General features: G+C 27.9%; 33 protein-coding genes across 39 annotated transcripts; 17 read left to right on the top strand and 16 right to left on the bottom strand.

Annotated features, from left to right (window-relative positions):
- The first annotated feature begins 1092 nt into the window (after positions 1-1092).
- On the top strand, positions 1093-5614 carry LOC145743342 (uncharacterized). 2 transcript variants are annotated; one of them, XM_082561281.1, is made up of 3 exons: positions 1093-1211; positions 4284-4369; positions 4600-5614. In XM_082561281.1, exons 1-3 carry the CDS (start codon positions 1125-1127, stop codon positions 5480-5482), a joined length of 1056 nt encoding a protein of 351 aa, XP_082417407.1. In that variant the 5' UTR covers positions 1093-1124; the 3' UTR covers positions 5483-5614. The 2 variants fall into 2 exon arrangements, with proteins under 2 accessions (XP_082417407.1, XP_082417408.1); XM_082561282.1 differs by lacking the exon at positions 1093-1211 and adding an exon at positions 3662-3773.
- Positions 5615-5896: 282 nt separating this feature from the next.
- Positions 5897-10374, top strand: LOC145742797 (cilia- and flagella-associated protein 184-like). Of its 2 annotated transcripts, none has more exons than XM_082560604.1 (15): positions 5897-5981; positions 6326-6458; positions 6667-6717; positions 6820-6859; positions 6938-7146; positions 7275-7415; positions 7738-7832; positions 7939-8075; positions 8433-8523; positions 8718-8837; positions 8932-9051; positions 9226-9318; positions 9480-9617; positions 9875-9991; positions 10214-10374. In XM_082560604.1, exons 1-15 carry the CDS (start codon positions 5970-5972, stop codon positions 10340-10342), a joined length of 1626 nt encoding a protein of 541 aa, XP_082416730.1. In that variant the 5' UTR covers positions 5897-5969; the 3' UTR covers positions 10343-10374. The 2 variants fall into 2 exon arrangements, with proteins under 2 accessions (XP_082416730.1, XP_082416731.1); XM_082560605.1 differs by having other exon boundaries at positions 7278-7415.
- Positions 10375-54576: 44202 nt separating this feature from the next.
- Positions 54577-61018, bottom strand: LOC145741704 (Golgi phosphoprotein 3-like). Its single transcript, XM_082559342.1, has 5 exons — positions 60932-61018; positions 58276-58425; positions 57088-57298; positions 56496-56588; positions 54577-56247 (listed from the first exon to the last, which is right to left on the bottom strand). Exons 2-5 carry the CDS (start codon positions 58389-58391, stop codon positions 55801-55803), a joined length of 867 nt encoding a protein of 288 aa, XP_082415468.1. The 5' UTR covers positions 58392-58425; positions 60932-61018; the 3' UTR covers positions 54577-55800.
- An 11628-nt stretch (positions 61019-72646) lies between these two features.
- On the top strand, positions 72647-75092 carry LOC145742354 (E-selectin-like). The gene is made up of 9 exons (XM_082560135.1): positions 72647-72704; positions 72830-72915; positions 72979-73080; positions 73429-73564; positions 73826-73966; positions 74157-74283; positions 74352-74458; positions 74663-74845; positions 75085-75092. The coding sequence occupies exons 1-9, from the start codon at positions 72647-72649 to the stop codon at positions 75090-75092; spliced, it is 948 nt and encodes a 315-aa protein (XP_082416261.1).
- A 66-nt stretch (positions 75093-75158) lies between these two features.
- Positions 75159-76224, top strand: LOC145742355 (cuticlin-6-like). The gene is made up of 5 exons (XM_082560136.1): positions 75159-75247; positions 75379-75454; positions 75530-75605; positions 75697-75858; positions 76043-76224. The coding sequence occupies exons 1-5, from the start codon at positions 75159-75161 to the stop codon at positions 76222-76224; spliced, it is 585 nt and encodes a 194-aa protein (XP_082416262.1).
- A 2888-nt stretch (positions 76225-79112) lies between these two features.
- LOC145742751 (uncharacterized) lies at positions 79113-85677 on the top strand. Its single transcript, XM_082560541.1, has 13 exons — positions 79113-79213; positions 79367-79452; positions 79784-79894; positions 80115-80250; positions 80376-80516; positions 80848-80974; positions 81977-82089; positions 82310-82492; positions 82845-82956; positions 83226-83301; positions 83887-83962; positions 84304-84461; positions 85086-85677. The coding sequence occupies exons 1-13, from the start codon at positions 79159-79161 to the stop codon at positions 85293-85295; spliced, it is 1584 nt and encodes a 527-aa protein (XP_082416667.1). The 5' UTR covers positions 79113-79158; the 3' UTR covers positions 85296-85677.
- A 1678-nt stretch (positions 85678-87355) lies between these two features.
- Positions 87356-91392, bottom strand: LOC145742993 (protein CDV3 homolog). 2 transcript variants are annotated; one of them, XM_082560844.1, is made up of 7 exons: positions 91205-91392; positions 90073-90194; positions 89674-89753; positions 89332-89477; positions 88733-88784; positions 88339-88452; positions 87356-88118 (listed from the first exon to the last, which is right to left on the bottom strand). In XM_082560844.1, exons 1-7 carry the CDS (start codon positions 91329-91331, stop codon positions 87989-87991), a joined length of 771 nt encoding a protein of 256 aa, XP_082416970.1. In that variant the 5' UTR covers positions 91332-91392; the 3' UTR covers positions 87356-87988. The 2 variants fall into 2 exon arrangements, with proteins under 2 accessions (XP_082416970.1, XP_082416971.1); XM_082560845.1 differs by having other exon boundaries at positions 87367-88118; positions 90085-90194.
- A 986-nt stretch (positions 91393-92378) lies between these two features.
- Positions 92379-95205, top strand: LOC145743140 (uncharacterized). The gene is made up of 7 exons (XM_082561046.1): positions 92379-92605; positions 93227-93374; positions 93684-93793; positions 93933-94047; positions 94198-94300; positions 94465-94612; positions 94883-95205. Exons 1-7 carry the CDS (start codon positions 92398-92400, stop codon positions 95035-95037), a joined length of 987 nt encoding a protein of 328 aa, XP_082417172.1. The 5' UTR covers positions 92379-92397; the 3' UTR covers positions 95038-95205.
- A 401-nt stretch (positions 95206-95606) lies between these two features.
- LOC145743110 (CD63 antigen-like) lies at positions 95607-98810 on the bottom strand. The gene is made up of 9 exons (XM_082561005.1): positions 98666-98810; positions 98257-98392; positions 97852-97904; positions 97605-97679; positions 97315-97404; positions 97026-97128; positions 96473-96555; positions 96279-96362; positions 95607-96082 (listed from the first exon to the last, which is right to left on the bottom strand). Exons 1-9 carry the CDS (start codon positions 98723-98725, stop codon positions 96017-96019), a joined length of 750 nt encoding a protein of 249 aa, XP_082417131.1. The 5' UTR covers positions 98726-98810; the 3' UTR covers positions 95607-96016.
- A 1161-nt stretch (positions 98811-99971) lies between these two features.
- On the bottom strand, positions 99972-109645 carry LOC145743144 (integrin alpha-1-like). Its single transcript, XM_082561052.1, has 29 exons — positions 109483-109645; positions 108895-109142; positions 108021-108154; positions 107650-107764; positions 107394-107577; positions 107051-107204; positions 106186-106286; positions 105751-105941; positions 105603-105667; positions 105198-105348; positions 104953-105038; positions 104596-104847; positions 104325-104528; positions 104094-104233; positions 103849-103997; positions 103622-103776; positions 103432-103529; positions 103147-103269; positions 102821-102977; positions 102537-102695; positions 102307-102395; positions 102057-102149; positions 101879-101984; positions 101562-101678; positions 101315-101452; positions 101080-101217; positions 100841-100945; positions 100571-100693; positions 99972-100226 (listed from the first exon to the last, which is right to left on the bottom strand). The coding sequence occupies exons 1-29, from the start codon at positions 109620-109622 to the stop codon at positions 100116-100118; spliced, it is 4026 nt and encodes a 1341-aa protein (XP_082417178.1). The 5' UTR covers positions 109623-109645; the 3' UTR covers positions 99972-100115.
- A 6129-nt stretch (positions 109646-115774) lies between these two features.
- On the top strand, positions 115775-120693 carry LOC145742356 (uncharacterized). The gene is made up of 3 exons (XM_082560137.1): positions 115775-116203; positions 116430-116492; positions 117208-120693. Exons 1-3 carry the CDS (start codon positions 115775-115777, stop codon positions 120691-120693), a joined length of 3978 nt encoding a protein of 1325 aa, XP_082416263.1.
- A 4696-nt stretch (positions 120694-125389) lies between these two features.
- LOC145744123 (integrin alpha-X-like) lies at positions 125390-135739 on the top strand. 2 transcript variants are annotated; one of them, XM_082562235.1, is made up of 29 exons: positions 125390-125593; positions 126294-126553; positions 126777-126910; positions 127179-127293; positions 127619-127802; positions 128071-128218; positions 128691-128815; positions 128902-129110; positions 129318-129382; positions 129459-129603; positions 129843-129928; positions 130050-130301; positions 130376-130579; positions 130657-130796; positions 130893-131041; positions 131114-131268; positions 131484-131581; positions 131949-132071; positions 132197-132353; positions 132496-132654; positions 132912-133000; positions 133081-133173; positions 133337-133436; positions 133596-133712; positions 133769-133906; positions 133993-134127; positions 134234-134365; positions 134633-134761; positions 135091-135739. In XM_082562235.1, the coding sequence occupies exons 1-29, from the start codon at positions 125403-125405 to the stop codon at positions 135340-135342; spliced, it is 4284 nt and encodes a 1427-aa protein (XP_082418361.1). In that variant the 5' UTR covers positions 125390-125402; the 3' UTR covers positions 135343-135739. The 2 variants fall into 2 exon arrangements, with proteins under 2 accessions (XP_082418361.1, XP_082418362.1); XM_082562236.1 differs by having other exon boundaries at positions 129321-129382.
- Positions 135740-136382: 643 nt separating this feature from the next.
- Positions 136383-139210, top strand: LOC145742357 (uncharacterized). Its single transcript, XM_082560138.1, has 9 exons — positions 136383-136572; positions 136654-136955; positions 137257-137391; positions 137523-137623; positions 137760-137922; positions 138094-138244; positions 138361-138442; positions 138681-138851; positions 138996-139210. Exons 1-9 carry the CDS (start codon positions 136383-136385, stop codon positions 139132-139134), a joined length of 1434 nt encoding a protein of 477 aa, XP_082416264.1. The 3' UTR covers positions 139135-139210.
- Positions 138693-143083, bottom strand: LOC145744124 (GDP-Man:Man(3)GlcNAc(2)-PP-Dol alpha-1,2-mannosyltransferase-like). Its single transcript, XM_082562237.1, has 8 exons — positions 142810-143083; positions 142190-142444; positions 141526-141708; positions 141103-141340; positions 140778-140874; positions 140262-140414; positions 139786-139862; positions 138693-139651 (listed from the first exon to the last, which is right to left on the bottom strand). Exons 1-8 carry the CDS (start codon positions 142992-142994, stop codon positions 139427-139429), a joined length of 1413 nt encoding a protein of 470 aa, XP_082418363.1. The 5' UTR covers positions 142995-143083; the 3' UTR covers positions 138693-139426.
- Positions 143007-144845, bottom strand: LOC145744125 (small ribosomal subunit protein bS16m-like). The gene is made up of 2 exons (XM_082562238.1): positions 143775-144845; positions 143007-143461 (listed from the first exon to the last, which is right to left on the bottom strand). Exons 1-2 carry the CDS (start codon positions 144030-144032, stop codon positions 143171-143173), a joined length of 549 nt encoding a protein of 182 aa, XP_082418364.1. The 5' UTR covers positions 144033-144845; the 3' UTR covers positions 143007-143170.
- A 163-nt stretch (positions 144846-145008) lies between these two features.
- LOC145743386 (uncharacterized) lies at positions 145009-147954 on the bottom strand. The gene is made up of 7 exons (XM_082561331.1): positions 147825-147954; positions 147534-147610; positions 147020-147074; positions 146717-146860; positions 146483-146580; positions 145999-146102; positions 145009-145363 (listed from the first exon to the last, which is right to left on the bottom strand). Exons 1-7 carry the CDS (start codon positions 147906-147908, stop codon positions 145134-145136), a joined length of 792 nt encoding a protein of 263 aa, XP_082417457.1. The 5' UTR covers positions 147909-147954; the 3' UTR covers positions 145009-145133.
- Positions 147955-148041: 87 nt separating this feature from the next.
- LOC145742044 (centrosomal protein of 152 kDa-like) lies at positions 148042-158842 on the bottom strand. 2 transcript variants are annotated; one of them, XM_082559785.1, is made up of 28 exons: positions 158674-158842; positions 157485-157584; positions 157237-157352; positions 157015-157119; positions 156490-156780; positions 156166-156253; positions 155741-155893; positions 155451-155590; positions 154957-155157; positions 153886-154017; positions 153568-153669; positions 153213-153362; positions 152957-153061; positions 152732-152818; positions 152344-152555; positions 151844-151972; positions 151412-151535; positions 151194-151253; positions 151038-151126; positions 150635-150716; positions 150377-150484; positions 150110-150250; positions 149829-149941; positions 149643-149748; positions 149284-149357; positions 148956-149092; positions 148617-148751; positions 148042-148482 (listed from the first exon to the last, which is right to left on the bottom strand). In XM_082559785.1, exons 1-28 carry the CDS (start codon positions 158776-158778, stop codon positions 148364-148366), a joined length of 3504 nt encoding a protein of 1167 aa, XP_082415911.1. In that variant the 5' UTR covers positions 158779-158842; the 3' UTR covers positions 148042-148363. The 2 variants fall into 2 exon arrangements, with proteins under 2 accessions (XP_082415911.1, XP_082415912.1); XM_082559786.1 differs by lacking the exon at positions 158674-158842 and adding an exon at positions 157705-157797.
- Positions 158843-159911: 1069 nt separating this feature from the next.
- On the top strand, positions 159912-162712 carry LOC145743014 (uncharacterized). Its single transcript, XM_082560868.1, has 7 exons — positions 159912-160335; positions 160500-160694; positions 160788-160821; positions 160898-161232; positions 161481-161570; positions 161700-161829; positions 162006-162712. Exons 1-7 carry the CDS (start codon positions 159934-159936, stop codon positions 162206-162208), a joined length of 1389 nt encoding a protein of 462 aa, XP_082416994.1. The 5' UTR covers positions 159912-159933; the 3' UTR covers positions 162209-162712.
- A 175-nt stretch (positions 162713-162887) lies between these two features.
- Positions 162888-177059, bottom strand: LOC145743435 (unconventional myosin-Ib-like). The gene is made up of 24 exons (XM_082561393.1): positions 176879-177059; positions 176211-176326; positions 175837-176036; positions 175033-175079; positions 174696-174759; positions 173891-173989; positions 172968-173062; positions 172651-172798; positions 171467-171585; positions 169579-169737; positions 169126-169293; positions 168676-168870; positions 168204-168439; positions 167730-167879; positions 167305-167449; positions 166969-167118; positions 166692-166760; positions 166316-166477; positions 165789-165923; positions 165411-165492; positions 165111-165271; positions 164768-164923; positions 164526-164650; positions 162888-164007 (listed from the first exon to the last, which is right to left on the bottom strand). The coding sequence occupies exons 1-24, from the start codon at positions 177008-177010 to the stop codon at positions 163851-163853; spliced, it is 3270 nt and encodes a 1089-aa protein (XP_082417519.1). The 5' UTR covers positions 177011-177059; the 3' UTR covers positions 162888-163850.
- Positions 177060-179094: 2035 nt separating this feature from the next.
- LOC145741524 (E3 ubiquitin-protein ligase HACE1-like) lies at positions 179095-187342 on the bottom strand. The gene is made up of 21 exons (XM_082559121.1): positions 187119-187342; positions 186938-186992; positions 186704-186793; positions 186523-186627; positions 186181-186271; positions 185480-185596; positions 184783-184962; positions 184381-184482; positions 184120-184245; positions 183903-183957; positions 183518-183640; positions 183186-183282; positions 182865-182955; positions 182381-182533; positions 181967-182074; positions 181457-181605; positions 181024-181205; positions 180422-180624; positions 179995-180117; positions 179626-179810; positions 179095-179442 (listed from the first exon to the last, which is right to left on the bottom strand). The coding sequence occupies exons 1-21, from the start codon at positions 187192-187194 to the stop codon at positions 179340-179342; spliced, it is 2514 nt and encodes an 837-aa protein (XP_082415247.1). The 5' UTR covers positions 187195-187342; the 3' UTR covers positions 179095-179339.
- A 564-nt stretch (positions 187343-187906) lies between these two features.
- Positions 187907-190166, top strand: LOC145742359 (uncharacterized). The gene is made up of 10 exons (XM_082560139.1): positions 187907-188091; positions 188173-188300; positions 188390-188497; positions 188627-188749; positions 188926-189103; positions 189257-189359; positions 189475-189599; positions 189663-189767; positions 189844-189943; positions 190041-190166. Exons 1-10 carry the CDS (start codon positions 187907-187909, stop codon positions 190164-190166), a joined length of 1281 nt encoding a protein of 426 aa, XP_082416265.1.
- Positions 190167-190483: 317 nt separating this feature from the next.
- LOC145743327 (leucine-rich melanocyte differentiation-associated protein-like) lies at positions 190484-191152 on the bottom strand. The gene has a single exon (XM_082561263.1). The coding sequence runs from the start codon at positions 191150-191152 to the stop codon at positions 190484-190486; it is 669 nt and encodes a 222-aa protein (XP_082417389.1).
- A 2129-nt stretch (positions 191153-193281) lies between these two features.
- On the top strand, positions 193282-195507 carry LOC145743101 (nurim-like). The gene is made up of 6 exons (XM_082560989.1): positions 193282-193411; positions 193537-193672; positions 193750-193913; positions 194368-194538; positions 194716-194875; positions 194960-195507. The coding sequence occupies exons 2-6, from the start codon at positions 193537-193539 to the stop codon at positions 195073-195075; spliced, it is 747 nt and encodes a 248-aa protein (XP_082417115.1). The 5' UTR covers positions 193282-193411; the 3' UTR covers positions 195076-195507.
- A 256-nt stretch (positions 195508-195763) lies between these two features.
- Positions 195764-197823, bottom strand: LOC145742360 (b(0,+)-type amino acid transporter 1-like). The gene is made up of 5 exons (XM_082560140.1): positions 197335-197823; positions 196823-197213; positions 196560-196747; positions 196185-196391; positions 195764-196021 (listed from the first exon to the last, which is right to left on the bottom strand). Exons 1-5 carry the CDS (start codon positions 197821-197823, stop codon positions 195764-195766), a joined length of 1533 nt encoding a protein of 510 aa, XP_082416266.1.
- A 951-nt stretch (positions 197824-198774) lies between these two features.
- On the top strand, positions 198775-200946 carry LOC145743285 (b(0,+)-type amino acid transporter 1-like). The gene is made up of 5 exons (XM_082561209.1): positions 198775-199298; positions 199435-199825; positions 199913-200100; positions 200256-200462; positions 200684-200946. Exons 1-5 carry the CDS (start codon positions 198807-198809, stop codon positions 200933-200935), a joined length of 1530 nt encoding a protein of 509 aa, XP_082417335.1. The 5' UTR covers positions 198775-198806; the 3' UTR covers positions 200936-200946.
- Positions 200947-201604: 658 nt separating this feature from the next.
- LOC145742975 (transmembrane 6 superfamily member 2-like) lies at positions 201605-203619 on the bottom strand. Its single transcript, XM_082560822.1, has 4 exons — positions 202882-203619; positions 202593-202806; positions 202327-202410; positions 201605-202076 (listed from the first exon to the last, which is right to left on the bottom strand). Exons 1-4 carry the CDS (start codon positions 203523-203525, stop codon positions 201849-201851), a joined length of 1170 nt encoding a protein of 389 aa, XP_082416948.1. The 5' UTR covers positions 203526-203619; the 3' UTR covers positions 201605-201848.
- Positions 203620-208972: 5353 nt separating this feature from the next.
- Positions 208973-217250, top strand: LOC145743241 (cGMP-dependent protein kinase 1-like). Its single transcript, XM_082561160.1, has 16 exons — positions 208973-209184; positions 209395-209564; positions 210629-210758; positions 211103-211247; positions 211478-211686; positions 212191-212340; positions 212991-213085; positions 213178-213289; positions 213366-213628; positions 213836-213953; positions 214272-214402; positions 215170-215332; positions 215536-215683; positions 215879-216015; positions 216284-216447; positions 216640-217250. Exons 1-16 carry the CDS (start codon positions 209020-209022, stop codon positions 216761-216763), a joined length of 2424 nt encoding a protein of 807 aa, XP_082417286.1. The 5' UTR covers positions 208973-209019; the 3' UTR covers positions 216764-217250.
- A 280-nt stretch (positions 217251-217530) lies between these two features.
- On the top strand, positions 217531-229106 carry LOC145742798 (uncharacterized). Its single transcript, XM_082560606.1, has 29 exons — positions 217531-217649; positions 217853-218074; positions 218224-218774; positions 219007-219166; positions 219308-219585; positions 219928-220105; positions 220546-220790; positions 220888-221047; positions 221303-221501; positions 221627-221690; positions 221923-222325; positions 222505-222671; positions 222903-223037; positions 223128-223278; positions 223635-223764; positions 224134-224342; positions 224520-224745; positions 224988-225136; positions 225271-225317; positions 225508-225629; positions 225896-226141; positions 226307-226462; positions 226701-226816; positions 227114-227262; positions 227338-227539; positions 227748-227883; positions 227963-228099; positions 228290-228467; positions 228638-229106. Exons 2-29 carry the CDS (start codon positions 217880-217882, stop codon positions 228919-228921), a joined length of 5373 nt encoding a protein of 1790 aa, XP_082416732.1. The 5' UTR covers positions 217531-217649; positions 217853-217879; the 3' UTR covers positions 228922-229106.
- Positions 229107-229710: 604 nt separating this feature from the next.
- LOC145742361 (mitochondrial-processing peptidase subunit alpha-like) lies at positions 229711-231329 on the top strand. Its single transcript, XM_082560141.1, has 5 exons — positions 229711-229761; positions 230005-230075; positions 230270-230447; positions 230645-230789; positions 231009-231329. Exons 1-5 carry the CDS (start codon positions 229711-229713, stop codon positions 231179-231181), a joined length of 618 nt encoding a protein of 205 aa, XP_082416267.1. The 3' UTR covers positions 231182-231329.
- A 186-nt stretch (positions 231330-231515) lies between these two features.
- On the bottom strand, positions 231516-232929 carry LOC145742362 (phospholipid scramblase 1-like). The gene is made up of 7 exons (XM_082560143.1): positions 232903-232929; positions 232669-232831; positions 232523-232600; positions 232383-232459; positions 232188-232318; positions 231773-231993; positions 231516-231607 (listed from the first exon to the last, which is right to left on the bottom strand). Exons 1-7 carry the CDS (start codon positions 232927-232929, stop codon positions 231516-231518), a joined length of 789 nt encoding a protein of 262 aa, XP_082416269.1.
- A 417-nt stretch (positions 232930-233346) lies between these two features.
- On the top strand, positions 233347-233895 carry LOC145742363 (methyl-CpG-binding domain protein 4-like). Its single transcript, XM_082560144.1, has one exon. The coding sequence runs from the start codon at positions 233347-233349 to the stop codon at positions 233893-233895; it is 549 nt and encodes a 182-aa protein (XP_082416270.1).
- A 75-nt stretch (positions 233896-233970) lies between these two features.
- LOC145743207 (solute carrier family 49 member 4 homolog) lies at positions 233971-237345 on the bottom strand. The gene is made up of 12 exons (XM_082561122.1): positions 237197-237345; positions 236555-236686; positions 236373-236480; positions 236071-236137; positions 235807-235946; positions 235653-235740; positions 235408-235543; positions 235122-235247; positions 234972-235039; positions 234766-234899; positions 234432-234611; positions 233971-234286 (listed from the first exon to the last, which is right to left on the bottom strand). The coding sequence occupies exons 1-12, from the start codon at positions 237276-237278 to the stop codon at positions 234129-234131; spliced, it is 1419 nt and encodes a 472-aa protein (XP_082417248.1). The 5' UTR covers positions 237279-237345; the 3' UTR covers positions 233971-234128.
- Positions 237346-238087: 742 nt separating this feature from the next.
- Positions 238088-241130, bottom strand: LOC145741152 (GTP cyclohydrolase 1-like). Of its 2 annotated transcripts, none has more exons than XM_082558678.1 (6): positions 240351-241130; positions 239940-240086; positions 239383-239492; positions 239208-239263; positions 238981-239097; positions 238088-238776 (listed from the first exon to the last, which is right to left on the bottom strand). In XM_082558678.1, the coding sequence occupies exons 1-6, from the start codon at positions 240436-240438 to the stop codon at positions 238650-238652; spliced, it is 645 nt and encodes a 214-aa protein (XP_082414804.1). In that variant the 5' UTR covers positions 240439-241130; the 3' UTR covers positions 238088-238649. The 2 variants fall into 2 exon arrangements, with proteins under 2 accessions (XP_082414804.1, XP_082414805.1); XM_082558679.1 differs by having other exon boundaries at positions 239940-240120; positions 240351-240454.
- Between the last annotated feature and the right edge of the window lie 2723 nt (positions 241131-243853).

Here is a 243853-nt window from a genome sequence, read left to right on the forward strand (position 1 = left end):
CTATAAAATGTATTTACTTAGTATCTCTGTAAGTATCATTAGGTACTGTTTTAAAAGAGTAACAGTGAAATTTTAGACAAAAACAAGGAAGTGTTAAAATAAAAATTTAAAGCATTTTTTCTCATAAGCCAGTATTTTTTGGTAAATTTATTGACCAAAATTCGAAAACATTAATTATTAAATATTGTCAGCTGCCACATGCTTCAAAACACAAACATGTTGTTAGTTTAAGGCCAGAAATTTAAGTGAAAAAATAAATATTTATTACGCCAAAGAAACTAGATAAGCGAAAAATAAGTTATAGGCGTATATTGCATAGTAGAATACTTTAAAAATAGGTCAAGCTACAAAACAACAAAGTTTAAACAAAGTAAAGTCGTTGTGAATTGCTTTTATAATTTATTTTTAGTTTATATATTTTTGCATCAGAATTTTAAATTAATGCAAATATTATAAATCACGCTAAACTAAAATTAGCTTTAGTAATTTATTTAAAAAAAAGTAAGATAATAAAAGAAACAAAAGTATTCAGAGATCAATATAGAAGTATTTTAATTAAATGAATCTTTCTGCGTTAAATTGACATTAAAATCATGTAATATAAAACCATGGGCGCATTAGTTCATATCACCAAAAATTTAAAGTCATTTCTCTTAGTCTCGTTGGCTTAACTAAAATAAATCTCATTCCTGACCTGTGGCTAATATGTTTCGTCATTAATAATTTATCACCCAAGTTTTTGAACACAAAATTAAAGGCTTATAGACTTCCATTAGGCCTGATTTATAGTGGTGCTGGATTAAAACATTTTAAAAAGGTGCTAGTTTTAGTTTCAAATATATCTTGTTTTCCATTTTTCAAATTAAGAAAATCAGAAAATTAGTAAGTTTTATCTTAAATTAATATTTAATGTATTAATTTTAAAAATTTAGAAAATTTGATTTTTTCTAAATTTAGATTCAAAAATTTCAAAGTTTACAAAAATATTTAAACAGAAAATGACGTCACAGAACACAGGTCGCTTTCAACGCAGGGGGTCCCTATGGGGAAACCCCATCTTAGGAAGCATGGGGCCGAACAGAGGTTGTTCCAGATTGGGGTGCGCGTTTGCGTCGAGTATTTTAATGCAGCCGATCATCCCAGGAATCTCAAAATATTCTTCACAGCGAAAAAACTCGGCAGTTTACATGGGGAAACATAGAAATTCAGAGGTACACGGATTTATGGGTAGTTTGTAAATTACTAAGGAACCTGAATTTGTACAAAATATGACATTTTGAGTTTTATTTAGATTTTGCTATTTTTAATTGCCTATAAAATTGTATTGAAAATTATGTTTTTATCAATGGTATTATAAATCATAGATAGCTTTTAAAACTTTAAAATTAACTTTAATTAAAACGTATAACTACGGAGTTGTTCTAATGACGTTTGCTTTTATAAAAGTTCGTTTTTTGTCACCACTAGAGTGTGCATGTGAGCTATATTTTTTTATATAGTCTGTCCTGTAAGTTGTTTAAAAACTTTTGGCAATACCAATAACATAATTGACATTCAAAAAGGAATGTCATACGCAAGATAAAATAAACACCTAAATAGCAAAATTAGCATATTAAATAAGTCATTATAAATACTAGCCGATTGTCCGCTTTACGGGCTGCATTTAGATTGCTCTAATATTTTCGCAACTGGTTTTTACCTTGCGTTTACGGAAAGCTTAAACACTTTACAATAGCACACTTAATTCCACACTTTATCCCATAAATATAACAACCTATCACATTAAGGTGATATAAATATTGTAAATTGCTTACAATTTCGTTTCTAAAAGCTTTTATACGCATGAAAGGAATTTCTACTTCAACGGTTATTGTGTTTTGCGATGCAATCTATTGCTAAGAATAGCGTGTAACAAATGCTAAATTAAATCAGTAAAGTTGTTCAATGAACATACAACGATTATTGTATGATTATTACGTTGCCTCTTTGACAGTTTTTATGTTTTTTATTTATAGCATGTTACTTATGATGCATATTGTATAAGTTTTTTAGCTTTTAAAGAAAGGTTTTTGGCGTAATAATTTAACAGTATCTATTATCACTGATAAAAAGCGATAAAATTAAGTATTGATTCAACATATTAATTATGCAAGTATTTTCAGAAGTTTTTAGGATTGTATAAATTATTTTTAAATAAAAATGTCGTTCGCAGACATGTCGTGGGTAAATAAAGAGAGTAAGAAAATGATGTTTTTCTTTTCTCTTTTCATTCTCTCGTTTTGATATAAAGACAAAATCAATACGTTTACATATATTTTCATAAAACTATTTCGATGCCCAAAACTTGAGGATAACTTTGCTTCAGCCATATTTCTAAAAATTCAGTTGTAAGCTTTAATTAAATTCGCCTGAAGGGCTAAAGTATTTGGTTTTCGATACAATCAAAAAGTTTTTTTGATGGGCACTATGCCTAAAATAGAAATAAAGTTGTTGTAGCTTAAGTAAAAAGTCGCGCGACATAAACCCTAAACACATTAAATAATAGATGACCCAAGCGATTTTAAGATATACAAACTTGATATAAAGAATGTATGTCATTAAGGTTTAATTTGCAGTATTTATACTAACGAACAACAGTTTTTCTTTGTCAAGTTATAAATATGTAGGCAATCAATCATACTAACTTCTACGTTTGTGTTTTTACAGTCACTGTAAACGTTTTGTTAATACTGTTAAGAGTATAGAGGCGTTATTTAAGTTATTGTAAGAGCTATAAAGGCAATCAGTTAAATGTAGAATTATGCTTTGAATATAGCTTAGTTTTTTCGTGTGGCTGACTATATTTGAAACGAAAAGTGTAACTTTTAGAAAAGGAATTTTTGCGATTTTTTAGCGCTTTAATATTTCATAAGCTATTTGTTGGGCGCTTTGATGTAAATAGATTCGACAAAGCATAATTACTTGATTAAATTTAAGTTTAAGGTTAAAAAAATCTGAATACATTGTATTTATTGATCTTAAAATGCTTCGTTGATTTCAAAAACAAAAATTCTTGGAAATAAAATATTTTAGAATTTTTTACGTAGGCGTATTCGGTTTTTGTAAGGTTCATTGCATATAGCGTTTTTTTCAATAGCAATGCTATTATTGTCAAATAAATTAAAACCCTTTAACAACGATTGGCGATTTTTACTTAAGAAGAATAAATACAGTTACCTTTTTCGCTTGCATAGGGTTTAGATTATAGTTTATTATTACCAGTTGCGATACTTTTCAAACTTTTTTCAAGTCTAAAAATACGACATTGTGTTTTTCACGCCTGCAACACGACTCGTGCAAAAAAACATTAATCAAGTGTTTAGGTTTTAATAAAACGCTGGAATCACCTTTGTTTAATGTGTTAGTAATTAAATTGTAATAATATTTGAGTTGCAAATAGTCATACCTATAATCGGAAGTTATTTACTTACTTATACTTTGTTTTAAGTCATATTGAGAAAAGGTTTATTTATATTAAATAGAAAAGTTACCTGGTATAAGGCCTTTCTTACAAAACAATACTAACGCTTTAAATTCTAACTAATATATGTATTTTATAGACAGTATAGAGAAATGTTTAATACGATATACATATATTTGTTTATCGATACTTTATTAAATAAAGATTTAAAAAAATTGCTTTATGTATAGTGTGTCAAAATTGCTTTAAATAATGTTTTTAACGTATTGTATATAAATGTTCTGGGATAAATTGGATTAAACATTACATTATGGTAAGTTATACTTAATATATTATTGTTAGAGCAGTTGTTTAGGTATAATTCATATCTATATTGACATAAAATCAATATACCTAATTGCTTTTAAATATAATTAAACTTTCAAAATTTAATATAGTTTTAAGTAGGAAAAACCCGGTTTAAAATGGTTTAGTTTTATAATTAATATAGATTTAATTACTATTTGAACTTTGTGTGACAATATACTTTATAATGATGTTACTATTGACATTGTGCTTTTAAGCTATTCCCAGTGGTAAACTTCATCTTTAAAAATCAATAAAGATAATAACACGCTTTGCGTATTAATAATAAATCATATTTTCTATACTTTATTTAAACCTTGATACCATAATTTTATAACATTAAAAATGTGGCAAATTATTTTTTATTAAAAATGTTTTGATGTTATGGGTACTTTCTTTATAAGGATTACCTTGTATTTTTAAAAGAAATAAAACCGATATAATTTATTAGTTTGGTTAATGACGTCACATTTTTTAGTCAAGTCGCGGTAGAACAAACTTGAACTTTACGAAATGGGGGAAGGGAAACTTAAAGAATGGTGATTGCAATTCAAAAACTCAAAGGTAAAATATTATGCTAATTAAGCTACAGTTTTTTTGCTATAAAATAATTTAAAATGACAAATTAATGCCAGACGTTTTTATTTTTAAATGACCTTCGCCTAAAGAGTGTATCATTGATTTTATGTTAAAAATAGGAAAGATCTGAGATTAAAAACCTGATATTCTTAAAATGTTTAAAATAATGCAGCTTGGGTTTTTTTTAATCCTAAAATATTGTTTTTTTTTGGTAGAGTCGGACAGGCAAGACCTATTAAGTCAAGCAGAATACTTGGCCAGAATAAGAAATCTCATATTAGTCATGCTGCACATACTGCCATGTTTCAACTGGTAAAATACCCTCAAATTCGACCTAGCATTTGTACAATATTGCTGGGGTTTTTATTGGCTGTCTTTGGGGTCGTTAGCCTAGCTGTACCAATGATTCGGTCCCGTATCCCAATATCTTTAAGTATTGTGACGATCACAATAGGCTCTGTGCTGCTGTTTTCTGGAATAATTGGTATTTTCTACCACAGCATTAGACTAAGAAGGCGCGAAATCGCGATTCGGAAAATCGACGAGAAGCATGATGACATTAACTGTAACGAATTGTCCCAAATTACATTTATTAAAGACTGTTCCAAGGGGAATATTAAAAAGCACAATCATTTATTATGTGATAACGATTTATACCAAAACAACAATGATAGCATTAACATTGAGTTGCCAAAAATACCACATATTAACCAAGGTGCGTCACAAAATAAAGACGGAAAAAGAGTAAGACGCATTCTACCCAGTTTTCCAGCTAGCCAAATTCATAATATTAATAACACAAGTGCAGATGTAGGACGTCAACATCGTGAAGGTGCCAAAATAGACGAAATCCAAACACAAAACAAGCACCATACTTTGTATTACTCATCAGAACCTAACCTTTTATTGAAGTGTCAAACGCACCAAAACAGTTTATGTCCTTCTCAGCAAAACAAACTGATTATAAAACAGCCACCTTTATCACCAAACGCGCAAATTATTTTTGACATTTTCCACGACCCTTTAATCTTAAGAGCTGTAACACAATTTAAATATAAATGTGAGTGTGAATTTGAAAATAAAACAATCCAAAAATAAGGTAGCTTTATTCGCAATTAATAACTGTGTAGTTTTTAATTTTACCTATTGCTATTATACATTTTCCTATTTGATATTGTATTTTTTTACTCTTTTTCTCCAAAATATATCTTCTACGATTTTGCATAAATTTAAAGCGTAATAAAAGTTTAGTTTGCATATTTTATCGTAATTTTTGCTACATACACAGCAGTGTAAAATAAGGATAACTCACTTTTTGTTTTAAACAAATAGTGCCTCTTACGGTGACAATTCATAACTATGGTTACGTCACAGCAACTTCCAAAGTTTTTTTTTCAAACAGTAAAACAGTGTTTTTATTTTTAGTGCTAAATAGAAATAGTGTTGTAGATTTATTTGTTAACTGTTTAACTTTGCGTTTAAAGCTTGTTATTATAGACTGTTTTTAATTTTAGACGGTCAAACAGTTATATAAATTGTGAGAAATTGTTGAACTTTGTTTTATTGAGAATTTTAGTTTGAGACGATGGATGAACAGGCAAGTTATTTTTTTTATTTAATTTACTTAATTTAAATCATCAATAAATCAAATACTGTGTAATCCCTTGGTTATTGGTTATCCCAACCCAGTCTCGAGTTGCCATTGTCAGTTTGTGATGTTATCCATTATTGATTTATAATTGCCCAAAAATTAGAAGCTGCAAATTAAGGATTGGTTCAGCAGAAGTTTATACCGTTTTTAATGCCTTAATTAGGGGCGCTACATAAGAGCAATTGGGTTTGAACCTAAAATTAATTATTTAATTTATATATTTAAAACTGTTTAAGAAGTTCCCATTTTTATAAGGCTGTTTAATAAAAAAGCTGGTAATTTATTTATAGACTACAGAACCTGTAGCCAGTGGTGATACCCCAACACTGGAAAAATCAGAAACTCCTGTTGCAACTGAAGTTAAAGATAATACAGAAAAAATCATTGAGGAAACTTCCACTCCACTACCTTCTGCTGGAGAAGGTAAAAGTGAAGCTAAATATTTTGCTAAAAAGTAACCACCAATACTACAGAACCTAAAATTTAACTAAGTATAAGTTTTTATAATTAGTTTATACAAATTTTAAAATAATACATCGTTGTTCCTTTTTATTTATATTATTATTACGAATACCCTTAGTTAGGAACAAACATAAAACAATAACAAATTATATTGGAAATTTATTTTTAGTTACTGAAGAAGTCCCAAATGCTGAGAGTGCTACACCAGTTGAAAAGAAAGGTACCATATAAGTAAAAAATGTTTGTTATTTTTTTAACAGTTTTTTTCTTTTTTTGTTTTAGATTTATTTACGTAATTAATATTTTTTTGTTTTAATAAAAGTAAATGAAGAGACAAAGGAAGATGGGGAAACAAAAGAAGGGTAATTTATTTTATTTTGTAAATATGTGCATAATATAGGGCTTTAAAATAACATTTTTGTTAAAACAAAACAATTTAGAGAAGAAAAAGTAGAGTCAACAGAAAATGAAGAGGCGGAAAAGAAAACTGAGGAGACTCCAGAAGGAGAGAAAGAAGAGAAAGAAGAAGGTGCTGAGAAAAAGGAGGAAGGAGAGAAAAACGAAGGAGAAGAAAAAGAGAATAAAGAAGATGTGGAAGAAAAAAAAGAAGAACAAAATGAGGGAGATGAGATTTTTCAAGAAAATCCTGGTAAAAATAATTTTAAATCAAAGCCCAAGTTTTGTTTAATTTAATTTAAAAAGAAAACATTTTTTGTGTTATTAAGTTAGTATTTAGTGCTTAAATTTGAGATTCATAATATTTAAAAAAATTTTAAGTAGTAAAGGAAGAAGGAGAGAGGGTTGCCGATGAGATCCCTATTGAAGCAGTTACAGCAACTACATTAGAGGAACCCCAGCCAATCTCAGTTGTCGAAGAAACTGGGTATGAAGAAAATGTAAAGACCCCAGTTGTTGAGGGTATGTTTTTCTTAATATTTATTAGACATGGTTTTAGATGTGTTTAGCCTATATTTTATTGCCAAACTTTAAAAAAGTAAAAAAGTTGGCTGATTATCAGTAGACCCTGGCCTATAGTACAATACATCTAAAAGGCTACATAAAATTTTTACCGACGTGGTTAGGCAAAAAGTATTGGAATGCTATTTGTTAAGTATTTTTCTTATAATAAAACACTTTAACTGTTGACATCACAATTACTACAACAATCCCAATAACACATTGTGTTTATTCACAAAATATTTTTTTTATTTTTAAGTGTTTTATATTTTTAAATTTACAGATGATTTAATTATGTATGAGGATGCAGAAGAAGATATGCTGTTGATGGAGGAAGTTCCTCAGTATAACAGGGAGGAACTTATACAAAAATATCATGTTAGTATTTTTTTATTCAATTTTAAATTTCAACAAAAAAGGAATATTTTTTTAATTATTGAAAATATTAAACATAGTGCCATGCTTATTGATTATGTATTTTTAGTCATCTCTAGCAGAAAGAGAACAGATAAAACAACAGAATTATGCACTTCAACATAAATTAGCGGAATATTTTCGTAAAAAGAAAACTGAAGAAAGTCGACAAGAGGTTGACAAAAACGTTTCTGATCAAGAACAAAGGTATATAACTGTTTTTTTTATGTACATTGTATATTTTGGACAATATTACTCAGAATGTACTTCACCTTAACACTTATATAACGGAGTTAAGTTGACTACCTATGCATAAAATCCCGAATGTGGAGCAGGCTATCGACTTGTGTTTTGTATTACTTTTTTGTACTATGTAATTTGTTTTGTGTTACTTAATTTGTTATAATTACATGAAATTGTCAATTTAATGTCTTATAATTTAGGTGGAACTTCCGCAAAAGATGTTAGTATGTTGGTCGATTTGACAACATTATCAAAATAAAAATATAATAGGGAGTTTCATACTTAAAAACCACGTTTAATTTTGCATGTTTGTAAATACAGATACCATAAATATATGGGAAACTTGGACGAATTAAGACAACAACATGCAGCTGATCAGGAAGCTTACAATGAACAACTTGAAGAGTTTAAGGTTAGTTTTTTAGATCTATTTTAACTTTTTTTCTTATTTTTGCTTCTTTTTAAATTTGATATCTTTTGAGTTTTTTAATTTTAAAATTATATTTTGTTGGTAGCAAAATATTTTAAAGCTTTTAAACAGGTATCTTTTATAGAAAATATTTGTTGTTGGGGTTAAAAAAATTTATACTTTAAAATTATTTTTAGGAAAGAAAAATGGAGAAACAAAGTAAAGTTGAGGAGGAGTGGAGGAATGCGATCGAATACAAGAAAGCAGTTGCCATGGCAGCTATTAACAGTAGATCTGGAAGACCTATACCACCAAAGGTTGAGGAAAAAATTATAAAAAAAACTGCTTAAACTTCAGAGTTTTTTGAAACTTATTCAGCAATGCATATTAAATTTTGTATTTATTTTTAAGGATATTGAACTTTACGAATTAAATGAAAGAAAAAAGGAATCAGAAGTATCTCAAGTTCGACTTGAAAATATTAAACTCAAAAATAGATTAAAAAAACAAGAAAATCAGCTTAAACAAAAAGTAGAAAATATTTTGTATATATTTTATTTAAAAAATTAATATTAATTGCATTATGATTAAGTTATTTTAAAATAAGGTAATTATTAAGTTTTTAAATATTAGTAATTTTTTTGTTGAGTGTTTATCCCTTACAGTTATTACTGAGAAAATTAAACCATTGAAATAACCTTGTAGGAGGAATTGGCTGAGGGATTACACTTAATCGACTTTGAGCAACTTAAAATTGAAAATCAAACTTACAATGAGAAAATTGAGGAAAGAAATGAGGTAACCAAAATTTACTTATATTCTTTTGAGTTTATAGCTCTTTTTTATGTACTTTCATTAACTCTAACTCTTAGAAAAAAAAATCAAAAAATAAAACAATTTAACTAAACCTGATCTAAAACTGTTATTTTTAAAGTGATAACATTTTTTTAATATTTTAGGAATTACTTAAACTGAGAAAGAAAATCACAAACACAGTGCAGGTACTAACTCATCTTAAAGAAAAACTTCAGTTCGTTCAAGCTGAAAACCAAGTCAAAAAACAACATCTAGCAAGTGTGGAACAACACGTTGCAAAGGTTAATATCACAATTTGGATCCTTCTAATTCTGTATTTTACCTTTTTTAAAAGCCTGTAGTCTAGTTAATGTAATGTCACTATATGTTAGTGCTTTCTTATTGCATAATGCTGTGACCATGCATTAACTGTAATTGAACAAAGGCTGTACTTAGCCATCTACTTTGTCGTTCAATTATTTCTTATACCCAAAATCTTTTTTATAAATTTAATTTTTTCAATATCCAAATTATATTTTGCTGGTATCTCAACTTACAGAAACGTGATATTTTGTCAAGAACCAAACAAGTACGAGATGCTCTACGCCACGACAATGGAAAATTACTTCAAAAATCTGGACTACTTGGTAACACCGATCTTCTAAGAGATTTTGAGGTAAATTCCTTACATTTTAACAATGACTCTTAACACATTCTTTGTAAAAAACAAAAATACGACCAAACGTATGATAAAGTCACATTAATATTACCTTAATCTGGCAAAGTTTACATTAATGTAGTAAAAATTGATCAAAATATACAAATCTAAGCAAAAGAGCTCTTTTACTGAGGGTGTATAAAATGCAAAAAAATCTAAAAATTATTTTGTGACGCATAGATTGGAACAGACGAGGCAAGCGACTTACAATATCGCTTGGAACAACTTAAAAGAACTCATGCTGAGTTGACATTGAGTCTAAATGGAGTCAAAAAGAAGATCGAACTAACCAAAGACAACCAAACTTAATCAAATTTCAATAAGTTTCAAAATTTTTTTTTCCAGAGAATTTATTATTTCCTTGTATTTTTAATAAATTGTATTTTTTTTAATATAGTTGTGTTTTTTTAAACAAGTATAAATCCTGCGAGTTTTAAATTTAAAAGAAGAAATCTGTAATACTGCGCTACACAGAAAAATAGGCTTTAGGCAAAAAGTTTCTGGGCGTGAAAACTTTATTTGTAAGAGAGTTTGTCTTATTAGTGGCTGTGTCGATTTAAAAGTTTTTTTTTAAATTTGTATGCAATATTATTGGCCATAAATATCACGTGACCTAATTAAACCCAAGAAATTTTCGAAAACAATTAAAAAAACAAAAATAAGAGCATTTTTTTATTTCACGTACATAGAATCGTTCGCGTGACCTTTTGACCTATCAAAACTGTATACTTAGCTCGACCATCATACAAGGGTTGTATGATCATTGGCTCGACCAAAAAAAAATTTTTGTCGCAAAACTTAAAATTTTATAGTTAATTAGAATTGTAATGACGTTACTAAGATTCAAGATTTTGCATACAAATATTTTTTTTAAAAATAACAAATTTTAAATCGAAAAATAATTGTTGTGTTAGAACCGCACAGGTCCAATTACCGTGTTTACAAAATATTTTTCAAAAATATTAATATTCATAAAAATTATGAAAATTTTATTAAAAATTTATGAAATCTCAAAACCTAAAATTTTGTATTTTATTAGACGCGCATTGGCCTAACTAACATTCAAGATAAAACATTTCGCGAAAATTTTCAGTAAAACAAAAGTTTGAGGTAATTTTTATTTTGGTTTTCATTAGGTCACGTGATATTTTTGGCCAATGATATTGCATACAAATTTAAAAAAAAAAAACTTTTAAATCGAAAAATAATTGTTCTATTAGAACCGTAATTCTTATTATAATGTTTACATAATATTTTTCGAAAATATTAATATTCATAAAAGTTATGACACTTTTATTAAAAATTGACAAAATCTCAAAACTTAAAATTTTATATTTAATTAGACGCGCATTAGCCTAACTAACATTTAAGATAAAACATTTCGCGAAAATTTTTCAGTAAAACAAAAGTTTGAGGTAATTTTTGTTTTGGTTTTCATTAGGTCACGTGATATTTTTGGCCAATGATATTGCATACAAATTTTTTGAAATAAAATAAAAAATTTCAAATCGAAAAATAATTGTTGTGTTAGAACCGCACAGGTCCAATTACCGTGTTTACAAAATATTTTTCAAAAATATTAATATTCATAAAAGTTATGAAACTTTTATTAAAAATTTATCAAATTTCAAAACCTAAAATTTTGTATTTTATTAGACGCGCACTGGCCTAACTAACATTTAAGATAAAACATTTCGCGAAAATTTTCAGTAAAACAAAAGTTTGAGGTAATTTTTATTTTGGGTTTAATTAGGTCACGTGATATTTTTGGCCAATGATATTGCATACAAATTTTTTAAAAAAAAATAACAAATTTTAAATCGAAAAATAATTGTTGTGTTAAAACCGCAGGTTCAATTACCGTGTTTACAAAATATTTTTCGAAAATATTAATATTCATAAAAGTTATGAAACTTTTATTAAAAATTTATGAAATCTCAAAACCTAAAATTTTGTATTTTATTAGACGCGCATTGGCCTAACTAACATTCAAGATAAAACATTTCGCGAAAATTTTCAGTAAAACAAAAGTTTGAGGTAATTTTTATTTTGGGTTTAATTAGGTCACGTGATATTTTTGGCCAATGATATTGCATACAAATTTTTAAAAAAAATAAAAAATTTTAAATCGAAAAATAATTGTTGTGTTAGAACCGCACAGGTCCAATTACCGTGTTTACAAAATATTTTTCGAAAATATTAATATTCATAAAAGTTATGAAACTTTTATTAAAAATTTATGAAATCTCAAAACCTAAAATTTTGTATTTTATTAGACGCGCATTGGCCTAACTAACATTCAAGATAAAACATTTCGCGAAAATTTTCAGTAAAACAAAAGTTTGAGGTAATTTTTATTTTGGGTTTAATTAGGTCACGTGATATTTTTGGCCAATGATATTGCATACAAATTTTTTGAAAAAAAATTTAAAATTTTAAATCGAAAAATAATTATTGTGTTAGAACCGCACAGGTTCAATTACCGTGTTTACAAAATATTTTTCGAAAATATTAATATTTATAAAAGTTAGGAAACTTTTATTAAAAATTGATGAAATCTCAAAACCTAAAATTTTGTATTTTATTAGACGCGCATTGGCCTAACTAACATTCAAGATAAAACATTTCGCGAAAATTTTCAGTAAAACAAAAGTTTGAGGTAATTTTTATTTTGGGTTAATTAGGTCACGTGATATTTTTGGCCAATGATATTGCATACAATTTTTAAAAAAATAAATAAAAAATTTTAAATCGAAAAATAATTGTTGTGTTAAAACCGCACAGGTCCAATTACCGTGTTTACAAAATATTTTTCAAAAATATTAATATTCATAAAAGTTATGAAACTTTTATTAAAAATTTATGAAATCTCAAAACCTAAAATTTTGTATTTTATTAGACGCGCATTGGCCTAACTAACATTCAAGATAAAACATTTCGCGAAAATTTTCAGTAAAACAAAAGTTTGAGGTAATTTTTATTTTGGGTTTAATTAGGTCACGTGATATTTTTGGCCAATGATATTGCATACAAATTTTTTGAAAAAAAATTTTAAATTTTAAATCGAAAAATAATTGTTGTGTTAGAACCGCACAGGTCCAATTACCGTGTTAACAAAATATTTTTCGAAAATATTAATATTCATAAAAGTTATAAAACTTTTATTAAAAATTTATGAAATCTCAAAACCTAAAATTTTGTATTTTATTAGACGCGCATTGGCCTAACTAACATTCAAGATAAAACATTTGGGAAAATTTTTCAGTAAAACAAAAGTTTGAGGTAATTTTTGTTTTGGTTTTCATTAGGTCACGTGATATTTTTGGCCAATGATATTGCATACAAATTTTTTGAAATAAAATAAAAAATTTCAAATCGAAAAATAATTGTTGTGTTAGAACCGCACAGGTCCAATTACCGTGTTTACAAAATATTTTTCAAAAATATTAATATTCATAAAAGTTATGAAACTTTTATTAAAAATTTATCAAATTTCAAAACCTAAAATTTTATATTTTATTAGACGCGCACTGGCCTAACTAACATTTAAGATAAAACATTTCGCGAAAATTTTCAGTAAAACAAAAGTTTGAGGTAATTTTTATTTTGGGTTTAATTAGGTCACGTGATATTTTTGGCCAATGATATTGCATACAAATTTTTTAAAAAAAAATAACAAATTTTAAATCGAAAAATAATTGTTGTGTTAAAACCGCACAGGTTCAATTACCGTGTTTACAAAATATTTTTCGAAAATATTAATATTCATAAAAGTTATGAAACTTTTATTAAAAATTAAAAGGCGCGCATTAGCCTAACTAACATTCAAGATAAAACATTTTGCGAAAATTTTGAGTAGAAAAAAAGTTTGAGATAATTTTTATTTTGGGTTTAATTAAGTTACATGATATCTTTGGCCAATGATATTGCATACAAATTTTTTGAAAAAAAATAAAAAATTTTAAATCGAAAAATAATTGTTGTGTTAGAACTGCACAGGTTCAATTACAGTGTTTACAAAATATTTTTTGAAAATATTAATATTCATAAAAGTTATGAAACTTTTATTAAAAATTTATGAAATCTCAAAACCTAAAATTTTGTATTTTATTAGACGCGCATTGGCCTAACTAACATTCAAGATAAAACATTTCGCGAAAATTTTCAGTAAAACAAAAGTTTGAGGTAATTTTTATTTTGGGTTTAATTAGGTCACGTGATATTTTTGGCCAATGATATTGCATACAAATTTTAAAAAAAAATAAAAAATTTTAAATCGAAAAATAATTGTTGTGTTAGAACCGCACAGGTCCAATTACCGTGTTTACAAAATATTTTTCGAAAATATTAATATTCATAAAAGTTATGAAACTTTTATTCAAATTTTATAAAATCTCAAAATCTCAAATTTTATATTTAATTAGGCGCGCATTAGCCTAACTAACATTCAAGATAAAACTTTTTCCGAAAAGTTTGAGTAGAAAAAAAGTTTGAGGTAATTTTTATTTTGGTTTAATTAGGTCACGTGATATTTTTGGCCAATGATATTGCATACAAATTTTTTTTTAAAAAATAAAAAATTTTAAATCAAAAAATAATTGTTGTGTTAAAACCGCACAGGTCCAATTACCGTGTTTACAAAATAATTTTAGAAAATATTAATATTCATAAAAGTTATGAAACTTTTATTCAAATTTTATAAAATCTCAAAATCTCAAATTTTATATTTAATTAGGCGCGCATTAGCCTAACTAACATTCAAGATAAAACTTTTTCCGAAAAGTTTGAGTAGAAAAAAAGTTTGAGGTAATTTTTATTTTGGTTTAATTAGGTCACGTGATATTTTTGGCCAATGATATTGCATACAAATTTTTTTTTAAAAAATAAAAAATTTTAAATCAAAAAAAAATTGTTGTGTTAAAACCGCACAGGTCCAATTACCGTGTTTACAAAATAATTTTAGAAAATATTAATATTCATAAAAGTTATGAAACTTTTATTCAAAATTTATAAAATCTCAAAATCTCAAATTTTATATTCAATTAGGCGCGCATTAACCTAACTAACATTCAAGATAAAACTTTTTCCGAAAAGTTTGAGTAGAAAAAAAGTTTGAGATAATTTTTATTTTGGGTTTAATTAGGTTACGTGATATTTTTGGCCAATGATATTGCATACAAATTTTTTGAAAAAAAATAAAAAATTTTAAATCGAAAAATAATTGTTGTGTTAGAACCGCACAGGTTCAATTACAGTGTTTACAAATATTTTTCGAAAATATTAATATTCATAAAAATTATGAAACTTTTATTAAAAATTTATGAAATCTCAAAACTTAAAATTTTGTATTTTATTAGACGCGCATTGGCCTAACTAACATTCAAGATAAAACATTTCGCAAAAATTTTCAGTAAAACAAAAGTTTGAGGTAATTTTTATTTTGGGTTTAATTAGGTCACGTGATATTTTTGGCCAATGATATTGCATACAAATTTTTTGAAAAAAAATTAAAAATTTTAAATCGAAAAATAATTGTTGTGTTAGAACCGCACAGGTCCAATTACCGTGTTTACAAAATATTTTTCAAAAATATTAATATTCATAAAAGTTATGAAACTTTTATTAAAAATTTATGAAATCTCAAAATCTGAAATTTTATATTTAATTAGGCGCGCATTGGCCTAACTAACATTCAAGATAAAACATTTTGCGAAAATTTTCAGTAAAACAAAAGTTTGAGGTAATTTTTATTTTGGTTTACATTAGGTCACGTGATATTTTTGGCCAATGATCTTGCATACAAATTTTTTGAAAAAAAAATTAAAATTTTAAATCGAAAAATAATTATTGTGTTAGAACCGCACAGGTTCAATTACCGTGTTTACAAAATATTTTTCGAAAATATTAATATTTATAAAAGTTAGGAAACTTTTATTAAAAATTGATGAAATCTCAAAACCTAAAATTTTGTATTTTATTAGACGCGCATTGGCCTAACTAACATTCAAGATAAAACATTTCGCGAAAATTTTCAGTAAAACAAAAGTTTGAGGTAATTTTTATTTTGGGTTAATTAGGTCACGTGATATTTTTGGCCAATGATATTGCATACAATTTTTAAAAAAATAAATAAAAAATTTTAAATCGAAAAATAATTATTGTGTTAAAACCGCACAGGTCCAATTACCGTGTTTACAAAATATTTTTCAAAAATATTAATATTCATAAAAGTTATGAAACTTTTATTAAAAATTTATGAAATCTCAAAACCTAAAATTTTGTATTTTATTAGACGCGCATTGGCCTAACTAACATTCAAGATAAAACATTTCGCAAAAATTGTCAGTAAAACAAAAGTTTGAGGTAATTTTTATTTTGGGTTTAATTAGGTCACGTGATATTTTTGGCCAATGATATTGCATACAAATTTTTTTTTAAAAAATAAAAAATTTTAAATCAAAAAATAATTGTTGTGTTAAAACCGCACAGGTCCAATTACCGTGTTTACAAAATAATTTTAGAAAATATTAATATTCATAAAAGTTATGAAACTTTTATTCAAATTTTATAAAATCTCAAAATCTCAAATTTTATATTTAATTAGGCGCGCATTAGCCTAACTAACATTCAAGATAAAACTTTTTCCGAAAAGTTTGAGTAGAAAAAAAGTTTGAGGTAATTTTTATTTTGGTTTAATTAGGTCACGTGATATTTTTGGCCAATGATATTGCATACAAATTTTTTTTTAAAAAATAAAAAATTTTAAATCAAAAAAAAATTGTTGTGTTAAAACCGCACAGGTCCAATTACCGTGTTTACAAAATAATTTTAGAAAATATTAATATTCATAAAAGTTATGAAACTTTTATTCAAAATGTATAAAATCTCAAAATCTCAAATTTTATATTCAATTAGGCGCGCATTAGCCTAACTAACATTCAAGATAAAACTTTTTCCGAAAAGTTTGAGTAGAAAAAAAGTTTGAGATAATTTTTATTTTGGGTTTAATTAGGTTACGTGATATTTTTGGCCAATGATATTGCATACAAATTTTTTGAAAAAAAATAAAAAATTTTAAATCGAAAAATAATTGTTGTGTTAGAACCGCACAGGTTCAATTACAGTGTTTACAAATATTTTTCGAAAATATTAATATTCATAAAAATTATGAAACTTTTATTAAAAATTTATGAAATCTCAAAACCTAAAATTTTGTATTTTATTAGACGCGCATTGGCCTAACTAACATTCAAGATAAAACATTTCGCAAAAATTTTCAATAAAACAAAAGTTTGAGGTAATTTTTATTTTGGGTTTAATTAGGTCACGTGATATTTTTGGCCAATGATATTGCATACAAATTTTTTGAAAAAAAATTAAAAATTTTAAATCGAAAAATAATTGTTGTGTTAGAACCGCACAGGTCCAATTACCGTGTTTACAAAATATTTTTCAAAAATATTAATATTCATAAAAGTTATGAAACTTATATTAAAAATTTATGAAATCTCAAAATCTGAAATTTTATATTTAATTAGGCGCGCATTGGCCTAACTAACATTCAAGATAAAACAATTTACGAAAATTTTCAGTAAAACAAAAGTTTGAGGTAATTTTTATTTTGGTCTACATTAGGTCACGTGATATTTTTGGCCAATGATATTGCATACAAATTTTTTGAAAAAAAAATTAAAATTTTAAATCGAAATATAATTATTGTGTTAGAACCGCACAGGTTCAATTACCGTGTTTACAAAATATTTTTCGAAAATATTAATATTTATAAAAGTTAGGAAACTTTTATTAAAAATTGATGAAATCTCAAAACCTAAAATTTTGTATTTTATTAGACGCGCATTGGCCCAACTAACATTCAAGATAAAACATTTCGCGAAAATTTTCAGTAAAACAAAAGTTTGAGGTAATTTTTATTTTGGGTTAATTAGGTCACGTGATATTTTTGGCCAATGATATTGCATACAATTTTTAAAAAAATAAATAAAAAATTTTAAATCAAAAAATAATTGATGTGTTAAAACCGCACAGGTCCAATTACCGTGTTTACAAAATATTTTTCAAAAATATTAATATTCATAAAAGTTATGAAACTTTTATTAAAAATTTATGAAATCTCAAAACCTAAAATTTTGTATTTTATTAGACGCGCATTGGCCTAACTAACATTCAAGATAAAACATTTCGCGAAAATTGTCAGTAAAACAAAAGTTTGAGATAATTTTTATTTTGGGTTTAATTAGGTCACGTGATATTTTTGGCCAATGATATTGCATACAATTTTTAAAAAAATAAATAAAAAATTTTAAATCGAAAAATAATTATTGTGTTAAAACCGCACAGGTCCAATTACCGTGTTTACAAAATATTTTTCAAAAATATTAATATTCATAAAAGTTATGAAACTTTTATTAAAAATTTATGAAATCTCAAAACCTAAAATTTTGTATTTTATTAGACGCGCATTGGCCTAACTAACATTCAAGATAAAACATTTCGCAAAAATTGTCAGTAAAACAAAAGTTTGAGGTAATTTTTATTTTGGGTTTAATTAGGTCACGTGATATTTTTGGCCAATGATATTGCATACAAATTTTTTTTTAAAAAATAAAAAATTTTAAATCAAAAAATAATTGTTGTGTTAAAACCGCACAGGTCCAATTACCGTGTTTACAAAATAATTTTAGAAAATATTAATATTCATAAAAGTTATGAAACTTTTATTCAAAATTTATAAAATCTCAAAATCTGAAATTTTATATTTAATTATGCGCGCATTAGCCTAACTAACATTCAAGATAAAAGATTTTCCGGAAAGTTTGAGTAGAAAAAAAGTTTGAGATAATTTTTATTTTAGGTTTAATTAGGTTACGTGATATTTTTGGCCAATGATATTGCATACAAATTTTTTGAAAAAAAATAAAAAATTTTAAATCGAAAAATAATTGTTGTGTTAGAACCGCACAGGTTCAATTACAGTGTTTACAAATATTTTTCGAAAATATTAATATTCATAAAAATTATGAAACTTTTATTAAAAATTTATGAAATCTCAAAACCTAAAATTTTGTATTTTATTAGACGCGCATTGGCCTAACTAACATTCAAGATAAAACATTTCGCAAAAATTTTCAGTAAAACAAAAGTTTGAGGTAATTTTTATTTTGGGTTTAATTAGGTCACGTAATATTTTTGGCCAATGATATTGCATACAAATTTTTTGAAAAAAAATTACAAATTTTAAATCGAAAAATAATTGTTGTGTTAGAACCGCACAGGTCCAATTACCGTGTTTACAAAATATTTTTCAAAAATATTAATATTCATAAAAGTTGTGAAACTTTTATTAAAAATTTATGAAATCTCAAAACCTAAAATTTTGTATTTTATTAGACGCGCATTGGCCTAACTAACATTCAAGATAAAACATTTCGCGAAAATTTTCAGTAAAACAAAAGTTTGAGGTAATTTTTATTTTGGGTTTAATTAGGTCACGTGATATTTTTGGCCAATGATATTGCATACAAATTTTTTGAAAAAAAATTAAAAATTTTAAATCGAAAAATAATTGTTGTGTTAGAACCGCACAGGTCAAATTACCGTGTTTACAAAATATTTTTCGAAAATATTAATATTCATAAAAGTTATGAAACTTTTATTAAAAATTTATGAAATTTCAAAACCTAAAATTTTGTATTTTATTAGACGCGCATTAGCCTAACTAACATTCAAGATAAAACATTTCGCGAAAATTTTCAGTAAAACAAAAGTTTGAGGTAATTTTTATTTTGGGTTTAATTAGGTCACGTGATATTTTTGGCCAATGATATTGCATACAAATTTTTTTTAAAAAAATAAAAAAATTTAAATCAAAAAATAATTGTTGTGTTAAAACCGCACAGGTCCAATTACCGTGTTTACAAAATAATTTTAGAAAATATTAATATTCATAAAAGTTATGAAACTTTTATTCAAAATTTATAAAATCTCAAAATCTGAAATTTTATATTTAATTAGGCGCGCATTAGCCTAACTAACATTCAAGATAAAACATTTTCCGAAAAGTTTGAGTAGAAAAAAAGTTTGAGATAATTTTTATTTTGGGTTTAATTAGGTTACGTGATATTTTTGGCCAATGATATTGCATACAAATTTTTTGAAAAAAAATAAAAAATTTTAAATCGAAAAATAATTGTTGTGTTAAAACCGCACAGGTTCAATTACAGTGTTTACAAATATTTTTCAAAAATATTAATATTCATAAAAATTATGAAACTTTTATTAAAAATTTATGAAATCTCAAAACCTAAAATTTTGTATTTTATTAGACGCGCATTGGCCTAACTAACATTCAAGATAAAACATTTCGCAAAAATTTTCAGTAAAACAAAAGTTTGAGGTAATTTTTATTTTGGGTTTAATTAGGTTACGTGATATTTTTGGCCAATGATATTGCATACAAATTTTTTGAAAAAAAATTAAAAATTTTAAATCGAAAAATAATTGTTGTGTTAGAACCGCACAGGTTCAATTACCGTGTTTACAAAATATTTTTCAAAAATATTAATATTCATAAAAGTTATGAAACTTTTATTAAAAATTTATGAAATCTCAAAACCTAAAATTTTGTATTTTATTAGACGCGCATTGGCCTAACTAACATTCAAGATAAAAACATTTCGCGAAAATTTTCAGTTAAACAAAAGTTTGAGGTAATTTTTATTTTGGGAATAATTAGGTCACGTGATATTTTTGGCCAATGATATTGCATACAAATTTTTTAAAAAAAAATAAAAAATTTTAAATCGAAAAATAATTGTTGTGTTAGAACCGCACAGGTCCAATTACCGTGTTAACAAAATATTTTTCGAAAATATTAATATTCATAAAAGTTATAAAACTTTTATTAAAAATTTATGAAATCTCAAAACCTAAAATTTTGTATTTTATTAGACGCGCATTGGCCTAACTAACATTCAAGATAAAACATTTCGCGAAAATTGTCAGTAAAACAAAAGTTTGAGGTAATTTTTATTTTGGGTTTAATTGGGTCACGTGATATTTTTGGCCAATGATATTGCATACAAATTTTTTTTAAAAAAAATAAAAAATTTTAAATCAAAAAATAATTGTTGTGTTAAAACCGCACAGGTCCAATTACCGTGTTTACAAAATAATTTTAGAAAATATTAATATTCATAAAAGTTATGAAACTTTTATTAAAAATTTATGAAATCTCAAAACCTAAAATTTTGTATTTTATTAGACGCGCATTGGCCTAACTAACATTCAAGGTAAAACATTTCACGAAAATTTTCAGTAAAACAAAAGTTTGAGGTAATTTTTATTTTGGATTTAATTAGGTCACGTGATATTTTTGGCCAATGATATTGCATACAAATTTTTTGAAAAAAAAAAAAAATTTTAAATCGAAAAATAATTGTTGTGTTAGAACCGCACAGGTCCAATTACCGTGTTTACAAAATATTTTTCGAAAATATTAATATTCATAAAAGTTATGAAACTTTTATTAAAAATTTATGAAATTTCAAAACCTGAAATTTTGTATTTTATTAGACGCGCATTAGCCTAACTAACATTCAAGATAAAACATTTCGCGAAAATTTTCAGTAAAACAAAAGTTTGAGGTAATTTTTATTTTGAGTTTAATTAGGTCACGTGATATTTTTGGCCAATGATATTGCATACAAATTTTTTGAAAAAAAATAACAAATTTTAAATCGAAAAATAATTGTTGTGTTAGAATCGCACAGGATCGATTACAGTGTTTACAAAATATTTTTTGAAAATATTAATATTCATAAAAGTTATGAAACTTTTATTAAAAATTTATGAAATCTCAAAACCTAAAATTTTGTATTTTATTAGACGCGCATTGGCCTAACTAACATTCAAGGTAAAACATTTCACGAAAATTTTCAGTAAAACAAAAGTTTGAGGTAATTTTTATTTTGGATTTAATTAGGTCACGTGATATTTTTGGCCAATGATATTGCATACAAATTTAAAAAAAAAATTTTAAATCGAAAAATAATTGTTGTGTTAGAACCGCACAGGTCCAATTACCGTGTTTACAAAATATTTCTCAAAAATATTAATATTCATAAAAGTTATGAAACTTTTATTAAAAATTTATGAAATCTCAAAACCTAAAATTTTGTATTTTATTAGACGCGCATTGGCCTAGTTAACATTCAAGATAAAACATTTCGCGAAAATTTTCAGTAAAACAAAAGTTTGAGGTAATTTTTATTTTGGGTTTAATTAGGTCACGTGATATTTTTGGCCAATGATATTGCATACAAATTTTTTGAAAAAAAATAACAAATTTTAAATCGAAAAATAATTGTTGTGTTAGAACCGCACAGGTCCAATTACCGTGTTTACAAAATATTTTTCAAAAATATTAATATTCATAAAGGTTATGAAACTTTTATTAAAAATTTATAAAATCTCAAAATCTGAAATTTTATATTTAATTAGGCGCGCATTAGCCTAACTAACATTCAAGATAAAACATTTTGCAAAAATTTGGATTAGAAAAAAGTTTGAGATAATTTTTATTTTGGGTTTAATTAGGTTACGTGATATTTTTGGCCAATGATATTGCATACAAATTTAAAATAAAAAATTTTAAATCAAAAAATAATTGTTGTGTTAGAACCGCACAGGTTCAATTACCGTGTTTACAAAATATTTTTCGAAAATATTAATATTCATAAAAGTTATGAAACTTTTATTAAAAATTTATGAAATCTCAAAACCTAAAATTTTGTATTTTATTAGACGCGCATTGGCCTAACTAACATTCAAGATAAAACATTTCGCGAAAATTTTCAGTAAAACAAAAGTTTGAGGTAATTTTTATTTTGGGTTTAATTAGGTCACGTGATATTTTTGGCCAATAATATTGCATACAAATTTTTTGAAAAAAAATTAAAAATTTTAAATCGAAAAATAATTGTTGTGTTAGAACCGCACAGGTCCAATTACCGTGTTTACAAAATATTTTTCGAAAATATTAATATTCATAAAAGTTATGAAACTTTTATTAAAAATTTATGAAATATCAAAACCTGAAATTTTGTATTTTATTAGACGCGCATTAGCCTAACTAACATTCAAGATAAAACATTTTGCGTAAATTTTCAGTAAAACAAAAGTTTGAGGTAATTTTTATTTTGTGTTTAATTAGGTCACGTGATATTTTTGGCCAATGATATTGCATACAAATTTTTTGTAAAAAAATAACAAATTTTAAATCGAAAAATAATTGTTGTGTTAGAACCGCACAGGTTCAATTACAGTGTTTACAAAATATTTTTTGAAAATATTAATACTCATAAAAGTTATGAAATCTCAAAACCTAAAATTTTGTATTTTATTAGACGCGCATTGGCCTAACTAACATTCAAGATAAAACATTTCGCGAAAATTTTCAGTAAAACAAAAGTTTGAGGTAATTTTTATTTTGGGTTTAATTAGGTCATGTGATATTTTTGGCCAATTTTATTGCATACAAATTAAAAAAAAAAATAAAAAATTTTAAATCGAAAAATAATTGTTGTGTTAGAACCGCACAGGTCCAATTACCGTGTTTACAAAACATTTTTCGAAAATATTAATATTCATAAAAGTTACGAAACTTTTATTAAAAATTTATGAAATCTCAAAATCTGAAATTTTATATTTAATTAGGCGCGCATTGGCCTAACTAACATTCAAGATAAAACATTTCGCAAAAATTTTCAATAAAACAAAAGTTTGAGGTAATTTTTATTTTGGTTTTCATTAGGTCACGTGATATTTTTGGCCAATGATATTTTGCATACAAATTTTTTGAAAAAAAATAACAAATTTTAAATCGAAAAATAATTGTTGTGTTAGAATCGCACAGGTCCAATTACCGTGTTTACAAAATATTTTTCGAAAATATTAATATTCATAAAAGTTATGAAACTTTTATTAAAAATTTATGAAATCTCAAAACCTAAAATTTTGTATTTTATTAGACGCGCATTGGCCTTACTAACATTCAAGATAAAACATTTCGCGAAAATTTTCAGTAAAACAAAAGTTTGAGGTAATTTTTATTTTGGGTTTAATTAGGTCACGTGATATTTTTGGCCAATGATATTGCATACAAATTTTAAAAAAAAATAACAAATTTTAAATCGAAAAATAATTGTTGTGTTAGAACCGCACAGGTTCAATTACCGTGTTTACAAAATATTTTTTGAAAATATTAATATTCATAAAAGTTATGAAACTTTTATTAAAAATTTATGAAATCTCAAAATCTGAAATTTTATATTTAATTAGGCGCGCATTGGCCTAACTAACATTCAAGATAAAACATTTCGCGAAAATTTTCAGTAAAACAAAAGTTTGAGGTAATTTTTATTTTGGTTTTCATTAGGTCACGTGATATTTTTGGCCAATGATATTGCATACAAATTTTTTGAAAAAAAAAAAAAATTTTAAATCGAAAAATAATTGTTGTGTTAAAACCGCACAGGTTCAATTACCGTGTTTACAAAATATTTTTCGAAAATATTAATATTCATAAAAGTTATGAAACTTTTATTAAAAATTTATGAAATTTCAAAACCTGAAATTTTGTATTTTATTAGACGCGCATTAGCCTAACTAACATTCAAGATAAAACATTTCGCGAAAATTTTCAGTAAAACAAAAGTTTGAGGTAATTTTTATTTTGAGTTTAATTAGGTCACGTGATATTTTTGGCCAATGATATTGCATACAAATTTTTTGAAAAAAAATAACAAATTTTAAATCGAAAAATAATTGTTGTGTTAGAATCGCACAGGATCGATTACAGTGTTTACAAAATATTTTTTGAAAATATTAATATTCATAAAAGTTATGAAACTTTTATTAAAAATTTATGAAATCTCAAAACCTAAAATTTTGTATTTTATTAGACGCGCATTGGCCTAACTAACATTCAAGGTAAAACATTTCACGAAAATTTTCAGTAAAACAAAAGTTTGAGGTAATTTTTATTTTGGATTTAATTAGGTCACGTGATATTTTTGGCCAATGATATTGCATACAAATTTAAAAAAAAAATTTTAAATCGAAAAATAATTGTTGTGTTAGAACCGCACAGGTCCAATTACCGTGTTTACAAAATATTTCTCAAAAATATTAATATTCATAAAAGTTATGAAACTTTTATTAAAAATTTATGAAATCTCAAAACCTAAAATTTTGTATTTTATTAGACGCGCATTGGCCTAGTTAACATTCAAGATAAAACATTTCGCGAAAATTTTCAGTAAAACAAAAGTTTGAGGTAATTTTTATTTTGGGTTTAATTAGGTCACGTGATATTTTTGGCCAATGATATTGCATACAAATTTTTTGAAAAAAAATAACAAATTTTAAATCGAAAAATAATTGTTGTGTTAGAACCGCACAGGTCCAATTACCGTGTTTACAAAATATTTTTCAAAAATATTAATATTCATAAAGGTTATGAAACTTTTATTAAAAATTTATAAAATCTCAAAATCTGAAATTTTATATTTAATTAGGCGCGCATTAGCCTAACTAACATTCAAGATAAAACATTTTGCAAAAATTTGGATTAGAAAAAAGTTTGAGATAATTTTTATTTTGGGTTTAATTAGGTTACGTGATATTTTTGGCCAATGATATTGCATACAAATTTAAAATAAAAAATTTTAAATCAAAAAATAATTGTTGTGTTAGAACCGCACAGGTTCAATTACCGTGTTTACAAAATATTTTTCGAAAATATTAATATTCATAAAAGTTATGAAACTTTTATTAAAAATTTATGAAATCTCAAAACCTAAAATTTTGTATTTTATTAGACGCGCATTGGCCTAACTAACATTCAAGATAAAACATTTCGCGAAAATTTTCAGTAAAACAAAAGTTTGAGGTAATTTTTATTTTGGGTTTAATTAGGTCACGTGATATTTTTGGCCAATAATATTGCATACAAATTTTTTGAAAAAAAATTAAAAATTTTAAATCGAAAAATAATTGTTGTGTTAGAACCGCACAGGTCCAATTACCGTGTTTACAAAATATTTTTCGAAAATATTAATATTCATAAAAGTTATGAAACTTTTATTAAAAATTTATGAAATATCAAAACCTGAAATTTTGTATTTTATTAGACGCGCATTAGCCTAACTAACATTCAAGATAAAACATTTTGCGTAAATTTTCAGTAAAACAAAAGTTTGAGGTAATTTTTATTTTGTGTTTAATTAGGTCACGTGATATTTTTGGCCAATGATATTGCATACAAATTTTTTGTAAAAAAATAACAAATTTTAAATCGAAAAATAATTGTTGTGTTAGAACCGCACAGGTTCAATTACAGTGTTTACAAAATATTTTTTGAAAATATTAATACTCATAAAAGTTATGAAATCTCAAAACCTAAAATTTTGTATTTTATTAGACGCGCATTGGCCTAACTAACATTCAAGATAAAACATTTCGCGAAAATTTTCAGTAAAACAAAAGTTTGAGGTAATTTTTATTTTGGGTTTAATTAGGTCATGTGATATTTTTGGCCAATTTTATTGCATACAAATTAAAAAAAAAAATAAAAAATTTTAAATCGAAAAATAATTGTTGTGTTAGAACCGCACAGGTCCAATTACCGTGTTTACAAAACATTTTTCGAAAATATTAATATTCATAAAAGTTACGAAACTTTTATTAAAAATTTATGAAATCTCAAAATCTGAAATTTTATATTTAATTAGGCGCGCATTGGCCTAACTAACATTCAAGATAAAACATTTCGCAAAAATTTTCAATAAAACAAAAGTTTGAGGTAATTTTTATTTTGGTTTTCATTAGGTCACGTGATATTTTTGGCCAATGATATTTTGCATACAAATTTTTTGAAAAAAAATAACAAATTTTAAATCGAAAAATAATTGTTGTGTTAGAATCGCACAGGTCCAATTACCGTGTTTACAAAATATTTTTCGAAAATATTAATATTCATAAAAGTTATGAAACTTTTATTAAAAATTTATGAAATCTCAAAACCTAAAATTTTGTATTTTATTAGACGCGCATTGGCCTTACTAACATTCAAGATAAAACATTTCGCGAAAATTTTCAGTAAAACAAAAGTTTGAGGTAATTTTTATTTTGGGTTTAATTAGGTCACGTGATATTTTTGGCCAATGATATTGCATACAAATTTAAAAAAAAAATAACAAATTTTAAATCGAAAAATAATTGTTGTGTTAGAACCGCACAGGTTCAATTACCGTGTTTACAAAATATTTTTTGAAAATATTAATATTCATAAAAGTTATGAAACTTTTATTAAAAATTTATGAAATCTCAAAATCTGAAATTTTATATTTAATTAGGCGCGCATTGGCCTAACTAACATTCAAGATAAAACATTTCGCGAAAATTTTCAGTAAAACAAAAGTTTGAGGTAATTTTTATTTTGGTTTTCATTAGGTCACGTGCTATTTTTGGCCAATAGTATTTTGCATACAAATTTTTTAAAAAAAAATAAAAAATTTTAAATCGAAAAATAATTGTTGTGTTAGAACCGCACAGGTCCAATTACCGTGTTTACAAAATATTTTTTGAAAATATTAATATTCATAAAGGTTATGAAACTTTTATTAAAAATTTATAAAATTTCAAAATCTGAAATTTTATATTTATTTAGGCGCGCATTAGCCTAACTAACATTCAAGATAAAACATTTTGCAAAAATTTTGAGTAAAACAAAAGTTTGAGATAATTTTTATTTTGGGTTTAATTAGGTTACGTGATATTTTTGGCCAATGATATTGCATACAAATTTTTTAAAAAAAAATAAAAAATTTTAAATCAAAAATTAATTGTTGTGTTAGAACCGCACAGGTTCAATTACCGTGTTTACAAAATATTTTTCGAAAATATTAATATTCATAAAAGTTATGAAACTTTTATTAAAAATTTATGAAATCTCAAAACCTAAAATTTTGTATTTTATTAGACGCGCATTGGCCTAACTAACATTATAGATAAAACATTTCGCGAAAATTTTCAGTAAAACAAAAGTTTGAGGTAATTTTTATTTTGGTTTTCATTAGGTCACGTGGTATTTTTGGCCAATGATATCGCATACAAATTTAAAAAAAATAAATAAAAAATTTTAAATCGAAAAATAATTGTTGTGTTAGAACTGCACAGGTCCAATTACCGTGTTTACAAAATATTTTTCGAAAATATTAATATTCATAAAGATTATGAAACTTTTATTAAAAATTTATAAAATCTCAAAATCTGAAATTTTATATTTAATTAGGCGCGCATTAGCCTAACTAACATTCAAGATAAAACATTTTGCAAAAATTTTGAGCAGAAAAAAAGTTTGAGATAATTTTTATTTTGGGTTTAATTAGGTTACGTGATATTTTTGGCCAATGATATTGCATACAAATTTTTTAAAAAAAAATAAAAAATTTTAAATCAAAAAATAATTGTTGTGTTAAACAAAAGTTATGAAACTTTTATTAAAAATTTATGAAATCTCAAAACCTAAAATTTTGTATTTTATTAGACGCGCATTGGCCTAACTAAAATTCAAGATAAAACATTTCGCGAAAATTTTCAGTAAAACAAAAGTTTGAGGTAATTTTTATTTTGGTTTTCATTAGTTCACGTGGTACTTTTGGCCAATGATATTGCATACAAATTTTTTGAAAAAAAAATAAAAATTTTAAATCGAAAAATGATTGTTGTGTTAGAACTGCACAGGTCCAATTACCGTGTTTACAAAATATTTTTTGAAAATATTAATATTCATAAAAGTTATGAAATTTTTATTAAAAATTTATGAAATCTCAAAACCTAAAATTTTGTATTTTATTAGACGCGCATTAACCTAATTAACATTCAAGATAAAACATTTCGCGAAAATTTTCAGTAAAACAAAAGTTTGAGGTAATTTTTATTTTGGGCTTAATTAGGTCACGTGATATTTTTGGCAAATGATATTGCATACAAATTTTTAAAAAAAAATAAAAATTTTAAATCGAAAAATAATTGTTGTGTTAGAACCGCACAGGTCCAATTACCGTGTTTACAAAATATTTTTCAAAAATATTAATATTCATAAAAGTTATGAAACTTTTATTAAAAATTTATGAAATCTCAAAACCTAAAATTTTGTATTTTATTAGACGCGCATTGGCCTAACTAAAATTCAAGATAAAACATTTCGCGAAAATTTTCAGTAAAACAAAAGTTTGAGGTAATTTTTATTTTGGTTTTCATTAGTTCACGTGGTACTTTTGGCCAATGATATTGCATACAAATTTAAAAAAAAAATAAAAAATTTTAAATCGAAAAATAATTGTTGTGTTAGAACTGCACAGGTTCAATTACCGTGTTTACAAAATACTTTTCGAAAATATTAATATTCATAAAAGTTATGAAACTTTTATTAAAAATTTATGAAATCTCAAAACCTAAACGTTTGTATTTTATTAGACGCGCATTAGCCTAACTAACATTCAAGATAAAACATTTTGCGAAAATTTTCAGTAAAACAAAAGTTTGAGGTAATTTTTATTTTGGTTTTCATTAGGTCACGTGGTATTTTTGGCCAATGATATTGCATACAAATTTTTTGAAAAAAAAATAAAAATTTTAAATCGAAAAATGATTGTTGTGTTAGAACTGCACAGGTCCAATTACCGTGTTTACAAAATATTTTTCGAAAATATTAATATTCATAAAAGTTATGAAATTTTTATTAAAAATTTATGAAATCTCAAAACCTAAAATTTTGTATTTTATTAGACGCGCATTAACCTAACTAACATTCAAGATAAAACATTTCGCGTAAATTTTCAGTAAAACAAAAGTTTGAGGTAATTTTTATTTTGGGCTTAATTAGGTCACGTGATATTTTTGGCCAATGATATTGCATACAAATTTTTAAAAAAAAATAAAAATTTTAAATCGAAAAATAATTGTTGTGTTAGAACCGCACAGGTCCAATTACCGTGTTTACAAAATATTTTTCAAAAATATTAATATTCATAAAAGTTATGAAATTTTTATTAAAAATTTATGAAATCTCAAAACCTAAAATTTTGTATTTTATTAGACGCGCATTGGCCTAACTAACATTCAAGATAAAACATTTCGCGAAAATTGTCAGTAAAACAAAAGTTTGAGGTAATTTTTATTTTGGGTTTAATTGGGTCACGTGATATTTTTGGCCAATGATATTGCATACAAATTTTTTTTAAAAAAAATAAAAAATTTTAAATCAAAAAATAATTGTTGTGTTAAAACCGCACAGGTCCAATTACCGTGTTTACAAAATAATTTTAGAAAATATTAATATTCATAAAAGTTATGAAATTTTTATTAAAAATTTATGAAATCTCAAAACCTAAAATTTTGTATTTTATTAGACGCGCATTAACCTAACTAACATTCAAGATAAAACATTTCGCGTAAATTTTCAGTAAAACAAAAGTTTGAGGTAATTTTTATTTTGGGCTTAATTAGGTCACGTGATATTTTTGGCCAATGATATTGCATACAAATTTTTAAAAAAAAATAAAAATTTTAAATCGAAAAATAATTGTTGTGTTAGAACCGCACAGGTCCAATTACCGTGTTTACAAAATATTTTTCAAAAATATTAATATTCATAAAAGTTATGAAATTTTTATTAAAAATTTATGAAATCTCAAAACCTAAAATTTTGTATTTTATTAGACGCGCATTGGCCTAACTAACATTCAAGATAAAACATTTCGCGAAAATTGTCAGTAAAACAAAAGTTTGAGGTAATTTTTATTTTGGGTTTAATTGGGTCACGTGATATTTTTGGCCAATGATATTGCATACAAATTTTTTTTAAAAAAAATAAAAAATTTTAAATCAAAAAATAATTGTTGTGTTAAAACCGCACAGGTCCAATTACCGTGTTTACAAAATAATTTTAGAAAATATTAATATTCATAAAAGTTATGAAACTTTTATTCAAACTTTATAAAATCTCAAAATCTGAAATTTTATATTTAATTAGGCGCGCATTAGCCTAACTAACATTTAAGATAAAACATTTTCCGAAAAGTTTGAGTAGAAAAAAAGTTTGAGATAATTTTATTTTGGGTTTAATTAGGTTACGTGATATTTTTGGCCAATGATATTGCATACAAATTTTTTGAAAAAAAATAAAAAATTTTAAATCGAAAAATAATTGTTGTGTTAGAACCGCACAGGTTCAATTACAGTGTTTACAAATATTTTTCGAAAATATTAATATTCATAAAAATTATGAAACTTTTATTAAAAATTTATGAAATCTCAAAACCTAAAATTTTGTATTTTATTAGACGCGCATTGGCCTAACTAACATTCAAGATAAAACATTTCGCAAAAATTTTCAGTAAAACAAAAGTTTGAGGTAATTTTTATTTTGGGTTTAATTAGGTCACGTGATATTTTTGGCCAATGATATTGCATACAAATTTTTTGAAAAAAAATTAAAAATTTTAAATCGAAAAATAATTGTTGTGTTAGAACCGCACAGGTCCAATTACCGTGTTTACAAAATATTTTTCAAAAATATTAATATTCATAAAAGTTATGAAACTTTTATTAAATATTTATGAAATCTCAAAACCTAAAATTTTGTATTTTATTAGACGCGCTTTGGCCTAACTAACATTCAAGATAAAACATTTCGCGAAAATTTTCAGTAAAACAAAAGTTTGAGGTAATTTTTATTTTGGGTTTAATTAGGTCACGTGATATTTTTGGCCAATAATATTGCATACAAATTTTTTGAAAAAAAATTAAAAATTTTAAATCAAAAAATAATTGTTGTGTTAGAACCGCACAGGTTCAATTACAGTGTTTACAAAATATTTTTCGAAAATATTAATATTCATAAAAATTATGAAACTTTTATTAAAAATTTATGAAATCTCAAAACCTAAAATTTTGTATTTTATTAGACGCGCATTGGCCTAACTAACATTCAAGATAAAACATTTCGCAAAAATTTTCAGTAAAACAAAAGTTTGAGGTAATTTTTATTTTGGGTTTAATTAGGTCACGTGATATTTTTGGCCATTGATATTGCATACAAATTTAAAAAAAAAATAAAAAATTTTAAATCGAAAAATAATTGTTGTGTTAGAACCGCACAAGTCCAATTACCGTGTTTACAAAATATTTTTCGAAAATATTAGTATTCATAAAAGTTATGAAACTTTTATTAAAATTTTATGAAATTTCAAAACCTGAAATTTTGTATTTTATTAGACGCGCATTAGCCTAACTAACATTCAAGATAAAACATTTCGCGAAAATTTTCAGTAAAACAAAAGTTTGAGGTAATTTTTATTTTGAGTGTAATTAGGTCACGTGCTATTTTTGGCCAATGATATTGCATACAAATTTTTTGAAAAAAAATAACAAATTTTAAATCGAAAAATAATTGTTGTGTTACAATCGCACAGGATCGATTACAGTGTTTACAAAATATTTTTTGAAAATATTAATATTCATAAAAGTTATGAAACTTTTATTAAAAATTTATGAAATCTCAAAACCTAAAATTTTGTATTTTATTAGACGCGCATTGGCCTAACTAACATTCAAGGTAAAACATTTCACGAAAATTTTCAGTAAAACAAAAGTTTGAGGTAATTTTTATTTTGGATTTAATTAGGTCACGTGATATTTTTGGCCAATGATATTGCATACAAATTTTTTGAAAAAAAAAAAAAATTTTAAATCGAAAAATAATTGTTGTGTTAGAACCGCATAGGTCCAATTACCGTGTTTACAAAATATTTTTCGAAAATATTAATATTCATAAAAGTTATGAAACTTTTATTAAAAATTTATGAAATTTCAAAACCTGAAATTTTGTAATTTATTAGACGCGCATTAGCCTAACTAACATTCAAGATAAAACATTTCGCGAAAATTTTCAGTAAAACAAAAGTTTGAGATAATTTTATTTTGGGTTTAATTAGGTTACGTGATATTTTTGGCCAATGATATTGCATACAAATTTTTTGAAAAAAAATAAAAAATTTTAAATCGAAAAATAATTGTTGTGTTAGAACCGCACAGGTTCAATTACAGTGTTTACAAATATTTTTCGAAAATATTAATATTCATAAAAATTATGAAACTTTTATTAAAAATTTATGAAATCTCAAAACCTAAAATTTTGTATTTTATTAGACGCGCATTGGCCTAACTAACATTCAAGATAAAACATTTCGCAAAAATTTTCAGTAAAACAAAAGTTTGAGGTAATTTTTATTTTGGGTTTAATTAGGTCACGTGATATTTTTGGCCAATGATATTGCATACAAATTTTTTGAAAAAAAATTAAAAATTTTAAATCGAAAAATAATTGTTGTGTTAGAACCGCACAGGTCCAATTACCGTGTTTACAAAATATTTTTCAAAAATATTAATATTCATAAAAGTTATGAAACTTTTATTAAATATTTATGAAATCTCAAAACCTAAAATTTTGTATTTTATTAGACGCGCTTTGGCCTAACTAACATTCAAGATAAAACATTTCGCGAAAATTTTCAGTAAAACAAAAGTTTGAGGTAATTTTTATTTTGGGTTTAATTAGGTCACGTGATATTTTTGGCCAATAATATTGCATACAAATTTTTTGAAAAAAAATTAAAAATTTTAAATCAAAAAATAATTGTTGTGTTAGAACCGCACAGGTTCAATTACAGTGTTTACAAAATATTTTTCGAAAATATTAATATTCATAAAAATTATGAAACTTTTATTAAAAATTTATGAAATCTCAAAACCTAAAATTTTGTATTTTATTAGACGCGCATTGGCCTAACTAACATTCAAGATAAAACATTTCGCAAAAATTTTCAGTAAAACAAAAGTTTGAGGTAATTTTTATTTTGGGTTTAATTAGGTCACGTGATATTTTTGGCCATTGATATTGCATACAAATTTAAAAAAAAAATAAAAAATTTTAAATCGAAAAATAATTGTTGTGTTAGAACCGCACAAGTCCAATTACCGTGTTTACAAAATATTTTTCGAAAATATTAGTATTCATAAAAGTTATGAAACTTTTATTAAAATTTTATGAAATTTCAAAACCTGAAATTTTGTATTTTATTAGACGCGCATTAGCCTAACTAACATTCAAGATAAAACATTTCGCGAAAATTTTCAGTAAAACAAAAGTTTGAGGTAATTTTTATTTTGAGTGTAATTAGGTCACGTGCTATTTTTGGCCAATGATATTGCATACAAATTTTTTGAAAAAAAATAACAAATTTTAAATCGAAAAATAATTGTTGTGTTACAATCGCACAGGATCGATTACAGTGTTTACAAAATATTTTTTGAAAATATTAATATTCATAAAAGTTATGAAACTTTTATTAAAAATTTATGAAATCTCAAAACCTAAAATTTTGTATTTTATTAGACGCGCATTGGCCTAACTAACATTCAAGGTAAAACATTTCACGAAAATTTTCAGTAAAACAAAAGTTTGAGGTAATTTTTATTTTGGATTTAATTAGGTCACGTGATATTTTTGGCCAATGATATTGCATACAAATTTTTTGAAAAAAAAAAAAAATTTTAAATCGAAAAATAATTGTTGTGTTAGAACCGCATAGGTCCAATTACCGTGTTTACAAAATATTTTTCGAAAATATTAATATTCATAAAAGTTATGAAACTTTTATTAAAAATTTATGAAATTTCAAAACCTGAAATTTTGTAATTTATTAGACGCGCATTAGCCTAACTAACATTCAAGATAAAACATTTCGCGAAAATTTTCAGTAAAACAAAAGTTTGAGGTAATTTTTATTTTGAGTTTAATTAGGTCACGTGATATTTTTGGCCAATGATATTGCATACAAATTTTTTGAAAAAAAATAACAAATTTTAAATCGAAAAATAATTGTTGTGTTAGAATCGCACAGGATCGATTACAGTGTTCACAAAATATTTTTTGAAAATATTAATATTCATAAAACTTATGAAATTTTTATTAAAAATTTATGAAATCTCAAAACCTAAAATTTTGTATTTTATTAGACGCGCATTGGCCTAACTAACATTCAAGGTAAAGCATTTCACGAAAATTTTCAGTAAAACAAAAGTTTGAGGTAATTTTTATTTTGGATTTAATTAGGTCACGTGATATTTTTGGCCAATGATATTGCATACAAATTTAAAAAAAAAATTTTAAATCGAAAAATAATTGTTGTGTTAGAACCGCACAGGTCCAATTACCGTGTTTACAAAATATTTTTCAAAAATATTAATATTCATAAAAGTTATGAAACTTTTATTAAAAATTTATAAAATCTCAAAACCTAAAATTTTGTATTTTATTAGACGCGCATTGGCCTAACTAACATTCAAGATAAAACATTTCGCAAAAATTTTCAGTAAAACAAAAGTTTGAGGTAATTTTTATTTTGGGTTTAATTAGGTCACGTGATATTTTTGGCCAATGATATTGCATACAAATTTTTTGAAAAAAAATAACAAATTTTAAATCGAAAAATAATTGTTGTGTTAGAACCGCACAGGTCCAATTACCGTGTTTACAAAATATTTTTCAAAAATATTAATATTCATAAAGGTTATGAAACTTTTATTAAAAATTTATAAAATCTCAAAATCTGAAATCTTATATTTAATTAGGCGCGCATTAGCTTAACTAACATTCAAGATAAAACATTTTGCAAAAATTTTGATTAGAAAAAAGTTTGAGATAATTTTTATTTTGGGTTTAATTAGGTTACGTGATATTTTTGGCCAATGATATTGCATACAAATTTAAAATAAAAAATTTTAAATCAAAAAATAATTGTTGTGTTAGAACCGCACAGGTTCAATCACCGTGTTTACAAAATATTTTTCGAAAATATTAATATTCATAAAAGTTATGAAACTTTTATTAAAAATTTATGAAATCTCAAAACCTAAAATTTTGTATTTTATTAGACGCGCATTGGCCTAACTAACATTCAAGATAAAACATTTCGCAAAAATTTTCAGTAAAACAAAAGTTTGAGGTAATTTTTATTTTGTGTTTAATTAGGTCACGTGATATTTTTGGCCAATGATATTGCATACAAATTTTTTGTAAAAAAATAACAAATTTTAAATCGAAAAATAATTGTTGTGTTAGAACCGCACAGGTTCAATTACCGTGTTTACAAAATATTTTTTGAAAATATTAATACTCATAAAAGTTATGAAACTTTTATTAAAAATTTATGAAATCTCAAAACCTAAAATTTTGTATTTTATTAGACGCGCATTGGCCTAACTAACATTCAAGATAAAACATTTCGCGAAAATTTTCAGTAAAACAAAAGTTTGAGGTAATTTTTATTTTGGGTTTAATTAGGTCATGTGATATTTTTGGCCAATTTTATTGCATACAAATTTAAAAAAAAAATAAAAAATTTCAAATCGAAAAATAATTGTTGTGTTAGAACCGCACAGGTCCAATTACCGTGTTTACAAATAATTTTTCGAAAATATTAATATTCATAAAAGTTATGAAACTTTTATTAAAAATTCATGAAATCTCAAAATCTGAAATTTTATATTTAATTAGGCGCGCATTGGCCTAACTAACATTCAAGATAAAACATTTCGCAAAAATTTTCAATAAAACAAAAGTTTGAGGTAATTTTTATTTTGGTTTTCATTAGGTCACGTGATATTTTTGGCCAATGATATTTTGCATACAAATTTTTTGAAAAAAAATAACAAATTTTAAATCGAAAAATAATTGTTGTGTTAGAATCGCACAGGTCCAATTACCGTGTTTACAAAATATTTTTCGAAAATATTAATATTCATAAAAGTTATGAAACTTTTATTAAAAATTTATGAAATCTCAAAACCTAAAATTTTGTATTTTATTAGACGCGCATTGGCCTTACTAACATTCAAGATAAAACATTTCGCGAAAATTTTCAGTAAAACAAAAGTTTGAGGTAATTTTTATTTTGGGTTTAATTAGGTCACGTGATATTTTTGGCCAATGATATTGCATACAAATTTTAAAAAAAAATAACAAATTTTAAATCGAAAAATAATTGTTGTGTTAGAACCGCACAGGTTCAATTACTGTGTTTACAAAATATTTTTTGAAAATATTAATATTCATAAAAGTTATGAAACTTTTATTAAAAATTTATGAAATCTCAAAATCTGAAATTTTATATTTAATTAGGCGCGCATTGGCCTAACTAACATTCAAGATAAAACATTTCGCGAAAATTTTCAGTAAAACAAAAGTTTGAGGTAATTTTTATTTTGGTTTTCATTAGGTCACGTGATATTTTTGGCCAATGGTATTTTGCATACAAATTTTTTAAAAAAAAATAAAAAATTTTAAATCGAAAAATAATTGTTGTGTTAGAACCGCACAGGTCCAATTACCGTGTTTACAAAATATTTTTCAAAAATATTAATATTCATAAAAGTTATGAAACTTTTATTAAAAATTTATCAAATTTCAAAACCTAAAATTTTGTATTTTATTAGACGCGCATTGGCCTAACTAACATTAAAGATAAAACATTTCGCGAAAATTTTCAGTAAAACAAAAGTTTGAGGTAATTTTTATTTTGGTTTTCATTAGGTCACGTGGTATTTTTGGCCAATGATATCGCATACAAATTTAAAAAAAATAAATAAAAAATTTTAAATCGAAAAATAATTGTTGTGTTAGAACTGCACAGGTCCAATTACCGTGTTTACAAAATATTTTTCGAAAATATTAATATTCATAAAGATTATGAAACTTTTATTAAAAATTTATAAAATCTCAAAATCTGAAATTTTATATTTAATTAGGCGCGCATTAGCCTAACTAACATTCAAGATAAAACATTTTGCAAAAATTTTGAGCAGAAAAAAAGTTTGAGATAATTTTTATTTTGGGTTTAATTAGGTTACGTGATATTTTTGGCCAATGATATTGCATACAAATTTTTTAAAAAAAAATAAAAAATTTTAAATCAAAAAATAATTGTTGTGTTAAACAAAAGTTATGAAACTTTTATTAAAAATTTATGAAATCTCAAAACCTAAACATTTGTATTTTATTAGACGCGCATTGGTCTAACTAAAATTCAAGATAAAACATTTCGCGAAAATTTTCAGTAAAACAAAAGTTTGAGGTAATTTTATTTTGGTTTTCATTAGGTCACGTGATATTTTTGGCCAATGATATTTTGCATACAAATTTTTTGAAAAAAAATAAAAAATTTTAAATCAAAAAATAATTGTTGTGTTAGAACCGCACAGGTTCAATTACCGTGTTTACAAAATATTTTTCGAAAATATTAATATTCATAAAAGTTATGAAACTTTTATTAAAAATTTATGAAATCTCAAAACCTAAAATTTTGTATTTTATTAGACGCGCATTGGCCTAACTAACATTAAAGATAAAACATTTCGCGAAAATTTTCAGTAAAACAAAAGTTTGAGGTAATTTTTATTTTGGTTTTCATTAGGTCACGTGGTATTTTTGGCCAATGATATCGCATACAAATTTAAAAAAAATAAAAAATTTTAAATCAAAAAATAATTGTTGTGTTAGAACCGCACAGGTCCAATTACCGTGTTTACAAAATATTTTTCAAAAATATTAATATTCATAAAACTTATGAAATTTTTATTAAAAATTTATGAAATCTCAAAACCTAAAATTTTGTATTTTATTAGACGCGCATTGGCCTAACTAACATTCAAGGTAAAGCATTTCACGAAAATTTTTAGTAAAACAAAAGTTTGAGGTAATTTTTATTTTGGATTTAATTAGGTCATGTGATATTTTTGGCCAATGATATTGCATACAAATTTTTTGAAAAAAAATTACAAATTTTAAATCGAAAAATAATTGTTGTGTTAGAACCGCACAGGTCAAATTACCGTGTTTACAAAATATTTTTCAAAAATATTAATATTCATAAAGGTTATGAAACTTTTATTAAAAATTTATAAAATCTCAAAATCTGAAATTTTATATTTAATTAGGCGCGCATTAGCCTAACTAACATTCAAGATAAAACATTTTGCGAAAATTTTGAGTAGAAAAAAAGTTTGAGATAATTTTTATTTTGGGTTTAATTAGGTTACGTGATATTTTTGGCCAATGATATTGCATACAAATTTTTTAAAAAAAAATAAAAAATTTTAAATCAAAAAATAATTGTTGTGTTAAACAAAAGTTATGAAACTTTTATTAAAAATTTATGAAATCTCAAAACCTAAAATTTTGTATTTTATTAGACGCGCATTGGCCTAACTAAAATTCAAGATAAAACATTTCGCGAAAATTTTCAGTAAAACAAAAGTTTGAGGTAATTTTTATTTTGGTTTTCATTAGTTCACGTGGTACTTTTGGCCAATGATATTGCATACAAATTTTTTGAAAAAAAAATAAAAATTTTAAATCGAAAAATGATTGTTGTGTTAGAACTGCACAGGTCCAATTACCGTGTTTACAAAATATTTTTCGAAAATATTAATATTCATAAAAGTTATGAAATTTTTATTAAAAATTTATGAAATCTCAAAACCTAAAATTTTGTATTTTATTAGACGCGCATTAACCTAACTAACATTCAAGATAAAACATTTCGCGAAAATTTTCAGTAAAACAAAAGTTTGAGGTAATTTTTATTTTGGGCTTAATTAGGTCACGTGATATTTTTGGCCAATGATATTGCATACAAATTTTTAAAAAAAAATAAAAATTTTAAATCGAAAAATAATTGTTGTGTTAGAACCGCACAGGTCCAATTACCGTGTTTACAAAATATTTTTCGAAAATATTAATATTCATAAAAGTTATGAAACTTTTATTAAAAATTCATGAAATCTCAAAATCTGAAATTTTATATTTAATTAGGCGCGCATTGGCCTAACTAACATTCAAGATAAAACATTTCGCAAAAATTTTCAATAAAACAAAAGTTTGAGGTAATTTTTATTTTGGTTTTCATTAGGTCACGTGATATTTTTGGCCAATGATATTTTGCATACAAATTTTTTGAAAAAAAATAACAAATTTTAAATCGAAAAATAATTGTTGTGTTAGAATCGCACAGGTCCAATTACCGTGTTTACAAAATATTTTTCGAAAATATTAATATTCATAAAAGTTATGAAACTTTTATTAAAAATTTATGAAATCTCAAAACCTAAAATTTTGTATTTTATTAGACGCGCATTGGCCTTACTAACATTCAAGATAAAACATTTCGCGAAAATTTTCAGTAAAACAAAAGTTTGAGGTAATTTTTATTTTGGGTTTAATTAGGTCACGTGATATTTTTGGCCAATGATATTGCATACAAATTTTAAAAAAAAATAACAAATTTTAAATCGAAAAATAATTGTTGTGTTAGAACCGCACAGGTTCAATTACTGTGTTTACAAAATATTTTTTGAAAATATTAATATTCATAAAAGTTATGAAACTTTTATTAAAAATTTATGAAATCTCAAAATCTGAAATTTTATATTTAATTAGGCGCGCATTGGCCTAACTAACATTCAAGATAAAACATTTCGCGAAAATTTTCAGTAAAACAAAAGTTTGAGGTAATTTTTATTTTGGTTTTCATTAGGTCACGTGATATTTTTGGCCAATGGTATTTTGCATACAAATTTTTTGAAAAAAAATAAAAAATTTTAAATCGAAAAATAATTGTTGTGTTAGAACCGCACAGGTCCAATTACCGTGTTTACAAAATATTTTTCAAAAATATTAATATTCATAAAAGTTATGAAACTTTTATTAAAAATTTATCAAATTTCAAAACCTAAAATTTTGTATTTTATTAGACGCGCATTGGCCTAACTAACATTAAAGATAAAACATTTCGCAAAAATTTTCAGTAAAACAAAAGTTTGAGGTAATTTTTATTTTGGTTTTCATTAGGTCACGTGGTATTTTTGGCCAATGATATCGCATACAAATTTAAAAAAAATAAATAAAAAATTTTAAATCGAAAAATAATTGTTGTGTTAGAACTGCACAGGTCCAATTACCGTGTTTACAAAATATTTTTCGAAAATATTAATATTCATAAAGATTATGAAACTTTTATTAAAAATTTATAAAATCTCAAAATCTGAAATTTTATATTTAATTAGGCGCGCATTAGCCTAACTAACATTCAAGATAAAACATTTTGCAAAAATTTTGAGCAGAAAAAAAGTTTGAGATAATTTTTATTTTGGGTTTAATTAGGTTACGTGATATTTTTGGCCAATGATATTGCATACAAATTTTTTAAAAAAAAATAAAAAATTTTAAATCAAAAAATAATTGTTGTGTTAAACAAAAGTTATGAAACTTTTATTAAAAATTTATGAAATCTCAAAACCTAAACATTTGTATTTTATTAGACGCGCATTGGCCTAACTAAAATTCAAGATAAAACATTTCGCGAAAATTTTCAGTAAAACAAAAGTTTGAGGTAATTTTATTTTGGTTTTCATTAGGTCACGTGATATTTTTGGCCAATGATATTTTGCATACAAATTTTTTGAAAAAAAATAAAAAATTTTAAATCAAAAAATAATTGTTGTGTTAGAACCGCACAGGTTCAATTACCGTGTTTACAAAATATTTTTCGAAAATATTAATATTCATAAAAGTTATGAAACTTTTATTAAAAATTTATGAAATCTCAAAACCTAAAATTTTGTATTTTATTAGACGCGCATTGGCCTAACTAACATTAAAGATAAAACATTTCGCGAAAATTTTCAGTAAAACAAAAGTTTGAGGTAATTTTTATTTTGGTTTTCATTAGGTCACGTGGTATTTTTGGCCAATGATATCGCATACAAATTTAAAAAAAATAAAAAATTTTAAATCAAAAAATAATTGTTGTGTTAGAACCGCACAGGTCCAATTACCGTGTTTACAAAATATTTTTCAAAAATATTAATATTCATAAAACTTATGAAATTTTTATTAAAAATTTATGAAATCTCAAAACCTAAAATTTTGTATTTTATTAGACGCGCATTGGCCTAACTAACATTCAAGGTAAAGCATTTCACGAAAATTTTCAGTAAAACAAAAGTTTGAGGTAATTTTTATTTTGGATTTAATTAGGTCATGTGATATTTTTGGCCAATGATATTGCATACAAATTTTTTGAAAAAAAATTACAAATTTTAAATCGAAAAATAATTGTTGTGTTAGAACAGCACAGGTCAAATTACCGTGTTTACAAAATATTTTTCAAAAATATTAATATTCATAAAGGTTATGAAACTTTTATTAAAAATTTATAAAATCTCAAAATCTGAAATTTTATATTTAATTAGGCGCGCATTAGCCTAACTAACATTCAAGATAAAACATTTTGCGAAAATTTTGAGTAGAAAAAAAGTTTGAGATAATTTTTATTTTGGGTTTAATTAGGTTACGTGATATTTTTGGCCAATGATATTGCATACAAATTTTTTAAAAAAAAATAAAAAATTTTAAATCAAAAAATAATTGTTGTGTTAAACAAAAGTTATGAAACTTTTATTAAAAATTTATGAAATCTCAAAACCTAAAATTTTGTATTTTATTAGACGCGCATTGGCCTAACTAAAATTCAAGATAAAACATTTTGCGAAAATTTTCAGTAAAACAAAAGTTTGAGGTAATTTTTATTTTGGTTTTCATTAGTTCACGTGGTACTTTTGGCCAATGATATTGCATACAAATTTTTTGAAAAAAAAATAAAAATTTTAAATCGAAAAATGATTGTTGTGTTAGAACTGCACAGGTCCAATTACCGTGTTTACAAAATATTTTTCGAAAATATTAATATTCAAAAAAGTTATGAAATTTTTATTAAAAATTTATGAAATCTCAAAACCTAAAATTTTGTATTTTATTAGACGCGCATTAACCTAACTAACATTCAAGATAAAACATTTCGCGAAAATTTTCAGTAAAACAAAAGTTTGAGGTAATTTTTATTTTGGGCTTAATTAGGTCACGTGATATTTTTGGCCAATGATATTGCATACAAATTTTTAAAAAAAAATAAAAATTTTAAATCAAAAAATAATTGTTGTGTTAGAACCGCACAGGTCCAATTACCGTGTTTACAAAATATTTTTCAAAAATATTAATATTCATAAAAGTTATGAAACTTTTATTAAAAATTTATGAAATCTCAAAACCTAAAATTTTGTATTTTATTAGACGCGCATTGGCCTAACTAAAATTCAAGATAAAACATTTCGCGAAAATTTTCAGTAAAACAAAAGTTTGAGGTAATTTTTATTTTGGTTTTCATTAGTTCACGTGGTACTTTTGGCCAATGATATTGCATACAAATTTAAAAAAAAAATAAAAAATTTTAAATCGAAAAATAATTGTTGTGTTAGAACCGCACAGGTCCAATTACCGTGTTTACAAAATATTTTTCGAAAATATTAATATTCATAAAAGTTATGAAACTTTTATTAAAAATTTATGAAATCTCAAAATCTGAATTTTTATATTTAATTAGGCGCGCATTGGCCTAACTAACAATCAAGATAAAACATTTCGCAAAAATTTTCAATAAAACAAAAGTTTGAGGTAATTTTTATTTTGGTTTTCATTAGGTCACGTGATATTTTTGGCCAATGATATTTTGCCATACAAATTTTTTGAAAAAAAATAACAAATTTTAAATCGAAAAATAATTGTTGTGTTAGAACCGCACAGGTCCAATTACCGTGTTTACAAAATATTTTTCGAAAATATTAATATTCATAAAGGTTATGAAACTTTTATTAAAAATTTATAAAATCTCAAAATCTGAAATTTTATATTTAATTAGGCGCGCATTAGCCTAACTAACATTCAAGATAAAACATTTTGCGAAAATTTTGAGTAGAAAAAAAGTTTGAGATAATTTTTATTTTGGGTTTAATTAGGTTACGTAATATTTTTGGCCAATGATATTGCATACAAATTTTTTAAAAAAAAATAAAAAATTTTAAATCAAAAAATAATTGTTGTGTTAAACAAAAGTTATGAAACTTTTATTAAAAATTTATGAAATCTCAAAATCTAAAATTTTGTATTTTATTAGACGCGCATTGGCCTAACTAAAATTCAAGATAAAACATTTCGCGAAAATTTTCAGTAAAACAAAAGTTTGAGGTAATTTTTATTTTGGTTTTCATTAGTTCACGTGGTACTTTTGGCCAATGATATTGCATACAAATTTTTTGAAAAAAAAATAAAAATTTTAAATCGAAAAATGATTGTTGTGTTAGAACTGCACAGGTCCAATTACCGTGTTTACAAAATATTTTTCGAAAATATTAATATTCATAAAAGTTATGAAATTTTTATTAAAAATTTATGAAATCTCAAAACCTAAAATTTTGTATTTTATTAGACGCGCATTAACCTAACTAACATTCAAGATAAAACATTTCGCGAAAATTTTCAGTAAAACAAAAGTTTGAGGTAATTTTTATTTTGGGCTTAATTAGGTCACGTGATATTTTTGGCCAATGATATTGCATACAAATTTTAAAAAAAAAATAAAAATTTTAAATCGAAAAATAATTGTTGTGTTAGAACCGCACAGGTCCAATTACCGTGTTTACAAAATATTTTTCAAAAATATTAATATTCATAAAAGTTATGAAACTTTTATTAAAAATTTATGAAATTTCAAAACCTAAAATTTTGTATTTTATTAGACGCGCATTGGCCTAACTAAAATTCAAGATAAAACATTTCGCGAAAATTTTCAGTAAAACAAAAGTTTGAGGTAATTTTTATTTTGGTTTTCATTAGTTCACGTGGTACTTTTGGCCAATGATATTGCATACAAATTTAAAAAAAAAATAAAAAATTTTAAATCAAAAAATAATTGTTGTGTTAGAACCGCACAGGTCCAATTACCGTGTTTACAAAATATTTTTCGAAAATATTAATATTCATAAAAGTTATGAAACTTTTATTAAAAATTTATGAAATCTCAAAATCTGAAATTTTATATTTAATTAGGCGCGCATTGGCCTAACTAACATTCAAGATAAAACATTTCGCAAAAATTTTCAATAAAACAAAAGTTTGAGGTAATTTTTATTTTGGTTTTCATTAGGTCACGTGATATTTTTGGCCAATGATATTTTGCCATACAAATTTTTTGAAAAAAAATAACAAATTTTAAATCGAAAAATAATTGTTGTGTTAGAATCGCACAGGTCCAATTACCGTGTTTACAAAATATTTTTCGAAAATATTAATATTCATAAAAGTTATGAAACTTTTATTAAAAATTTATGAAATCTCAAAACCTAAAATTTTGTATTTTATTAGACGCGCATTGGCCTTACTAACATTCAAGATAAAACATTTCGCGAAAATTTTCAGTAAAACAAAAGTTTGAGGTAATTTTTATTTTGGGCTTAATTAGGTCACGTAATATTTTTGGCCAATGATATTGCATACAAATTTTAAAAAAAATTAACAAATTTTAAATCGAAAAATAATTGTTGTGTTAGAACCGCACAGGTTCAATTACCGTGTTTACAAAATATTTTTTGAAAATATTAATATTCATAAAAGTTATGAAACTTTTATTAAAAATTTATGAAATCTCAAAATCTGAAATTTTATATTTAATTAGGCGCGCATTGGCCTAACTAACATTCAAGATAAAACATTTCGCGAAAATTTTCAGTAAAACAAAAGTTTGAGGTAATTTTTATTTTGGTTTTCATTAGGTCACGTGATATTTTTGGCCAATGGTATTTTGCATACAAATTTTTTGAAAAAAAATAAAAAATTTTAAATCGAAAAATAATTGTTGTGTTAGAATTGCACAGGTCCAATTACCGTGTTTACAAAATACTTTTCGAAAATATTAATATTCATAAAAGTTATGAAACTTTTATTAAAAATTTATGAAATCTCAAAACCTAAAATTTTGTATTTTATTAGACGCGCATTAGCCTAACTAACATTCAAGATAAAACATTTTGCGAAAATTTTCAGTAAAACAAAAGTTTGAGGTAATTTTTATTTTGGTTTTCATTAGGTCACGTGGTATTTTTGGCCAATGATATTGCATACAAATTTTTTGAAAAAAAAATAAAAATTTTAAATCGAAAAATAATTGTTTTGTTAGAACTGCACAGGTCCAATTACCGTGTTTACAAAATATTTTTCGAAAATATTAATATTCATAAAATTTATGAAATTTTTATTAAAAATTTATGAAATCTCAAAACCTAAAATTTTGTATTTTATTAGACGCGCATTAACCTAACTAACATTCAAGATAAAACATTTCGCGTAAATTTTCAGTAAAACAAAAGTTTGAGGTAATTTTTATTTTGGGCTTAATTAGGTCACGTGATATTTTTGGCCAATGATATTGCATACAAATTTTTAAAAAAAAATAAAAATTTTAAATCGAAAAATAATTGTTGTGTTAGAACCGCACAGGTCCAATTACCGTGTTTACAAAATATTTTTCAAAAATATTAATATTCATAAAAGTTATGAAATTTTTATTAAAAATTTATGAAATCTCAAAACCTAAAATTTTGTATTTTATTAGACGCGCATTGGCCTAACTAACATTCAAGATAAAACATTTTGCGAAAATTTTCAGTAAAACAAAAGTTTGAGGTAATTTTTATTTTGGGTTTAATTAGGTCAAAATGTCGCGCGAACAATTCAATGTACGCGAAATAAAAAAAAGTTTTTTTTGTTCTTTTAATTATTTTCGAAAATTTCTTTATCTTGAGCATTAGTTATACCAAAACAGTTCTAAAAAAATTTAAAAATCAATGTCATAAATTTGGTATAACTCTCGTAAATATTAATGTTTGCTAAAAAAAAATTGCAAGCAAGGCTGTTAGAACAGTGCGGTTTTATTGGTATAGTTATCTTTTAATTTAAAAAAAAAAAAAAATATTTTAAACTTTTTTACTAGTGTGCTAGGTCACGTGATCATATGACCGGCCCTATGTACGCAAAATACAAAAAATTGGTAAGTTGATTATTTTGAGGAGTCTAAGTTGGGAACCAAACCTCGGAACACTTGTAATAATAAAAAAAACTAGATTTATTTGATAAATAAAATATGATTCAAAAATATTTTATTATTTTTAACATAAATTTTTATAAATAAAAAAAGATATGCATAAACATTAACTAAGAATATTACAAACCTTTGATTTTTAATAAACAAACAAGCATTTATATATATAATACAAACAAAAACTAATATTTAACCTAGTTTTAAGTTGGTGATATTAGGATATAAATTATAGTAAATTTTAAATTCTTAAAATAGATTTTTATTAAATAAACAAGCATTTAAATATGATAAATAAACGAAAATTATTTTTCTAATATGTTTTTTAATTACTTATATTATAAAATACATCATACCAAATTTTTAATGCTTAATGTCGAACTTTAATTTTTAATGAACAAACCATCATTTAAATATAAAAAACAAACAAGAATTATTTTTTAATTTATTTTCGAATTATAAATATTATAAGATAAAACCAACCAAAATTTAAAAACCTAATAACAATCTTTAAATTTAAATAAACAAACACCTATTAATTAGTAATTAGTGACAAAAATTTAATTCGTTTTTGAGTTACTAATATCATGATATACAATTGACAAAAATTTAAAAAATGAATAACAACCTTTAAATTTTAATAAACAAACACCTATTATTAAGTAATTAGTGATAAAAATTAAAATTTTAATTTATTTTTGAGTTAGTAATATCATAATATACAATTGACCAAGATTTAAAAAATTAATAACAACCTTTAAATTTTAATAAACAAACACCTATTAATTAGTAATTAGTGATAAATAAATGTCGTAAATAGGAGGTTTGCGATTCGTTGGGATAATAACAAACATACTAAAAATTTAGAACTTTTAGTTTTAAAGAACAAAAGTTATTGTCTTTCGAAATTCTGACTAGAAAGAATAAAAACAATAATATTAATAAACACACTGACAATAACAATATGTTTCGAAATCTAAGATTTCGAACCATAAATATATATAATTTGACTTTAATAAAAAAATCGCAGTAGTCCAATGAACACATTTTCAAATTTTTTAAAAAAATATTAAAATATAGAAAAGTTATTACATTTTTATTAAAAATATGCAAAGTTTCGAAACTTCAAATTAAATAATTAAGTAGAACCGCATTGGCCTAGTGTACTTTTAAGATAAAACATTTTGCGGATATCTTTATTAAAACAAAAGTTTTTTATATTTTGTATATTTTATATTTTGAATATTGGCTCATTTAAAACTATGTGGCGTCATTGGTGCTATGCGCCCTTGTCGTTTCGATTGATTTTAACCTAAATCGATTCAAAAAATTTAAAAAAGTGCTTTAATTCGCAATAAAAAGATTATGCACTATATGATTTATTGTTTAGTTTAACTTGTCTAAGTTTAAAAAAATATGTTTTTTTAATTCGTCTGCCGTGACATTTTATATTTTTCAGTACAGCGCGTTAACGCATTAAGCTGCCGAGGTTGCTGTTTGAAGGTCACTAATTTGAGCATACATAAAATAGTTGTGCAAAAAATTACAAAATATAATACGTTACAAAGATGCATTTAAGTACAAACAAAATACTTGCAAATATGATTTCTAATAGTAATTTAAATTATTAAAAAGGATGCCGAGAGATGGTTGTTCAATCGCTGACTTCATCTGCATTTCCGTGCCCACTTTTGACGACGTACCTAAATAAGCAAAATAAAATAAAGCTGCAACTTTTGTTATATTGACTATTATTTTTTTGACTTTATATTGGTACAATATAATATAAGCCAAAAAAAAAAAAATCACCAAACCAAAAGAACCGCATTGGTCTAAATAACCTATTTCCCAAAAATTGTGGAAAATATTCAATATTAATAAAGTTATGACATATTTACAAATTGTTTTGCTTAAATGTGAAACCCAAAGTTAAACATTTTATCAGATGAGCATTGCCCCAATTAAAATACTAGATAAAAAAATTTTCAAAACAACCTAATAGCTCAATTTCTGTTTTAAATAAAAAAAAATATATTTTTTAGTTCTTAATTTAAGCTTTAAAATTAACTAAAATCGTTAATGCATTATATTAAAATAATATAAATCTGCAGGGATTTAACATAATATTTCTTCTATTTTTAAATATTAATGTGGTACATTTTTATTCTAACTTAACTTACTTATAAAATGTTTTATATCCAGGTTTGATACAAACTCTACAAAGCCAAGTAAATCCGAAGTTGTTATTGGCAAATTTTATTTGTTTTGATTTTAGAATAAAGAAACAAAGAATTTTCTTTTAAAATTGAAAGGAGAAAAGGCGTTTTTTATTGTAAACAGATAACCTTAAAAAATCTTCTTAAGATTTTAGTGTTTAAATGTTATTTTTATTTTTACATTATTTTAATAAATGCTGTTTTAACCAAATCCAACTAACCAAACCAATCAATATTTTTGATATATTTTTAACTACAATTGTATAAAAACACTCATCAGATTAAACACGAATAACTAAATTTTAAACTGTTCAGTTTGTGTTATATATGTACTGTGTTTTTTTTAGATATTAAGTGTTTTTATATCCTTAATCCTTATACTTATAAAGTAAACGTATAATGTCATCCAAATGTATTGCAATCTGTTAAACCTAACATTTTAATTCGTTAATTTACATCTAAAAAATGTGATCAATATTTTTATCTTCTATTTTTCGCTTTAAACATGTTGTTATTGGACGTTTACACTTAATGGATCTCACTGACAAAAATAAACGCATTTTAACCAGATAAATGATTCGGGACCATAAGGATATAAGATAACGCTGCCAATAAAAATTCAGCCAAACCTTGAAAATTTATTTAGATTTTACATAAATTAAAAATGCAGTATTTCAGTTTTTAAAAATTATTGTTTCATATAAAATAAAACTGACCATTTTATAAGTTTAGCTAAGACTATAATTAGAATTAATAATTAAAAAAAAAATTATTTTGATAAAAAATGTTCGAATAAAGGTAAAATTTTGATTTAAAATTCTTTAAATAAAAAAATGCTTAAAAATTAACGTAAGTGTAACATACCCAAAACCCTACCCTTAAATTTTACATGTTATTTTTAATTGCCTTAAAGCCAATCTACGTTAAAGCGCCAGAAAAATATTTATGTTAAATCAAATAAATATATTTTTACTTTAAAATTCAAAGTTTAAAAGTTCAAAGTATATTCTTGAAGGTCTGGAACAAATGGATTTCTTTTTTTACGATTTTTACAATTTTACGTCAGTCATATTTGAAAGGTTGTAAATGTATAGAAGGCGCCGCAAGTATAATGTCATATAAAAGTCGTCACTTATCTTAAACTTGATGGACATCTTCTTTTAAGAATTTAATCGTAAATTAAACAAAAAAATATTGTTTAACTGTAAAATTTTACAACGAAATGCAAATTCGAAAGAGAATTAATTTTATTTTTTTAACGCACCTTAACAAATTAATTTTAAAATAAATTAAAATTTGTTTCTCATAAAATACTCTTAAAAAATAATTTTAACAGGTAAATTTTGGATCTATTTTTGTCCTTTCCAAAGAAATTAAAAATATTTTTTTAATAAAAACGAAAAGTAAATACTAGAAATAAAATTAAGTTGTTATAATATCGTGGATTTGCCCCCATAAAAATATCGCAAGTTTTATTCGTGGGAGGTATATGCAGAACATACGCAAATCAGTTTTTACAACGTACAAATATATAATTTGTCTTGTGCGTTAGCGAGTATGGAAACAAAATAAAATTTTATAGCACAAGGTCTATGATTTTAAACTACATTTAGACGCCGTGCAGTCTACCTCGCAAAATTGCGTATCTTTTCAATAATGGAATCACATAAAAATTTAACTGTTTTTTCCGAGATTTGTACAATTGAATGCAAACCCTATTATGATGAAATATCAATTCTATAACAACAGAATAAAAACTGTTAATATGAAATGCCATATTTTACAACGGGTGTAAAATAGCGATGGATATAATTACATTGGCGCCTTACCGTCGCATTAGCCTTACATTATAAACAGTTATTACTATAAAAATAATGGAAGTAGGCGAATTTTACAAGCGTACAAAATAGCCATTAGTGTGTTTGTCTGTGAAATATATCAACCGAGGGTTGGTTTATAAACACAAATCTTGAAATTATTCTTATTTAAGTTAACGTTTATAGTTTAAGTCAGTTGAAGAAAAATGAGAGTTGTTTTGTTTAAATGTTAAGTTTTAAAGTCAGTAGTAGCAAAACATTGTATTAAAATAAGCTTAAAACGTAGAAATAATAAAGATTATTTTATTACAAGTATACCGTAACTTGTTTTTGTCTAAAATGTGCCAAGGAAAATATATAAAATTTAAAAACCTTCAAAAAAATCACTGATTTTTATATTTTAACAGAAATCAAATTAGTTTTTAGTTTTTCAATCAATTTTCTAATTTTTCAAAAAAGATTTTAAATTACTGTGACATGTTTGACAAAGACGAAAACGAAAGTGTCCACGTGACCACGCCATCCCAAGTCAAGGCTAATATGCAAATGAGAGAATACGACCCGATGACGCCACGAAAAAATAAGAAGGAAGAATCAAACAAAAGAGAATTCGGAAATTCTTTTTCAACTCAGGTTAAATTTAAAATTTTATTTTTTCTAAAAAGGTAATTTTCACAACCGTGGGTTTATTTGATCGATTCTGACCAACGGCATGTTTATTTTTAAAATGTATGATTTTTTTCAATATACCAACCATTTTTTACAGAATTCAACTACCGATGAGACAAGCGATTTTAACCCAATGTCACAATACAACGATCCCTGCGCTGTACGACGATACAGAACAGCGTTTACACGTGACCAGTTATCGTGCTTGGAGGAAGAATTTCAGCGAGAAAATTACGTTTCGAGGCCGCGAAGATGTGAATTATCACGCGAGCTTCATCTACCAGAAGCAACCATAAAGGTTTGTAAAAAAAAAATTTTTTGGTAAACTATTTCACATACATTTCGTCTATTTTATTATTAGAACTTCATTACAGTTAGATCAGTTTTTAATTGGCAATTTTATTTTATTTTTTATTAAAAAACAGCTTAATGTAAAACTAAAATGGCGTTATAAAATTTTAACTCGAAAAAACAATCAACTTTTTATGTTAAGGTTTGGTTTCAAAACCGTCGAATGAAAGACAAACGACAGCGACAAATTTGGCCTTTCCCAGTCGACCCTTCTTTTTATTCGTTACTGGCTTCTAACTTACCTAGCTGTTTTTCTACACCCAGAATACCGCCTTATCCTATGTTAACCCCAGCAGGTAAGATTAATTTATTAGAGATAAAAATTGTAAAATTAACTTACAAAATGGCGGAAGGTCAAGTTTTATTTTATGCGCTGAGGTAACTTGTTTCAAATATACAATAAACGGATCAATAACCAGTCAAAAGCAATAACAATATAAAATATATATATTTAATTTTATTAATTCATCCTTTTAGGTGGCGCGTCCTTGCCTAGCACAATTTCACCAAATTTTGGGTCGTTAAAACCTGCTCCTCGTACGCCGTCTAGCGACGAAGAATCACCAGGACCAAGCGCTAAAAATTTCACATCAGTTTTACCAACAACACACTCTATCACACAACAAGGCTGTGACTTACAAACCTACTATGCTTACCTAGCTCGACTCCAAAGCCTGTCAGCGTATACTCCACCCTGTTATTTTCCACAAGTTACTTATCAGCAGCAAACTCTAGCGAATAAACGAAAACCAGTTATGACGCCTAGTTCAATGGGTTTTTTAAGCTCAAGATCTTCTGAAATATTTTACCCGCCTCGTGACAATGGAACTTCGGCCTTTTTACGGTCACCACTTTCAAATTAGAGTAGATGAAAAACTGTAATTTATTCTTTAATTTTTAAATAAGCGTAATTTTTAGCGTAGATTTGTGAATAAACCCTTACTTGTATATACGTTTATTTATTTGTGACGTCATATTTACAGTAAAAAAAAATAATTTTTTTACAAAATAAAATAATTTAAAATAAAAAAAAATAAATTAATGCAATGAATATCTATATAAGAAAAAAAACTTTACGTTAACAAGGACCTAAGGTAAGTTCTACCTAATAAATCATAAAAAAATATAAAAATATCTCAAATTTAACAACTTTTTTTACAATTTAATTTCATATTCAAGCCTATTAATAAAATTTGTTTTTTTGTGTGAATAATTAATAAACGACAGGCTATGGACACATTATCATGTCCAGAACATATCCCTGAATACGTCTATCCACTTAGTTTGTTGGCTGTTCATGTTATAGCTTCATACATCGGTATTAAATATGCACAATCTGTATCGACTTATTATATGCGTAAGTAATTGTTAATTTTAATCGTATAATATTATTTAAATATGAAATCAATTTCAACTTTAAAAATGGTATATATATCAAACTAAAACAGAAAACAAGATTAGTGTTTTAAATTCGTAAATTTAGTATTTGCATATATTCAAAATAGCACAGTTCAACTACATTTTTACAACTAAATTTTCCAAGTAGCCTACGCCCATGTATTTTACATAAACTTTAACTACTTATTATAAAGATTCCCGATAAACATGATTAATATGCTTGTAAAAATCGCGCAAAATATTTTGAGAGATTTTTAATACTCTAATAAATTATCAGAAATTTTATTAGACGTTGCAATCGGTCTGTCTGCATCTGTATTCGTATTTGGTGCAATAGTCTATTTTATAACAAGAACTCTATATACAAACGGTGCGTTTGATAGACATTTCGGGCAAGTAACCAACGTTTGGATGGGGACAAAATCGACTCTAGAATTTAAAAGAAGAAATACAATTGAAGCTGATGTTGATTTATGACAAATAAAAAATGTGATTTTAATTTTACCAAGATTAATTTTTTTTAAACTGAAATTTTGTATCCAAGCTTAAAAACAATCAATTATATATTTAAATATATTTGATTCAATTAATGAATCTCTAATTTGTAATTACTTAGTACATTGCAAATATCAGAAGGTGAACTATTTTTTGTAGTTAGAAAAGCAGTAAAATTTCCAACTATTACAGTTTGTGGTTGACTAAGCAGTAAAATTACCGCTAAATTGAGTAGTAAATACTCGAGTCATATAGTTATTTACACCTTTCTGTAAACTATCAATATTGAATTTTATAAATTACATGAAATTTTAGAATAATTAGTGATTTTAGATATTTTTGTTATATTTCCTTACTTTATTAAAATAATTTTCTTTTTTCTTTTCAAGTTCAAAAAAAGATTTTTTTCTAATACAAATAATTTATTACATAGCACATAAAGCTTATACTACACGTCTTGTCAGTAAACAGAAATTTACAAGACAATGTTAAAGAAGATATAAAATAGCACATACCGAAGTAAATGCAATAGTGCAGAAGCATAAACAAAATTTCTCGTAGCCGTGTGTGGGCGCGAGAGAGGTTTCTACTTACGCAAAATAACACAACCAATAATAAAATTATTTTACTAATTTATTGCCTTAAAGTTAGATTTAGGTTATTTTAATAAGCTATAAAGTATTAAGGTATATAACAACTTATTTTATTATTGTATTAATGCAATATTGCAAAAGGAAAGATTCTTAAATATTAGAATATAACTAAAAGATAAAATAATATAGTTAGCAATTGCTACTTAAACTTAAACAAAAATTGAATAACTTAGTTTTTTTTAACATTACACATTATAGTATTAGCAAGACCATAGATTATATAACCCTAAAAATTTCCCAATCCATATATATATTAATATACAACAAAGCAAACTACATTATAATAAAGTATTTAAAAAGGATTAAAATTTGGATCAAATTTACTTAATTCGAATAAAATAAATTTTATACAGAACTGAACAATAGCAGAATAAACAATTTTGATACTCATATTCTACAAATATTAAATAATTTTGGGTCTTTATTTTGTGATAATATTTAAAAGCTTTTGGTCACAAAAATGTACATTAAAAAATATGTATGTACAATCTATAAAATATATTTTACCTATACAAGGTAAAAATGACACTTAATGTTAAAAGAGGGTTTATATACAATTATGTAAGCTGTATTACTATGCCTATGTTAATTAATTAAATAAATTTGAATTTCATTATTTCAAAGTTGTCACTTAGCTTCTAGGTTCATTATAGGTAAAAAAGTTAACTTTGTATATTGCTTCTTTATTATTACCTTTGTTTATCTATTGCAGTTTAAAATTAGAATGATAATAAAAAAAAATAATTTTTTTTGGGTGGGTAACTTGACTAAACAATGTGTAGTTTTTGGGGTATCTTGGTAGGGGAAATTTTTTACAAAAACATGGGTAATTTGGGCGGGGTAAATTTTAAAGGGGTAATTATTTTGTATTATGATAAAAGAAAAACTAAAATAGTCTTTTCTCTAAAAACCCAATAACCTTGACTGTTATTAATAATAATTCTACACATTTTCTTTGTTTTTTTGGCGATGGAAATATTATTTTAAATAAACAGCAACGACCCCCCATAAAACTTCATTGATATTAGTTTGTAAAGCTCGCTCCTCCACATCAAGATCCAAAAGATGTCTCACTCTTTTCATCGCAACATCATAATCCTCATCAGAGAGAGGCTGAAACGCGTTCTCCAGGACATCGCTTGCATGTGCAAGATAAATAAGAGCTAGAGTACGCCGATCCATTTTTGTGACGTCATTCGGCCATTTTGAGAGCACGGCGTCTTGAATTTTTTTTACCAAACGAGCTTTAATAATATCGTTAACAAGAGGATGTGTGGTCATGTCGAATAAAACAAAATTTTGTTTCGATGTCGTCAGGACACCCTTTTCGACAAGACTCTTTGCGATGCGTTCTCTTACGTTGCGAAGTTGAAAATGTAGTTTAAGTGGATTCCAAGTTTCACCTGATAATAAATCTATCCAACCCTGGTAAAAAAAATGTTAAGGTTGATGTAAAGTGACTTTAGACACTTATGTTATTGTTAGATCTAGTAATTGGTCACCAAATTATACATAAAGCATGGTCATTTTTGTATAACCTTACATAAATAGTCTTATCATGCATTTATTTGATAATAGCAAAATGTAAGTTACAGTAAGTAAACTTCAAGTAAGTAATAAAAATTGTTTATATTGCCCTGAAATGTAGTAAATATTTATATAGTTATACATACTTGTAAGCCTTCTTCCGAGCCACCTTTTCTAATGTGACCTAATGCTTCATCTAACAAAACATCACCAGTTGGAGCTTCATTCTTACAACGTAACTAAAATATATTTAAGAACATTAACAAAGTTGCTTTTCATGTTAAGTTTAAGATAACAAAAGCACAAAAATGTGTTTTAACTTTTGTTAAAAATGTTATTCGAAGACTTTTATTTTAAAATTCACAAATGCTACTACAAAAAAAAAAAAGAAAAGATTTTATATCTATTATAGGAGAACTATTTAAAGATGATTGTGCAGCCTTTTTACAGTTCCATATCACTGATTATAAATAGAGGTTTAAATATAACTGGGGCCTTAGAAACTTCAGTTCAAAATTATTGACTATTTTTAAACTAACACTTAATTATATATACACTAAGATTTAAAACACTACTACTTACAACCTATATTCACTAATATAAATTTTCTATAATAATATTCAATGTTTACGTAACTATATATTTATAAGCAAAAAATTAAGTTTAGTTTAGCACTCTGTACCAAGCAATGACATTTCTAAAAACAGTAAAATAAGTAAACAGTTGAAACTACTTTACCTTTCTGAGCAGAAGAGATTTTCTGCGCGCCAACTGCTTTTCCAACTCTACCCTTCCCCTTAATGCAAGTTCAACTAAAATACAACCACGTATACCAGATGATAAACAATCATTTAACATAGAAGTGTAACCATCCTTGTCTTTTAATGCCAAAAGATAAACTTCTTCCATTAGAGTCAATCTCATATCCTTATCTCCACCATCATTACTCCTAAATAAAAAAAATGGTTTTAAAATAAAAATGTTTTTCAGGAAAAAAAAAGTAACCCCAAAAAAGAATTTCAGACAAAAAACATCAGACAAGTGTAAATGTATATACACTTTTCATTCACAACTAAGTTGAAAAACTACTTGGTATTAGGAGATTGTTGTAATAAAAATATGAGTACTAGTCATAGTAGGCTACTTGTCCACGTGTACTTAACCAATACTAGTCCGTGTACATTTGACTTTGTCAAATACACTTAGTAAAAGAATGTGATTTTAACTTTATTGTCATGTATAATATAGACAGGGAAATAACATTTTTAACATGCACTAATTGATGTGTTTTATGACTATCATTTTGTTAATACTTCCTAATTAATGTGCTACGAGATATCGTAAAGCCAGTTACTATTATAAAAAGCCAGATGGTGTTTTCCTTATTTTCAATCATAATGAAATAGGCTAAATAGTTTAAGGTACTTTATTACTATTAACTTATAGTAATAGGTTTTGTAACAGGATTTTAAATTTTACACAAAAAACTTGCATATAAGTATTTTTTGTATATGCTTTTATTAAAATGTTCTATGTTGGCTACTTATTAATAAAACATGAATAATGCTTAAGGGCAACATCGTGGTTACAAGTCAAATAATATGTAGTTTTAAAGTTGTATTATCATTTTATAAAAATTTCTGGTTGACCAATAATTTTAATTCTTTTTTTAGGTTAACATAATATAATAATTTTTATAAAACAAGACCCTTAGCTCTATATCATCAGAAATCAATAGATAAACTAGTAAAGTTATTTATAGGAGTAAAATATAATTAAGAATCAAGTCCATTCATTGATATGATAAAATAATAACAATTCTTTGAAACTAAAAACTGATGGCAACATGCAAAGTTATGTTATCTTGACTAAAAAATAACAAAATAATTTGTATCAGAAAATTTAGCAGAAGATCATTACATTTACCTTTCACTATCACTAATTTCTTCATCGCTTGCATTCTGTCGATTTTTCTCAGAAGCTGCAATTGTTGCTTCAGTTCTCCTCTGAACCAATCCGGAAGATGCTCCTCCTCGATGCATTTTGTTAATTAATTATTCAAATTTTTAAATGATCCTGAATTTAGAAAAAAATATTTATTTTATGGCATAACTTTTGCATGTTATAAAACTCAGAAGCCCACTTATCTTTAAGGATGTTTATATCTTTTATTGGATAACTTACAAATTTATAACTTGTTTACAAAAACATGTTCAGATAATTTTTTTAGCTACGGCTCAGTTGGCAAAAATAATTCTCAACCTGACCAATTATTTTAGTAATTTGAGTAAATTATTTTCATACTAGTACCAGTTGACATAACAAATAACAAAATTACAATGAAAAAACCTGTACAACACAAAATCTATTTTCTGCAGTATCCATTGATTTACTTAAGAATAGGTTATAATTATATAAAAATATGAATGCTGCTACAATAACCTACTTTAATAGAGAATTTTAATTTGAAACCAATTCTTCAAGGATCAATGAATGCATTCAATGTTCTTTACTTTAAATATAGAAACATTAGGCAGGCTCTTAAACGGTTGTGATATATATACTTTAAAAACAACAATTAACAAATGTTTTGCATCATAACTTCGATATAACATGGGTAAAACTGTATGTAATGATGGCATAAGGGCTTAAGAGAAATATATATTTATAATAATTTCCTGTTCTGTTAACATAATACAACAACTAATATCTGAATAAAGTTTATTCTCACAGCATGAACTGCTATTATTTGAGAGCATATGTTAAAAGAATACACAAGTATTATTTACTAATACTATCTTTATAAGGTTTTTCATGATGATTTTTTGTAAAGCAAAAAAATAATAATTAAATGCAGAAAGGCAATTAAATCTAAAATACCAAACTGTTTAACTATTTTTTTTTAAAAACTGCTACATAATAAAATACAAATAATAAATTAACCCAGCTCATTTTTATCAAAAACTTTATCGCAAAAAAAAATGTTAACCTTAAAATTTTAACTTAAATATCTCAATAAAATAAAAATAATTTGATACCCTGTAAGAATTATATGTAATACAACAGTGCCTTAGTATAACTGTTCCATGCATTTTAGACTTCGACTTCTGTTTAAATATATTCTCACATTAGTGTGATACTAAGAACATAAACCAGCACTTAAATTAAAAATATTACATTTCTAACTACTGGTTTGTTTTATCATTATTAAGCAAAGAAGATATTAAGCAATACAGCTGTTTTAAAATATATTAAAATAGTATAATAGAGTCATGCTAGCAGGAAAAATTAAGCTGTCATTGTATTGTTTAATTTGCTATAAAACAATTCATCTATCTCTATTTTCAACAGACATTTTTCATCTAAATTTATTTTAACACAAATTGGTTAAACAATTTTTAACTCAAAATTTATATTATTACAGCAAGATGCATAATACATGATATCTTGTAATAATTTTCTTTAAACCAAATTAATTAAACTAACCATACTTAAAAAAATGTTTTCCTTAAAAAAACATATTTACATTATTAAAGGTAACTGCACAAAAATTAATTAAAGGATAAACATTTTATTGTCTAAAAAGCCAGCCATTCAAAATTTAACTTGTCACACTGGTTTCTTTATAATAATAATTCTGCCCCAGGCTATATTACATTTTCTGATCGTAGTTTAATCAAATACCTATTTTTGTTCATTAAACATTATTTCAAGATAACTATTACATTCCAAATTCTTACATACTGTAGTTAAAAGTATTTATTAGAAATATATACTGGAACAACTTTGGCTCTTTTATAATAAAAAGTAAATCGATTTTCTTTGTATATGCATTCTTTCTTTAATGAGACTGTGACAGAATTGTATTACGTAAAGACTATTATTCACTACAAATTAACTATACTAAAATGTAAAAGGCTAGAGATAATATAGTAGGTACTTATTTACTATATCTAATTATAACAGTAATTATTCTTTAATTGAATAGGTTACATTTGTAACAGTAATAATATCACAATAGCAACATTACACTTTAAGCAATGATTATTACCTAACTATATATACAGTTTTATTTTATTTAAAATTTTCTTTGCATAACATTTAAATTAATTTATAAATTTGTCCGCTTGTGAAACTTTAAAAAGCAGAAAAAATGACTTATGTAAACAACAGCAAACTTTAAAAACAAATTGCAACAAAAACAATATGATCTATAAAACCAGAAAATAATAAAAACTATTCTAAGGCAAATTTAGAGAATTTTCTTTTGTCTATTACTCAGTCAAGTCAGTTAAAGATTAAAACTAACAGACTTTTTTAATTTAATGTTAAAAGACCATAAGGTGTAAGTAATATTTTATAAAATCTAGGACTACATACATTACAAATATAACTATTTGTGTCAACAAAGTGTACAAATTAAAAACTGTATTACTGCCCGACAGTTTTGTCACCAGTCAACTTTTCAGACTTCCAGTCACTAAACTTCCTTTAAATAAGAACACATAGCCGACTGACAGTTAGCACCATTATCACACAAACAAATATATACCAGACATCTTTACTTTAAGCCAATATTTACCTGTTTTAATCTATTTCAATCACAAAAATCTTTAAATTCATAATTATTTAACGCAACGGAGAAAATTCACATGACGTCATAATTTCAGGAACGTTATGGTTCAATTAAGATGTGCAACGTTTCCAAATACAAAATCTTTTGTTGCCAAACGGATTGGTTTTGTTACATTATTTTTTGTATTTTATTTGCATACTACAAAACTGTAACTAAACATTAGATAAAATATTGAAAAACAACGTCCAATTTTTTTATTTAAATTTATATATCGCAGTGTTATTGTAGTCAGGAGTTGCTCATTATGTTAACCACACATATTTTTAGTTCAATTCAACTGTTTTATTTTCTTAAAATTCCATTTACTCAAATAAAATGCTCTTAAACGAAAAGAATTTTCTCTTCGCTTAAAAAATAATCATCCACTTAAAGGTTCATAATTTTCTCCTTCGAAAAAAGAACACAGTAAGCATACTGTTCCAGGTAGAAAATTACTAAAAAATTTTGGTGTAGCTAAAGAGTTAGAGTCAAACGTAGCACATTTTCTCAAATGGTATGAAAACTGCTATGTTTCAGCTGTCACTGTTGTACGCAAGAAGTGAGATGGAAAAACTAATCATTCATACCTGCAATGCTACGTCCAGCACTACCAGCCTCCAGTTCTTAACAAAACATAGAGAAGTAACAAACGGCCGAAGAGCAGAGTTTAATAAGTTTATCGATTCAGGACAACAAGATGATTTTTGTGCACAACATTACCCAATATGGGTAAAGGCATGTTCCCCTGCCTTCTTAAAAACCATCATTAAAGTTTAAAAAATTGGGTATATTAAGAACTGTTTTGTGGAATAAGAAGCACGCTGCTGTTATTACATGTTTCTTACTAATAACCTACAATTTATTGATTAAATATAACATTAAGCAACTTATTTGAAATTAGTGATTTTTTTATCAAAAATTGGATTTCTAGATTCATGATATCAAAATATTTTTGTAATGTTTAAATTTACAACTAAAAGTTATATCTCAATGTCATAATTAATCATTTTATTAATTTTTGTTTGTTTAAGTATTTTAAATTAAACTATTAAAATTAGAATAGGCTAAATCGTGTATATACCATGTAATGTAATATCTATAGTTAAACTAAAATAATATTAAAGTTTGACTAGTTTACTTGAAACATTTATTTGCAATTATTTTTTTCTAAATATTTCAAGTTGTAACATTTTAGTACAGTATATATTATTACATAGAATTTTATTAGCCTAATCTTTTTAATTGATTTAACAAGATACCAATGCCATTTTAAAGTTATAATAATGTGTAATTTTTTTACAATTTTCATAAATTTTTTTGTAATTTTTCCATGAATGTATTGTTAATTATAAATTTCTTTCTTGCACTTTTATTGATGCATGAAAATAAAAAAGCAATTTATCAAATGTTGTTTTTTTTTGACATACTCTAAAGCATCATTATTGATTTGAACATATTTTAAAAAGAGTATTTTGCTCTTAAAATTTATAACTAAATCAGAAATATATCATTTTTTTAATTTATTGGAACAATACCAGCTTTACATAACTGGCTTTAACAAAACGAGAATAATATTAACAGTAAACATCAACTTTAAGATATATACCAACATTAATTAAAAGAGATTTAAATAAATTGAACCATTACACCATTCGCTGGACTAATGAGCAGTTGTTCTAAAAACTAACAGAAAATCTTATTTACAAATATTTTATTTTAGTAATGTTTAAGGTATACTACTGTTTGACCTGGTTTTGATAAAATTTGTAAGGAAAAAATGCCAATTTCAAAATTCTAATTTTGGTAAAATCAAAACCAGGTCATTCTGGTTCGTTGGTGATAAGCCATTGCACCACGACAAGGTCAACCAGAAAGCAATGGGTTAGTTCTAGGCCAACACCGGAATTTTATGGGAGTCGTCAGGAGGAGGTAAGGTCAGAAACCCATAAAACCCGGCAAAAACCTTTGGATGTATACGGCGGACTAAAACTAAAACTAACTCTCGGTGGTTGTACCTATTAGCGAAATATCGGTCTGACCGCAATTGGTTCTGAACCACTAAAAACGGATAACCTAAAGTAAAATGAACTGAAGTGTAATGCTGTAAAACTGTGATGATGTGATTGATATTTTTGGGTGAGTCCCCCAAAAATAGATTGTTGACCTAAACCTGAAAACCTTGAAAAGAAAATGAGTTAGGGTTAGTCTTAGTTAACCTGTAGAACTGAAAAAATAAATGGTTAGGGTTAATTTTAGTGAGCCTGTAGAGCTGTAAAAAGAGATCGGTTAGGGTTTATATAATATAGGGTTAATTTAAGTTAGCCTGTGGAGCTGAAAAGATAAATGGTTAGGGGTTAGTTGGGTAAAAAAATATCCCAGCGAGATACTTACATTGGGGACCACACTTACCCAAAAACTTAAAGTTGGTAGATGACTTAAAAATTCTTGAAAATCCATTTTTGAAAATCCATTCTTGAAATTCTTTTGCAAAATTTTTAAGTATAATTTAAATGAATAACCTAAACCACCGAGCTTAAATTAAAATGTTTCTATTTTGAAAATATCTAAGTCTACAAATTTTCTAACTGTATTTTTGTGAGTAACTAAATCCTTTTTTAAACTTTATACAAAATTTTTTTGCTAACTCTGCCATCTTTTCTAATTTTTAAAATTTACATAAATTTCTCTGATTAACTTTCTACTGCAACCATGCACAACGAAATCGCAAGTAAGTGTAAAGTGTCGGAATCGGAGCGGGTTAAAATTCAAATTCTTATACGGAAGAATATGATAAAGAATGAATGATTCATTCAAGCAAGTGTCGCAACACAAAATATCACACAAGTGATATTATAACACATTAAGTGTTAAAATTCTTTTTTGTAAGGATTTTTTCAAGTTAAAATTCTTTTCTGAAAGAATTTAACTTGAACTATGACAACACATTAGTGGTTATCATAGTAACCAACCTTTATTTGTTCCATCTTCGGTCTGGAGTTTTTTCAGTCCTGAGTTTGTTATTTTTTATCTTCGGTCCCGAGTCTGAAGGTCCGAGTTTGATAAAATTTTTAAAAATCATTTACAACAAAAATTATTCGCTATAAATTTTTTTACAAGCTACAATAATAAATTAAAAAATTTACAAATTATTGAAGACTTCATCCAAAATCTTTTTCCTCCTTTTTTGCTCTGCGAAGTTTACATAATATAGAAAAAGTTTAACCCAAGCATGGAAAATACTTGACCAAACTTTTAATTAGAAAGATAAAGAAAAGATCATACCAGTTAGAAAACTGATATGATGGAGAGCGGTGGAAATTGCGCTATGTTATCCGAATTACGCGTTTACCGATATCCGTATACATCCAGATTTGCTGCAAGATTACAAAACCGAGTGAGGCTTGTCCTCTTTACAGATGATTATTTATTAATTTTTAAAGTTATTTAGGCTAAGTTACTTAAGTTTACAGTTTAAGGACCCCCCCATTATCTTAACCTATCCTAACCTAACATGACCCCCCCGTTTTACCCTATTTGTTAAGTGCCTTAGTTGCAACAAAGTTGCAGTTAGTGAAAATTTGGAAAGTGCCAGGAGGCGAAGCAACAAACGTTAGAGCTATCTTAGCCTAGTGAAAATTATCAAGAAGAGTTTAAATAGTAAAAGAGATAGAGTTAATTAACTTAATTAATGAGGTATTAGACATCTGAGGTTCGATTTTGTTGGTGTGGTAATATACCACCGAGGTTTGATTGTGTAGTCTGAACTGAATGAAATCCATCTTCTGGAATAATAGAAGGAACTCTAAAACAAAATAAAAAGGTTGTAAGATACAAAATCTATTTAAAATTATTAAATTAAAGAAATGGCTTGACTTTGAAACAAAGTTTTTATCAGAAGCCACTTATTATTCTTAGTTAATACAAAAAATTTTAAATTGTGATCAGTTTAAATGTTAAAATAAATAACGGAAAACAACCGCATACAATTAAACAATATTAATATGTGGTCAAGTGGTTTAACAAGTTTAGGGTCAGTCCCAAGAAAAATTATCAAGAAAAAATAAAACCTACTTAGGAGCAGTTGAAGGTCTAACTATTCCATAATGCCCAATTTGCGTTTTTTATTTTAGCTTAGTTTAATAATCAAATTATATACCTTATATCGTAGTTGCTGTAGCTTTGGTGGATGAATGATCAAGTCCACATCTATAAATCCCTCCCTAAAAAAATATTATAATTAATATTTCTATTTTAAGAATCTTGTACCATTGATTAATTAAGTCTTTTTTTGCTTTAATTTTTGCACCACTTGTACTTTAAAGTTCTTGAAGAAATTCACAGCCGTTAAGAATAAAAAGATAATAAAAAAGGATTGTGAAGTACTAGAAAAAAGAAAGGACCATAAAGTATGTGAGAAAAACACTGAAGATCATGAAATACTATAGAAAATTAGCGTTAACTGTGAATATGAATAGAATTAGCAAGAACCATAAAGTAAGAAAATAAATTACTAAAAACAGTAATATAAAAAGAGAATTAGCAAGGACCATAAAGTGAGTGAGAACGAATTAGCAAGAACTGTAACATCTGGGAAAAAATTAGCAAATTTTAATATTACAAAAACTAAAACTTACTTTGAAGCAGTTGAAGATCTAACAATTCCAAGATGCCCATTTTGCGGAATTATCATTCTTAAACCATTCTGTTAAAATAAAATAAATTAAAACTTTTGCATTTAAAACTTTGCACACTATTTATTTTTTGTCATTAAATAATGTTTAGTTTAATAAAGATAATATATGTGATGTAATTACCTTTAGCGTGAATGGTTTTAAAATTCATTGCTTTTATGTCAAAAGCCTTAATCCAAATAAGGCGTTGTAACTTTGCCTGTAAAAATAAAACTTTAATTAACATGTAGTACAAATAAATTTCGGACAATTTATTTTAATAGAAATTTCCATAACCAATTTAATTATTTGGTTTACTTGTATTTAAAAAAAATGAGGACAGCAAATCATGATAAACATTTATGAGAGTGGTGAAATACATTTAAATTAATTATTTTATTACAATTTTTAAGGAAAATATAATTATATTAGTTAAGATTTGAATAGTTTTTTACTGAAAAATTTCTTACAAATTAAAATTACCTTTTATTATTGGATAGTTTAACAGTGATCTTGTCTTCTTGTTTGCTTTATTTTAAATGTGTACAGCAATCTAAACAGAAAAAATGTGTTAGTTGCTAAGATTTTTAAAGTTTGCTACCAATTTCATAACACTTTACTATATATATAGAAAAATCTGATAATAGCAGGTTATATCATTAAAAAAGTTTGCCATTTTTCGTTTTTTATTTTAGTTTAATAATCAAATATATATAGCCACCTTATATCGTAATTGCTGTAGCTTTGTTAAATGAATGATTAAGTTCACGTCTTTAAATTCCTCCCTAAATAAAATTAACATTTTTATTTTAAGAATCTTGTATTATTGAATAATTACATTATTGCTTTTTATCCCTAATTAATTAAATTTTTGAACCACTCATACGTTACAGTCTTAAAAAGAATTAGCGAGAAAAATAAAGAATTAGCGAGAAAAAAAAAGAATTAGCGAGAACTCTAATGTATAAGAGATTTTGCAAAGACCATAAAGTAAGAGAGAAAATTAGCAAGAACTGTAACATCTGAGAAAGAATTAGTGAGTTTTATTATTTCATATACAAATTAAAACTAAGCTTTAATATTACAAAAATTAAAACCTACTTTGAAGCAGTTGAAGATCTAACAATTTCCCGATGCCCATTTTGCGGAATTATCATTCTTAGACCATTCTGTTAAAATAAATTTAAATTTTAAAAACTCTAGCAATTCAAATTTAAAAACTGTTAAAATTTGTTATTAAAATTTGGCAATCAATTATGTTTAGTCTAATAAAGATGATACAAGAAATGTACTAACCTTTAGCACAAATGATTTTAAACTTCATTGCTTTTATGTTAAAAGCCTTAATCCAAACAAGGCGCTGTAACTTTGCCTGTAAAAATAACGTACAACTAAATTTAGTTAAAATATGTATAATCCATTAACGAAATTATTAGAGTTACATGTACATCACGATCACCCCAAAAAAATTGGAACTGTTGACTAGGAGAAAGAATATGGTAAGGACCGAAAAAAATAAAGGAATTAGCAAGGACCATAATGTTAGAGTGAGAGTTAGCAAGACCTAAAAGTAGGAGAGAATTTGAAAAAGCCGTAAGGAAAAGAATAAAATAGCAAGGGCCATGAAGTACAAGAAAAAATTAGCGCAAAGGCCGAAAAGTATAAGAGAGAATTAGCAAGGACTGTAATGTGGGGAGAGAAAAACGAGGACTATATATAAAGTATGAGGGTGAATTAGCAAGGGCCAGATAGTTTGAAAGAGAATAAGCCTGAACCAAGAAGTCGAAAAGAGGATTAGCAAGGGCCAAAATGTATGAATGAAAATTAGAAAGTGTCGTTAAGTACAAGAAAAAATCTGCGAGGGCCATTAAATATTACAGAGAATAAGCAAGAACAGCAAAGTAAGAAGAATTAACAAGAACCTAAAAGTAAGAGAGCTATTTAAGGAAGACAGTAAAGCAAGATAGAAAACTAGCAATGACAGTAAACTATAAAGGATGATTAGGGAAGACTGTAAAGTACAAGAGTGATTTGACAAAGACCACAATGCACAAAAGAGAAGCAATGTTAGCAAGGACTATAAAGTCTAAAAGTTTGCTTGAGGATCGTGAAGTACAAGTGATCCAACCATTTTTTTTTATATATACCAGTTTCATAGAAAATATAATTTTATTATAAAGATAAACAATTAGTTAAATACTGAAAAAATCCTACAAAATTAAAATTACCTTTTAGTATTGGATAGTTTAACAGCGAACTTGTCTTCTAATTTGCTTTATTTTAAATATGTACAGCAATCTAAAAACAGAAAAATTATGTTAGTTACAAATATTATTAGTTTGAGAAAAAAAATTTAATGAAATTTTATTTTTTCAAGGTTTTATGCCAATTCCAAAACAACTACCTAAATACTAACCTTATATCGTAATTGCTGTAGCTTTGTTAAATGAATAATTAAGTCCGCGTCTTTAAATCCCTCCTGTAAAAAAATATTTTTTATATTTTTATTCTTAATCTTTTTTTTTTGGTTAATTAATTGCCTTATAAACTTTTGTTTAAATATTTAGATCATTTTTACTTCGTAGTCCTTGAAAAAATTAATACCATTGAAGTACAAGTAACTTTTAAAAATACAAAAATTAAAACTTACCTTGAAGCAGTTGAAGATCAAACAATTAGGTCCTTGTCTTTAATCCCTCCATTGAACAAGATGGTGTTAGAAAACCACAAACAGGGTATATTTCAGTTTTCCTCCAGTTCCAGAATTTCCGTTCTGTTCCAGTGACAGGATTCCTCTTTTCTCCAAAATTTCTTGTTTTCCTACAATAGCAAAATTTCTGTTTTTCTTCAAAATTCCTGTTTTCCTTCAATAGCAAAATGCTGTTTTCTTTTTCCGATAACAAAATTCCTGCTTTTCCTTAACAGCAAAATTCCTGTTTTTTTCCTATAACAAAATTCCTGTTTTCTTTTCAATAGCAAAATTCCTGCTTTTCACCAAAATTCCTGTTTTCCTTCAATAGAAAAATTCGTGTTTTCCGAAATGGCAAAATTCCTGGTTTCCTTCAAAATTCCTGTTTCCTCCAACAGCAAAATTCCTGTTTTCCTTAAAAAATTCCTGTTTTTCTCCAATAGCAAAATTTCTGTTGTCTTTCAACAGCAAAATTCCTGTTTTCCTTTAAAATTCCTGTTTTCTTTCAATAGCAAATTCCTGTTCTCCTCCAATAGTAAATTCCTGTTTCCTTCAATAGCAAATTCCTGTTCTCCTCCAATAGTAAATTCCTGTTTCCTTCAATAGCAAATTCCTGTTCTCCTCCAGTAGTAAATTTCTGTTCCCTCCAACAGCAAATTACCCGTTTTTCTTCAATAGCAAAATTCCTGTTTTTTCTTCAATAGCAAAATTCCTGTTTTTTCTTCAAAATTTCGGTTTTACTCAAATAGGAAAATTCCTGTTTTCCTTTAATAAAAAGTTCCTGTTCTCTTCCAAAATAGGAAATAAATGCTGAATGTATTTTACAGTTACATTGCCATCGAGTTTTTGTCGTAAAAGTTACTCTGACATGTGTGATTTTTATTTGACCTTGTTTTTAAATGTATTTAGATAAAAGTGATTATTTAATTGACAATTGTCATTGTTTGTGCTATTGTTAAATAAAAATATAAAATGAAAATATAAATTGCAAATATAAATTTGAATAAAAATATAAATTACACCCATTTGTGTATTATAACAAAACTAACTCCGTTTAACTTAACTTTAATGTCCAGTAATACCTAACAATAATATGCCAATTTAAAATAAATGTCAACTTTACTAATGATGCAAAATATTAGCAAATAGATTCACCTAACTTTAAAAACCGAAAAAATACTTAATTCAAAAATTTTAGAAAGTCAAGTTTATAAAAGGGATAATAGTTTCGCAAAAGATCGCCTTAGCGCTGTTAACTATGATCGCAGAAAGCAAATGAAGCAGCAGTTAGTAAAACTATGCAAAAAATAAAAACCATGCAGTTCATGCAGCATACATGCAAATTAGGAGAGAAGAGGTAGGGAAGAAGGGGTCATTAATTTATAAACTTGAAGTCCAAACTTTTAGAACGAAATATTGTTAACACGTTTTTAAAATTATCGTGAATCTATTTGCAAGTACTTAACTCCATTAGTTTAGTTGACAAAATATTTTAAATCTTTATTTTACTGTTCGGCAAACCTTCTAATAAAAATAAGTTAACCAGGTACAAATTTGTGTTTTTAGCATAATAATACATTACAATTATTGCGATGGTTGTCATGCAAAACAACGTAAACCCTTTTAAAAGTAAAATAATAAAAATATAAATGTAAAAATGTATATATATACTTAGCTTTATAATGTCTTAATTGTTTGTTTATAATTTACAGTTATTGTTTGTAAAGTGTCCGAAGTAAGATATTTTTGTTACAATAAAGTTTGGTAACTCACTCAAATCTGCATAACCGTTTTAAGTTTATCAAATTCCATTGAAATCCAAAAACAGATGAAGGTTTCCAAATTCCATTCAAATCCATTAACGCGTTTTTAAAACTACCGTTAATCTATTTGAAGGTACTTAACACCACTAATTTGGTTGACAAAATATTTTGGAAATTTATATTAATGTTATGCAGATCTTTCATTAAAATTAAGTTATCCAGGTATAAATTTGTGTTTTTAGCATTATATAACATATATATATAAATTACAATTATTGTGTATGGTTGTTATGCAAAACAACAATCATTTATAACAGTAGAGTAATAAAAATATGTATAATAATGTTTTAATTGTTTGTCTATAATTTAAGGTATTGTTTGTAAAATTGTTAATGTCTGAAGTAAGACATTTTTGTTACAATAAACTTTAGTAACTCACTCAAATCTGCATAACCTTCTCAAGTTTTCCAAATTCCATTAAAATCCAAAAACAGTAAAGATTTTTAAATTACACTAGAGTCTACAACAGTTAAAATTTCCAAATTCCATTTAAATTCATAAACAGTTAAAGTTTTCCAATTCCATTCAAATCCACAAACTGTTAAGATTTTTGAAATCCCACTAGAATCCACAAGCAGTAAAAGATTCCCAATAAAGATCCAAATAACCAGAGACCCAAGATAAAATCTATATTAAAAAAATAAAATTTTAAATCTCATAATTGTATATATATATATATATATATATAATTAATATTTTTTTTAAATTTATGCTATGTATATTACAATAGTATAACAATCACTACAATAAGCAAAAATTAATAATTTTGTCAACTAAAGAAGCTAAATTATTTTTTACTAAACGTGACGATGCCACGTGTTTTAAACCATGGTTACGATAGTTGACTTCAGTATTAAAAGGGTTAACTTCAGAAAGCGATTCGGCACATTTAAAAATTACCTGATTTTACATGCCGTTTGGAAAACGTTTTGTGAGTGATTGCATTATAAAAAAACAAATTTATCAAAACGTCACTTTAACAATAAATTACAAAGCTTTAAAATTCGCTAGTTTTAATTTATTAGGTTTGTTATTAATAACCCTATGTATATGTAGAAAATTATAAAAATTAAACTTCTTTGTGATAACATTTCGCGCCTTTTTAACTATAAAAAGAATAAATTTTACGCGCCATTTTATAATATTTTTATAGAAATCGGTCTAAATCCAGCAAATTAAAGTAAATAGCGCCTTTATCCAAAATTGTTAAAAAATAGCAAAAAACTAACAATAAACGCGTTACTATTGTTTATAGTTATAGAAGAAATCTTAAACAATTCATTAAATCAATTATATTACGATTTGTAAAATAAACAATGTTGTAACTTGAAACAACTATTTTAAAACAATTGCAATAAAAAAATTTATGTGCGCCGCTGTTGATTTATACAATTTTTACGTCATAAAATATAAATTCAAACTATCAATGTTAATAAATAAAAAATTTATTTATTGTTTAACAATATCAGTGTTCCTTAATAAGAAAAAAATGGCAAAAATCAAACAAACTTACCAAGAAAGAGACATCTAAGAACAGAGCTTAAAAACACGTCCACACAGCAGGAGTGCAAAGCTAGAAAGAACTCTAAAAACGAATCGGTGACGTCACAAAACCACGTTCCCGGGTTTTAGGCTAGAGCCAATTCTTGTGTCTACATTCCAGCGCTGATTGTTTTTTTAAATTAATTAGTCAAATAATAATTATCCTCATATATACAGTTTACTATTGAATGTATAAATGTTATATTTTCTACATAATATTTAAAAATGTGTTGTTTTAATTTTTTTATTTAACCATTTTTGCAAACCAGTACTGTTTTTTAGTTTGTTTTTGTGCAGAATTTTTTATATATATATTTTTTCCTGGTGTGGGAAGGTCGATTTCAAGATCAGAGCGTAGAGTAACATCAGCAGTATGGGATAGCATGACAGTTTGAACAGTGTAAGAGCATTAGGGTTCAAACCCAAGATCTAATGTAGTAACCAAGTGTTCTGACCACTACAACTCGCTACCGGTTTTGTTTGTTAATTATACTTAAAAAAATTAATTGTTAATTAAAAATAAACATTTTACTTTTAAATTTTTTAAAATAAATAAGTCTAGTTTAATTTGTTAACAAGTAATGGAACAATACAAAAAGCTAGCGGAATAAATTGACCAACAAACAATCAGGCAATAAATCACACCAACATATTTTACAATCCTCTGTCAGCAATTGACGTTAACCCCACGTTTATTATGTCATAAACAAAAAGAATGCAGGTAACGCGAAAATGTTTCGCAGAATCGAATCATAAATAAGCATAAACGAAAAACTTTAACGTTTTTTTCTATGAAACTCCTAAAATTATTTAATGTTAATTATAAAAACAATATATTGAAGTGTTTAGATATATGTTTATAAAGTATTTAAAGCAGTGAATTTTGATTTTCAAATCACTAGAAAACTGACAAGGTCTGCAAAAGGCAATTTCAGTAGAGACTAATTTGTTCTGAAAAATGAACAATTTTATCAAGGTTTTGTTTTTAGTGCTTGTATGCATCAACATTTGCCAAGGTAAGCTTGCTATAACAAAAAATAATTAACTTAAATAAACTTATTTGCTAGTGCTTAAACATGACTAAAAAAAATATAACAAGTTTTTAAGAGAACCTTACAACTATATTAATTTGTTCTGAAAGGTTTGTTTTGTTGGACATGTGAAAATGCAAGAACTAATCAGGAATGTCTAAGAACGGGTTATTTGGAAAGATGTACAAAATATGACGTAAGTTGCATAACATTTTTAAAACATTTCTTTTAAAACTAATAACCAACTTTTATTTGTTAGGCTGTTTGCGAGGACCAAGTTCGACACAGTGGTGGAGGAGATATTCTTACTATCAACAAAGGTTGTAAACAAGCACAAGCTTGTACTACAAACTACGCACAGGTTTTGTATTTTATTTTATTATTTGTTCTAAATGTGGAAAGGTCGACTTCACAACCTCAACATATAGTAAATATAGTAACATAATTACCCCGACCAGTTTTAAGTTGTCTTTGTCAGTAGTTATAAAATGCCAAAGTGTTGGGTTAGCATAGCGCCTTACTCAAAGGCGCTACAGCAAAAATGCAGTAGGGATCAAACTCAGGACCTTGTGTAGTGAAGCTATGTGTTTTAACCACTACACCACACTGCCGGTTAGTTCTAATTCCCTTTTTTCAAAACTGTGCCACTTACAGCAATATAAATAAATAATATCATTTAGAATTCTTATTAGAAATACGTAATTTTTAGAACTTGAAACAGGCGTATCCGATTCAGTGCAATTTATTATCACCCACGTCCATTTGTACATGTTGTTGTGAGACAGATAATTGTAACAGAGATTTGTTATCATGTTGGGTCGGTCAAGCACAATACAGTGACCCAGGTAAATTTTAACAACAACGCTTAAATGCAATTTTTTTTTAAGTTTTAACAATATTTGTATGGCGTCTATATTATGGCATTTCTAAAAATATAGCTACTCCTGTATAACGTAACATCCATTGGTAGATTTAAAAAAGCAAAAACACCACGTCAAAAATATACAAAACTGCCAAAATCAACTCTATATTGAGCCTTATAGTTTGACTGCGAAGTAGTTATTCTTGCATCGAGGATAAAGTATTATAATTGTTATTCTATTTAGGTAAAAACAGATGCCGTAGAATGCCAACTACACCCGAAAACGGAAACAAGCAATGTTATGGCAACCTTGAACCAAGTACATTCTGTGATTTTGAATGCCACACAGATCATTTTCTTGAGGGACCCTCAAGAGTTACTTGCAGTTAGTATAAACCAAATATTATTAATGTTCTTATCAAAAATAAACTTTTCTTATCAAATTTTAAATGGCAAAATCGGTAGAAAGAAGTGACTATTGCATGTAGAAAATTATTTTGTAAAGAATTTGATAAACAGTGCAAAAAGGTCAAAGCACGTTATGTTTTATTTATTTATTGTTGATTTTTCTTAAGTGGAGAATTTTAAATGGGATCTTCCTTCACCAATTTGTCGACTAATCACGTGTCCACCCTACTCAAGACCTCCACCTAACGGATATGTTAAATGCACAAACGGTGCTAAACTTCGTAGCGAATGCAGGTAACCTAATATGAATTAACAACAGCTAAAAATCTGAGTATTAAAATTTTTGTATTACACAATCACAGATTTAAATGCAAGAGTGATTACAAACTAATTGGCGAATCCGAAAGATTTTGTTATGAAGTAACACCTGGAGTTGGGAGATGGTCGGGTATACCGCCAGTTTGTAAACGTAAGTTAAATTTTAGTTTAACTGTATATGGTCATAATTAAGCAATGACTTAACATTTAAAAATATACAATGAGCGTACCATATATTTTAAGGGTTGTAATTTCCTAACTTAAAATTAAATTTTTGGCTTAGAAAATAAGGAATGTTACAAAATCGTTTTTAAATTCCTACTATAATTAGTTTAAGATTATTTTATCTGTTTAGCAATGATTTGCCCTGTGCAAGATCCAATACCAAACGGAAATATGTTTTGTACACGTGGGTCCAGAGTTGATTCAAAATGTACTTTTAAATGTGATCAAGATTATTTGATTCAACCCAGTTCTTATAAATATAATTTGTGCGAGGAAGGGGGGGAATGGGATAAACTAGCACCATGTTGCAGACGTATGTATTTCAATAACATATAATACTGAACAAACTTGTGAAGTGACTTAAAGATTGTTACATAAAAAAATTGTCAAACTTTTTTTAACTGCAAATCCGAATTAAAACTTAAGACTGAAGACTGAATTTAAAACATTAAACCAATTAAGATTAAGTTCATTTTTTAATAGAAATTTGTAGGATTTTTCAGGTTTCTTTTTACAAAACCACAGTTTACTTAAAAAATTGATAATATTTAGTTTTTTAATGATATTTACAGAAAAATTTTCAAGTATAACTTCTTTAAATAGGTCCATGTCCTCCATTTATCGTGATGGACTTTATTGTTGTACTGGATTCTTCCTCATCTGTTGGAGCTGAAAACTTCATTAAAATGAAGAAATTTGTAAGAAGTTTTTTAAGGTAAACTAACACGTTGTTCGTACCATGGCCAATATTAATGTTGTTCATTAGGAGAATGAAAATTATAAAATCTCAAGCCCTAAAGTTATAAGAAACTGCCTTTTTTTAATAAAACATTTTTTTTATTTTAGTGACTTTGTTGTGAGCGACACTTCAGCACATTACAGCATCGTGAGATACAACCGTGACGTCGATATAAACACCCAGGTACCTTTATGACGTCAAAATCACATTTAAAACAAAATAACAATGCTACATTTAAATAAAATTCAATTATTTTAGATTCTGCTAAACGATTTTCCGAATGAAAAAGAAAAACTTTTGAAGAAATTTGACAGTATTCCTTATGATGGCAGTGGTAAGTCAAATTTTGAATTGTCACGTGACCTTTTCTGTAGTAATAGATGTAATACGTGCTTCGTTTTAAAGTCTGGCTTATTAACTTGTAGGCACCCATACCGGACGGGCATTGAACTACACTGTCGATACACTCCTGAGCACCGGTAACAGATTACAAGCTAAAGACATCGTTCTTCTGATCACCGATGGTACTTCTCAAGATGACGTCATCGTTCCGGCTCAGCGGTTACGCGATACAGGAGCGCTGGTGAGTAACACAAATCATGTGGGCTTAAACATATTGCAAATTTTTAACCTAGCTTTATTTAAAGATATGTGCTCCAATGTCTGCATTTTCTTATAATAAAATTGTCCCTGATAACGAAAGGTGTAAATTTAAATTTGTTAAAAAGTAAGTTAAGATATTACAAATTTGAATTTTTTTTTAGCTTAAAGTTTTGCCTGTGAAACCGCCAGGCAATCGAAAACTCAACACCGACCAAATTTACGAGATAGCTGGTAAAGGAAACGAAAATAATGTGATTCTTGATGCTATTAAGTTCGGTTTTGACGTTTTAGACAAGGAATTTGCCAAACAAATAACCCAGCTACTGTGTGCTAACCCATGCCAAAGATAAAATGTTTTGTTGGTTTAAAATATATTTAGTTTTAAAACAAAAAATTACTTTAAAGCTGTTTTAATGTTTTGCTAATGAATATTTATAAAATGCTTTTCTTATATTGTTTTAGCCAATAAACAAGTGTATTTGTCTTTAAATGTATATATATTTATATTTGCTACTTTATCGGTTTAATATTTTTTTGCAAGTTTTAAAAATTAATTATTTACACAGAGACTAAATATTTTCTAAATACTTTAGTACTATTTATTTTGTTTAATTATGCATCACATACATTTCCTTCACAATCCAGTACGGGTAAAAGAAGGAATGAGGAAAACGAGGAAAACGAGGAATTGACACTAAAACGAGGAAATCGAGGAAAATGAGGAATCGAGGAATTATGGCAATACTAAAAGAAGGAATGGGGAAAGTGAGGAAAAGGAGGAAATTTTTTTTGCGGAAATCGCGGAAATAATTTTTTTTTATGTTTTAAAAATTAAATATAAGACTAAAAAAGCAGAAGAAAAACAAAAACAACAAAAACAAGTAAATAAGAAAACAAGGTAAGAAATAAGGAAATCGAAGAATAGGAAAACTAAAGAAACCAAGTTAAGGAAAATAAAGAAATCGAGGAATAATGAAAATAAAGAAATCGAAGTATAAGGTAATGGGAAAACCAAGAAATAAGGAAAATAGAGAAACCAAGGTAGAAAGTGATAGGGAAACCGAGGAATAAGAAAAAAGGGAAACTGAGGTATAAAGTAAAGGGAAAACCGAGGAGTGAGAAAAAAGAGAAACCGAGGAATGAGAAAAAAAGAGAAACCGAGGAATAAGGGAAACCGAAAAATAAGAAAAATAGAGAAACCGAGGAATAAGGCAATGGGGAAACTGAGAAATAAGAAAAATAGGGAAACCGAGAAATAAGGAAAATAAAGAAATCGAGGAATAATGAAGATAGAAAAATCGAAGTATAAGGTAATGGGAAAACCAAGAAATAAGGAAAATAGAGAAACCGAGGTATAGAAAAATAGGGAAACCGAGGAATAAGAAAAATAAAGAAATCGCGGAATAAGGCAATGGGGAAATCGAGGAATAAGGTAAAAGGGAAACCAAGAAATATGAAAAATAGGGAAATCGAGGAATAAGAAAAATAGAGAAATCGAGGAATAAGGTAAAAGGGAAACCGAGGAATAAGAAAAATAGGGAAACCGAGGAAAAAGGTATTGGGGAAACCGTCTGCTTATTAAAGTCGAGTTTTAAATAAACTTCTATATTGTTACGACTAATTCGTCTTATGGCGCGTTTTTTAAATCGAAAGATGTCAATAAACCACATACAATATGTATATTTAAGACATTTTTGGTACTTACGTACTTTATTTAACGAAAGCACAATGTAACGAAAGTTAAGAGATCCGTTTATAATTTTCAAAGTTAACTCAAAAATTAAATTTTAATGAAAAAGTCAACTTCGTTAACTAACGATTAACGCATTAACGGTTTGGTGCCCACCTTTGCATTTAACGCTATTCAATAAGAAAACATTTGGTAGTCAGTTATAGCGAAACGATTCGTCTAAAAAATTGTACGAACATTTAGTTCTACAAACTACCTTTAATGATTTTGTTTTAAACTTAAATCTACTTAAAAATGTTGTTAAATGTCTGCACGCCTTAAAATCATAGGTTTAGCAACAATTAAAACATAGTTATAGCAACAATAAACAATAATTATGATTAAATAAAAAAAAATGATTTCCCAATTTCTCCACTTCTTTTTGCCAATTTTTTTCTTTATACCAAGTATCTCGTTTTTAGTCTATGTTTAATTCCTTTTTTAACATTTCCCTATTATTCTTATTCCTTGTTTTTTATTTTATTTTTCTTATTTCTTGATCATCTATTTCGCATTCTCTTGTTTATATACTGACTCCTTAATCTGCCCATTTTACTTATTTCCCAATTTTTTAGTTTTTCTTATTTCTAGATTTCCCTATTTTCGTATTTTTTATTTTTTCTGTTTTCCAATTCCTTTGTTTCTCTATTTTCCTTATTCCTCGGTTTCCCCGTTACCTTGTTCCTCGGTTTCTCTATTTTTCTTATTTCTCGGTTTTCCCATAACCTTATACCTCGATTTCCCTATTTTTCTTATTTCTCAATTTTTTTATTTTTCTTATTCCTCGATTTCCCTATTTTTCTTATTTCTCGGTTTCCCCATTACCTTATACCTCGGTTTCTCTTTTTTCTTATTCCTCGGTTTTCCCATTACCTTATACTTCGATTTTTCTATTTTCATTATTCCTCGATTTCTTTATTTTTCTTATTCCTTGGTTTCTTTAGTTTTCCCATTCTTCGATTTCCTTATTCCTTACCTTGTTTTCTTATTTACTTGTTTTCGTTGTTTCTCGTTTTTTTCTGTTTTTTTCTGTATTTTTATCTTATATTTATTTTTTTAAATACAAAAAAAAATTTCCGCGTTTTCCGCAACTTTAATTTCCTCCTTTTCCTCACTTTCCCCATTCCTTCTTTTAGTATTGCAATATTTCCTCGATTCCTCATTTTCTTCGATTTCCTCGTTTTAGTGTCAATTCCTCGTTTTCCTCGATTTCCTCATTCCTTCTTTTAGTGTTACCCATCCAGTACACTTATCTTTTAAATTAAACTTTTTATGACAATTAAAAAACATAATTTTGCTGAATTAAAGAATAAATATAAATTTAACCAAACTACAAAACAAAAAATGATTTGTGTTAGATAAAAATATATTTGCAAGTTTTGTCTCGCTAGGTAGCGCCAACAAGCGCACATATTGCAGCAAAAAAATTTACCAAAAAAAGGAACGCCCATTAATTTTCTTTTTTTATGACTTCGAAAAATTTTCAAATAAATACCTCTTACCATGCAGTTTTAGTATTAGTTTAATCTTAAAAATAAAGACTAGCTTAACAAAGATGAAGACTTTAATTTACTTGGCGTTTGCAGCTATTTTGATTAAAATTTGCACAGGTAAATAAAATAAAATTTATATTGTAACAAAACATATGTAAGTATATAACGTAATTCTTGCATTAAATCAATTTCAAAGCACTAAATGTTTTTTTAAATTAAAATTTTACCCAACCATATTTATATCGTTTTAAATTTCTTCTACGTTTTTAGGTATAATGTGCTTTACTTGTCACAACGCAAAGACTAATGAAGAATGTTTAACGAAAGGAACAATAAGAAACTGTGTTGAAATTGAAGTAGGTGTTTAAAAACAGTTTGTTTTGTAAATATTTTATGTGTTTTAAACTAAATCTATAAAGTAAAATAGGCAACTAACTAGTTTTAGGCTAGCCATTGTAATATTTTATAACAATAAATATCCTAAAAACGGCAAAAAAAGGTACTGGGTTCGAATCGCACTAAAGTTACACCGTTTATAAGCAACCCAATCACGTCAAAAATATGAATAAAACCAATCACCTTAAGTTAATACAAAAATCATTAATATCGATTCACGCTTAGTGCCTAATGTACGGTTATATTTTATGCATAGCATTTATTTTACTGTTATTTTGTTGCAAATTTTAGGCGAATTGCGAAAATCAGATCCGACACGACCAAAATGATAAAAATGGAACGGGAATTTTAATTGAAAAGAGATGCAAACAAAAACGAGCATGTGATAATAATGTGGACCAGGTTAGATTAAAGTTAATATTATATTTAAATTAACTTTCAAACAATAAAATTTTAATTTTTAAATTATTTTTGTCGTTTTGTTAAAATTATTTAAACGTTGAACGAAAGATAAGTTTGGAAAACTTTTTTATTAGTAAACTAAAATAATCATTTAATGCCAAATTATAATTTTTTAAATTTTATTGGTTTGACAAACCTATATTGTTTAATGTAATAACAGAATATTCGAAGTGCCTATCCCATCCAATGTAATTTGGGATCACCTACATCGGTGTGTAGATGTTGTTGCGGCACTGATTTTTGTAATAGGGATTTACTAGCATGCTGGAATAATATACCACAATACCCGGCACCATGTAAATATATCATGATTTACTTTAAAATATTTTAATTTTAGCGCACTTAGCTTTAACGCACTTAGCTATAAGATTTTTTAGCCTAAACTGTGTGTAATAATATTTTTATCAATACTACATAATAGATGATAATGAGTGTGCCCAATTGCCTGAACAACCAGAAAACGGAATGATGCAATGTCTTGGTAACAAGAAACCTGGAACATATTGCGAGTTTCAATGCCAAGATGGTTTTTACAGAGTTGGACCCCAAATGACAAACTGCAGTAAGTTAAAGATACTATTGGTCAATTTATCAAACGGAGCTGTGACTTTTCGAATATAATATTATAAAATCGTTGGCAGAGTAACACTATTTTTAAATTCTTGGCAAAGTAATCACTTCTTAATTTATTTAAAGGTTAATTTTCAACACGATATACCTAGCAAAAAATAACTTGTGATAACATGAAATACCAATTACGTTAAGACATTTAAAAAGTAGCCAATGGAAAAGGCTATACCTATTAACCTTACACGTTTAATCATTATTCTCCAATTTTCGATATCCAAATTATTTTAATTACTTTAATAATTTTGAACTTTTTAAAATTGTAGAAGATGATTTGTCGTGGGACTACGCGCCACCAGAGTGTCGACCAATCAAATGCCCGCCTCCGCGAACATTCCTTGGCAACGGGACAGTAAGATGTTCGAATAGTAACATACACAGAAGTCGATGCACGTAAGTAATTAATATATAGAATATCTTTATAATTATGTTTTAAAATTTTGGCCCGATTCCTATCACTTATGACAGTCTAGCATCATTATATAATAAGTCGTAAAGTGACTTAAATAAATTAAAATATGTAATTAAAAGAAACGAATTTATGAAACAAAATTACCGTAGGGATAAAGCGTTTTGGTTAATTTAACTTTCACGTTATTAATTTATCTTACTGTTAAAAAAACTCATATTAAAATTCATGTGTTGTAAAAAAACTAAATTAAAAAAAAATTTAAATTTAATTTACTCGATTTAAGTTGACCATTAAAGCAATCAAGTATTCACAAGTTTATATAAAGATTCACAGGCTACTGTTGTGCCACCTAAAATGTGACATAATTCAAAGTCAATTTTATTATTTAAAACGTTCACAAACGTAAATAGTTACGATTTACACACACGCAAAATGCAATTTTGTAGCAATTTTGTCATTTATCGACGCGGTTTTATTTAACACCCGATATTTAAATGTGAAATTGCACCTTTGAACAAATCTTATCTCAGCATGGGATCTTTTGAGTAGGCATATCGTTAAACCTATGGACACGTTTTGCTTCCCTAACCGGTTAAACGATATATTATACCTTCAAGCCTCCGGGGTTAGATTTCTAAATACCATGGGTTAAGATCCCATAGATAACTAAGTAAGACTATACCGTAAATCATTTTTCCTAAACTTATGCTAATATTTACCAGAATTTTATCAAAAAAATCTGTAAACAAATATGTAAAAATTTCCTAATAAACCATAGAGATTTCCGTGTTTGTATATTTAAAAAACAAATAAAACAAAAGCAAGATAAATCAATCAATTATATTTCAAAATTTTTAGTGATTCAAGTTTACCTAGAACATCATTGCTTTTAGTAAGATTTTGATCATAATCTAACTATAATAGAAACATAAACATCTAAACTTTTATAATGAGCGATTAAATATTGACATTTCAATCAACAGAAATCGTTGTAACGAAGATTATCTTCTGGTCGGATCTGCAGTAGCGGAATGTCAAGATGTTGATATCGGGGATGGAACTGGACAATGGTCAGCACCAGAACCATATTGCAAACGTAAATATATGCCCACCTTGTAGAACGTTTTTTATAGTATAAGAAAATAAAATAGAGGTCTTATTGAAGTACAGTGGAATCTATGTTTAGTAAAACTAGACGTGATTTATGCAAGCTTGTTTGTTGTTTGCAAAGTTTACAATGTGTTTTAAATGCAACAGTTGTAAACTTAAAAGTTTATAAACATTTAAAATAATCAAATAATAAAAATATTTTTTAGCCTTGGTATGTCCTGTACAAGGCCCGATCGACCACGGAAGTATTCTTTGCACTAGAGGTCGTAAGTTCAGATCCCGGTGTAGGTTCGGTTGCGACCAAGATTACAATCTGTTTCCACCTACTTTAAGAAACAACGAATGTCTAGAATCAGCTCAGTGGAGTTCCGAGGTTCCGTGCTGCGATTGTAAGTATAACAAAAATGCAAATAAAAATGCACTTGAACAATTTGATATACCAGCCACAAGTTCGAGCAGCAAAAATGCCACACAATTCTTTCATAAGCCCGGCGTTTAAAGATAGCTTAAAAACACATCCCAATAGCACATCCTTTTTCAATAATATACAAAAACATATATAAGACACGAAGTATCTACTTAAGTAATAGATTTACCTCCCGAAAATTCTTTATCAAACCAACTATACTTTACTACAAATTTTGTTAAAAACTGCAACATGTTACTAAACTAAAGCAAGAACTTATATTGGTTTAAAATGTAATAAAGTTAGATTTGATATTTGTTAAAATTTTTGTTTAGTGCCCTGCCCTCCATTTGCTGTGATGGACTTTGTGGTTGTGTTGGATTCATCTTCTTCAGTTGGAGCTGATAATTGGATTTTAATGAAAAGATTTGTGCGCGGCTTCTTAGAGTAAGTGTTTTGTTTAAACAAATAAAAGCCTTACAGTTAGGTTAAATAAGCTTTTCAAGTTATTTTATTGTTATAGTTTACTTACTTCCCGTATATTATACGCTTTTAAAATATTTTTTATATTTTTATTTTCGTGTATTTTTACCCAAAGTTCTTTTTACCGAATTAAAGTTAAGCGGCTAATTTTTACGCTTACCTAAAATGTTGGTATATGGCAAGTTATTTACCAAATAATTTGATAATCTATTTTCAAATTATTTGTTTTTTAGTGATTTCCGAGTACGATCAGATTCTGCTCATTTCGCCATTGCTCGGTATAACAAAGAAGTAGACACTGAAACCCAGGTTTGTCAATATCTTAAATAACGGATCCCGATAACAAAATAAGTCAAAGTGTAACATTACTAACACATTTATTTGCAATATTCTTTAATGGAAGATAAATCCGTAAACTAATTAAAAAAATATTTTTCAAAAATTTTGCAAAGGTTTTTTTTTATTATTGGATTATGTTATAGTTCTTAAATAATTATAATCTTGCAAAACATTTGATTACTTTCACGGGACCGAATTTAAAAAAAAAACGTAAGGTACATAATATCCAAAGTAACAAAAAAATCCTTTGCAAAATTTTTGCTAAATATTTTCGTTCATTAGTTTATAAATTTATTAAACAAAAAGTTTTGCAAAGTAATGTTTAACGTCACCCAATTTCTTATTTTGTTATTGTCAACAACGTAATAAGAATTATATAATTTTAATAATTGGAATATCAAATCACCAAACCGTGTATATAGGAGTTATTACTGCCATTTCAAGGGATTGGTCAAGCTATGATATGTCGAAATCTATCTCTAATTGCATGCCCTAAGCGTTTTTAATGGCAAGAAGGTTTTAAGTACTTAGTAAACGATGTCCTGTTTTGTTTAGATCTTGTTTAATGATTACCCGAACAGTTTGGACGGTGTGCTAAAAGCTTTCGATAAAATTCCCTATGATGGAAGCGGTAAGAAAAAAATCTTTATCGAATATAGAAAACTAATTAGTTTCTTACACTAATATATCAGAGGTGGTACTTAATGGTTTACAAAAAGCAAAACCACTGTCGCCCATACTGCCACCCTTGATATTTTGCAAATATGTAGTTATGTAAAAGAAATAAAATTTGAGCACAATATCAAATTTTAAATATTCTAGCTTTTACACGACTAGTTAGCAATTAAATAGGTTGAAAATAAACATATCCCAGCAGACGAAGCGTATTTTCCAAGCACCTTTAAAACGGCTAATGGTTAACTAATGGCCTGTAGGTTTGATTGTTTCCTTTAACAACTAAAATTTTACCAGGAACAAGAACTGGAAACGCTTTGAACTACACTCGTGATGTTCTTCTTAGAGTTGGAAACAGACCTGGAGCACGTGATATCGTTCTTCTTATTACCGACGGTGCTTCTCAGGATGACGTAATTGTACCTGCACAACGAGTACGCGATACCGGAGCTCTGGTAAGTCACGTAGTCATTTAATAAAATTTTTTTATTTTTAAATTTTCTTGTGTTTTTAAATGATAACAATTTTAAGAAATTTTGCCCTGGCCAATTTAAAACTTGGCACAACACAAATAAAAAGCGTCCTGTGTTAAAGGAGTTCATATTCAGGTTATCCAACTTTTTTGTTTTTTCAAACAACAATTAAATACCGTAAAATGGTTACCGACATATCACAACATAAACTCGATGCGTACACGTATATTAAAACCTCGAAAAGTTCTTTACAAGCTGATAAAATCTTTAAGACGTGAATTAAGATTAAAGACGCTTTCATAACAAGCACTTTCTTAATTAATATTGTTTGCATAATATAACCATGCCTTAGGACCTAAGTAAAAGACAGACTGAGACTTAAATAAAAAGAAAAAATATTTTAAATTTTTATATTTTAAAACGACAATTCGGAGTGAAAAATATTTACACATATTAAACTTAATTTTCTTTTAGATTAAGGCTACATTTTTTGTTAATACCCTAAACATAAGAAGTTTATATATAAGTACTTTCCCTCCACTTGGCTAAGATAGAGTGTATATTTAACTAAGCCTACATATAATTGTCATATTTGATTTAATTAAGGTTCTTGTCCTACCTATCCTTCCACCAAGAGGCAGAATTGACATCAATGAAATAGAACAGATCGCTGGGCCAGGTAACGAAGACAACGTTATTAGAGATGCTTTGGAGCGCGGTTTTGAAGCTTTAGATAATGAACTAGTTGACAAAATCAGTCAACTTTTGTGTGGAGAACCCTGTTCAAATGTGTTCCACGAGCATGAAGAACTGTAATAAATATCGAATGTCTTTGTATAATATATCATCTTGCCTAGCCTGTATTTTTATGTTGCAATTAACAGAGCTTACTTATGTTATTGGGTTTTAGTTTTGTATTGCAATCTGCAATTGTAAATTTATCTATGGTTTCGTTTTATTATTTTATTACTCTACCTTAACACGAATTTTTATGTAATATAAAACTACATTATTGTTTAAATTTCTAAGGCAAAACAAATCAAAAAATCTGTTAACAATTTAAAAAAAAATCATTTAGATAATATAATTCAGTTTGTAAATTAAAGTTGTATAGTTTTATTGTAAGACGGCATGTATTGTATTGTTAAATGTAAGTTTTTCCGGTGTATTATGTAATTAATAAAATTTGTGAATGAATTGTCAACTTGTTGTGTTTATTAAATCTTTAAAAAATAAATTGCAATATAATTATAAAAAAATAAAGAGCAAATGCAAGAAAAACTTTTTATAGAATATAACTTTTTTTACAAATTAATTATACTTTTGTATTTGGATTGCCTATAACAAAAAAAAATATTTATTACTTTTTAAAAGGCCAAAGCAAAATATTGTTTAAAGAAGTTACAGTGTGGGCCTGCTACATTCAATTATAAATAGAATATTAGCTTTAGTTAAGGCGTAAAACGAGTTATAAAAAGCAACTATTGCTTAAAAATAGCAAAATCTATATGCTGCAATTCTATCTTTAGTTCATTCAAGGTTTAATATAAACCTCTGCGAACAGCAAAGTAAGAATTTCTGGGATTAAGATACAATCAAAGTAAACTTAGATTCCCGAGATAATAGAAAATTGGCGTAAAAGATTAAGCCAATCACAGTGAAGCACACCTTCGGGCCTAGTACGGAAGAACTTGGTACATAAATCAAGATCTTACTTTGATAAAGTTAAAGCATTACATAAAATAAAAAAATGTCTAATTTATAATTTTGCTGGGCCCGGTAAAAAGTTATTTTGTTTAATGTTAAAATTTCGGAAAGTGTTGATGTTAATTTTATCTTAACGCCAACCACAAACACCCTATGTATTTGAACAGGGCGTTATAATATATACAAATTCATTTTTGAATAACAGATTTAACTAGATTGCAACTTTAAACCGAACACAATTAATCAAATACCTGAAGGTTTAATCGTGGGTTTAATTACCGGGAAAAACCCAATACACATTTCTTGGAAGTAGAATTAATTACTGCATAAAAAGAAAAACACATTTCCCCACTAAAGATTGTGCAGATAAAATAGCTTACTAGACGCATTTGCGAAAGAACAAAAAGTTCAGCTGGTTTAAAATAAGTTGTCGTGTGAATATAATTGTAAAATACCCAATTGACGTATGTAGACTTACTTATAGAACAGGTTTTGACAACTTTAACGTCAATGATGGTTAAAATAAAAAGTAACAAGGTAGCGAGAATGAATAGTTGAAAGTTATCTTCTTTTAAGATCGCCTAATTGACGTGCAACACTTTCCGAACAACTATTTTATTGTGTTTTTAAATTCCATAGAAAATCCTAAAATTCCTTTTTTAGCCTGAGTTAAGTTGATTTTTTTAACTTAAATTTTAAAAAAAAAATTTTAAAACCTTTGAGCGTAAATTAAATATTAACTATGTTTAAGGAAACCATTCAAACAAAAGGTTACCCGTATCATTGATCAAAATAAAAGTTCATTTGGATTAAATTTAATTCAGTTTGTTTGTCAAAAAATGAATCATTTCAAATAAACTTTGTGAATCATTTGTACAATTTATTTGACATTAAACAATATTTGTTGTTTGAGATTTATCGAAAACCTTAAGAGAAAATGTTATTTAATTGTTTTTCTAAATCATTCTAAAGGTAATAAGTTTTATACTTTTCTTACAAGAGCGTAATGGTTTATTAACAATGCGACATTGGTGCGTCTTGAACCCGTAACCTTTCGTTCGCAGCCTGAAGTAATTTTCGGTAAGTTACCGATACCAGAGCACTCTTTATTTATTTTTTATATCACATTAATTAAATAGACTTTGTATAACAATTGGTAAAGTGATGTTATGATGTGTTTAAGCTGTCGTAAAAGACATTTTAAGAGCGAATAGCATAACAGTGATGCATCTCAAATCCAAAATCTTTCGGCTTATAATCCAACGCCATTACCGTTATACCTTGAGCAAAGTCAAACAAATAAATGTATTGTTTAAAATGATTAAACATCGCCCACTTGCGGACCAAAAATAATAAAAAATGCTAACTTGATGAAAGAGAAAATGACAAAGAAACAGTTGATTTTAAAACAAGAAAAGGTATACTAACAAATCACATCAAATAGATTCTGACATTTATTTGCATATTACACAGCAAAACTTTTTCAAAATTAAATTCATTATGAAAATCCCTTTCTTTATTCTTCATCAAACCCAAAACCAAACATTGCAGTGACCTCATGATACCAAAAACAAACACCTAAAATATCCTAGAAAAATCGTCTTCGTAGCAAAACATAATTTTGTACAAAAAATTCAAAAATAATCAAAAAAAAAAATCAATATAATAATCAAATTGATAGCCTAACTTTAAATATATTTTCAGTTTTTAACAAATACAGTATTGTGATACTTTTTACAAAATTGAGACAGCATTTATATGACCATATCCATAGTTCATCTCCCAGATTTATGCTTGATTTTTTATCCATTATTTAGGGCTGAAAATTTATTGCCAAGTTCAAGATTTTGTGCTTGTTGTTGTTGGTGTTTACTGCGCCAAGGTGTGGAGGTTTTTACGCCAGTTTTTACAACTTCAAAACCCTTGTGAGTTCTATAAGAAATCAAAAATAGTAAAAAATCTTATAATTTCTTAAAAAATTTACATTTAAAATTCTTAGTTTGTATTAACACTGCTGTTTAGGTCGCCTGAAAGTAAGGAAAATGGAAAGAGAAGAAACCAGAAAATAAAAAAATGAAGAAACGAAAAATAAAGAAAGCCAAAAAAAGACGGGACAAAATCCTAAAATATAAAACGCAAATAATTAGCTTACTCAGTGTCTTGTACAGCAGCTGATAATGAGGGAAAGTCGTTTTCATTGCTAATTTCAGGAGCTTTCTGAGGACGGCCTCTTCTTACCAGACCTCCTGGTTTGCCCTGCTCAGCTCTGTTATCAGAAATTGAAAAATAATAAAAAAACTTACTTAAATTTAGCAAATATTTATAGGTAATAAGCCCATTATTTATACAGCTATAGACTTGTTATTAAAATTCTAAATTTAAAAGTTTAATCTTTAAATAATCGTATGACATACTATAATTAATAACACATAGTACAAAAGAATATTTGAAATAAACAATATTGTTACCTATAAAAAAGCTCAAAAATTTACACTTAAAAAAATCAACCAATTTTACACTAACATGTTAAACCTTATATTAATTACCTTACACGAGGTGGAACATAAGCCCCAGATCTTTTAACTGGTTCTGGTTGCACTAAATAAATATAAAAGATGTCACAAGAAGCCAATAACATTTTATTACAGCTGTCAATGGGATAAAAAGTCCATTTATCGCAAAGTAAATAGAGAAAAATATTCTTAGATTTATTTTACGGCATAGAGTGATATTTATTTTCCTGTTCTGTAATATCAAATTTCGTTTTAAAAAAAAAATAAATAGTATATCCATTAAAGAAATAAAAAGTTAAAAATAATTAACAATTAAAAAACAGCTATATAAAAAAAAAGTAAATTAATATCTTTTTTGTTCAATTTATAACTTAAAACATTATTTTTTATTGGACAAGAATTCAGTTAAAGATATTAAATCACAATTTTAATTAGTTTGTAAATATATTGGTTGAATTAAATAAAAGAACCACACTGCATATTATCTTATTAAATAAATAAATTAAAAAAACACCTGTAAAATAAGTTGTATATTAAAATATATATAAGACGCATTTTATTTTATTTCTACACAAATTTACTACCAGTGATAATAAAAAAGGTTAAAAATTAAAAACAAAAATACTTCTAACCTTGAGGTTCGGGTATTACTTGATCAGGATTGGAAGATGGTTGGGTCACTTTCCATGGCCCCTCTTCAGGTTTAGGGGGGATTAATTCACCCGCGTCATTATATTCAGGGGGTTGTTCCACGACCAAATCTTCTTCATTATGTTCCCTTAAAAATAAACAATATATACATTTCAAAAATAAATTTTGTATGTAATAATTACTTCAAACCAAAAAATAAAAGGATCACTTGCAAGAGTTCTTTAAAAATCTTGGGACTGTGAAGTACGAAAGATAATTAGCTAGGACCACAAAGTTCTAGTGATTCAAATAAAAGTTTAACATTATATATTAAATATCCTTACTCGATTTGTAGATTTTGTATTTTTAGGTCGCTGTAATCTCTGTTTGAATCATCTTCAAATTCCAACCATTCTTCTTGGTCCTATTTAAAACAAAACTAAAATCAAAAACAAAAAATTTAACAGATTGTAATAAGTTAAAGCTCGCATACCAAATATTAAGGTACAACAGACGAATTTACTTAACGATATGTTATGTCCTTCTAATGGCCAAAAAGACTTGATTGTAACTACTGCTATGCTTTCATAACGAACCTATCTTTTATTAATTCAAAAAATTGATTCACAGAGATATATACAAAACAACTAACAATTTAACATACATAAAAAGGTATTTTATGACTTAACAATTTTCCATAGTTAAGTTAAAATGCTAGCCTCTTATATTTTAAATACACTGACATAAGATTTTACTTTAGAATTGGTGTTTTCATCGACATCTTTTTTCTCCTCCACTACTTTTTCAACTTCTGTTTTCTTTGCTTTGTCAACCTCAAATCCACCTTCTTCCGTTAAAATTATTCCTTATTATGAAATAAACAATAAAAAAATATTAACAAAACCATAAAAAAAAATTAATTTGTATATATATATATATTTAATTTTATAAATCTTTAACACTAACATCAATAATTTTTTAGATAGGTTATACAATCTAAAAACAAACATTTAACATACAAAACTCGGGTAATATGGCAGTGGATAAGGCACTAGACACCAACCATCCAGTCTGGAAAGTAGGGCAGTTTTCGACAGGATCTCAGAAGCGCAAGCGTAAAAAATGGCATGAACACGCGTATATACTTAATTTAGCTTAAATATATTACCACAAGGCATCTTTATTGCACTTTTGCAAATTTTTTTTAAAACCAGGCGTGCAAAACAAACCAGGCAAAAAAAAAACAGGCGTGCAAAACGAATTCCACATTTTTTACCAAAAAAAATCTTGTGCGTGCACGCTGCCCTACTTTTCAGACTGGCCAACCATAAGACCATACCATAACTTCTTCATGATAATTCAAAAAAAAAATGTAAAGTGAATAATTATTAGGCTATTAAATATATATACTTTATTTTAACCTAAAAATGTGCTAAATTTTGCAAACAACTAGTTTAGTTGTACAAAATGTTTTTAAACAGAAGCATTAACCACTTCAAAACTTCCTAATAAGCCAACTTAATGGTCAGATGATGTCAATCAACAAAAACAATAATGTTGGGATCTCTATTAGCGTCATCGGCTGGTTGAAATGAGTAGTACTAAAATAAATGCGGAAAGGAGGAATGTACAAAAGAAGAATAAGGTAAAGTTAAAAAATTCCGCAATTCTGCATTTTATAAACTTGACAGACGTCGGACAACGCTAATAGAGTTTCTAATGTAATGCTGTTGTGCACGTACTGACTTACAGTCTTAGCTCACATGTTTTCCTCAATAAATTTTGTTTTTAAGCAATTAAAACTGTTTCCAGTTCACCCAAAAACTACAACTAAAAAATAAAAAAAACATTTATAGAATTTGGTTTGTGAAATACCTTTATCAGGTTTATTTTTCTTTTTTTTCTTCCCCTTTTTCGATTTCTTTTTAAAGAAGTTGTCTAACGATTCCCCATCGTCTTCCCCACTTAAATTAACCTGGACAGTCGTTTCGTCGTCCGCCATAATTGATAGCCACAAAAATTTACTAAGCAAAATTACCTAAATCTTTAATATAAACATAAAAAAAAATTTTTTTTAGAAAAATCCAAGTAAACAACGTGCGGGTGTACCATAAATGTAACTCAAATGTGGTTGCGTAGGAAGAGTGACAAGGTTGCGACTTGTGCCATAATAAAATTTAAAAACCCTTTTACAAATACACATAAACTGTGTTTATTTTTTAAAATTGTAAAATTTTTTACATTAAAGTAATAATAAAATAGCAATGCGCTTAATATATTTTGTTTTTATAGTTTCGAAAATTATTGTTTAGGGAATTTTACCAGTGGCATGGATTAAATAATTAGCGCTTATGTGTTAAATAAAACTAAGCTTTTTATGATTTGACTCTCTTATATACGAAATAAGTTTTTAAACTGCAAGAATTTAGAAAAAAAATATTGTTGTGGTTAACATTTTGAGTGCTTTGTATTGAATAAGTACAGTCATAAGCCAATTAAGAATTATGTCATTTTTTAACGCCTACTTGACTTTATTATTCACTATGGCAATAATATAAGGTAGCCGTAAGCTACAGTTTATACAAAATGACGTCAGACTTTCAATGAAAGCCATATTTTAAAATCAAACCATGTAATGCGGAAACTGCCGTCATTGGACGTATTGGTCTGTACAGTATTCAAGCTTGACATGGTAAACATACATACAAAGATATATGTTCTAAATCAGTGTGATAGAAGATATAGATTAACAAACAAAAAACTAATTAAGTTTTAGCACAATACTAAGTTTATTAAATGGGGTTGCATTCATGATTTTATTCAATTTTAATCATAACCAGTGCAGAATTTATGTGAACGGAAGTTGCTATACTTAATATTACTATAGATAACTTACTGAATAGAAGTATAATAGCGTATTGAATACATGATTCCAATACTTAGAATGGTAACTCACTTTGAACTAAGGGTCGTTTAAGTAATGATAAAAGCAGTTTATAACTCAAAACTTCGAAATTAATATCATGTTAAAATTTTTACATTTAGATCATTAATTAGAAATTAAAATAATGCCAGAAACCACGGATGGCGGTGGAAATTATGTTTGTACTAAGGCTGGAATGTGGAAGTTATTAGTTCTTATTGCGGGGTGTGCTACTTTTTCACTGTATGCAGACAGTCTTATGTATACAAGTCCGAGCATTAAAACATATGTATTAGCAAGCTATATTATATCATGGGCGATCAGCCTACTTTTGTACTTCTTTATGGTAACAGGTAACAGAAAAATTTACATATTTTTAAATAATTTTAAAATAATATTTGTAATGTTTTTGTATTGCTTACACAGTTACATGCATAATTTATCGACTTAGGTTGTTGACATTTAAAATACTTTTGAGTAATTAAATAACTGACATTGAAAAGGTCAAACGCCTTTTAAATCAAACCGCGAAATGTAATTACATCATTTCAACAATTTGTGGTTGAACGAATACAAAAATCGAGTTAGCTGATAGTTGGGCCTTCGGTTTAGAAATCTTTTGCCTTAAATCGATACTTTTATATATACATTTCTAAAAAAGTGTGATTTTTATTTATTTTAAGGTAATGTCATTTATAAATTATTCATTATGGAAATCTACACCAAATTTTTTAGAGCAAAACTTCTATAAATAAAATAAATGTCAAACATTTAAGGGTTTTTTATATAAATAAAAGAAAAATATTTTAACTGTCTACATGCCTGCTTAAAATAATTAAGCTTTTTAAAGGGCAAAATTATCAAGTACATAACAAAGGCCCGCTTTGGGAATCAAACCCTGAACCTTGACGCCGACTAACCCACTATTTTTAGCAAGCTAACAACATCAACACATAAATGAAAATATTTTATAGGTATTGTGTTCTATATGACAACGGAACGATTTTCGGTCGTCTCATTTAACTATTTTTGGTCGTGGTTATCTTGTATTAACTTCCTAGCATCTTCAGTTATTCTTGCTTGCTTTTTTGGAAACTGTGAACCAGGCTGTAACGGAAACGGGTAAGTACGGATAACTCTATACCGACGATTGGTGCACTTTTTAATGTAATGTATGTATAGTTGTTATATCTCTGTAAGCAAAGGTTTAAAGTACGTTTCTGAATGGTCTGGCTATTACTATTATGTATCATTTTACCAAAAAATTACCAACGGGTCAAAAACTTTGTTTTGTGTATTGTATTTAAACGCTTGCTAGTTTATTAAAATTTATAGATTGTTATTAAGATTTTAAACTTTATTTTTTGGGTATTATATTATAATAAACTTAAAAACGGAAAAAAGTTGATGCTTTGGTATAATATGTTACAGGTTTTGTAAATGTGCAAAACAACTTACAGCATTGCTGCTTGGTGTAGTAACTGCAGTTTTGTATTCACTAGAAGCTCAAAACTTGAAACAATATGCACCCGTTGGAACGGGTGTGTAGAAAAATAATAAAAATACCGAGAAGTATTATGATATAAGAGTTAATGTATCTAATCATTCCAGCGAAAGTTTAAGCTAATAAAAAAACATTTGTAGTATTTATAGTTTGTTTTATATTTTATTTATTTTTAGCTTATGGAACCACGTGGCGAGGAATATGGAAAATGTTGATATTAGTAATTGGCGGTTGTACTTTTGGCCTTTTTCTTGAAAACGTAAATTGGAAAAACTGCAATTTTAAACATGGGTCTGTAATCTCTTAAATATTTTTTTAAATTAAAATTAATGAAATTAACGTTTTACAACAAGAATGTCCAGAATTGTAACATCTATTTTAAGTATTTAAATTTGTTTTTTAATCACTACCTTAAACTTTATTATATGACTTATTTTCTAGGTGTTCGTCAGCATTAACTTTTGTGCTGATAGCCTGGGTAGTAGCTTGGAGTGTTACTTGTCTCATGTATCTTATCCACATTTTAAACTTTACAAAAAAGGCTGTAAGTAAACCTGAAAGTTCTGTTAAGACAGTGTATAATAATTTAGATGAAGACTGTAGCTTAATAGTTAGACATCAGCATTATAAGCTATTTTCTAATTCCAAAACTGTGTATTTATATATATTGTTTACCATACTATTTTTAACTTTAAAATACATTTTTAGAGCATAAATCAGCAACATACATTTGGAACGTTCGAATTCTTCTGGTCTGCCTTTTCTTGTCTACTCTACCTGTTAGCCTCTGCTGTTTTTGCTGGATATCTAAACTGTACTTCTTTCCAATCTTATACTTGCAGAGCCAGGCTATCAGGTGAACTAAACATAATTTTGTTGTATAGAGCTAACTGTAAAAGCTAATGTAAATTTTAAAAATTTTCTTTTCTTTAAATTATAAGTTAAACTAAATTATAAGTTCAATTTTGAATTTACGCAGTTTGTGGTTCTATAGGCTAAAACTTGTAACAAAGCATGTTATGGCAATCTCTGTAATGGTAACAAGCTTAATAAATTAATATGTAAGCTGTAGGACGGTATAGTAGATAGATAGAGACTTATTGACTTATTGCAATATTGTTTTCAGCTGATATATGTGGGTTTGTGGCCGCAATTTTATTCGGAATCGATGCATATTATTTACGAAACCATCGACCTATCTGGTTTTTTAACTCGAGTGCACAAGCTAGCGGTCACCGAGTTGTTACAAGTAGGCGAGTAGAAACCACGTCACGATCTTAAGAAAACAGGAAATAGTGGTAGAAGCTCGTCCCAGAAAAACAAAAAATGTTAAAATAGCAAAAATGTTTTTAAGATTAAAATAATATTTCACTGTCTGGTCGAAATATTATTTTCTGCTTTCTTTGTTTATATTTATGTTAGTTGTATGTCGTGATTTCGCTGAAATAAACTTTTGTTTACAAAACATTGTTTTGAGTGTATAAGTAAAATAAATGTTTTGATTATAAATTTTAATGTAATTTCCTGCATTTAGTTTTGCTATCATAATTCACCCAAAAGTTTATATAGTTTTTTTTTAAATTAAGTTTAAAAATTCCAAATTTTAAGAAATTTACAATTCGTAAGTTTAACGTGAGCCACAATGATGGTAGAGGTATAGAGTATAAGCTTTTTGTATGCTGCTGTAACAACATCCTTCCTAAATAAAACTCCTACGCTTTACTATAATAGTTTATACAGCTAAATATAACTCTCAAGTCACGATATATTTGTTGCTCAAAAATTTTTTAAGCAATTAAAAATTCTGTATAGTCAGGTATATTATGTTTTTAAGATTAACAAAATTATTTCCAGAACTTTTAGCACTTTTGCTTTATTATAATTATTCCCGAATAATATAAACGACAACTAGACGTTATTGATCACAAAACAATTAACATTAAAATTAGTGGTATTGCACTTGCCAGCCAAGGATAACATCAATTTCGATATACAAAGTTAAATTTGGTTACACTTATCCAAACGCAACAATTCGAAATGCAACTTGAAAGAAAACTATTTACAAAAATGAAAATAAAATTTTATCTTAATTCCTTAGCCAATTTTTTATATAAGAAACAAGTAATCCAAATCTACACACCCTAAATTTAATAAACTATAAATAATAAACATAATTGAAAATTAAAATACTTTGATTGTCCGGTTTAGCATAAAATATTTTTCCAATTGATTTTGTAATTTTTAAAACGTTGATTTCAAGTTAAACTACTTCATATTGTTCTTTAATTGTCCTCATCAACAAGCAAGAGAATAACAATCCCACCAACTAAAGTAAATAAAAAAGAATTGCAATATTTTTACATATGTAAAAAAAAAGTAAAAAATGGTGTGTAGCAGTAAACTATGCCTCTAAACACAATGTGTAACACTACAAATTATAACCTAAATTTTGGCATAGTCACAAGGTATGCAAAACCTACATTACTATCACTTATATGTAAAGCTAATTTAAGATAATTTACCTGGATAAACATTATAGCTAATCCAACAGCTCCAACAATGACAATGTTAGCTCGAAACAAAGCTTCAATAGTAGACACACAACCCTAAAAAACAAAGTACAAATAACGTTAGTTTAATAATATATATGACCTACTAAGTAATTTTTGAGAAAAAAGGTGATGTTTTAACTTAAACTAACACTAATGTAACGTACGTTTGTGTTAATGAGTGTTTCAGCAGTCAACCCACAGTTTAGAGTTTTGACAACACAGCAACTATCCGGTACTGGCTGTGCAGCTAAAATAAATACTTCATTGAAAATCAGGTCAATAAAAACTTAAAAAAAACTAAACATCCATTTGAGTAAGGTCATGGCTATATCATCAAGTTACTAAATATGCATTTAACTTTTAATTTAGTCTTAATATTTTAAGAAAATAACAGAAAATGATATAAGTGTTTAGACACAGTTGCAACAAAATATAAATTTTTTAACATAATTATGTAATAATAAACAAAATTGTTAACGAACAGTTGTTTTATAGTTCAAGAAGGTCGTTTTTTATTGAGTTTAAGTTAAAATAACATTTACTAAGGTTAAACAAAGAAAATATTAAGTTTACATGTCAGTTTTATTGGGTACATAACCTACTACCTATATATTGCCTAATACTAGGCTTATATTATTTAACAAAAACTAATACACATTTTGTGCGCAACGAATATTTAGATATTTAGCTTGATTTAAAAAAAGATTTAAAACATACCTGGATTAGTGATGTTAGAATTTGTGATTCTCTCCCTTGCCTCTGCCTGGAAAGCAGTACTACTGTTCCAGTTTTCAGGTGAAACAGAACCACAACATTTGAACTAGAAACAAAACAATACAAACATTAAACATTTTAAAGATTTTCGACTTAATTTCTTTAATATTAAATTTTTTTTAAAGAGATGTAGTAAAGAAAAAAAAAATTTTCATCGGATTTTTGATGTTTCGAAATATTTTTGCACTTCAAGTTAAAATAATAAAAAGTTTTGAGTTTCGTTGTAACTTACTTGGTGCTGAATAAAGTTGAAAGCTGGTGCAGTAGTCGAGGTATATTCGGTAATTGATTTGTCAAAAGAATTCAGTAATAACTGATCAATCTGTGAAGATCAACATTTAATTTAAATAAATTCAAAATAAAAAATGTTGATACAAAAATACTTTTGAAAAGTTTTTTGTATAAGATACTATTGTTAACTACTTTTCTTCTTGATAAATATCCCCAAAAATGTAAAGTAAAGCATATGCATTTAAATATTGTTTACACACTGCTTTAATTACATATTAGGTTAAAACTTACCCTTCCACGAAGAACATATGCCGTTATAACTGCTGCAATCTCCAAAACGAAGATAATTCCCATAAGCACGGAAAACTACAAAAATAATAATTTAAAGTATAAATATTATTTAGAAAAAAAATCGTAAATTTAGTTATTTGGCAACGATCCGAATATCTTGTAAGAGGCGATATTTTTGATAATTTTAATTTTATCTTTAATTTGGTTTTAAGCTAATTCAATATAGAAAAAAAAATTAAATAAATACCGTTGTGACCATACAGTAGTTTTCCTTAAAGGCACCACAGCATCCGAAAAACGCTAAAAATATTAAATATCTTATAAGTCAGAATAACAAAAATGTATCGATTTATAAAATATAGTAGCACAATGACAAAAATCTATAAAAATATAATGTAATAAAATTGTGTAAAAATATAAATCCATATTTATATATTTCAATGATAAACATAAAAGAGCACTTTAAAAGCACTCGGCTCCACAAACATCTAAGCGTAATAAAAGTATATAGCAGTTAATTTAATTTTTTTAATAAAAAGAAACTGTTTCTACTATACCATATTATATTACAATTTTATGTAGATATACAGATTTTAAATAAAAAACACACATTTTTTTCTATATATTTAATACTTTTTGACTTATAACGTACCAACGAATAATATAAAGACTCCAATGCATATAAGCAAGACAGGCGCAGCAGAAATTGCACTGCCAGTAAGTTGAACAATTGATCGATATTTAATTTCAACTGCTGCTCCAACGCCAATCAAAACCAAAGCAAAAACCTAACACATAAACAATTGTATTTCAATTTGTAACAATAAAACTGTTATAAATTTATGTTTATGATTAAGTAATGATTTAAACAATACAAAAAATAATAATAAAAGTAAATAGTAAAAAACCGAAGCCAGATGTGAAGCAATTCATATGTTTTGAAACCAATCGTAAAGCAATTCAAAATATTATTATAGTTTTTTATATAAAATATATTAATTAGGTAATAGGTACATTATAATAATTTAACAATATTGTTAAGTTTAAAGTGAAGGACTTACGAAAAATATGAGATTAAATCCGAATAACATGTACTTCACAATTTTCATTCCACAATTCATGATGAATATTTTTGTTATCACAATTCAAAAATATACCTAATTAAGATTTAATAACCCTAATAAAAAATATTCACAATTTTTTTTTTTACATAATCAATTGTTCTATCTCTATTCAAACCTGATTTTTTGCTTTAGCTCATAGAAAAAACAGCTTAATAAAGATTAATCTTTATAAATACAATACGCTTCCGACAAAACTAATTTTAAATCGCATTTTTTAACTATTTAATCTACCTTTTTATAAGCACCTATCAAAATACCTGTCAGGCTAAAGAGTTTTGATTTATTTAACATAACCTAATATAAGCTGCCTTAGAAAATGATCCACTGTTTAGACATACGGGTATTGCTTCCCTCAAAAAGTAGAGACTATAAACTACTCATTGTTGCAGGCGCTGGCATCCGGCCTTTTACTCCTACTTATACATTAAACGTTATAGTGTATTGAGAAGCAAATGAATAAGTATAAAAATATTACATTTACAAATAATTTTATTCGAAATTAAGCTGTTTCTACAGTCTGTTGTACTTTTTTATGTTTTTTTGTACAGTATAAGCAATAGTTTATTCTATAAAATCTTACTAACTTACCAAAACCTTGAAGCTTTCTAAAATAAACATTTTTTACGAACTTGCACCTATCACAAACTGTAAAAAATAAAACGTTTACCTTAACATTCAACTAACCATGAAAATCACTCAAGCCTGGTTTACACAAATTTCTTCAAGCTATTTGACTTTGTAAGCTGAGCGTTAAAAACGAATTTGTACGTGAAATTAGTAAAAACGCCTAATGCGTTAATGGAATGGAAAATTTTACGCGTTAATTTAAGGCACAGTTTTTAGGCGCTGCCAAACTGTACCTGCCTATATCTAAATAATGTCAACTTGTATACGTTTCTATAATGTCGCACCCGATAAGTGGTGCCTCATGATTCCTTAACAAAACAACCAACCCTGTGACAATCACGCTGGGAAACATACAGCTTCGGTCCAATCTCGACTCAAAACAGGAAACATAAGGACCCGAGAGTCACGTGAGTGCGATGACGTCACCGCTTCGATGGTGCTTCGCGAGTTCGGTGCTTCGCGAAAAATTAAGTTCTTAGTTATGTTTAGTTTTGTGCATAACGGGTACATTAAAAATCAAACCTTGAATTATGTTTACCTAATAAGTGTTTTGGGTTATAATAAATTATAACTTCATTGAATAGGATTTTTAAGTTTGAATAAAATCAGAAAATTTGTGAAATTTTTTAAGTGACAAAACACAAAACAAGTGAAAACAAAAAACACCACTAAAATATTAAAATATTGTGCAAAGAATAAATAAATATCAAATAAATAGAACGAAAGAAAAACATATATAGTGCGAAAGGTGCAGAAAACACTAAAATATTGAACCTGAAATACTTTGTATGCCAGATATTTGTGTTCCGGTTTCATCGCTGTGTAGTGCATCTTCTTTCATTTCAGCATACTTACTTCTAAAGAATCCAAGCTAAAAAAATAATGTAAAAAAATGTGTTGTAAGGTTTGTAAAATTCCAACAACTAAAAGAAAGATAAAAATCAGAAAAATGATAAAAAAAATACAACTAGTAGCACAATATACAAAAAAAACTTGTAAAAAACATAAGAAAAAAATAGAAAAATACAAATATAATTGTAAGAAGTGTTAAAAAACAAGTAAAAATGGTTAAAAAACAACAGTATGATAAAAAAACAATCAGAAAAAAAGGGTAATTAAAGACAATCACCATCCAAAACTGTGCAATATTTAAAATTAATTGTTTTTCAAAATGACAACGTAAAATGCATCATAAAATATTGAAAACTAACTTACCTTGTATAATATTAATATTGTAAGACCAAGCAAAATCAACGCAGCAATTGCCGAAACAAAATAAATCCAAAGTGGATTTGTAAATACGACGACTTCAGGGCTCGTTAAAACCAATATATTGTCCTTAAAGAAAATAAAAAAGATTGACAGATTAGAAAAAAAAACTAAGTTAAGTTGAAGTTACTTGAATGATATTTATTATCATTTTTTATACATTAACTTAAAAGGCAAGTGTTATATAAATAAATTAATTCAGTTATATTTAAATACCCGTAGGTTGATCACAGTTTTGTTTTCTCCAAATTGATTTACGATAAAACTTGAAAGTTCGGTGTTGTAAGAAAACCCGGATCTCATAGTAACACGTGACTGATTCTGTGAAGTCAAAAAATTTATTTATTTAATCTACAGTATATGGGTTTGTATGTAAAATAAATTAAATACAAATCTTAGTTAAAAAATATTAAAAATTGTAAAAAAATGTTAATTTTCAATAATATTTTCTGTACCTGATTAAAATTAAAAGTTGGTTTCCAAACTCGAAACGAGGCCGAAAACTCGATGACGTCACCAGCTTTTAGATTTGTGATGTCACAGTTTAACGTTTCACAGTAAGATGGTACCACTAAGTTATTTTTCGAACAATCCTTAAAAAAATAATAATTTAAAAAAAAAATCGAATTAAAGAAAATGAAAAAAAAAACATTTACAGAAGTTGTTTTAGTGAATAATTTTTTTCCTTACGTAAATTGATTTCACATTTTGATTTGGATTTGCTTGTATTGTCTCGTTTGTTCCATTACGTAATATAGTTAGGTCAAGTGGTAGATTAAAAATGTTAACTTGCGATGTATCACATAAGCATTCAGCATTACTGTCCCCCTAAAACAATTTTAAATTGATATTTTTTTTTCTTTTTTTTGCAATCTTTAAAAAATATAAATTTAAAAAAAATTCTGAAAAATTTTTTTTTTTAGATATTTTTAAATACCAGTGTTTGACAAGCGACGTTATAAAGATAGAGAAGTCGATATTGTGACGTCATTTGACTCGGATAAGTCAGAGTAAATTGAGATTTAGAAATATTTGAATAACCAAGTCCGGCAATCTAAAAGTAAAACTTTTATAAAAACCACAAATCAAAACACAATAAAACTAAATATTTGGCATAGTCTGCAATTTAAAAACGTTATACAACATATGCCAACAACCAGATTCAAATTTAGAACCCTTAGTTTCACATAGCTATTTTCTTCATAGTCCTAAAATTCTGATTTTTTTTAAAATGTGTTACAAAAACTAACGTACCCAATACATCTGTACAACTGGGCTGCTAATTTCAGATAGAGAATAAACAACTTGATCTATTGGATTGTAGTTTTCTGGTAACAAAATTCGGTTATCGAGATACAACCTAAATATATCAAATGTGGTAAGTAAAACATTGATCAACGTTGAAATCTTAATTTATCGATAATTAATTTACTTCTTTACTAAAACATCTGATTGGTATCTGACTGAATTTGTTGAATTCCAAAAGTTATTTTCCGCGTTTGAATCGTTTTGAGAATCTGAAAATCTAGAAATAAATTAAAAAACAGTTTAATTTTTAATATAATATAAATATGACCAACAACAAACATTATCTTATTTACAAAAAAATATTTAATAAACAAGGCTATTTCCAAAACCATGAAATAAACTTGAGAAACATTTTTGATGTAAGACCTAATTACATTGTATCTGCAACGAGTTGAATTTGTATTTCATCAATTGAAGAATTTTGACTTAGAAATTGTGGATTTAATAAAATCTCGAAATAACACTAAAAAATAAAATTCAGTAAAGTCTGTTAAATTTAATAACATTTTTACTTAATAACTCGTAATTTTGTAGAAGATGAAAAATAAAATTTAGATTTAAAAAGAGATTCACAAATAATATATTAATAAATGTTCAAACTTACCCAACTTCCCCCTAACATGATTGACCCCAAAGTACGGTCGTATTGATAATACAACACTTGGCTTTTAAGCGAACTATTTACACTCAGAGTAATGTCATTTGCTACCTCAATACAACTTGGAAATAAAGGATTCGAACTTTGAATTAAGTTATTTGGCAACTGTTTAAAAAAAGGATAAATCTGTCAAAATATGCTTGCAAATTTTTTAGTTAACGATAAATGGTAATTAAAACATAAAACTAGCCAAAATTTAACATATTTTTTTACAACTTAAAGTCACTTACATTGCCCCAAGTAAGTGCGGGTGAATATAAGACAGTTATCCTGGGATCAAACACGTTTTCTCCAGAGTTTGTCAAGTTCACTTTTAGTCGAATTTGTTTTGAGGAAGCGATCACCAAAGTTGAACCAAAATCTGTCAAGTCCAAAGTTTTGTTGTCACTAAATCAAAACAGAGGTTTATTATGACAATTTATTTTTAATGTTAAAAGAAATAGCCCTTAACCCTATATATAAGATATAACATGCTGCCTAGAATTTTATAAGTAGTCTATCATAAAAAAACTAACTTTAAAACAAAATTAACATAAACAAAAGTGATAAAATTTACATGTTTACTGTAACAGAAGGTAACTCCAGAATAGCATCAATATTAAGATCATATGAGCACAACGTATCATTTCCACAACCTTTATTAAATGTACTTGTACCCTTCCAAATATTTGGTAAATTTCTAAACAATGAAGTTTAAAGTTATATTAAAACTTATGGGCTTAAACATGAAAGGTGTTATGTAACTATCTTTGCTATGCCTATACATTTTTAAATCAAGTTTTATTTAGTAAAAAATCATATTAATAAAAAGATTAAGTGTTAAGAAATTAATCATAGTTACGGATCTGTAACAGAAGAAAGAGGGTAAACAAGATGTTCTTTGGTAAGAGACGCAATCATATCAACGGTAACTGGAGTTGTATAATCAATTATTTTTCTCTGAAATGTTAGATCAACAGTTTGTAGAAAGTATAGCTTCTTCCAAACAAGAAAATATAACTGCGCATTTACTCTTTGTTTAAAATACTAACCTTTAAATACAACTGATAAGTTGTACAAACTGGCTTCCCTTTCATTAAATTAAAAGTTAGAGTTTTTGTTAAAGATCCTGTCATTGTAGAATTCGGATTTGTTCGAAATTCAAACCGTGATAAATATTCGTCGAATTTCAAAACCACAGTAGCACCTTAAAAAATAAATTAACCTTACTTTATATAACTTGTTACTTGCAAAAAATGTTAAAGTTTAAAAAAATTACCTATTATATCTTCGACTGATTTTCCATTTGCCATAACACAACTTTGTACTTTAAGACAATTAAGATTTAAAGTTTCTAAACACTCAAATATATCAACTTTGTCAGGAATTAAAGTTACGTTGCCTTGAAAACGAACAACAGGACGTGTCCTAAATACCAAAGTTGAAAATAACGTTATGCAACTTTCATAAAAGTTGTACGGACGTTATCAATGTAAATTGCATGTATAAAGTGTTAATATTTACCTTAAAAACACAACAGTGTCGCTACGTGGGGCACCAATTGCAACATCTGGAATAGAATTATCGTTCACATCAATTTCTCCTTGCAAGGATTGACCGAAGTACAACAAAGGTGAAGAACTAACTTCAGTTGCCAAAATTTCCTGAAAAAAAACAAAGTTAACATTTGTTAACCAGCCCATATTTTTATAGGCCTTGTTACTTTAATCATTAGAGTAAAATAAGCAAAATTACTTGGGTTGGATTAACGGACAATCCTTGACTTCCACCATTGTAAATATAAACAGCTCCGCTTCCCTCATACGCTAGAGGTGCACTGATGATTACGTCATTGAACCCGTCATCGTTCAGGTCTCCTGCTGACGTCATAGCCGAACCAAACCGAGAACCAGAAAGTTTTAGACCATGTAGTTCAATAGGTTGGTAATTAGAGTTCGCCTATATACAAGGTAAATAATAAATCTTAATTTAGGGTTTTAAAGTTAAGTTATCAAATCATTTTTACCCAAGTATCGATCGAGTTTGAGTCTTGAGACAAATAAACAAAAACTCTTCCTTCGTCGTAACTCTCCCCCACATACAAGGGCGCCCCCACAAAAAGGTCATCTTTAAGGTCACCGTTAATGTCGCTAGAGAGCAAAACTCCACCGAAATAACTTCCCAATTGTCGACGTCGATCTGAACACGTGGAACAGTTTTTAAAGCTGATTTGGCGAGCTGATGACGTAAACGTAGCTGCAGACTCATATACCAAAACCTATGATAAAATACACGGCCTAATGAAATCGTGTTAGCTTGTATATATGTCAACGTCTTGACCTAGAAGTTAAATAGGTGACAATTGCAACATAAATAAACTTACAACTCCTTGTAAAAGATGACGTGGGGCTCCTGATGCAACAAAATATGTTTCTCCGCCCTCGAAGTTTCCACTTGATATCGCATAACCTGTAATGTAAGTGTAAGATTTATAAAGTTATACTGGTACAAAGTACGTATTTAAATGAGTATTATTTCACGTTTTACAACATCATTAAACATTAAGGTTTTTTAATAATTGATGTTATAATGTATAAGGCCGAATGTCATAATTAAATGTATATTCACCAAAATAGGAATAAGAAGACTGATTAGTGAGTACGTCCGTAACGTCAACGTTGTTTAAACTTGTTGGATCTGAGGTAGAGTTGTAACTATATTGTGCGATGGTGCCCCTGCCACCAAACGAATTCACCCCAGAAATGTAGGTTTGATTATTCTAAACAATAAAATCTTGTTTTTATATGAGCAAGTCTATTCTTTCATTGACAGTTTAAATAATATTGATTAAGTTAGTTTTTTTGTTGATTAACCCACCTAATGTTATTTTGGAAAAGTTTTGGTGAAAGCCCTACTTAATAAAGCTACGGTATGCAGTAAGAATCAAACCCAGTGCCTTATGTCCATTGCATTATTCCACTAAGTTAGTTTTGTTAAGCAATCACTAGCAAAAAAAAATTGTAAATATCTTACCTTATTGTTATAATGAGATGATAACCCAAATGCTGCGCTCTCAAATGTATCAGTACTTTGTGTACCTAAAACATTAAATATTCACAAAATATTACACTAAAGTTTTCTTCTGTATCACTTAGATATTTAAGTAAATTTAGGTCTATACCTTCAGCTTGAGACATTGTAATTTGTTGCACAATATCGCCCAGACTAACCGACAAGGACTCAAAATCGTTGACACTTATAACTCTTGCATCACTCGTGTTTCCATTTGCAGATACCTTAAGATCAGCTAAGCTACCACCTCGAACTCCAACAGCATATACGGTGATGTTGTTAGCTTCGGTTAAATAGTATCTATAATATATAAAATTTCTTCTCTGACTTACAATCTACAAATATGTTTATAAAATATTTATGGACCAAAAAAATGCAGCTAAGAATTAGATACTAGCATAAAGATCTAGCGTAGATTCCAATGATTTTTATTTCGTAGGGTCCTTAATGTAGTTTTATAACTGGGTAAGAGTAAAAAACTACCTAATATTTTGGATAGAAATTTAGCATAAGTTTTTAATAATTGGATAACATTTGGACTTACGAATCAATAAGTTTTGAACGATCTGTAGCTATTCCATCAGTTATCAAAACTATTACTTTGTTGTAGTTTGGTCCACTTAGTGTAGCAGATGGAAATACATGCTAAAACAAAACATTTGTAGTTAAAAGTTTAAAAACACAGAAAGATGCTAAGCATAAGATTTTTTGGGGTTTTAAAACCGAATATCTAAATTGCTAAAACTTTTGCTTTATACCTATATGCTTCTAATATCAAAAAAATGTTAAAAAGTTTGAATTGCGATATACATAGGTGGGCACAGTTAAACGAAAAAGCAACTTCGTTAAATGGTTAATCGTTACACATAACAGTAACTTCGCTAACGTTTTTTCGGTAAATTAAACCAAGTGTAACGGAAGTTATCGTTAAACGTTAACGTTAAAATTTAATTAAAACAAACAAAGAAATTACCTTTTTTATAAAAAAAGATTTAAAAAAATAGTTTTTTTCTTAATTGATGTTTTAACTAGACGAAAATGGTTTAGAAGAAGTTTTTAAAACTGGCTTAGGCCAAATGCCCAAATAACAGTGGCCGGATAGTAATTACTTACATCGTTTAAAAATTGCGACGATTAAACCCGATAAACGGCGATTTTAAACATATATATTCCTTATATTACCATGGATTTACTTGTAAAATATTGAGTTAACGGGCTTAATTTAACGGAAGCACAATTTAACGAAAGTTAACAGGTCCGATAACGATTTTTAAAATTAACTTAAAAGTTAAATTTTAACAAAAAAATTAACTTCGTTATTTAACGTTTAACGCATTAACGATTTGTTGCCAACCTTTGGATATGGATAAATCAAAAAATTCAAATAAGCCAAGTTACAACATTTATACCTCAACAACTTGACGAATCGCGTATGCTGTATATGTGTAGGCACCTCTAGAATGTCTCATTGCTTCAATCTTCTGATGAGCACATTCTTCGTCACTACATTCCCCAAAGCTCAAGGGGGTTGGAAAATATAGAGGTATGAACGGTGCTTTATCACTAAAATTGTAAGTATTTGCTAATTTTTTTAGTATTTTGAAATAGAACTGTACGACAGTCATAAATGAGCACACGAATATATATTTTCTGAGTTGTAACCATAGATTGACTTTTAAAGTCAATAAGCGATTGACTAGTGTACCTAATTTTTCTTTTAAAATAAGTCAAAAAAATGTTTTGAAAGCTCACTGATCGTCAATTGGAGTGTTTCCATATTGTACAACTGCTAATTCAGTGTTCCCGGATTCCAGTGAGGCAGCGAACACAGTAGAAACATTCACTAACACCTTTCGCATTAAGTTAAACTCGAAACTGTTAATTGAGCCTGAGCTGTCCACCAAAAACACAAGGCTAAGAAAACTGTCAAAACAGGCTGCAAGAAAAAAATGATTTAGGTAAATTAACGTATCTAGATAATATAAAAATCAAAAGATTTAACACTTACGCACTTCGCCCCAGCCAGTCATAAAAGTTAGATTGCTTAAACTTCCACTATAGCAAGCTCCTGGCATAAACTCGTCCAAAGACCCACAAAACTTTAACCTACCTGGAGCACATACCTATGAAAAATAATGCATGTTTTGTCAACAATTATATATGTACTGTTTTTTAGAAAAAAAAATTTAACAGGGACATTATAATATTTTAAAAGAGCTGATCTTCAGCTTACTGCACCAAGTAAAGTTAATTGGTTAACTGCACAAGTAAAGTTTGATTAGTGTTTTTGGTAGAATTTTAATAACCAAAGTCTGTAAACATCAAGTCCTAACATATTGGATTAGACCTACATAAATAGATAATAAATAAAAGCATTACCAAATAATTGTCATCAGTTTGTTTCAGCACACTCAATCCCAAAGCGTCGTTTTGCTTTGCTTGGCTTCTTTCAAGGTAGAGTTGACTATCATAAACAACAACTGAACAGTAAGACGATTCATTTGTTGACGTATCTGAATGGCAAATTATGGGAAAATAAAAATATTAAGTGTTAAATAGATAAAACAATGTGATTTTTGTAAATTGGTGTAACAATCTAGTAGTTCTTATAATAATTGCAACATGTAAAAGGTAGGAAAATTCTATAGATTGAACTTTGCACATTTCGGATATTACAACAAACTTTGACTTTGATGCACAAATATTAATTTCTAAACACTAAGAAGTGCTTTTTTAACGTTGTAGGCCAAAATTTTAAATGACATAATAAATAAATAAAAAGTTCATTTTCAAAGTTACAGTGTTAATAAGTTATTGTTGTAAAAAAAATATAATCAAATTCTAACATTGAAAATTTCGTGTATTTACTCAACGTTAATCACTTAGGTTAAACTAATTGACGCAACTCAGTGAAAATGCTTAGTCAGTTGAATTGACGCAACTCAGTGAAAATGCTTAGTCAGTAACATTTAGGTAATTAGGTTTCTACCCGAAAACTGAATATTGCCATATCCGTTTAATAATAACATCCGCTATTTATCTAGTTAGTAAAAACGTTGCGGTGTGTAAAATATAGCATAGGAGCATGTGCAACAGCAAAATAAGAAAACACATTTAACTAAATCATAATTTCATAATATTAAACTGCTTCTTCACGTAAATCTAAAAACCTGTGTTGGCCTATTTTTCCTAGTGTCTATATTTTGAATCAACATAATAGGCCTACAATATAAACGGTATTACAACTACATACCTGTATTGGTTTCTGTAGTTGTTGTAAAATGGTCTTTTGTTGGAAAGCTAGTCGCAACGTCAGACGCGGTTGCATTTTCATACATGCTTGTTGTCGTTGTCAAGGTAGCGGTTGTTGTCAAGCTTCCAGTTGTCATCGGCAACGGAGGGTCGGGTGTAAGTGTTACAGAACATTCAATAATATTTCCGTTAGCAAGCCAAGGTTTATTATCCATGTTCTGTTCGTATTTTGGAGCACCGGCGATCAGTCTAAATTTATAAAAATTTTGTTTATCCAAGTTTTGTTCTAATCTAATATTTTTATACATTGACGGAAATTAGAGTTATGCAATTGACAAAGCATTAGTGGTATCATGAATATTACTTTACTGTGATATCTTTTTGATATTAAAAAAAAAACATATTTGGGTACATGTAAGATAAAGCAAAAATATAATAAATAAATTAAGTAACAAAATGTACATTTTTACCTAATTTTTTTGTAAATTATAATTAACCGCAAAAAATCCTCTAAAAATATTTAAATTTTATTTTACCTAGTTTTTCAAAATTAAGTTTTACGTAAAAAAGAATTCAATATAAAACTTACTTTAAAATTTTATTATCCTTATTCTTGGACGCAACAAATTGAAAACCGGCAAAAATCGGATGATTCCGAGACATTAGTGACGTCATATTAACTGACGTCACCGTATTAATTGACGTAGCAATATTAAAGGGGTGAGCCATTTCAAATGAAGTAACAAAATAGCACCAAAAAGTAAATAACTTCATTTTGAAAATTTTTTGGTATAGAGTGTATAAGACAAATATTAATGTTTAAAACTTTGATGTTTAAGTAAATTTGTATATCATTGTTTTCAAGTCCTAGCTTTTAGTCCTAAATCCAAACCAAATACTAAAGTTTCTGTAGAAAAACAGAATAAGTTTAAATTTGTTTATAAGAATCTAAAAATTCTACTTGACATTTAAACTAGTATTAAAAAAATCAAATTCAAAAAACATATTTACTCTAAAACCGTTTTTAATCTATCGATTTATTTATAAAACCACCAAAATCCATCCATTTTATAAGAAACTGAACAAATCTACCTCAGTACGTCAAAGGCCTTATATTTCATATAAACTTCCCATTTTAGCCTTAATTAAACCAATACGTGCAATGATAACTTTATTTTTTCACACGTCCCTGTTTGCGTATTACGTTGTACCTTATCTGAACAATAGACTTCCTAACGAACGTTTTAATCACGCATTAGATTTGTAAGATTAATTATCGAAAACGCAAGTTCTATGCTGTAAACTATTCACCTGCGATTAATAATTTTCGTAATTTATTGCAAGAGGAAGTCGTTGTGTTAGATCGGTGTCGTATTGTCGTAATGTACCTTTGAAAATTGACATGGCGGGAAAATAATTTGCTTATTTATTTCCTTAGTATCTAAAAACCCCTATTTCAAAATCACGATAACAAATTTTGCAATTGTTTTGTCATTAATTTAAAATTTTTAATTTATAATATGTTAAATAATTATTTTATTTTTACAATATAGAAAATTTATCAGCCTGTACAACTATAAAATAAAAAAATGCATTTTGAAATTTAAATAATTTATATATTAGTGTTTTTAATTTAAATATTGGCTATAGCAATGCAAATACAAATTAATATATCTCTTCCTACTTTTGACAACTCATTTGTTTTAAATTGCAAATTTAAAGTTCATTTGCAACATCATAATGCAATACCCCTTTATCTAATTAAATACTTTTTTTCTTTTAATTATTATTTCTATAATCTATTTTCTTTCCAATGCAATATTGTGTTTATGAATTAGACCTTATTGCTTAACCTTGTGATAATGGCCGTTTTTTTTCACTTCTAACTTAACATTTGGTTTAATTAAAAACTAACTTGTTTAACCTAGTTAGAAGTCAAGGCTGAACAACGCTGCGAGCTGAAAAGAAACGCTTTTATTAGATTTGCAGCGCTTTCTATTTTTTTTCTATTTTCTATTTTCAGCGCTTTCTATTTTTGCAGCGCTTTCTATTTACAAACAAATGCCAAAATAGTTTTAATTTTTGCTTTAGAGTCTTTTATTGTTTATGGCATGTTATATTTTCCATAATTGCAGAAAAACGAATATAATAGCATAACTAATATACAATAAAAAACTTATAACAAACGCAGTTTGCCATCAATCAAAAAACGGTCGATAAATGTTGCCGGTTTACCGGTAAACTGTTGTAACTTAACAAAACTGTTGTAACTTAAAGTAATGTGTTTTATAAATCTAAAACAATGTCATATTGCTTAAAAAGAAATACGATATAAATAAAGTTATAATTTTAAGCTGATGTAGAGGTTATTTATATTCTAGCTATTGTTTATGTAGTTATTTATTGATTATTGGTTAGGTTAATTGTTTATTGTTGATTTGGGGTCACCACAGATTCTACCATAGCCTTCATTACTGAAGTCCTATGATGAATCTGACTATTCGAATTTAGTTATTTAATACTTTAAGTTTGTTGGTTAAATCTGGCATTATAAAAGATAGTAAACTTAGCGTTTTTGTCTGAGTTATAAAAATATGACGCAAGTAATTTGATTGTTTCACATATTATATTTAACGTACAACGAAAGATATAACACGGGCATAACTTGATAACTACGTAAAAAACTGCGTCGAAATACTAATTAATAAAACTACATTCTTACTAAAGTTACAATGTTTCAACTAACATAATAACGACAACTGTGGTTGTTCGTCTACCAAAAAGGTAGACGAACGCGTCTTACTTAAGGTCTGTTGTGGCGGTTTTTTTTTAACAGTAAAAACAATGGGCTTTTATACCCAAAAATAAAGATAATTATGTTTACGAAAAAGGGCAATAAAATAGGTACGAGTTTATAAGTATAATCAATGTTTAGGTTTGATCCTTTTGTTGGTCGTTGACATCGTGTTGCAGGTGTAGGACTTGTTGTCAATTATTTAATTATAACAGTTTAATATTATCAAACTTATATCTGTTATGATTATAGAGTAATTATTAATTGTTTTGGTTTTGTTTAAGACTCCTAATCGGAAGGTTAATTTATATATTGAGTTTTAGTCTTATATTTAGAGTTCATACTGACTTAACAATATATTATTCTATTAAGCTGCTAACTTAATTGTTTAACTGTTGAAAGATCACTAATAACTCTTGTGGTGACGGATTATATTAAAACAAACAAACGTGAAAAATGCTAAATATAAAAACTACATAATACATCTAACTTTATACATTTACAATAAAAGTTACGTTACTCTATAAAAGGGCGTTAAACTTGTTACTAAATACAATATTGGTACAACTAACATTATACGATAACTGTGCCATATAATGTCATGGCTGCGGGTCGACGTCCGGGTAGAGACCGGTATACTAAGTAACCTAGATGAGTAATTATTCTACTGCATCTCAAGTTTCTCAGATACCAATTTTTCCCCTTTCGTCGCCGCAGCCGTCGGACAGTATTTTATTCTATCTCGTTATTATTTTGGAATATTTTTGGGTTTATATACCCGAAATGTTGTTGTGCCTGACGGGTGGTGATTGACGTACAAGTTTTTAATGAGTCGAGGGCTGCTTTGGGTTTAATCCTTTTCTTGGTTTGTTCTTTATAGCACCAAAAAGGCGCTAATTAAAATGTTGTTCTGTTCATGATTTTAGATGGGTTTTATTGACAGTTTTTGTTGAATATTGATTACCATCTGTTCGTGCGTTTGTAAATATTCTGTTTTTGGCGTTTGGGCAGGTGATTTCGCCGCTGCCCGTGCCATTTGAACTTATTGTTTCTCCAAAGAATCAGAACGTATTTCATTACAAATAATTCTCTTTTGATTATGCAACCCGTTAAACTCATTTCAACTCGCACTAGGGTCAAATGTATAGCATTATACATTGGATCCTATACAGGCATCATGTAAACTGGTGAGAGGCGTTTTACTGCGGCAAATGACGACGTGGTCGTTGATTAATAAAATCGCGCAGTTTATTGTTTTGTTGTTAGACCGTCTTTAATTGCTTTAAGGTTGCTTGACCGGTCCGAACGCATAAACCTTACATGAATAAAGCAGCTGCTGTATTGTAATGTCTTGACCTTAATAAACCCGATTAAACTCGTACCAAGGATTGATCATGAAATAATTAATCCACATCACCACCCCTTCGAAAAGCAGAGGAATTTGGGTTCTTACTGTTAAATAAAATAAAGTGTTATAAATTTTGAAATTTGGATGTTGTCGGTAAAATGTTAGCAGAAAATTACATGGGATAAAATAAACATTAAACTTGAAATTATAACATTAAAGTTTTATTTTATTGTATTATAAATTACATAAAAAAAATTGTTAAGTCCATTTATATGAAACTGATTTATATTTTCTCATTAATTTTAAATACAATTTCACACTCGGTTGGACACCATTAGCCGCTATTGTGCGCTTCTTTTTGGATCGCCTTATCGCCTGGTCATTTCAAGTTTTTCCCTTTTTTCCAGCGTTCTTAGTCACGTGATTTGTGTTTCGCCTTTTTTGTCTTTATTTGTATCGTAACTTGGAATAATTTTGGAATTCTACTTTTAGTACGTCATATATTTAGAATACGATTCGCCCTGTTTAAACAATTCATAAATGGTCTTTAGTTAGTTTTTGTTAAAAGTAATATTGATTTGTAAGTGTTAAGGCAGTTTTTATTTTTTGTTAATTGTTTTTCTTGTGTACTGAATATTGAATACATTGTGGAGTATTTCAATTGTTGTATCAGTCGAGTTAGACAGTTGCAATTCTGGGCCCATTATCGGTATTATTTTTATATTAACTGAGATCAATCTGTGATCAAGGGGCGTATTTTATTCTCCGATCAACCTATTGTTGGTCACGTGGGGTATAGTTAGACAAACCCTACATTTATTTATGAATTGTATGACATTTGGTCATATCATTGAGTTATTAGAGTTAGTTAGATTTGTAGATTGTTTGACTTAAGATCAAGTTTGGATTTATAAATTGGGATATATAATTTGGAAAAAATTTTTTGGATTTACATATAAGAACGAATTTGGAACCAAGTACCAGCGGTCAAGCTTCGACATCGAAGCCCGTCGAAGAACCCAGTGTCGATCCGAAGTCTGCCCGAAAAAATGCTTTGGCAAATTTTACTCGAATTGAAAACCAGTTCCTTAAAGAAATCAATGCTCAAAAGGAGGCAAAGCTGGTCACTGGATGCAAAGCAGTTTTCGACACCGCCTACGATAAATGTTTATCGGCGTGCAACGAATTCTTGGCTGTTCAAGCTGAAGTGGAAAAGCCAAAGGCACAGGCCAAAATTGATGAAGTTAAAAGCCGATATGCGACAATGAACGAAAGGTATCAAAGTTTTCTATCTTTGTGTGTAACCTCTGCTTCACCAACACATGGAGCTCCCTCAGTAATTGGGTCCCGCCATTCTGGATCTGTTAGCTCGCAAAGAAGCAGAGGTAGCGTCGAGGCGCTTAAAGTTCAAGCCGAACAAGTTCAAAAGGAAGCTGAACACTAAATTAAGTCTTCGTCAGCTTAAAATTCAAAAGCAACAAGAAGAAGAAGAAGCAGAAGAAGAAGTCCGCGAAGCTGAAGCCAAGGCTCGTGAGGCCGAAGCTAGGGCTCGTCGGAAAAAGCGCACTGCGGCCCTTAAAAGCATGGGCGCACAAATTGAGCTTGAAAAGGAAGTAACCAGGGCTCAATCCAAAGTTCTTGAAGCCGAAGCCGAGTTAGAGGGTAGCGTTTTTGGGTCTGACGGATTCGTAGAAAGGCCATCAATTTCGCTTCGACAATTCGCTTCACCAGCTGCTTTGGGGATTGATCAAGCCATTAACAGCTTATCACCCAAACGGAGTGACCCGACCCCTATCTTAGTTACCCAAACGGGGCCGGTGTATGATTCCACGCCTATTGTCAAAGAAACCCAGCAAAGTGTGCCCCGTAGCCAATATTTGCCAAGCTACTTAGCGCAAGACGCCACCTTGCCAAGAATTACGATTGACAATTTTAATGGCGACATTTTAGAATATGATTCTTTCATCATGCAGATTTGTAAAATATCGGATGACGGCGCCAAATTGCAGTTTTTGTTGAAGTATTGCACTGGCGAAGCGTTTGAGGCAATTAAAGGTTGCAAAGTTATTCGTAACCGAACAGAGGCTTACAGAGAAGCGAGATCACGACTTGGTGAAAAGTTTCGTGCCAGTGATCTTATCATGGAGGCGGCAATGGAAACCATACTAACTGGGCCTCCCATTTCTGAGTCAGATTCCGATGGTTGGAATAAATTGGCAGACAGCATGTACTACTGACTAGCTATGAGTCCGAATTAAACAGCCGTGAGACTATGAGTCCGAATTAAACAGCCGTGAGACAATAAGCAAAATCTATCGACGATTGCCCGAACAAGTGCGGCGTGATTTTATAAAAATTTCAAAAGATAAAGAAAGAACCGGTAGGAAAACAACCTTCGGTGATTTGTTACAGTTCGTAAGGGAGTTGGCCCGATCATCAAGGCATTACTACCAGCGCATTCATTTTGAGCAATGCGATAAAAAATTTTCCGACATGAAAAGGAGGCGATTTCAATCGAAATCAAATCGGCCTGCCAGCAAGAGCTTTAACGTGAAGGAGAAAAGTTCGGCGCCATTATCATTTGTATGCTGTCCTTTGTGTAGGAATGGACACCAGCTGTGGCGTTGCGAAATCTTTAAAATAAAAACGTCGATCGATCGATATAATTTCGTGAAAAATAAAAGGTTGTGTTTCAATTGCTTAAGAGAAAGCCACATGAATAACAATTGTCCGACAACAATGGCCCGTAAAACATGTAGCAAAAAACATCACACTTTGCTTCATTACAACAAACCACAACCGAATGAAAACTTAAACGCACCTACAAATAATGAGAACGCCGAAGAAAGAGCTGTCACCGCCTGCGGTACACAAAAAAGTAAAAATGTGAAACGGTTCAAGGTGCTTCCAGTAAAGGTTTGGGGCAGCGACCCAAACAAAATCGTCCAAACTTATGCATTTTTGGACGACGGTTTCGACACAAGTATGTGTACTAAAACGTTAGCCAATCAATTGGGGCTTAACAAAATCGACCGCCATGTACAGCTATTTACAGCGAATTCACTTACCGAATATGATACCATTGTTGGAGGTATGCATATTCAAGGCATTAATGAAATCGAGTCATTTAATGTAGACGAGCTTATTGTTTTAAACGACCTGGTTGATGTAAGTGAAAGTATACCCACTAAAGATGTAGCAAACCGCTACGCGCATCTTAATGATCTCACGTTTCCGAGACTTAAAGTCATATAGTAACCATATTTTTTTACTTAAAAATTGATAAAGTTGGTGTCACTGAACACAAAAATGGTTTTAACTTTAAATAATTTCACTTACTTTTTAAGTTACACAACTTTAAAAAATAAATTTAATTTAATTAAAAAAAAAAAAGGGAAGCCCTGTTTGTGATGACGCTCAAAGTACCATTGTCGCTCCGCCCACTTTATCGCTAAATGTAAACAAGCGAAAACTGTCTGTATAGCGCATTTGAAATAAATTTTTTGCCGATATTTTGATTTTAGTTTTAAAAATTAAATTGTTGGTCAGTTAGACGGCCAGCATTTTGTAACTATTTGACTAATTTTTTAGCTAGACAGTATAAATAATATGATTTTCGTCTAAAAAAAAAATTAGTCAGTTTGTTTACTAGGTGACAAGTTCCCAACCAGTACCAAACTATTTTAAAAAATAACGGAAAAACAATATTAAATTTGTGAATAAAAAATTCCTAATTTGCTGCCCATAATAAATGATTTACCCTATTACAGTATTGCTGTCTGGCAGTAAAAAACAACATAAATATTTAGTTCTGGTAATAAAAACGTAAATAAGGCTTGTTAATTTAAATCGAAACTAATGTTGCCTGCACCTTCTATTTTTAAACTGACTGCTACATTTTCAGCTTGCGCGTCAGTCTTACCAATTCGGCTTCTGAATCTCCCGCTGAGTTCGCTTGTTTACATTCGCGACGCTAACTAGTACTTGTGACGTCACACGAAAAATATGGTAACCTGGTATTTGGCGTTTATTATTTTCAATATTTTTTGAAAATTAAATTGTAAATACCACATACATTTTTTAGGAGTTCTAAAGACATTTTGTGATTCAGTGTCAACTATACTAACGTGATATATACATTACTTACAAAATTGCAAAACCCACTAACATAGCTGTTTAAGAACGCAAAAATTGAATTGCTTCTTGGTAACAATGTACATGAAGCCTTTAGGTTGAAGGAGCAACGTGTGGGTAAGCCTGGTCAGCCATTTGGCCTGCATACAGCGCTTGGCTGGACATTATTTGGTTCTGACTACTCTAATAGGTCAGATAACAATGCACGAAAAATCAATTTTCTACATAGCCTAGATGGCATTGACGCTTCTTGTAGAATATTGGTCAACTCGTTTAATCAAGACTTTAAGGATTTAAACGATGTTCAACGCCATGAGGCCTCAATAGAGGATAAAAGGGCTTTGGGAATAATGAAATCGACCGTTGAAAAGGTTGACGGTCGTTACCAAATTGGATTACCGTGGAAGGACGATCTTGCAAGACCGTCGAATAATCGGAAAATGGCTGAACGAAGGCTTCAGTACTTAAAGAAGAAATTGCAAGCTAACCCTGAACTTTTTTCCAGGTATAGGGATAAGGTTACTGAATATGTAAATAGTGGCCATGCCACAATGATTTTAGATGGTGAAATTAGGAATTTAAGTAACTTTAAATATTATATACCTCACCATTTTACAGGGCCTAAATTTCGTATTGTTTTTGATTGTGCTGCTAAACATTTAGGCCTATCTCTTAATGACTATTTGTTACAGGGGCCTGATTTAACTAATAATCTGGTTGGCGTGCTTTTGCGCTTTCGCCAGGAAAAAATCGCTTTAGTTGCAGATATAAAGGGCATGTTTCACCAGGTGTTCGTTGATCCTAATGATCGGGATGCCTTTAGGTTCTTGTGGTGGCCAGAAAACGACCTGTTGCGAACTCCGGTTGATTACCGCATGAACGTTCATATTTTTGGCGCGACGTCATCGCCGAGTTGCGCTGCATTTGCATTACGTAAGACAGCTGACGACAACCTGACTGGTGCGAACGAACAAACCCTGAGTACTGTAAGGCAAAATTTTTATGTTGACGTTATGTTAAAATCGTGTAGTAGTGTAAATGAAGCCTTGCATTTGTTACGTGATATTCAACCGCTTCTTAAAAGCGGCGGTTTCCATTTAACTAAGTTTATTAGTAATGACAAAACTATACTTGCTTCTGTTCCTTCTGCAGAGTTGGCATCGTCAACGTTAAATCTTGATTTACATGAGTTGCCAACTGAACGTGCGTTAGGTGTTTATTGGGACACCGCCCTTGATTGTTTTAAGGTGAAGGTAAACGTTCAATTAAAACCTTCCACTAGACGTGGTATTCTTTCTATGGTAAGTCAGGTCTATGACCCATTGGGCTTTGCCCAACCATTCATTTTACCTGCACGTAAATTACTGCAGGAAGCATGCAATTCACAAGTAGGTTGGGACGATCTGTTACCCAACAGTCATATCACTAAATGGAATGCATGGTTACGTAACCTAACCCTTTTGGAGCGTATAAGCGTTCCCAGATGCCTTAAGTCTTCTTTAAGCATGTTAAAAAGTATTCAGCTGCACACGTTTTGTGATGCAAGCAGTATTGGCTATGGAGCCGTTAGTTATCTTCGTGTTGTTGATTTGCATGATGTGATTTTATGTTCTTTTGTTATGGGCAAGTCTCGCGTTTCACCTTTGAAACCTGTAAGCACGCCGAGACTTGAGCTTACGGCAGCTGTTATTGCCGTAAAACTAAGCACGCTAATTCAGCAAGAGCTTGAGTATAAGCTGGGCGACATTTTTTACTGGACGGATTCGACGACGGTGCTTCAATACATTCTTAATGCATCAACACGATTCTACACTTTCGTTGCCAATAGATTGGAATTTATTCACGGTCTTTCTAAGCCGTGTCAATGGAGACACGTTGACACCAAACGTAACCCGGCTGACATAGCATCTCGAGGTCTTATGCCAGACAAAGTAGATAAGGCCGAAATTTGGTTTAATGGCCCGCAGTTTTTGGGTCAAGTTGTTAATGAATGGCCCGCTCGCCCACAAGTTTTGCCACCGCTTGCCAACGACGATCCTGAGTTGAAACAAGAACCAGCAAAGTGCAATTTCACAAAAGAAATTAGCAGCACTGGCATTGAGCGCCTTTTTTCTCGCTATTCATCTTTTTCCCGATTACAACGCTGCGTGGCATGGCTTCTTCGTTATAAGCAATACCTGAGGTGGAAGGCTGAAACTCAAAATTTAGCAGCAAGTTCAACTTCGTTTAACACCAATTTTCTTAGTCGTCAGGAGATAGATGCTGGCACTACCGCTATTGTACATGCTGTTCACCACGACGTTTTTCCCGAGGTTATTAAGTTGCTTTCTAACCATGAGAACTTTCAGTCGCCTGTAGTAATGAGTAAAGGAGAACTTCGCAATTCAAAAGTTCTCAGCTCGTTGCAAAAGTTGTCACCCATTTTGGTCAATAATGTAATCTATGTTGGAGGAAGATTACAAAAGTCTTTGGTTGATAGGAATGCAAAGCATCAAATGATCTTGCCTTCAAACCACCCTGTCACTGCCCTCCATATTTCGTCTCATCACATACGTCAAGGTCATCACGGAACCTTGCATGTGGTAGCCTCTATCCGGGAAAATTTTTGGATTTTGCGTGGCCAGGCAGCTGTTCGAAAGGTACTACGAAACTGCAGACAATGTAGACGATGGAACGCGAAAATCGGTGAACAAATGATGGCCGCATTACCCTCATCAAGGGTTACTGCCAACAGGCCACCATTCACCTGTGTTGGTGTCGATTATATGGGCCCCATACCTGTCAAGCTGGGACGGAGCCAAGTTAAGCGATATGCTTGTGTTTTTACCTGTATGGCCACCAGAGCAGTCCATATTGAGGTTGCGCAGTCGCTTGAAACAAGTGCCTTTATAAATGCATACAGAAGGTTCATTTCAAGAAGGCCAACACCGAAACAAATTTTTAGTGACAACGGCACTAATTTCGTCGGTGCCGAACGTGAATTGCGTATGGGTATAAGGAAATGGAATAAAAAACAAATGCATGATGCTATGTTGCAGAATGAAATAGATTGGAGATTTAATCCCCCTGCTGCAAGCCATCAAGGCGGAGTATGGGAGCGTATAATAAGAACAGTTCGAAAAATTATACGTTCAATCACCGGTGAACGAGTTCTTGACGACTACGGCCTCATGACATTGCTCACTGAAGTTGAAAGGATCTTGAATAACCGACCTTTAACCCCTATTAGTGATGATCCGCGAGACTTGGAAACGCTTTCTCCAAGTATGGTTTTAAAAGGAGCAATCGATATGTCATTGCCCCCTGGAGAATTTATAAAAGCGGATGGTTATAAAAAGTCATGGCGCCTGACCCAACTAGTCGTCGATCAATTCTGGACGCGATGGCTAAAAGAATATTTGCCGCTTTTGCAATTGCGACAAAAATGGCTTCGGCCCGTGAGAAATTTTGCTGTTGGTGACGTAGTGTTGATTGTGGATGACACAATTAAAAGAGGATACTGGCCTAAGGGAATTATAGAATAATGTGAAAGTGACTGTAACGGACTTGTACGACGCGTGCGTGTAAAAACCGCCACAACGGTCCTTTGGCGGGATATTAGAAAGCTGTGCCTTCTCGAAGCGCAGCAATAACTTTAAACGCGTTTTTCTTTCATTCATTATTGCATGTATCGTTAACATTTCACCTCATGTCACTCGTGTGAACTTTCGGATTTTCTTACCCTTTGATGTGTACGATTATCGTATATTATTATAATGTAATGTTTTCTTTTTTGACGATTATCTCACGTCATACTGTTTGCTGCATGCTCACAGTGTATATTGGTTTCGTTTTTGATATAATGTACTTTGTTTATTGTGAAATGACTTCGTATATTTTGTTGTGTACTCGGTCATTTGGGGCCGGAATGTTAAGTACATTTATATGAAACTGATTTATATTTTCTCATTAATTTTAAATACAATTTCACATTCGGTTGGACACCATTAGCCGCTATTGTGCGCTTCTTTTTGGATCGCCTTATCGCCTGGTCATTTCAAGTTTTTCCCTTTTTTCCAGCGTTCTTAGTCACCTGATTTGTGTTTCGCCTTTTTTGTCTTTATTTGTATCGTAACTTGGAATAATTTTGGAATTCTACTTTTAGTACGTCATATATTTAGAATACGATTCGCCCTGTTCTAACAATTCATAAATGGTCTTTAGTTAGTTTTTGTTAAAAGTAATATTGATTTGTAAGTGTTAAACCAGTATTGTTTTTTGTTAATTGTTTTTCTTGTGTACTGAATATTGAATACATTGTAGAGTATTTCAATTGTTGTATCAGTCGAGTTAGACAGTTGCAATTCTGGGCCCATTATCGGTATTATTTTTATATTAACTGAGATCAATCTGTGATCAAGGGGCGTATTTTATTCTCCGATCAACCTATTGTTGGTCACGTGGGGTATAGTTAGACAAACCCTACAAAAATGTTTGATACAACTGTTTGCGGGTCGACGTTAAACAGATCCTTTTTTTGTTGTTGTTTCCAACTCTGGTTTGGGATGGTCACCTGATGTTAAAAAGTTAGTTTTGCCTATAGTGTGAAATTCATGATTGGACGATCAGAATTTCATGGTCGTTTCCTTGGTTGCAAATTGATGTGTAAAGAAAAACATGACACATCGGGGATATGGAAAGAGGGGAGCTAGTTCGCGACATTGAACTTGCGAAGGATTTTCTCTAGCGCGAGAAGCGTCTTCTTTTGTTTGAAGAGGATTGTGAAATTGTCCCAGCGTCACTTACGTCACCTGTAAGTTTATTCCTATCCTGTCGAGCTCTTGGAGAAATGTTATCAAGTAAGTTTTACAATTTAAATTAGTTTTAAATGAAGAAGTAGATGACGTCTCACCAATTTTCTCAACTAATCGTCTTGTAGCGCTCGTAGTTGAAACGTCTCCAGACAGGTGTACGGCTACAGCTTGCTGAGCCTGGTCATCGTCACATATTGTGGAATTGCCTGTGTTGATAGCATTGTACTGTTGCTGGAGTTGAATAGCAATTATCCTTAGGGAACATCGTCGCGGGTTTCTGCATAAAAGTTAGGTATATGGTTGTGTTCAATGTTCGAGATGTTGCCAGATCTCTAAAAGTTGATGAAAAAATTTTCATAAAAACAATTGCCGTTGTGTGATTGTACAGCGTGCACAATTGTTGATTGTTTAAATGAGGTTGTCGTTGCGGGCGGGTTGCATCTCCGAGCTCGATCACCGTAAGTGCTGTGATAATAGCACATTTGGTTGGCTTCAGCTTGTTGCTGGCTATTTTGAGGAGTTGAGGGAGCTAATCTGGCCAGATCATGTTGTCCCTGAGTGCAGTGATCGGTGTGCTCGGAAAAAAGGGTTCGCTCGGGGGTATCGACTTGCGAGAGTTCCCCCTTGGCGGGGTGAGTGCCCTTTGTACCCAGGTAAATAACGGGGTGAATTGTTTGAAGTAAGTTTGATTGGTTTAACTTGGTGGGTAAATCAACGATTTCGTCTTCCAAAAAGACCGTTAATTAAATCCTCGTGTAAAGTTTCCTTGGTCTGGGGTTTAATAGATATATCGCACTATATGCTTTTTCCAGGAGCTTTTGGCGATTGGCATCGTAGAACAAGAACATTTGGGGCGGTAACTTTCCCATAAATTAGAAACGAACTAAATGTAAAATGGTTTGGTTTTCCCTACAAAATGTTTTATATAATTGTGCCAGGAGGGTCGTAAGAAGCGAAGCATAATAAAATTATAGTTTTTTTTAATGGCGTGTGCGTAGCTTTCAGGAATTTAATTACGCAAAAACGTTTAGATTAAAAACATATTATTTATCAGAAAAAAAACGTCAACAATCAAAACAGTTTAAGTAGCTCTAAAACGTACATCGTATCGCAGTTATCTATCTTAAAACAACGCCTAACGTGCGTCTCGATTAAAAAATTTAACCAACAAAAACGCATAAACTGTAAAATATTAAAATAACACTCAACTACAAAGTTTTGTTAATTGGTTTAAACCTATCTCTAATCAAAAATGCTCAAATATATTCTGTCTAAAACTGACTCCTAACTGTTCTGTCAACTAAAGGTTGCGGAAGTTTAAATACGCGTTTAATCTCAGAAGGTTTTGATATCGGAAGATTTGCGAGTTCAAAAGTTAAAACGGGTCCTACCTACCCTATTCTTTAACTGTAAAATCACGTCGGGAAGTCTACCAAGCTGTAGGGGTTATTTATATTCTAGCTATTGTTTATGTAGTTATTTATTGATTATTGGTTAGGTTAATTGTTTATTGTTGATTTGGGGTCACCACAGATTCTACCATAGCCTTCATTACTGAAGTCCTATGATGAATCTGACTATTCGAATTTAGTTATTTAATACTTTAAGTTTGTTGGTTAAATCTGGCATTATAAAAGATAGTAAACTTAGCGTTTTTGTCTGAGTTATAAAAATATGACGCAAGTAATTTGATTGTTTCACATATTATATTTAACGTACAACGAAAGATATAACACGGGCATAACTTGATAACTACGTAAAAAACTGCGTCGAAATACTAATTAATAAAACTACATTCTTACTAAAGTTACAATGTTTCAACTAACATAATAACGACAACTGTGGTTGTTCGCCAACAAAAAGGTAGACGAACGCGTCTGACTTAAGGTCTGTTGTGGCGGTTTTTTTTTAACAGTAAAAACAATGGGCTTTTATACCCAAAAATAAAGATAATTATGTTTACGAAAAAGGGCAATAAAATAGGTACGAGTTTATAAGTATAATCAATGTTTAGGTTTATTCCTTTTGTTGGTCGTTGACATCGTGTTGCAGGCATCATGTAAACTGGTTAGAGGCGTTTCACTGCGGCAAATGACGACGTGGTCGTTGATTAATAAAATCGCGCAGTTTATTGTTTTGTTGTTAGACCGTCTTTAATTGCTTTAAGGTTGCTTGACCGGTCCGAACGCATAAACCTTACATGAATAAAGCAGCTGCTGTATTGCAATGTCTTGACCTTGATAAACCCGAATAAACTCGTACCAAGGATTGATCATGAAATGATTAATCCACACTGATGTTAGAGTTATTTTTACTTTCCATTTTCAATGGGAATTTTACATAGGTTTTCTTATATGCACGTTTTTAAAGCTTAAGATCACTAGTTCGATTCCTACTGCCAGAAGAAGTTAACAAAGTCACAGAATTTCCCAAGAAATTATTCATAAAAGATATTTAAAAAGTTTTTCTTGCAACAATAATTGCAACTCTCTGTCACATGGAGCACTATTATATGACTCACTTATATACACAATTAAGCCGTTGTGTTGAAAATATGACCTCACCTCCATATCACAATACACCCACGTGGATATACACCGTACACCTATATAACATAATATTCCACAAACAAGTTACAACATATTTTACTTATCTTTAAGTCAGTTTAAAGTAAAAAAATGTTGGAAAACTTATTTTATTGTGGGAACTATTGTAGGAAAGGTTTCTTTAGGAAACACTTAGAATCATACGAAAAAGTATAGTGTTTGTTAAGATATAGGTAAATTTATAAGTTATAAATAAATATCAGATATACAAAATGTTTTAAATTACGAACAAAATTGAGTTTTGTAAAAAAGAAATATATATTCTTACTGTTTAGGTTAGTTGAATAGAATAAGTATATCACACTTAAATTTTATTTTTATTATTATCTAAAGAAAGAAGTTAAAATTAAAGCTATTTGGTCAAAAAAGTATACCAAATAAATTTCGCGTATAGTTAATACTAAAACTGAATTTAATGAACAAGCGACAAAAAGTCACGAAGCCAAAACATTGTAGTAGCTACTATAGGATATTATGGTACGGAAATTCAAACTAAGTTTTTTTCTTGGTTGCTTATGACGTCACGTTTTTCCATAAACCTATTTTGATACATAGGTGACCTAAACAATTACAAATCGACTTGAAAAAAGGAACCTCTTGTATTAGTACAGTTTTATTTAGATTTACGAGTGTATTAGGTATAGTTAATCTGTCCAAAAATAAGCAAGAAATGTTAGATATATAGTCAAAAATATTTAAATTATGTAAATTGTAGGTAAAAATATAAAAAAATGTATTAATAAACTTAAAAAGTTAAACAGTAATTTGCCTTTATTTTACATAGTTAAAGCAAATTTTATTTATGTAATTTCAGAACGAAATCTTATTTTTAAAATGTTAAAATTAAATATCGTTTGGATCGGAATACTAACTTCAATATTCATAAAATCAGCTTGCCCTTTTAACGTGGCAACGTCACAATTAACAGTGACGTCAGTTAACCTGACGTTAGGATCAGTATCAAATCCAACCTACGCAGGGTTCCAATTTGTTGCGTCAAAAACCAATGGCCAAGAATCTATTAAGTAGGGCAATTTCTAAAGTTATTACTAAAACCAGTAGTAATATACCTAGTATACACATCTATTTTGATTACGCATATTCGTCATTAATAACATTTAATTTAATAATAAAGAAACTCGTGTAGGTGCAGGATATTAATATAGGTATTTTCTGTTTTAAATATATATCGTTTTTGGCACCTACACATGTGTAACTAAGCGTTATATGATTACGTTGTTACCTAAGCCCACATAATAATATTAACTTTTACAAACAGACAAGCTTTTTGCGTAATAACTATAGAAACATGGATTTATTTTAATTTTAAAGAAGATTTTTATAGTAAAATTATATAAACATTACAAAAAGATTATGTATATGTATATCTTTATCCCCGATGTGGGAAGGTCGACTTCACGGCTTAAACGTAGAGTAACAATTGGTAACCCGACCCGGTCTCAAGTCGCCTTTGGTAGTTTAGGATATAATTGATTATAATTCCCCATTAATAAAGCTGATTAAGTGTTGACTCAGATAGAGGTTATACCATTTATAGCGCCCACTCGAGGGTGCAACAGCATGAGCGCATCAGGAATCGAACTCAAAACCCTATGTAGTGTAGCAATTGTTCTGACCACTGCAGCCAGTGAAATTTTTTGTCTGCCTGTTTGTTTACAAATCAAAAACATGGTGAAATACCAAAATGACCTAAATTTAAACTAGACTTGTCGCCGGTGCTCCAAAATACAAACAGAACTCTGATGGAAAACCTTGGCTTACGAACGGGAATATTATTGAATGTTCTGTAACTCTTACTCCCGACCCTCCGTTGCCCATGACAACTGGAAGCTTGACAACAACCGCTGCCTTGACAACGACAACAAGCATGTATGAAAATGCAACCGCGTCTGACGTTGCGACTAGCTTTACAACAGCTGCAGATATTATTACCACAGCAACAACAGTAGAAGCATCAATGACAGGTAAGCTAGGTTTTAATTTATCTTTACTGAATGCTATTTTAAACAATACAATTTAAACCATACAATTTAAACCATACAATTGTCAAGTTAACAAAGTAACAACATTGCAAGCCACTAAGCCTAAATCAAGTAAACTGTTGTTAGCAGTTTAAATAAAGAAAGGTATCAAAAAGAACTGATTGTTTTTTAGATTCAGATTTAAAATAAACTTATTTTATTTTAGAACCATCAATAAGTCCAGTAACCAGATGTTCTGTTGCTGTTAATGATAGTCAACTTTACCTTGAAAGAAGTCAAGCTAGACAGAATGATGTTTTGGGATTAAGTGTGGTCAAACAAAAGGATGACAATTATTTGGTAACTTTTTTGCATTTAAAATCTTGAAATATATTGCTTTATAGCAATAAGTAAATTAACGTAACTAATTGAATAGACTAATAAATAAATAACAACTATCTGGCCCGAACTAAGTAAGCCTGTAGATTGTTAATACTAAACATTTAACTTACACTAAACCATACTCAACCTTTGGGCTAATGCTTTCTTTAGATTAGTTTTAAATAATTTATGCTTTAAGTTATACGGACAAAAAACAATATTTCATTTCAAATCGTTGTTCTTTAAGATATGTGCTCCTGGTAGGTTAAAGTTTTGTGGGGCTTTGGACGAGTTTAACCCAGGAGCTTGCTACAGTGGAAGTTTAAGCAATCCAACCTTTATGACTGGCTGGGGTGAAATTCGTAAGTCAGATCTTTATAATTAAGTTGCTTAATTAACGTGCATCTATCGACATACTTAATATAACAATCTTTTATTTGCACATCCACACTTTTTGTATAATAACCTTTATAAATGTCCGTTTTTAAGACGAGTAATTTTAATCTTATGGAGGACTCGACACCAAACTATACTTAACCAACTATATACTTAAATATTTTTTAACGTATTGCATTGGTTAGGGTTAAAGTATAAAATTAAGACAATCCATTAATGAGGTAGACGAAAAATATAGTTGCAAAAACTAAATATTTTATGCATTTTTATTTAACAACAAATGTTTTACAGCTTGTTTTGATAGTTTTCTCAGTGTTCTTTTCCTAATTGATAGCTCAGGGTCAATTGATGACGACGACTTTGAATTAACGCGACGAATTCTGGTCGACCGAGTTTCAGTGTTTGCTGATACCTTGAAAAGTGGTAATACGGAATTGGCTGTATTGCAATACGGAAGTGAAAACATTAACAGAAAGTAAAACTTTTTTTTTATTTGAGGCTATTTCTAGGAGAAATTTTATCAGAAAAATCTTCTTTAACATGGCCCAAGTTTCAAGTTGCTTTTACCATTCTTGAATTTATATAAATTTTACCATTTATATTCCCCATTTGCAACTCTGATAGTCGTTATAAAAGTGATACCCAGTGTTTCCATAGCGGGCTTTACAAATATTTAAGGCTTTACTTATATTTAACACAACTATACTGTTTTAATCAAAAATAATTTAAACATATATTTTTAGTGCCCCGTTTACTACGAGGTATTTTCCAAGACCACTTAATTTTAATGATTGTAGTGACATTGACTGCGTAAGAACTCAGATTGGCGCAATGAGTCACTCGTATGGACAGCATACCTTTACCGGTAAAGCACTTCAGTTAGCAGTTGAGGTAAACAATGTTTTTTTTGTATATATCCTCGATGTGGGAATGTAGAATGTGCGACCTAAACATAAAGTAATAACTGTTACTCCGACCCAGTCTCGAGTTGACTTTGGCAGTTTAGGATTTTTTGGAATATTATTTCCCAATAATTACGCTGCTAATTAGGTGCTGGCTCAGCAATACTTCATACCGTTTAGAGCATTTTACTCAAGGGTGCAACAGCATGAGGTCACATGGCATCAAACCCAAGACTTTATGGGAATTGAACTAAAGACCTCACGTAGTGTAGGAAGTGTTCTGACCACTTTGCTCCAATATTTGTACTTTTACTAGAAAATTTTTAAAAAAGTAACCGAAGTACTAAGTTGCAGTTCGAAAGGTTGTGAATTTAAGTTCCATCAAACCCCTACTATTCGTCATTAGCTTAAAGCACTAAAAGTATAACAACTCGTTAATGTAGTTTTTAATATACTTTTAGAGGGTCTTTCCGACAGCTACTTTTAACGGAAGACCAAATCACAATAAAGTTTTGGTGTTGATAACGGATGGACTGGCAGATGACAATAATATCGCTGAAATAGAATTTCAAATATTACGTGAAAGGTAAAAAAAAAATTTTTAAGTTTAGATTAAAACTTAAAAAACTAAAATCTAACCTAATAAGCCTAACAAAACACTTTATATACTAGGTATGAACTAACCCAAGAAAACGATATTACGGTGTATGCTGTTGGTGTAAATATACGCCAATCGGATTCGGTAAATGCTGAAATTCAACTTCGAATTTCTGCAAATAACAATACGAGCAACGATCGAGTTTATAATCTTGGAAACTTTGCTTTGCTATCGGATGTACTGGGCGATATTGTTAGCAGCATTTCAAACATAGGAGCAGAAAGTAAGCGTTTTTTTCTGTTTCTATCTATGCTTTTTCGCTATAAAACAATATTATTCTCAATTCTAAGGGTGGAGTATCATATACTATATTCTTGAAGGTTAGAGTCAAAGGCCAATACTATGGCATTGGGTGCTAATAAAACGCGTCCTTTATTTTATGCTATACCACGAGACATTTTAAGTTAAATGAATTGAAATTTATTTTTAGCAGGTTCAAATTCAACAAACGCGGAAAACGCGGGATTCGGCATATTTGCACATTACGAAAAAAGGGTAAGTTAAATATTATTGCCCAAAGCCCAAAGTTTTTCTCATCTAAAAAAAAATACTAATTATTTAAATTTAACAGGACAACAGGACGTTTATTGCTGGTGTGAACGCTTTTAATGGCAAAGGTTTAACGGCAGAATATAAGAACAACTCCACTAGCGATGCTGAATTGCTTGAACCAACTGGAAACGGCAGTGTTCTTAATTTCATCAATTCATATCAAGGCAAAGATTAAGATTTAAAATCGTACTTATTAAATAAATAAAAGACCAATTAATATATTGTAAACTCCGTTTCAGCTTTATCCCCATAGTTAGTCAGTAGTAAGGGGCTTCCTTTATAACAAATAACAAATATTTTAGCAATTCATGTTTGTAGTTTCTAAAATAATATTTTAATAACCAATGTAACCAACTTTAAAACAGTAACGTAGCTTGTACAAATATATACACTTACATGACAGGTTATGCAATAACAAGTGGAAACTTCGAGGGCGGAGAAACACATTACGTTGCATCAGGAGCCCCACGTCATCTATTACAAGGAGTTGTAAGCTTTTTTATAATTTATCTTTTAACCTTTAGGTTAAACAAGTAAATTAGTGACTTGACGTATGATGTATTTAAAGAGCAAAATACACAAATTTATGACGTTATGAAATACGTCATAGGTTTGGATATACGAATCCGCAGCCACGTTTACGTCATCAGCTCAACAAATCAGCTTTCAAGATTGTTCGACCTGTTCAGATCGACGTCGACAATTGGGAAGTTATTTCGGTGGAGTTTTGCTCTCTAGCGACATTAACGGTGACCTTAAAGATGACCTTTTCGTGGGGGCGCCCTTGTATGTGGGGGAAAGTTACGACGAAGGAAGAGTTTTTGTTTATTTATCTCAAGACTCAAACTCAATCGATACTTGGGTATGGATAATTTTACAGCTTAACTTTAAAAAATTAATTAAGGTCTGATAAAATCCTATTTACTTTGTATATAGGCAAATCCTAATTACCAACCTATTGAGCTGTCTGGTCTCAAATTTCCTGGTTCTAGATTTGGTTCGGCTATGACGTCAGCAGGAGACCTAAACGATGACGGGTTTAATGACGTCATCATCAGTGCACCTCTAGCGTATAAAGGAAGTGGAGCTGTTTATATTTACAATGGTGGAAGTCAAGGATTGTCTGTAAATCCAACCCAGGTGATTTTACTTGTTTTGCGCTAGAGTAATAAAGCAAAATATGAGATTTTTATTTAATGTTAACTCTGTTTTCTCAGGAAATTTTGGCAACTGAAGTTAGTTCTTCACCTTTGTTGTACTTCGGTCAATCCTTGCAGGGAGAAATTGATGTCGACGATAATTCTATTCCAGATGTTGCAATTGGTGCCCCACGTAGCGACACTGTTGTGTTTTTAAGGTAAATATTAACACTTTATACATGCAATTTACATTGATAACGTCTGTACAACTTTTATGAAAGTTGCATAACGTTATTTTCAACTTTGGTATTTAGGACACGTCCGGTTGTTCGTTTTCAAGGCAACGTAACTTTAATTCCTGACAAAGTTGATATATTTGAGTGTTTAGAAACTTTAAATCTTAATTGTCTCCAAGTACAAAGTTGTGTCATGGCAAATGGAAAATCAGTCGAAGATATAATAGGTGAGTCTCTTAAACTTAAACATTTTTTGCAAGTAACAAGTTATATAAAATGAGGTTAATTTATTTTTAAAGGTGCTACTGTGACTTTAAAAATGGACGAAAAATTATCACGATTTGAATTTCGAACAAATTCGAATTCCACAATGACAGGATCTTCAACAAAAACTCAAACTTTTAATCTAATGAAAGGGAAGCCAACTTGTACAACTTATCAGCTGTATTTAAAGGTAGATGATAAAAACTGGAACATAAAAATATAACCATATAGCCTAAATTTAATTTGTTAATTTTTATTACTACATATGTTTATAATTTGGAGATTTAAGTAAAATTTCAGTGTTCATAATATATCAAACTCAAGTGAAAATATAAATTCTAAACATTTCGTACTAAAAAGTTTAAATTTGAATTTTTATGACAAAAATTGTTAATTACTTTCTAGCAAAATGTCAGAGATTACACAACGCCATTTAAAGTTGAAATGATGGTGTCACTTTCAAAACAACATAAGTCATATCCTTTTTCCGCATTAACAAATATGTAAGTCTATTATTCTAATGTTTGATGTCTTATTGTTGTAGGATAAGCAAAAGATAAAAATCACACAAAAAGTATCCTACTTAACCATTTAGGTTTATATAAGATATAATTAAAATTTTTATAGAAATAAATTTATTTTAAGCATGTTCTAGCTTATTGGTATTTAAGACTATGACCATTTCTAGATACAGATCTTCTATTTCAATTAAAAATATTGCTGTTAGACTTTAAACTTGTTTGTTAAAACGTCTGTCGGTTTTGTATAATTACAAATTATACTTAAACATACATTAATTGATACAAATAATACTTAAACATACATTAGTTAATTAATTGATATGTCAAAATAAACAACACTTTTATTAAGGGACTCTGCCAATTTATGGAGCGATACAAGCGATTTCATGCGAAGGTGTGGAAACGACTTTACCTGCTCGTACGACCTTGGAATAAACAGTGTATTGGAACTACCTGTAGTCAACATTACAGTGTACGTTCAAAAATATAAAATCTATTTTACTTTCACAATAATAAAATTTTATTTGACATTGTTGGAAAGACTCTTTATATTAGTTTTTTCATTTCTTAAAACTACGTTTCTTTTTTCTGATTTAGTGGCAACAAAACTTTGGACTTAACAGATTCTGGTTCAACTTTGGTGATTGCTTCGTCAAAACAAATTCGAATGAAAGTTAACTTGACAAACTCGGGGGAGAACGCGTTTGAACCCAGAGTCACCGTTTTGTATTCATCCGCACTTACTTGGGGCAGTGTAAGTAGATCCAAATTGTTTTTAAAATTTTGAATTTTTTTAAAAATGCAGTTGATTCAAATCGCACATTTTTAAAGTATATTGCAAGTATTTGTAATATTACTAAATAAACTAACAAATTGTTTTTCTTTTTGTTAAACAGCTGCCCTCTTACTTAATTCGAAGTTCAAATCCTTTATTTCCAAGTTGTGTTGAGGTAGCAGATGATATTCCTCCGAGTGTAAATAGTTCGCTTAAAAGCCAAGTGTTGTATTATCAATACGACCGCACTTTGGGGTCAATCATGTTAGGGGGAAGTTGGGTAAGTAAAGTATTTCTGTGTTTATATTATTTGCCCTTGAGTTATATTTAAAAATGTTTTATTAATACAACGACCTATCATAAAAAATAATACAATATCAGTAAAAGTTTTGTCAATTTTTTAAATAATAATATTTTTTAATGTTATTACAAATTTGATTTTCTATGACTATTACGGTTTTAATAATAAAATTAAAAAAAAAACTTACCTATATAAAACCTGTTTAAAAATTTCCAATAATTTTTTTTTTGTTTCAGTGTTACTTTGAGATAATTCTTAACCCAGGGACTCTGTCAGAGTTTGGGACAGTTAAAGACATAAAAATCCAAATAACTGCGAACACAACGTGAGTAACTCATTAGTAACATGACAATCAGTATATTTTATTCTTTTAAAGAAAGATTTTTAAAATTAATTTTTGCGCAGAAATTTGAAATCTCAAAATGACTCGAATGGTGACGATAATGTTTGGGCAACAACGAATGACGTCAGATATCGTTCTGACGTCATTGCAAGAAGGTGAGATAAAATTTTAAAATAAAATTAAAAGGCTCAAAAAAACGTTCAACATTTTGTTTTTTTTAAATAACCTGTTTCTGTCAGCAAATAATTTAATTTAAATTTTCTGTTATAAAGTAAAAGAAAACTTTTATATAACAGTAAAAAATAAGTTAAATTACAGAACAAGCGTTGAAAACTCTTTAACTTTTAACTTTACCAACGAAACCAGGACAGTAACTTCTTTGTCTGAAATAAGCTCGTACGAAAATGTTCAATATCAGGTAGTTCACCAATTTTTTTTTTTATTTAAATTTAAAAAGTCAAAAGATTTTAATTATACCAAATTGACAACCCTTTAAAACTAAGCCCGCATAAAATATAATTTTTATATTGTTGTGAACCTTAACTACATAGAAATATTAAAAAAAATTTTTTTTTAGATTTTAGGACTTGGTTATTCAAATATTCCTAAATCTCAATTCACTCTGACTTATCCAAGCCAAATAACGTCACAATATCGACTTCTCTATCTTGCTGAGGTCACTTGTCAATCTCAGGTAAAAAAAAATATAGAAAAATATTTAAAAAAAAAATAACTAAAAATTTTTTTCAGGAAAACTCTAACGCTGCCTGCGCATGTAACACCTCAAAAGTTAACCCCTTCAATTTATCACGTGACCAACCCACGTCACTCAATGCAACTAATGTTACGATGTATGCAAATCTTGATCGAAGCCTTAAACCAATTTACGTAAGTTTGGCAAAAATTTAAAAATATTTTTCTCAAAAAAAAAAAAAAAAATTTTCTTTTGTTGATTTCAAATTCTTATTTTTAAGGATTGTTCGATGAATAACTTAGTGCTACCATCTTACTGTGAAACCTTAACTTGTGACGTCACAGACCTAAAAGCTGGTGACGTTATTGAGTTTGCAGCCTCTTTTCGAGTTTGGAAATCAACTTTTAATTTTGACGTACAGGAAAAAAATATTTTTTACACTTTTGGGAAAATTAATATTTTTAGATAGTATAAACCATTAAAAAGATTTAATTTATTACTATACACTTATACTAATATAGTTAGTCAAAGAAACAATGACGTCACAAAATCAGTCACGTGTTACGTTGAGATCCGGGTTTTCTTACAACACCGAACTTTCAAGTTTGATCGTAAATCAATTTGGAGAAAACAAAACTGTGATCAACCTACGGGTATTTAAATATATCTGGATTAATTTATAAAATTCTTCTCTTTAAAGCCAATTATTTAAAAAGATAATTAATTTCAATTTGAAATATTTAATCAAATTCAAAATAGATATCACTGTAGTAACTTTAACTTAACTGATGTCTTAATGTTATTTTTTTTAAACAAAACTGTTACCAACCTACAAATAATTTATGATCGAAAAAATTTTTAACATAAAAAAAACTAATTTAAAAAATTTTAATAATTTTGAAATTAATAACTATTTGCAGGACTCCATTATAGCAAACAAATACGTTAGAGTAACAGAATTTGATAACACGATTCCTTGGTGGGTTTGGCTAGCATCTATAGGGGGTGGAACTGCCATTATACTTGCCCTTGTGATTATACTTTATAAGGTATTAGTTGTTTTATTCACATTTAAATGTAGGCATGACATAAAAAAATATTATTTTTAAATTTAAATTTTCTTTAGATTAAGCAAAAAAGTAACAGTATAGTAATTTACGGATTGGCATTTAATTTCGTGTTTTTAACTTTTTTTATATTTCTTATAAGGTCGTTTAATATATTTTATATGGTAAACATAAAACACATATTTTTATTCGAAATCAAATTAAAATTTACGTAAACCAATTTACCCCTAAAACCCATTTTTTTATTTAATTTAATAAAAATTCCGATTTTTTATGGTATCAAACACTTTATTGTTGTTGCATGTTTTTAGTGCGGATTCTTTAAAAGCAAGTACAAGCAAATGGCAAATGAAGATCCGACCCAGTATGCTGTAAACGACGAGGAATCCAACGTACTGCCCGAAATCTCAACTAATTCTATTCAAACGGAAGACGAGAACGAGACTTTAGCCAAAAAAAGAGAAGAAGAGAAAAGTTCAATAGAAGAGAATAACATTGAAGACAGAAAAAATGAAACAGGACCGAGTTATGAAAACATTTCGTTCGGACAACAGACAACTTAAGATAAGCTAGAAATAATTCTTGACACCTAACTACGGTCACCCAGATTAACTGTCCCAAAGTGTTTATTTCTCAACATTTATTTCTATAAGGGGTAATTTTAACAATACCTATCAATCTTGCGCCATATATTTTAAGTTTAAAAAGAGGTTTGTAGCAAATGTTTGAAAATTTCAAATATTTTTATTAAAAGAATAAACATGTTTAAAAAAAAATTACGTTCTTTTTTATGTTTAAAAATTTCTTTGTATTACAATTTATTTCGTGGTCGAATTACTAGTTTTAAATGAGTATTATTTTAAAAACTTTTTAGTTTTACCTAAATTTAACTTTTTTGTTAAAAATAATATTTCAAAAAATATTTTAGACTATTTTTTTCGTTTTTTCTTCAAATATGTAGTCCCTTATTTAATAGATTTACTTAAATAATTTTTTAAATTTCTCAACACGAAATTTTATTATTTAATTATAACTGCGCATTAAAAAAACAAGTTGGTCAAAATGTTTTAATTATTTTGAAACACAAAAGGTGTTTGTTGGATCGCATTCAACAGTTTCATTTTTTCAACAAGTAACAACTATCAACTTGCACGACGTTCTACAATAACATTACCTCGGGGCATATCTTGAAAATAAAAGTCATAACGCAAAATTTTAAGTAATGAACAGGTTTTAGATAAATAACTATTGAAATGTTGTAGCTTATATTTGAAAAATAAAGCCCCCTAGACAATTTTAATTTAAAAAAAAGTTTTAATGAAAAGCAATTAGGTGAGGCTGTATATTAAAATTATTTAACTTTATAAAAACGTTTTTAGTTTATTCTAAGAATGTTATAATAAAGCTTTTTTTTCAATTACAGAAAAGTATCATTCTTTTAAGCCTCAATTAATATTATTTGAAAGTTTTAAAACCTATTTTTTATAGCAAGGCAGTTGATGAAATGTAACATGGCAATTAAGAATAAGACTGCTTATTGTTTTAAACATTAGTAAAAGTATAACTTCGTTGCAATAATCATAAATAAATATATTTTTCAAAGATGTCTAAAGTAGGATCTTGTTTTAGATTAATTAAAAATTTTAACTCGACTCGTTTTGGAGTGATTTGCCTTGTGGCAATCCTTTACATCTTATGTCAAATATTTGCTTCTTTGCGCATGGTGTCACGTGACTGGAAACATGCCATCCGTGTCGAAATTCCCGAAGACAAATTTCGAATCGAAATTTCAAGTAACGAAATTGCCGAAAATAAAATTAAACCAAACGAAACTAACAAAAAACAAATTGTTATCGACGTGTTACACAACTTAGTAACCACGCACGCTCCTGGTGACCGTAATCTAGAGCACAAATCAATCATAACTCAGCCTCAAGAGCAAGTTATAGTTTACGACGAAAAAGAGTTTTTAAATTTACTACAAAACCGTGACCATGGAACAACAATCAGACCAAAACAAAATGAGGAAAATGTAAGAATTAGATTAAAAAGTAAAAACGAAATTCTCGAAGTAACTGTGAAAGAATATAAGTCGATAAAAACCCGCCATTTTGTCGATGACGTCAACAACTCGATTAAGAGATCAAACAAGACAAGCGAAATAAAAAAATACACGGTAAAATTTTTTTTGGTGAATATTTTACAAAAATATACAAGGAAATTACTAATACCAGCAACCCCTAATTAATATCATGTGATGCGGTAAAAAAAGCTATAAAACCCTTAAAAAAAACTAAATTTAATTTTTTTAGTCCAATAGTTTAATTCTTTTTTCGCCATACTTAAGTGTGTTCTTGAGCATAAGCATAATATTAATTCTCGGATAAAAGTATATTAAAAAAAATAAATTAATATAAAAAAATATTAATTAATCCAATGCAATATGCATCTATAACATAAAACTTTTATATTTGTAGAATGATATACAAAGACCAAACCCTCGTTTAATGATTAAAGATGAAACAATGTATGTAGACGAGGCGGCTATTCTACAAGAATTAGAACTCGACAAAAAAAGAAGAAGTCTGTTAAATGATGACGATTTAATGGAAGTAAGTAAAAGTTTGTTTTTTTTTTCTTGTTTACAATTCTGTCGCTTACAAAATTTATTTAAAAAAAAAATTTTTTTTTTTTTAATAGCAAAGAATATATTTTACAACTTATTTATTTTAATTTTTTAAAGGTAGTTGAAGACATAGTTTCAAGCGACTTTTTAAAAATACCGAATTTTGTTCATTTTATTTGGTTCGGTTGCAGACCTTACAAAATACATCATTACATCAGGTTAACATATATAGTTTGCAATAAAATTAACTATATATAACTAAGAACACTAATTAATATAAAATATGTAAGATCACAGGGTTCATGTAGTCTTACTATAGCTCAATTTTACGTTGTTTTTAATTTTTTTGTTTAGCATGTTAAGTGCGTTTAAAATTCACAATCCTGATGCGATATTATTTCACACGAACTGTAAGCCGAAAGGATTTTTGTGGGACAACTTTGAGACTAATGCTGCTTCGAGGCTAAAAATTGTACGACGATCGCCGCCTACTTCGATTTTCGGAAAACCAGTAGAGGTAAAATAACACTTGACATATAAAATAAAAACATGTAAATTTTATTGCAACTGTAATAAAGTCGCACCCTAACTTATAAAAAAATATAAACGATTTATCAAACACTGACTAAGTTAAAAAGGTTTTGAAAAGAAATATTTCGGTCTGAAAAATTTTCAAATCTTTTTTTAGAAAGTTGAGCACCAATCTGATGTTGCTCGATTAGAAATTTTATTAGAAGTCGGTGGAATTTATATGGACGATGACGTTATTATATTAAAATCTTTGAATACGTTCCGCAACAATCAGATTGTGATTGGCGAGGAAAATTATGATGCATTAGGTATATGACGTCACTTTTAACGAATGACAAATAATTTTATATTTAACTAAATTAATAACCTCCGTTAAAGAATCATTTTTTTATTATCTTTAACATTTAAATAATCTTTATTTTAGCAAATAGCATAATCATCGCCAACAAAGAGGCCTGGTTTTTAAAGAGGTGGTTTTGGGAATACAGAAATTTCAACGATTCCAGGTAAAAATTTAAACTTTTGTACTTTGATAGTTTTCTTAACCTCGATTACTAATGCCACAGCAGAATGAAAGGACCTAAAACCTTAATTTTGACAAAGTGTTTTAAGTTGCATAAAAAGATATATAACAGCACATTCTTATAACAACCTAATATAAAACAGAAAAAACTTGCTATTGTTGGTTACCAAATATTTATTAGGCTATTAGCAAAAGACCTTATATACAATTATATATAACAGGTGGAGTGACAGTTCGTGTTTCGTGCCTTGGTCGTTATGGCAACTATTTCCATTAAGCGAAGTAGCTGTGGTGAAAGAAACCATGCTGAGACCAAATTGGGAAGAAGTCGACTTGTTGTACCAGAAAGTTTGGAATTGGAGAAATAATTACTCAGTGCATTTGTATTCAAGGTAGGCCTATAAATAACAATACTGAGTGCCCAGCCAAACGAGTAAATTCTTTCGCTACATTTAATTTTTTTTTAAATCCCGTCACTTTTAAGTAATGTAGCCTTTAAACTAATTTCTTAACTTACTAGACCAACCTTTATTTAGATTTATGCCCAGTGTTGATGGAAAAGCTGAACGAACTATTGAAGAGTTGTCAGTTTTAAACACAACATATGGAGAAATTGCTCGTTACATTATATGGGACGACTCAAAAATACGAGACATCTCGGATTGGATTTTATAGCACTAAAATAATGAAGCTAAAAGCTTATTGAATGTTTTTTTAAAGAATATAGTTGGTTGTTTTAAAAACTACTGCATTAGAGAGAAGAGGGTAGACATAACAATTTTGTAAACCAAAGCATTAATTGACCTTTTTGCTAGGTAAAGAGATAATGTATTGCAAATAAACAAAAGAGTATAGAAAATATAGAAGTGGTACTGCAATTAACTCATTAAGTGCACATCTAAACATAGCAAATGCATGTGTGTATATATATTATTTATATGAATGCATATATACACACTTTGTAAATTTATTTATTTTTATCGAACGTTAAAGGCATAATATTTGAAGTTGTTTCCAGAAAATCTTTGCAGAAATGTTCTTCGCTAAATCGTTCGCAAGAAATTCTTGCTGACTCAGCAATTTTAGTTCTTCGCGAAGGTGACATTTGAAAAATTTTAACCAAATCGTTTTTATAAGATTCGACGTCGTTTGCTAAAAACCCAGTGCATGGCAAACCAACTTCATCATTTTGCTATGTAAAACACAATATTAATAACCCATTTTTAAATAATAATTTTTTTTTTAAGATAAAAAAAAAGAATTTTTTTAAATGTAAATTTAAAAAAAAAATTTGAATAAGTTTGTGATTAAAAGTTAAATAATTACCTGCACTATATCCATTTTTGGTCCACCTGAATTATGAGCTAAAGTAATAACTCCTGAAGCTTGAAATTCAACCACTCCTTGCATAAGTATAAGATAAAATTAATAAAGTAATAGAAAATATTTTTGTAGTAATATTCTACCCAGATGGTAATAAACAATACTGGTATCGTAGTGTAGTGGTCAGAACAATTGCTACACTACTTAAGGTCGTGGGTTTGATCCCCACTGCTCTCATGCTGTAGCGCCCCTGAGTAAGGCACTATAAATGGTATAAACTTCTGCTGCTTAATCGGCAGCTTGATTATTTGGCAATTATAATCTAATGTCCGAAGCTGCCAAAGGCAACTTGTAACTTGGTCGGGGTAACTGTTGTTATTCTATGTATAAAAAAATATAAAAAAATGTAAAAAAATACCAAACATTAATAGATTTTAAAAACAAAAGATAAAAAAAAAAAACTAATTTTGTTTACTAACCGATTCCAAAATGTTCATTTTCCATTGTATGTATTCCAACAGTTGCTTTTGACAATAATTCTTTTAGTTCATCAAATGGAATATTAGTTTTTATTTCAACGAGATCTTCAATTTCCAAATCTTTTGATAAATTTTGAAGTTTCTGGACACGTTCTAAAATATTTAAAAATTTAATTTTAACAAAGCACTTCAAATAAAAAAAATTTTAAAGATTATTTTATATGCTATAATAATATATTTTTAATTTGCACCTAAACGAAGGATGATAAAGTACAAAATTTATCTATTGCTTGATAAAGTTTAGTTTAAGGCATTCGTAAAAAATACCATTAATAAACAATAAACATAGTAGCCTATTTTTTTTAATGTGGAAAGCGATAGTTTTAATTTTCATTAAAATTTTTACGAAAGAAATTTTTTATCATAAAAAAATTGAAAATTAATTTTTATATCAGTTATGTACACTGAATTGAGCCTGTTTAAACTAAAACAAGACATAACAAAACACAAACATACCTTCGTCTCCTTTATTTCTACAACCACCCACTAACACAAGTTTATATTTTTCTTCATTTCCATCTATGTTGTTTAAAAATGATTTAAACGACATAATCTACGATTAAAAGGAAAAAAATTGAAAAAAGTATTAATTTACAAATTTATACAAAAAAAATGTATTTAAGTAAAACTTTTGGTGTTTAATAATTGTATTTTATAGCATAAAAAAACTTTAATAACCTACTGTATTTTACTTACAAAAATATCAGTTCTACAGCAATAGTTTTATTTAAGATTCACCCAAAATTGTGTGTTCCTTAAAAAGAAATCAAATTATTCTTACTTGTAATGAATGGTTCTTTTCCGGACGAAATTGAGCTATCGACAAAATAATATTTGCTTTCGAAAAATCAGAATTTCTTTCCAATGGTATTTCCAAAAAGTCTTTAATATCGCAAGGGGGAAATACCCGGTGTGTTTTAACCTTCCACAGTTCTTTAATGTGGTTATTAGTCCACGATGAATTTACCATAACTGTGTCAGAACAACTACCAGCTTTGCCATACAAATAAGCAAATGTTCTGGTAAAAATTAAATTTTAATATTAGTTTTTAATAAAAAAGATAATCTATCTCAATTAATAAAAAATTAATAAAAAGTAATGGTACTGGTAAAAATGGTATCAGTATTAATTTTTTTATTATATACTATACTTTATTTAAAAAAAATGTCAGTTATTCTACAAAAAAATATTATAAATACTCACTTGTAATAAAACAGTTTCATTCGAGTAAGCACTTTACTTCTGGCAATAATTTTTCTATTGTTAAACGAATCATTTTGGCATTTAACAACATTAAGCATATCAGTACTTATGGTGGGGTAATGAACATAAGATCCCGTCTTACATTTTCCAATATATTTAAATATAGGAAGAGTGAAAGCATACCTTTAAAAACCAGATAGGTATTTTATAGATTTTGAAAAGGTATTTCTTTACAAAAATTAAAATAGTTTTAATTACAAATAAGTAATAGTATTATTTAAAATACCGGCAGCGTGGTGTAGTGGTAAGAACACTTGCTACATCACCATGAGGTCGTGGGTTCAATACCCACTGATCTAATGCTGTAGCGCCCTTGAGTAAGGGCTATAAATGGTATGAACTCCTCCCGAGACAGCACTTAATCAGCAGAATAATTATCGGGCAATTATAATCTATAATATCCGAAACTGCCAAAGGCAACTCGAGACTGGGTTGAAGTAACTAATGTTACTCTATGTTTAAGTCGCGCATTCGACTTTCCCACATCAAGGATATAAATATATACAAAAAAAAATTTACTATTGCAACTCTTTTACGCAAATCACAGTATTATCTACACATGCTCACTAAGTAAAATTATTAAAAAAAAATTAAACAAACTTACCCCATCGTATCAAGATAAATATCAGGTGGACAGGATAACAATGCCTCAAAACCCAGCACCATTGACCCAAAACTTTGACCCAAAAGGGTTAAAATTGGGTACATTTTTGCTTCCACGAAACTCCTTTTGTTTAAAAACACAAATTGGACAGGTTTTGGAGGGGAAAGATTAAAAGTTTTTTTAGCTTTGGATAGAATTTCTTCCGATGTAGCATCTGTATCACCAGTGTAAATTACACAAGTAACTTGAGGATATCTAAAATTTTAAAAAATTAAAAAATTCACAGTGAACAACATTGTAAGACATCAGATTCTCTGTTTATTGCAGAATAAATCAGATTATCGAGACATAAAATTATTTTTGCCAAATTACCAAAGACTTTTAACTTTCATGTTAAAGTTATTATGGTAAACCTGTATATACAATACATTATCTTAAGCTAAATTAAGGACGGTATTAATTATTTTGTAGACCTATAATTTGGACATACACAAAGATACATATATATATATATATATATCATACAATAAGCTCTATTACATATACATTCATTAAAGTAATTTAAAGTAACTTTTAACATGAAGGGCAGAAAATTAGGGAACATAAACAAATAAACTCACTTTATTTGAAGAGCTTGTACTGCACACCATAACACTCTTTCTCCTCCTCCCCCTGCATTACAATAAGGGTGAAAAAATCCCACTGTTAACCCATCTGTTTTTTTTCTTTTGATATAAATTCTTAATAGTAGGTAAACAATGCTTACAAAAATTGATAAAGTAGTTATAAATGAAATTAAAAACATGATTATTTGGCCTATAAAACAAAAAAAATAAAAAGTTAAGACGGTTTTGTTATAGTATGTAATTTATCACAACAAATAATTTTTTTTCTGTCTTTGTCATAATGTTTATACTTAATTTAAATTTTAACAAACAATAGTGTGTTGTTTTTATCGAATTTTTTTTCAATTTATTGCGATTAAGTTTGTTCATTTTCATTTTTAGTTTCTAAATTGTCTTCATCTAATTGTTCATTTAATTCCCGTTCTTTTAATAATTGTTCAATTGTCCTTCGTCTTCGTAAACCTTCAGCAAAAATAAACAAAGTTGGATCAAGGGGAAAAAACCCACTTAGACCCAGTAACCTTCGAACAGGTTTAGCAACATGAGCTCCCATAGCAACATGGTATTTTATTCGCTCAAAATTAAAAGAACAAAGTTTTTCTTTAAAGTAGTTTGGCATTGGGTCATAGCTTCCAAGCTGTTCAATCTACAAATATAAACAAAAATGGCTTAAATAATTTTACAAGAATCTCCAAAGTTAAAAATAAAAAAGTTACTGAAAATTATTCTAATGTTACGAATTTTAACAAAATTCAATATATGGAAAAAACACCATTTTACTGACAGTTAGACATTTTCTATTAACCCACTTTAAAATAAATTAAAGTTTTTTTTTAATTTGTTTTTTAGAGGTTATATCCATTCAATAAAATATTTTTTTGATAATGTTGGCAGATACCAAATAAAATGTAGTTAAGGTCTTAAAAGCTAAAAAAAACTAAAAAAAAACTCAAGTTTACCTCATGATCTCTTGACTCGCGAGTCGTACTCAAAACAACCCGATAAAAAGGTCGATTGGTACACCCTTGTTTGGCGAGTCGTATTACGCGCTGAGATTGCAGATAAGTCACCCCGTCAAAACCTTTTATTAATTTAGAGTAAGGGTCATCCTTGAATAAGTATTCAGAGCCCTTAGCTATCCAACGATTTCTTGTAACACGATATGGAGTCTGTAAACCAGACCTCCTTAAAAATAACAGGCTGCTTAACCAAACCATTTTCTTAAAAAATTGTTTGGTTTATTTTTTCATATTTATACGTAGTAGTAACATTTTGAAGTGCACCAGACTGCAGTTGAAGAGCTTGGGGGTTTTGCCATATATACCTAAGATAAATTACTTAAAAATTGACATAAAAATGCTGTATTTAATCAGGTTATGTAACCTTTTGGCCAGGTGGCCTAGTCCGCTAGTCTCAAGTTACCCTCAGCAGGTTTGGATATGAATACCTCCCAAATGATTGTTTAACTAGCGAAAGCTACTGTTTTTGTTTTGTTTATAAGCCAAAAACAGCACTTTGATTTTATTATAAAAAAATAAAAGACCGGCAGAGTGGTGTAGTGGTAAGAACTCTTGCTACACCACACATGAGGTCGTGGGTTCAATCCCCACTGATCTCATGCTGTAGTGCCCTTGAATAAGGTGCTATAAACGGTATGAACTCCTGCTGAGCCAGCACTTAATCAGCAGCATAATTACCGGGCAATTATAGTCTCTATAATATCCCAAACTGCCACAGGCAACTCGAGACTGGGTCGGAGTAACTTATGTTACTCTATGTTTAAGTCGCGCATTCGACTTTCCCACATCGAGAATAAAGATACATAAAAAAAAAAAAATTATATTGTCAGAAAGTAACATCCTGACATCAGAGAATCGAACTACGAACTCCATGTGAATGTGTTAAAGTGTTTAATCACCACTTATTAAAAAACAAACAAAACTTAATTTACTTGAACTATGAGATAAAAAATAATCCTTTTTAACGAACGATATTAACTTGCACTAACATGTTTAATAACAAAACTTGAAAAAAATTTGTTTTTCGGGGAAGTTGTGAGTTGGCTGGTCACGCTGTTCAATGAACCGTTTTATATCAACTTTGAACTTAGTTTATCCCCATTTTTTCAATTTCTTCACAAAACAATTTTATTTTTTAAACAATAAAAAAAGTTTTTTTAGGTTTAATACTGATTGTTGATTTTATGCTTGCATACATTGCAGAAACTCTTACTGCCTAATTAAAAAAACACAAAAAACAAGGTAAGTTTTTACAAAAAAACAGAATTTTAAGTTTATTATGCAAAAAATAACAATTAATCAGTCTGCTTCGATATCTCTCGGATTTTTTTGGTAACTCCAAAATGCGATGGCTTGCAAAAATGCATCAGTGACTGGACTCGAAAGTGGCTTCTTGACAATTACTTCTTGACCATCAGCGTAAACTTTTTCAGTTAAAATTTCTGCTGGAATTGTTATTTCGTTGTCTTTCCACTTTCCATTCCTTATAATTTCAAACGCTAAATTTTTTCCGCATATTCGATTTTGACCTTAAAAATAACACAAGTTATGTACAAAAATTATAAAGAGTAAATTTTTTAAACTATTACAGTAATACCTAAATAGTGGTAGCGTGGTGTAGTGGTAAAAGAACACTTTATTTCATTTTTATTATGTGTATTATCTTATTTTATCATAATTAATATTAATTTAATTTATATTGGGTTTGGTGACCATGCCATAATATACTAAAAATCTTTATGTAAACATTAAACTTTTGGCATGTTTTAAATCATTAAATTGATTTTGTAATTTTTTCCTGTCGCATTGTTGTAATATTAATTGTATATCATATTTATTATTTACTTTTATCAATGTGTGAAAAACCAAAATAAAAAAACTACCATGAGGTCATGGGTTTAATTCCCACTGCTCCCATGCTGTAGTGCCCTCGAGTAAGGCGCTATAATTGGTATAAACTCCTGCCAGCACTTAATCAGCAGCATAATTACCGGGCAATTATAATCTTTATAATATGCTAAACTGCTAAGAGCAACTCGAGACTGGGTTGGAGTAACAAATGTTACTCTATGTTTAGGTCGCGCAAAGATAAAGATATACACAAAAAAAAACTTTAAAGTTTAGTTTAAAAAAACGATGACAAAAAACACTTATTTAAACAAACCGAAAGCTAAATTAAAAAGTTTAGCAGTGTTAATTCTTGTCATTTGATAAACTTTCAGTGCCTCTATACTGTCAAGCATTCCACTCAGCATAAATTTAACATTTCTAGAATTAATAAAAAAGTTAGGCATATACAATTATCTATGATATAGAAAAAGGTAAAATTTGCTACCCAAAACCCAGTCTCGAGGCAATCTAGGCACAATTTGATATAAAATTTAGACTGTTGTACAATACCTAACCTACGGTTTAGTTTTTGCAGGGAGTTGTAGAGTTTATGAGGCCTTACACAAAAATGCTAATATACAATATGGCCACAGTAGAAAGTTAGCCTAATATTTCATGCAATGATGCATAGTGCATTTTCTTAGCCCAGTCACTAAAAAATTTACATTTACATATATGCTTTTCTATGTAAAAATTAACTAAATAACTTAAATTTCCACATAGTAAACAAATGTGAAAAAAACGGAGGCAGTTATCACCTTTGTTGCGTGTTAATGAACGAGTAGGAGGGGGGTAAATTGGTGTATTCCAATATACACATGTCACTACTTTTGCATTGTTCGACTATAGGATGCAACTAAAAATGTAATATCAGGAATTTTTCTTTAAGTATACATATATATATATAAATTAAAAATTTATGAAGTAGTTGGTATGTTCTCATCTAAAAAAAATAAGAATTATGGACTTAGATAGTATTTTTTTTTACTTACCATTCGAAAATATTGGTAGGAGTTATTTAAATTTGACAATTTAATATTGTTAGATGTCATTTTCTTAACATGTAAATCCTTGGTCATTTTAACCAACGCTATCTCAGTGTTTGTAACAATTATGGATGACATATTATTTACATTCTAAAAAAATAAAAAAAGACTACACTTCAGTATAAAGTATTTCACCTATATATTAAAACAGCAGCGTTGTATAAAAATTTGAACACTTGGCTTTATTGTATAAGGTTCTAAGTATTTGGTAGTAGATGTTCAACAAAAATGATAAAAGATTTAAAATACCTTTAAAACTTTAGACGGTGGATGTGGAGTTATAAAAGTGTATTTTCTCTTTTTTCTACAAAAAATTAAACATTATATATATATATATAGATATTATAAATGCTAGCTTCAACTCACAACTAATATTTGCCAGTGATAATTTACTTGCACACCAAAAACAACAGTTGTACATATACTTTACACATATTATTAACTTAGTTTTAATATATAGGCTATATAATTTAATATAATGTCGAATTATATATATATAGAGTACGCTATGTTTGTAATCACAATTGACTTTAATAATGCTTAAATAATCATTTTCACGACTTTTTTATTTGTAATATATAATAAATATATATATATATTTATATATGTTGTTTAATATTAATTCAATTGGTAATACTACAACAGGCAAACAACTAAATCTAACGAGAATACAGAAACTATTTGTATTAATTTATTTAATGTCAGAAACTTTTATATATGCAGATATGCCACTAGGCTGCTAGACCACTTAATTTTTTTATACTTATATGTTGTTGTGTATGTTCCTTCTTCTTGTTTATTTTCATCAAATAAAGTTGACGAATCATGTTGGTAACGAAGCTTAAAAATATTTTTTTAACTTTATTTAAACTAAAATGATAAAAAGTTTCAATAATAGTAAATTTAAATTTACAAAAAATTATAACTTGAGTTTTAGTTTAAAACATCAATAAAAATACGTATTATATAGTCGATGTAGTTTAAAACTAAAAACAACACGAAGATTCAATATTTTAATTACTAACAAAAAAAGCGAAATGAATTAAAAACTTACATTAAAATTTAGTGAAGCAAACACACAATCTTTATTGATTTGGGGACAAAATGAACGCAAAATCTTGCTTGTATGGCCTAACATTTTATAAAATAATTACTATTATATACAATTTGAACCTGAATTTTACAAATATTTAAATAAATATTAAAATTTACATTTATTATATTTATTTTATACAGAAAAATCACGTGCGTTTATTTTGAGAGATTAAATTTTTTTTCGAAAAACGCAATTTGTAAAGGTTCATTAATTTCATTTAAAACTTTTATCCTCAATTTGACCAAAACATTCCCTTATGTTTTCTTTTACACTTCGACTTTATTTTACCAATACTATTTGCTTAACGGTCTTATTTAACCATAAATATGGTTTATTTATTTAAAATAAAAAAGTACAAAAATATAAATTTTTATCGGTACTATCAGTATGTAGAAGTACAGTAAAAAAGGTCTTAAAAATATAAAAAAAAACTTAGTCTACAGAAATTAAAGAAAACACAATTTCAAAAAATAAGTTCAATGCAGAAAGATAAAAAACTACAAAGTTTTGGCTGATTTTAGTTTTTCAGCAATTTTCCTTCTTTCTTTGCGTGCCTCACGCTTGATTGCTTCTCTCGTTTGCACTTGACTATCTCTAACAAATCCTAACATTTCATCTGAAAAAAAATTTTAAATTTTAAATCAAAAAAATCCAACAGGACAGCTGGCCAAAAATTGTATTTTGCCAAAACCTAAATAACTACACAATATTTTTTTTCAGAGGCCATGCCATTTAAAAATATTTTTTTACCTTTAATTGAAGATAAAGTGTTTGCATAAATATTTTGTAGTTCGCCGAGTGCTGATTGGCTAATATTTGGTGACTTTGTGTTTCCTAGTTGGCTTAGCAAATTTGCTCTTTCTTTTTTCCAGCGTCTATATTCATCTATGTAAAAAGAAAAATTGGTTTTCAAAATTTGTTTTTTATACATTAGTGTAACTCTTACCCATTTTAATAACAAGAAATTAAAACTGAAACAAAAAACAACACAAATAAAATTATATAAAACAATAAAAACTATTTTTCTATTTAAAAAATTATTTATATTAGTAAAAAATTAAAAAATAGACATAAATTTTTCTTTTTTACCTTTCATTTTACTTTTTAATTTGTTCATTTCTTCCTGTTGTTTTAACTTCATTGCTTCATTAGTTTTTTTCTGTGATTCAATTAAAGCATTGCAAGAAGATGACAACCTCTCAATTTCAACCTCATATTTATGACATCTTAAAATAACAATAAACAAAAAAATTATTCATAACATCTGCACTAAAATAATATTGAAATTTATGTTCATTAGATTAAATTTCAGCTTGGCCAGAAAAAAAACTACTACATAAAATTTATTATTAAGATTGCTATACAAAAATCAAACTTAAAACAAGACTGAATGAATTTACAACTATTTTTAACGTACCTTAACTTGTTGCTTTCTTCAATGACGTGTACTTCTTTTTCATGGTCAACTTTTAGGATTGACTCCGTGTTTTCCTAAAACAATTAAAAAGATAAATATATATATTCTTAAAATATATAAAAATATGTTTTTTTGTAGTATTCTTAGTAATTGTTGAATTCTTGGCCTAAACATAGAGTTATATTGTTACCACAACACAGTCTCCAGTAACTTTGCCAGTTTGAAATATGATTGATTATAATTGCCCAAAAATTTATTTGCTGATTGGTTTTTGGCTTAGCAGTAGATTACACTGTTTATATTCAGGACAATACAACATAAAAGTATTGTGGGTTAAAATTGTTGAGTGTAAAACTTACATTTTCTGATGTTCTTTTATCCTTTTCCTCTTTAAGAAAATTTTCCAACATATTTTTATGTTGTTTGGTAAAAAATTCATATTCTTTATGATGCTCATCTTGTATTCTACAAAATGTAATTTATTAAATCGAAAAATATCAAATTTAAATTAATTTTTTGTAGATGATTTCAAGTTTTTTGTTTACTTTTTTAAATGTTGTTGCATTTCAGTTTCTTTTTTCTTCAAACTCTCCTTTTTCTTAATTTCACATTCTCTCAAAATTTCTTCTCTCACATTTTCTTTTTCTAGTTCCAATATCTAAAACAAACCAACAAATATTTAATAAAGCAAGGCAGAAAAAACTACAGTACAAGACGTCCCAAGTTAGATTCCTGTAGGTGGTATATTTTATATTGTAATAAATTTAGATGCATCAACATTACAAAAAAATTATTATCATAAACTAGAACAAAAATAAAACTAAACCTTAATTTGTTCTTTAAATTTTTCTGTGGCCTCGTTGATCAAACTCTCAGCTGATTGGTTATGTTCACTCAGCCATATTTTTTTTGCTTCAGCAATTGCTTCCTCCACCACTCTCTTTTGTTCAACTTTATTCGAATTTTGCTTAAAACAATTTAACAAAATTTTTTTTTTTTTTTTTGAGTTAAAAATACAACCTAAAAAGATAAACTTTAGTTTTTTTTACAAAATTTATTATAAAATTAAAAAAAAAATTTATTTAAATATTACTTGTTCAGTAATCCAGTTTAATTGAGCAAGGGATGTAGCTGCGGTTGTCCTTTCTTCGTCTTTGTATTCTGACAACAATTTATCTGTTCTTAACTTTATCTCATTTTCCTAAAATAATATTCAAAAAAAATATTGTTTCCAAAATTAGCATCTTTTTACCCCCTTTTTAAATTTTTAATGCCCCACTTTATTATGTTATAATTAGCATAGTCATAAAGTTTATATAAACAGATTAAAATTGATTTGTGTTACAACTACCTTTGTTTGTTCCCACTTTAATTTTTCCTCTAACAATTTGCTCATAGCTTCACTTTCACATTCCTTCTTAACTTGAGTGATCCTAAAATAATACCCAAATGCAAAAAAGAATACTGAAAAATATACTCCTAAATTTATAACTCTAATTTTTGGGCTAAAGAGCAGTTAGTTATACATATTGGCCTTGGTCTATTTTTAATATTTTTTTATCAACTATTTTTTTTAATCATTTTTTGGGTTAGCTTAATTAAATACTGTAAATATTTAACTTGTGGACACTACAACATATACACACTGAGAATCAAACCTAAAATCTTGCATTTTATAAAACACAGTTTCTTGCACATGTGTTAAGCACATTGACATACAAAAAAATGTTATTTGAAAGATTTTATATGCTTACTTTTCCATTAATTCTTCTTGTTTTTTATTATCAATTTCCTCCAGAGTTTTTGCTTGTTCGTTTAACCAATCTGACTTTGCCAATATAACCTACAAGAAAACAACAATTTTGTCTAATAATAAATTATTATTTTTTTATAGAAAAATTTTTTTTTACCTTTTCTGTTGCATATACTTCCTTTTCCTTGTCGTTACTGTCAATTAAATCTTTTTTGTCCTGTTAAATTAATAGTTTTAAAAATATTGTCAAAAAATGTTTTAAAAAAATAAATATAAAAAAAGATTTAAAAAGTCTTTCCTATAAAAAAAACTACAAAAAACATCATATCTCATTTTAAAAATAAAACAAAAAAATAAACAAAGTATTTTTATTACTTGTTCAAATTGAAGTTCAACTTCTTTTCTTATATTATCAGCATTTAAATCTTTCTCTGCACAAACATGAACATAACTTTGTTTCACTTCAGATAATTCATTGCCCAATTTTTCTATCTCATTTCTTGAAAAATAACAAATTTTTTTTTAAATTACTTTATAAAAATTAAGTAATAAAATAAACCTTATTTTAGGTAGGCCTATATAAAAAAATTAATAAAAATAGAAAAATAAACTTTAAATAAATTTAGTAATATATATATCTAAAAAAAATTAAAAACAGTATAAAATGCCTTAAAGACAATAAAGTATAAATATGTTATTACTTGCAATTTCAAATTTATTATTTTTATTGCAAAAATCATGCATTCAATTTTCTCGAATTAAATTTTTTCCGCCAAATTTTTGAAAAATTTCACCGCCGATAATTACCTCAATTCTTCAATCTTTCCATTATGTTCCACAGATAACTCATAACAATGTTGTTCGTGTTCAGCTAACATTTCATCTCTGATTGTTTGTTTGGAATCCTCATGTAATTGCATGCAGGCTCTCTCACATCTGTTTATAATAGAACATATATTTAAAAAGCCATCTTACATGAAATGTTTAATTTATTAAAAACTGATTAAAATTTGTTAAAAATTGTTAATAATTAAGGTTAAGTTAAAATTTCAGGTTTATATTATGATAAATTCCTAGATTTTATTAAAAAATATGTAAAACATAAATTAATCTTATTTTACTTAAAAACAACTTTGAAAAAAAGAGGAAAAAAACATTAATATGCTAAAAAAAAATTATAAAGGGATATAAATTTCAAACTAAAAATACAAAATTTTTATTCAATATTTGTAACATATCCTAACAAATCCAAACTAAATTAACACAATACATAAAATGTTGCCCAAATGAAGACTTTTTTTTTTTACCTGTCTACAGCATCTTGTTTGTTTACATCATGTTGGTCGATCATTTCACACATTTGTTGTTTCAAACTCTGACAACTTTCCTCCAAAATCTGGACTCTTCGCTCCGATGACTCTGCACGCTCCAGTGCATTCTGGAGGTCATGTTCCAGGTCACTGATTTGGTCATGTGACTTGGTATTGTTGTTAGAGGTAGGGAGTTGGTGGTTTAAATTCTTAAAAAAATTTTTCAAAAATATTAAATTAAACACAATGTTTGCATTTTAAATGTTTTAAAGTCTATATTATATATTTTTTTTGTGTGTCAGGTTATTTTTATGACAATTTTAAAAATTTACATTTTTTTTGTTATAATAATATTATCTATACAATTTTTTTTGTTTTTACTCACTTGTTTTTGTTGAATTTCATCAACTCTAACTCTCCAATGATTAGCTTCATCTTTTAATCGACTGATTTCAGCTTGGTGTTCACTTATCTAATATATCAAGACAAAAATAATTCAAAGAATAAACAATTAAAAAATAAAACTTAACAACATAATTTTTTGGTAACTAGCCAAAAATTTTATTTACAAAACTAGGTCAGGTAACTAAAAAAACATTTTTTTAGTTACCTGATCTCTTTTTTCTTTGTTATTTTGAAGTGATCTTTCTAATTCGTGTCTTAAACTGGACACTAAATCGTCACCTTTCCTGCTCTTGTTCAACATCAATTGTTGCTAAAAAAAATTACCCAAAATATTAAAAGAGTTAAGTCAACTTCAAATTATTTACTCTATAAAAATATTTGCACAAATAATAATTAACCAAAATATTAATAATTTAAATTTATGGTCTTTTAGGTTTAAAATCTTTTATTTTTTGATATACCTTAGGTGTTTTAAAGTTTAGTTTTTGGTTAATATTTCCCATGAGTTCAGTATAAGAATCTCCCATAGCAGGATCACCCTTTATATTAACACCAAGTTGTAATGCATTCTCGTATATGTTTAACTGTTCTTTTGTATCAAGTAGTTCCCTCTATAAAGATTGTTAAAAAAAGGATAATTTATTATATTTTATAGTAAGGGTAGAAAAAGTATAACAACAGTATAAAAAAAATATTCTAAGATTACAAAAAGTATAAAGAAGTCAAATATGTTTAGAATACAATACAAAAAAGAAAAAGTAGTTAAAAAAAATTTAAAATCAAAATGATGGATAATGATTTTGTATTGGAACTGACCTGCAAGTTTTTGTTAATTTCTTCAGAATTAAGTTTAATGTTAGTTATATCTGAAAGTTGTCGTTGTAGGAATGCATTTTCACCATTTCCAGCCAGTAAAGTCTATAAAAATAAAATTAAAAACTGTTTTAAAAGAAGAAGTACGACTAACATTTTATTTATTATTTTATTTAATAATTTGTATTTACCCACTGTGTTTGTTACAATTTAATGTCAAATCAGCAAAAAATAAAGCAGAATTTTTTAATCTTTTAATGAAATAATATTTTATTAAAACAAAAAAATTAATTTTATTTCAAAATATGATAGAGTTATCACCTGACAATGATTTTGTGATTCTTCTAAGTTTCTTGAGAGTCGATTAATTGTCTCAGTTTTCTCTAACAACAAGTCCTCCGATTCTTTCAGTGCTGTCTTTAATCTTCCCCGCAACAATTTTACTTCTTCATCCTATAAGCAAAGAGAAAATAAATCACATTTAATGCTATTTAAGTATGAAATTATAATTTTATAATAGTCTGCAGGGAACGAAATAACGGGTCGCTATTCGCTAAAAGCGAATCGTTTTTTAAAATTAGCAAATCGTTTTGTACTAATATATTAGAAATAGCGAATCAACAAAAAAAGGTTCAGGCAGTGATAAAACTCTCATGTATATATATTTTTACTATCTATGTTACACCGGTTTCACACTAATTTAATTACATCATCATAATCCTGCATAAGTTTAGGTTACTATAGGGCATTTAATAACAATAAATTTCCATGTTTTGGCAATGCGTAAATTTCGCTCCCGAGATCGTTTAGTTGTTGCGCAATTTTTTAAATGCATAACACAGCCTTAAAAGAATTTAAAAAAAAAATTCTTAACGATTGTTTAACAATAAGTTACGTTTTAAAAATGCCACGCAACGCGTCAAGTGTTACAAAAAAAATGAAGATTATGACTTGAACCTAATAATTACTATAAAAATGCAACCTCATTTTTAGCGAATCGTTTTTTAAACGTTAATTCGTACCCTGGTCTGTAGGTATACAGTAATGTAAGTTAAGCAACTTAAATTAAACAAAATAAAAAATATTTAGATTAGAATAATACCTACTTATGTAATAAAAAACTATTTGGCCAAATAAACATTTGCCCAAAGTCTAATTTTGAACACAACTTTTTCTAAAAATTTAAGTAAAGATTTTATTTTAAATTAAGGGAAAGAGTAAAATATTTTCCAGGAAAAAAGGTGGGGTAAAATAAGATTATCAAAAACGGCCTAATGTCAGTAAAAAAAACAATTTCAGGCATGTAGATTTCAGTCGAATATTGACTCTGTAAAATCATTTTCAATGAAAAGCATCTCACTAAAGTGGAAAATTTAGACCAAAATTTCAAACCTTTTCATCTGCATCTCTTCTAACATCATCCAACATCTTGGTAACCTCCATCATCTGACCTTCATGTCTCTCGTTCATCGAGGATAAAACTGCCTCATGTTGTTGTCGTGCATGATCAAGTGCATCTGATCGCTGAAGCATAACAATCTCTTGATGAAGATTTTCCATTGTCCGTTCGGTGACTTCCAATTTTTTGATCATCTGTAAAGTTTTAATTTAAATTTAAAAATAAAAAAAAAATAAAAAAATGTAATGCATCATTTTTGTCCTAAAAACAATAGGTTAAGTTCCAGTTTTTATAATGTTTTACAGCAATAAAAAATACTAAACTAATTACCACAACAGAAATATTTTTTTAATTTTAAAAACAAAAATTGTTCCAATTTAAAAAACTTTGAAATAGATTAACAAAAACGCAAAAAAAATAGTCCCAGTAAATCAATTTAAATCGCATACATAAAAAATAAATTTTAAAATGACTGAAATTTACAAACCTCAGATTTTCCTTGTATAGCAGCTTCAAGTTCTACCCCCAAGCTTTTAACTTTGGTTTGTTCATCAATTAATTGTCGATCTTTTTCATTTAACAATCGTTGACTTTCCTCCAAACTTAATCCAACTCCTTTTCTCTCATCTAGGAAAAAAAACAATTTTAAAAAAATAGTTTTTTAAAAAATTAAAAAATGTTCGAAAAAACAATAATATTTAAAGATTTAACTTCTTGTTCTTTATTTTTTTTTTTAATATATTTATATTCATGTTTTTTTTTAAATTTTTAACCGACCTTTTGCCATTGCTAGTTGATGACTTAGCATTCTTTTATCACGACTTGCATCTTCAATAAGTCCCTCATTTTCCCGCGTCAGTCTCTCAATTTTCTTTCCACGAGCTTCATACAAAACTTGAAGTTGTTTTAATTCACGAGATACATCTTGGTCTGTGTGTAAAAAGAGTAAAGAGTATTGTGAAAAAACAGATTAATATAAAACTTATTTTAATAAAAAGTTAGATTAACAACTTGATATTAAAAAATAATCTTAAGCAATGTCTTGAACCAGTTTTTGTTAAAGAAAATTCAAACATTCAGAATAGAGATTAATTTACAAGTAGTGTCGATTTATAAAGACAATATATATACTTAAAAATAAAATGCAATCAATTTTCGAATATTATGAAAAAAAAGTCTAAAAAGGTTAAATATTCATATACCAGGAGTGTGCCTTTGTCCATCACTTGCATCAACATAGTCTGATCCAACACTTTCATTTCCTTTGATTGGTGAATCTCTGCGAGCCATCTAACACAAATTCAATTATTACCTCATTATATTATATAACCATAATTATTTAAGACATTTTGAAAGTTTAACAACACACAACTTTTTTTTGCCAACAATTAAAAAAAAAAAATTTTTTGCCAACAATTTATGATCTTATGTAATATTTAAATGCTTAAATACAAAAAGATAATCCTCAAATAAATTGAATAATATTTTAAAAATTACTCTAAACTAAATACAAGTATACCACTAACCTCTCTGGCATGTTGTCTGTATTGGGCCGAGTAATGATTATAGGGTGAAGTGGGGGCAGAAAAAGCCTCAAAATGAACATTTTTTCCTGGGGTTATTGACCCTCTAGAATAGGGTGAAGGTAAGGTCATGGAAAGCTTATCGTCATAGCGATTATACTCGTTGTTATCGGTAACGGCATCAAAATTTTCGCTTCCCTCTGCTTCACGACGTTCGGTAAAGTGATAAATGTCATCAGGATGATCCATCGATGAGTGGTCATGGTAACCGTAAGCTCCAACACCGTTGTCTCTCTGAATAAAAATTTTAAAGAATCAAAATGGTAAAAAGAATTTAATATCTTTCTCAAATAACAAAACTGTCATAACTTTAGAGAATTGTTATTAAAAATATTCTGCCTTAAGTTATATTTTCATTTAGGGGTAAGCTATTAACTAGTTATTGACACTGTGCAAAATTGTGTTATTCTTAATGTGAATTGGCACGGTTGTTTACATTAAAAAAAATAAACTTATTTTAAGACTAACAATAGGAAGTTGTTGTTGATAAGTATTGTGTTGTTGCATCTGCCATTTCTCAGCATCAGTAAACGAACCTTCAAAATTTCCACTATATTGGGGTATGTTGTAGGGCTTAAAAAATAAAATTTAGATGCATATATTTAAAAAAGGGCAATAATAAAAAGAGCAATGGCCAAACAATTTTATTATAATTTTAAACACAGTAGTTTCTTTTAGTTTAACGCATACCACAGGTGGTCCTCGTTGAGGATTATTGTTCACTTGAGGTTGCTGTTGTCCATAAAATCGATTTTGTTGCAGTCCTGGTGATTCCCCCTCTTCCACACTTCTGTTAGTCCAAGCTCCTGCAAATAGTTTTTTTAATTATTTGATAAACCGCAAATGTAATTTTAGGCCTATACAAAAAATTTATCTTTAAAATAAGTCACATGAAATTTAGTAAAGTTAAAATGTTAAGATTGTTTATATTTTCTGACCTGATCTGTCACTTAAGTTGTAAGAGTTTTGCGCTGGTGAATCACAAGATTCATCGTCTAACAAGTCATCAGGTAACTCAGCAGATAACAATTCATGAAGCTAAAAATTAAAAAAAATAAAATTAAAAAAACTTAAAAAACAGTCACTTATAAAAAATATTTAATATAATAGATCAAATCAAATGAATATATTCTTAAAAAAAACTAATACTGTGCTCACATTTTTCAATGACAAAGTTATATCTTCTAATTCGTTTTTAAACATTCTAATGTTCAATGTTAAATCTACTCAATACTCAAGCATAACACTCAACAATCCCACACAATTATATTTCAGTTTTTACATCATTATTAATCAAGTACCACTCATAACGCTACCTGTTCTATTATACTATGAAAGTATAATAATTGATAAATAGCTCAGTGTAAATTTACAATAAAGAGAGAACAAAAGGCATAGAAATTTTATTGTATAATATATAAGCTAGATTAAATATAAAGCTGACAGGTTTAAGATGAATTGTTTTAATACATGTGTACTTATATTTAAACTTTTAAAATAAATAACAATTCGCAAAAATCATAAATACTGTTGTAATTTCAAAATTCTATAAAGGTAGGTTGAGCTACGTAATTTAACTGTTAATTTATATTTTATTTTAATGTGTATTATTTACAATCTGCAAAACCATAATTATTTTCTATTTTTTAATTTAAATGATGACACACTTTTTCCAAACAACCAACAAAATTAAAAAAACAAAAATAACAGTATATACAATGCAAAATTTAACTTAATACAAAAAGCTTAATACAAAAATTATACCAAGTCAATGTTCAAGTTTAAACTTTTACCAATAAGCAAATCTATTTTAGTTTTTAGTTCAATAATTATATAAGTACTTTAAAATAGCGCATGTTTTAAAATTACTAATTTAATATAAGCTACCTATAGCCTATATACAAAAGCTAATTTATGCGACATAACATTCACAAGATAAACTCAAAGTAAAGTACTACAATAATCCAAGTCTTAGTTAAAAGACCTTCATCATTAAAATTAATATGGAAAATTGCTCTAATACCAATTTTTTTTAATTTTTTTAATAATATTGGCTTATATTTTTTAATAATATTGGCTTATATAATAATATTGGCTTATATAAATATTTTAAAAAAAAGTTCTTACCTCTTTTTGTTGTTTAATTTCTTCTCGTTGTAAATCTTCTTCTTCACATTGTTGTAGATTTGCTCCATCAAAATTAATTGAAGATCCTGGATGTATCACAGACATTATAGTCAGATAGTCCAAATAAAAAATTATTAATTTAAACTTTTTTTATGTTACTTGTTTTATAGCTTTCTGCAAAATATAAACAAATAATTTTTTTTAATTTTATTAAATACAGTATAAAATTAATTAAATAACTAACAAAAAGTAATTTATTTAATTAAAAATTTTACTAATAAACAAAAATAAATTAGGATTTCAAAATGAATTGAACCGGCAGCGTGGTGTAGTGATAAGAACTCCTGCTACACTACCATGAGGTCGTGGGTTCAATCCCCACTGATCTCAAGCTGTAGCGCCCTTGAGTAAGGTGCTATAAACGGTATGAACTCCTGCTGAGCCAGCACTTAATCAGCAGCATAATTACCGGGCAATTATAGTCTCTATAATATCCCAAACTGCCACAGGCAGGCAACTCGAGACTGGGTCGGAGTAACTTATGTTACTCTATGTTTAAGTCGCGCATTCGACTTTCCCACATCGAGGATAAAGATATATACAAAAGAAAAAAAAATTTATATAGGCTATTTCTTTAATATTCCTTTTATTTAGCAATTTTATTCTTCTTAGTTAACTACTAATTTTTCTTTTATTTTAAGCAGCGTATTGTCATATTCTATTCTATTTATACAAATGCAACAAAACTAAACTTTATTTAGCATACCGTTAATCTTTATTTACCTTGAAACATTTAAAAACAAAATAATTTTAATTTACGTTTATCGAGCAACAGTATTTTGTTTGAATCGGCGCTAAGAAGGGTCAAAGGTTACGCTTGTTGCCTGTTTATAACCGAAACTTGAGTATTTATAAACGTAAAACGTTGAACACAGTTATTTATATATAAAATATTACATTGTTTGCAATAATAAAAATATATTTTAGCACCCATTCTTAAAATATTTTTTGTAATCTGCAGAAAATATGTTAGAACAAATTAAGCACAAAGTTACTTCACTAGGATAATCCCAAATTAGTTATAACATTAAGTTACATACGACGTATTTGTGTTTACGTATATTTATTGAGCAGTTGAGAGTAAAATGTAGAATTTCTTTGGCTTATAATGAATTAATTTGTTGTATTAAGTAATTTAAATATGCAAATAATATAATTTTAAAAGTTTTTATAGCAATTTAGAGCAAATTTTATTAAATAATGAAAACGTTTAAACAGAAAAATGTCATTCAAGATGCAAGATCTAAAATTCGACCAAAATTCACAGATGCCAGAACAAAATTACTAAACAACGCGAAATCTAAGACATTTCAAAACGATATTAAAAAATCTATTGATGCCCGGCAAAATATTAAAGTTCTAGGTGCTAAAAACGTGAAACAAAATAGGCTTAAGCCGCCTCCAGTCGTTGTAAAAAAAGAAAAAAAAGTGCAAAGAGTGGTTCCAATAAATAAACCCGGACCTTCTACTTCATTTACAACAAGAACAATTAAAAATCCAGTGGCAATTAAAAAGCAAGAAAAAGAAGTAATTGATGTGGAAAATTACACTTTTAAAAATAAAACAGATTGGGATGGATTTGTTTCCGTTTCTAATGGAAATGTAAGTAAAAAAATAATTTTTATTTTAAATTTAAAAAATAAAATATTTAACTAGCCAAGGATCTTTGTAAATTTGCAGTAATTAAGACAATTGTTTACTGTGTTTTTTGTTTAATTAAACTGATAAAAAGACTTCAGTAAATATATCTAAACCTTTTTTGGCAGAGAGTTTTAACTGAAAGAGTAACCATGGACGGTGTTGGAATGAAAATTGCTGTCAGAAATGACTGTGTGAAAAAAACGGCCAAAAATGTGAACAAGAAAGCGTTAATTTCTGGTAAAAAGAAAATAACGATGAATTCTGAAACACCACTTAGAATTACTACAGAAAATCCAGCTGCAATTGCCAAAATTAAAAAGGTAATTTGTTAAGAAATTATAAGGTCTATAGTGTTTCAAATAAAGTTTTTAAAAGTTTTTTTTTAATCTTATAGCTTTACAATTTTTTTACAGAAAAAGGCCCAACTTACTAACCAGAAAAATAGAGGTAAGGTATTAAAACTATATAAACTATTTAAATAAACCCAAAAAATGTTTCTCTGTAAACAAACATTATATTTTAGCTTCCAATTTATTAAAAGCATCGCAATTCAAGTTATTAAAAAAGCGGAAAGAAAACATGCAACTACCCCCTCCAAACCCCATCTCACAAATCCCCTATGTAACTCCAACACCCCCTCCAGCAACAAAAACAATTCGATACTCGCCCCCTCCCCAACCCATACCCACAATAACTGGATACACCCAAAACCAAACATTGATGTCAGATTTTCCATTGGGAAGGCAAAAAAATTTGGTAGTAAAAGGTATAAGGCCGATGATATCAAGTGAGTCAAATGATTTTCGGCAACTTATTCACAGTGTGTCGCATCAGACTGTGCCAGCAGTTCAAACACAGGTATTTTGAATTTAAATTCATAAATATTGTTTGTGACTTGAGAAAATCTGGTCATATAACATACTGTAATATAGGCCTATATATTATTTGTGATTTTTTCCAAAGAGTTATCAAATTTCAAAGTTATTAATTTGTTTATTGGCTAACCATTAACAATTTTAATGTATAGCACCACAGCTAATAAAAGTATCACTGCATAGTGTAACTACCTTCTATCACCTTTAACAATATTAAATATTTGTATTTAGGGTTCAGATGCAAGCATAACAAGTCCATTGGAAGGAACTAAAATTTATGTTTCAAATCTCCATCCTGTTGTTGTAGAAGATGATATTTTGGTTAGTATACTAATAATAGGTCCTTATGTTTTGATCACATAATGCTTTGCCAATCCATTAAAGAACAATATTAAACTTGACGAAACATTTAGTTTTGTTGTTGAAAAATAAAATTTTGTCTATTTACAGGAGTTGTTCAGTGTGTTAGGCCCGTTAAGAAGAGCAAGAATGGTGGGACATGGAACTGCTGAAGTTGTTTTTATTAGACAAAATGATGCTGTAAAGGCCTACCATAAATACAATAACAGGGACCTAGATGGTAAGTGTATTAAGTATAAATCTTTGTTTATTGGAATAATGAAACCAAATAAAGAAGATGTAAATTTACCCTTCTTTTATTTATCTATAAAAGTAAATCAAAATGTATATTTTTTGGACTTTTTTTTATTCGGCTAAATTTTTTGTGAACCAAAACTAACATCTTAACATTCTTAGGGCAACCAATGCACATGAAGCTGCTGCTGCAAGATAGAAAACCACACAACATAAAATACTCCTGGATGAATGAGATTGGAACAAGGTCATCACAAAACTCCGAAACTCGAGAAATAGAACCAGCGATTCTCCAGCGTGCTTTGTTTAAAGGAGGTAGTACTGGGTCATCTGCAAGGCCCGTTGTGTTTACCGTGAAAATTTAAAACTTTAAAAAGTTTTTAAATGAAGTTGCTCACAGGCTTTTTAATGTAAAATTTGCTTCAAGTATCTTGTATTTGTCCCCTGTGCTTATTTAAAACAACTCCTGGTTTAATTGTGACAATTCTTTGTATGAAAAATAGTAAATTTGAATTTTCTACAGCATGTCTGTTACTGTTTTTAAATGTTTTTTGCAAATAAAGCAACACCTAAAACTGTAGAAAGATGGCAAAATAATTAGCCAAAAAAGGATATCTTTAAATATGAAGCCCTAGCGTTTGTGTAGCAAATGGTGCTGGGTAGTAAAAACTTTAACTCTAGGGATTTTAATATGTTGCAAAATTTGTTGTTTTGTCTTAAAAACAAATTGTAAGTATTAAATTTTTAATTGTGCAAATAATAATTCACAAAAGCTCGTTAAGCCAACAATTCTTTCCTGTATTTTGATTGTGTATTTCATACTGGCTTGCGTTTCATTTCTAAAAAAAAATAAAAAAGACTTAATTTTATGTTTTTGTGTGTTTATGAATATTTTAATAAAACGCAATTTACCTTTTAGTTCGAGAATGTATAAAATATAAAAAACTGTTTGCAAATTCAAATACATTAGAACTGCTATTAAACTAAGTAAGAAAACTAAAACTGTATTTAATTTAAACTGTTTGAGGAAAAACACAATTTACCGATAGAATTTAATTTACATATATGCCAGCAACATAGCTAAAATTATACATAGAATTAAAAGTGCATGAAAGATGTACAACATTACTTGATGGAAAGGACCAAAAAAAAGAAATATAAAAAATAATTTCTATTTTTGGAATGTTCTAGTAAGAAAATTGGAAAATAACAACAGTTTTATATAAAAAGGCCTTTAAAATGTAAGATCATACAAATTCATATACAACATAATTCAAAATAAATGCATGTTGACAAAATGTAAATAGATGAGGCCACGATTTTTATATGTAATGTTTTTTGGCATTAATTGTATGGAATATATATTGTACTAAGTAAAAGGGTATCTGGTACTACAGAAATCTAAGTACCGCAATATGCTATACACTTAATAAAAGAAATTGGCAGACTGACAAGTTAAAAACAAATACAAAAGCTATAAAAATTAATACTCTTGATTCAAAAACAATTAATACTTTTTTTGGAACACTATTATTTTACCTAAAAAAGCTACAGATATGAAACTTGAATGTCTAAAATATAAAAATAATTGGTTCTTATTTGCATAAGATTTGGAATGTCACTAATTTCAATGCGAAAAGTACTGCTGGAATTACAAGAAATTGCTACTTCAATTAAATTTTGTTAGAAAATATTTACACAAAAACAAATAGTTTAAAAGCTTTAAGTCACCAAGCAAAACCAGACTAAGCATTGGCAAAGATAAAACACAATTTTAAAAACTTTTTTTCTCATCTTAAAAATAATAATTGAATTCCTGATTAAAAAACTAAATTAAAAAAAATACTTTCAATAAAAAAAATACTTTAATTAAATCTCACTGCCCATAAAAAAAAATTTACCATATTTTTTACCTATTGTGCTAGAAAAACAAGTAATCAGCTAAAAAGGAAAACATTGTTGTGCTATAAATACCGAAATGTCCTGAAAATAACTTCAAAACACTCATCATGGTTCATGGTTGCCATTGGTCAATCCATTTGCCATGGTTGGCACGGTAACCATGAGCATATTTTTACTCTTTTTAACGAGCGGTGCACTTGGTCCGCTGATCGCTTGTTCCTTGAATGTTAACTGAAGTGGAGATTTGCTTTCAATGTTGACACTAATAAAAAATATTTAAATCAAATACAACCACACTTTATTTTTAATTGTCTATGTAACACCTGGGAGCTTGATGCAAGGGTTTAAACATTTGGCTTTACTACATGAGGTGCTTGATCAATACCAACTGCTCTTATGTAGTAGCGATGTTTAGAAAGGGGCTATGAATGTTATAAATTCCTGCTGAGCCAAAGTTTAATTATTCGGCGAATATAATTTATAATATCCAGAACTGCCATGTGTGTTTTAAGATGAGTTAGGTGGGTACTATAGCAAAATTGATTTACAGTTGTTAAATTTAAGTAAGACTAAAAAAATAATTCTTATGGGCATTGTGTATAAATGACTTGTATGGTTGATCTATCAAGCATTTTACAGCATAAATAAACTATGTTGTTCCCCTAAAGTGCAAAACCAACTAGTTGGTAAACAGGGTATGTGTTTACCTAAAAAAAAAGAAAAAAACTAAACTGTAACAGAGTCCCAAAACTAAACTGTAATAGAGTCCCTTTAACTTACTTTTCAGTAATGTTGACAAGTAATTCTTTTCCTACTTTATCCTTTAAAGTAAATGACAATTTTGTTGTTAACTCAATAGCATGAGCAATGTTAAGAATAAAATCTCCTTTCGAGTTTTTGGCCGCCTAAAAAAATCAAATTTCAAATTTAAATAAAAAAATTACCTACACAATATGAACAACCAATTTCATAGATTTTTCTTTAAATTTAGCAATTTGTTACTTAAAAAATGTAAGTCTTACTGGGTTGTTCAGTTGAAAAATAACCATCCCATCATGAAAGGGTGATAGGGAAATCCCCTTTAGTTCACCCAGGGGTAACCTGGACTTGACTTTCCATGATTTGGGGTCAACAACCATGAGTGCCTTGCTGGATAACACCACAACACAACTAACAAACTGAGAAAAAAAAGGTTTAATAGTTTAAAAAATAAAAAAATAATTTAAATTATGTAAAATTTAGAAAAATTAAAACCGTTTAGATACAAATTTTTTTTTGCTTTTTCTTATTATTTTGATATAACGAAATTGCAAGTAAAAATTTAAATCTTGATATTTAAGAAATAAAAATAATAAATATTTTTACCTTTCCATTTGCTTTGTGTATTTTGAAACCTTCATCTGCGAATATGATCTGTGAATCACCGTTGGCAACTGCCGCTTTTTCCCATTTTTGATTGGTTGACAAGGTCACATGATCACCAACAAAATTTTCAGGTAAGGAAGTGCCATAAGACGATTTTTTGCCTAAAGTGGAAAAAAACTAAAATTGTAAAAAAATAATAAGAAATTATTGTAATAAAAACGAAATTTGGTAAGAACATTTTTCTTAATTAATTAACATTTAAAAAAATTAACGGAAACATTTAACATTTTAAATTTTTACCCTTGAATAAGTTTGATGCAAATAGTTTTTCTTGAAGTTGGAACTTTCGTTCAGGTGTAAGTCCTTTTCTGTATTTCATACACTAAAAACAAGCATTGCCTCATTATTTAATTTGCATAACACTAAGTACATAATACCAGAAGAAATATGACGCTATAGTTTAGTATGTTATAAAACATAAATCTATACACCAAAATTTGATGTTAACATATTACATAACATTATAGTGTATAAAAATAGAAAAAAATTTTTAACTTTAGATAAAAAAGTAAATTAATTTATATGTAACAAAACTTAATTTGCAAACATATATATACATGTATGTCTAATTTATAAAATTTTAAGATAAATTTTACTTTATTTTTTATATTAAATTACCCTCCACTTATGAAATAATGTTCTTAATGTTTGATGAGTTGGTTTAAGTGAAACGTAATTACAAGTTGGCCATGTTTGTACAATAGGAGATCTTGAAGGAAGGTTGTTCTTCAGTTTCGTAAGGTAGCAATAAATCTAAAAACAAAAAAAAACAATTATATTGAAAACTTTAAAAATAAAAAGCGGATTGAATTATTTAAAAAAATGTTTTTTATTTACAATTCAACGAAGGTAAAATCCTATTTTTTAAATTTAATTAAAATCTAGCATATATATATAATAGAGCTTGGTGAACTGCACAATAAATAAAACTGCTGTTTGTGGTGCCAGGTAAATTATCACATGCAAATGTAAGTTGAGAGTTATAACCATATTACAATAATTAAAATCCTGACTAAAAGACAGGCTATTGTCTATTTATCAATACTTTTTTACAACTTAATAGTTTAAATCATAGACCAGCAAAAACAATATAACATTAAAAATGTTATTTAAAAGTTTTAAAATAAACAGTATGAAACACATACCAAGTATTTTTCCATGAATTTCACGATAACCTTTCCAGCATTTGCTCTAAAGAATTTCCTGTATTCCATTCTAGTCTTGTGTCCCCTCCAATAAGAAGCAATCAAAGTAACTGAGTCCCATCTCAGTTTCTCTAACTTGTATGCTCTTAAAATGCAACGGGCCTAAAGAAGGGGATGTAAAAAATATACAACATTAAAAATTTAAAACAGATTAAATGTATTTCTTTAACATATGATGTCAAAAGAATATTAAACTTAAGTTAAAAACATAAATAAGTCTTTTTTTATTTAGAAATAAAAAACTTTTCGATACAATTAAAATATTTAAATTATAAAAGAATTTTAACCTTTATAAAAAAATGACTAATTTCATTACCTTCCATCCTCTGATATAACATTGAACAATAATTGCTGACAATTTAAGCTTTTTGTATTTTGTCTTGGCCTATATATAAAAAAAATTAACTCTGATTAAAAACAGTTTATAATAAATAATTCAACATACTTTTTTTAAATATAGTGTTTTATTAACAATTATTACCTTTGTCCATACTATAAACTTAATAATATATTTTACATTTTTTTTATTAACTTAGCTAAGTATTGTAATAGATAATTTATTTTTCAGAAGTTTAAAAATTAGTTTAACTTACTTGATAGGATTTAATATTTTTACTGATCATAATTTGAGCCATTCTCATTTGTTGATATCTCTTCCAACTGAAAAATCCTCTCCAAATTTTCTGAATAATTGTTGCAATATTGTGAAGTTCTTCATTTCTTAGTTCCTCCAAAGCAAAAAGCTTAACAACAACGAAGAAAAAAAAGTTAATAAAACACATGAAATACTAAAATTAACAACATACTAAATTGTTTTTGTAAAATCAAATCTAGAGTTTGATTCCCACTAATGGCATGTGATTAAACGAAAGTTTAAAAAAAAATATATAGAAACTTATCTTTTTCTTTAAATAAAAATTTGTTTTTACCGATCTTGGGTTTCTGATGAAGATTTTTGATCTTCCGTATTCATATTCAGTTGTGGGTAAATCTGCTGTTATTAAAATTTGTTTAACTCCTTCTTGAGGAACTCCATGCCAGGACGGCCAGGTTTGTGGACTCAACATTTTGTATCTGAAAAAAAGGTTCGAATAAAATTATTAAAAGTTCAGCAGATAATGTTTGGTTAAAAATTTATTGTAAATAAACCAAACAACTTACAGAAAACAATAAAGGGTATAAAAAATCTCTTTTTCATAAAAATTAGGTGAAAAAATATTTAAAATTAAATAAATTTTCGAAATATAATAAAATATAAAGCACTTCTAACAAAAAAAAATACTAAAAATCATTATCCAAAAAAATTATAAGCTAATATACTTCTTTTATGTCCACACAAACTATATGCCCTTACCTTGTAATGCAGTCCTCGTATTTTTGTCTGAATGCATATCCAGCCCTCCTTATTCTTACATTCTCCATTAATCCCAAATACCTGACCTGATGTCGCACCAATTCACTACTAAACACTGATGACCTCTTCACATTATTCGGTTTAATACATCTGCAAAAAAATTGAATTTTGTTTATGATATTGGTAAAACCATTTATAAAATTTACATTTTAATATGTCGATTTTATTGTAAAATGCTGGTCAATTGCTGCTCCTATGGTTGGTACTATAATTTTCATATGGCTTTAACTCTAAACTAATAATTGCCCTTGATAACTTAATCGAACCACAAACGGCATATTTTTTACTTTGTAGGCCTATAAGTTTGACATAAATATATATTTTGTCCTTTATTTAGTCCATTATATACAAATTAGTTTTATTACATTACCTAACTGGAATCAACATAAAAATTTTTAACTGAAATTAAATAACCTGATGTAGTTTGGATTTTTATGCAGCAAATTTCTCATCAACGCCGACATGGAAGATTTAAACTGGGTTGCTGTGGTTGGGGGTCGTTTAAGGATCTGGATCGATTTATCACCCTCAGGGAATAACCCTGTAGTACCCCCCAAAAGGTCATGACCCGATTGGAAAGCGGCAGCAGAAAGGGTACGGAATAGTTGATTGTTGTTTTTATCGATAAAATTGTCAATGCTGTAAGTAACCTGAAAAAAAAAACTGTTAAAGAAATATAAAAATTAAAATTAAATTTACTAAAAAAATTAAACATTTTTGAGTGATTTTTATTACAGTAAAATAAAATTTAATTTACTAAATTAATTTAAACTTTACAAATTAACAAAAAAATTAAAAACAAAAAAATTAAAAACAAAAAAATAAAAACATTTTTATGTTAAGTGATATATTTATTTTTATCAAATTTAAAAAAATGCAAAATTACCGTTCCAGCATAATGTTGAATTCTAAAAGCATCATGGGGCAAAGTTTTGTCGTTCAAAAACTTATTGTTTCTCCTGCTTTCAAAATGTTCATGTTTTCCGCACATACTCTCTAGCTTGGCTAAAAAAGTTTGGTCACTAACTTCACCTGGTCTCAAACACTCTTCATCTAACATGGAAAGGATTCCTGTATGAGGCTGTGTGAAAATAAGAAGTTTTGTTTATAATTAAGTGTAAGCAAATTTAAATTTGTTTTCTAAAAAAAAAACTCTTTTTTCACTCCTTAAACAGTGGTTGAGCTATTTTAATTAAAAAACTTTAGGTATTTAGAAAAGCAAGATAAAAGCGGAAAAAATTAAGAAAACATTTACAAAAAGAATCTTTAATTAATACTGTTCATAATATCGAAAAATAAGAAAAAAGTTATTACATCTCGTTAAAAATTAACTTACCACTTCAATAAGTTGGCAGATGATGTTGTTGTTAAAGTAATCAATATGAAGCCACTCAATTCCCTCTCTTATATATTCTTCCTGTTCTTCCCTCAATGTAAGTTCAACAAATACTTGTTGTAATTTCTCATTGCAGTAGTTGATCATGAATTGCTCAAATCCATTCGTCTAAATAACAAAAAAAATGATTAAATTTTTTTTGTAGCAAATAATTTTTACTATAGGCAAAGGGCAGGCTACCATTAGTACACATATAATTTCAAATCACGTTTTAGGTTAGAAAAAAACTTTAAATGAGTGATACTTGCAATAAAAATCAAACTACATATCTTATAAAGTAGTCTTAAATGACAAGCTTTCAGTGGTAATTAAACCTTAAAACCCTAACCCTGTTTAAGTTAGTGACCCTTGTAAAATGGCCTTAATTAAGTTGATAATTTAAATGTTAATTACCTCAAAAATCTCAAATCCATAGATATCCAACACTCCCATGACCTTGCATTTCTTAGTTTTCTGCTGACTCACTTTAATGCTGCTGTTAATCCGAGTGACCAACCATGTAAACAAGCGATCGTAGATTTCCTTGCATAATGCATCTCTACTGTACGATGCCTGAAAAATAAAAAAAGTAAATTAAATATTAACTTTAAAAACATCAGTTAAATTAGGTTAATTTATGAAGTATTAGCAAGTTATGAAAATAATCTAAAAAAAATAATTACGATTTATAATTTATTGAAATGAGTTAATCAAACAATTTTATCTATCAATTTTTTTTACAGATTGTACAAAAAACACAACAAATCTAAATATAAGATATTAATATTTAACCAAGTTACTGATTAAAACCAACAAAATTAATCATTGTTTACAAAGTTCAACCTAAATATGAACAGCTAACCATAAATAGCCCGAAGGAAAATATAAAACAAAAGCAATACTATTTAAATCTTTCAAAATAAAACTATATTAATTAATGACAAATAATTATAAATAAATGTTACATAATATTTGGGTTAATTTTGTTAGTGAACTTTACTTAACATTACGTTTAAATTGTTTAACATTTGTTAAAACATTTAAAGGATATGTTATTAATGTTAACAGAGATAATAAACTTAACAGTTGATAAACTAACAACATGACTTTGGTTTTATAAATAAATTAAACAAACTCTAATTTAGGTTGTCATACTTTTAATGTTATATGTTTTAATATATTTTTAAAAAATAACATTGTAAATGGTAGGCAAAATATTAGTTCAAAAAATAACAAACTTTTATTTTTGGAAAACAAATTTTAAAAAGTATCAATTGTATTCCCAAATTAAAAAACTTTAAATTTCATATTTTATTATTGATGTTACAAAATGTGCTAAAAAAACATTTATAGTTTAATATATTTTTTTACTAGTATAAACATAAAAATTTAATGAAACAAAAAATTTAAGTTCAAGGAATTTTAATTTCAATCGGCATTACGACGTAAAACATGACCTCTATGACATCATAATCTCATTACAAAGTTACGACAACAAGCCTTATAATATTGAAGTCCAAATATGGTCAGGCATTGAACTAAAAAGTGTGAGTTATTGGATCGAAGCAATGGTTATGATTTATTATAAATAAAGAAACAATATTTGCAAAAGATATCAGTTTTAAAAATCTTAATTTATTTTTAGTGTGACATATTGGGCTATTAAGTAAACTAGTCTTTAATCAATGAAAATTTCAATTTTAAAAAAATTGCAGATTTTTTTCTGTCATGAAAAATAGTAATATTTTATTATTTAACTTTTGATTTTTTTGTAACTTGAACTTTTGTTTTTAATTACTGTTCTAATTGCTCAATAAAGTTTTAATTATCCATAATTAAGTGTTTAAATAGGGCAGACCATGGAACAAATAGCATCATAAAAAATTGTAATTTGTTTTTACATAAAGCAAGTTTATAATAAAACATAAAACCAGAAAGCACTTAAATGCTGCTTTAAAGTTTTATTTTAATAAATTTTCAAAAAAATGACTTAGTAATATTTAAGGTAATGTAAAATAGCTTAAAATATATATATTTAAATATCTAGTTCCTAATAAAAATAGACTTTGCCAACACAACTATATTTTACCAAAAAAAATATTTTCAATTTTATATTAATACCAGTTATAAGTATTTGATATTTCTTATGTAATTAAATAAACTCAGTAAATGTTATATTTTTGGCAAATATACTCTCACAAAATGTCAACCACTGGAAGCCTAGCATATTAAACATGCTTTTTTTAAAACAATAAACTTTTATTAATTTGTTTAAAAGTAACCTAATATTAAATGTGTTTACCTCATTGGCTGATAAAGTACAAGTAACTGTATCCTTCTGTGCTGTGACAGTTCTTTCAGTTAAAGCATTTGTTAACACATTTGGTTTAATTGACAACAACTCACATATCTCATGAATATCTAAAATTAAAACCAAAGAATTAAACTAATAAATAATAAAATAAAAAATAATAAAAAAAGAAAATTAAACTAAAAGAAGTTTTATAAACAGCAAAGTTTACAAAAATTTAAGTAAAAAAATGCAATTTTTAAATATTTAAAAAAATAATCTAAACCATTGTAAAACAAAATACATTTATATTTAAAAATTTTACACAAACATTTAAAAAGATTTTGTAATTCCTATATTAGATACAATAAGTTTAAATTGATTTACATATACTAAATAAATGGAATGCCAGACACTTCGGCCCCCGGACACTTCGGCCAAAATTTTTTTTTCAAAACAGCGGGGATTTTGCAATTTAATTACCGCGAGAAATTTTATTTTCGCGTAGTTATATACAGTTTTTCAGACAGTATTTGAAACAAAATAAGCAGTAAATTAATATTTTTTTTTAATAATAATGTGCAAGAACATGTTATCTTTCTTTTACCGTGTCAACTTTTTAATTTTACAAACTAAAACCGTTAAAAAAGCACTATTTGGCAAAATACGAGATATCATTATGCATTGTCCTCCGTCACCTAAAAGCGCGCGCTTTCAAAATTAGTTTTTTATAGGTTTTAGTTCGTAAAATTAAAAAATTGACACGGCAAAAGAAAGATTACATGTTCTTGCACATTATTATTAAAAAAAAATAATAATTTACTGCTTATTTTGTTTCAAATACTGTCTGAAAAACTGTATACAACTACGCGAAAATAAAATCTCTCGCGGTAATTAAATTGCAAAATCCCCGCTGTTTTGAAAAAAAAATTTTGACCGAAGTGTCTTGGCCGAAGTGTCCGGGGGCCGAAGTGTCCGGGGGCCGAAGTGTCTGGTTACCAAATAAATGACAGACAGGCCAATGTAATATTATTAAATTCCTAGAATGGTTTGAATACCAATTATGTAATCTTTGGCTAAAGAAATAGATCAAACTGTTCATATTTTTGCTATTTAAATACTTATTAAATTGATACATTTTGTAATTTAGTACTTTCAAAATATGCACCGGCAAAAAAATAAAATAAAATTTGTACCATCTTTGTTTGATATGCTACAGTTTTCCATTCCATTTTTAGCATTCATAGATCGGAACTTAACATTTCCTAGTCTCAAAACAGCCGCAACCAATCCAAAAACATTTTCGACTTCCGATCGAGAAAATCCTATCACATCAAAAGCATTCTAAAAAAAATTAAAAATTTTCTCAAATTCATATATTATTTTCAAATGTTAATGCAGTACTTTAACATTTGGTAAAAAAAAATAGTAAGTCACCCTGACCACTATTATGCTTCATAAAATTTTCAGTTTTAGTATCATTTCAATTTTAGAGTCGCAAAAAAAATTCTACCTGCACTTGTTTAAAGCCATTTCTGTCTTCGACTGACATGTCATCTTTTTTGATGTAATTAAAATCCACACTCACCGAATCCAACTTCAATTTTTCTAAAATAAAAAATAAAAATATAACCTATGTAGCTAAGCAAATGATAAACATATTTTTATGTTTATACATTTTATATGCTTTTTAAATTATAGGTTTCCTGAAGTGCTTGGGTAATTTATTATAAGCATATAAATAAGTTGTGAATTGCAACTTTAATTTTGGTAATAAACTACAGCCTAAAAATAAGCAATTGACTTTAAATAATAAGTTAAAAAACATTTTTGTGTCAAAATTTATGTAATAATATTTTACCAATAAACCTATAAGCATAATATTGGATTAATTTTGAAAGTTAAAATCTGATTTTTACGTGATTAAGTCTTAAAACATACAAAAGTTTCACAAAATACATTAAACTTTAAAAAGCGGTTTAAACATTTTAAATAATTGATCATTTTTTTCCATTAAAATTTCCAACTTTTATATTTTGATTAAATGTCAGTTATCAAGAGTTAGTTTTAACAGACAACTTGTCATAATAAGGACAGAGCTCAGGTCCTTACTAAAATAACAATTGAATTTTTGTTGACTTTTCACTTGGTGTAAATGAAAGGAATTTTTAAATTGGGTATGCTCACTTAATTTGACTTGCAAAAGGCAATTAAAATACAAAAAAACATAAGAAAATGTGATTTAAATTATAAAAACAGCAAATTAAATTAATTTTTTTAGTTATATTTCAAGATATATATGACCCATGTCAAATAAAACTGTTTTAAAAAGCATGTATAAATATTCATATAAGTGTGTGTAAACCAAAACTTTATGTAAAAATAACAAAAATTTTTTTATTATATAAATACTTTAATTTTTTTGATTTTACTTACTTAAGGTAGCTGGTGATGCTCCACTTAAAAGTTGATAGAAAATGTGGAAATTTCTTTCCCCCTTTGCTTGTCTAACTACCCTTGATTTCTCTAATAAATCTGCAAAAAATGAACAAATATTTGCTTTAGATTGTCCCTGTAAAACAACATATTGTAATTCGGGTAATTACAATTTTATATAAAAATTTGGCTTTTAAAAAATAAAATTAAAATTTGGCTTTTAAAAAATACTTTTTACTTTTTCAACTAGCTTATTATTTTTCTTAGTCAATATAATGTGTTTGCCTATTATTGTATGAATTTAATTTTGAAGCGAACTTAAATACAATAACTATCAATTATTTAAATTTTCAAATTTAAAAAAGCCTATTTGAAAAAGTATATATATATATTATTAAAGAACCAATTGTGTTTCAAGTATTCTACTTTTTGTACAAATATTATCGAAACTTCAAAATTCTAAAGCGGGCTTTAGATATTCAAAAAAACACAAAAGAAGAAATAAAACGCTATAACACAATACAAATGTGTAATCAATACCAGATAAACTAAACTCCTGATTTAGCATGTAAACATCACAGTAGCTTGTATTTCAATCTTAATTTGTGTTGTGTATTTAGCATACTAGATTTATATTACTTTAATTAAGCGTCTTACGCAATATTGATTACACTTTATAGTTGGAATTGTAAATTTTTTTTATTTTTTAAACTACTTTATATACAAAGCAAGGGTTTGCATTAGATAAATTAGTTAAAGTATATACTATATATAGTAGCTTGGTTGAACTAAAATATTTACTTACAATTGGTAATTACTCCGCCAACTGGATCGCCTTTAAAATCAAACTCAATGTCCATGTATTTGCCCTAAATAAAAATAAATTTATTGAAATACAACAAGAAAATAATAACTTAAAAATAAAATAGGTTTAACAAAAAAAAGTATTTTATGTGTGCAAATAAACATATTAAAACTAAGCCAATATTCCAATAAAATTTTTTAAATAACTATAAATAAATTTATATAATTTTGTAAAAGGTTTTTTTTAGAAACCCTGTTAAAATTGACATTCCTCAAATTCAATAAATTTTTAAAGTTTTACGAAAGTAAATAAACAATATGGTTCATTGAATACTTACAAAACGACTTGAGTTGTCGTTTCGATTAGTTTGTGCATTTCCAAAAGCTAAAAAATAAAATATATATTGTGAATATATTAAATGCAGAAAAAATAACCAATTTTCAGAAAAGAAGTCTATGCCAAAATTTTTTTGGAATATTAAATTCAAGAAAAAATTTCACAACTGTTTTTAGTTTGGGTATCTAATAAACCATAATTTTTAATACAACTTTTAAATAAAGTAATTTATTTTTCAAAAAAAATAAAATTTTGATCACTAATTAAAACATATATTTAAAGTATTTAATTTTTTTTTTTCACTTACTTTAATAGTATTATAAGTTTAAACTTTAATTTAAAATGACCCAACTAAAAAAATTGAGACAAATTTGTTCAAAATGATGTCGAAAAATGCAGACATACACACACAAACAATTGTAAATTGACACCAATTTTTTTATACACCTGTTAGCACTGTAGATAACTGGATCTTGATAGCAGATAAAATTAAGTGCTATCCACCTAACTAAGAGCATTTAACGATAAACACTATTTGACTCACTATTTTATCAATTTAAAAAGTTTTTTTTTTTAAATCGTTTAAAAATTTTTTAAATCGTTTTTTTAATTTAAATAATGGCAAAAGTTACACTTTGCCCTAACTTGAACCTTACAATGTATAATTTCATAGGACTTTTATCAATTCAATAAAAAATCTTACTAAAATAGTCAAAAAGGTAAAACTAGACCTACAAGATTAAAAAAATGCATTATATACACAATGTAGCAGATGTACAAAAAACAACACATCTTGACAACTTACCTTCTAACACTGGGTTTGATTGAAGTAATTGCTGTTTAATCGTTTCAACTTCCCTAGAACGACTGCTCATCGCTGCTACATACTTCATCACCAGTTTGCTGGCTTCAGTTTTTCCAGAACCACTCTCACCAGTTATCATTATACATTGATCTCGACCGTAATTCTTCATTGACTGATAGGCAAGATTTGAAATTGCATAACTAAATAAAAATAATTTTTAAATAATATAAATTAATTGTATTACTATTTGACCTTATAACAATACGGTATCAATTTTATATTTAAGCAAATATTTCAATATAATTGAAGTTATGATTTAAAGGTAATAAATAAGACTTGAAATTTCAGGTTATTTAGTGAATAAATGAGCTTACATATGTGGTGGTAACTCATACAAGTTTCTTCCTCTATATCTCTCAATATATTCTGCATCATAGATTGGTAAAGTTTTGTATGGGTTCACTGATATAACTACACTTCCTATGTAGGTCTGTAAACAAAATTAAAAGTTAAGTAAAAAAAAAGACCTTTAAAAATTATTAAACAATTTCTTTTTATATTATATCGAATCCTACAAAAAAGTTCATGTAAAATCAAATTAAAAGTGTATATAATTATATTTTTAAATTATTCTTATTTCTAAAACAAAAGTGTATATGTGAAATATTATTGTATGATCTAACTTAAACTGATAGGAAACTTAAAACTAGATAACACCTAAAAGAATGTGATTAGGTAATGAGAAATAAATGTATGGAGTAATTTATTACATAATTTTTAACTCTCTAGTGGTTTGTGAATCACTCTTTTGATAGCAATTGTAGCCAATTAGTCAAACAATTTTGATTACTCATAATAGGTTGAATTTCACTTTTTAGACTAATTTATTCTGTGTTATCTAACAGCTGGTGTCAAAGGTAACAGAATATTGCCAAAAAATGAATTAAATAATTAAAAAAAAATTGCACTCAAACAGAAAAACAGATTACAAACCAACATTTAAATTATTTAAAAAATATATATATAACAAAAAAAATCTTACATAAATGTCGTCATGTTGAAACCTTTCTTGCAAATTCTCAAGAAATTTATCCTCAGTAAGGGGCTCGATCAACACAGCATCCCCCACCCCAACCATGCTGTCCAGTAAACTATGGTGGCCATGTCGTGCCATTGTTATAGTGGTACTTTAACACATCAAAAAAATGACAACTTAATATAAAAAAAATCTGAAAAAATTTGAATTGAGAAAATTAAATTTTTGATTTTAATCAACAAAATGTATTTATTAATTTGTGATATTTATAAATTTATTAACAAAACGAACAAAAAAATATAATTTAAAATTCAAGCAATATTAATTAGCCAACTTTCTTACAAAACTATTATGGTGTACTATAATTTGTGTACTACCATACTAAATAAACAAAACTTTATTTTATCACATAATCAATGTGTACATAGCAAATAGTAAGTGAATTAAATAATATTTACATTTTTTAAAGTAATTGCATGCTAATTTCAAATTAATTTTAAAGCTTCTAAACAAAAAAAACTTAAAATTACACAACACTATTTTTTTGACTTTTGTTAAAACATTTTGAAACTTTAAATATTAAAAAAAGTTAATTTATACTATATTGTTAATGATAAGCTAAAGTTCTTGGAAAAATTAATAGTTTTATCTTTGCAAACATTCCAAGCACTTAAGACCCAAAGTTAATTATTACATTGACCATAAAACTTTATTTAACACATATAAAACTTGAGAGTATTCTAATTTAAACATGACTATGCAACTTGCTGGTTACTTTTAAAAAACAACTCCAACGACCCATAAACAATAAAAGGAAATATATTCGAATTTTAAACGAAATCTACTAAACAGCTAACAAATCTGCGATAGCACCTTGGTGTAGTTATTTTTGACATATGTCATAAAATTGTTATGTAACTACTATAATTTTACGCGCAAAACAAAATTATGTTTACGATACAAAAAAATAACCACGCCTGAACACGTGTTTTTTGCATAATTACATAATTAACTAATTAACGCGTTGTCCCTCTGTCTTTTAGCGAACCTTTAACACAAATAATTGTTTTGTTCTAGCATTTACTTTTTAACTAATTATAAAAATCCTAATTTTCGACTGTCGTTGAAGATGTGATTTTCTTTGAATCGAAACATCGTTGCATTATTTCAATCACTATTTATCATACGACAAGCGACTTTAATTGACCTGCTTAGCGCTGAGCCAGCTTTGAATCCCACACATTTCCATGTAAGGGTGTGTGCTTTCTACCTAATCGACGTTTTAGGCCAACGACTTTAACGATGGGAAACCGCACTCGAAAAAAGTAAATGCGAAGATTTACGGAAAGAGAGATTTCTCTTTTTTTTCTTGCGATTTTCTTAGCGCCGCCAGAAAAAGCTTTGCGATCTAAGATAGGTGACTGCTTTGTAAGACTATTATATACACTTATTTCTTTATTTTAGCCTTGTTTGCTAGATGTTTATTAAAATACTAAGATCTATAAACAAAGATATTACGACGTCATATAACTTTACTACTTGATTGATTAACTAAAGCAGGGATATACCCATCCAAAAACGTGACAAATTTTACCGTAAAAATAGTAAGTAACAAGTAACCATATCCAAATATATACATTTGGAATACAGATTGGCATAAATCTAATCTGTTGTTGTTAAATGTCCGGGCTTCGGAAATTATTGATTAATAGTTGACAAGATTACACCCGGTAATCTTATGATTGAGTATTACGTAATGTGCCAAACTTTAAAGAAAACGTCCAATTTAATTAACAGCATTGCTTTTATGCCAAAAATGCTAGCGGAAAACGTTATGCTATAAAAATTTTAAGTATTTCTGTTTCACTGCTTTAACATTACATGATTAAATTTTCTTAATTAATCATTGAAATGTTAATTTGTTCATTAACATAAACCTAACAGTCCTTTTGTCATCAGACATTTTATTTTTACAAATTTTATTGACAAATAATTGCTCTGCCATAAATACTGTGCAAAAAATTTTAATATTTTAAATTTTGACAAATAAAAAGAAGTACAAATTGAAATTGAAGTGCTTTTAATAATATTCTTTTTAGTTTCAAAATACAAATATTAACGATTTCACAAATGCATTTGTACCTCTACAAGCAAAATGGTAAAATCATTAAAAATACAGTTTTCAATGAACTAAATTTTTAAATGAACTTTACAGTACCAGAAAGCAAAAGATTTATACATAATACTTTAAACAAATATATATACAGTGGTGTAGTTATTATTATTACAGGTATTTTGATAACAACTTTATTTTATTATCAGTGGTTTAATTTTTAGTAAATTAAAGTTTGCTACAAAGATAAAACTAAAAAAATATTAGAAATATAACAAATAAAACAAGACTCATAACTAAAAAATTCCTCAAATGCTACAAATAAGTTTAAAATAATTTATTTAAAAAGTATTTTCAGGTTCTTGTATAACCATAACTACCACATCTAATTGCTATTGTAATTTTTTCCTTTAAAGTTTCATAGTCTTTGTACTCTGGCAGTAACAGCATGTTCATACTGAATAATTTGTAAAAAAAGTTTTTACATATTTTGTAAATATATATTGAATTACCAAACATTAAGTACTAAATGCAAAAACATGAATAAACAAGTTTTTAAACTATATAGTTCGTTAAAAAAATTTTTAACTCTTTCAATTATTTTACATACACAAAAAATTAAAATATAATTAACACATACCAAGTACTAGCTGTTGGCAATTGTTCAAAATTCTTTGTAGCATCATGGGAAATAACAAAGTGATAACATGTAGCCTTTGCAATAGCAGCCGTCGGTAATCTGGTTCTACCAGTAACAAAGTGAAGCAAAGAGGTTTGATCAGTAAAATCCATTTCAGATACACAACACCAAAACCATTTTATAACCTGGTTAAAACAGTAAAAAAATTTAAACAGTAATTGGTGTAAGAGTTTTTACTTTATTTTTTGCGATAATAATGGTATTTACTGCCATTTCACATTATTATTTTCAATATAAAATTAGAATATTTATTTTTAGAATTACTGCCTAGTACGTACAGTGTACACCAAAAAGACAATGTCTACAAACCTGATGATCAGAAGAATAACAACTCGTATATTTAGTAACATGTTTCCAATGATTAATATCTATTTCACTTTCACCTGACAGCATTAAATCAAGTTCACTTGCCGAGAAAATTTGAATCAAACCACCAATATAAATACAAATATGTTTAATATAAGCACAGGTAATTAGAACCATCTTTAAAATTTAAAAAAAAAGTATTGTTTTATTTAGTAACATAATACCAACTTAGGTAAATAAGCTTAACGAATGCATTTATTAAAAATGTTAGGCAAAAAAATGCCCACAGTGGGTTTTAAACCATAAACCAAAGGTTTAAAAAATCTGATTTATTGTCTTCCCCTTTATGTCCCATCAACCTTACTTTAAATTACAGTTTGGGTTAAGAATATATATTTCTTACATTTGCTATTTTAAAATGTGTTAGCTTACTTGGTATAAACTGGTTAAATCCTTCCATAAAAGATTTAATTTGAGGTTCGATAGCTCGAGTCATTCTAAGTTCGGTAACAAGCTGAACATATTCTTCTTTGTTTTTTTCAGTCACCGGAATATTTCCACCATTCGGTTTTAACTCTATTTCCATCATAGCACCAAATACATCAGTCTCTACTACAAAACTCAACTCCAAACCTATTAAAACACAAAGCCCATACAAATTTAATGGAGCTTAGTGGACCCTATATTTATGTCCATTTCATAGGCCTACAAATTTTAAAAAAATCTCATTTGTGGTGCGCAGGTGATTTGTCAAGGGCAAATATTAGTTGAGAATTACGACCATATTAACGACAATAAAAAATCCGATTCTAGGGTGAGCTATCGACTATTATACATAATAAAAAGCATAAAACCTATTTATATTATACATAAAATTAATATAAAAACAGGTAATAAATAAATACAAAAACCTATATTTGCAAATTGGCCTAATTGAACTCCTTCACAATTTGTTCTATAAATTTTCACTGGTTTACAAAAAAGGTTAATCACCTCACCTCATTTTACCCCAAAATCACAAGTAGTACCCACCCAAATCAGTGATGTCATTATCCAGCATCCACTGCAAGTTTTTAGCATACTCCGGATCAATTGAAGTCATGTCAGTGTAATCTAACTTAACACCAAGCAAGTGTTTATAAAAGGAAAGGGTAAATCGAACGTTAACTAACTGGTGGTGATATAATGCAAGACCAAGGATTCTGCCGGCAAATCTAAAATAATTTTACTATGTTTTATTTATTTGTGATATTAATAAATAGAAAAACATATCTTTGTAACAAGAAATAGAAAATCTATATATCCTAATTTAGTTTTTTGCCTCAGTTTAATATATTGGTAACTTTGTAATTTTTGTAAACAAATATGTAGTTTTAAGCAGAAATTAGTAATTTAAACATTAAAAACAAAACAAAGAATTTTGTGAAAATTGTCCATTTTTATTAAGCAAATTGACTTCACTTACTTAAAATAACTCAGGTGATCAGGATTAATGGAGGAAAAGCTACTTGGTTGAAAGGTACATCCGTCAGTTGACTGAGTAAATAATCCATATTCTGGATTCAAAATTTCATTTGATAGAATCCCAAACCATTCTCTAAGAACACCATCACCCTATATTTAATATTAAATTGTAAATACACAAACTTTAAACAGCATTTTTATTCTTAAGTTATAATCCATTAAAAAAATAAAAGCAACTTAACTCTATGTTAGATATTAAAATTGTTTATGAGCTGCTATACCAATTATCTTAAAATATGAATAAATCTATGTCCAATGGATCTTAGTGGACGATATATATAAATGTCCAATTAATAGTCCTACAAAATAAATAAAATGGCCATTTGTGGTGCACAGGTAAATTATCAAGGGCAAACATTTGGTAAAAGTTGTGACCATATTATGACAACTAAAATCCTGATTATAGGGTGGGCTATTGACTAGTTAGAATTAAGATAAAATAATTTCTAACCATTCCTTCTTCCCCTTTAAATTGAACGCTGATGTTTTCCTTTAAAGAAGATGTTGATAGATGTTCCATTTCCTGACAACTTTCCTCAAATAAATTATTTCGATCAACCTTAAAAAATAAAAGAACATTTAAATTTCAAAGAAAAATAACTTAATACAAAAAGTGACCATAGTTTTTTTAAACCTGTAGTTTATTAAAGCAGTACTCAAATATTTAAGATATGTACCAAAACCCTTTAAAAATTTTGGTGCAATTTATAATGTTTCAAATTTACAGTTCTCTGAAAAACTTAAAGTACGAGAGATAATAAAAGAGGATTGTAAAGTCCAAAAAAGAATTAACAGAGACCGTAAAGTACAAGAGAGAATAAGCAGGGACCATAAGGTATAAGTGATCTATTTAAATAAAGTTTACTGTTAATGTGTGATTTTGAACTTGGTGTGTTGGTAAAATATCAGCTAATAGTTGTTCGTAAAACCAGTTGAACCGATCAAGAAAGGGTAACCCCCAAATTGCATCCAAAAACGGGGCCATCATTTTCTTGTTACCCCACAGAAAACTAAAATGCTAAAAAAAGTAATACAATTAAAAAAATTCAACCTAAAAGTGATCATTAGTAGCAAAGTTTAATTTATTTTTGTTAGCATATGATTACATCTCGAAGTAAAAATTCAATCTAATAATAAATACCCAATCCAGAAAATAAAAAAAAATATATGTAATGATAAATTATCGAATTGCATATGTTACTTAAAAAAACTATTTTATATTTAACAAAAAAAAACCTCAAAGCTGTTTTTCAATATAGCAATACTTTCATTATAACAGTGCTATAAACATAGCATTACCATAACATCGAAACAGGAAATATGAGAGTGTTTATAGTAAATATATATACCTTGAATATTACTTGAGGCATGAACTGGATTATTCTGCATAACGTTGCAGTGTTGATTAAAATAAAATCAGTGAAACGTTGTGGGATGTCACTACAACAAGTTAAAAATAAAATTAATTACTGTAACATTTTTATTTGAATTAATTTTGAGAAAACTTTTAAAATTAAATGACACCACTTTTTTTCACTTACTTACTTTAAAAAAGTTACCTCAAATAACAATGTATATTTTACAAGAAAAACTATTTTTTTAATATTTATATAGTATACTAATAATGACATAATTGTAGTGTTAGTTATACATGTTAAGTAATATCTTACATTGTTCCATCTTGCCATGTTACACAGTAGTAAAATGCATTTACAAGTGCACTTAACCTTTCTGCCATTTGTTTAAGCAATTCTTGGTTTTCTGCTTCTGCAATAAAAAAATATCATTTCTAGATACGACCCACAATATCTATAAATATACCATTATCTATAAAACCTCTGTTCAAACATTAACATAACTATAATTTTTGCATTCCTCATTTTACTAACTGTTTTTAAATTCCGTTACCATTTCAGCAGGTTTAAAAAATTGTAGCCTTTTTTATTTTTTTGAACTTTTTTTGGGCTGGGATTTTAAAAAGATTGTCTTTTTTCTTACTTACTTTTATCAGAATTATCTTCATTTTCATTTCCCCCATTTTTAAACAAGAAAAACCAATCATCCATAGATTTCCACAATGGCTCCAATCCATCAAAACATTCACTATTGGTGGATATTGTTTTATCTAAAATATATATAAAAAAATGTTTCATTTTCGAAGAAAAACATTTTACAAATAAAATAAAGACATAAAATGCCAGCAGAGTTTTAATAAGTAAGAACATTTTATATTTTTGCTTGCTATTTATATTCTTAGAGCTTAAGACAAATAAAAGGTATAACTATTTCAAGGCTTATCAAATTGACATATGAAAAAATCGATATTATTCAAAACCTATAACCTCCTTACAAGATTAATATCATCTAATTTATTATTAAACACTTACTTTTATCATTGCATAAAGCTGATAGCATATCCACACATCTTTTAAGGGCTGCAATCTGAAAACAGTAACAAAAAAATAAAACTATTTAAAAAATAAAAAAAGCAATGTCTTATGCAAAAAAAATTAAAATGCAAAACTTTAACACAAACCCATACTAAGTTACTTATTTTAATACTTTAAAATTTTGAAATTAGGTAAAGTTTTATTTGTTATTTACCAACTTATCTTTGTCTGTAGAAAGGCTTAATAGTTGGAAGCCAATATCATTTGTTTCAGATGTGAGTTTATTAGCAATCGTAATACCTAATGGTAGTGTAGCAAAATGAGACATACTATCTTTAACCTTAAAATATGAAAAAGCTAAAAATAATCTTTAAAAATAAAATGTCACAAATTTTTAATAAATATTAAGTCAATTTTGTTGGTAAAGTAATATTTAATAAAAATTTTTTAGAAATAGTTTTTAGCTAAGTTTTACCTTTGCCATATTAAAGTTATTATACACGCATTTGGTAACTGCTGGATTTAAACTTTCTGGAAAATATTGAAACAAGAGTTCTGCTGCGATACCATATCCACCCTGTAAACAAATATGTTAACTTTAAAAATTATTAAAAATCATTTTTTGTGACTCAGAGGTTTTGGGTTTAATTCCACATGGGTACTGTGGTTCCATTAGTGAATGGGTAGCTATAATGGGTAATATAACTAGCCCCTTTATAAAGACATTACACAGAAAATTAAAAATACAAAATTTAGAATTGATATATATACTGTTTTTGAAATGGTCTGGTCTTATATCACTTAAAAGGACAAAATAAACGTCACATCATTTGCAGGCAATTTAAAACAAATTGTAAACTAAATTAATAAAACAAACCATAAAGCATAAATCCAATGGTGTAGTGCCAGATTTATCAGATTTAAATTGAGCACCAAGTTCTAATAAAGCTAGGATAGCTTGACGTTGTCCATTAACACTAGCTGAATGTAGAGGTGTTATTCCTGATTTGTTCGCATGGTTTATATCTGCTCCAACCCTGTTTAGGCATTTGATTGCCTGCAAAAAATTATGAATTATTTAAATAAATCGTCTGTTGTCCTACCAAATATTTTATTCTTTTTTTTTTTTTTTGGTTTTTCACGCATTGATAAAAGTAAATAATAAATACGATATACAATTAATATTACAACAATGCGATGGGAAAAAATGACAAAATCAATTTAATGATTTAAAACATGCCAAAAGTAATAATGTTTATACAAAGATTTTATAGTACATTATGGCATGATTACCAAACCCAGTATAGATTATATTAATAATAAATGCGATAAAGAAAATATACATGTTAAATTTAAAATTTTTTTAATGTTATTTTTATTATACCTAGTATCAAATTGTATGTGATAAAAAATTTGGCATACAATATTCCTCAGCCTGTTTATAAACTAAAAAAATCTAAAAAACCACCAGTTTAACAGTACAAAAATTAGATTTCAATGAAAACCTTTACAAAAAAGATAAATATTTACAATATTTCATTTATTTCTGATTATTTATTTAACAATATAAATACCAATTCGTGGCCATTTCTTGATGCAGCATGTAATGGGGTATGACCTTGGATATCTTCCAAGTTGACCTTTGTTGTGTGTTGTAATACTGACTCCATTATCTCATACCTTCCGCTTATCTGTCCAATACAACATAATTATATGTAATTATAGGTTTATTAATGACCATGCCATAATATATATTTAGTTACAGCAAGTACAAGTTGATATTTTTAATTTAAACTTTACAAAAATAAATTAGTATTCATGCAGTCAAAATTATTGGTTTAAACTATAAAAAATATAAAGACTATATTAAAGAATTTGCCACATTAACCATTATTTTTATTTTATTTTTTTGTATATATCTTTATCCTCGATGTGGGAAGGTCGAGTGCACGACCTAAACATAGAGTAACATTAGTTACTCCGACCTAGTCTCGAGTTGCCCTTAGCAGTTTGGTATATTACTTAGATTATAATTGCCCGGTAATCATGCTGCTGATTAAGTGCTGGCTCAGCAGGAGTTTATACCAATTATAGAAACCTTACCCAAGGATGCTACAGCATGAGAGGAATGGGGATTGAACCCACGACCATATAGTGATGTAGCAAGTGTTCTTACCACTACACCACGCTGCCAGAATACATTTCTAATATCCATATGAAAACTAAAAATCAGACAATAATATTCATTAGTTTGTATATGTGAACAAAAACCAACAGCTAGCCAGTGAAGAGCAGTTGAACCATCTTTTCCTTGTATGTCTGGATCAGCTTTAAACTCCAATAACTTATCAACACAACGAGTATGCCTTAATAAAAAACAATAAAAAGTATTAGTGTAAAAGTGTAAAACTTTAAACAAGATTTGCACCTAATTGTATGGTAGCAAATATTTATTAAACCTAATAAGATTGCATTACATATATTTCAAAGTCATACAAAAACAAAAATTTTGACAAATTTCATTCCTATTATTATAAGTTACAAAAAAGTGTGTTAAAATATAAACCAAGTTAGTTTTCTATAATTCTTTTTACAAAAATATTAATAAACAAATTACCCATTTCTAGCAGCCAAATGTAGTGCAGTAATGCCAGTTATATCTTGTATATTAGGATCACAACCTTTTCTTAACAATAAGGATAGAGAATCAAATTGTCCACAACTACAAAAATTTTTAAAAAATGAAATATTTTTTATATGCTTTTTAGCCTGGTAGTATATATTTCAACTGAATTTACTTTGCAGCAATATGTAAAAGTGTTCTTCCAGCTCTTCCAAAAATAAAGTTGACATTATATGTGGAAGTAGAAAGTAAATCTGCCATAGATCTAAAAAAGTTTAGAATGTTAAAATTACAAAAAGATAAACCTAATTTCATAATTTCATAGTTAAATTACTTAACAGTAGGTAAATTTTATATAAATTTGTAATGTTGGATGCTGTTACTAAAACAAAAAGTAAATTTAATTTACTTATGTTGGTTTGCAAATATCATAGACAGTAAAATTCTAGCAGCTTGTTCTTCATCTAAATACAAATAATAAAATGTTAATTTAACAATTTGAAAAGACCTTATTATAACATTTAGAATAACAAGGCCTATACAAATATTAGCAAATTAGAATTTACATTGCTTTTGATTATAATTGTTACCTTTTGGCAGTTCAACACTACGTCCACTTCTAAAAGATCGTGTTAAACGTAAAATATGTTGCTTTGGACTCCACATTATTCTTTGCTTTCTTACTTTATCTTTTAAACCTATAACTTTATCTGTTAATCTGTTAATTTGTACAGTCCTTTGTTTCTTTTCGTTACTTGACAATATTAAAACAGCAATACATTGTAAAATTTTTATAAAATGTAGAACATTTAAATCCTTACTATTCTAAAAAAAAAGAAATTACAAAAGAAATTTAAACAACTTTGGGCTTGGTTTGTTAGTGTTAGTGAATGACAACAACAATAAATAAGGGACTTTCCCGAAGTAAGGACAAAATGATCAACATTAATGTTATTTTTTTTGATAAAGTAGGCAAAAATATACATATATATTTTTAAATTTGTTTAATAAATAAATAAATTGGCATAATAATTTAACGTGCATTTTTGTTATATACCTTTATTACACATTGTTGAGTTTAAAAGTTTGTCTTTTATTTAACCTAATGCGTTAAAACAACCAGTTCATAAGAAACGGGCGTGAGAACCAAGCCAAATGTTTAGAGTTAAACTTAGAAACATAAAAACTAACAGAATATCGTTTCTCATATTAAGTGATTATGTAATTTTTGCTATAAGTGTCAACTTTTTTAATTCGTTGGAGTATAACTGATTAAGCAATTGACAGATGCATTTGTGTGAGAAGGTCGGTAGGTTATAGGAAATACGTTTATGCTTCTTATATGTTTAACAGGGTAATTTTGTTGTTGTAAAGAATAATGTTGAATTTTTCGGTGGTATTGGTGTTGTTGTTGCCTTTGGGGTCACTTGGTTTAACTCTTACTTCAGTGAGAGATATTCCTTTGGATGTTAAGCCTGCTTTTTGTAGCATTTTAGAAGACACCACAAAAACCGATGGGGATGCCGTTTATGACATTGGATTTTCTTCCTTTACTGGGAATATGTAAGAGATTTAGCTTAATTTATTTCACATATAGAAAATTAACATAAATATTCTATTGTAAAACATATCTTATTTTTTCAGATTGCTGAAAGATACAATTTTCAGCATAAGAAATGTCAACGACTTTGCAGATACTACAAATGGTGACTACGTTGCGAATCAGTTATCTGATGAACTTGAATGGCCAAATGAGGTCACTCAAGTCCCAGGTAAAACCTTAAACTAATTTTTTAAAAGGTTTTTGGTTATTATAAGTTTCATAAGAAAATATTTTGATTAATTGTTGCTTGATTTTTAGACGGAATTTTCAAGGGTCGTTATTGGGCGATAGCAAGTGGATTTTTCTTGGTAGAAAAAGATAACGGTTCTATTTCGGTTGTAGACATGGGCGATGGTGCAAACACAGGTAAGAAAAAAGTAAAAAGCTTCTGGTTATTTAAACTTAGTGCTACGTTAAGTAAACTAAAATGGATTTAATACTAAACCTGAACATAGAAAAGCAACATTTAATATTTAAAAGTTTATCTATGATTAGACCCGATAATAATTTCCAACGAAGAAGCGTATGAAAAGTGGTTTTATCATAGAGTTGAGTGGAGAGATATGAACAACGATGGGCATATTGATGCTATATCGGCAAGGGCATATGGCGCGGGAGGTAAATTCAATATATTCACTTAGTTTAAATAAAATATTTTACAAAAGTAAATGCAAATGGCAATTCAACCTTCCTTACATTTTTTTTTTAATTAACCTACATAGTTAAAGCAGCTTGCTACAAATTACTTACGTTGTTAAAAATGTAGTAAACTTAAAATTTGTAAATGTTATTAGACGCAGCCGAAGAAGCACAACTTGTTTGGTTTGAAAACCCAGGACTCGATTACCCAACTCCCAAGTGGAATCTCCACGTATTGAATGAAGGAAGCGAAGACATTGCTTTCCGCATCCACGATATGTCGTTGCCTGACGGAACAAAGACTTCGGTTATCATTAGTGCTGGGTTTTGGTGGTAAATAATTGACAACATAAAAATTTCAAAAAAAATAATTAAAAGTTTTAATTAAACATAAATCTATTTCCTGTATCTCAACCAGAAATACCTTTTTTGGAACAACCTTTAAAACATTATTACAATACATTTATCCTTTTAATTTTTTTTTAGTAAATCCCTTGGCTTGACTTGGAGCTCAACTAATAATTGGGAAGATTTATCATCAATTCAATATCTTTCTGTAGACAACTATGGCTGGTATTTCGATTTAGAAGTAATTAATATTTTTTTATTTTACAACATAAATGTAGCAAAACAATACAACAACATATTTTGGTGAAAACTATTGTTTTTGATGTAATTTATTATATATTTGTACCTAACCTTAGGTTGTAGATTTAAATATGGACGGGAAAGTTGATATACTTGCAACAACGTGGAGTCAGCTTGGCGATCCTGGCGCAATGCTCGCATATGAAATTCCCGATGACTGGCAAAACGCACCTTGGAAAAGGTATTATATTGTATTAAATGTAATCTAGACATATTTGTATATTTACGAACATTGTATGATTAGACACGTTATTCAAAAAGATTACGAAGCATGGAGATTGCCCGGTTTGGGATCGCCAGGATCTGCACTTGCTTTTTGGCCAACGACTGCAATGCAACTTGATGGACTGTAAGTACTTTAAAATATTTGACCACTTTTTTTTTTATTACTCTTGAATTATCTAACAATAATTTGCATGACGTAGAAAGCCACACATTGTTGTTTCTGGTGATGACGACGGCAAAGTTTACGTAGTTACCCCGAATACTGAAGATAAATCGGACTGGACATACACCCAAACTACTGTAAGTTTATTGTTCTACTGAATGCAAGCACAAGTTAACCAATAGATAAAATAAAATAGCTTAGAAGTGTAACTCTTAAACCTCTTTCTTTACACAGATCTACTCCCAAGAGCGAGGCACCGTTGGATCGATAGCGGTAGCGGATCTTGACGGTGATGGTGGCTCTGAAATTGTTATAGCAGCATATGAGGAGATGTTTATTCGCATTATGTCTTATAAGTAAAGTGAATAATCACCAATACAATAAAAGATAATCAACGAAAAATGAATTTTGTATAATGTTTAAATTTTAAGAATTTACGAAACTTAATAACAACCAGGGCTCATAGCAAAAATTCAACAAAGGCGGTACAGTATGATGTTGATAGTATTATGTAATTAAACAAACAGTTGAAAAAACAGGCTTACGTTACGTTCATTGCACATAATAATCAGGTTAAGCACAAAACGGTTATGTATTGCATCAGTCATTCATTTAAACTTAAACGCTTTTTTAAATATATTGAAATTACTAAAAACAAGTTATTTTTGCCAATAATTTTACAGATCGTTGTTTCGTATAAATCTGTTACCCTCTGAATGTTTTCCTGAATAAACATATCTGAGCCTTCCTAGTAACACATCCTTTTTCCCAGCTTCACTAGCTGATTGTCTTAAATGACTGGATTCGTAAGATTTAGATGGTGACATATTCCAAAGCCTAGATGGCAGGGGTTTGTTGAAGGCATGACAACCTTTCATAATTTCTTGATCTGTAATTAATTTCCAATCTAGGAACTTTAATCGTGGAAGATAGCAAGCAACACAGCATCTATATTCATGATAATCTTTTTGATCTAACGATTCAATTGGACAAACTTTATTTCCAATCAAGCTGAGATAAATTAAAGACGGAAAGCTTATAGAAATTTTAGACAACAGATTCTTAAGATCAGTTATTGAATTATTGTTCATCATTAAAGTAGTAAGTGAAGGTAAAAATGGAAACAAAGATGCATCGCTTATGAAGTTATTGTCTACAGTAAGTTCCTCTATAACTTTAAACTGCTTTAATTCAGTTAAGTCACTTAGGCCGTTGTGACTAAGATTTAAATTTTTGATACCTGGTGAATATTTTAGCAGGAAACCAGGGATTTTTGTACAATCATGGCCAGTATACGAAAATTGTTCTACTCCTGAAAAATTTTCTAGTTCTTTAATATTCTCCATTTTTAAAAGCAGAGGTAACTAAAACAGAGTGAGCTTAGATACATTGTTACTATTATACTAGAAACCCTGCTCAAACAAAATAATTACAACCATTACTCTATGTAAAAGTAAGCTATTTTGCCTATATAACGAACAAAAGAAATAGGCTAAATATTATTTATTACATCATCATTGCCAAACTAATGCAAAGTCTTCAATAAACTCGCAATGTGTTTACTTAATTGCAAAAAGTAAACAACAAATAACAACTGCGCGTGACTTAGAAATGTAAACTAATGATGTCACGTGTTTAAGGGATAAAACTAATAAAGTTATCTTCTTAACATTGCAATGTTATTTAAAAAATAAAAGTAATATAAAAAAATATAATAAAAATTATAGTTTTTGGTGCGCAATATTTTATATGTTGCTACTATATTACTACCAGCGATCGATCTTGTAAAGATAATTTTCCAAAGAGGAACTGCAGTTTAAAAAAATATAACTACCCATCGACAATAACCATGTTTAAAATTAATATATGCTTAATCCCTTATGTCATTCACTCTACTGGCTTCTTTTCAATTGTGCTAAGTAGTCATATAGTAATTTTATAATCCTTTGTACTGTGTACACATTCTAAGAATGTTTATTTACGAAAGCAAGTAAGTTATTTTTCTGGTCGGCGGGTAGCACACATGCTGCTGCGCGTTCTAATAATAGACCCTAAAAAAACGGTAAACTGATCATTTAAATGCTTTTGACATAGGTTCTTAAAAGAAAGAAAGTAATAAATACTTTAAAATTAAAAAAAAACTTAGAGTGGGGTTTACAAAAAATAGTAGAGTAAAAGTAAAACAAAAAATGAAAATATTTTTTTAGGTTATAGAATTGTTGATAAGACTATAGCTACGTTTTTGAAGTAACTAAGTAATGAAACTTTTCTAAAAAACATAAAAAAGAATTTAGATTTCACAACAAATTACAATGCAATTTTTTTTAATTCTCGGTTATTCCTAAATGACCTTTTCCACAAAACATTAAAAATTTTTTTTATTAAAATTGTCACAATTAAAATAAAATGGGAGCAAATTTATTAAATATTTTATTGTTATTATCTATAGTGTGTTTTTTCAGGAGTACCCACTAACAATTTTTTTTTACGAAACTTAAAAAAAAAATTATCAAAATTGCCATATTTAAAAATAAAATAATAACAGTTTATTTAAATTCTTTTTATTATTATTATTTAGTGTAGTCGTTTCAGGAGTACCCACTAAATTAATATAATTATTTTCTTTAACACATTGAAAAAACACATAGTTGAAAAAAAAAACACATTCCATGGTTGTTTTACTTGCAAAATAATTTTGGGTCTTATTAAAAAAAGTCAAAAAGAAACACAAAACAAAAAGCAGTCTCGGATTTTATATAGTGAAAAATCAAATCAAGAAAAAAAAGAAATTAAAAAACTGAAAAGGTGGTAAAGATCTTGCCAATGAATCAAGACTATTTTTAAGAAAACTACGAGAAAAAGTTTAATGATTTCAACGAAAATTTAAACAACCTGAACAAATACAGGTTATCATTTTAAAGCCGAATTTTCATTAAAAGGTTATATAATACAACTAAGAAAACAACAATAAAAAGCACCTATATACTACAAAAAACTATGAAATATTTACAAATTGGTGCAATATCGAAATTATGCATGTTGGGTTTCAAAGCTGTTATACTCTAAAAGGCCATAAACATGAAATGTTTACTGGATTGGATCTACTAGCCTTGAAATAGCTTTGAACCTTGTTAATTTAGGAGCGTACAGCTTTCTGGTGCTAAATAGACTGCAAAAAATAAAGGCTGGAAGAATGAGTAACTACCTAAACTGCTGATTTTCTGCACTGGTCCAAAGATTGAAGATCTGGCGTTAAAAAAACTTGAGGTTCTTTAAAAAATTTGGACATCCTGTTGCTATGCTCTAAAGTTAATGGTACTTATTTCAACCACGCTAAAAAAAATTTTAACTAGTGTTTTCACTTTTTAAATCGTTAAATAATTTTGTAATGTTATATAAGCGTAACCAACATACCTTACATTATCAAGAAAGTTACCATTGTGACGTAACAGTTACTATTGTTCGACGTTTCAGAGTGATGTTATAATTTCTGCCGTTTTGTGGATTCGGTATTGTTCATTTATAAAAAAAAATTTTGCAGCCAAAAACGTTTTAGTTAGTAATTTGTTTATATTTAGTGCTACGATATCATAACTGTATGTAAGGTAAAAAGTTAAATATATGAAGTAGATTAAACTAGATTTATTTGAACACATATCTGCCTAACTGCTAACCAGCTTTTGTCTGTGTGTATAAGTATAATAAGATAGTTGTATTGAAATATTTAAAGATGGGAATTATAACGACCTCATATATCTTTATAAACATCATTTGCGTAGTTTACACTTTTTCTACGTTGTTCAACTTTGTTTTCTTTATTTCTGGTGAAAAAAGTGGATTACTAGAACCTTATAATGTTGTAAAAGGTCAGTATTTTGCCATTTTTTTGCTTGTCTGTTTGTAAACTTTTAAATTTTAATGCATATAAGTTATGTTAATTTAGATGCTATATGGCGACCTATTTTGTGGAATGCATCTCTTTTGATTCTCTTCATTTTATCACACTTAATTATGGCAAACAGTTTAATGAAGACATTTTTCGATAATTTTGGCCTGGCCTCGATTCATAGGTCGTGTTATATTGCAGTTAGCAGCTTTTTTATACAGGTAACCAACAACTAATTTGTTTCATTATTTAATGTTTAAGTTTGACTTCAGTTTGTGCTTTTACAACCGTTCTTTAATAAAAAAATTTTAACACTATTAATGCATTGATCAATATACTCGGCGTGTGGGGTAGTGCCCAGAAAACTTAGCTCCACGATGACAGGAGGTCCTGGGTTTAATCCTCACTGAGCTTATGCTGTAGCACTCTTGAGTACGGTGCTGTAAACAGCTTAATTACAATTATAATTTAAAATTCCCAAATTGTCAAAGGCAATTCGAGACTGGGTTTTAATTAACTCTATGTTTAGGTTGTGAAGTCGACCTTTCTCCATCAAAATAAGGATAGGCTATGTAAAAAAATATATATACATATATATAACTTATGTTTGTTATTTACTTTTTCTAAATAAAGGATATATACTAAAATAACAAATAAAAAAAATATTCTTTACAGGTTATAATTAATCATTGGGTGACAGTTTTACCAGACCAAACACCATTAATATGGTCAAACAAAAATGAAACATTTGTTTTGGTTTGCCAAGTATTGCAACTTTTTGGTTGGTTTTTGACTTTTTCTATTGTTTATGTTCTGGATATTGCCGAGTTTTTTGGAATAAAACAGGTTGGTAACCTATTTTTGTTAATTATAAAATATGTTTTTATAAACTATTTAATAAAAAAAATATGTCGTTTACCTTTAACTTATGCAATCTTAAAATGCCCTAAAGGTTTCAGTATGCCATTAACTTTCGGTATTATGTTTATATATTTAAGTTGTATTCTTTAATTTAAACACCAGGTTTATTATGAATATTACAATCTTGGATGTCCTCTATCAAGTAAAACACCACAAGCTCAAGAATATTATTCAAAGATGAGACATCCAAGTTTAATTGGTGCTTTATTAATATTATGGATGGTGCCATGTTTGTCTATCGACAGGTTTCTACTAGCATCAGGTAAGTAAAATATAAAAATTTTTTTTTTAATATGTTGCGGGTTTTGTATATTCAGTTTGGCTAACATGTTTTTGGTATTTTTAGTGTTCACACTTTTTCCAATATTTGCATCAAGACTTACAGACAAAAATTATGAGTATGTTAAAACCATGTACCAGCAGAAAAAAATTTCAGTCAGGCATTTTTCCTATTCAGGTTAAATTAAATTTTTGATTAATTTTTTACCTGCTTTTTTAATATTACGGTACTTTATTTTTAATGAAATGTTTTTAACTTTTGACTTCTTGAGTTTCTGTGATTTTTTACCTACCATTTGTTAAATATCCATTTTTTTCGTTTTAATATTTTAAATCCATATAAAATGTTTATTTTTTAATAATTTGTAATTGGTCATCGGTGCATTTTTTTAATACTTATTTTCCTACACAAATGTGTTAACCTACCTTTTGTCCAAGCATATATTAATCATGACAATAGTCAGTATTTTATGAATTTTGTTTTATTTAAAAATAACGGTAGCTTTTTATTTTCAATCATGTGTTGTTTTCTAAAGGTGTTTATTGTATGTCTATTATCAGCCCCATTTTATCAACAATTAACAAATAAATCTTCATTTTACAAATCCTTTATTTTTTATTTTTAATAAGTCTGTAAAATTGATATACCCACTCTGTACTAGCCAGGTATGCTAATTTGAAATTCACACTAATTTCATTTTCTAGGGTATGAATAAATAAAAAAAAAACTTTAAAGTATAAATTTATTGTTCTACGCTAAATTACAATACACTAAAAAACAAATTCGTTGTAAAATAAGTTATAAAAAATCGCACGTAAAATATTTATAAAAATTAATCCCAAATTTTAATATAGGCACCCGGCTTTTAACCTATTTTTTAGACTCTTTGCCAATGTCTAAATCCTTTTCGTTAGTTGGCGCCACATTCAGCACTTGCTGTAAAACAGCGGTAACGTAATCCATACCCGGTATATACAGCTTCTTATACACAAATATAAAATACACAACAGGTCCCAGTAGCACAAATCCCAAAGCAAATAAAATAATTAACTCTGGGTCGTCAACTAGTGGAGCTATCACCAAATATAAAGATATTACCACAGCCAGAACGGGAAGAATTAAAGGAACCTAAATGTAAAATAAAATTGGCAGCAACAAACAAAGAAGTGCTTAAATATTTTTGTGTTTAAACAATAAAAAATTAGGCCCACGATTACTTTATCTATTGGCAAATAAACAATTCGTTACTTTGTCCTTAAACCAAATCATTTTCCAAATTATTTTTAAGTACCTTGTATGGTCTAGGCATATCAGGATGTGTATATCTTAAAATCAAGACACTAAGAGATACCATTCCATAAAACAGCCATGAAGTGAAGCTAAAAGCGTTAACCAATGAGCTAAAGTCGTTTGGTATTGTGTACGCTATTCCCAAGGCGCACATGAATATCAGGGAAGGTACAGGGGTTAAATAATTTACATTTACCATCGACAATATCTGCAATCAAATAACAGTTCCAAGTTTAATTTACAAGTTACACACACCAAGTGGTATTTGCATTTGGTTTAAGTTAAAGATTAAGGAGAATAATATTTGTCTAACAGACTAGCTATAAGAATATTTTTTTTGATAACAAAAAATTGTTTTAAAAAAAAATAAATTTACCATTGGCAAATGCCCCCTTCGTGATGCAACAAACGGCATTCTTCCCGAAGAAAGAAAGCCCCCATTGACAGCACCCGCGGTTGACAAACAAACAAACACAATCATTATCCAGCCAGCGTCGCCAAACACTCTGTAACTCCATGTTACAGCTACTGCACCCGATGTTAAAATTTCAGCAGGAAGCAAAACTAAACAGAACAGCTTACTTAAGATTTGTCATATTTTTTAATGTTGGTTAGCTGTTGTAAAACAGTTTTTCTTACCAGAAAAATATGATATGTTTACCAAAACGTAAAATATCGTTACAAGCGGCACGGTTATAAACACAGCTCTTGGTACATTTTTTGCTGAGTCCTTGACTTCTTCTGATATAATATTTAGATTTCTCCATCCGTCGTATGGAAACAGGCCTTGATACATCGCCAATCCTATCTGAGTAAAAGTGATGCCGGCTAGGTCCTCAGGCCTAAACGCATTGCTAAAGTTTTCTTGACCTACAGGGTCGCCTTGGCCTAGCCGCACTAATCCACCAATAATAATGACCAACATAGCTACAAACTTCGAAATGGTTGTGATCATTTGAATCTTTGAGGCCAACTTAACGCTTGTGCAATTGACGATGCATGCCGACATAATAAGAACTGCCGCAATACCCTAAAAAGGTTAGCACAATTTGTAAAGATATGTAACGCAAGTTTTACAATAAGCTGGAAACGTTTATAGCTGTGTAAATAAACCATACGCAGCAAATCTTTCGTATAGATTAGGTGCTTACCTTTACTATGATGTTAGGCGGATCGCATTGTCCAGCATAAAACGTTGATACGGCGTAGTTACCAAATGTAGAGGCAATAGCAGCCAAGGATGCAGCTCTTGTTACAAGGCAAAACGTCCAGGCAAATGCAAAAGCAACCACCGGTCCATATCCCACGTTCAGATAAGCATGTTCAGCGCCTGATTCTTTAATACTTGATCCCAACTCGCAATAGCAAAGTGACACTATACCAGCAATAATACCACAAGCCACCCATAAGACTAAACTCAAACCAACACTACCATTAGTTCCCGCTAAAACACCAACTGGGGATACAAATATACCAGATCCGATCATGGTACCAGCTATAACAGCCACTCCGCCCGGCAGACCAATCTTTTTTTGCAACTCGAAATATTCCTCATCATTTTCCTTACTAACATCCGCCTCCGAAGAACTATTTTCTTCACTAACTGATTTAAAGTCGGTTCCAGTTCTACGCTTCGACATACTTTTATGTTAGCCCAATGCGAATAAACTATTAAGCTGCTAACTACATTGACAGTGCACTCAACAAACAAAAGCGACTTTGTTTAAGGAGCGGTTTTTGCGTACATATCAGGTTATTCATTAATTAAATTACATGGAAAAAATTTATCGAACAATAAAATTGAAGTTATAATATCGCGTTAGCAGAATTGCGTAGATATTTCTCGTTAACTTTTTTATGTTTTTGTATTTGTAAATGCATAAATAGTCATAAAACGATATTTACAACCTTTAACTTATTTGATAAGCTGACTTAGCAAAACGTAGAAGTTATTAAAAAAGGACATGCCTCACTTGTACTTAAAAAAATTTACTTTTTTTTCCGAAAAATATTAAAATATATTTGTTCATGGATCTTACTTTCTCAACTTGACGTTAATTAACCTTTTTCCTACAAAATTTTGCATGATTTAAAATAAAATTTTAAAATGACCTTGTGTTTTTTAATTTTCTTATGTATTTGGCAATGTATTCTGCTCATTTCAAACGCATTTGTATGTAAACAATGGTTAAATGAGTTTGTAATTTTGTGTTAATAATAATTAATTATTACAAGGCAATTGCTGTTTACTCTTTATTCACAAACTTTGTTGAGGTAATGTTAGCAAACATGTTGTTTTTGAAGGTCGTTTTAATAGTGCTTTATCTAATTATCATTATCTTAAATGCTTTAACTTTTACTACAATGCTTTATGGCCACTGGTAAAGCAATATTACCATGTAATTATATTATGTAAAATTATCAACTTCAAACTTTGTTTTTACTATATTGATAATGATATGCGGTTTGAAAGCATAACATCTTGTCTACCCTTGAGCAGCCAACCATGTTTTTACAACCGCGTTTTTAATTTTGCATGCACTAAAACAAGTTTAAGTCTGTATTACATAAAATATAAATCCAAGTCTTATTTAAAATGTTGCAATTATAGTGAGATTTTAAAATGAGCAAACGCGAAAATAATATGATTGATAAAAATCATGACGATATTAGTTCTTCCGAAGGCACATCTGAAGACAATGTTACAAATAGCAAAGAATATTTCGTGCTACAAAAAAAGATTGGTCTTTCAGGAGGAGTGGCTGTAATAGCTGGTACCATGATAGGCTCTGGCATTTTTATATCCCCAGTTGGTGTTTTAGCAGGCACAAATGGTAGTGTTGGTATGAGTCTGGTCTTATGGCTGGCATGCGGTATTGCTTCTGGTATAGTGTCACTTTGCTATTGCGAGTTAGGATCAATGATTAAAGAATCAGGGTCTGAATATGCTTATTTTAATATTGGGTACGGACCGGTGGTTGCTTTCACTTTTGTTTGGACTTTTTGTCTTGTCACGAAAGTTGCTGCAATGGGCGCCACTGCTAATGTATTTGGAAATTATGCTGTATCAGCGTTTTATGCAGAAGGATGTGAGCCACCCGTTTTTCTTGTAAAAGTGAGTATTGTAGTTAGAATAAATAGTTGTTAAAATTATGGTGTGCTACGGTGTTACATTTCCTTTAAATAATGAATGTATATTGATTTGTGAATTATTATTTTTATTTGCTGATCAAATAAATTGTAATTTTTAGGTCCTTGCTATAAGTTTGGTTGTACTCACATGTGCTATCAACTGCAAAAGTGTAAAGTTAGCATCAAAATGGCAAATTATCACAACCATTTCAAAGTTTATCGCAATGATGGTTATTATAATCGGCGGCATCGTGCGAATAGCTCTAAATGATCCCGTTGGCCGCTATAATTTCAACAACGCATTTGTCAGCGAGGACTTGTCTAAGTTAACATTTAATAAAATAGGTCTGGCTTTGTATCAAGGCCTCTTCACATACGATGGTTGGCGACATTTAAACATCATTTCGGAGGAAGTTAAAGAGTCTGAAAAAAATGTTCCAAGGGCGATTCTGATTTCAGTTTCAGTTGTAACAATATTCTACCTGTTAGTCAATGTTTCGTATTTTGCAGGTAAAAAATTTAACAGTTTCGTTTCAAAAAAAAAGTAGGCTACAAACAATTACCCATTTGCCAACAATGTAATTTTCTTTCTTATAGTTTTAACCCCAGCTGAAGTTCTAGCATCAGAAGCTGTAGCAGTTTCTTGGTGTTATAAAGTACTTGGTAGTGCTGGTTGGATTATGGCCGTTTTTGTATGCTTGTCGACTGCTGGGGCAGTTAACGGTGGCTTTCTTTCTTCTGGCAGAATGGCGTTTGTGGCATCCCGAAAAGGTCATATGCCAGAGGTAGACTTACATTTATTTTGGGTTAATCTGCAAAGGAATGCATATGTAAATATTTAAATGCCAGTTTAGCTGTAATTTCTTTAATTAAAATGGGTCGTTTAGTTTGAATTTATGAATTAAATTACTTATTTAAATATCTTGTTAATTGGTCGTAGATTTTATCAATGATTCATGCTGAAAATTACACTCCTTCTCCGTCAGTGCTGTTAATGGGAACTCTTGCTGTAACATATGCTATACCAAATGATTTTAGCACTTTGATTAATGCCTTTAGTTTTACCTCGTGGGTTTTTTTTGGATTGGCTTCCCTGTGTGTTTTAATTTTAAGATACACTCACCCAAATATTCCAAGGCCGTACAAAGTAAGTTGAGTTATGTAACTTTCTATAAACTTTCTATAAACAAATACAGTTCTATCTGTTTTGTATGACATTGAACTTTTGACAATATAACTTAACCAAAAAAGATTTTTTAACTAGCCTAAATTTTAGACCAAAATTTTAAGGTTATTAATACATTAGGATACTGTACGTAAATTGATTAAGGTTCATAATTATAATATTTTTTTATTATGCTATATCAGGTTCCCATAATTTTTCCTTGTATTGCAATCATTATATCAACATACTTGGTGATAGCTCCTCTAGTACACGACCCGGATTTAATTATCTTATTCGCTTTGGGATTTGTTTTATGTGGACCCGTAGTGTATTTTATATTTGTTTATAAAAAGTTTAACTTCCCAGGCATGAAAATTATCACTTATTACCTACAAATGTTGCTTAAAGTTGCCCCAACTGACGAAATGGACTTTGATTATCACAAAAACGCCTAAATTTAGATTAAATTGGCGCTAGTTTTAATGGAATCTATGTATATACTTTATACTAACCTGTTAGAAAAAAGTAGAACTTTTTTGTATTAACATTTTTTAAGAAAATTGCTTCGTAACCAATCGTATTACTTATTGTTTTTAACTGTGTAAAATTTGGTTATTGTATTTGAACGATTTAGGTGAACATAACAAAATTAATAAATCTTCAACAGAAGTATAAAAAGGAAATTTTATTCGTAAATGGAAACACTAAATGGTGCTTTCCACGTGTGTAGCTTTGCTCCACGTGTTTTAGTTTTTTATTTAAAATAGTAAACAAAGATAAATATAGAGACTAAAGGTATAAAAAATTAAAAGGGATCATATTAAGATGTCAACCACTTTTTATTTAAGCACAGGTTTGTTTATTTTGTTGTTTTTTTTTAAACTATAAAATCGGTTCTAAAAGACAAAACTTATATTTGTGATTGTAATTTAAAAAGATTATTTGTGATTTTATTTTAAATTCAGTAAGATTATGGGTTTGAGTCCGAATGATTTAATGATGTAGCCAAATAAAGTAAGATGTTAAAACTGATAATTAAAGTTTAAAATTTTATCTATGGCTGATGTTACATCACATAATACCAAAAACACAAAATTGAAACAATCCAGTATTATATAACAGATTTTTATTTTAAAAAACTATTTGCAAAAAACGGCTTTAAGTCTTGCATACAAAATAAATTAAACATGCGTTGGTATGTTAAGTAAACTCCAAATAATAAAAAAACATACAAAAATCGCATAGTATAGTAATTAACACTTCTAAACTTTTATAAAAAATCTAAATAAAATTATAAAAATTAATAATAGTATTTGTATAGGATAATAAAACATATCATTTTTTAAAACCAATCAATAATATCAAATGTTATTTTCTTTTTCTGTCTGCCAAATTTTCATTGCTTATAATTTTCATCTGGTGTTGAGCTTGACCCATAAAATGTTGCTTATTACTAAAACACCTTATCATTAGAATATGGGCAAGTATAACTAGGCTAAGATTCAGGGTTAAAACCAAGGGTATTTTGTTGTCAGGAATTCTGTATTGAGGTAGGGAGGATGGGAACCATGAGTAAGCCAAATAAACTACAGTTCCCTAAAACATAAAAAAATGGTTTTAAGTCCAGTTAGAACTATAAAGGCAACAATTAAAATAATCTAGTGTTTAAGGCAGTGAACAGTGGGTAAATTTTTAAAGAATGTAGGTCTGTAGTTTCCTTTAAAAGTAACATATGACATAGAAAAATATTTTCTACCAAACAAATTTGTTTCAACTTACTTTAAAAAAGTTAAGTCTTGTTAAAATAGGCAAGTAACAACAAATTGTGTAACATAAATTGACAAACCTGCAATGATGCTGCGGCATAAAACACAACCAAATTTAACATCCATTTACAACCTGGTACAAATAATGCATAGACAGCTGCTAACTGTAAAACAAAAAACAAGTTAAACACATAAAAAATAAAATTTCAATATAAAACATAGCAACTTAAACTATATACGATCTAAACCATTACACTAAAACCATAACTTAGAATTTAATATTATGTTAACCTTAAAAAAACTTGCCCTATGTTAAGTAACTGTAATAAAATAATCAGATTTCAACCTGAAATGGTATGCCATAAAGTGCAGTGTACAACACCCATAAGCTGCCAAAGTTTGAAGGGTCTAGTATGTAAGGCTCATAATTAACAACATAACTCTCTACTATAGGTATTTTTGATCCTAAAGCCCCAAGACCTCTAACACAACTGAATACACTTGCTAGTACGAGCCCAATACTCCAATATTTATCAACCCATTGAAAATTTGATGATGGTCTAAAAAAATATATAAAACGGTAAGTTATGAAATCTTAATAAATTAGTTTTATGCGAAATCATAATTATAATTACTTTGCTTTATTGTCGCTATTTGTTATTGTTCTAGGTTTAGCCAGAAAATGGACTAATACCCAAACTGGAAAAACAACCCAAAGTATGGTTATCAAAGAAGAGTATTCAAGCTTATCTGAATAAATGCCACTAAGGGCACCCAGCATTAGAGTGAATTGACTTGTAATCACCCCACCACACCAATACAAAGACATTTCTCTGTGATCTATGTCGTTATCAATTTGATAAATAATGACCAGATACATAAAATAGTTTACTATCGCATTCCAGAATTGGGCCATTGTTCCATGAGGTGTTGCAAGGTAAACTTCTCCATGCTCGAAATAAGCAGCATTTTTGCTCCTCCCAAATAATTCTAACCTTCCTATTTGCAAAGCAAAATCAGCAACCGATGCCCACATGAATAGGCAACACACATAATAAAACAAACCCCTTCCTTCTAGGCCCCTTTCAGGCGAACCCTTTACCTCAGAGGGGGGTAAAAGTATTTCAACAACCCCGATAATGACCCCAAGTAATATAAACCCAATTATCATAAGAGGTAATGGTTCAGATAGCAATTCATAACTTGTAACAAATGTCACCAATGGCCATGCTGATAGGCTTATTGCGACTGACACAAAAACACCAAAAAGACGAGACATCGTTGTGAAAATTTTTTTTTAATAAGTAATCTTAAAATAAATAATTTAATCTAAAGAATATTTTTTTTGCTTCCACTTTTAAAATTTGCTTAGTTTAGCACTGCTTTGCAAAATTAATTAGATTTCAAGCCAAGATTATTCTCGACAACCTGACAAAACCGTTTTTACACAACTAAAAATACAATTTTTTTAAACGTTTATTTAAAAAAACTTTTTTTGCATTAGAAAGGGAAACCCCCCATTTTTTGAACTTTTTTTTATCCCCAATATTTAATAAAATTATGGAAAACTCAAAAACAAAAAAAAGTTAATCTTTTGTAAGAATAACGTATTCTATATATTGTTTGAAAAATAATTTTTAGAATATTTAACGGCGACGACAATTTTTTACAATACGTCTAAACAGCATGCAAAAATTTAAATTTACAAAAAATGTGTAAGAATCAAATTCTATAAAACCGGTGGCACTGGCAGCAAAAAATTTGTTTTATTAAGCACTAAGCACTTTTGTATACACACGAAATTAATGTCCATAAACCTTTAAAAATGAGGATAAATAAAAGTACACACCTTATTAGTTGAAAAGAAGATAACTTTCACAATAATAAAATTACTGTCCAAATAGGATTATGACTCAAGTTTGCTTAAAATTTACAGAAACTAAATTTCTAATTGTTCTCACTAAAAATGATCGTCAGGTATTACTAAAAGGACGTCACCAGTCAATTCTCAATGAAAAAAATTGACCAATAACAATCGAAAAACAGCGATTTACAAATAATTCGAGTTGGTCTAATCGTCATAATCTATCACCCTACGGAAAACCCAATAAAATATAATGACCTCATGACGTCAAAGGGAAAAGTTGGGTTTATTTGGTTTGGCCGGTATACGTGACGGTGATCAAAATTCTAAATTGTTTGCACTTAAGCAAAACTGTCGAAAATATCATTGTTTGCTTAAATCAACGTTAAACAAATATGCGCTAAATTCTTCCGGCAACTTATTTCGTAAATGACGAAAAGTTTCGTAACAATTTAGGAAAGAGGACTTTTTTAAATGATATAAATTTTTAAAAAACATACTTTTTAATTTTTACCATTTTTACCAACTAAATATATATTTTTAATTAAAAAAATACTTTCAAATTATTCCGCATTTATTTAAACGTACAAAATTTTTTATAATTTTCTGCTTAGACAAATAATTTCTCTCTAAAAACACTTGCAGGCAACCACAAAACGAACATTAGCAACCGTATTGTTGATTGTTTTTGTAAATTGAACATTGACCTTTTAAAATTATAAAAAATTTAATGCCCCAGACCGATTAGTAGTGTAACATTCTGTATAACTACTAGGTAAATAGCCTTATAACCGAACAAACAAACATGCACTTTAGGTTACGTTTACTTTAAAATAAAACATTTATGTTGCTACCCCAAGCAATAACTTTAACAATAGCACTGAAGGAAATTAATGCAATTAAATCGAACTACCTAGTTTACATATTTCTCCGCCTGTGGTAATACAAACACTTCCATTTGATTAAATTGTATTGAATTATTTTATAATCTTTCAAATTTATGACTTTAACAATCTTGCTGGTATTTGTACAAAGTTTTGCGAGAAACATCTCATTAGTTAGTGCTGGCTTGAAGCAAAAGATTTCTAAATTTTTTTAAAGGGATTTAAAAGTACGTTATTACATTAAGAATATTAAGTTAAATATTTTAACCGTTAAATGGTATTAAACTAATATTTTATATTTCTGTTGCAAAGATGTTCTTTTTTTAATTTAAATTTTTTTTAGCTTTTGGCAAATGCAAAATGTGACTTTGGTAATGTCAAAATTTAAAGAAATATTTACTTAGGTGGTCTGTGTAATAATAGTTAAGAAAAATTTATTAAATTTATCGCACAAAAATGTTTATTAAAAATTCCAAAAACAACTTTTAATAAACGTTTATTTTAGTAAACTGTATTTAATTTTTAATTTATTTTAACTATGCGTATTTAGGTTCTCAAATTCTCTAATTTTTAATAATTAGTAAAAGCTTTTTGGAGTTATTTTTATTTTTACGGTACAATTTACTGATTTAGGTCGCAATATTAGGTAACTAATAGTTTAGTCTTGTTAAGGTATCTTTAAATCTTCGGTATATTGACATAATAGTAATCTGTGGGTATTTTAAGAATGTAAAATTAGCGCCTCTGACCTGGTCAGTCTATTTGCGAGATGTGTTCTAATTCAACAAACAATTTACATGTTTGTAGTTAAATTTACACTGACCACATTTTGTAAAAAATGTTGTGTTAAAATGTCTTTTAAGCGGGAATTACGAATATAGTTAAATTATTCTTTTGTATTACTGCTTTAATTTTAGAATATAGATTACTTAGTTAAGGTATGCGTTTTTTTAATTTTTATTAAATATTTTAGGTCACTAGAAAAAAAATATAATGAAATAGGAAACTGATAACCATTTGAAATTTATCGGTAAGTACACTTTAGTATTTTTTTGATCAGAAATAATAAACAAATTGTCAACAGAAAATCCACAATGTATTGTTTAACATAAAACTAAACGTTTAAAAAATTACTATTTTTGTAATTAATTTCAGTTGTTGTATATTAGATTGGGTATAAATCTTAACCGTAATATTTTTTGCATCGTCATACTAAAACTGTGTTATATTTCTTTATACAAAAAAAACGCGAAACAAAATGTCAAACACCCACACAAAAACTTAGCGTCAAGTTAGTTTAATTACAAATTATTTATTACTACTATGTCTGATTACATAGGAATGATAAATTGTTGCCTTAATCTGGGAGTGTGCAAAGGCCAAGTGTGTTTGCACAGTTTTGTACAAATATAACCTATAAATTTAGCAGTCTGCTAATTGCTATTAGGGCTATCATTAAACCTTGTTCAAACCTGGGTTGCAGTTCAGAGAAAATGTTACTTTAATTAATTATAAAATTCCGTTCTCAATTCTTTTTATATGTTTTTTTGTGAATGTTAAGACAACAAACTTTGACATTGTTTAAATTAGAACTTGTGTGGGTTTGCTTACGTGCGTTCGGTTTGAGTTCGGTACCTTTATTGTGTTAACTTTACTTTGTTTAATTTAATTAAAGTGTTAGCTGGGTTGACGTTAATTTGTTTAACTTGTGGTTAGTTTTTACAGCTCTAAAATTTGTCAACTCAATTGAAAAATACCCTATAAACATCGCTCTTTAAGAATCTGTAGTCTAAACTCTTTTTTTATTTTAAATTATATTATTGAAAAGTTTAAGAAGTTGCGCAATATAAAAAAGGTAGTAAAAAACATGACAATACCAACCCTATAGCGTACTTTTCAATTATAGAATTTTTATAAGCACTTGGTTAAATTTTTGAATATGTTGAAGAACACTTGATAATGACTAAGCTTTTTAAAATAGCCTTATAAGAACAATATTAAAAATGAAATTTCCCGTTGGGGTACAAACTTTAAAAAAGGTTGTAAATCAACTTATAGGTTTTAAAACAACTTAAACTGAAGTGGGGAAATTTGGAACATATTCTCGCTAATACTTGAAGTACCTATGATGTAATTTAGTTTTACACATATCTGTAGACTTTTAATATTAAGTAGTATTCAAAATCAATTTTGCTATTATAGTTAGTTTTTTCGTGTGTTGAATTTTGAAGCCGTTATTTCACTTTTAACTTAATTTTTATTTTAGTTTTGAAGTTGTTTATCATAATTGATTGACGTAGTTTAAAGTGTTAAATAGTGATTTATCCTAAAACATTTTACTAAATTTATAAAGATGATTCGTTCGAAAGATATGTTCAGATGAAAGTTATTTATAGTCAATCTATTATATCAACTAGTGTTAGTTATCAACGTTTAAGTTAAGAAACAAATCTTACGAAGTTATTAGGGATTTTTCTAAATTGCGTATTTTTATTAACAAAAACAAATTACAAATAAAAAAAGTTTTTATTTATCAAAAAAACAGTTGAGAAAGTGGCTTTGAAAAATTTACATATCTATAAAGTATATTGTCGATAAATATATTAAAACTACGTTGTTCTTTTTGTGGTCAGTCGTAAAAAAGTATTTAAAAACAAGTTTGGGGGCTGTCAATGTGATAATAAAAAAGATATTGTATGGAAAAATGTTAAAAGGCACCTTCCAACAAACATAAATCTGTTTCGTAACAGCAGTTTATTTTAAACGATTAAGTTTCGTAATACTAGTGAAATAGTAATTTATCCACTTCAAATACCAAACTGTCATGTGCTTTTTTTTAATCTCTTATTTATAAAAGGGAATTTTGTTTTAATTTAAACTGAGGAGCTACCGGTCTGGTTTATAGATAAGTTTATAGATCGAGAGATTACGTAAGCAAACAATGCCTAATGTCAATATTGTCTGCTCGTATAAAACCATTTACGTGATATAGTCAGCAAAGTCAGTTCTCACATTAACCTAGTGTAGATCAAGTATTAGTAAACTTAAAATTTAGTTCTTAACAGTTTTAAATACGTTTTAAAACAAAGAATAAAAAGTCTATGTTTTTATAAGTTAATTAGTAATATATAATAACAGCAATTACTTTTATAGTTTTATAGTTTCAAAAATATTAAGGTAATTACCTAGTTAACAAAATGAAGAAAAGACTTAAGTTTTTTCGTAAAAAGGAAGGCAGCATACCTGGCCTAAATGGTAATCAACAAGCCTCAGTTGGTAACGTAGTGGTAACTAAAAGAAAGGAATCTTCAGCAACCGAACAAGTAGATTCAAATATGAATAAAACAACTAGTAGCCCACCGTCTAGTAGCACCTCTTCTTCACGCACCAAGTTGCCAAGTTCACCAGCTATATTGGGGTAATGGAAACATGAATTGTCTAAGTTCAAATGCTTTTATATACCATTTTCCCAATTTATGTTAATATATTTGCTTTTTAGTGATTTGTTTGTTTTTTTAATGTTTAGAACTTGTTTGTTTGTTGAATCATGATTTTTTGTTTACTTACATTTTATTACTTTATTTTTTGTTTTGTAAATAACTTTTAAATTGTACATGTTTTAATTTAACCAATCAAACTTTAAGAATTAGTTTTTAATTGGCCTATGTCATAAAATTTGTTTTATTTACAGTGAAAAAGAGAAGATGGAAATCCTGCCAAGCCGTCCAAAGCCCATGAAAAAAGCAGCCAGTTCAGGAGCAATGCTGGTAAAATCTCAACAAAACCCTGGAACATCATTCGTAGGTGCTAAAGCAACTAAACCTACCAAGCCAACCCCAGCCACATCAATTGAATCTTTTAGTGCTCTTTCCATTAACAACTCTGTCAATGGGTCAATGACTTCATTAACCAGCGATGTTTTTGCATCATCTTTGGCCTCGGCTGATTTTGAAAACGTTAAACGCAGAGACTCGAAGACAAGATCTAACAGTCTTGTTAAGCAATTTAAGAAGAAAATTCGTCGTATGAGTGTTTCTGAAAAATCAAAGACTTCAACATCTGAAACGGTTTCGTCTAACAGGACCCCGCCAACTAGTGGTAAACAAAGTAAATCTCAAGGCCAAAATGTCAGGGAATTACAAGAGACTGTACAAAAGTACAAAAACGAAAACGAGACTTTGCAAATAGAGGTTAAAAATTTGAATAATGTTTATTTATAACATATGTAATTTTGTCTTTTTTAAAGTAATATTACCAATAACACAATTGTAATATTTTATTAATTTTATATTCAGAAATGGGGATTTATTTCTATTAATAAAAACCACGATAGTTACCCAATATTTAAGTTTTATTACCGAAACTTTTTGCCCTTCTTAACAGTTTTTGTTTTGTAACAGCTTAGAGGAAAAAACGAGGAACTAACATTATTAAATGTCACAATGGATCAGGCAGTAAAGGGGTATGAAGAAAAGGTCAAGTCGCTTATGCGTGATGTGGAAGACGCGAACAGAAAAATTGAACTTCTTAAAAAAAGCCTGGCCGAAGCAACAAGCCATATACCATCCCAGTAAGTTTAGTTAAAGTTAAAAATAAACACAAATCGAGGCTTAGAAATATAAAGTATAAATACTGAGGCACATCTTTTAGAATTAATGCATATGACCAAACATTGCAAAATTTACCTATGCCATTTTAAATTTATGCATTTACTGATTTAAATAGCCAGATAATAAATCTATGATCAGCTTTGCAGAATTAATAAAGTTGTTAGTATAATGTGCAAGCAGCAGATTTATTACTGCTTTTGATCTACCACATTCCGGCTCGAGCAATTTGCTGTATTGGCCTTGATAGCAAGACTAATTACGGTGTTGTTTCATTACACAAGTTTTTTCCGTGCGTCATTTCGCATACAGTAGGCTGTCAGCTAATGATTAAACAAATAGAATTTATAACTTTTGTTTACTTGAAATTTATTAGCTTTTTATTAAAACTTGACGTTTTCGGCTACGCCGCTATAAAACTTTAAACCTTTTGTTGTCTAAAGGTTAGAATGCATTTAAATCATAATTCGATTCTTGTCTGATGACATGCTTGTTAAAATGTTGGCTAAATTTACAGTAGGGCTGAGGTAACAACTAATTTTGATGTGGTTATAGGCTGTAAATTATCTTCGCCGCAAATATAAAGTTTTACTGGTAACGCCCAAACAAAAATGTTATTTGACTTTTGCGTCAACTTTGCTATTTTGACATTAACTTTACAAGTTTTAACCGCAGTGCACGTAATACCTATAGGATAATAATCTCGAACAAAATGTGTGAATGACAAACCAATATTTAAATCGTAAATAAGATTTTTGTTTGTCTATTGCGCAAAGTATGTAAAGTGTTTATTTTAATCTGCGAATCTTACATAACTTAAAAAATTAAGCGAAAGCCCTACCAGACCAATGTTAGTTCTAATAATGACAAGGCCTTTTTTATAGTTTTCTAAATTTGTTTAAAAAAAAGAAAACACATTTTTTAAAATCATAAATTTTCTCATTTTAACTTTTTTAACTTAAGAAGAATATTATTTGTTAATTTTTTTTTGGATTCAAAATTTTATTTCATGTTACGTAATTTTTAGAAAACCTCCGATTCGCGTCCCGTTTATTCCATCTTTCCAACAAGATGATGAGGATCAAGCTTCCTCGGAAAACGGATCAACTCAGATGAGTCCTCCGCTTAAAAGAAGAGGAGTTAGGGAGATCAAAAAGGTAAATTTCTTTGCTATTTCAAATTTTTTCGAAACAAATTTTTTTCATTTATTTTTTTTAATTTTAACATTTATTTTAGTATACATAAACTTAAGTCTTAGTAAGATTCTTATATTGTTTTTACTAATATAGGAAAGTTAAAATCTAAATTAAATTATACGAAATCGTAGTCGCCATTTTGTGAAATATTTTTAGACGAATTCAATTATATTTTTAGGCGAAACCCAATTAAGTTAGGCAAATTCAATTATAAATTAAACTTAAAAACAAAAACACTTATTTATAAATAAACTCTTTTTTTTTAAATAAAATAAATGTTAAGTAAAAATATAAAAAATATTTAGGCACCTGCAAAAACTTTCGAAAAAACAGAAGCAGTCCGTGACCGACTTGTTACAGCTTTGTTGCAAAGCAAATGCATGTCTCAACTTTCTAAAGACGAAATTTACAGACTTGCTGACGTCATGAAAGTTAAAAAGATCAACAAAGGTCAGTTTTATCTATAAGAAAATTAACTATTTTTAAAATAAAAAAAATTAGTTCAGTTTAAAATTTAATTTATTTTTTCAAAATAGTTGTATTGTAATTTATTAACAATTTCTAGTCATACTAAATGTGTAAATGTACACTCAATAGTATATACACTCGTGATTGTATGTATTTGTCAATTTGTGTCTTAATTAAAAATGTACCTAAATTTATAACAATTGTTTATCAAGGTGAACGACTTATGCAGGAACAGACGATTGGTCGGCATATGTACATTTTAGCGGAAGGGGAATGCCGCAAATATAAGCGGAATCAGGAATCCACTTCACCGAAACTGGGCGGCGGAATTCCCGTCGAAAAATGGACTCTGTTCGGTGATATGGATTTGTATTATCACACCAGAAGGGTCTGGTCATGCCAATGCATTGCGCAAGGAGCGGTAAGTCAATTATTTTGACCTGATACCTCAATGCTGATATTTGTTAGTTGTTGCACCACATATGTGTAATAACTAAGGTTTCTATGACTGTACACAGAACATTTTATAATTTTCGTTTAATTAAAAAAATATTGGAACTTTTGTGGGTCATTTTTCATACTTTTCAGCAAATGAAAATTCTAAATTAAGTCCTTGAGCAAGCTGTTAACGGTACTTACTTCTACCAAACCCAAAAAAACAGACATCTAATTGATAACCACGACAATAGCATAAGGTCAAAAACTTTTTAACTGGCAAAAACAACTCAGGGCCTGATATAATAAGACTCGTGCGGTTGAACCTTTGACATCATGGAAAAACAAAAGTAAAATTGTGCTAAACTTATTGCGTCAGAAGCTTTCAGACAAATTTTGAACTTATTGTGTACATTTAGTAAAGAAACTACTTGACTCTGCACTTAAGTGTGAACATTGAACCTCAAGTATAATATTTTGATATGTTTAGGTATGGTACATAACTAGAGAGGAATTTCGTGCAACAATACCACAACAGGACCGTAAACGAAAGAACGGGATTTTAGCTTTCTTTAAATCAATCGAAACTTTTAAAAAACTTGGCAATCCTGAGCTGATTAAACTAGTTAACGTATCAAGGGTTAGTGTTAAATTTATCTTAAAGTAAATAAAGTAGTTACGCATTCGCAGCTTAAACGACATTTCTTAAAACTTTTGCCAAGTTTTGAGTGTCTTGTTAAAGTGCGATTAATATTAAAGCTGTGCCTTTGTTGTGTTTTAAACTCTATCGCAATATTTTATGAACTTTACAAGTTTGCATAATATCACATGCAACATCATGCCCACAACACTAGTTATCCGCGTGCTTTTTTTAGCTACATTAGCCAAATTAAATATTGTGTTAATTTACTCAGAGATAACAGAGTGTACTTAGAAATTAAATTTATAATTTGTTAATTATTAACATCCATAATAGCATTTGGCTATCTCACGGCTATGCACTCGAGTAGAAAATAAAGTAAACATTTAAAAGTTGAAATATTATTATAGCATTTAATAGTTGTATAAATAGATAATGATTTAATTGAATTACACCATATTAATATAAGTAAAACAATGTTGCAATATATTTTAATTAATATGTTTTTGTTTTAAATATATTTCGTAATACATAAATTCAATAATATTTTTGGTATATGTTTGTATTACTTTAGGCACCACATGTTAAAACTTTTATTAATTAATTTTTAAAGTAAAAAATTAATTATTTGTTTTCCTTTTTTAATTTAGATTGAACATTTTGGCGATGGTGATTATATAGTAAGACAAGGCGGCTTTCCATCAAGTGTTTATATATTAAAATCTGGTCTAGCCCACGTGACTAGGTAAAATTAAAATAGAAAAGTTTGGTAAATTACATTTTGTGTTGTTTAAAAAATTATCTAAAAAACTGTAATTTTATTTTTTATCTTGTTAGACAGGTCGACGGGACTGAAACTCTAAAAACAGTCCTATCAATAGGAGACAAGTTTGGTGATGACGCAGTCGAATTACGTCATCAAAACAACGTCATCGCAAAAGGAAACGAGGTAAAAAACTGTAAAAATAAATTTTAATTTTTATAAAATTTAACAAAAATTTTATTAAAATTTTTTTTTTTTTCAGATTGTACAATGCATTGTAATGTCAGCCGCCGACTTTGACTTAATCAAAGACGTCGTGGGTTCGAGTCCGGGGGCCGAGGGTGTGTCGCCAGCCAAAAATTTCTTGCACAGAATCTCAAGACAAGACGGTTTGGACAGTGTAACGACCGGTAGTAGTGGTTACATTAGTGATAATTCAAACAGCTCACCAGCGCCAAAAAAACGAACAAATCGAAAATTTTATTTCGACAAGAATCACGTGACCTCATTTATGGCAGTGCAAAAGTTGGTTTAAATTTTTAAAATTTTAAAGTTTAAAAATAAGTTAGTTTAATATTTTGAGATGTAAAGAGATGATAAGTTTACAATGGATTTTTTATACCTGTCAACTATCCAGAAACTTAATAATTCTTTTTTATTACAACAATTTTTATTTTAATATTTATTTTCCAAACTATTTTATTTTAAAATATTTTAATATTTTATTTATAGAGAACTTAAAGGGAAGGAAAGAGACGATTTTCAATTTATGTCGACTATCGGGAACGGGGCTTTTGGTTCAGTTGATCTTGTGTCCTCATTATCAAGCAAAAAAGTATTTGCAGTTAAGGTAAAGCGAAGTATTTTTTTATTTCGTGTTTTTTTTTTAATTTTTTAATGTTTTGAAAGAAATAAAATTTACTAAACACGCGTTTATGTTAAATGACAATGTTAAAATTCTGACGCTTTTTAATGTAATAATGTTCAAATTTTTAATTTTTAATTAGGAAAATTTTTAAATATTTAGTCTAAGATTTTATTAACAAGTTTAAAACTTTATTAAATTTTGTCCGAATTTTAGCTTACTGATTTATTTGTGTAAGATTATGGCATTTTTACAGATAAAAAGTTACAAAACCTAAACTTTTTTGTATCTTTTACGTTCCAGCGTCTTTCGAAGAAAGAAATCGTAGCTTCGGAGCAGCAGCAACAAGCTTTCTTCGAGAAAAACATTCAGATGCAAACGTCACAGGAATGTCATTTTATTGCTTCACTTTTCCACACCTTTAAAGACAATAAGTGAGTAACACTTTTATGACATGATTCTTACGTCAAATTATATTCAAAATTTTAAATATTTAGATTTACAAGAAAAGTTAACTTAATCGTTTTTTAGTCTAGCAGTTCTTTGTTTGAAATTTTTATTGTCATTTTGTCTGAAAAAAAAATGTAAAAGATAATATGATAATTTAAATAGGGTTTTTTATGCCAACGCTATATTTGTTTAAGTGATATCATACTAGTCAATAGACCAAAGTCCAGTCAAAAAATATTGGCGAAATCTTTTGTAACAGATATTATTGAAAATTTGATATTTTGTGACCTAGAATCTACATTGCGGCCAGTCTTCTTGAATTCTGACTCCTATTTAGTTTTGGCACGTTCATATTTAAACTACAAAACCTCTATTTACTTTTTGGTTTAGCTAAAAATATATAAAACAAGTCAGAGACTATGTAAATATATCGTTGATAGGGGATTGACATACATTATACTATGTAAATTGAATACCTAAATTGAATAATAACGCCAACAAACTGCAAAAATAAAGTTATATTTAAGTTTAAACACACCTTAATATAGAAGTTAGTCACTTTGTTGAATAAATACATTAAGCTAAGTAATGATAAAAACAAATAATATTTTTTTTTCACTGATTGTAAATGTTTATTAGGCAATTAATTAAATCAACAGATAAAAAATAGTAGAAAAGCTAAAATAATAAATGTAAATCAGCACTAATTTTCTTTAAAGTTACAGATATTTCATTATTTAAATCTTTTTAGGTATGTATATTTTGTGATGGAATTCTGCGCTGGTGGAGACCTATTTGCGATGTTGAAAAATGCTGGATCGTTCAACAGCACCACCTCGCGGTTTTATACTGGTTGTGTGGTACAAGCCTTAGCTTATCTCCATAACAAAAACATCGTTTACCGCGATTTAAAGGTGCTACAAATAAATGATTTTTTTAATAAATAAACTTTTTTTTATTTTTACGATTCTTTGTAAAGCTTGTATAATATTATTTTTAAGTCAAATGTTTTTAAACACTTTTTCATAAAAATATTAAAAATTAAGTACAAAAAAATTACTTCTATAATTTAATAAATAAAACTTTAAAATTTTAATGTAATATTTTTTTTTTTTAGCCTGAGAATATTGTTCTGGATCGAAATGGTTATTGTAAACTAACTGACTTTGGTTTTGCTAAAGTTTTGAGATCAAATTCAAGTTACAGAACTTACACTTATTGTGGTACTCCGGAGTACATGGCACCTGAAGTTATACTTTACAACGGTAAGTCTTCTTTTTGGGAAATTTTTTTATAATCTAATAGGCTGGTTAATGATTAATTTTTTCAAGAAAAAGCATTAGGTTAATCGTTTTTTACGAAAATCTTGGTCATATTTAGACCAAGAGCTACCAAAGTCAATCTTTATATAGAGTCATAGATTTTTTAAGGATTTTAAATAATGATAATTTTATTTTTAGCCCAAACCTTCACAGTTGACCTGTGGTCACTTGGTGTTTTTATTTTTGAGATCTGTTCTGGGAAAGCCCCTTTTAGAAGCAAGAACAACGACGATCTTTCGGAGTTAATTCTTAACGGAATTGAACCCAAAATTAAGGTATAAGAAAGATTTGTTATATAATTTTAACAATTAACAAAATTACAATATTTTATATTAAATAATTTTTTAAGCAAATCAAAAAAAAGGAAATATAAATTATTAGGAAAATAAATTTAATATTGTTTGCGTTCGTTCTTAGCTGTAGTAAACATTTGCATATAGTATTAGCTTTTATTTAATTCAAGTTTCTTGATTGGCATTAAATCGTGCTTAAAAATAGCTTAACTAATATTAACAAAAAAGTTCTTATTGAAAATATGTCTAGGCTGCAAATGCTGCTAACAAAATCGAGCCAGTTATACAAGATTTTATCAGTCGATTGTGTGAACAACGACCTGAAGAACGATTAGGAGCTGGCAAAAACGGATTCAACGAAATCATGAGACATCGATGGTTTAAAGGCTTTGACTGGGTAGCACTTAGACAAAGGTAAAAACCTACCTTTCTTTAAGTTTTAAATTTTAATTTAATTGTTTAGAAATATTCTTAATTTGATTGCCCATGTTCTTTACAATCTAAATATATAAAAAACTTGATTTAACTGATGTTTAATTCAATTAAAAAATGGTTAAATTTTGTTTAAATAGAATGTAAAAAGTTATTAATTTTTTTTTGCGATAGAACGATGTCACCACCCTACAAACCAAAACTAGATGGCGCTAGCGACTCAAAATATTTCGAACCCACAAAATCTCGCCACGTGGCAGATGAAGAAGAACTATCTGGCTGGGATGAAACATTTTAATAATTTGTTTTTGATGTTTTTTTTAGATCATGACCTCTCGAAATTATGATATACAAAAAACGACGTCACAAAAACATGCAACATTGTACGTACTAAAGTGGTCAAACTACTTATAAGTTACTTATAAAAAAATACCATAAAAATGTTTTTCTTTGTTTATTTAATGTACTTTTTGATAAAAAATATTCGTTGTGTAGAAAATAGTAAAAAATTAATTACCAACATATCGTAATGCTCTTTTAGGAAGAAAAAGATTATATTTTTAAATTGAAATGCTACTAACTGAGTTGTATTAAGTGTTTATATCTAGTGTGTTTGATATTGAAGTATAGCTCTTTTTGTTTTTTTATATATTTATAATTTCCGCTACATCGAATACTGTGCAATTTCTTTTTTCTTTTGTTTTTAATTTTATTTTTGTGTTGCGTAGGCATGTTAGGTTTTGTCGCAGTTTATATTCGAGATTCGATCAACAATTTTAAATAGGTTTTTTGTCATGTAAAAAAATGGAATTAAAAAAAATTAACTTGTTTTTTTTATGCACGTGTTGCAATTGGATATAAATGTATGCAATAAAATAGAATGGTTTTTTTACTTACTTAGTTTAAAACATTATTAAATATTTAAAACAGTTAAAATGAAACGAAAAATAGAACTTATTTACGTAAAAACCTAAGTCATGCGAAGCGAGACGGGGAATCACCTTATTGTTAAGTTATTTCTTGCTCCAATTAGTTGCCGCTGAAGTAGCGCGCGTGTATATAAAAAGAAACCACAATGTGCTTCATCTTACTTACGTGTCTGTTTGCGTATTTGCATGACTGGGTAATCATGTGATCCTTATTAACAAACCTTCGCAAGTATTAATAGGCTGAGTCAAGTTGAGGTAAATATAAGTTAATGTTACGTAGTTAGGCATTTAAGTTTTATTTTTGTTGATCAATTTAACATTTTAAAATTATGCGTCACCTGTGACAGGTTGTTAAAAACTCGCTAAAACTGTTTTTGATTTTTAAATTTTAATTGATTTTTTTTACTTTTAGTGATGTACTTAAACGTAGTTTTTTTTTAAATTAAAACAATAAACAGGCAAAAAAATTATAGTGATTTTCTAAAATGGGGGGTTCAGCATCAACAGAAGAAACTGTAAAAACTTTCGAATATAAATGTCATGATTATTTTGTGGCCAAGTTTTTGGCCAAATCTTCAAGCTGTAAAGATGAAATCACTAGAATAACCCAAGATGTTGCAACTGCATTTTTATTTTCTTACGAGAATAATGATGCAAAAATTATTTTTACTTTAAAAAATGTAAGTAAATTGTAAACTTAACTGAAACATGTTTGTTTGAATAGGCTAAAAATATGATTTAGGATAATGATTTATCTGGTTGTTTAAAGGTTGTTTTGCATTATTATAATAAAAAATTTAATATTTGGTAAATTATATTTTTTTTAAAGATTGATCTGAATGCTAATATCAATCAAGGCTCAATTGAGAAAATTTGCAAGCAAAATCTAGATAAATACTTCGCAGAATTTATTTCAGTTAACAAAGATATTTCAAAATGTAAAAATCCACCAAATTATTGTTTTATACGAGACAATAACTTAAACTGTGATGCTGAATGGAATTTGCCTACTTATGTTCGAATAACAGGAAAACAAAAAGATGTTAAAAAAGCTTTGGCAATTCTAAAAAGCTTGCAACAAAAATCAACTGAACCACCTACAACTGCAAAACCAAAACAGTCAAATATGACGGCACTTCCATCAAACAGTCAGTCCAATTTGTCAAACAATTCCGGCTTAGTAAATTCTAGTAAAAAGGCCACTTTAAAAAACTCTACTCCAACTACTGCCTTCGATCTCTCCTCTTCTTCTAAACCTTTCACTGTGCCTTCTACTCCATCCTCCAAGATTTCTTCTTCACCAACGAGTATTTCTTCTCATTATTGTACACCACCTTCTAAGACATCATCTGATAAGGAATCTGAAGATATGATGCTAAGGTAAGATAACATTTTAATGTATTTTTGTAGGGGAACTGAATGTATTGTTGTTGTTAACCCAGGTAGAATATCACTAGTTGTACTATTTGTAATCTATGTTAAACAAGCATCTTAAAAAAATATTGCTGTTTCTAAAAGAACGTGTTTATAGCGAAACATGATATTAAAAAAAATTGTTAAATTAATAATAAAGGGAAATTTGCATTCTAATTTACATAACTATTGTTTTTAGTTTTAGAGAATGTATCATACCTGCAAAGGACATCTCTATCGGTCATTTTATTCGATTTCAACCAATTCATACTTACAGTTTAAAGAATGCATTTCAAGATATAGCAAATGTTAATATAGAGTATATTGAAAAAGACAAAAAAATTGAATTCCACTTTGAGGTAGATATGTTTATTTTTTTTATATTTTCACAGATTTTATAATCCAGATTCGATAAAAACCAAAATATGCTGTACCGTAAAACTTGCTAAAATTGCATTTATGTAGGTTATAAAAAATATTTGTGATTTTTGCTTTTATAGAGTTGCAAACCTGATTCAGAAAAATTTAAGTCAAGGTGTGAAAAAAAACTTGAAGAATTCCTATCTGATTATAAAAAAGTTACCAGGTCATATACTAGAGCTAGTATCAATAATGAAAAACGGGCCAATTCATACTTTTTTCAAGATTCGGACAGACAGAATAATGCTATATACTATCGATGGTATTTAAACGAAGGAAAAATTTTTGTGTCCGGTCTTGTTGAAAATGTTGACCGCAAACTCGAAGAATGTGATTCTTGTTTACAAGTGCTAGATAGGTTTGTTAAGATTAAAATATTTTGTTGAGAAAAAAATCTTTTTAACTTTGTTGCACTAACCTTAAAGCATGAAAGTTACTTTTGGTACTCTTAGTTAAATTTGCTTTTGGTACTCTTGGTCAGAGGTTGGCTTTATTATATTTTTTGTTTTAAGTAAATTAATGTTTAAAATCAAAAAATGTTAATATTAAGATTTTGTATTATAAAATAGGAATAATTTCTATTTAATATATAAAAAAGAAGCATATTTAATAGCCAAAAATTTAAATTGCGGTTTTTCATTTTTTTTAATATTAAGCAATTGTTTTATTAAAATAAAAATTACTATAAATTTTTTGTTAGAGAGTTTTTTCGATTCGAAATACCATTAAAGGAAAACGAAACGTCACTTGGATATTTTATAAAAAATAAACCCAAATATCGAAATTCAATTCAAGAAAATTTCAGAAATATTTGTAAAGTTTATGTCAATGAAGTGGAACAGGGAAAAATTTCTCTCACATTTAAATCCAACATTGTGGTAAGAGTTCGTTTGACAGTTAAACCATAAAGTTTTTAAAAACACAAAAATTTCTATAAAATATTTTATATGATTTTCTTATTACTAAAAAAATAAACTTTGGTTGCTTTTAATAATTGGTTTGTTGTTTAAATCATATTTATTATAAGTTTTTGAAAACCTTAATTCCTACAAAAAAGTTTTCATTTGATTTACTTGTTATTAGATTAAAATTAAACTTTAACTGTTTATACTTAAGGTGATGTAGTTTTTATTTGTACGAAAATATAAAGTATATATATTTTTATGGTAAAACTAGTTGAATTGCTGTGAACTGGTACAGACATATACATATGTGTACATAGACACATACATATGTGTACATATATAAAATTATCGCCTACTAATTTACATTATATTTTAATAGTCTAATAGCTTGTTAAATAAAGCATCATTTTTAGATAAGTGGTCATGAAATCGATGTTTTCCAACAAAGGTGTTCTACTTTGTTGAGCAGCTTTCTAAAACTATTTGATTGTAAAATTTGTGAAAGTCGAATTTTAATGAAACTAAAACAAAAAAATGAAATTTTATTTGAATGTTCTGAGGATGTCAATGTCAAAATTCTTGGAACACACAAAGTCAAAATTACTGGATTAAAGGAAAGTGTAAATATAAAATTTGCACTTATATCTGAATTAATAAGGTATGCCATCCATTTTAACAAGTCTTATATTTTTATCTTTTATCTGCAAAAAAATTTAACTTGCATTGTTTTAATTTTATTAAATGAAATTTTTTAGAGAAGAGAGGTCATGGGTTTTAAAATTTGATAATTCTTCCATTGGTCAGTTTGTAAAATTTTCAAATACACATTTTGAAAGATTTCAAAACATGGTTTCAGATTTTGCTAGAGTTAGTATAGTTCATAATACAAATTTTTGCTTTCAGTCTACAATAAAGGTAATGTAACAAAGTTTATTTAGTATTGTTTGCTTATAAATAAATGTTACACAAAGATATATTTGCTTTAAATCAAGTATAGGTAAAAATTGACATACATTTTACTTGTTAAAAAAACATTTTTTTTTGACTTATTTTTTTTTCCAAACCATTTTGAAATTTTTTAATTAGCTATAGAAAATAGAATAGTTAATGTATATATATATATATATATATATATATATATTATACTTAAATAATCTAATTAATTTTAAGCTTGATGATAATGAGAATAAAATCTTTATAAAAAAGTGTCAAGAATCCTTTAAAAATTTTACATCTGAGTTTGAAGCGAAAAAAATTGAAACCAGCTCACGAAATGTTATCGATATTTTACGACAAAAGAAAAAAGGGTTACTTGAAAGGACAGATGAAATACACATTTCTACTGAAGGAACTATAATTAAAATAACAGGTAAAATATCATGAAAAAAATTTAAATAAGCTTAAAAATAATCGATTTAAAAAAGGGATAAAAAAACTCGTTTAGTATATCAAATAAAAATATATTCTGTAAAATAACTAATTTTTTTTACTAAGGCATTGCAACAAAAGTGTCTACAAAGGAGGACCAGATTAATAATATTGTTAGCATCATTAAAAGGTATTAAAATACATTTTGTAAAATAATTAGTGAAAGAATTTTAACAGCGAAATTAATGGTCATTACTAGTAGCATACATATAGAATATTTTTGTTAACTTTGTCATTTTTTTAAATTTTATTGAATTTGTAAAACAATTTACAATTTTTTGTCTGTTAAAATGCAACTACTTGAAAATACAAAAAAAAGCAAACATATTAAAAATAATGTAAATACATTTTTTGTTGTTTAGTGATCTAGAAACTAGTTCCTTGTTAATCTCAACTAAAAGGGGCATATTGGGAGACTGCCCAGATTTAGTTCAAAGTCAGGAATTTTTAACTAATAGAAGTCCACACCAAGGTGGTGGACCTCATCTTCAGGGTATAGATCCTTATTTGAACTCCCAGCAGCAGAAGCAGTTGGGTTCACGAAATGTAAGCCAACCTAGTACATCTGGAAATGTAACTTTACAAGTTTTTTCAACTACTATACTGCACGCTTATAAGCCCAAAGTGGTGTACAGAGAAAAATGTGAATTTGTTATAGACAACCCACCTATTTTTAGTCTATTGAAAAAGATTTGCAATAATCTATGCTTTATTGATGTAAATGAGAATAAAAATCAACCCTTAATGCTTACTTCAAAAAAAAAGGTTGGTTAAAATATTTTTTTAGAGTATATATAAGAAAAAATACTCGTATTTGTTGGTTTAGTATTATTTTAAACCTTTTTAATCAACAAATTAGCTGTACTAAATTTCTTGTATTTATAAGACATTATAGTTGTGTATATAAACAGTTTATTTTTTAATAAAACTTTTTAAAATTTAAGATACCCAAAAAAGATTTTGCATTAAAGTCAATATCAAGATTGGAAGATTTCTTTACAGACATCACTGAAAAATTAATTGAACTTAAACCTAATGTCATCACAACTCTTAAAAACCTAAAACCTGACTGGTTGCTTAAATTTAATTTAGAATACCCAATTGCCTTAATGTAAGTTAAAATTTTTCTGATGAATTGTTTTGCTTGATGTAACTTATTCATCAGTTTAATATAGAACAAACTTTGTGATAGGAATAGGTACTGCACATTATTAGTCATACCTTTCATCTATATTTTTAATTCAATACGAATCAATTACTCACATACTACTGACTTTTAACTCTAACGTGTATTATGCTGGAACGAAATGAATGTCTTCTTATCTTTCTTACTTTTGTCTAGTTGGAAAGAATCAAATGATCAAGGTGGTTTGCTAATAAAAGGACCAACAAAAATAGTTTCACTTGTTTATAGTAACTTGCAAAATCACATGAAAGAAAGGGTTACAAAAAAATCATATTCTTTACTCGAAAGAAGGTAAATATTGTTTTGTTTTAAAAAAAATTGGACATATTCTAAAGTGATTTGTAATATTACTATTGTTAATTGTTATTTCTTTCTTATTAGAAAATTTATCAGTTGCAAGGTGGTAGAAAATCTAAATGAAAAATATGATGGAGTGATTAAAATTGATTGCACTTTACAAAGTAACTGGGTTGTTTTCACAGGAATGAACTCCTTTATATTAACTGTACAAAATGAGTTAACTGATTGCAAGGTAAGGTTGGAAATAACATTTTTACAAAAGCAATGGGATGGTTATGCTCATGGTGTATTACTAACTGTTATAAGACTGGTTTAGTTGTTTTCTATATAGCAGATTTTTATTTTAAAATTTAGATAATACAGATTTTAATATCTTAAAATACAGATTTTAGATTTTAGAAGACATTAAATTTATTGTTTGAGTTGCTTGATGAACTTTTTTTATATCATCCTTAAGTTATATGTTTTGTAGTTTGTTATAGAATTGTTTGCTTTTGTTTATTGACTTTGTATTATTAAATAATTTACTTATATATATATATATATATATATATATAAAAGAGTAACATTTATTTTTGTTATTTCAAGGGTGTTTTCAGAAAACCTTTGTTGTTGTCTAAGTTGAAATTGGAATTCTTGGAAAAGTTTTTCAGTGAAAATAAGTGGCAGAATATTGAAGATAAAATATTCACCATTCTTCAAAAAAATAATGCAGAAGGTATATGAATAAAATAGTTTTTTTTCTATTTTATAAAGTCAATCAAAAAACTTTTATTTGTTGATCTTAAAAAGATTTTTTTTTTTTAAGTTAAGTTTTGTCTTAACTCTGTTTTAAATATGTCAATACTAAACAAATACATTTTTGGAACATCTAAGTAATAAAAAGACTAAAACAAAAAGAGCTTTAACTGTAGATTATGTACCATGCTTTTTAAATTGGTAAAAGTAACAAAAAATGTATTATAAAGTAAAACCATAACTAATTTACATATGCTATTTAAAGGTTTGTTAGAGTACTTGGACTTTATGCTTAAAAATTACTCTATTTTTTTAAGGATCACCTAAAACAGTTAAAAGTTTTGTTTAGGTAATGTGGCCATAGGCAATAAAGGAAAACTAGAGTTGTTATCTTCAAGTGAAGAAATGTTTGATTTCAGTTCCAATGTTTTGGAAAAAAATATTTTCACCAAACAAAAAGAAATACCTGACAACATACCTGATACCGCTTGGACAGAACCTACATGGATAGAATTAGAAAAATTCGACTCTGAAAATGAAATAATGATTTTTCGCGAGGTAAGACTAAAAAAACATAAAAAAATTAATAGTGTTTATAAATTAAACCAAAGTATGACATGTTAAATATTGAGTTACTTAACACTAGTTATTGGTAGGATTTTAACATTAAAAAAAGTTTAATTTTAATTGCTTGATTTTTGAAGGGCGATTTAACATTAAAATCTTTTTTCGCAGAATTCCGTTATCCATACATTGAGTTTAAACAATGAAAAATTGGAATTTAAATTTGATTCAATTTTAAAGTTCTTGCAATCTTTTCTTAAACAAACAGTTGAAGTTACAGATTTAGAATGGGACAAGAAATTTGTAGAGAAATATCATGCCAACGAAATTAATGTTTTAATTAAAGAAGTTGATGAAAAAGTGTATTTTGAAGGGTTGAAAATTGAAATAGACAAGGGTATATTAAAGTTTTATGTTTTGTAATTAAAAAAAAATTGATTTGTATTTAATAGTTTAAGGTTTGTTGGCAAAGTGTTTTTGTTTTACTTGTGGGAAATACTGTGTTCTTTTAGGCTATGCATTGAATGCATAAATTAAATACACAAAAGTTTTAAAATTTATGCTTTTTTAATTTTTACGGAATTTTAAAATTTATTATATTTTAACCTTCCTTTTTTTACTTTATCTAAAAAAATTTAGCTTTAAGCTTTATAAAAAATATAACGTGGAGGAAAAAAACTATTCCATATAAGGCAACCCTGTTGTCAAATCACTTTCAAACTGATTCCTGGCTTAATTTTCAGCGTTTGATTGAGATCGATAATCGATGTGTCATCGGACATCACGCTGTAAGCTAAGCTATTTTTTATCTATTTTTTATCTAATTTAAAAAAGAAAAAAAAATTTTAGAATTTATTTTTCAATGAATCTGTTAAATTTCTAAATAAATTCTTTTTAACAACATTATTTATTTACTTAATAGGGAAACATTAGTTCAAAAGTTGAAACAAATGCTAAAGCATTGCCTTCGTAAGTTTCACAACTAAAATAACAGATTTTGCACTAGCTTTTGGCATTAAAAAACATTAAAACCTCTTTTAAATACCACTGCTTGCACTTTTTATGTCATAAAAACCAATATAAAAAAATAATTTGTTTTATTTTTATTTTATGCTAATTTATAAAGGCTAAGTTTAACAATCTTGTCTTGTTATAATAGAGAAAAATCTAAACCATCAACGTATGGAAACATAACTGTAGAAGTGACACAGGGTGATATAAGCCTAGATAATTCTAATATTATTGTCAATGGAGTTATTTCAGATTTTAATCTATCCAGAGGTAAAATTATAGATAAATTATAAATAAAAAATTATGCCGTGTCACATGTGATCAATTATATTTTTTGTTGGTAAAACTTACTTTACAACCTGGACAGAAAAAAAGAACTCTGTTATTCAATGTTAAGTTTCTACTTTTGTGCATTTTTTTCAGACAAGATTTTTAAGTCACATATTTTACCCTCTAAACAATAAGAGTTAGTAAACTTCTCCTTTAGCAAAATGGTATATCTTAATGGTATATCTTAATGCTTTTATTATTGTTAGGTGCAATATCATCATCTATTCTTCGCCGTGGTGGACAGCAACTACAAATTCATTGCAATAAAAATTGTGTAGTCACAAAAACAAATTGTCGCGTCACAAGAGCTGGACTTAATTTGTCGTGTGACTATGTTTTGCATCTTCTTACTCCTACAACGATTGATGACTATGTGTCAAGAATTAAAGAAGCGCTTGATGTTGCAGATTTGCTGGGGGAAGATTCCATCGCATTTCCTACTCTAGGCACTGGTAAATCTATATTTATTTTAAGTTTTATGTCAAGTCATAAGTTTTAGTTGGGTAGATATGATGTACAAGTTGGGTTATATTTTTATGGGTCGAATAAAAGGACTTTAAACATATTAAAAATTGCCTTAGATTAATAGTTAATGCTTAATTTATATATGTAAATAGGTGGGGTTGGACTAAATTGTGAGAATGTAGCTGCCTGCATGTCCCAAGCTTTTCAGATGTTTGCAGCAGAAAACCCAACAACGACTAGAATAAAAGTTTTAGTGTATGAGGCTACCATCTTGGATATTTTCAAGAATACAATTCTTTCCAATGACGGTACAAACCTTTTTATATTAAGAAATTAATTAAAGAAATTTGTAGAATTTATAGTTTGTACCCTTGGTTGGGTTTTCACTTCTGGTACAAAGATGTGGCTTAAAAACTTGTCTTTAGCAATTGGTAATCTGAATATAAATGTTAATTGTTAAGTTTATAACATTTTAACATCAACTAAGCACTGGACACTTTTTAAATTTTGTAAAAATGTTGGAATTGTATAAATTAAAATGCACAGAAATGCTGTTAAGTGGAGAAAAGCAGGTCAATTTTTACAAAGCGAACGCTGATGTTTTAGAGCCCGAAACCATAAATATTACTCTACTCAGTGACAAATCTGATGTCATTAAAAAAGTAAGAGGTTTTGTTACTTGTACTAAATAAAACCAACCCTATTTAAATACTTGCATTAATATTTACATCAATAAATCTTTACAATGTTATCCTCAATTTAAAGCCGGCACTATTACTAAGATCAGAAAGGGCAGTAAACTGGAAAAAGGAAATGACGTAAAGATGAAAGTGTCAGACTAGAAAGATAACAGCAAAACTAATTATTTTAAACATAAGAAATAACATTTGCTTTTATTGCTATTTAGGCTTTAAAATTAACCTTTTTTTATTTGATCACCACTTTTCTTTTTTTATTAGTTGGAAGACGAACTTAAAGCACATTTTTCAAAGCACTTGATCACGAAAAAGATTGATAAGGAAGTCATAAAAAATATTGGAGACAATGAAATTATTGATATTCACATAGAAGCTTTAAAGCACGGTGCACATGTAATTATTAACCAAACGTAAGTATCACAATATTACAACCAATGTAAAGCAAAGTCTTAAATTTAATCCCCATTTAAATATTTTAAATTCAGATCAAATGAAATTCATCTTTCAGGCTTGGAAGACAGGGTTTCCAAGTTATTATACTCAATTAAAGACATTTTGTCAGAGTTAAAAGAAGCTCTTGTTTTGTCCAAGATGATTTCATGGAAGTGGAAATTACCATCGTCATCTTTTTGCTCTTTGAATTCCTTTCCTGTAAGAACAATTGGACAAATTGAAAAAGAATATCAGGTCATTAAATTTGAGTTCAAGTCTAAATTGTAAATGTTCAAAATGTTTCAATGATAAAAAATAGCTTCTTTTAAACATGCCCCCTTGCAAGCTTGCAAGTTGTTTTAATAACAAAAGTTATCATTTGTTTAACCTGTTAAGTTGGCTTTAACATGTCAAGGATGAATAACAATGCCTTAATTTCTAAAAGTATTAAATTTAAATATAGAAACACAATAATGGAAGCTGTAATGTTTTGTTGTATGGAAAGGAATTAAAAATCAACTTTAATACCTCTTCGTTCACATTTCAAAATTGTTCTGGAACAATTATGAGGGAGGACTTATCTAACTTAACAACGGAAGGTAAAAAAACTTTTGTTTCTTGGCTTTATAATTAACAAAAAATTAGTGTTAGTAAAATTAACAAAACTGTTTTTTAAAGAGATTCCTTCAAACTGGGATAAAATGCTAGGAAAAAGTTGGAGAAAAATTAATTTAAAACAAAGTTCAAACGAATATTTACGAGTTTTGAATTTATTCAAGAAAAGCAGTTCATTATATTACAACAACATTATATCAGTTTGTTGATTTTTTCGTGATTATATGAAAAAAATTTTTTACTAAAATATCTTTATTTAGATGTTTAATTTGACCATTTTATGTTTAATTTCAGCATTTTAAGATGTGCATAAATTATCATAAGATTGCTAACTTTAGTAAAAAATTATATGCTTTTTAAAATATTTACTGTTTATTTCACAAATAACAGATTGAACGAATTCAAAATTTAAAAAATTACCAGCAGTACCAAATACAGCGAAAAGATGTCGAGAAAAATATGATTAAGAATGGTATCAGTGAACGGCATTTATTTCATGGCACCTCGCAAGAGGATGCAGAAAAAATTTGTGCTCATGGTTTTGACAAGAACTTTGCTGGAAAAAATGGTTTGTATGTTTTATATATTAAACAGTTACATTAAATTTAAGTCTTTTTTGTTTTGCATAGGCTTAAAGAACTTGTATACCCAAAATTACCTCAAATTTTATAAAAATGGTTATGTGTAATTTTAGATATTAAACTTTTTATTTTATGTTTTTCACATTTTGTTTTAAAGCTACAGTTTACGGAAGGGGTGTTTATTTTGCTGTCAACTCTTCTTATTCAATAAACTACTGCCAGGCAAATATTAATTCACACAAGTTCATGTTCTTGGCTGATGTTTTAACTGGTGATTTTTGCAAGGGTTGTAGTAGTTATAAAGCTCCACCTGAAAAAAGAAATTCACATCAGGAAGGTCGATTATATGACAGTGTTGTCGATGATGAAAATAATCCAACTATCTTTGTTGTATTTAGAGATTCCAGTGTTTACCCTTCCTATCTTATCACTTTTAAATAAAAATCTTCTTTCGTTGCTTTGTTGGGGGAAGGTTTAGGTTGCTAATGAATAAAAATAAAACTTTTATTAATTATATTTAAATATGAATGGGATTAAAATATGTAATATTAACTGTCATTTTTGTATTGCTTCTATGTTTTCTGTAATGTTTTTTAATTCCCTTTTAATAAAATTATTATGTTTAATGGTTGCCTACATATTTTTTACATTATTTTGTTCAATTGGTAATCAAAACTTGATCAATTAATGTTTAAATACTTAAACAATATTTTGGAAATGCTGGTGTGCCGTAATTGTTATAATTTGCTAAAATCGACTGTATATTTTTCTGTGAAGAATTATTTACATAGGTGAACATTACTATTACAATTTTGTTATTTAATTAACTAAGCAATCATGCAATTAAAATGATAAAAAAATCAGTAAATAATACATGCCTATAATATCACACATAAAGCTTAATAGGATTATTTTGGTTGTAAAATTCAATTGTAAAAAAAATTCTATTTTGGTTGTAAAATTCAAAAAGTTTCAATTAGCTTAAAGGAAATTGTAGATTTAAATGGAAGTGAAATTTTCATTTCTTTGACGATGTTTACAACTTGTTGCTTTATTTGCACATCATTTTGCTCTGCCAACTGTTTTGTAAATTGATCTCTAACCTCAATCATCTTGGGGACGAGATTTGGGATTTTGATTCCAACATTTTTGCATTTGGTCTTGTAGGAATGTGACAAGCTTTCCATCTTGGTTTGAAACTGACTCTTTCAACATTGTAGTGTTGTTCCAATGCCAGAACTAGCTTATGTTTCAATTGGAATGAAAAGCGTGAATTTTCAGGTGAATTTATTAAATAAAATTTAAAAAAGTTTTTTGTATATTATTTATTTTTGTGCTATTGTGTAATTTTCTAAACTTTTTTATTTTTTTTTGTATTGGAGATCAATTTTAAAAAACAACAAAAATTTTGAAGTGATTTAATACTAAATAGTCTTATTTTTTTAAATATTTTTGTGTAGATTATTATTGGTATTTCAGTGCAATTTTAGTTGATTTAAATAAATTTTTTGATATTTTGTTTAGCATAAAGATTTTGTGTTAATGGGAGGAGGAGGATCTTTTTCAGCTGGGGGACCTGGCAAGGGAATGTTCTCATTTTTTTGTTATTTTATTGTATAATTTTTCTAAGTTAATATATATAGGCCCTATAGTGTTTTTTTGTTAAATATTTTGTTATTGTATTTTCTGGGTTTTTTGTAAATTTGAATTGTTTTTTGATAAATAGAATTTAACAGGGTTTAGTTTTATTATATATACCTATTTTTTCTTTAATAAATATTTAACCTACAATTTTATTTTTGAATGTTTGTAGATATCATTGGATGCATGCAGCAACAGCTTATCATCATAGTTATGAAGATAGTGGATTCTTCTGCATACAAGGAAGTGCTCCACCATCTAAACTAACAGATTGTGTTCATGTTATTACAAAAGAGTTTGTTAAACTAGCCCAAGGAACTAACCAAGTAAGAGAAAAATAATAAAAAAGTCGAATTTCTGTCTAATGTATATTGTGCCTACTTACATTAGTATAAACTAATCTGCAATGTTCTAGTTTTTTTGTTTTTAAAAAATATTGTTGTGTATATATATATAACGTACCATAATTCAATACTATTTATATACAGAATATTTTTCTAATTTAATAAGCATTTTTATACAGGTCGAATTACAACGAGCTAAAAAGCAGTTGCAATCCATGCTTATGATGAACTTGGAAGCTCGACCTGTCATATTTGAAGATGTTGGAAGACAAATTCTTGCAACCGGAGAAAGAAAATACCCACAGGAACTATGTAATATGATTGGTAAGTAAATTTTTGTAGATCAAGTTTATAGGCAGGATCTAGTAATATGTTATGTTAAACTTTCTTGTAATATATATAAAAGCGAAATAAAATACCTAATTTTTTTGTACTTGAAAATTTTGTATAAAAGAGAAATTAAATTAGTGAATTTTTTTTGTAATGTTTAAAAACTTGTGTACCTCCTATCCTATGTAACTACCTGGACCTCTTACTTTATAGAACGTGTAAGCAACGACGACATTGTACGTGTTACCCGTAATATGTTGGGCAGTAAACCTGCTGTGGCTGCCCTAGGTGAAATAAAACATCTTCCCAATTTGTCTGATATTGAAAGTGCGCTCTCAACCTCCGACGGAAAATTACCACAAAAATTTCGCCTATTTGGAGACTGATTAGATAACACTAATCAAGGTTTAAATTCTTCGTTTTTGTATTGGTTGGAAGTTTTTTTTTGACAATTGTGTGATTTCGTTTTATTGAAAATAATATCAGCATATACTTTGTTTGTCTAAAAAACTACAACTCGTATTTTTTTAATTAAACGGCTTCTTTAAATTTTGGAATAAATGGTTGTATATTGTCTTATAAAACTTAAAATTATTTTGACAATTAAAAAAAATTTCTTCAATAAAGTTTTTTTAGTTTCTTCTTTCAAAATGAAGCATATCCTAAAAAATATAGTTTAAGTTAAATTTTTTTCACCACTAACTATGTGATAAAATGATATTAGTTAAAATGTATGATGGGTAATAAGCGTACCAATAAAAACGCTGTCGAAATTAGACAGGCCTTCATTTTCACATCCAAATCCATTGGAACTAAATATAAAAAAAAAAATGATTTAAACACTAACAAATCTACCGGAATAATTTTTAGTTGGAGGTTTTATTCGTAGAATAAAAAATTACCTAAACTGTGATAAAAAAGAATTTTTCTGTTAAAATAAAATACTGGTCAAAAAATGTGCTAGGTATTTGACTTACAGGTGATGGCAAAATTTGTCACTTGGGTAAATGCTTCGTTTATAAACCCCGCGTAAACTTTCACGACTTTAGCCACTTCGACTCCTTCCTTGGTTAGAACTCTAAAGGGAAACTCGCAACAAAAGCAAGGTCCCACGCAAATGCAAACAGGCCCAACAATATCAAAGACCTTTTTCCCCATTGAATTTTCTAAGTGGTAGCTGGGTATAAAGCAAGTCCGTCTAAAATTTAACATTTGTTTGACTATTAGCTTACTAGTAATTTTTTTAAATATTTATTTAGGTACCCAAAGGCTAGTCTGGGGCTTAGCCTTTGGTTAGGCTATTTTATGCTCTAGAATGTTGATTTTAAACATAGGCCTATTTACACATTTTAAGATTTTTTCAGCTTCTTGATTAAAAATCGAGCAACTCACGATTGAACAAACTTTCCAATTTTCACTCCTGGAGGAGATTGAATTTTCATTTCATGTGAACAGTGCCCTCCACTGGCACACCAACAACAACCAGAACAACATTTAAAGGGCCGAACACCTCTTACCACCTCCTGTATTATTAAGCCGAGATTTATTTTTTATCTGTTTTTGCCTTAAAAGAGCTATACAACTTACATATCCGACATTATCTGTTATATGAAGTTGAAACGCCCTATTTGGCCCACAACACATTCTCATGGCGAATGACGAATCTGGAATTGTGCATTTGTTTTTGTTTTATAGAAAGATCACGCCAAGCCTAAAAACGTACTTACCCTCTTTTGCAAAGTAACACTGTTGGCCTTGACTGTTTCTTATAGAGTATCTGTTCTTCATATCCAATGCCGTAACGACTACATAAAAAAGTTGGGTAAACTATGTGCGTCATACTTTTCTGCTCTTATTTAAAACTTCTCCATACCTTCAACTATATCTACTTCCTGCTTAACTTGAACTTTATCTAAAACTGATAGGTATTCTAAGCCAGGAGGGCATCCTGGGACGCCTGCTGGTTGCTGTGGCACTGGCATCCATCCAGGCGGTTGGCCAGGTTGATTAATAGAATAAGGAGGTGGATTTGTAGCCTGAATTGCGAAAAAAGTTTTATTGAAATAAGGTAAATACTTGATGCAGAAATACGATTCTTTCAGCTTACCGGTAGACTTTTATCAGGTTGAGCCATATTTTTAATTTTTTTTAAAAGCAACCTTTCAACACTTTAAAGTTTTTAATAAAACGTTTGCTACTAGTTATTACGTAATAATTCTTATTAGTAAAAACTATTTGGGTACATAACAAAAATTTTAATTTTTGTGACACAGGGAAAAAACAAAAGGATGTTCTTATTTATTTATCAATTTATTTATTTTTATTAGTTTAATGCAATATTTTTATGATTTTTTTCATACAATAAAGTATTTGGACTAGATTTCATTAAAACTAAAAAAACTATTAAATTTAATTTTTTTTAGGACAACCCTGAGCACATGTGTTTATTATTTTGATCCTGTGTTTTTTTAGTGGCTCTATTATTGAAAAATTAGCTTTGACTTCCAAGTGGGTTATTGTAAGGCTTGATTTTTGTTGCCTTGTTATTGTTATGAAAAATTTTTCAAATAAAAAGCAACATGTGGTGAAAAGTAGATACTTTTTACGAAAACAGAAAAAATTTGTTCCAAATAACAAAAATTTTCGTAGAAGTTCAATTTGGATTCCACCGAAATCACCTTTCAATCTAATACAAGAATCATTCTTTCACGACCCATGGAAGTTACTTGTTGCTACAATATTTCTTCACAAAACAACTGGCAACATATCCATACCAATTTTATGGAAATATTTTAAGAAATACCCTTGTGCAGAAACTGCTATGCTTGCTAATGAAGCTGAATTATCCAAGTTACTTCAACCAATGGGCCTACATAACAAGCGGGGTAAAATTTTAAAACGATTTTCAAAAGAATATTTACAAAAAGAATGGACATATCCCATTGAACTTTATGGCATTGGTAAATATGGGAATGACTCTTACAGAATATTTTGCATTAATGAATGGAGACAAGTAAATCCCAGAGATCATAAATTAAACTTGTATCACAACTGGTTGAAATCTTATCACAACACTGAAACTCAATGCTGTGACAACTAAGTTAAACCTCTTGATGTGAAAAATCCTTTATTAAAAAAGGTAAACCTGACAAAGAAATTTTAAAATTTGTGCAGCGACCCTTGTTATTTAAAAGTTTTTGCTAAAGAAGTTTTTATTGAAGTTTTCACACAATTACACTAGAAACCTGTTTCATAATGTTAAACAGTAAATAAACACAGTAGGCCTATAAGAAATATTAAAGCAGTATTTTAATCATAAAATTGCCTAAGACACTATTTGATAACATTGTTTATTTCCTTGTTAGGTGTTTCACTCTCTTTTGAAGGTATATCAAGATCAAGCCTAGGATTTGATTTAGGTTTGGAAAAATACAATAAAGGCATAGCCACAGCAACGCTTACAAGTAAAATGTACTGTGCGGAATTAATATCTACAAAACAATTTCGAACAGAGGTAAAATATGTTAGTTTTACATACCATTTTGTTGTTCTTAAATGATAGAATAACTATTCTAATAATGATATTAGGTTCACATACTCTTTCAAACTTGACTAACTGTAGACAAAACTACATACCTGGTATTCCATTTAAAACTAAATAATACATGGCCCCGTAAATAACAGCAATCCATACGAGAATGTGGCTAGAAGTACCCTCGTCAACAGGGTATGACACAGTTGCCACTAGTTCAATAGAAATAGGTAAGAATGAATTCATTGTGGTCCCAAGTATACAAAAGGAAATCCATAAACCCACTAAAAATATAAAGTCATTGACATTGTTAAAAAATACGTCAGTATTAATTTTAATAAAAAAACATGTTACGACAACATATAAATTTTTAGTCTCCTTTTTTATATATTTTATAGTTTAAATTTTATAGTTTAAGTCATTTTACTGGAATTTTACCTTCGGTAAAACCAAATGGTGCTGTATGAGACCAATTTAATGAAATTATAACAACATAAGTTGTAGAAAGGAACGCTGTGATGGTTAAAATGATAAAGATAATATAAAAGGACTTTTGTATTCTATCTGCAATCCTGAATTTAAAAAAATATTTGAAATTGATAAATAAACAGAATATTACAAACTTTTTTAAAATGAATGTTTACCAGCATATTATTATTCCTACAACTGCGCCTAGCAAAAAAACAGTCCCCCCCATAAGACCTGTAGTTTTCTAAAACAGGCAAAAAATTTTAAATTTTATTCAAACGAAAGCAATGTCAGTTTAAAAATATAAACCGTGCTGCTGCTCTTACTTGACTAAGTTGTGTGTAAAGTAATGGCATTATACCAAGCCAGGCTGTGAATGTACCATAGGTAAACAAAAATATAAGAGTTATCACCCAAAACTGTTTATTTCTTGCCAAAGTTTTTAAACCTTTCTGTAATTAAATGTGCAATTGTAAATAGCGTTGTCATTTTTTAAATATTCTTCACATAAGATTAAAGTATAAGGGCTACCATAATTGACTTACTTTTAAAATAAGTCTATCAGATATAAAAAAATTGTAGAATTTATTGTATTTACAATATTTTTTTTACCCAAAGCTCTAGTCTGGGTGCAGCTGCACTGTTGCTTGGTGGTGTAGGTGGTTGCTTAGGAAAAAACAAAATCATTGCAAGAAATAATGTCCCACCCAATATTAACTGGATTATGATATATCTTTCTATTTCATACCTGTCAATAGACATATGACGTATTTAATTTTAATTAGTAGTGATATGTTGGGGTCTATAATATTTATTGCCTTTGCCTATTTCGCTTGGCTGATTGTAACGTTGTTTACCTCATTGTATTCACATTAGTTGCGTTATGTATCGTTCCATTTGGTGCTTTGACTAAAATAGGGCCAAAAAAGAAGGCAGACCCAGCGCCTAATAATAAAAACAGTTAATAAATTACTAGAAAAGCGTTTTTTTTTAGCAGTTAAGTTGGCGTACCTAAGTATCCTATTAGTGTCATTATTCCAGTTGCTAATATTCTTTCTTGTGTTGAAAACCACACGTTGGAGATGTATGCTGGTACACAAACCACAGGTCCAAGAGCAAAACCATTAATCAGTTGTCCGATACCAAAAGTGCTTTAAATTAAAATGCTTATTGTGAATTAAAGTTTATAAAGTTATATTGGTTTTGAATTTTTTAGAAAGTTTTTATGTTTAAAAAAATATTGATAACAGTTAACTTAATAGCAGAATATCTTACATTATTTTTCCCCTATTCGCTAAGGGAAGAAGAGGTAAACTTAATCCCACTAACGTAAAAACAACTCCTGTAAATAAAACAATTTGGTTTAAATATGTACTTAATTGTAAAAATAACTAACTGAACATATGTCGTCAGGTTAGAAAACATTATTAAAGTAGAAAGTTATAAATTATCTTGGCTTTGTTTATTAAAATTGTTTATTTTGTTTAATTTATACTAAGTTACAACTATATTAAGGTGATAATATATGTATGTATTTTTTTAAACAAGTCTTAGTTGTAAGCTAAGTATATCTTTACCTAGTAACACGCCGACTTTAATTCCCTTGTTGACTATAATCCACATATTTATCGGAATATATAACGCTGTCCCCACGTTCGCATAAATTCCGATATAATAAAAATCCTCTAAACAGAAGAAGTGTATTGGATATTTAAACTTGGTTTTATTTTGTGTGTGATAAAGCATTTGTACTACTTACTTATTGTCATATTGTAAACTGCTTTTGCTGATTTATCGATCGGCCCCCACATTGTGCCGTATGAGTTTTGTATTAGGGAAAATACCCCTATTTCTATAAGAATAATCCATCTATACCAGTATACACGAAGCTCTGAGAATAAAAAAAAATTAATTAATGTTAACAGAAAAATATTTTATTAATGACTGATAAAAAACGTGATATTATTTTTGTTATTTTGATTTTTAATTATCCGGTAGCCATGACGTAGTATTTTTGGAATCAATTGAATGACAAACAGCACCGAAAAATGACAAATTATATAACTCGTTGAAATGTTTAAAATAAATTAAAAACTAAATTACACATTGTTTTAAGGCATTTCTAAAATAAATGACCATTTTAAAACTTTGTTTTCGTGTTTGGTTTAACTGGTAATTTGATGACATATGTATTTCTTAAGTAGCGCGCAAGTAGCGAAAAACAAAACAAATTTTGGTCAGCAAGGTGACGTCACATTCGATGGAAACATTACATATTAAACAGATAAACAACTAAAAAAATAACAACCATATTTTAAAAGAAACAATGAAGATATGATAAAAATGCTTGGTTTAGGATGGTATTGAACCTTTTAAATGTATAAAATTGCTGTATCTTTACCTGGTGTTTTTGAGTTTAACAATCTAGTGTTTTCGTCAACTTGTTCAATACATTCTTCTATTTCGTCGGTTATTCTTTCCATTTAAATTGCCAATTTGATAAATCTACCCTTCCTTTTACAGTCTCATTACCTATTTCTTATACTTAATATAATTACCTTAAAAAATAAAATATCGAAAACCCTAAGTTAGACTTTTTAATTTTCTTTGCCTTCAGATATTTGTTAAAAACTTAAGTTTTTAAATGTCACATAATAACTGGCTATAGCTGTCTGGCCGCGGGCCGTTCAATTAGTTTAAAAAGTTAAATTAGGAAATGATATGCCAATTAAATCGAATTCGAAATGCTATGCATATGCTTAAAAATTTTGTAATTCATTACACATAGCTTATTAAAGTAAATTATGGCCAACCATTTATGCCTTTTTTAGTAAATTTCTTTTGAAAATTGTAGCACCGCGGCCTGTTGAAAAATCGATTTGATTTTTTTTTGCTGAATCTCTTAAAATGGGTTAACTGGTACAAATATACGCTTCAGCGCTTTAGATAGAATAGTATAGCAGACGCCCTATAACCTTTGTTAATATGTTTTGTTTTACATAAATTAGTATTAACTTAGGCATCTTTACTATAAGGTCTAAGTTTGTCTACGATTCGTCTGCTTATATAAACTAACGTATAACAAATATTTATTTTGTTGTGCGGTGTTTATTTGGTGTCTATTAAAAACAATAACCTACTTTTCAAGGAAATAAATTAGGAATTACTTATAAGTAAATTTACTTAACAAAAAATAACTTCGACTCAAAGCTATTTTTATTATTGCTGTGAGTACTTATAGCTAATATAAATTATTCGTCAATATTCATGGGCACACGTCCATTTAATGGCATTGACCTTATTTTTATTTAATCATATTTAAAATAAAAAATACACTAACTACAAAACAATGGAACTTATTATTTGATACGAAGAAAATTACACCCAAACCAAAATGTCAATAAACAATGTTATAAATACTCTTTAAAAATTCGACGATAAAACCTAAAAGAAAAATTATTTTGCAGTTCACACCATCTATCCTTTATGCGTTGATAAAAACGTATTTTTATAAGAGGTATAAAAAGTATTAATAACATTTTAATAAATGTAACATGTACCGCTTTAAATAAGTATAAAATGTTGGATTTGGTTATCGTACATTGGTAATTCTAGAGTGTGTTATTTTGCATATCACAAATTCTTTTCATTATATGAAAAAGATCGACTTAAAATTAAACAATTTTCAAAAATGACAAATGGCAATTAGACTGACTATAAAAACACCAAATTTGCAAAAAAACGCTCTAATACCATTTTATAAAATGGGTACTTGGCATTGGAGAAAATTGTAATTTATAAAAAATGTTTTAACTATTGTGCAAATGCGGGGGTAAGTTGAACAGCAAGTGGTATTAATTTTTAGCGAGGCACAAAAATTCTTCTCTAGTTTTGGGATCATCTCGAAATACTCCCAGCATACAACTGGTAACCGTCTTTGACTCTGGTTTTTGTACACCCCGCATTACCATACACATGTGCCTGTATTTAACGTGTTTTAATTCGTTTTTAAATTTGTACCTATTTAAGTGCGGTTACCCCTTCTTACAGAAAAGTAAGTGTTTAGTGTTTAAAAAATATTTTTTAGTTATTTTATGTCGTAGGTTAATTATTTGCATCTAATTGTTCTAGTATGAATTATTCTAGATACAAAGTTGCATTTAACCAAAAGCAAAATCTACTCACGATGCCTCGACGACAACAGCGACACCATTCGGCTCTAATATTTGAATAATTGCGTTCGCAATCTGTTTCGTGAGTCTCTCTTGAACCTGCAGACGGCGGCTAAACATTTCCACCACTCTAAAATATGGTTAAAACAACAATGTAATTATCGCAATGCTTCTGACGTAATTTGTTTTTATGTGCATCAGGCTTGCGCTATACGTTAAAAATAAGTAAATACTATTAACCTGGCTAATTTGCTCAGTCCGATAACCCGTTTGTTTGGAATGTAGCCAATCGAAATCTAAAACGAAAGCAACATACAAAATAATGTAAGACAATTAAAAGCTTTAAGTGACAAGTTTTAGTGTTTTTGCAACATTAAATCAACCCTTAAAGCATTGTTTGCATATCATGGTTTACCTTTCCGGTGAATGGAACTAAATGATGTTCGCACATTGAGAAAAATACAATATCTTTAACTATTACTATTTCGTCGTGGTCTTCGTCGAAAATAGCTTCGTTTACGATTTCTGTAACAAGGGTGTAAAGTGTGAAATTAAAATTGATTGTCATTCTATTTGTTTAAAGAGGATTCAAGTTTTAATATTTATTTAGGTAAAGTGACATTTTTATTACCACCATCTTGTTAACCAATATTTGCTCTTTAAAATAAACGCCAAATGGTATTTTTATTGGTCACGTAGACAAGCTAAAAAACGTAATATAAGTATACATGTATATTTTTTAATTTTTTTTTTCTAAATATCGAAGTACGGGGCGAATGGTTTCGGATTTGAGCCACACTAGTCGCCTTTGAGGCCGGCGTTCACGAATACCTTAAACACGTCCCAACTGCACACCCTTACCCGATAAAAGTCCAAAAACTTGTCACCTTACAGTGGTATGATTAAAATACCAACCAAATTTTAAAAAAAGTATACATGTTTATTGCCATTTTTAAATTAAAGAGTACTTGCCTTCTAGTGATTCAGTGTATCCCTTGGTAAAGAATAACATTGCGTCTGCAGCTCTTTTGGGCGTTTTTAGAAGTCCTTGTCGGTTAGGATCTTCCCCAACATTAATAATAATGTTTCGAAATGCCATTTCCATGTCGGAAACCGGTTCTGGAAAAATATTTCATTAACACATGCGTACTACCTATATGATCGTTTAAATATAACGTTAAAATTTTGTTAATACTGATTTATTAATTGTTGACCACTGTAACCTACGTATTGTTAAAGTAAACGGTATATAAAATCTCAATGTATAAAGCTTTTGTCAAGTCATGCCTTCTTTACAACTTAAGCTCATGTTAATAAACAAAAATGTCCATATTTCAATAAATTGCGAAATAATTATATGTAAAAATATGTTAACTGAGGTACCTTTATCGTGGTGGTTAAGTTTCTTGGTAGATATTACTCTTTCTAGAGGTTTATTTCCATTATGTAGGCTTCCATTTACTTCAGTCATTTTAGCTCTAACTTGTAACACACGTTATAACTAACTTTATAAAAAATCTACAACACGCCTCTTTAATTATTATTGCGTTAAAAACGGAAACTGGCTGTTATTGCAACAAATTATAAAAGACCTCGTGTTGAAAATCGATCGAACAAAAAAATTGTAATTTTAAATCTGTCAAATAACTTAATCAATAGCGCTACAGCATTAAGCACGACATAATTATGTTATGATAACGCATGTCACATTTGTTTGCATTACATATTGCACTAATTATCGCTTTTATCAATAATATCTGTTGTTGGCTAAACCATATAAATATATTATTTACAACAGTTTGTTTTCGTCTATTATTTATCAGTTATATGTCTACTAAGTTTAAATGTAACTAATCTCTTTTTTAATTAATCATCCAGGTTAACATGACTAACTGTTTTTTGCTTATGTACTGTTTTTCTTATTTTGCTTACTAATGTAGAATAACCCATACTGTAGTTGCTAAAAATGCGTTAAAAATCCTAAATCGTAATAGGTCTTAAATATACAAGTACATTAGTTAAAACAAACAAAGTATTTTAAGTCTAAACAGTCGCATGCTTTCTACATTACCAAAAGCAGTATGTTTCGTACATTTCGGACATAGCGGAAATGCGTTTCACTTATGAGTTATAGCTATCAGACTATTATACAATTCATGCTATTATATAATTTGTATTCTTTTATCATCCATTCTATTTACTAAGTTTTTTTTGTGATACTTATACTTAGTTTTATTGACCTGATACTTTATATATACAAGTATTGTATGATATTTAATACAATTAATCTATGATTCGACGGTTTTCGAGTACGCCTGCCAGCCTGCGTATGACGTGTTACGTTCATAACCTACCTTTGTCTTACTCTAAAAAGAAATATAACAGAGAATAAGCAAAACGTGCCGTGTTTATTTAGTAATGAATATATGGTATACCGCGTACAGATATGCTGAAACGATATGTTGTTCTATGTATACAAACTTGTAGTTAATGTATTGATCTAACCTCGTTCTAATTAAATTTCCCCTACGTCTTTTATTCTAAAATATTACGCCAATCCTATGTAAACCTCTATTATTGGTAATAAAAGGGTTTTATTAATAGCTACAACTACGGCAAGCTTGTATTTAGAAAAGTATAGGGTCATAACACGATGAATTGTGTGTATGCCTTGCGTATGACGTGGCATCTATAGGAAATTAGGTCATAATTTACGCAAAAATGATTATTATACTTAGATGTGATGTACAATGTGTGTTGACTTTAGTTAAATTACGAAGTTAAAGCTTGCATTTCTTTCTGTTGTTAAATTTTTTCTTGCTGATGCATCTTTATTTACTATTTAAAAAAAATTAGGATAACTTTGTAAGAATGTTGCAAAAACTTTTTTAATTATGGTTCGAAATCTTAGATTTCGAAACATATTGTTATTGTCATTATATTTATTATTATTATTATTATTATTATTATTATTATTATTATTATTATTATTATTATTTTTATTATTATTATTTTTATTCTTTCTAGTCCCATTTTCGAAAGAAGATATCTTTAGTTCCTTAGAATTTAAAAATCTGAAATTTTAGTATGTTGTTTATTATCAGATTATGTTTTCATTCTCCTATTTACAACATTTAATTATCACTAATTACTAATTAATAAGTGTTTATTTATTAAAATTTAAAATTTGTTATTTATTTTTTAAATCTTGGTCAATTGTATATCATGATATCAGTAACTCAAAAATGAATTAAAATTTTAATTTTTATCACTAATTACTAATTAAAGGGTGTTTCTTTATTAAAATTTAAAGGTTGTTATTAATTTTTCAAATCTTGGTCAATTGTATATCATGATATTAGTAACTCAAAACTGAATTAAAATTTTAATTTTTAATCACTAAATACTAATTATTAAGTGTTTGTTTATTTAAATTTAAAGGTTGTTGTTAATTTTTTAAATTTTTGTCAATTGTATATTATGATATTAATAACTCAAAAATAAATTAAAATTTTAATTTTTGACGCTAATTACTAATAAATAGGTGTTTGTTTATTTAAATTTAATAATTGTTATTAGGTTTTTAAATTTTGGTCAGTTATATGTTATAATATTTATAACTTGAAAATGAAATAAAAATTAATTCTTGTTTGTTTATTATATTTAAATGCTTGTTTGTTGATTAAAAGTTAAAGTCCGATATTAAGCATTAAAAATTTGGTATGATGTATTTTAAAATATAAGTAGTTAAAAAACATATTTGAAAAATAAGTTTCAATTGTTTATCATATTTAAATGCTTGTTTATTTAATTTAAATCAAAAATCAATTTTAGGAATTTAAAAATTGGTATAATCTATATCCTAATATAAACAACTTAAAACTGCGTTAAATATTAGTTTTTGTGTGTATAGTATATATAAATGCTTGTTTGTTTATTCGAAGATATGTAATATTCTTAGTTAATGTTTATGCATATCTTTTTTTATTTATAAAAATTCATGTTAAAAATAATCAAATAATTTCGAACCATATTTTATTTATCAAATAAATCTAGTTTTAATTTAAAGTTTTCTAAATTATTTTTAATTAAGTTTCAATAAAGCTTTAAATTAAAAAAAAATAATAACCAATTATTTTTGCATATTTAATTTAAAAACAAAAATTTAATAAGTATTTTTAACAGTCCTATATGTTTAAGCTTAAAGCCACTAATTACGAACAAAGTTAAACGATTGTAGGTGTTTTAATATATAAAAGTATTTTTGTACTATTCACCCTGTATTATTTATTTAAATTAATAAACTATTATTATAAAGCGTTTAAATTTTTTTTGCAGAGTTTTTGTTCAATTACAATATGGCAAAAGGTAAAAATGGAAGTCCCAGTCCCCTGTTCAGTTTAAACAAAACTTAATATTTAAATCTTATATCGCTGTTAACTCTGATTAAAACTTTATAAAATGTTCATAACGATTTAAAACCATATTTTATTTATTAAATAAATCTAGTTTTGTGTAGACTTTGACTGCCTTTTATTTATTTGGAAATTAAAAATAAATTCCGAATTTAAACCGAGCAAATTCCAAAGTATAATATTTTGTCAGGATTAACAATTATTGGATTTTAAAAAACGTTTTAAATTATTTAACAATCAAACCGTCAAAAATGTTACTTAAAAATGTCAAAACTTTATTGCCTGCTAAAAAAATATATTAATTTTTTTTGATTTACATTTTTAGATATAGGTTTTAGGGATCTTAAACTACTAATGGTGTAAGCTAATAATAATTTCCATTATTTTTGTTTATGTTCTCTTTGGTGTTTTTGGGGCTATTTTCTATGTTTTTTATTGTTTTGGCTATAAATAATATTTAGTTTAAATCGC

Source organism: Corella eumyota, chromosome 2 (genome assembly GCF_963082875.1).
Source record: "Corella eumyota chromosome 2, kaCorEumy4.1, whole genome shotgun sequence".
NCBI classification, from domain to species: domain Eukaryota; kingdom Metazoa; phylum Chordata; class Ascidiacea; order Phlebobranchia; family Corellidae; genus Corella; species Corella eumyota.

What these genes read in the sequence shown, in the direction of transcription:
- LOC145742361 (XM_082560141.1), top strand. Translation starts at nt 229,711, where the DNA reads ATGCCAGAACTAGCTTATGTTTCAATTGGAATGAAAAGCGTGAATTTT. An exon ending in TGAAAAGCGTGAATTTTCAG is followed by an intron (nt 229,762 to 230,004) that starts GTGAATTTATTA and finishes TATTTTGTTTAG; the next exon opens with CATAAAGATTTTGTGTTAAT. An exon ending in GGAACTATGTAATATGATTG is followed by an intron (nt 230,790 to 231,008) that starts GTAAGTAAATTT and finishes CTTACTTTATAG; the next exon opens with AACGTGTAAGCAACGACGAC.
- LOC145744124 (XM_082562237.1), bottom strand. Translation starts at nt 142,994, where the DNA reads ATGTTTTTAATTTCATTTATAACTACTTTATCAATTTTTGTAAGCATT. An exon ending in ATTTATCTTGATACGATGGG is followed by an intron (nt 141,709 to 142,189) that starts GTAAGTTTGTTT and finishes TGGTTTTTAAAG; the next exon opens with GTATGCTTTCACTCTTCCTA. An exon ending in TAGAAATAAAGGAGACGAAG is followed by an intron (nt 140,415 to 140,777) that starts GTATGTTTGTGT and finishes TAAATATTTTAG; the next exon opens with AACGTGTCCAGAAACTTCAA.
- LOC145742360 (XM_082560140.1), bottom strand. Translation starts at nt 197,823, where the DNA reads ATGTCGAAGCGTAGAACTGGAACCGACTTTAAATCAGTTAGTGAAGAA. An exon ending in CGCCTAACATCATAGTAAAG is followed by an intron (nt 197,214 to 197,334) that starts GTAAGCACCTAA and finishes TAACCTTTTTAG; the next exon opens with GGTATTGCGGCAGTTCTTAT. An exon ending in ATATGCCTAGACCATACAAG is followed by an intron (nt 196,022 to 196,184) that starts GTACTTAAAAAT and finishes TTTTACATTTAG; the next exon opens with GTTCCTTTAATTCTTCCCGT.
- LOC145742357 (XM_082560138.1), top strand. Translation starts at nt 136,383, where the DNA reads ATGTCTAAAGTAGGATCTTGTTTTAGATTAATTAAAAATTTTAACTCG. An exon ending in ATTTCGAATCGAAATTTCAA is followed by an intron (nt 136,573 to 136,653) that starts GTAACGAAATTG and finishes TACACAACTTAG; the next exon opens with TAACCACGCACGCTCCTGGT. An exon ending in GGAAAATTATGATGCATTAG is followed by an intron (nt 138,245 to 138,360) that starts GTATATGACGTC and finishes TCTTTATTTTAG; the next exon opens with CAAATAGCATAATCATCGCC.
- LOC145742355 (XM_082560136.1), top strand. Translation starts at nt 75,159, where the DNA reads ATGGACTTTATTGTTGTACTGGATTCTTCCTCATCTGTTGGAGCTGAA. An exon ending in TTTGTAAGAAGTTTTTTAAG is followed by an intron (nt 75,248 to 75,378) that starts GTAAACTAACAC and finishes TTTTTATTTTAG; the next exon opens with TGACTTTGTTGTGAGCGACA. An exon ending in ACGTCGATATAAACACCCAG is followed by an intron (nt 75,455 to 75,529) that starts GTACCTTTATGA and finishes CAATTATTTTAG; the next exon opens with ATTCTGCTAAACGATTTTCC.
- LOC145743435 (XM_082561393.1), bottom strand. Translation starts at nt 177,010, where the DNA reads ATGGCACGACATGGCCACCATAGTTTACTGGACAGCATGGTTGGGGTG. An exon ending in AGCATCACCAGCTACCTTAA is followed by an intron (nt 173,063 to 173,890) that starts GTAAGTAAAATC and finishes TTTTTATTTTAG; the next exon opens with AAAAATTGAAGTTGGATTCG. An exon ending in GTACTTTATCAGCCAATGAG is followed by an intron (nt 169,738 to 171,466) that starts GTAAACACATTT and finishes TTTATTTTTCAG; the next exon opens with GCATCGTACAGTAGAGATGC.
- LOC145743327 (XM_082561263.1), bottom strand. Translation starts at nt 191,152, where the DNA reads ATGGAGAATATTAAAGAACTAGAAAATTTTTCAGGAGTAGAACAATTT.
- LOC145741152 (XM_082558678.1), bottom strand. Translation starts at nt 240,438, where the DNA reads ATGACTGAAGTAAATGGAAGCCTACATAATGGAAATAAACCTCTAGAA. An exon ending in ATACACTGAATCACTAGAAG is followed by an intron (nt 239,493 to 239,939) that starts GCAAGTACTCTT and finishes CCCTTGTTACAG; the next exon opens with AAATCGTAAACGAAGCTATT. An exon ending in TAGTTCCATTCACCGGAAAG is followed by an intron (nt 239,264 to 239,382) that starts GTAAACCATGAT and finishes CTTTCGTTTTAG; the next exon opens with ATTTCGATTGGCTACATTCC.
- LOC145742356 (XM_082560137.1), top strand. Translation starts at nt 115,775, where the DNA reads ATGGCCCGTAAAACATGTAGCAAAAAACATCACACTTTGCTTCATTAC. An exon ending in TTTTAAACGACCTGGTTGAT is followed by an intron (nt 116,204 to 116,429) that starts GTAAGTGAAAGT and finishes AAAAAAAAAAAG; the next exon opens with GGAAGCCCTGTTTGTGATGA. An exon ending in CGCCCACTTTATCGCTAAAT is followed by an intron (nt 116,493 to 117,207) that starts GTAAACAAGCGA and finishes CCACTAACATAG; the next exon opens with CTGTTTAAGAACGCAAAAAT.
- LOC145743342 (XM_082561281.1), top strand. Translation starts at nt 1,125, where the DNA reads ATGCAGCCGATCATCCCAGGAATCTCAAAATATTCTTCACAGCGAAAA. An exon ending in GGAAACATAGAAATTCAGAG is followed by an intron (nt 1,212 to 4,283) that starts GTACACGGATTT and finishes CACATTTTTTAG; the next exon opens with TCAAGTCGCGGTAGAACAAA. An exon ending in TGCAATTCAAAAACTCAAAG is followed by an intron (nt 4,370 to 4,599) that starts GTAAAATATTAT and finishes TTTTTTTGGTAG; the next exon opens with AGTCGGACAGGCAAGACCTA.
- LOC145743144 (XM_082561052.1), bottom strand. Translation starts at nt 109,622, where the DNA reads ATGGCTCACCCCTTTAATATTGCTACGTCAATTAATACGGTGACGTCA. An exon ending in CAACTCGTTGCAGATACAAT is followed by an intron (nt 102,150 to 102,306) that starts GTAATTAGGTCT and finishes ATTTATTTCTAG; the next exon opens with ATTTTCAGATTCTCAAAACG. An exon ending in ACGTCGCTTGTCAAACACTG is followed by an intron (nt 101,453 to 101,561) that starts GTATTTAAAAAT and finishes AAATTGTTTTAG; the next exon opens with GGGGACAGTAATGCTGAATG.
- LOC145744123 (XM_082562235.1), top strand. Translation starts at nt 125,403, where the DNA reads ATGTTAAAATTAAATATCGTTTGGATCGGAATACTAACTTCAATATTC. An exon ending in TTTCATCAATTCATATCAAG is followed by an intron (nt 129,604 to 129,842) that starts GCAAAGATTAAG and finishes CTTACATGACAG; the next exon opens with GTTATGCAATAACAAGTGGA. An exon ending in CAAATAACTGCGAACACAAC is followed by an intron (nt 133,001 to 133,080) that starts GTGAGTAACTCA and finishes ATTTTTGCGCAG; the next exon opens with AAATTTGAAATCTCAAAATG.
- LOC145743140 (XM_082561046.1), top strand. Translation starts at nt 92,398, where the DNA reads ATGCCAGAAACCACGGATGGCGGTGGAAATTATGTTTGTACTAAGGCT. An exon ending in GTACTTCTTTATGGTAACAG is followed by an intron (nt 92,606 to 93,226) that starts GTAACAGAAAAA and finishes AATATTTTATAG; the next exon opens with GTATTGTGTTCTATATGACA. An exon ending in CCAGGCTGTAACGGAAACGG is followed by an intron (nt 93,375 to 93,683) that starts GTAAGTACGGAT and finishes AATATGTTACAG; the next exon opens with GTTTTGTAAATGTGCAAAAC.
- LOC145741704 (XM_082559342.1), bottom strand. Translation starts at nt 58,391, where the DNA reads ATGCATCGAGGAGGAGCATCTTCCGGATTGGTTCAGAGGAGAACTGAA. An exon ending in AATCTCTTCTGCTCAGAAAG is followed by an intron (nt 56,589 to 57,087) that starts GTAAAGTAGTTT and finishes AATATATTTTAG; the next exon opens with TTACGTTGTAAGAATGAAGC. An exon ending in GCTCGGAAGAAGGCTTACAA is followed by an intron (nt 56,248 to 56,495) that starts GTATGTATAACT and finishes TTTTTTTACCAG; the next exon opens with GGTTGGATAGATTTATTATC.
- LOC145742993 (XM_082560844.1), bottom strand. Translation starts at nt 91,331, where the DNA reads ATGGCGGACGACGAAACGACTGTCCAGGTTAATTTAAGTGGGGAAGAC. An exon ending in AGTAATACCCGAACCTCAAG is followed by an intron (nt 88,785 to 89,331) that starts GTTAGAAGTATT and finishes ATATTTATTTAG; the next exon opens with TGCAACCAGAACCAGTTAAA. An exon ending in TATGTTCCACCTCGTGTAAG is followed by an intron (nt 88,453 to 88,732) that starts GTAATTAATATA and finishes TTCTGATAACAG; the next exon opens with AGCTGAGCAGGGCAAACCAG.
- LOC145742363 (XM_082560144.1), top strand. Translation starts at nt 233,347, where the DNA reads ATGAAAAATTTTTCAAATAAAAAGCAACATGTGGTGAAAAGTAGATAC.
- LOC145743110 (XM_082561005.1), bottom strand. Translation starts at nt 98,725, where the DNA reads ATGAATTGTGGAATGAAAATTGTGAAGTACATGTTATTCGGATTTAAT. An exon ending in CATATGTTCTTCGTGGAAGG is followed by an intron (nt 97,405 to 97,604) that starts GTAAGTTTTAAC and finishes TGATCTTCACAG; the next exon opens with ATTGATCAGTTATTACTGAA. An exon ending in TAGCTATAATGTTTATCCAG is followed by an intron (nt 96,083 to 96,278) that starts GTAAATTATCTT and finishes TATTTACTTTAG; the next exon opens with TTGGTGGGATTGTTATTCTC.
- LOC145742797 (XM_082560604.1), top strand. An exon ending in GTTTCTGATCAAGAACAAAG is followed by an intron (nt 8,076 to 8,432) that starts GTATATAACTGT and finishes TTGTAAATACAG; the next exon opens with ATACCATAAATATATGGGAA. An exon ending in GAAGACCTATACCACCAAAG is followed by an intron (nt 8,838 to 8,931) that starts GTTGAGGAAAAA and finishes TTTATTTTTAAG; the next exon opens with GATATTGAACTTTACGAATT.
- LOC145742362 (XM_082560143.1), bottom strand. Translation starts at nt 232,929, where the DNA reads ATGGCTCAACCTGATAAAAGTCTACCG. An exon ending in TAACAGATAATGTCGGATAT is followed by an intron (nt 232,319 to 232,382) that starts GTAAGTTGTATA and finishes TTAATAATACAG; the next exon opens with GAGGTGGTAAGAGGTGTTCG. An exon ending in ATTGGAAAGTTTGTTCAATC is followed by an intron (nt 231,994 to 232,187) that starts GTGAGTTGCTCG and finishes GTTAAATTTTAG; the next exon opens with ACGGACTTGCTTTATACCCA.
- LOC145742751 (XM_082560541.1), top strand. Translation starts at nt 79,159, where the DNA reads ATGAAGACTTTAATTTACTTGGCGTTTGCAGCTATTTTGATTAAAATT. An exon ending in GAAACTGTGTTGAAATTGAA is followed by an intron (nt 79,453 to 79,783) that starts GTAGGTGTTTAA and finishes TGCAAATTTTAG; the next exon opens with GCGAATTGCGAAAATCAGAT. An exon ending in ATACACAGAAGTCGATGCAC is followed by an intron (nt 80,975 to 81,976) that starts GTAAGTAATTAA and finishes TTCAATCAACAG; the next exon opens with AAATCGTTGTAACGAAGATT.
- LOC145741524 (XM_082559121.1), bottom strand. Translation starts at nt 187,194, where the DNA reads ATGTGGAGTCCAAAGCAACATATTTTACGTTTAACACGATCTTTTAGA. An exon ending in ATATTTGCAAACCAACATAA is followed by an intron (nt 186,794 to 186,937) that starts GTAAATTAAATT and finishes AAACTTTTTTAG; the next exon opens with ATCTATGGCAGATTTACTTT. An exon ending in GTTATTCTTCTGATCATCAG is followed by an intron (nt 179,811 to 179,994) that starts GTTTGTAGACAT and finishes TGTTTTAACCAG; the next exon opens with GTTATAAAATGGTTTTGGTG.
- LOC145743285 (XM_082561209.1), top strand. Translation starts at nt 198,807, where the DNA reads ATGAGCAAACGCGAAAATAATATGATTGATAAAAATCATGACGATATT. An exon ending in CAATGTTTCGTATTTTGCAG is followed by an intron (nt 199,826 to 199,912) that starts GTAAAAAATTTA and finishes TCTTTCTTATAG; the next exon opens with TTTTAACCCCAGCTGAAGTT. An exon ending in GAAAAGGTCATATGCCAGAG is followed by an intron (nt 200,101 to 200,255) that starts GTAGACTTACAT and finishes AATTGGTCGTAG; the next exon opens with ATTTTATCAATGATTCATGC.
- LOC145742044 (XM_082559785.1), bottom strand. Translation starts at nt 158,778, where the DNA reads ATGTCTGTGATACATCCAGGATCTTCAATTAATTTTGATGGAGCAAAT. An exon ending in CAACTTAAGTGACAGATCAG is followed by an intron (nt 157,353 to 157,484) that starts GTCAGAAAATAT and finishes AACTATTTGCAG; the next exon opens with GAGCTTGGACTAACAGAAGT. An exon ending in AAATTAACAAAAACTTGCAG is followed by an intron (nt 153,363 to 153,567) that starts GTCAGTTCCAAT and finishes CAATCTTTATAG; the next exon opens with AGGGAACTACTTGATACAAA.
- LOC145743386 (XM_082561331.1), bottom strand. Translation starts at nt 147,908, where the DNA reads ATGTTAGGCCATACAAGCAAGATTTTGCGTTCATTTTGTCCCCAAATC. An exon ending in ACATACACAACAACATATAA is followed by an intron (nt 147,075 to 147,533) that starts GTATAAAAAAAT and finishes AATTTTTTGTAG; the next exon opens with AAAAAAGAGAAAATACACTT. An exon ending in CCTACCAATATTTTCGAATG is followed by an intron (nt 146,581 to 146,716) that starts GTAAGTAAAAAA and finishes TTACATTTTTAG; the next exon opens with TTGCATCCTATAGTCGAACA.
- LOC145742798 (XM_082560606.1), top strand. Translation starts at nt 217,880, where the DNA reads ATGGGGGGTTCAGCATCAACAGAAGAAACTGTAAAAACTTTCGAATAT. An exon ending in ATGAGTTAACTGATTGCAAG is followed by an intron (nt 223,279 to 223,634) that starts GTAAGGTTGGAA and finishes TGTTATTTCAAG; the next exon opens with GGTGTTTTCAGAAAACCTTT. An exon ending in TCAAAAAAATAATGCAGAAG is followed by an intron (nt 223,765 to 224,133) that starts GTATATGAATAA and finishes AGTTTTGTTTAG; the next exon opens with GTAATGTGGCCATAGGCAAT.
- LOC145744125 (XM_082562238.1), bottom strand. Translation starts at nt 144,032, where the DNA reads ATGGTTTGGTTAAGCAGCCTGTTATTTTTAAGGAGGTCTGGTTTACAG. An exon ending in GCGAGTCAAGAGATCATGAG is followed by an intron (nt 143,462 to 143,774) that starts GTAAACTTGAGT and finishes TTATATTTGTAG; the next exon opens with ATTGAACAGCTTGGAAGCTA.
- LOC145742359 (XM_082560139.1), top strand. Translation starts at nt 187,907, where the DNA reads ATGTTGAATTTTTCGGTGGTATTGGTGTTGTTGTTGCCTTTGGGGTCA. An exon ending in GGGCGATGGTGCAAACACAG is followed by an intron (nt 188,498 to 188,626) that starts GTAAGAAAAAAG and finishes ATCTATGATTAG; the next exon opens with ACCCGATAATAATTTCCAAC. An exon ending in GGACATACACCCAAACTACT is followed by an intron (nt 189,944 to 190,040) that starts GTAAGTTTATTG and finishes TTCTTTACACAG; the next exon opens with ATCTACTCCCAAGAGCGAGG.
- LOC145743014 (XM_082560868.1), top strand. Translation starts at nt 159,934, where the DNA reads ATGAAAACGTTTAAACAGAAAAATGTCATTCAAGATGCAAGATCTAAA. An exon ending in TGCCAGCAGTTCAAACACAG is followed by an intron (nt 161,233 to 161,480) that starts GTATTTTGAATT and finishes ATTTGTATTTAG; the next exon opens with GGTTCAGATGCAAGCATAAC. An exon ending in TTGTAGAAGATGATATTTTG is followed by an intron (nt 161,571 to 161,699) that starts GTTAGTATACTA and finishes GTCTATTTACAG; the next exon opens with GAGTTGTTCAGTGTGTTAGG.
- LOC145742975 (XM_082560822.1), bottom strand. Translation starts at nt 203,525, where the DNA reads ATGTCTCGTCTTTTTGGTGTTTTTGTGTCAGTCGCAATAAGCCTATCA. An exon ending in AATAGCGACAATAAAGCAAA is followed by an intron (nt 202,807 to 202,881) that starts GTAATTATAATT and finishes ATATTTTTTTAG; the next exon opens with ACCATCATCAAATTTTCAAT. An exon ending in TTTATGGCATACCATTTCAG is followed by an intron (nt 202,411 to 202,592) that starts GTTGAAATCTGA and finishes TTTGTTTTACAG; the next exon opens with TTAGCAGCTGTCTATGCATT.
- LOC145743241 (XM_082561160.1), top strand. Translation starts at nt 209,020, where the DNA reads ATGAGTGTTTCTGAAAAATCAAAGACTTCAACATCTGAAACGGTTTCG. An exon ending in GAATTGAACCCAAAATTAAG is followed by an intron (nt 216,016 to 216,283) that starts GTATAAGAAAGA and finishes AAATATGTCTAG; the next exon opens with GCTGCAAATGCTGCTAACAA. An exon ending in TGGGTAGCACTTAGACAAAG is followed by an intron (nt 216,448 to 216,639) that starts GTAAAAACCTAC and finishes TTTTTGCGATAG; the next exon opens with AACGATGTCACCACCCTACA.
- LOC145743101 (XM_082560989.1), top strand. Translation starts at nt 193,537, where the DNA reads ATGGGAATTATAACGACCTCATATATCTTTATAAACATCATTTGCGTA. An exon ending in ACCTTATAATGTTGTAAAAG is followed by an intron (nt 193,673 to 193,749) that starts GTCAGTATTTTG and finishes ATGTTAATTTAG; the next exon opens with ATGCTATATGGCGACCTATT. An exon ending in AGTTTTTTGGAATAAAACAG is followed by an intron (nt 194,539 to 194,715) that starts GTTGGTAACCTA and finishes TTTAAACACCAG; the next exon opens with GTTTATTATGAATATTACAA.
- LOC145742354 (XM_082560135.1), top strand. Translation starts at nt 72,647, where the DNA reads ATGAACAATTTTATCAAGGTTTTGTTTTTAGTGCTTGTATGCATCAAC. An exon ending in AAAGATGTACAAAATATGAC is followed by an intron (nt 72,916 to 72,978) that starts GTAAGTTGCATA and finishes TTTATTTGTTAG; the next exon opens with GCTGTTTGCGAGGACCAAGT. An exon ending in AAACTTCGTAGCGAATGCAG is followed by an intron (nt 74,284 to 74,351) that starts GTAACCTAATAT and finishes ACACAATCACAG; the next exon opens with ATTTAAATGCAAGAGTGATT.
- LOC145743207 (XM_082561122.1), bottom strand. Translation starts at nt 237,278, where the DNA reads ATGGAAAGAATAACCGACGAAATAGAAGAATGTATTGAACAAGTTGAC. An exon ending in GCGAATAGGGGAAAAATAAT is followed by an intron (nt 235,947 to 236,070) that starts GTAAGATATTCT and finishes TTTAATTTAAAG; the next exon opens with CACTTTTGGTATCGGACAAC. An exon ending in ACCATTTGGTTTTACCGAAG is followed by an intron (nt 234,612 to 234,765) that starts GTAAAATTCCAG and finishes TTATATTTTTAG; the next exon opens with TGGGTTTATGGATTTCCTTT.